Source organism: Balaenoptera ricei, chromosome 9 (assembly GCF_028023285.1).
Source record: "Balaenoptera ricei isolate mBalRic1 chromosome 9, mBalRic1.hap2, whole genome shotgun sequence".
Classification (NCBI taxonomy): Eukaryota; Metazoa; Chordata; class Mammalia; order Artiodactyla; family Balaenopteridae; genus Balaenoptera; species Balaenoptera ricei.
In genome coordinates, this window is record NC_082647.1 from 7501096 (window position 1) to 7789453 (window position 288358).

The window sequence follows — 288358 nt, forward strand, 5'->3', positions numbered from 1 at the left end:
AAGATGCGTTCAACTTCCCGATTAAATACGATGTAAAAAAACCCAAATCGCTCTTGTTAAAAGTAGTGTTTGTAAGGATTATGTTAACCACTAACCTCTTTTGCATTTCATTTTTACAAATGCATTGTGGGTAGCGCCTAGCTAAATATGAAAGTAAACCCGGGCGGGCGGCTGCCAGCCACGCGGGCTCCGGGAGCGGCGGGTTCGCCTGGGTGAGGACAGCCCACCTGGCTGGGAGCCCACGCCCCGCCCGACCGGGTGGGCCGCGCGGAATGACGAGGAAACCAAGTCACGCGCTTGCCTGGGGCCCCAGTGCCGGGCGCGCCCTGGCAGGCCGTCCTGTCAGTGTCGTGTCAGTTTCAGGAGCACGCGGCCGGTCTGGACCGTGCGGTCGCCCAGCGCGCCGAGGCCAGGCAGGCAGGTAGGGGGCGCCGGTCTGCTGGTCCCTCTCCCGGCGCTGGCGGGTACCACCTTCCGGCTCATCATTAGGAACCCCTTCCCCCAGAAATCCCGATGTCTACATCCCGGTCTCTACTGGTTAGGGATTAAAAGTGAGTCAACAGCAGTCAAACAGGTGGTTCCAGCAAGACTTCCTCTTTCCCTCGGGTAAAGATACCACCCAGGAAACTCCGTGTGTGCTAAACTCCTATTCTGGGAGTTCTTCAATGGTTTACATCACCCATAAATTACTCACCTTTTCTCAACCTACCATGGGGGCGGGGGTATTTATTTCCAACAACTGATTGGGAAAATGCAAACCACTGGTGAACTTTCGAAGCTTTAAATATTTATAATGGAAGTCGAAGGACAAACTGAGAGATTACCCACACTTAAGTGTTTTGCACATAAAAAACATTGCCAACAAAAACATGAAGTTATTTTCCTTAAGGGAGAGGGTTTCGGCTGAGGAAGTGGGACTGAACCTCGGTTTTATGTGTCAGATATGAATTATACCCAGAAACTAAAATATGAACTAGATTTAAGAAATAAGCCCTTTGGAATATTGGCATCATCTGAATCTTTTCTAAGGATAGTTTTGCTTTTTTTGGTTGTCGTTGTTAAAAAAAAAATTCCTTTTGGGGCAACTTTGATAGATTTCTTGCATTTACTCAAAATAAAGCTCTTATTCAACATATTTCTTAGGGTTTTCCTAGTAACTTACTGTTCTTTCTTCCTGTAAAGACAAAACCAGGAAATTGTTCAGAAAAAGGCCCAAGCTGACTTCCTAATTACCTATTATGATTAGTGAGAAAAATTTGGGAAATTGGGAATATTGGGGCTGGGTTGAGAATTTCAGAAAGATGGAGAAATCGTCAAATTTAAGACAAGATATTGAAAAATTGTCCTAGAGAAAATGATGGTACAAGAAGCTTAGAGATTTCCAAAGTCTAAGCTAGCTGACTCAATGATTTTTAAAAATACATATAATCTAGGAAAGGCTAATAGATTAAGAAAGACATTAGGAATGCTGTCAAATGCTCTATTTTAGATGTGGATAATTGCTCTAGTGACATCCTTATAAATTTGGGGGTTTTTGTCTTTTGACTGAGGTGGGAATTTACATAATAGTAATCATTGCAGTTTGTATAATCATTTATACTTTTCTTTATATTATCTCATTTATATTATAGTACTCGTGTCTTTATCTTTAGTAACTGGTTTGCACACATCAGCTTTTCCCCCCTTTTGTTATACTTATCAGACCTGAAGCGAATCAGGATATGCTACTTCGGCATAAAATTATTTTGAGCTGAGGACAATTGAGAGTCAACAGATGAAGAAAGAAGCCGTTTCGGAGTTTCCCTTATCTGACCCAAAGCGGCAACTTCGGGGAAATAAGGCTGCCCTAAATTCCCTCTTTGGGGCAGGTCTACTCATAAATGTCCTCTCTGGGGGAGTTTTATGGCCCTGAAGAAGAGAGAAAGACTACTCAAACCCACATAGACAAACATTATCACAAACTTCCTTCTCTCCTGTTTGTTCTCCTGTTTGCCTTTCCTAAATAAACCCTTCTGTTCTTCCCATAGTAGCCTTTTCTTTCCCCTCCCTTCCCCCTACTAAGTTAGGTGTATAAACTCCAAATTCTAACTACCCCTTTGAGTTACTCCTCATTGATTACTCCTGCATGTATGAGCGCTACACACATAAGGAAACTCTCCTTTCTTCCCCCTTACTGTCCTGTCTTTTGTTGGGCTTAATTCACAGGCCCCCAGAAACTGAACATGAAAGACAGGAGGAACACTTTTTCCTTCCCCTGCTGACCTAAAGGAAATACCGTGAAATATCAGTACTGATCAAAGAGGTTAATGAGGTGCATGGGGGAGAGGAGTATACCTTAGATCTTTATAGAAATGGTCTTAGACCTAGATCTGCAGAACCCAACTTAAGTTGGCTCTCTTTAATATTTTATTGAGATTTACCTCCCTGCCAAGCACTGTGCTAAGAGCTTTAACTAGGATTATCTCATTTCACCCTCGAAACAACTCCATCAGGTAGTTAAATCAGAGAAAGTAAATAACTTCCTCAGGGCCAAATCCTGTAAAAGGTAGAACAGGTGCCTAAATGCTGCTTCTTACCCCAGGCATCTTTCTCTCCCTCAAAGATGTTACTGCAGGTGTCAAAGGCATGTAATCTAATGATTGGCATGTGTCATGCACACTCAGTAAAAGTTCACTTAAATTCATTAATTAATAACCATCGAGTTTGATTCTCAAGAGTTATAATTTTGATAACTGACCAACATTGCATCTGTGCCCTCTTTTCCTTTCTTGTCATCGAAAGCATTTGTATTTTCCTGGACTTATGCTAATGATACCTTCTTTTCTTTTTAAGCTACTTAGTGGGATATAGCCAGTTATGTTTACATGTAGAGAAAGAAGTCCTGAATCGGCCAGGTGGCCCACACCCAGTTTAATTTTCCATTGTCACATCTTTTCCTATATGGTTTCTTCCATTGCTTTTAAGTTTAAAGTCCTTCCTGTTGATAATTCAGTTAAATATTCCCCTATGTTTTCTACTAGGTTTTGCTCTTATTTTTCATTTAACTCTTTAATCAATTTTATTTCAGTGTGAGTGATGAGAGACCAGCTTCTCATCTTCCTTGCCTGGCTCTTCCCTCTTATCTTAATTAAGATTTCTAATTTCTATGGTATTTCTTGGCTTTAAAACCCCTGCAGGGAGTGTTAAAAAAAAGTTAAATTTTACTATGTTGTAGGTTATTTTCTGAGGACAAACTGCACTCTTTCAAGAACTAACATGCTAGATGACTTTGGGTCATTGTTTTCACCTCTCTGGGCCTCAGAATCTTCTGTAAAATGAGGGACTTGGACTGGATCTGCTTTCCCCCCGAGTATTCTGAGGAGTACACTCTTGTTGGGCTAAATGAGAAAGGAATTCTGTAGACAGTTATGTTCAGGAAGTTCTGTGTTATATAAAGTGTGAAAGGGTTTTTTCTTTTATCTTACCTTTAATATTATTATTTATTCAGAAGCGTTTATTGAGTGACTCATGATCACAAGAGGTAGGGCCCCTAAGCCCAGACACAGTCTCTGCAGTGGAATTCATACTGTGCAGAAGACAGACCTGAGCAAACCCTGGTCAGTTACAGAGAAGTTGCAAAGGGGTGTCAAGAACACATGGCAGGGGGAGCCCACAAAGAGTGCTGAGAGTTGAAGGGTGAGCAGGAGCTGCCCAGGGTAAGGGTGGGGAGTGGCAGAGAAAAAAGCACATGTTCCTAACTGACAGTGCGTGGAACTTCCGAGAAACTGGTGAGAATCCAGCCTGAAGCCAGATCACTATGGACCTCTGAAGCCTTTTGGGGGGATTTGGGACTTTATCCCAGGGGAGCAAAATGCTACTGAAGATTTTAATTAGGGGTGTGATGTTTACATTTTGCAGAGATCCATTCTTCTGGCTGCTTTGGAGAGAATAGGTTAATGGAGACAGAACCGTTAGGGGTCTGCAGTGTTTTAGAGAGGAGATGCTGGTGATGTTGGATGATGGCAGTGAAAACGGGGCCAAAGTGGGCAGATTGGAGAAAAAAATTGGAGATGTCATTGAAAGAAGTCAGGGAAAGAGGAGTCAGAAGTGATACCCAGGTTTCTGGTTTGTGCCATTGAGGGATACTGGTACTAGTGCGTGGAATGCGGAGCGAGTGATATTGACGTGGAGAGTATTTATGAGGTGAGGGTGACAGGGACGTGTGGAGACCAGTGAGCTCCGTTTAGGAGCTGATATCTCAAACCCCTAAAATCAACAGTATGCAGCATCTGTCATAACCCGTAACCCATAATCCATTTCTTCTTGGTAGAACATCTCTTGGGGCCAGGGTTCCATGGAACACACTTTGATAAATGCTGGACTAGCCACTCTCAGAGGTCCCTGCCAGCTCACATGTGATCTTTTCCCGTAATGCTTATTATAACCAGAAAGTAAATTGCATCGCCTGATGTTTTAAATAAACCTGTAAATTCAAGTGTAAGAAAGATACAGAAGGTGCACAACGGATGCATTTATACACGATGAGCACACGCATGTGAACACCGCCTAGAACAACACAGAACACGTCGCAGAAGCCTCCCGCGTGGTCTGACGTTTGAGTCTATGAATCAAACACTGGGCGGTCCCAGGCTGCGGGGGCGGAGCCATCGCTTCTGTCTGTCCTCTGGGATAGCCTCCTCCTCAGAACCCAGGGGCACAGGGGGGCCTCCACGTTGGCTCGCCCGTGGCTCTGCACCCTGAGCGCATCACCCGTTAGCACTTGGCCTCTTCCCTTGAAAAGCGTATTAGTGACCAGTAAATCAAGTCAAGGGCCTTCATCCAGAGTTGGCCTCACCTGCCAAGTAACCTTCCCATGAACATCTCAGGAAGAAAGGAAAGGTTCTTATCCATTTGCCAAACAACCTCCGGCAGCGGATGATTCCCTAGGTTAACAGTGGCACAGCATGGGGATCAATAAATATTTACAGGTTAATGAGTACGTGAATATCAACCAATGCTTCCTGCCCAGGGAAGAGGCTGCAGACGCCAATGCCTCCAAGAAAGCAGAAGTTCAGCATCACACCCTGAATGAATGAGTGAATGCATGAATGACTTCATTTTCTGGGCTGAAATGCTCCTCCGTACCCCTTTCTACGGCTGCTTCTCCTAACTGCTGGCCCTAATTTCAATGCCGCGCCCTCGGAGAAGCTATACCCGACCCCCAGACTAGGTCAGGCCGTTCTACCTCTTCCTAACATGTAGCACCACTGCTGTTGGCAACGGAAAGGCATCAGGCCTGCGAGGAGGCTGAATGAGGCAGCCTCAGAGGATGGCCACCCAAGTCAGACTTGCCGGGTTCAAGTCTCTGCTCCATTTACTACTTACAAGCTTTGTGACCTTGGGTAAATTACTTAACTTCTCTGTGCAGCACGTTACCAGCTGGATGAGGATCATCGCAGCACGCACGTCAGAGCCCCACGTGAAGACTAGAGAGAATAGCCTCGCGAAGTGGTTAGTGCAGTAAGGTGCTCAGAAAACACGTGCTGAGTGATGAACGCTGAATACATCTTATGGGGCTGTTCTGACTGAGGGGTGGTGGAAGGTTCTATGAGTCTGGGTGTCCAAGGAGGGAGGTGGAAAAGCCAGCAGGTGGGTGGGGAGAGTGGTGGCAACAAAGGCGAGGCTGGAGTTTTAATAAATGTTTCCTTTTAAGACAGGGCCTGACTTGCCTTTACCCTATTAATGCTTCTTAGCATTTGCCCAAATTAGAATGAACCTGGCCTTGGTGATAAGAAGCCATTGTTTTAATAGAAATGACACAGCGGTCTGTCTCTTCTGCTGGCTTCTGTCATGGGAACTTGTGGTAGGGTCAACTCAGTTGAGCAGATTTGGCTCCTGGCGGCTACCCGGCTAACCCCGTCTGATAACCTAGTGACCAAAGGAGAGGAAAGGGTGGGGCTGGCCTCAGAGTATTTACACGTGATTCCTACGAATGTGCATAGTAAGGGAAATAATCATGGATCGTAGCACTGGAAAGTTCTTCCCAATTCCCTTTTGAAATTTACATGTTTACGGCTTGGTCTCACTCAACATGAAAATCTTTTTACATTTTGGGGAGGTGGAAGCAGGAAGGCACTTTGGAACAAATACATTTGGTCATTTATTTTCTGGCCTAGTTAAGATGCGGTTTTTGAAGACAGCGGGGATCTGTCAGCTCTATGATCTGGCAGTTTTCTAGATCACTTCCAGCCCTGTAATTCTATGATCTAATAGAATTTATAACATTATGTATTCCAGTAGTGACTTGCAAAGATTGCTTTGAAGGGATTACAGATGGTTCTGTTAAGTATATACTTTTAGAAGAATATAATGCAATTTGCTTCCTAGCCCAAAGCCCCAAAAATAATTAGGTAGGAGTTCAGACAAGTGTTGAGGCAGTTGTTTCTGGTGAATCCAAATGTTTTTTTAAAAATCAATTTCATTTATCATCAGAGGAGGGCTTGCATTTCAGAATTCTTATGGTTTGTTGAATAGGAAAGCACAATGACCACGCTAGCATTACAAAAGTCAGCAATGAGAGAAATCAGTGCAACATTCCAAACGCAAATTAAGTATAACAGAGTGAGGAGAAGGAATTTTAGAATGTGAGGAGACTCAAGTGTCTGCCTTTGGGGATTCTTACTTGGTCACATTTGCGACTTTAACACATCTTCCATCCGACTACATCTGTAGCCCCTCATGCCTTGGAATTGCCCCGGCCCATCTAGTTTTCTTTCGTAGGATCCAGGGGAGACTTTCCCACTAACGTGTGGGTCAGAGTTTAGGCTCGGTCTGTGCAGAGATGGGTGGGGATGGTCTAGAGGGAAGAGAGGACAGTGGGGGCCACACTATGGAGGGCCTTCCTATAGGCAAGAGGGAACCATTTGGAAGTTTTATCTTCAATAAATTTTTATAATAAGAAGAATATACCTTTAATGTAGAAAAATCAGAAAAAAAGCCCAGAAAGGTATAAAGAAGGAGATAAACATCACTCATAATCTCGTCTTTCAGAGCCATTGTGATTTTCTTTCTTTTTTTTTTTTTTTTTTTGTTGTTGGAGAGAAGCGTTATCAAAGTGCTATTTTTAGGAAAATTAACATGACAGGCAGTCTAGGATGTACTGGGGAAGAACTAAGTCAGGGAGACTATTTAGGAAGCTAATTAATGGGTCTCTGGACAAAACGGTGGTGATAGCTGTGACCAAAGGAGGAAGGGGTAGATTTGAGGCCGTCGGAAGTGAGTGATCAGTAAATCTGGATGAATTAAGATGTGGGGAGTGAGACTTGAGATGGAGGAGTTAAAGGTGGCATGGAAAGTTCCACTGGATGAACATTATCCATTCATTCATTTAACAGAAATGTATCAAGTACCTCCATTAAATCATCATTCATTCATTCAACAGAAATGTATCAAGTACCTACTACTATTATGGAACTTACAGTCTAACGGTGGGGGGGACAGACAAAAAAGTAAAATAAATAACTACAAGACATAGCATGTTAGGTGGTAGTAAGTGTTACGGGGAAAAATGAAGCAAGGAGGCAGCTAGGGTGTGTGGCAGGTGCAGTTTTAAGCAGGGTAGTTAGGGAAGATATCACAGAGGGAGGATTTTTAAATAAACACCTGGGCCTTCCCTGGTGGTGCAGTGGTTAAGAATCCGCCTGCCAATGCAGGGGACACGGGTTCGAGCCCTGGTCCGGGAAGATCCCATGTGCCGCGGAGCAACTAAGCCCGTGCGCCACAACTACTGGGCCTGTGTGCCACAACTACTGAAGCCCGCGCACCTAGAGCCCGAGCTTCACAACAAGAGAAGCCACCACAATGAGAAGCCCGCGCACCGCAACGAAGAGTAGCCTCCGCTCGCCGCAACTAGAGAAAGCCTGCACGCAGCAATGAAGACCCAATGCAGCCAAAAATAAATAATAAATTAAAAAACAAAACAAAACAAAAAAACACCTGAAGGGCATGAGAAAATGAGCCATCTGGTTACCTGGATGTGGAAGTGTGCTCCTCTAAAAAGGAGGGAGTGATGGGGAGAGGACCATCAGGGGCTTCCAGCAGAAGAACGACTCTGACTCTGGCTGTTATGTTAGGAGTAGACTCAAGAGCGACAAAAGTAAGAAGCCAGGAGAAATAGGGAGGTGTATTCAATGTACCCACTTGCTGGGACCGCTGGAACAAATTACCACAGACTGGTGGCTTATAAGAACAGAAGTGTCTTCTCTGCAGCTCTGGAGGCCAGAAGTCTGCAATCAAGGTGTCGGCAGGGTTGGTTCCTTTTGGAGGCTCTGAGGGAGAATCCGTCTCATGTCTGTCTCCTGGCAGCTGCCAGCAGCCCTTGGTGTTCCTTGGTTTGTAGGCACATCGCCGCAGTCTATGCCTCCATCCTCACGTTACCTCTCCTCTTGTATAAGGATACTTGTCACTGGATTTAGGGCTCATCCTAGTCCAGGAAGATCTCATCTTGAGATTCTTAATTACATCGCTAAACACCCTTTCCCCAAATAAGTCACATCTCACAGGAGATGTCATTCCGGACCACCATTTGGCCACTACAGGAGGTCAGGAGGAGGAGGGGGATTTTGGAGAAAGGTGATATGTTGACGCAGTCAGGACCTAGGAAGACTCAGTGATTCTCCCAGTTTCACAGGCAAGTGCTGCCTCATTCTCCCCCAAATCTATATACATCTCCTTAGCTTCCCTCAGCAATGCAGTGTTGAATACAACTTGACAAAAAAAAAGCCAAGGTCATAATCTCGAACCATAGTTCAACCACTTCATTTTCTCAAGAAGCCTTGGCTCTGCAGGTGCCTTCTCATCTTGTGATCTGCCCTGATAAAGGACTGATCCTGGAGAACGCTTCATGTCCCCGTCACCTTTATTCTAATGAGTGAAGGGATGAACAGCCAGTTTCAGTCTGACCTCTGGCCAGTGTTGAAATTCAGAAGCGATTCTAATAGTTCAAGTCAGTAGTTCTTATCCTTTTGTTGAGGAGTCAAGCATGCCCTTAAGAAACAGTAGACAATTACGGGTCTCCCTCCCCATGAAACTATGCTTATTCTCATTATACACAGTTCCCAGGGATTCACGGGTGGAGAGCCGACTGGCCCCTGAGGAGGTGGCCCAAAGAGTCCCCAAAGATGTGGCTACATTTTTCTCATGAGAACTGGATGGTACCTCAAACCTTCAGCCCAGGAAACTGCCCAGCTCACTTCATCTCATATGGCATGACCAACCAGATTTGGGCTGGAAGTGTTCAAGGGTACCAGGTTGCCAGAGAGCTTAGAGCAGGGAAGACTCCGAGCCTAAGGGTCTGGTCAGGAGATAGTAGGTACCATGCCAGGGAGAGGCTGTGAGGTAAGGCTGCTGACTCTGGGGAAGGAAAAGAAGGTTGAAGCCAACACACTTTCGGGAAGTGCACTGGTGATGGGCTGCGTGCAGACGGCAAAGGAAAGAGGATTTGGTTGTTTGGTTGGTTCTGGCCACACCACACGGCTTGGGGGATCTTAGTTCCCTTACCAGGGATCGAACCCGGGTCCACAGCAGTGAAAGCCCAAGTCTTAACCACTGGACTGCCAGGGAGTTCCCAGGATACAGGATTTTAAAAGGACCCCAGCTTGCAAGCCTACAGACAAGGGAGAGAGGCATGATGACCTCAAGTCAAGGAGGCTATTTTGATGACAAGTTCAATTTGTAGCATTTACTTATCTGTCTGTCTGTCTGTCTGTCTATCTATCTATCTATCTATCTATCTATCTCACCACGCAGGATCTTAGTTCCCCAACCAGTCCTAACCATTGGACCACCAGGGAATTCCTTCAATTTGTAGCTTTTAGACTCTTCAGAAAGTCCATACTCAGTTTGGAAACTTTTAACTCTAATCGCTGAACTTGTGGACATGATAGCACTGGTTGATATAACATTCATGAGTGTTTCAGACTTTGCTGTCATAGGAAATGTGGACTTGAATTGCTGTTGGCTTTAAGGTACAGCTTACCTTTTCTCTGTGACATCCAATTTCATTTGTCATAAGACCTGTATTATATTGTATATAATTGTGTAATGAAAGTGTCCTAAACTTAAAACTGCTTTTATATGGCAGTTACACATAGTTTCTACTGAAGCCCCAACCGAATTCCTAAAAGTGCAAAAGTCATAGAGCATGATGTGAAGATCTTGTATTGTGAAAATTTCAGATTGTGTATGTAGGATGCAAGCCAGGCTCTCTCTGAGACTCTGGGTAGAATCCGTCCTTGCCTCTTCCAGCTTCTGGTGGTGACCGGCCGCCCTTGGCATTCCTTGGCACGTGGACGCCTCACTCCCTCTCCTTCCTCCAGTCTCCGCCTTTATGGCCACATGGCCTTCCCTTGTGTGTCTGTCTTCACATGGGCTTCTTCCCTCTTCTCGTAAGGACGCCATCCTGTTGGATGAAAGGCCCATCTTACTGCAGTATGACCTCATCCTAATGAATTACATCTGCAAAGACCCTGTTTCCAGAGAAGGTCACATTCTGAAGCATTGGGAATTAGGACTTCAGCCTATCTTTTGGGGGGACACAGTTCAATCCCATAATAACATGTCAAGGCTGGAACCGGAGTTCTCATCTTTCCTTCCCAGCAAACCAAACTTAAAATGATTCACTTCCTATCCCTTCTCCCTTTAAAAAACATCATATGTGGACCTCGGTAAGGGATAATATAGGGTGCAACAGGATAAATCCACAAGGAGGATCTAGTACCTGCTGGGGACCAGTCCTGGACAATTACAGAGGAGGGAGACACCCCAAGGAGTTTGCCAGTGGGGTGACATCCTGGCAAGAAATTGTAGTACCAACACGCTGGCTACCGTTAAAACACTTCAGACTCTTCATCCTTGGATTTTGCCAGCCCATAAAATTGTAGTAGCCGTGGCTGATGTTTTTTGAAATTCTATAGGCTTAAAACCTCATAAATTGAGTGAATATGTGTAAGTGTGTGTGTGTGAGTGTGTGTTTTGTGTATATGTGTATGTGTGTTTGCATCAGTGTGTTAGTGTGTGCTGAGTGTGTAGGTGAGGTCGAGGTTTAGGTGTCATGCTGTCAGTTGACTGTCTTGAGATATCACAGATGCTCCTTGTTAAGGGATGCCTTGGAACCTAAAGCCTGTAAATTTGGATATTATGGCAAATTAGATGGCAGTGATTTAAGTGATTTTCTTCTTTTTTAGTGACTAGTGGAACTCAGGAATCCCTCACTGCCCCTTCCTGCCGACATACCCACTGGACATAGACATTTGGCTATAAAATTTGAGTGTAGAAAGAAAAACAGAGAAAGCTAGAGAAATTCTAGGCTCTCACTGCCATCTGGGGCTAGATGAAGGAAGGAAAGACTTCTTAAATAGAGGGGAGGGAGGGGGAAGAGATGAGAGAGAGAGACAGACAGACAGATAGAATCAGAAAGCAAATAGGCCAGTGTCCCCAGGGCCTGACTTCAAAAGCAGAGTTGGGTGGATTAAAAGATTGTCTTTTAAATAAAGGTCTGGGATAAGAGTAGATTTAGCATCAAGACTGTTATGGGAAAAGTTCAGAACTAGTAGAAAAGGTTCAGTTGTGTATTGTAGAGTTAATTTCAAATTTTGTCCAAAAGGCATGTCATCTTAAACTCAGCACTTCCAGTAGTTTTACACATATCTGTATAGACAGGAATGTACTTTCTATCAGACAGTGTGCAGCCATGGTGTCACTGAGCACCGATGATGTGACATCATCAGTGAAGATTTCGGGTTTTCTCTCTAATGAGAACAACGATGGTGTTGGTCAGGTCAGATTCACCAGATTAATAAGGAGAAAGGTGTGTTTTTAGAAATCAGAGCACTCATATTAAGACTTGAATAGGACTTCCCTGGTGGCACAGTGGTTAAGAATCCGCCTGCCAATGAAGGAGACACGGGTTTGAGCGCTGGTCTGGGAAGATTCCGCATGCCGTGGAGCAACTAAGCCCATACGCCACAACTACTGAGGCTGCCTGCCACAACTACTGAAGCCCGTGCACCTAGAGCCGGTGCTCTGCAATAAGAGAAGCCACCGCAATGGGAAGCCCGCGCACCGCAACAAAGAGTAGCCCCCGCTCGCCGCAGCTTTAGAAAGCCCGCGCGCAACAACGAAGACCCAATGCAGCCATCCATAAACAAACAAACAACTAAATAATCCGCCTACTTAAAAAAAAAAAAAAGAATCCGCCTCCTGGTGCAGGGAACATGGGTTCAAGCCCTGGTCCGGGAAGATCCTACATGCCACGGAGCAACTAAACCCGCGCCACAACTACTGATCCTGTGCTCTAGAGCCCGCGAGCCACAACTACTGAAGCCCGCGCCCCTAGAGCCCGCGCTCCACAACGAAGAGTAGCCCCCGCTAGCGGCCACTAGAGAAAGCCCGTGCGCAGCGACGAAGACCCAACACAGCCAAAAATAAATAAATTAATTAATTAAAAAAAAAAAGACTTGGATGTTAGATGCTGTAGTCTTGGGAAACTAATCACTATCCACTTACCTCTTTACCTCATAAACTGGTAAGATGAAAGTACATTCCTAGAAGCGGAATGAAAGCAAAACCTATAAAAATTGCTTTAGAGACACAGCTAGATAGGTATGGAGATTTGATGTTGAAGTAGAACTTCACCAAATCCTAAGACTCCAGGAACTACAATATCTATAGCAGGACTAGGATGTGAAACAGTGAAACACCCAATTACCGTCAGGGTTTCTGGATAAATTTAGATACGTTTCCTTTTGTAGTTGGCATTTCTGGTTGTGTTGGCATTTTCTGAGTCAGATTTAGTAAGTGCGTAAGCCTTTTGTGGACAAAGGAGAATTTTTAAAATATAGCCCATCTTATTAATATGTTAATTCAGCAGTGGAAATGTATTGAGTACTTACTACGTGCTGTACACGATTCGTGTATACACATGCATTCTCAGTATATGTGATTTTTAGATGCTTGCTTTTTTAATTATACTTTTCTCACATTCAAAGACAGTGCTTTTTTGTTGTGCTTTGTTTTACAGAAAGCCTATCTGATTTTATAGTGGAAGAATTCATTTAGCAGAGATTCACTTTAAGGAAACTTAAAAAAATTCTCCCCTGTGATGGGTGAGAGACCTCTACACTAAGAAGGGGATATTAGATGCACCTGAGCAGCAAAAATCCTGGCTTGAAAGCAAAGAGTTTTGCTTGGTATCTGGTATATGGGTTTAAATCACCAAATGGTAGAATGTTTTTACGAGATTCTTTCTTAAAGAGAGAAACCATCTCCTAAGAAATCTCTGCAAGGGCAGACACTGTTTTAACCATCTTTGTATCACTGACCTGCCCAGCTCAGAGCTTAGAATATAAAACATGCTCAAAACATATTTTGTGCCGGAATGTTTGATCTAGGTACCCAAACCTGCAAGTGCCATTTCTTTACCTACGATAGTCAATGGTGGCTTTTTTCAAACGACATTTTCCCTGCTCTCGGTGATAATTAATGCTCAGTTCAGATTACATGGTTTGGATGAAGAAATCTGAACAATAGCTAGACAAAGCCTGTTAAATCTTAGGCAGGCTTCTCCATCTACTAATGTGGTTTAGAATTATACATTAGGAGCACTGTATACCAGGAGAATATTGATTGCTTTTCAGATAATGCAATTTACAGTTAATATGATGGTTAGGCTGGTCCAGGGAAATATTTGTTTTGTTTAATAACGTTAGACAGAAAACATACACTTTAATAAATACTGCATGAGAACAATCCTTTGGGGTGAACTTCAAGGAAATAAACATAGTACCATATGGCTACACATCAGTGGATTTTCACGTTTCTAAAATCTGGAGAGATGTGTTCTCAGTAATTCTTTGCTTTACAAATAGATTCTTTTGAATTGTTCTTGTTTTAATACCAGAAACCATTGGCTGGCATTTTGTATGTAACCTTTAATATCTAAGAATGATAGTTATAGGACAGAATATGCAGTATGATCCCATTTGTGTGTGCATATATACACACATTTATAGGTACACACACTCACACACACAAAACCCTGGAAGACCATCTAACTTCACAGTGGTTTTGGTGAGGATCAGGGCAGAGTGAGATTATAAGGTATTTTTACATTTAGAGTTACATATTTCTGTACTACTTGAATTTCTATAAGAAGCCTATATTGCTTTTGTAATCAGAAAATGATATATTAATATAGAGCTGAAATTGATGACATCTGCAATAAAAATAGTATTGCAAAGAGCTTGAAAGTAATCTAGTTGCAGAATTATCTATCAAAACTGCATCCTAGGGCTTCCCTGGTGGCGCAGTGGTTGAGAATCTGCCTGCCAATGCAGGGGATGCGGGTTCGAGCCCTGGTCTGGGAAGATCCCACATGCCGCGGAGCAACTGGGCCCGTGAGTCACAACTGCTGAGCCTGCGCGTCTGGAGCCTGTGCTCCACAACAAGAGAGGCCGCGACGGTGAGAGGCCCGCGCACCGCGATGAAGAGTGGCCCCCCACTTGCCACAACTAGAGAAAGCCCTCGCACAGAAACGAAGACCCAACACAGCCAAAAATAAATAAATAAATAAATAAATTAATTATTAAAAAAAAAAAACTGCATCCTAAAAAAAAAACACCAAAAAAAACCCCCCAAAACTGCATCCTGCCTGCGTACCCAAGGATGTTTGCTACAGCCACGCCTGAAATGGCAAAAGCTCTGCCATTAAAAAACGTCCTCGAAAGGCCATCATCCAAGGGAGAGAAAGAGGACGTGAGAATGTGTGTCTGTCTGCGGTGGGGTGAGCCTAAGAGGGGCCTGTGTTGCTGGGGGAACTTTCTCAATTTTATACCAAGTGCTTGTGCCATGTGTTAAAAAAAAATTAAAATGTTAAAAGGCTATACTTAGGTTCACAAGCCACAACTACTGGTCAAGATAGAACAGGAATCTGATGGGATACTTTCTATTTCCTCCCAGTGGACTTCTCACACCCACAACCTGCTGTGTTCTGCCCCCAACAGGGCTTCTAGAACAGAGCATCGGTAGTGAAAGACCAGTTCTGTTTTGCTCTTTATTTCCCCAATGCCTTGCAGACAGAGGCTTTAATAAAACCAATAAAAATGAATTACTGCAAAAATGAAATTAAAAAACAACCAAGACATGCAAAATTCAGGGTCCAATATTTTTATTAGTAGATCGAATAGACATAAAGTTCCTCTGTCAAATTGCTTTTAAACTGTGGTTCTCAAATGATACAGATGAACTTATTTGCAAAGCAGAAATAGAGACACAGACATAGAGAACAGACATATGGATACCAAGGGAGGGAAGGGGGGATGGGACAAATTGGGAGATTGGGATTGACATATATACACTACTATGTATGAAATAGATAATTAATGAGAACCTACTGTAGAGCACAGGGAACGCTACTCAATGCTCTGTGGTGACCTAAATGGGAAAGAAATCCCAGAAAAGAGGGGATATATGTATACATATAGCTGATTCACTTTGCTGTACAGCAGAAAGTAACACAACATTGTAAAGCAACTATACTCTATTAAAAATTAATTAAAAAAAAAAAACTTGTAAAAAGCACACAACCAAACAGTGGTTCTCAACTGGGGTGGTGGCAGGGGGGAGCTGTGATTTTTGCCCCCAGGGGACATTTGGCAAGTCTAGAGACACTTTTTGGTTGTCACAACTGGGGAGGGAAGTGTTACTGGCACCTAGTAGGTGGAGACCAGGAAAGCTGCTTACTGTTGGGACCACAGTGCACAGAACGGCCCTAACACTAAGGAATTGTTGGGCTCAAAATACCAAAAGTGCCAAGGCAGAAAAATCCTGCCTTAAAAGTTTTCAAGTGGTTAATCTCAGATTATTTATCTCTGGTCAGATTGGTAATGTTTTTGGACCCCCGTCCACAGACTTCCCTTTGAGAAGACTGCCCTTAACATACTCCCTTTGAACTCTGGCCTAAAAAGGTTGCCGACAAACTGCAACCAGGATTCTCTAATCCTCGACATTTGTGAGGCTTCCACATGAAGAATATACTAGAATGAGGACAGGAAAACGGAGCTTAGTGATGTAATCAAAGGAAACGTGAACAAATGATTCTCTGCAGACGGCGAGACTGCGACCTGGAGCCCAGCTGTGCCGCGTCCTAGCTGTGTAAGCCTGGGAAAGCTGGTTAGTACCTCCGGGCCACCATTTACCCATCTGTGAAATGGGAAGACCGCCCTCTTCATAGGGCTATTGTGGAGGTTAAGTGTAAGTAAGGTAGTTTCTAACCCTCAGCAGCACCCAATACGCATTCTTAGGTTCGTCCTCTCTTGGAGCCCCTCTGTCAAAGGACTCTGCCCCAGGTCCCCAGAGCCCACGCATGGCTGGTTCTTGTCAGTCTCTGTTTCTGTGATGGGGCTTGAGGCAACACTGCCCACGTCTTCTCCTCCTCCTTTGAGAAGAGCGGGCCCGGCAGGAACTTTCTGAGGCCAGACATGTGAACGAGTGAGGGGCGGGGCCTAACTCTTCTGAGGAAGTTGAATAAGCAAGTGGAAAGTGCTGCAAATGGGAGGAATCACTCGCTGGCTCAGCCAGTACTGATTGGGCCCTTACTAAATGCCCTTCATATAAACGGCGGGAAAGGAAACTAGAGGCGAAAAAAATAAAAAAGAGGCCCCACAAAACTTGCCACCTGGTAGCAAGCCATGCATTTTGTGAGACCCACATCTGTTTGAAAAGCAGAACCCGCCTCCCATTTGTTCACTGGCAACAACGGTCAGGGAGAAGGAGAAAAGATAATTTGTGAAGAAGTTTCTCATACAGCTCATGAGGCAGCCACAGTGCAGCTGGCTCAGGCGTTGGCAGGAGCTACTGGGAGGGATCTCACCCAACAAATTCCAGCTCCACCTTAATAAACAACTCTCCAGCTGAACCTGAGCGGCAGGGCCTCGCACCTGGCCCCGGGCACTGCTGACCTGGTTCTAGGGAACCAGAACACAGCCCCTCGGCGGGTTCCTGTTCTAGGAACGAGGAGAGGGCGCAGGTTGGCTCTGGGCTCAGTGCTGAGATGCTCTCCTGGCTGGATCTCCTGGAATTGCAGCTCGCGGAGGAGGTGTGGGAAGCGGGGGCAGAGCTGGGGCCGGGCCCCTCCCGTCGGGGCACACGGGCCCTTGTCAGTTACACCTGAGGTCCACCCGCGTGGAGGCCCAGCAAGTCTCCACTTCCAAAACTCTTTTTCTTGAGAATACTTCCCTCTCTTTCATAATTGCTATGGGTGAGTCACGCTCTGGATTTCTCTCAAGCAGTTGTGAAAGAGGACCTGTCAGAAGCCGCTCTCGGGGCGCGTTCTGAGTAAGCGGCAGGTGCTTTGGAGAGACAGCTGCACGGGAGGCTGGAGATCAGGTGGTGACGGGTAACAAAAACCTCCCTGAACCGTCCAGAGGCCAGATGTTCCCACGCCGAAGTCAGGGATGGATGGGGAAAGGTATAGGTATGAATGAATCACAAATATCAGGTTAATTACCTGGAGCTGCCTGGGAGGAAAAATTCGTTCTGTTCCAAATCCACATCATTTCAGCTACCTCTTCATGCCTGCGTCACCCACAGCATCTTTGCTGCCGTTGGTGGAGGGACTGGAGAAAGATGACCTGTGATCACCTTCTGTACCCGGGGCACCAGCTGGCCCTGGGTACGCAGAGAGAGTTAAGACCTAATTTCTCTCCCACAGATACTCACAGCCTAGACGGAGATGTGAACTATAAACTAATAATGACCACACAGGGGTCAAGTGCTATAAAAACACATTTTACAAGGATTTGGGAACAGAGAGGGAGAAGCCGATAACTGCTCACGAACAAAGAAATGGTCCTTTCGGCTTCCCTGCGTGCTCCCGACACAGGCTCCCAGCATTTGAACTTGATGATGGTTGATATCATGCCCTGATCATGGAGCAAATACCTTCTCATTTTATGACTTTTTCGTTTTAATTCATATTCTCAGGTTTCGCTACCATGACAGAACATGCAGTCATGAACTGTCTGTTAATCTCACTTACCCAGGTCTTCTCATGATATGTTATACAAATATCTTTTTACCCAGCATGTGCTTTGTGTCACTATCTGACTATACGATGTGCTTTCATTTCCAAAAGCAAATCGTTCCTGCAGATCATGAAGCCTATAAACTCTGGTACCAGGCATAACTGGAAGATGAATCCACAAATAATCCCAACACATATCTGTACAACATTTGAGATTTCTTCCTAGTTTCAAAGAAAATGATATGAGTATACTCATATATAAATGACTGTATGATATATAGGTATATGTATTTGAGTATATATGATATCTATACATGTATATATGATATGTATATCCTATAAATGATATATGAGTATACTGACCTTTTTTTCACATTAGTCTCATATTATTATTTTTTTCTGTTAAATCAGGCAATGAGTACACTTTCCAAGGCTGAGCTCTTTGCAGACGAGCTCTGTGACTCAACTTTGCCATAATGAGGCAGTCTGGAGGCTTTTAAAAGCATGGAGACATTCTTAAGATTAGTAAAAACAGGATCGTCAAAGTCATGCAAATTGAAAGTACAAAAAGAAACATTTTGGCTTTTGATGGTTTGATGAAACTTTCTCTTCACTGGCTTCATAACTCATAAGCATCAAAGTCATGGAAACTGGTGACATAATTTTGCAGTCACAATTTCTGAGTCTCAGAAATGCATTCAGCTGAATCGAATGTAGTATTTTTTTTAATTTAAAATGGGTAAAGTATAGATTCATGGTTTTAGAATCAGAATCAGTTTAACGACTGAAGGAAGAGCCTTTGAGAAAATCTGTTCCCAGCCCATCATTTTGCAGATGAATGCAGCTAGTTTATGACCTGCAGGTCCCTTAACCTCCCAGGGCTCGGCTTTCTGGTCTGTGAAATGAGGGGCGGGGCTGTATGAACTCTGATCCCCTCCCACCACCAACATTTTGCAGAATCCTAAAAAAATGGTTGTTGAATGAATGAAGCTAGTGCCCAGAGAGACTGGTTGATTGGCCTGAGATCACACAGTTACTCAGGGAGAGACCCACGTCTTCTGATTTTCAGCCGTGGCTCTTGGTATAGAATAGGCTTAGAATAAAGACCTTGAATTTGGTAAAAGTACATAGAGATCAATGAAGAAAACACCCTAAGAAGAAAATAAATAAATAAATAAATAAAACACCTCTATACAACAACCAAGTGAAACAAAGTTTCACAAAGTTTCAATTATCTGCATATCCACCGATTTAATCATAGGTTGGCTTCCCTTAGACATCCAGCTCATTTGCCTGGTGGACCAGGAGTGTCAACCATTCTATTGCTGCATCACAAACTTCTCCAAAAGGAAGAAGCTTACAACAGTTTATCTTTACCTCTTGTTATGGGTTAGCAAGAGAAAAGACATATTGAAGTCCTAACCCCTGGGGCCTGTGAATGGGACCTTATTTGAAAATAGGATCTTGGCACATGTCATCAAGTTAAGACGAGGGCATCAGGGCCCAAATCCAATATCACTGGTGTCCCCATAAGAAGAGGGAAATCTGGACACCAGACACCCAGAGGGAAGAAGGCCACGGGAAGACGGAGGCAGACCTTGGTGTGATGCTACCACAAGTCAAGGAACACCTGGGACCACCAGAAGCTGGAAGAGACAAGGAAGGACCATCCCCTAGAAGCTTCAGAGGGAGCATGGCCCTGTGACACGTTAATTTCAGACTTCCAGCCTCCAGAACTGTGAGAGAATGAATTCCTGTTGTTTTCAGCCCCACAGCTTACGGTACTGTGGAAGGCAACCCTGGGAAGTGAATATACCTCTCATGTTTCTGCAGGTTGAGTGGGCGAGGGTGGGTCCTTCTCTCTCAGGATCTCTCAGACGGTGGCTGGGACTAGAGTCATTCGAAGGCATGACTGAGTAGGATGTCCAAGATGACGCACTCACATGCCCAAGGTTGGTGTTGTCTTTGGCTGGGGGCTCAGCTGTGCCTCTGGACTGGAGCATCTACATGTGGCCTCTCCATGTGACTCAGATTCTTGAAGCATGGCAGTGTCTCAAGAATGACCATTCCAAAGGGACAGTAAGGCCCTGGCCAGAAATCGGTGTAGCATCTCTTCTGCTCTGTTCTATTCCTCTGTTCTATTCTATTCTCAAGGAGGCAAACATTAGTGACTGAGGGACAGTTCCTTGAGATGTTCTTTTTTTTTTTTTTTAATATTTATTTATTTATTTGGTTGCACCGGGTCTTAGTTGCGACAGGCGGGCTCCTTAGTTGTGGCTCACAGCCTCCTTAGTTGCAGCTCGCCAACTCCTTAGTTGTGACACGCAAACTCTTAGTTGCGGCATGCATGTGGGATCTAGTTCCCCGACCGGGGATTGAACTCAGGCCCCCTGCGTTGGGAGCACGGAGTCTTATCCTCGGCGCCACCAGGAAAGCCCCTCCTTGAGGTGTTCTGAGCCATTGCCTTCCACTGGTAATATGGATTAACAAGCTGAGGTTGTAGAAAACATTCTCCACGAGAGCAAATGCCACCTGGGACCCAGAAGGCCTAATAAAGCCCCCAAGGGTTCTACATCACAAGGAGAGCTCCTTCAAACCAGTTTTCCTCCCAGAAACTTTCTCACCCCTGGGTCGCAGCTTAGGAGGTTGGAGGAGACATTTCCTCCCTCCTTGCTTTTGAATCATTCATATAGCAACGATTATAACGATGTTCAGGCATTCCCTAGCAGGTGAGGAAAGCGTCGCCCTGAAGGAGAATTCTCACAATTCTTTATTCAATATGCCTTCGGTAAATGTCTCCTGGGGGGTCCGCATTGTGCTGGCTGATGAGACAAGGAGATAAGTAGGAATTTTAGAAGTTCGAAAGAAAAAAAATGCCTGCAGTCTGGGGAGATGGAGCCAAGAAGACTCTCTGATCCTTCCTCTTCCTTTTTCCTTTCGGGTCTGGGAGCCATCCTGGCCGTGTCTGTCCCCAGACACTCTTTCCTTCCCATGGGATGGCTGGCCTGAGACGCTGTCTGGGCCTGAGGCGCCCCGGGGCCGCAGCGCTGGGGCAGGCATGTTCTAGCTCTGGGGCCCCAGTTTCTCTGACAGGGTAGGGGAGCTCCCTGTGACCTGAGAGGCTGCAGGTGGGGTGAGGTCTGGGAGCGACCCTCTGGGAGATAGGTTCCAGCTATGCATCTGGGGGAGAAGACGCAGGAACAGAGTGCAGAGGGGTTAGAAGAAAGAGAGCAGTCCCACACGTCTGGGGCAAACTGTATGGGACTGCTTTGGGGTTTTCATAGAGGGGTTGTTCTCTGGTGGGACGGCCAGTGGCTTTTATACTGCTCATGGTGGAGCCATTGCAGGACCTTTGGTGGCATCAGGGTCCTCCAAAGGGAAGGCTGAAGTGGGTGTGGGGGAAGAGACTCAAGGCCCCTCATCCCTTTTTTTTTTTTTAATAGACTTTATTTTTTAGAGCAGTTTTAGATCCACAGTGAAACTGAGAGGAAGGAACCGAGACTTCCCACCCATCCTTAGCCCGACACATACACAGCTTCCCGTGTTATCATCAGCGTCCCCCCACCAGAGTGGTCCATTTGTCACAACTGATGAACCTACCCTGACACGTCATAAACACCCAATGTGCATAGTTTACATGAGGGTTCACTCTTGGTGTTGCACATTCTCTGGGTTTGGATAAATGTATAATGACCTCTTATCCCAGCGTTATAGTATCATCCAGAGTAGTTTCACTGCCCTCAAAATCCTCTGTGCTGTATCTATTCATCCCTCCCTCTCCCCACCCCTGGCAACCACTGATCCTTTTACTGTCTCCATAGTTTTGCCTTTTCCCTTCCCCTTTCTAACCAGAGCTGATCCAATTTACATATTGGGCTTTTGTTTAAGATTTCATTTTAAGATGAGGTTATGTGGCTTAAGAAGAAAAGAAAAAGGTTTTAAGTTAACAGGCAGCATCTTGACCCCATCACTCATTAGCTGTGTGACCCTGAGCAAATCACTTCACCTCTCTGAAACTCAACGTCTCATCCATACAATGGGGCCAATGAGGGCTGCCTCACGTAAATACTGTTCTGTGTGTGCAGCACCTGCACACAGTAGGGCCTCAACCAGGGTGAACTGCTTCCTTTTGCAGCTCGTGCTCACTTCCCACATTCAGTCCCCAAGGCCTGGTTATTTTGTCTCTGGAGTTCCAGGATTTCTGTCTTCTCTCATCCTTACTCTAACTTCTTTCTAGTTTAGGCTTGACCTGATTCAGTGTGTCTGAAAACAGTGATTAGGCCACACACCTGTGCCAAATGCTCACCTTTAATGTGATGAAACATGGAGCTGACCCTCGGCAATGGGGCGGTGAGCCCAGCAGGAGGCAGGCGTGTTCTTCGGGCTGTTTCCTAGTGCACTTCTCTGGGGTCCTTACCCCCCTAACCGCCCCCACCAAACCACCAGGGCACCTGATGGTCCTTCTGAGTCTGAGGAGCCATCACAAGGGTGGTTGGCTATCCATTTAGGGCCCCATGTCTAAGTTCTTTCACACAAGCTCTCTGTAACTCTTGCTGGCACTAACCTTACAAGACACAGTGGAGCAGAAACCACTACATCCACAGAAATACACCAGGCTTCGGGCTTCACCGGGCAGCTTTCTGGACCGTATTTCCTTAAATATTTATCTTTGGGCATCTTCGGATTAAGACCCTCTAAATGTGAGGCACTCACCCCCTCTCACCTGGACTACTTCCTTGCTCTCCTGGGTGGTCTCAGCCACCCAGATGAGCAGGGTTTGGTGACTGATTAGAAGCTGGGGCCGAAAGAAAATTTCAGCACGGAGGAATCCCAAGTCCCAGAATTGGTCTCAGTGTCACCAAGTAGAAGAGAGAACACAGGAAAACAGGCAGACTTAAGGACTTTGGTGTTGGCCACCTCAGTTTGTGGCACTTGTGGGACCCACGGATGTGAACCTCAGGCTGGCAGCTGGACACGTGCAGCTAAGCTTCAGTGAGTCCTAGACGGGAGGGTTGTTTTGACCCATCCCCAGCTGATTTTTCCATTTACCTCTTATGGGGCATCTGTTTTCTCTTATTTTTGGTTTCTTGGATGGGAGTAATTCACTGTCACTCATGTCCCATTTACAGTTCTTGTCTGACTTGGCATCTAGTGTGATAGTTTACTGAGGAAATGCCAAATATTTGCATCTGAGCTATTAGCTCATCATTGGGCTGAATTGATTAGCTGTTAGTGTCTTGATACTGTGTATGAATACATATTACAAATATTATAAAAGGCTTTACTGGGGGCTTCCCTGGTGGCGCAGTGGTTGAGAATCTGCCTGCCAATGCAGGGGACACGGGTTCGAGCCCTGGTCTGGGAAGATCCCACATGCCGTGGAGCGACTAAGCCCGTGAGCCACAACTACTGAGCCTGCGCGTCTGGAGCTTGTGCTCCGCAACAAGAGAGGCCGCGATAGTGAGAGACCCGCGCACCGCGATGAAGAGTGACCCCCGCTCGCCGCAACTAGAGAAAGCCCTCGCACAGAAACGAAGACCCAACACAGCCAAATAAATAAATAAATAAATAAAAATTAAAAAAATAACAAGGCTTTCCTTTATATACAGCTGATAAAATCATACACTCTTTAGAGAAGGAAAATTAGAGATGATATAATCCAATGCCCACAAAATACTAAATAAGTCAGCATGCTTTAATTGAGTGCCCTTTATGTGTATATGTATATTTACTGAGAGAGAGAGAATGTTGTAAAATGTTAACATTTGAGGAATGTCAATGAAGGAGAGATGGGAATTACCTGCACAATTTTTTTCAACTTTTTTCTGTCTAAAATTTTTTCAGAATTAAGAAGTTCCCAAAGTTTAATACATACTATATAACACTTTAACGACTGAGAAGGGCCGGTGCTGGTGGAGGTGATGGTGGAGGTGGGTGGGAAACAATAAAAACTCAATAGTGCTGCCAAGAAATGGGGACTCATGCAACCTGATTCTGTACAATCGCCTCAACTTCTCGGATGTTTTGTGAAACAATCTTTTTGCTTTTTCTAGATGCAAAAAGATAGAATTGAATAAATCATAACAGAAAATGAAAAGATCCTCTGCTTGCTGTTATAGTGATTGTGAAATACGTATAAATCTCAGCCCAGAAGGAATTAATTTGGTTAATGTAGATGTAAAATCAAAATGAATAGGACTGTAATCCCTTGGGGAGTCTGCATTTGTTCTGAACGCTCTTATCAAATGTTCCTGGGGACACAGGACCCAATATTATTAAGATACCTGGCTGGGGAGGGCAGTAAGTCGAATAGAGGAAAGATGCTACAGGTCATGTGCTTGCTTTCCTTGGAGAAACCTGATGAAGAAAGCTCCAGATACCAACTCTGGGGCATGGACTGTGGACCCCGGAACCTGACCCCAGGAGCCTTTCACGGACATGAGCACCCGGACTGAGACACACATGTGGCCGCAGCATGTGGTCCTGATTTGTATCAGGGAACTAGAGGCTTAGGGATGATCCCCTGCCTCAAAGGAAATAGAGAACACCCTTAATTAGTTAAGGACTTAATAAAGTCTAGTGAGTTCTGCTCTAAGGGATGGGCCTCACCAGGAAGACAGGGGAGGCTGCTTATTCAACAAGTATTAAATAAATGCCTTCTCTAGATGGGGCACAATGCAAAACAATGGAAAAATGTAGAGTAAGATAAATAGGATCTATGCCATCAGGTGGCTTATGGGACAAAGACTGCTGACCAAGGAGTTCTCAGAGAACTCAGTTTCCACATCCGTAAAAGGGAAAACCTCCCTCCTTCATATATGAAACACGAAGATTAAATGAATTGATGTATCTAAACGCTTGGCAGTTATCAGGCACTTAATAGTTCCTGGCTTCCCCCTCTCTCTCTTCTCTGATGCAAGAGCCCAGGTCATCCTGGGTTACTCTGAATCTTGCCCACTCTGGTCCATCACCAGGACAGTTCCATGGACCCACATCTAGACCCTCTGCTGTTGTCTTAACCCAGATGCCCTAAGGACGTCTGAACTTGCCCTTACACCTCAACCCCGTACCAAGAGTGCTAATGACACCGCAAACATTTGATTAGGAAAACCACCTAGTTTTAAAATGTGAATATATTTGGGCTGTAACTGTGATTTCAATCTGTAGATTTCACCACGGTCGTGCTATCAAGCAGTGTTCAGGTTTATTAATTTTATACGCATTGGTGTCTTTGAAATTGTTAGTTCGTATGTATGGAAATAAATTTTCATGAAATGAACTATAAGCTCTCTTATATGGGACATCTTTAATACTAGAGTAAAATAGATTTTAAATTACGTACTAGAATGGCAGGTTTCTGCTGTAAGTTTGTGTTAAAAAAGGGGGGAAAGAAAGCATAGATGGGAAAAAAAAAGAAGAAAAGAAAGTAGATGTAAAGTCTCCGTACTTTGGGTTATGTTCAGGGAGAAATTTTATCCCGTTTTCCTTGAAACCCAGCCTTTTCCCCACCCTTAAGAAGCTCTGTAAAGGTTGGGGTTATTTATCTCAACTCTAGGACAACTTGGGACAGCGGGATGGAGCTAGAAGGAAATGATAAGGGGCCGAAGGAAGGTTGAATTGCAAGCAGCCTCCAACAAGCATCTGCTTCAGATCACTGGGCTCAGACACGGAGGAAATAGGATCTTACGGCCACTGGGCTGAAACCGGAGCCCAGACCCTCTCTCGATGGAACCGAGGCTGCGCCGGCCGATCCGTGGACCAGGGGGAGGAACTGATCCCTGAGATCACGGCGACGGCTGTCTGCCGGAAAATAAGGCTGCTCAGAGTGCTCTTTTCTTCTTTGAGTTAATTCCTCCATCTGTCCTGGGCCATGACTCTCCAGGAGATATTTCATAACTGCTTACAGAATGATTCAGGTCTCCACAAAATCGGAACTAGTACAAAGTACAGAATCCCGCGGAGACCAAGAGGATCTGTAGAGAATATCTGCTGTTAGGAAATGTGATAAGTTGAACCAGAAGCTTAGATTTAAAAAAAAAAAAAAAAAAAAGCATAAAGTTGCACATGATACCACTTTATTGCGCTGACAAAGAAGGAAATAAAATGGAAAAGCCAATTCTTCCAATCTAGTCAGGAAAAAGAAAAAAATATTCACCTTTCCTCTACACTTTTCTGTTCTAGTCTCTATATGTCCCTTTTTCTCTGGCTAAGAATGCCTAAGAATTTTTTTTTTTTTTTTTTTATTGCAGTATAGCTGATTTACAATGTTGTGTTAGTTTCAGGTGTATGCAATGCCGAAGAATTTTGAATCATCATTTTATTATTATCAGAAATCTGTCTCACACTGTTACCAGGTGTGACTACAGAGGAAGGCTTCTGATTCCACGAGCCACACATGGAAATCAATGTTCTTATTTTATAACCGAAGCGTATACAGGCAATATGTGCATATATCAAACCATTATGTTGTCGTATAAAACTAATACGATGTTGTATGTCAGTTACATCTTAACTTAAAAAAGCTTATTCAGTGTTCTGTTTTCCTAGAGTTTCAGATGTGATTTGGGGCATCCCTGGCGATCTCTGATTTTACTTGTTGGAGCATGAAGTCAGGACTTAGCAACTGATCTAGAACTTTGTATTTTCAAAATAGTTTACACTTCTTAAAGTCATCAGGTATTATTTAGTGACTTAATAACATTATTCATGCCCCTCCCCCATGACCCGAATGAGATCATCACCGGATTGTCTCAGATTATAGATTCTTAGTGACAGCAGCCAGCCCCATGCAGCTCCCCTTGTGTAATGTTTTGCACTTAGATGCTTGATAATGATAATGCTTTGAAGTATGAACTCAGTTTAACGTTTGGTCTGTTTATTTTTAACATAATGGACCGTGAAAAGAGTGAAAATTTAATTTTTCTTGTTATGCCATTTTAGACATTGTCAATTTTCCTCAGTTGCAAACTTAGTTACGGAGAGAGGAGATACTGCTACATTCAGAATCAGCAACCATCATACCCACAACACAACCATACTTGAAAGAGCGGAGTGGAACCCAGAAGCTGTATAATGTAGGGGACCAAGTTGAAAGACTGTGGGTGGATTTCTTAGTCACCCACGGATGGGCCTCAGGGGCTCTGGGCACTCCCTGAAATGCCCTATTTGGAAATTCTGAGGGTAGGGCAGTATCTGTTGCTTAGATGCTCAAAGGGATTCAGGTTGCCCTGCCAAAAAAAAAAAAAAAAAAAAAAAAGGTAAAACCACAATTCCATGTCTTCTGCTTTCCTGCATCCATTGGGTCGAGAAGACGAGGGATGTAAGGACAGTAAGACAATGTGGGGATGCTGTTTGTCTTCCCTTCTTTCTGCCAGTAGAACCCTGATTTTGCTCAGGGTGACAATGGGCCTAGCCTGGGAGGATGACTCATGACATTGCAAAACCAGTCAGGACAATCCCATCCTCTTCCATTAGACTGTCAACTTCCCAGCCTCCCTTTCAGTGAGGGTGTCGTCAGCACGTGTTCCATTTCTTGCCAATGAGATGCAAGAGGAAGGCTGCAGGGAAGCTTTTGGAGAGTTCTTGCTTTCTTTATACGTGAGAAAGAAGTGGCTGCCTCAGCCCCCTCCCCTTTCTTTTGGCCTTGAACTTGCCCGTGATAGTCGGAACTGCCGCAGCCATCTTGTAACCTTGAGGTGATGTGCATGGGGATAATAGGCCAATATGCAAAATGGAGAGACAGAAGGAGTCTGAGTCTTTAATGACATTGGTAAGTTGGCAGGTCAATCCTGATATGGACTGTCTTTGAGTTTCTTAAGTAAGTAATAAACATTCTTCTGGCTTAACCTATAGTTAGCGGAGGGTTTCTGCTACTTGCATCCAAATATACCTCAGTGGGTATAGTGAATAATCTTTTTTAGCTTAAAATATAATCAATTCATTCTGCCTGTTCAAAATGTACCACTAGTAGCTAGATGTTGTTTTCATTGGATGATACTAACCCTATTAATAAGCTAGCCTTCTAAATATACATGGAGGAAACATATGGGAAAAATCAGGAGTGAAATAAATGATCCTCTGAACTTAAACAGTATTCTTCCTGATATGAAGAATGGTGGGTTTTACCTTATTTTTGGTTAATAATACCATAATCAATGAACAGAAGTGATTATATAGGCAGAGACTACATCTCTACTTCCAACTAAAGTGGGAATTAATTTTAAATATCCATGCTTTTTTGTTCTAAACTTTTCTATCTCAATAAATGTTTGTGCTATTTCATCATATGGCCTACATACTAACATAAAAGACAAATCTACTAATTAAGGTTTGAATTTTTGTTTGGTTTTATTTTTTTATATTCTGTTAAAACCATTTTGACATATAAGTCCCTTGGAAAATTTGAGGAAGGAAAAAGCCACTGAATTAAGTTAGCACATTCTCCTCCAGGAAATTTAGTCACATGTATTTCTATGCTATTTATATAAACTTAAACATTACTTCATATGTATCCATATGTATATATATATTTGTGGATTATTTTTAAAAAGCTTTATCTACAGTTCACCAAAGGTGAAGGGTTGGAAGTTCATCAGTTAGCTTTTGCTGTGTAACAAACCCCTCTAAAACTCAGTTGCTTAAACAGCAATGGTGTTGTCACTCACACGTCTGCAGGTCGGCTGGCGTAGCTTGCACTTGACTGGGTTTGCCTCCAAGCTGAAGATTGGATCCAGGTCTGCTTTACATTTCTTGGACCAGCAGGTTGGCTGGGACGTGTTTTTCTCCTGGTGATGACAGAGGTGCGAGATGCAAGAGGGCCAGCCCAGATGTATATTTCAAGTCTTTGCTTGTGTCACATCCACTAACATGCCATTGGCCAAAGTGAGTCAGAGGGCCAAGCCCCATACTCACGGCATAGGAGATGGACTTCATTGCCAGCTGGGAGGGGGCACTACAAAGTCACATGCCAGGTCACAGGAAGGGGGTGGGGGGAAGGATTGAAAACAGAGAGTTGGTAACAAATGACCAGCTTCTGACATTGTCCTGACAGTTCTTGGAACCCCACAGAGCAAAGAATTAAAGGAACACTCTTAGGAAAGAGAGATGCCTGGTACTCCTACCATGAAAGGTGAAATTCCTCATACTGAATATGTTTAGGCTATTCTTGGAAGAATGATCTGACAATGCTTTTAAGAAGATCACTATTCCTTTCTACTATACCTATATGAGAAGATGGATGTTGGCTGAATTTATTGTGGTAATCATTTCCCAATACATGTAAATCAAACCATCATGCAGTACACCTTAAACTTATGTAGTGATGTATTTCAATTGTTTCTCGATAAAACTGGGGAAAAAAAGATCACCATCCACCACTATCATTCATGTACCTTTCTAGAGCTAGCCTAGTATTTCTGTGGAATAAAGGTATTTATTTATTTTTCTTTCTTTTTTTAGATTGAAGAACAATTGATTTACAATGTTGTGTTAATTTCTGCTGTACAGAAAAGCAATTCAGTTATATGCATATACATGTGTATATATATACACACACACACACATTCTTTTTTATATTCTTTTTTATTATGGTTTATCACAGGATGTTGAATATAGTTCCTTGTGCTATACAGTAGGACCTTGCTGTTTATCCATTCTCTGTATAATAGTTTGCATCTGCTAATTCAAAATTCCCACTCCATCCCTCCCCAACCCACCTCCCCCTTGGCAACCACAAGTCTGTTCTCTGTGTCTGTGCATAGATAAGCTCATTTGTGTCATATTTTAGATTCTACGTATAAGTGATATCATATGGTATTTGTCTTTCTCTTTCTGACTTACTTCACTTAGTATGATAATCTCTAGGTCCATCCGTTTTGCTGCAAATGGCATTATTTCATTCTCTTTTTATGGCTGAGTAGTATTCTATTGTATATTTGTACCACATCTTTATCCATTCATCTGTTGATGGACATTTAGGTTGTTTCCATGTCTTGGCTATTGTGAATAGTGCTGCTATGAATATAGGGGAGCACGTATCTTTTTGAATTATAGTTTTGTCTGGATATATGCCCAGGAGTGGGAATGCTGGATCATACGGCAACTCTATTTTTAGTTTTTTGAGGAACCTCCATACTGTTCTCCATAGTGGCTGTACCAACTTACATTTCCACCAACAGTGTAGGAAGCTTCCCTTTTCTCCATACCCTCTCCAACATTTGTTATTTGTAGACTTTTTAATGATGGCCATTCTGATTGACCGATATGAGGTGGTACCTCATTGTAGTTTTGGTTTTTTTAAAAATAAGTTTTATTTATCTTATTTTTGGCTGCATTGGGTCTTCGTTGCTGTGTGCAGGCTTTTCTCTGGTTGCAGCAAGCGGGGGCTACTCTTCGTTGCCGTGCACGGGCTTCTCATTGCGGTGGCTTCTCTTGCTGCGGAGCACGGACTCTAGGTGCACAGGCTTCAGTAGTTGTGGCACATGGGCTCAGTAGTTGTGGCTCGTGGGCTCTAGAGCACAGGCTCAGTAGTTGTGGTGCACGGGCTTAGTTGCTCCGCGGCATGTGGGATCTTCCCGGACCAGGGATGGAACCCGTGTCCCCTGCGTTGGCAGGCGGATTCTTAACCACTGCGCCACCAGGGAAGCCCCTCATTGTAGTTTTGATTTGCATTTCTCTAATAATTAGCGATGTTGAGCACCTTTTCATGTGCCTGTTGGCCATCTGTATGTCTTCTTTGGAAAAATGTGTATTTAGGTCTTCTGTCCATTTTTCGATTGGGTTGTTTGTTTTTTTGTTATTGAGTTGTATGAGCTGTTTGTATATTTTGAAAATTAAGCCCTTGTCGGTCGCATCATTTGCAAATATTTTCTCCCAGTCCATAGGTTGTTTTTCATTTTGTTTATGGTTTCCTTTGCTGTGCAAAAGCTTGTAAGTTTGATTAGGTCCCATTTGTTTATTTTTGCTTTTATTTCTATTGCCTTGGGAGACTGACCTAAGAAAACATCGGTACCATTTATGTCAGAGAATGTTTTGCCCATGGTCTCTTCTAGGAGTTTTATAGTGTCATGTCTTATATTTAAGTCTTTAAGCCATTTTGAGTTTATTTTTGTGTATGGTGTAAGGGAGTGTTCTAACTTCATTGATTTACATGCAGCTGTCCAGCTTTCCCAACACCACTTGCTGAAGAGACTTTTTCTATTGTATATTTTTGCCTCCTTTGTTGAACATTAATTGACCGTAAGTGTGTAGGTTTATTTCTGGACTCTCTATTCTGTTCCATTGATCCATATGTCTGTTTTTGTGCCAGTACCACACTGTTTTGATTATTGTAGCTTTGTAGTATTGTCTGAAGTCTGGGAGGGTTATGCCTCCTGCTTTGTTCTTTTTCTTCAGGATTGCTTTGGCAATTTTGGCTCTTTATGGTTCCATATAAATTTTAGGATTATTTGTTCTAGTTCTGTGAAAAATGTCATGGGTAATTTGATAGGGATTGCATTAAATCTATAGATTGTTTTTGGGAGTGTGGCCCTTTTTTTAAAAAAATTTATTTATTTATTATTTATTTTTGGCTGCCTTGGGTCTTCGTTGCTGTGCGTGGGCTTTCTCTAGTTGTGGCGAGCGGGGGCTACTCTTCATTGCGGTGCGCGGGCTTCTCATTGCAGTGGCTTCTGTTGTTGCGGAGCACAGGCTCTAGGCACACGGGCTTCAGTAGTTGTGGCACGTGGGCTCAGTAGTTGTGGCTCGCAGGCTCTAGAGCGCAGGCTCAGTAGTTGTGGTGCACGGGCTTAGTTGCTCTGCGGCATGTGGGATCTTCCCGGACCAGGGCTCGAACCCGTGTCCCCTGCATTGGCAGGCGGATTCTTAACCACTGCGCCACCAGGGAAGCCCGGCAATTTTAATAATATTAATTCTTCCAGTCCAAGAGCATGGGATATGTTTCCATTTCTTTGAATCATTAAAGATAATTTATTTTGTCATTATTGCTGTCATTGTCTCTGTATGTTGGAATTGTACAGAGATTTTATTTACAAGATCCATAATGTGTAATGACCAATATTTTTAACAACAATAGCTAAAATAATAGCCATGTTCCTCACATGCATTCTTTCATTTGAATCTTCACAGCAACCCTGTGAAGTAGGAATTGTTCATTATGCCTATTTCACAGATGAGGAAGTTGAGTCCTGGGTTAAGTAACTTACTGAAGGTCACAGCTAACAGAGGCAGGAATCAAACCTAGTTAGTCTCACTTAAGACTCACATGCTTACCAGGACACAGGTTGCTCCAGGGAAGACAGTGTTGAGCTGGTATTGTTGGAGCCCGGTTTGGCACACGAAGCCACTACAGCCAAGCCGCCATGATGAAATATACATGCTGTAAAATAAAGCAAATTCTGTGTCTATGCTATATTTTTCTGTGTCACAATACAGAAAATTGCCTATCTAGATTGCTTTTGAGAACAGAATCCTGAGGATTTGGGTTGATCGTTAGCAGAAGTACACATTTTACAAAACAAACGTGAATTTTTGAACACTCTTAGCCCCCTGATTTACCAGAGCATCAATTTGTCTGGCTTCATTGGCTTCTCAAACCATCGTGGCCTGGGCCAGCCATGGCCACAGTGGACTAGCGGCCTGAAACCTTACTCCCAGTGACCTGCTGTCCCAGCCTGGCAGGTCCCAGCCCAAGCCCCTCGATCCCCTGTGGACAGCTGAGGAGGGTGCAGGTGGCTCTTCATGTCCCCACTGTCACTTAAAAACCTTTTCCCTTGATTCTTCGTGTTCTGCATTCTTTTCTGAAACTGGGTGTTGACTCAGCACATGGAGCAACATTGGAGGACACTCCCCAGAATTCAAATCCACAAGGAGCCTCTTTCTGTGTCTGAACTTAACTTTTCCACTTTCAGTCTCATTCTTTGCTCATCGATCTGAACAAAATGAATCTCTGGACTTTTAAATGCTTTCAGTAATCATGTGAGTGAGTGTCCTCTTATTTTAAGCTCTACAAATTAATTCCTTTAAAAAGAGTATTCTTTTTTTTCTTAAAAATTTTTTTTTTAACATCTTTATTGGAGTATAATTGCTTTACAATGGTGTGTTAGTTTCTGCTGTATAACAAAGTGAATCAGCTATACATATACATACATCCCCATATCTCCTCCCTCTTGCATCTCCCTCCCACCCTCCCTATCCCACCCCTCTAGGTGGACACAAAGCACTGAGCTGATCTCCCTGTGCTATGAGGCTCCTTCCCACTAGCTATCTATTTTACATTTGGTAGTTTATATATGTCCATGCCACTCTCTCACTTTGTCCCAACTTACCCTTCCCCCTCCCCATGTCCTCAAGTCCATTCTCTACATCTTTGTCTTTATTCCTGTCCTGCCCCTAGTTCTTCAGAACCTTTTTTTTTTTTAGATTCCATATATATGCATTAGCATACAGTATTTGTTTTTCTCTTTCTGACTTACTTCTCTCTGTATGACAGTCTCTAGGTCCATCCACCTCACTACAAATAACTCAATTTCGTTCCTTTTTATGGCTGAATAATATTCCATTGTATATATGTGCCACATCTTCTTTATCCATTCATCTGTCAGTGGACACTTAGGTTGCTTCCATGTCCTGGCTCTTGTAAATAGAGCTGCAGTGAATATTGTGGTACATGACTCTTTCTGAATTATGGTTTTCTCAGGGTATATGCCCAGTAGTGGGATTGCTGGGTCATATGGTAGTTCTATTTTTAGTTTTTTGAGGAACCTCCATACTTTTCTCCGTAGTGGCTGTATCAATTTACATTCCCACCAACAGTGCAAGAGGGTTCCTAAAAAGGGTATCCTTAAGAAAAATACTTTTGGTATGAACTAGAGAGAGTAAAGCACACCCCTTAAACCCAAGAGTGCTTTCATGTGACCCTCAAGCCAACAGTTATTTCTTTAACTAGCACATGTTTTTTGCTTCTTTAACAGGAGTGGCATAATCTTGGGGATACTTTGGGGATACTTTGGGGATTGCTAATGGAAAGGGGAGGGTGATCAAGCCCCTTAGGAATGTGAAGTTCAAATGATTTTTATAACTGAGATGGCACGAGCACTGACCATTCAGCATAGACACCCATTATCAACAGCCTGTGTGGCCGTATTTGTGTCACCTCCAGACCAGACGTGCCCCACTCCTGTTCGCACCAGCACTGGCACTCAGCTCCATCACCCCAGATCTGGATCCAAACCCCTAGGCAGTGCTTTTGTAAATAGAATCTACTGTCCAGGGAAAAGATTCGTCACCATTTAGGAAATTCAGTTTCTGAAGACAATTTCAAAAGAAGGTTTTCAAAGAGATTTTGAGCAATGACTGGGATAAGTTATTCCTTCTTCAAGGGTCCTGCTGATTGAGAACATATACATTCTGGCATGTTTATTCAAAGACAAGTACTGTTATTTTGCCCTACTTCCTGGTGACTGTTATACTTTGTAGTGGCTTCAAGAAGTGACCGTCATTTTGATAAAATGTCAAGTCAGATGACAGATGTCTGACTTATTTGGGGAACCTTAAGCCTGGAGAGAAAGGGAGATTATTGTTAGATCAGAGAAGTAGGTATAGAATGATCACATTATTAAGGAGAAATAGTTGGATTTGGAAAGAGAAACCAGCCAGCCCAGTGTGACAACCAGCGCTAATGGGACAACCCATGCTGTTGGCTTTCAGTGTGTAGGTTGCAAGTTGATGGAGCCCAGAGGAAGAGAAACACGAGCCCAGGGCAGGAGTGGGAAGAGCTCTGCTATCAGCTATAACTCAGTGCTTCTTTGGCTCTCCATGCCTGCAGTATTCCTTTCATAGTGGATTTGCAAATAAGAAGTTCTCTGAAAACAGCCAAGTAAAGAAGACACTGGAAACCTGGGGTTGGCTCTGGAGTTTGTGAATATGATAAGAGTCTTTGCACCAAAGAGACTGTACTTTTTTGTAGCAACTTATTTCAATATTACATAAAAAGGAAATGTAAAAATGCTATTTGTTCTAAAATGCTCAATGATAAGGGACACATTGAATAATTTAATATAGAACATTAAGCAGGCATTAAAAGCCAGGGTTTCAGCAAAACAATACTATAGATTGTTCCATACATACATATATGTAGAAGGTCCAAAACCGGGCGTGGAAGTGCCAAAGGCCAAATTCAAATCGAGGTGTTACTTCTGGAGAGAGAAGAGGGAAAACTGGGTTGAGGAGATGCAAATGGAGTTTATTAATCTGTAATGTTTATTTCTGCAGCTGGGTGGTGGGTTCACAGGGGTTGACTATGTGAGTTTTTATACTTTTTGTATGCTTGAGTTATTTCATAATTTAAAAAAATATGTTTTCAGATTCTAATCATATAACTTGGTCATGATAAAATATTAAATGAAGAGATCAATAGAAAAAAAGAAATCAATAGGATATAAAATATGTACACAATATGACCTCAGTTTTGTTTTTTTAAAAAATTATTTATTTATTTATTTATGGCTGTGTTGGGTCTTCGTTTCTGTGCGAGGGCTTTCTCTAGTTGCGGGAAGTGGGGGCCACTCTTCATCGCGGTGCGCGGACCTCTCACTGTCACGGCCTCTCTTATTGCAGAGCACAGGCTCCAGACGCGCAGGCTCAGCAACTGTGGCTCACGGGCCTAGTCGCTCCGAGGCATGTGGGATCTTCCCAGACCAGGGCTCGAACCCGTGTCCCCTGCATTGGCAGGCAGATTCTCAACCACTGCGCCACCAGGGAAGCCCCTTAGTTTTGTTTTAAAGTAATAGGTATACAGATACATATATATATACATACACACGTGTATATGAATAGAAGAAAGCAAAAGAAGCTATCTGGTGATTTCTATTTTCTTTTTTTTTTTTGATTTATTTTATTTATTTATTTTTATTTATTTTTGGCTGTGTTGGGTCTTTGTTACTGTGCTTGGGATTTCTTTAGTTGTGGTGAGCGGGGGCTACGCTTCGCTGCGGTGTGCAGACTTCTCATTGGGGTGGCTTCTCTTGTTGCAGAGCACAGGCTCTAGCCTGCGGGCTTCAGTAGTTGTGGCACGTGGGCTCAGTAGTTGTGGCACGCAGGTTCAGTAGTTGTGGCACGTGGGCTCTAGAGTGCAGGCTCAGTAGTTGTGGCGCCCGGGCTTAGTTGCTCTGTGGCATGTGGGATCTTCCCGGACCAGGGCTCGAACCCGTGTCCCCCTGCATTGGCAGGTGGATTCTTAACCACTGCGCCACCAGGGAAGCCCTCTATTTTCTTAATTATACTTTTTTCGCATTATCTGAATGTTTTACAATAATATATCTTTTATAATCTAAGAAGTGGTATTTTAAAATATTATGGTCTCTAATAATTAATCAAGTACATTGTACAGCTTAGCTTTTTAAAATTATAGAATACATGAATGCAGTCTTATTGTAAAGAGTCCGGCCAGCCATGATGACACAGAGCTGAGAGAGATGCTGCCTCCCCAGAAGTGACAGCTCTGTGTGCATCTTCCTTTGTATATATGAACATATGTGCATATAGTGCTCTCGTATTTACTGAATGTGATCATACTATACTTGCTGTTTTATAATTTACCTTTTTCATTTTATATTGCATCTTGGGAGACTTAATTATCAGGGTATGTAGGTTTACCTCGTATTTTTAATTCAAAAAATTAAAAAATAAATTTAATTCTATTCACTTAATCTCATTCATCTCAGTAGCTGCATATATTTATAATACATATAAATAAATACATATTTATAATATAACTCTATCGTAATTCATTTAACTATATCCCTAATGATGGATATTAAGCCATTTCCTAAATGTTTCTGTTATAAACAATCTTTCAGTGACTATCCTTATCTTCATGTGCACGAACAAGAATTTTTGTAAGAAAGATTCCTGGAAATGGGTCTCTAAGTCAGAGGGTACACACATATTTAAATAAGGACAATTACTACCAAACTGCCTTCCTGAAAGATTTTGTCACTTAATACTCCCGACACGTATGAGTCTGGTTTCCTCAGATCCTAGCATTTCACTAACATCATATTTTTAAAAACACAAGTTTATCAAGAATGTTTGGCAGATTTCTTGAATAAGCATGTATTCCTTTTAGAGAAAAAAGTTTTTAAATTAAATCGAAATGTTGCTTTTCAAGAAGGAAAACAAATGCACCAAAATGGTAAAAGTGGTTCTTTTTGGAAGACAGGCTCTGGGCAATTTTAATTTCTTTTTAATCTGAAAAAAAAGACAGTTATTTAAAAAACAAGAATGCTAACATTCAAACATAAACATTATAGAAAAAGATAGAGAGAGACACATCGTAAGACCCTGCCCAGTTTACCACTGGATAGTGTAGAACTGGTTTGTTTACGCTGCCAAGCGATGCTAGTTTTGGTATTCAGTACACAAAAACAGTTATCTGGAATAGACATTAGAGTGGATTCTTTAAAATGTTATTAAAACACATATAATCATTATACTCTGAAAGTAGAAATGACAATACCTTAGAAAAAATTTAATAATCTCACCATTTTCTGTGAGAACCCAGCCTACTTTAAAAGACATTGGCTTGTAAAATATATAAGGTATGAAAAATAATAAAATTATGGGCACAATGGATGTCTTTATTGAGAAGTTTCTGCCAGTGTGCACTGCACTATTTTCTTTTATATTTATAAGATAATAAACTATCTAGCAATGGGCCATTCTTTTAAGATTACCCTAGGATAATCTTTGTAGGAAAGTATTTGAAAAGTAACTTATGAGGTCTTTTTCCAGTGCAATATTCCAAGTTCAGTGATTTTTTTTTGCAAAAGCTTCACAGGTGGTACGGATGTGACAACACTGCAGAATGAACCTGCTCTATCACAGATATACTGCCCTTAGTTTAAAATGGTTGCTTTTTGAAACATATGGTTCCCAGCTGAAGCTTTATCACTACTACTGTTTTTCTTCCCAGAAGATTATACACCAGTTTGATAAATTTCATCAGTGGGAAAATATTTTCTCCTCAAGTTAGGGATAAATTTCTGCAGTTGGAACGTCTCTTATATTAAAGATATTGATTTGGAACATGTTCCTCTTTGAATGGGAGGAATAAGTCTTTAGTCAACAGTCAGCAGAACACGGAGAATTGCAAAGCAACACGTCAAAAGATTGCCGTGGAACTTGTACAGAACCAGAGCTTCAAAAGCTCTGGGTACGTTAGCATGTGCATTTGCAACAGCACTGGCCCCCGCACCGCAGGTGCTGGAGGGAATGAGAGGGCACAGGGAACCTTGCAGCTCAAACCCACTAAGAATGCGCAAGGGTTTGAGGAGGGTGCCACCCTGGACTTGGAACAGTGGAAGAAATCAGGTGTAGGATCTTGTTATCGGGAAGATTTATTAGCCAAAGAGTTGGAGCTTGCCCACCCCAGACTCAGGAATCACTGAGCCTGGTCCTGAGGCAGGAATCCTGGTCACACACCCTGCTTCTGAGATCCTAGACGATGACACCTCTAGAGGCCAAGGGAATTAACCTGCCCCCACCCAAACCCCGCCAGTCATGGGAATGGGCTGCTGGAAGGACCCACGTCACTCTGCTCTTGGGAGCAGGAGGTCTGGGTTGCCTCGCTGCTGACCTGAACATCTTCTCCCCTCAGCATTGCTAATTGTGCTGCTCGGCTCCGAGCCCCACAGCCCTCCATCCTTCCTTCCCTCCCTCCCTTGCTTTCCTCTTGCTTTCTTGAGGAATCCTTCTCTGTGTCCCTCCCCTGGCTATACTCCTGCAGGGCATGGACCAAAGCAAACATTAAGTAAATGTATTTTGAGTGAATAAATAAATTGTCGTGTATGACTCAGACTTTTAAACATTTATGCAAACATTTTAAACTCTTTTATGTTTGTCTAATTATGCCGTATTTTTACATAATGAGTTCCTTAGCTTGTTACTTACCAATTGAAGTCATTCTTAATTGTTTTCATTATACATTATAGAGAATGCAAGCAGTACTTTTTAATTGAAACATCTTGGGATTCAACGAAAAAACCTGGATTCACTTTATCCAGATTGCGTACGTTTTCAGAGAATCTGAACACCTGATTCGCTTCTCAGCTTTTGCGTTTTTAGCCTCAAGTGTTCTGATGCTGTCTTTATTCAGCAGAATTTCTTCTCTTTTCCCTTTCCAACACCCATCTCCCTCTCTCCCTCTCTAATCCTTTTAGGTGCAGTGATCAGAAATGCTTGCAGTATTTCCTTCTGTGGACACCTCAAAGCTTTTTATTCCCATTTTAAAATTTTATTTATTAATTTAATTTATTTATTTTTGGCTGCTTTGGGTGTTTGTTGCTGCACGTGGGCTTTCTCTAGTTGTGGTGAGCGGGGGCTACTCTTCGTTGTGGTGCGCAGGCTTCTCATTTCGGTGGCTTCTCTTGTTGCGGAGCACGGACTATATGCACACAGGCTTCAGTAGTTGTGGCTCGCGGGCTCTAGAGCGCAGGCTCAGTAGCTGTGGCGCACGGGCTTTGTTGCTCCGCGGCATGTGGGATCTTCCCAGACCAGGGCTCGAACCCGTGGCCCCTGCATTGGCAGGCGGATTCTGAACCACTGCGCCACCAGGAAAGACCTTATTTTCGTTTTTAAGCCTGATGCTAGGACAAGTAATGTTTTGCTGCCTTTTGGGACCTAAAGCCCTTATTTTCAAGCAACTGACTCCCTGGGGGACCTTTCCTAAGGCTTTGACCAATGGTTCAGAGGTCTTCTTTTTTAATGCATAGAGGATTTATTTTATCCCTAAATAAGTTATCTGGAACTTTCCATCTGAGCAAATATCCTTTCTCTGGAAGTAGGATCTTTTGGTGGGTGGGGATGTCTAAGCAAGTTCTCCTGAGTAATCACCACTTCCTTCTTTTTTAAAAAATGACTTTGAGGTGTAATTTACATACCATAAAGTTCACCCTTTGAAACTATACAATTCAGTGGTTTTTAGTATATTTACAGAATTGTACCACCATCATCATAATCTAACTTTAGAGCATTTCCATCATCCCCCAGGAAACCTTGTATAATTTAGCAGTCACTCCTCCTGTCTCACCCCACCCTCTCCTCCCCCTCCAGTCCCAGGCAATGGCTATTCTACCTCTGTCTCTCTATATGTGCACATTCTAGACATTATATATAAGTGGCCCCATACAATATGTGGCCTTTTGTGTTGTTTCTTCCCCTTACCATGTTTTTGAGGTTCACCCCTGTTGTAGCATGTATTAGTACTTCATTCCCTTTTACTGCTGAATAATATTCCATTGTATCGATATACCACGTTTGGTTTATCCTTTCATCAGTTGATGGACATTTGGGTTGTTTTTACTTTTTGGCTATTATGAATGACGCTGCTATGAATGTTCATGTACAAGGTTTTGTGTGGCTATATGTTTTCATTTCTCTTGGTTGAAATGAAATAGCCTTAGGAACGCAACTGCTGGTTCATATGGTAACGCTTTCTGTTTTACATTTTGCAGAACTGCCAGACCTTTTTCCAAAGTGCTGCGCCATTTTACAGTTCACCAGCAATGTCTGAGGGTTCCAGTCCCTCTACATCCTTGCTAACACCTGTTATTGTCTGTCTTTTTGATCACTGCCATCCTAGTGGGTGAGAAGTGGTGGTTTTGATTTGCATTTCCTTAATGACTAATGATGTTAAGCATCTTTTCATTGCGTGTTAGCCGTTCACATATCTTCTTTGGAGAAATGTCTATTCAAATCCTTTATCTATTTGTCTTTTTATTGTTTGTACATTTGGGATATTTGTCTTTTCATTGTGGAGTTGTTAAGAGTTCTTCATATATTATGGGTATACCTCTTCCTTCTTCATAGACTATTTTCATGTGGCTTTTGGGACATGACACTCGGGTTTTCCTCCTTTGTCATTGTTCACCCCCTTCATTGTTCTTGGCTGGCTCTTTCTCTTCTCCTTCATCTTAAAAAAAACCCCAAAAATGAAAAAAACTTATTATTGAAGTATAACATACAAATAGAAATAGCTTAAATAATTTTCACCAAGAAAATGCACCTGTTTACCCAGCACTCAGATCAAGGAGTAGAACATCCTCAGCACCCCAGAAATGGCCCTCACATTCTCCCCAGCCACTAGCCTCACCAGGGGTAACCAACTATCCTGACTTCTAACATCATGGGTCAGTTTTGCTTGTTAAGGAATTTTAAATAAACAAAATCATATGATACATATTCTTTCTTTCTGACTTCTTTCACTCAATTGTTATGTTGATCAGATTTATTCACATTGTTCTACGTAGCTGTAGATTGCTCATTTGCACTGTTGTAGGGTATTCCATTCTGTGAACTGACCACAATTTATTCATTCTACTGTTGATGGGCATTTGGATGTTTCCAGTTTGTGGCTATTAGGAATAGCGCTCTTTTGAACATTCTTGTACATGTCTTCAAGAAAGTATATTCTTGGTAAGTATACATACACACATACATACCTGCTAGATCTAGACCTCGGAGTAGAGTTGCTAGGTTACCGAGTGTCCAATATTTGTTCAAGTTCAGTAGCCACTACCTCTTCTCAACTTTCCAAAGTGGTTGTACCAATTCATAGTCCTAGTAGCAGTGTATAAGAATTTTGGTTGTTTCACATTCTTGCTAACCCTTGGTATCTTCTGTATTTTTTTTGTTTTGTTTTAGCTATTCTGGTATGTATGTAGTGGTATTACATTATGGTTTTATTTGCATTTCTCTAATAACTAGTGAAATTGAGCACCTTTTTATACTTATTAGACATTTGTACATTTACTCTTTCAGAGTGCCAGTTTAAGGTGCGTTGTATTTGACCACTTCCTAATATTTTGTCTTCTTTTTCAAATTGTTTAATAGTTCTTTTTTTTTTTTAAGATTTTTTTTTTGATGTGGACCATTTTTAAAGTCTGTGTTGAATTTTTTTTTTGTTACGATATTGCTTCTGTTTGTTTCTTTTTTTTTTTTAATATTTATTTATTTATTTTGGTTGCACTGGGTCTTAGTTGTGGCATGCGGGATCTTTAGTTGCGGCGTGCCGACTTCTTAGTTGCAGTGTGTGGACTCTTTAGTTGCTCTTAGTTGCAGCATGCATGCTGATCTAGTTCCCTGACCAGGGATCGAATCCGCACCCCCTGCACTGCGAGTGTGGAGTCTTACCCACTGGACCACTAGGGAAGTCCCTGCTTCTGTTTTATGTTTTGGTTTTTTGGCCATGAGGCATGTGGGATCTTAGCTCCCTGACCAGAGATCAAACCTGCACCCCCTGCATTGGAAGGTGAAGTCTCAACCACTGCACCTCCAGGGAAGTCCCTAGGAGTTCTTCACATAATCTAATTACAAGTCTTTTGCCAGATATGAGTATTGTGGATTTCTTCTTTGGCCTGCCTTTGCAGTATCGTAATGGTGTCTTTTGAAGGATAGAAGTTCTTAATGTAGTTCAACTTATCATTTTTTTTATGGTGAGCACTTTTTGTATCCTGTTTAAGCACTTTACGCCTACTGCAAGATCATAAAGATATTTCTCTGCGTTTTCTTCCACATTTAAATCAGTAACCCATCTGGTAAGAGGTAGAGGCGAAGATTTTTTTTCCCATAAGGATATCCAGGACCAATTGTTGAAAAGACTCTCCTTTCTCCACTGAGCTGCCAGGTCACCTCTGTTATAAATCAGGTAACCATATAGGTATGGGTCTATTTCTGGGCTCTCCATTTTGTTTCCCATAGGTCCATTTGTCCATCTTTGTGTTAATATCACTGTCTTAATGACCATAGCTTTAAAAAGCTAGGTTTTGATATCTGGTCATGAAGTCTCCCAGCTTCATTCTTCTTCTTCAAGATTGTCTTGGGTCTTCTCCGCCTTTTGCATTTCACATATGTTTTAGAATCAACTTGTCAATTTACTCACACAAACACACACACACACACACACCCACACCCATGAACCCTCCTGGGATTCTGATTGGCATTGTGTTGAATCTAGGCATCTTCTAAATCACAAAAATGACATTCCCTCTATTTACTTAGGTCTTTTAAAAGTTTTTCCCAGTATCATTTTGTAATATTCTGTATATAGGTCATGTGCATTTTTCATCAGATTTATTATTAGGTATTTGATGTTTTTCAAAAGGTAAATGGTTTTACTTTAAAAGTTTAATTTCCTCTTTGTTTATTGCTGGTATATAGAAATTGATTTTTGTAAACTAGCCTTGTATCCAGTGACCTTGCTAACTTCATTCATTAATTCTAATACTTTGAAGATTATTTTGGAGTATCTATGTATACAATCATGTAATCAGTTTTATTTTTTCCTTTCCAGCTCTTATCCTTTGCTAAAACCATGTTCTCTTTCATATATTTTAGTCTTTATTGATCATTTCTCCCATTATAGTTCAAAGTCATGGTAAGATTCATCAGTTCTCAGCTTCCCCAAATCCTCAGTAATCCTTTGTAGGACAAGTGTCACATTTGTAAAATGATATTCTGCCCAGGGGTCACATTTGTAACAATATTTTGGCCAAGCATCCCTGTTTCACACTTGGATTTCTTTAAAACTCCCAGATAATTTCTAGATTGCCTAAATGTTTAACTCTATTTTAATCTATTCATTTGACTTGATTAAATTTCTCTTTTAAAAGTCAAAGTAAAATGGTAACATCCTGATCAATTTAGCTGAATTTGTGTTTGGGAAAGGGGGTAGTACAACATGGCTCGAATTAAGGGTGGTGGAGTTGTAAGGGATAAAACTGATGACAGCTTGTTTCATCCAGAACAAGAGATGAGGGAGAAAGAGGTGGGGGGTAGGTCCTAATTTCAGAAATGACATCCCATTACTCATGTGGCCGTATTCTATTAATTAGAAGTGAATCAGCCAGTGGGTCCAGCCACATTCAAGGGGAGATTACACATAGCTGTGAAGATCAAGAGGCGGTAATAACTTGGAGCATTTTAGAGGCTGCCTATCACCGCCCCCTTTAGCTTTCTAGAGGTGACTATTTCAACCTTTTTCTTAAAAGGTCAGGCTAATTTAAATCAGGACCAAATTATGCTATAATTTTTAATTAAGCTTTCTCTACATGCCACATGTTTCCTGGCCCCAGCCCTGGGTGTTTTCCAGCCTGCAGTATAAGGCCGCTCTCGTTCTTTACGAGAGTTCATCCCTTCTCGGGCCTTCATTTGCTATTCCTCTGTTGACAAGCTCAAACCTCTTAGCCAAATTTTATATCCTATAGCTCTTCATTTGTCCTCCAAAACTTTTAGATGTTTTGCTTTTGCTCTGTATTCTCTGTGTTTAAAACCCAAATAATCAGTTTTCTATCTTGATTAGGACTGAGAAATTATTTTAAGACCAAGAAGGGAGAGTTGATAAAAATGTGATGCTGGAATATAATGGTCTAAACAGTTTTTTGCCCTAACAAACTGCATCCTCATTTACACACTACCCATTCTCAGTCAGGTAATTACCAATGGGTGTCTGTTGCAATCAGATGTAAACGCCTACCAAATCTACCCATGTACTGCATTTGCGTCCAGGTAGTCTACCTTCTCTCCTGGCCACTACCTAGCAAAGGTCAATCTTTGCTAGGGTCCTGACAGGCTCCGGTACCCGTCTCTTTTCACCTGTTCAGGGTCTGGAGTCCATGCCTCCTAACACACCAGATGTTGCTCCAGCAATATGCTTTCTTTCCTGAATCACCCGTTTCCCCATCTCCACTAGATCTTTCATCAGAATACCAACGTGGTATGTTATTTCTCTTAAAGATCTCAAAATCTTTCTCTCGATTCCACTTACTGTTCCAGCTATATTTTCTCTCCTTCTGTAGTAAAATTCTTGAGGCAGTTGGCTACAATTGCTATCTCCAATCTTCATTCACTATGAAATCCACTCCAACCAGTCTACTGAAAGTGTGCTATCAAGGTCACCAGTGCTCTCCATGTTGTTAGATCCGAGGGTTAAGTCTCGGACATCTTACTTATCGTGCAACGATTACTCTCCTCTTTGAAACGCCTCCTCCCCTTGGCTTCCAGGATGCCACACTTTCCCACTTGGCTGGTCGTTCCCTCTGTCTTTATTGGTTTCTCCTCATTGCCACAAACGTCATGGTAGAGTACCTTCAACTTCTTTTCTGTCTACCCCTGTTCCCTTGGTTTTAACCACCATTTATATGCTGATGATTCCCAAACTTACATTCCTAGTCACAACCCCTCCCCTAAGTCCAGACTCCTATAACGAATTTTTTTTATAACAGAAATGGTACAAAGATGACCCCAAAGTGCGAACGTCTCAGCTCTAACCGATGCTGAAAGAACTTATTGGACTCCCCTTATCTGACTAAAGTGAGAGCTTCACAGAGTCAGCTACCTGCCCTCCCCAGCAAGTCTCCCGTCAGGGAGGTGACCTACCTCAGGCACTGGGACATTCCAGAAGAGAAAAAAAGTCATTTAAACAAGCCTCATCAGAACGTTCCATCCTTGGAAGCCTTAAACCTCCCCTGTTCCCGGCCCTCTATGAAGCTGGTATATAAACATTTACCTCTTGCTGTTTGGGGAGCTACTCTCTCCGTAGAAGTACTCCTGCAGGCATAATAAACAAAAGTTTATCCTGTTACTCTGCTGTGAATTAATTTGCTGGCACTGATAACTAGGTCCTAAATTGGTAGAGGACAAGTTTTCCTCCCATCAATAACTTACCAACCTCTTGATAGCTCGATTTGGTTGAAAACAGGCATCTTAAACTTACTGTGTCCCAAACTAAACTCTGATCTCCAAACCTCCACCCCCATATCCCTATCCCGCTCCTACTGCCTGTACCTTCAAGACGCACCCAGGATCTAACTACAACCTGCCAGCTCCACTGTCACCACTTAGCTTCCCAGTCATTTCTTGCCTGGGTTATTACGATAGACCCCTAACTGCTCTCTGATTTGGCCCTTGATCCACTTCAGGTTACTCTCAACACAGCAGCCAGAGTGATCTCGTTTAAACGGTCCAATCACTTTTCTGCTCCAAATCCTCTCACTGAAGTAAAAAGTCAAGTCCTAACAACGGGCCCGCAAGGCGCGAGAAGATCTGCCTGTGCCCCCTCACCTCCCACCGGTCTCCGTCTCCCCCTAGAGCAGCAGGCAGGCTCCTACCTCAGGCCCAGACACTTGCCATCCCCTCCCCTTTGAACATCTTTCTCAGGAAGGGCTCCTTCACCTCCAAGTTTTCCTTCACATGTCACCTTCTCAGTGTGGCCTTCCCTTAGCTATTTAAAAATTGCAGCATTTACACTCAACGCTTCCCTCCTTCAATGCTGTGTTTCCCCGTTTTATTTACTATCACTCATATGCTGTATAATTTGTGTATTGTTTGTTTCTCTCCACTAGACTATCAGCTCCACCAAGGCAGGGACTTTTCTTTTGTCCTCTTCGTATTCCTAGACCCTAGAACAGTGCTTTCACATAGTAAGCCCTCCGTAACGCTTGTTGAATGCTGAGTGAATAAATGAATGTGTGAGAAGTAAATCCCGTTCATGGGGTTGAAAGGGGAGTTCTGTGATGCTAACAGCCTTAATTTTGCCCTTGACCTTCTCCTGTCCTCCCTGGAAAACCCTGATGATACACTGTGTGCAGGCAGTGGTAGGCCCTGGGGAACAGCAGTGACTAAGGTAGAGCTATGTCCTGACTTCAGACTTTAACTCTCCACTTTTGGTTTTATCCCGTAACTGTTAATAGTAAATCTCTGTCTTTAACAGAGAACGGGATGACCTACCAGTAGTAGCATAACTACTACTGGTGACTCTCACCCTTCACATCTACCTTTGTGTTCAGCCTGGCTTTCTGCTTCATCTGGGTCCCTTCAGTAGTTTGGGGTTCACACACACACACACACATTTTCTTGCTTTCCCTGCTTGGAAATCTTCAGATAATTTTTCTTAGTATCTAAAATGAAATAATTCTTCTCCCTCCCAACTTTCCTGTATTTGTGAATATACAAAATTGAGTTGCAAGATAATGTATGCCCTCCATATACAATGAAGTCTTTTGGCAATGTTTTCAATTTAGCCTTTTTTCTTGCCATCACTGTGACCTAAAACATCCTGCTTAACTGGATAATGTTACCCCTGAATTAAGACAATGTTGTGATCCACTGGCACCCCCACTTCCTGCTCCAAGTCAGCCTTCATATTATATTTAACATAAACGTGTATTGTAAATATACAATCTAATCCGCTCTCTCACTCTTTCACAACTGGTGCTCTCAGCTCTAGATTCCACATAATCACTCGGAGTACCTGTTCATTCCCATCTCAAGTGCCCTCACTGCCCCATCAATCTAAATCTTATGCTTTCTTTAGGGTCCGGCTAAAATTTCCTTTTCTGAGTTTTTTTGGGGGGGAACATCTTGATCCGACGTCATTCCTTGGTTCTAAATGCCTTAGCAATTCATATGGCATTTCACACTATGCTGGATATGTTTATATATTGCTTGGATTTGCTGATAATCTCTAATGTAATTTCCTTGATCTTTCTTTAAAAAATGCCCACATTGTTTTAATATTTAATATAAAGGACAGGCAAAATCGGTAATTTGATAAGTGACTTAGGGATAAAGTTAACTTTTGAGATTTAAATGGCTGGTTTAAAAAGTAATTGTAAATTAATGGTCTAGAGGGAAGCCTTTTACCATGGACTACGAATGTATTGGTGACTGTTGGTATATGACAGATGCAATTGTTACATTAGTTTATAGTTACATCTCAGATGCATAACCTACTTACTTTTGCACTATTCTTATCATTTATTCATAACTCTGCTTTTATTTGGGCACATGATTGTATTTTCTCTGTATCTTTTGGGTTCCCTCCACCTAAACTTTTAACATTGAGTTGGTCCAGAATATACGTGAGGAATGGGATGGTGATTTAGGAAAGTTGGTAGAACTATGGGTTAAATCACATGAGGAACTAGTCATTAAAAATCATAATTATTTAAAAATGTAACTAAAAATATTAAAAACATGATTCCGTTAGGCTTTTAGCTCCAGCTCATAGTTGACCATCCTCCCCGCACCGCATCTGAACTCTCAGTATGGAATCCCAGTTTATATGGGTGAGTGGTTACTTTGCCCTATAGCTGCGTCCTATTAAAAAAAAAAAATTCGTAATAATCTTAACTTCATTGCCAGAAAAATCAAAAGTGGGGATTGTATCTGAAGTAGAATATTCCTAATTCCTCTGGGTTGAAACAGGCTTACCCCAAGATCATTTTTTTTAATACTTGAAAAATGTTGCAATCATCCTAATACTTTCCAGAGGCGTTAGCACGAGGCAAGTGAACGGCACTCATCCTTGATAAATGATTTTTAACGTTGACACGTGCTTGGCACTACAAACCCTGGAAGGGTCTGAACAAGGCGCTCTAAATGAGGAATTTGAAATAATTGTGACGCCGCTCTGTGCCAGGTTTCTAAGGCATGGGCACTGCGGGCTCGACCAAACAAAGTCCAGCGGGCCGGGAATCCGAGGCGGGCCAAGCGGCCGAGGGGCGGCAGCAGACAAAAGTAGCGGGCAGGACGCTCCGCTCGGCCCGGGGGGCGGCACGCTGGCCCCACCGGAGCGCGGGAGGCTCGCGGCTCCTCGCCCGAGCCCAGCCGGGCTGGAGCCGGGGCCCCAGAGCGCATCTGGCCGGCAAACGGGGCACCGCGGGCCCTCCTGTCCGGGCGCCTCCCGCGCACTCGCCGGCCGGCCCGGGCCTCGGCTCCGCGCGCGGGGAAAAGAGCGCGGCGGTTGAAACCGTTACCACCCCCGAGTTTTGAACTGGTTCAAACTTGGCTTTCGGCCCCGCCCCGCCCCTCCGGCCCGGGAACTCCGAGGCGGCGGTTCCCGCCAAGAGCCGCGAGCGCGCCGTCCCGCCCTCAGGCCGGTTCCCGCCACCCCGCCCTGTCCGCCCCCCGCCCGCGGCCCGGGATTCGGGCTCCAGAGGCCCTTCGTCCCCGCGCGCCGGCCCACCGCCTTCCTGAAAGGCGCCGTGCGTTCCGCGAAAGAACAAAGAACCAGCGCAGCGCTTCCACCAGCAGCGGCGTCCCCCGGCGCCCACCCACTCGCGCGCGCACGCGCCGCCGGCCCGGCCCGGCCGGGTCCCGCGGGCGCCTCGGCGTGGGGCTGGCTCTGCGCCTCAGAGCCCGGCGGGCCCTGTGATTGGATGGGAGCCCGCCTCGCGTCCCGCCAATCGGGGCGGCGCTTGGTTGGACAGGGGGGGCCAAATAAAAGCGATGGCGATTGGGCTGCCGGGTTTGGCGCTCGGTCCGGGAGCGTCCGACACCCACTGGGACGCAGAAGGCGGTGGAGCCCCGGCGGCGGCAGCGGCGGCGGCGGCAGCGGCGCGCGGGAGCGGCGCGGGCTGGGGCGCGGGGCGCAGGTAACGCGCCGCTGTCGGGCCGGCCGGCCGGCGGTGCTCCGGAGCCCGGCGAGGGGCGGCGGCGGCGGTGGTGGGACATCCCCGCCGCCGCTCTGCCCGTCCGGGTATCGCCCCGAGCGGGCTCTCCCGGGGCGCCGCTTTGGCTGGCGGGGTGAGAGGAGACCCTTCTGAAGGGGTCGTGGGTCCGGGCCGGCCCGCGCGACCGCCACGGGCGGGCAGTGCCGGACCCGGTGACCCGAGGCGGGAGCCCGGGCGGGCGCCGCGGGGGGCAAGCGAAGGGGTCCTCTCGCGCGCCCGCCCCTCCGGAGGCGCCGGGGCTGGGCTGGGGGCGCTCCGGTGCCCGGGGCGGGCCGGCCGCCCGAGCCCCGGTCTCCTTTGTGTGGAGCGCCGCGGCAGGAGCGCCCGGGTGGGACGGGACGCACACAAGTTGGTGGGACCTCGGCGCCGAGTGTGCACTCAGACAAAGGACGGACTGTGTCTCGGGGGAGCTCGGCGCGAGGAAGGGGCAGTGACACCGGGGCCTGACAGCGGGCGGGAGAGTGGCGTGGGGAGCGGCGGCCGCGGTGCAGCGGGCGGGCTCGGCTCCACGCCCCCTCCCCGTGAGGGCGCAGGCTCGGCCGGGGCCGCGGGGGCCGGGACGGCGCGCGGAGACCGGACTCCGAGCGGCCGCGCGTCTGACATTTCCCCGGAAAGGAGCTCCGGAGCTCCTCGTCTCCACCCGCTCGGACCAGGCGGTCCCGGCCGCCTTCGCCTTCTCGGCGGGCTTTCTGTTAAGTTTGAGGGAAGGGTCTCGCTGTTCTCCCCCTTCCCGGTTTTGTTCGTTTCGGAGGGCTTTCCGTCGAGTTCCCGCGTCATTGTGGCACCCCTCCCCCCCGCCCACCCAAAAGTCGGTGCCACAGGGTCACTTTTTGAAAAATGGGAGGAATGAGAAGCACGATATTTTGGAAAACTTGGTGAACTCACGCCTGATGAGTCCCCACTTTCTAAAGAATCATAATCTTAAAAAAAAATTACAGGCTGTTTCGGCCAACTTGTGTGATACAGCTGAGACTGGCGACAGGTGCTAACGAAATCAGCTGTCATTTAGTAAGCGATTATTCCCCAAATCCCTAGGGGATGAATGAGGATGAGATGGTTGAAAGTTGATCACAAGAAAATGTTTATGACAAACGTGTATTTAGGTGGTATGGTTAGCAATTTCTCATTAATTGGTCTTGTTTTATGTGAACAATAGCTTTGTTGAGTCAGAAAAGGCTGGCTGCAGAAATGTTTGTTGCCTAAGAAATCGAATGTGTGCTGTCCACAGTTAAGTTAAACTTCCTTTGTTTGTAACACAGGATCTGTAAAATTTAAATTCATTTGGAAATAAAGATGTGTCTTTGGTATTTCAAAATATTTTACTACAAGGTTTACTTGCTGGGTTTGAAAGGTCATTATCAGCTTAGTTTTATGGCGTTTCAGTGTCACATAAAACAACATTTAAAACAATATTTTAAAAAAATCTTTAAAGAACACTAATGCTGACACAGTTGACTGTAATCTATACTTCTAGAGGGTTTTGAGATCGGTTGGGATCCTAACTGTTAGACCACCAGGGAGCTAGGGGGGGTCTTGGAGTTTGTTTTCCATTACTCTTCATTCATGACCATTAGCAATTATTTTATGTTTGGGAATAAAAGTAGAACAAGTGTGTAATCCTAATTAGTTTATTGATCATTTTATTTGCAAGAAAATGAAAGCATTTAAGACATATTTTAATTTCCTTTTCATATTCCCTAAAGATAGGAATAGATAGGATGCTAGTCCTAGATATAAAGAATCCCATTCTCTCTTTTTGGAGATGTGTTAGAGAATGTAATGTTTAAAGTCCTGGAAGCACTTAGGAAAATGGCATCTTAAATTCTAATTTTTGTGGAAAGTGAACATATTCAAAGAAAAGGAATTTAGAAACACATAGACACTCTTCTGATTTGCATTGTTCTGATGATCTGATGTACAACCTACTGTCTTATGGTTTCATAAAAATGGAGACAAAGAAATGCATTGTAAAAGTCTTTATTACATATTTTGCAGTGTTGGACACCACTGAACGGACAGACATTCCAGGTGCTGTTCCTAAGTATTGTTTACATTTATATTAGTTGCTGGTAATTATATATTAAAAAGTCTTGCCCATTGTTATGAGATGAACTAGTTACGCAGATTTTGGCAGAAATTTGGATCTTTTAGGATATAAAATTCCAGTTTTTCCCTTCTTGTGTACACTGTATTTGATAATTACTATCTTTGTACTTGTCACAAGATTTTTTTTTAAAGTTTTTTTGGGGAATTGGTTTTAAATTTTTTCTATTTGAATTGAGAATGTTTAGTTTAAGTAGCAGTGATTAAAAGAACACACTTGTTGATTTAGTGTAATTAGGCAAAAAAAAAAAAAGAGCTCTAATACTTTTATACCAGCTTTGCCTTGGATGCGTATGTGTAAGTGATTATCTTTGTGTCGCCACTTAAATTTTTAGGCACATTTCCCCAGCTCACCCTGAGGTTTTCCAGGATATCCTCCATCCTTTGAGCTGGCATGCTCGAAGAGTGTGGATTAGGTTCTGTCCTGGCCTTAAAAAGTGATTAAGAAAGTTGAGCTGCTTTTAAAGAACTAACAGCAAGGAAAAATCCGCTTGTCAGCGGATCTAATGTCTTCTGGGGTCAATTAGAAATGATTTATGGATTTGCCTTGAAGTCTTTATGTCCGTACAAATGAAGAAAACATTTTCTGGGAATGATGAAGAATTCTAGATGGGCAGGTGAAATCTTCAGTTTGGAGGAGAGCAGGAGAGGAACAGCTCCTTAAGTTCAGAGAAAGCTTCACTTGCTAGAGGCCTTCCCTGTGCCTGCAAGGGCTTTGTTCATACCTTTATTGTAGCATGTATCCAATTGTATTGTAATCACTTGCTGGTGCCTCCGACTCCTTCACTACAGTCTTAAGTGCCTTGAGTCAGAAGCTCTGTCTTACTTTTCTTTTTATACCTGGTGGTTGCTAGAGAGTAGGTGTTAATAGTTGAATGAATGAAGGAAATCCAAAAAATGTAAGGAAATAATTTGACAAAGGAAGTTGCAAAGGAAACAGGATATATTCATATTTATGTTGTGAGGAACTTTGGAAGGTGTTTTTCTCCCTCTCTGAGAGGCAGTGGTTATAAAGAAAAATAATTGTCAAGATGTACAAGTTCCAAGGTCTCTCCTAGTTATTAACACTCTGAGGTATTGAAAATTGGATATCCTTTAGGTGCAGCTATTGGTTTTCATGTTTGGTATTTCAGGCAGCTAGAGAGAACCTTGATGGATCATAGCATATAGTATCTGCTTAATTTGTGTTGAAATTGATAATTGTACAAAAATATAAGGGGCGAGTACATCTTTTAATCGTTAGGTGTCTAGTTACCATTAATGAGTTCTTTATTGGAATAATTTGAGGTAGGTTTTGAAGCTAAAACTGAAGGAAGTAGTGCCAGTGTAATTACAGATTATTTATTGGGATGTTCTTCATCATTCTTTTAAAATGATATGATAAATGTAGATTTGTAAATCCAATAATATCTCAAAAGGCATAGCTGATAAATTTTTAAGATGGTTGCACTGTTTTATATCTTGCCACTGCACCACTATGTGGTGCAAAAATATGACAAAAATGAAGTGGAAAAAAAAGACATTAATAGTAAAGAGCCTACTATTTGCCAGATTCTTTATTCATTCATTTGGTTGTTTGGTTTGTTTGTTTTTATTGGGGTAACATTCACATCAGAGGCTTTGTTTTTAATTCTTGTAAAAACCACCTTGCATTCATCAACAGATGTTTGGATAAACAAAACATGGTATATACATACAATGGAATGTTCAGCTATTGAAGGAATGACGTACTGACACATATAATAACATGGGTGAAACTTGACAATGTTATGCTAAGGAAAATAAGCCAGACACAGAAGGAAACAATTGTATGATTCCATTTATAGGAGGCACCTAGAACAGGCAAATTCCGAGACAGAAAGTAGAATAAGAGGTTACCAGGGGCAGAGGGGAGAGGGGAACGGGAAGATAGTGTTTAATTGGGACAGAGTTGCTGTTTGGAAGGTGAAAAAGTTCTGGACGTGGAAGGTGGTAATGGCTGTACAACATTTTGCATGTGTCTAATGCCACTGAATTGTGTGCTTAAAAATGGTTAAAATGGTAAATTTTATGTTATGTATGTTTTACCGTAAAAAACTTTAACAACGACAACAACACACTCTGCAAACCTTTACAGATAAGGAAACTTTGATGTAGAGGGTTAAGAATTTGCCCAGGATTATCCAGCTAGGAATTTGCAGTCAGGATCCAAACTTAGATTCTGTTTGGCTCCATTTTATCTACTTCGTGTTATCTGCTGGTCTCCTGGATGATTGAAGACGGATTGGTTCCAAGAAGAGTGAGTTTATTTGAATCAATCAGAGAGTTATATTTAAAAGTAGATAATTGTAGGTTTATGGGCTCTGATGCCCTAGACAAACTAAAAGATGTCTTTGTGGATTTCTTTTCAGCCGGAGTTGTACTAGTGTGCGCTCTGGGGGCAGTACAAGTTTTGAGAGTGTGGTCTTTGGAGTCACGTTGCTTGGGTTCCAGTTCCCGAACTGCCAGTTTGTGTCACGTTGTCCTTGATGTCTAAGTTCCCTATCTGTAAATTGGTGGTCCTAATGATAACTACTCATTCCATAAGGTTGTTGAGAGAGTTAAATGAGTTAATACACGTGAAGCCCTTAGAACTACAGCTGGCACAAATTGTTTGATAAGTGATTCTTAGTTATTGCACTAGTATTGTTTATAAGAGTTGATGTACTTTCTCATTCATGGAACTAAACACTTCCCAGGCTTAAGTACGTGCTTAGAACCTGTATGTGAAGAAAACGGCGCTTTTCATTTCTGTTTACTTTGAATTATGTATTGATTAAAAACAGGTAATATGTGTTCAATTAAAAAAACTGAAAACAATTTAGACGTTTACAAAGTGAAAACTTTCTTGATCCCTGTAACCCCATTCCCTACCCTTAACAGTTTGCTGTATATTCTTCCCAAACTTCCCAGTGTATTCATATGAATATATATTAATACATGTATTTTACAAAAACAGGATCAAGTTATTTTGTTATGAAACATTTTTTTAGGTCAATGCAGAGATCTGTTTCATTTTAAAAAGCTTGCTATTTCTTTAAAGCTTGCTATGTGGTCAACACTGTTTTAAGTGCTTTCATTTATTTTACATAGACACTGTAATAACAAGAGATGGAGAGCTTAGGTAACTAGTTAGTGGTAGAGTATGGATTTGAATTTGGGCATTTGGGCTTCAAAGCCCTGATTTCTCAGCCTGGGGGGGGTGTGTGTGTGTGTGTGTGTGTGTGTGTGTGTGTGTGTGTGTGTGTGTGTGTGTGTGTGTTTTCTTTGTTTTCGTAAGGCCCTCGAGTTACCCATGATTTTAGCATTTCTTAAAAGAGTTGTAAAACAACAGCAAATACCCCAAAAGAATATGCAAGGCGACTGGATGTGGCCTGCCAAGCCTCAAAGCACTTAACCATGTGGCTGTTTGCAGAAGTTTGCTGCCCTCTGCTCTAAGCTCTCAGGCTGTTTTGTTACGTGGAATACGCAGTATGCCGGCTTCTGTGCCGTCATGCAGTGAACCAGCCGTCTGTGTGGACGTTGTGCTCTCCCCACAAGGAGGGAACATCCTTATGGAGCTTTGAACATTTGTGTGATGGCTTTCTATAGGGAGAATTGCTGGTTCAAGATTATGCACAGTTCAAGTTTTAATAGATGTTGCCAAATCACTTTCTAGAGAGGTATCCATTTTTTAGTGTGCAAAATCAACTTTATTGAAGTGTAGTTTATATACATGAAAATGCACGTATTTGAAGGGTACAGTTTGAAGAATTTTGACAAATGTAAACATCTGTAACTGTCACCTCAATCAAGATATAACCTTGCTATCATTTCAGAGTTCTTTTGTGCTCCCAACTGCCAGTCCGATTTCTCCTGTTTAAGAATTTCACATGAATGGAATTACGCAGAATATACATTTTTGTGACTGACTTCTTTGATCCAACATGTTTTTGAGATTTATCTATGTTGTTGCTTGTTTCAGTAGTTTCTCTTTATTTCTCAGTAATATTCCATTGTGTGAATATCTTATGTTTTCTTCATTTACCTGTTTATGGGTCTGTGTCCCGTTTTGGCTCTTATTAGTAAAGCCTCTGTGACCATTTGGGCAAGCCTTTTGTGGACATATCTTCTACTTTCTCTTGGGTAAATACCTTGTAGTTAGACTGTGGGGTCATGTGGTAAATATTGATTTAATTTTATGAGAAACTGCCAGACCGTTTCCCCAAGCGATTGTCCCGTTTTGCGTGGAGTTAGGGTTGACTTGTTTCCGTGGGGGAGCTGTGGTTTCTCCACATTTTCGCTGAGTCTTCACCCATGTCCCGTGTTGCTCTCATTTAAGTCACTGGCATCTGAGTGCTGAGTATCTTATTGTGGTTTTAATTTGCATTTCCCAAGTGATCAGTGATGTTGGACATCTTTTCACGTGCTTATTGGCCATTTGTATGCATTTTTTGGTCAAGCCTTTTGTCCATTTAAAAAATTGGGGTGTTTGCCTCATTGAGTTGTAAGAGGTCTCTGTGTATTCTGGGTACACATTCTCTGTCAGATGTATGTGTTGCAAACGTTTTCTCCTTAATTTTCTACTTTGATTTTGTGTTTTTGACAATATATAGATCAAGTTAGATAATAGTACTAGAAGCGTAATTGTTTAAATTCAGTTAAATTGTGTGAAAACAAATTCATTCTTAATCCACAAATCATTTAGTTCTTGGTATAACAAAACGTCTTGTGTTTGCAGAAACATGGACATTAAAAGGATATTATTTATATTGATGGTATTAGGTGTGTGGCATGAGGAATTTTAAAATTAAGCTAACTAGTTTTGAAAGTGATAATATTTAGTAATTCTTTAAACTTTCATTTTGGGTAATTTGGACCTTTTCATTTATTAGTGAGTTAACATTTTTCTGACATTTTTTTTTCTTCAGAGGATAAATGGGGATATTAAAAGTGACTTTGATCTTAGACTCTGGTAATGTAGAAGTGATGATAAGGTTGCCAGGCTTCGTTTACCTATTTTGATAGTTAAGTAAATTTTTTGCTATATAATCAGATGGCTTTTCAGAGTATATATACTTGATTTGTGTACTGTTTTATTTCTGCAGAGTATCAGTTCTTTTGCTCAACAGCTAATTTACTCCCATAATAATTTTTAGTTTTTCTTCATTATACAAGTAATACACAGTACCTCCTTTTCCCTGTTAAATAAAGGAGAAAAAAAAAAAAAAGCAAGCATTTGGGCTTGTGCTGGGTGTCGTACACCTCTGCAGGTGGTCCCGTCCTTGCCCAGCTCAAGTCTTCCATGGCTGTCGATTCCATGAGAAACTCCTGAAGCTAGTGTTGCAGGCTGGCTACGGAACAGCCCACCTCTTTCAACTAGTCTCACCTCTGATAGTTTTCTTATACTTTTCCCTTGTTGAGCTCAGCTGGTCTTCTTACTTGTCTCCAGGAAGGCTCACGTGGAGAGTCTGCTCTGTCCTCTTTCTGCAGTGTCTTCCATACCATTTTAGCATCTCAAGATGCTGTTTATTAGCCTGTTTGGCTCGGAACACCCCATCCCCCTCTCCCAACCAAACTAGACAGCTTCTCTCCTGCTTCGAGGGAAATAGCCAGCAGTTCTCTTGTGTTTTTCTCTTTCCCTCTCCCCTTGACTTTAAGCTCTGATTTACTCGTCTGCATGGTAGAGGTTAGAAAAGGGTTCTGGGACTTCCCTGGTGGCGCAGTGGTTAAGAGTCTGCCTGCCGACACAGGGGACACGGGTTCGATCCGTGGTCCGGGAAGATCCCATATGCCGCGGAGTAACTAAGCCCATGAGCCACAACTACTGAGCCTGCGTTCCACAACTACTGAAGCCTGCGCACCTAGAGCCCGTGCTCCGCAACAAGAGAAGCCACCGCATGAGAAGCCCGCGCACTGCAACGAAGAGTAGCTCCCACTCACCGCAACTAGAGAAAGCCCGTGCGCAGCAACGAAGACCCAACGCAGCCAAAAATCAATAAATAAAAATAAATAAATTAATTAAAAAAAAAGAAAAAGTACCTTCCTTTAAAAAATAAAAGTACCTTCCTTTAAAAAAAAAAAGGGTTCTGTACATAGTAGATAGAAATAAAATTTTGTGAAATTGATTTAGGACCAGAGCCCTGAAAACTTGAGGCTCTCTTCTTCAGCAGCAACTCAGTAAATAGTGATTTAAATAGCACCCCGACCCTTTAAAGCAGAGCCTTCAAGAGTCTGTCTCAGGTGAGTTTTTCGGCTGTTCTGTGTATCACCCAGTGAGCTTTGCTACCTGCTGTCAGGTACTATTATACAATTTTAATTTATATCCCTAGTATACTCTTGACTAAAATTAGAAAGCTTGAGAAACTCTGATCATGGGAAAAAGTGAGAACATAAAATAATGATTCTGCAAATTTATCTCAGGATGATCTTTATCCCTCTGTTGCATTTATGCGAGCTAAATGCATGCTATCGTACATAGCATGTCAAGATGTTTCTAGTAAGTTTTAAAAAAGTGTCAAAAAGACAAAACATCATGACTATTTTATCTATTTTAGTGCTTTGGTTTTTGTTACTAAAGACCATCTGAGAAGTGCTTTTTGTAAGCAAAACACAAAAATTTAAGAAAACTAGTTGATTTTCTTTAAACAGGGGAAGAATTCCAATCATCATTAAAGCAGCTTTTATTTGTCTTTGATGCCATAGCGTATAGTGAAATTTCACTGTATGCTATTCATAGGTACATGAATACCTACTGTGTGCTTACAAATAATGGAACTAACTACTATTTATTGTGAACTTGCCCTTTGCCTAATATACATGCAGCCTGTAAACCAAACATTTTACTTTTGAAATTTGTTGAAAGTCATGCATTTTAATTACTTTAAAAAAACCGTATAGTATTTGCTAAATGAGAAAATAATTATCTGTTCTTTGAATATTATAAAAGATTCTATAAGATGAACTTCATAATCTTTTAACAGTATAATGATCTATCATATTATTAGGTAGACAAAAGCTACGGTGTGAGTATCCTTATTCATAAAATTCTGATCTAAAATGTTTCTATATTCAGATTATTTAATAGTGTAAGCAAAATTTGCAAAATTATTTTTTAAATCTCTAGTGGGTACCATGAGATAAATTACCATGCAGAGGATTTATTGGTCAGAAAAGGTTGGGAAATGCCCTTCTAGAGTAATCAGTAAGGACTTTTAAATGGCAGAAATGTTGCTTGAACAGGCTTAAAGGAAGGAGAGGATGAATTGTTCTACTTGCCCCGTAAGTAATTTTGCCTCTTCAACGAATATTTGTCTGTCTGAAATACAGAGCTCAAGTTAGCTATGGAGAAGATATTTTAGAGGGTGCCTTCCCACTGGCAGCTGGATATTGTGCAAAGAACACAGACTCCAGGCTAGGCTCTGCCGTTAAACTAGTTGTATTTCCTTGGCAAGTAGCTTTCGTGGATCTCCACTGCTAAATGACCCGGGTGAAGAAACTGAGCAACTTGTGGTTATTGAGGATCTACCTTGTGCCTTCAGAGAGGATATCTGTGTCTCTGTTTTGCAGATAAAGAAATAGGGACTTGGTGAAGGTAAGTAACTTGCTTAAATTCGTGTAACCAGGAGGACCAAGATCCCTTTGAGAATAGGCTTTTGCTGCTTCTAGGGTCCTGCTTAGCTCGAATACTGAGATGCTTGCTAGGTGCTGGGCTTCTGTTAGCCACTTAGATCTATTTCTCTGGAGAGTTTGAGAAATACTGGACTTGAGTTCACATTACTATCACAGGTAATTGCCGTGCTCCCTAGCTGGCATTTAATTGCGTTCTATGCATTTCTCCCAAATTCCTTTACCAGTTCATCAATTCATAAAACATCTAATGCTGATTATAAGCCTATTTTTTTCCTCTTTTTTGCCTCTGCACAATAGGCATAATAGCACCTAAAAGTCTTTTAGGACTATGATATATCTGACTAAACTCGCTTTCTAAACAATCAAATGGGGATATTGTGATTTATAGTAAGTTTATATTTGGTCTTTGTCCTGCTTCTGGCACTGGAGCTCCTAAAACCCTTGGAGTTTTCTAAGCGGTTAAGAGTGATAAGGGTGTTTTTTGCTATTTGTAACCAACCCCTTTCAGCCACACCTGAGTTTATGCTAAGAGGTGACTTCTGGAAAACACCTAAGGATGGGTGGGGGCTGGTTGCTAGGAAACCAACCTTGAGATTAGAGGGTTGGAACTTTCAGACACCACCCCCCCCCTCCAACCTCTGGGGAGGGGAGAGGGGCTAGAGATGGAGTTCAGTCACCAGTGGCCAATTATTTAATCAACCAACCTTGCCTGTGTAATGAAGCCTCCATAAAAACTCAAAGGGAGAGAGTTCGGGTAGCTTCTGGGTTGGTGGACACATGGAGCTTCAGGAGGAGTGGCAGGCCCACAGAGCGTGGAAGCCCCGTGCCCCTTCCCACGTGCCTGGCCCTATGCACCTCGTCCGTCTGGCTGTTCCTAAGTTACATTCTTTTCTAATAAGCTGGTAATCTGTTTTCCTGAGTTCTGTGAGCAGCTCTAGCAAATTAATTAATGAAAACCTATCTCCAGGTAGATAGTGTCAGATTTGAGTTGAAGTGTAGGATACCCAGCTGGTGTCGCAGAGAATTGCTTGGTGAGGGGAAAAACTCCACATGTTTGGTGACCGGGAAGTGTCAGAAATGAAGTACTATTCAGAGAATATTGTGTGTAATGTAAATGAAAACTATCATAGCATTACTCTTTGTACAGATCTGCACTGGCAAGTTCATACTCATTATTTCTCACTTTTTCCTATAGAATTTACTCTTGTAGTTAAAGAAATAAAATAGTTTTTCTTTACTATTTGTCTGGTGTCACTTGTTATCCCCTAACAGCATATAACTAAATGGCTCGCTGTGCCATACAGTTTTCTAGAATAGAAATTTCTTCAAACTATTTATTGGGTGCCTCAGTCTTCACCCATTAGGGCTGTTCAAATAAAGGGTGAGATACTCTCTTCCTTACCCTTGAGAAAGAGACATTCTATTACAACTTTTAAATCTAGATTACCAAACAAAAAGTCATGTCTTTTCTGTGCCCAGAGTCTAAAATTCCTAAATGTTAGGCACTCATTTTAGCCCCCTCCTTTTCTTTTACCAGAGGAAGTGCTGGGATTGAAGTCTTTTTTTCCTGCCTAAAAACCTTAGTGTTAGTGTGGTAATTGCAGAGAGGTAACTGCAGGGATTGTACAACTGGTTTACCTGTAGTTGGTGAATTCTTTATAGCATTTCCATAGTTATTTGGAGACTCAAAAATATTTCTTCTCAGGGCTTAAGTATTTGTGATAAGCGATGTTATAGTAATAAAATAGACAATATACTTTGGTAACAAATACTGAAAATATCATTGATTGTCAGTAGTACTTGAAGGGTTGGACATTTTCTAGTACCTCAGCAATATATTTATATTGATATTTGTCATGAACCTTAAGTATAGGAAAATCATGAAAAGACTTATATCTCATCGCTGCCCCTACCTCCTATACTTCCATGTTGGCCCAAAACTACTTCTGTTTTGAGCAAGAGAATGACTTTCAGAGTAGAGATGAGCCTAAGGAGTTTCTGAAGGGTCTCTGAGGGGTTCTGTCGTCCATGGGCTAAATAAATGGCACTTGCAAACATTTTTACCCCCTTGTGGTGTACACCAAACTCACCAAACTCCAGTGCTGAAACTACCAGGTAAGGGTTACTTGGTTGTAGGATGCCTGGAAATTCTGAGAGGTTCTGTAAATACTTTGGGATTAATAGTTTGAACTACCAAGTCCTTTTTATGATTCTGTCTTCAGAATATAGAGGGAATTGTGTTTTGTTTGGGGGTTAAGATATAAGGTCAGTGTCTCAGGCAACACTAGTATGTTGGCAGAATTGCCCATGGAGAGTTTCTAGGAAGATTCCGTATCATAAATACCTTCTCTTTAGGTCCAGAAGCAGCCCATCTTTCCTCTAGTATGGGAACAGATCACTGTGCTTCTGTTGAGCACAGAGTTGTTTGTTTGCACTTAGGGGCCAATGCTATATGGAAAGCGCTGAGCACCGGAATCACTCTGCGCGGCTAAATAGTGTCGAGGATGTGCAGAGCAGGCTGTGGGGACAGCAGATTCCTGTCACCTATCTATGCTCACTTAGGTAACTTATTGCTTGGAATGATGGGTAGATCCCTTGTATTTACCTAAAGTGGGTTTCTCTTAAAATTTTGCCAATATATTAATATGTTGTTAAATTTGTACTAGGTTGGCTTATTTGAGGTATAAGATTTAAAATAGACTTCCTATAAGGAAGAAAGGCTGTCATCAGACTTAACCTACCTTTTCATTTTTTGGCCTATATCAAAAGGAGTGTTGAAGAAATAATATGTATCCCATGTCCCGTCCTTGAATTACAATGAGTTGTGTATCATAGTTTTAGTTTCTGGTACATCAGTCTTTGTTCTGTTTCCCCTCCAACAGTGTCTCAGTAAACTGAGTATGTACCCAACAAAATGAGGATTTAGCTTATAAAATAGGTTTCGTACAGTTTTCAAAGAAAACTTTACCCTCTAGATGCGAATTTTGTTAATCTGTTTTATCTGTTTTCCAAGCAAACTATTTATAACCTTTATGATAGTTCAGTTTTCCACTTGGTGTAAATTTATATGCCATTTCTTTTCTAGGACGGGTCTGTGAATGGATAGAACTTTCGAATAAACACAGGCATGCTGGTCTGTAGACTCCATGTTGAACTATTGAACTTAGGAGTTTAGTTTATTCTTCTGCTGGAAGGAAAATGATCTTATTTTTGTAGAAAATACATTACTGCAGAGTCTACTCATTTTTGCTGAAACAATCCAGTTAATGTTTTCGATCATTCACCTAAGATTGCCACATTACTGTAATTTTCCTGTGCCTTTTAACACGACTGTGCCTTTTTAGCACTACTTAAACCAGGGCTACAAATGTGATATGTATTTTTTCCCCCTTATTTTCCCTTATCACTAGTCAGGGGCACATCTGTTTCCTAAAAACTTCTTGAATACAATTGCTGTTTATAATGCTTTCTCACCTGTAGTCGTATCCACTGAAGTTTAGGCGCTAAGGTGCCTGTTGTATCTTGCAAACTTGTGTCTGTCACAGGATTTAGCACTTTCAGAATGTTTCATAAATTCATATTGACTGGTTGATAATACCTCTATTCCTGGCTTTCCCAAATCCTTCAAAATGAAGTTTCAGAAGTTTCTTTTCCTTAAATTTTTGCAAGTCATTTGGGTGGACTGTTTGGGTCCAACAGTAGTGAGCTTGTGTATTTTTGTCACTTTTTTCTCCTTTTTAAATAAAAATAGAGGCATGCTAGGAAGTGAAAAGGAACAAGATATTTATGTTTCTTTTATGTGTGTAGGGTGAAGTTTGAATATGTGGGGAGTTGGTTGGGAGGATGGGGTTGTTTTAGGTAAGCAAGGGGGTCAGAAGAGTGACCATGATGGGGGATGATTATCTTCTTACGAGCATGAAGGGTAGGACAGATGGATGAAAACAAGCAATTTGTTTAAAACAAATTTTGTTAATGTTAGTCTCTTAATTTGGCACAGATGTATGGCAGACTTTCTTTTGGATTCTATAGTTGACAGTTATAGCAAAGTATCCCTCATTAAATATTCTTCACATAGATTTTTGTTTGCTTTTTTTATTAGTTGCAAGAATGGTGATTTCTAGGCTTTCATTGTTACAGACTTGTCTTTTAGAAAATATAATTTGAATATATGCCAGTTCCAGGCTCTCTGCTAGGCAAATGAAGAGGCGGGGTATTGTGATTTCTGATTCATACGGTGTCTGGATATACTGATGGCACTTGTTCTCCAAGCGAGCTCTGTGGGCCTCAGGGGGTCCGTGAGGTTAAAATTATTTTTGTAATAATTTTAAGATGCTATTTGCCTTTTTTACTGTGTTGACATCTGCACCAGTGGTAGAAAAGCAGTGGTAGGTAAGGACTGTTGGCACCTTAGCACTGAGAGTAAAAATAAAAAGCCAGTTTTGAGAATGTCCTCGATGAAGTGAAAAAAGTTGTTAATTTTATATACTCTTGATCCTGTGCACACATCTTAATGTTCTGCGCCACAGGATGGGAATGTGCACAGAGGGCTTCGATTGCTGCCCGAGTGTGACCTTCTTTGGGAGCTGCACTTATGGATGGAGTTCCAGGCTGCACCAGCTGCTTTTTTCATGGGGAACCATTTTCACTTGAAAGAGGGGTTGACAGACAAACTGTGATTATTTCGACTTGGGTATTTGGCAGCCATTTTTCAACGAAGTGAGCCTGTCACTTCAAGGAAAACGACTAACCGTTATTTGTTGCCGGTGATAATGTTTGAGTTTTCAAGCAAAATTTAGAATTTTTGGAAAGCTTGTATCTGTCACTGTGAGGTTGACAACTTTCCCAATAAATACTTAAAGACATCTTTGATGACATCAGTGGATTTAACAAGTATGATTTTTTGAAATATATGAACTTATGGAAAATCTGCATAACTCAGTGGACCAGTCAGTGTTTTTCATATTGAGGAAATGATATTGTAAAGTCATGCATGGGTTAAAGATGCATTCAAAGGAGACAGACCAATGAATTTTAATGTAGCAGAGTATGAAAAGTTTATTGATACAATTTCAGGTTCCACATTGCAACTAATCTTTTAAGAAACCGCCACTGCTTACTGAAGGGTAGTGGTTGTCTTGAGGAAAAGCACCTATGAGGTTGAATTACAAGCTGCACTCGCCACTCTTTTCTTAAAACAGTTTTGGAGTAATATCAGAGCATGAGATTCACCATTACCTCAGAAGGCTATCCAGATACTCTTCCCTTTTCTAGTTCAGTATCTGTTTGGGAAAGTATTTTCTTTATATTCTTCAACCAAAACAACATGTTGGAACAGATTGAATGCAGCAGCAGATATGAGAATCCAGCTGTCTTCTATTAAGACAGATATTAAAGAAATTGGCAAAAATGTAAAACAGTGTCCCTCACTGATTATTTTAAAAGAAAAATAGTTTTTAAAAAATAAAATGTGTTATTATATTAACATGTAACAGCCTTGCTGTTATTTTTAAATGAATTAATGTTTTAAAACGTTCTCAGTTTAAAATTTCTAATATGCAAAATTTCAGTAGATAAGCCCCATATAAACTAAAGGGGTCCTGAGACCAAAATGCATAAGAATGGTGTCTGGTGTTTTCTTTGAACATTCTACCCTCTCTCTCTTTGTCTGTGCTAGTAACTGCCATGTGAGTAGTTAATGTCTCAATCTGGATCTAAGTTCAAATTCTTAGTGGTCGCAGTGGCTCACTTAGGGCTTCTTATCCTCTTTTGGTCAGTTCTTCTTTCTCCTCGTGAGTGCATCTGGTTTTTAAATTTTAGAATGTCTCTTGCCATCTTTTTTCTCCATTCACACTACTGTCAACCCAGTCAGAACTCTTATCACTTTATTCCTGAATTACTTCAGTACTCCAGTTGTTTCTAATATAGTTTTCAAACTTGAATGTTGAATGCAACCCCAGGGTTGACTTGACTTTAATTTTATTTATATGCTCTCTAAAAATGTACAGATATAAACTTCTTATGGTAAAACCAAAGCAAAGTTACAGATTAAACACGGACAATCAAATCAGCAACATATATTTAATGATGTTATTTTGTTAACATGAATAGCCAATCTGTTTCTTTAATTTGGCTTAATAATACTAACACAGAGAATGGCTGTTAGCATATATGTGTTTTATAAAATGCTGTTAACTTTTAGTCTTTATTTGTTCAGGATAATTAGACCTAGTGGTTAGCCTGCGCTGTGACACCTAGCAATCCTTGAATGCCAGTTGAAAATTCTGTAAAGCTGTGTTGATCACTGGAGCATTGTGGAGTTACTGAAGCCTGCATTGGATAGATATTGAATCAATTAATTTTGGAGTCTTTACTAGAAAAATTATTACATACTTTACTACTGGGTTTGCTGGTTGGTGGGAACAAAATGCAAGTTGGTGACCTCTCTGCATCCCACTGGCTTTGCAGCGCGCACTAGGTGCTGAGCGGTTCAGCACCGGTTCCTTTGTTTGCCAACCTTACCAGACCTGCCTCACCTTACTTTCCTGTTGTTTTTTTTTTTCCCCATAGCCCTCAACGCCATGTTACATACTAAACATTTTTCTTTGTTTTTGATCGTTTCCATCTAAGTAGACTTTAAGTTCTATGAGGTCACAGATTTTTGTCTGTTTTATTTATTGCTGAGCCTTCCGTTTCTGTAAGAGTACGTAGCCATGTGTTAAATGTTCAATAAATATTGAATGAATGAGTGAATGCATATTAACACTTCTCTTTTAAAACCCCAAACTCAGATGCTCTTCTCTTGTGTTACGTGTTTAATGCTGTCTTCCAGCTGCGGCAAAGACATGTTTCTCTGTCCATCCTAAACACAACTAAACTGGACCTGAATTGTATAGAATTGTTTGATTTCTTTGATCAGTATATGTATAATCAGTGGCACAATTTCCTTGGTTCAGAGTCTGTATTTCTATTAATATAGCCTGTAAGTGTATTATCTTTTTAAGTGAACACCATCTTATAAGTGCATATGGAGATCTTTTCCCCCCTTTTTAAATTGTTCAAGTCATGTCTGAGTTTTTAAATAGTAGAATTAGATGTGGGAAACTCCCCCTCAAATTCCATCTGTGTATATTTTTTGTTTTTTCCTGTTTAACATTTTACATAGCATTTTAATTTTTAATATATCAATATTTCTGTTCTGTTTATCATTTTAAAAAGTCGATGCCTATTTTAAAAATGAATGTCTTTACATTAGGTTGTTGTATAACTTAATTCCCTTCTTTAAAAAAGAAACTTTATTTTGGAATAATTTTAGATTTCTGTAACCATGGTACATTTGTCAAAGTTAAGAAACCAGTATTATTATGTTACTGTTAACTAAACTAGAGACTATTTGGATTTTACCAGTTTTTCTGTTTAGTCCTTTTTCTGCTCCAGGGTCCAGTCCAGGACACCAGGTCGCATTTAGGTGTCTCCTTAGTCTCTTCCAATCTGTGACAGTTTCTCAGTCTTTCCTTGTTTTCATGACCTTATTTATTGGTCAGATGTTTGGTCGAAATGTCCTTCAGTTTGGGTTGATGTGATGTTTTCGAGCGATGACTGAAGTGAGAGGTTGTGAGGTTTGGGGAAAGAATACGACTGGGGTGCGGTGCTGGTCTCAGCACACGTCGGGGTGCAAGTGGCGGGTGACCTAACCGTGGCAGGGGTGTCACTGGTTTCTCCGCTGGGACGTCCCCTTCCCCTCCCTGGATTCTGCTTTGAAAGCGACGCACCTGGGAAGGGACTAGCTCCGCGCGTGGGCTCGGGAAGTGTGCACATGGGTTTTGGAATTCCGTGTAAGAAAGACTTGCCTCTCCGCCCCCATTTACTTGTTTATTTAATCACTTCTTTCTCTCATAGACTCATGGATACTTATTTTATTAGTTCGGTTATAATACCGTTGTGATTTAGTTTGATGCTCAGATTGCTCCAGCTTTGGCCCCTGGGAGTGCCTTCAGTTTGGTTCCCGTCCTTTCATCCTCTCAGCATTCCCTTACTTCCTGCTACAGGCTTTTCTCCTATTTTTCCGGTCCCAGCCCATGAACCGGCCATTAATCCAGAGCCCGGCTTCCTTGTGCTGGGTAATGAGATTCAGGAGAGGAAGATGTGGGCACTGGGGGTCCTGCTCCTGGGCTCTGTGGGCGGAGCCTGGAAGCCCACGCATGTCTGCTCACCCAGGGATGCACGCGAGTCTCCCTGCGCCTGTCCGCGTGTGTATGAACATGGAAGAGTTCACGCTGCTGTCTCTGACTCTAGTCCATCACCACCGCTTGCTTATTTGGCCCTGGTACCCGTGAGAAAACTTAACTAGAGGACAGTGTTTCTGTCCAGTTCTTTTCGTCTTTAGCCTTCCTCTGTCCAGTCAAAACACAGATTTCCAAAGTTTCCTAGGTTGGCTCCTTTTCTCCCCACCCGTTTCCATGGGCTTATCTCATGTGGTTTTTATATACCCCAACTCATTGTGTGGTCTGTATTCCTTCCTGAGATCCCCTGACATCCTGTTTTGGTTTTATTTACTTGCATACAGTCTATCATTTAAGAAAATGACTTTTCACATTGATTTGTTGTCTAACTTAACTTTTTTATATGAATATCGTATCCTGATCTTCCTCACCTGCTGTTGGGTGATGGTAGCCAGGACTTACATGGTGTAGTGCCTGCTGTGACAGGTGCTGTCCTGCGGCCTTACATCCTTACAAGAGTGGACTTCTCAGGACAACTCTGTGACGAGGACGCTCCTCACAGCATGCGGAGAGGGAGGAACAAAAAGGTTTGGGAACTTGACCAGGTTCACACACAGCCGGTCCTAGGAGAACTGGAGTCCAACCCAGGGAGGCTGGCTTTGCAGGCTGTGCTCTTGCCTTTGTTTAAGTTGTGGATAGGACTTAGGATTTAATGGACCAGATGCCGTCTTGTTGGTTTATTGTTGGGACTTAGTTTGGAGTGGAGAGGGCTGCTGCCCACGTTCTCTGCCCCACGTCCGTAACAGGCCTTGTTGTCGCCAGAGCGCTCTTCCTGCTGAGCCAGAGCCTGGCCAGCCTGGAGCGGGTCGCTGTAAGGCTCAGGGTGGTGACCTGCAGTGGAGTCCGCTTGTCCTTGCGGATCCCGACCGGAGGTCGCAGGCAGCAGCCCTGTGCGCTTGCCTCCTTGGGCCCCTCACTCCTAGTCTCCTTCTCATGGGGGTGTTTTCCATAAAGCCCCTCAGGCGTAAGACCTACTTCTCTTAGGTTATTAATTTTTATCTCTTACCAAGAGTTACATCTATAGGTCTCTCTAAGTTCTCCTAACCCTAACCTTTAGCCTTACCCGCAGAATCTTATTTACCATTAATTTCCTTTTGAGTTTATTAAAGCAATGGATCTTAACTTAAAAAAGTAAATGAAATTGGTAAATGTGACTAACAGCTGCCCTCAAAGCATTTTAAATATAAAAGCACTATTGAAGATTGGTGATTTTTCAAAATTGGCAATTTCAGTTAGGGAAGGACATCGAGAATATTGCAATCATTATTACTTAAATGTTGTTAAATTTGGATTTTACCTTCCTTAGTCTGGTCTTCAGTTTAGAGTCAAAGTTGATGCTATTGACTTAGTTGAGAAGGATAAGTAGTACCTGTAATTTATTTTTTAGTTTTCTTCAGACAAGTAGAAGCAGAACTCAGCAAGACTAGTAGATGGCGAGTGCCTTGATTTGGCAAATCCTTTAGGAATGAAAAACCTTTAAAGAGGGGCATAAAGTGCACTGAAAATGCCTAGGGCTTTTTTTTTTTTTTTTTAATTCCTCAGTCATTGGCAACTGAGTAAGGAGGGGCAGGAGTGTTACCTTATTTTGGAAAAGACCCCTCACAAGTAGACTAGAGTTGGACTTGATGGAGAAGAATGCTGATTCCTGTGCTGTGTGGCCCAGTCACTGGAGGTAGAGAGGTGTGTCTTGGGGGTCACCAGGGCCGTCCAAACCCAGGGCAGGGGCGGAGCTCCTCACCACGTGGGAGTGGAGCCGATGCTGTTGACCATGAGGAAATAGGGCTCGAGAACCTGTCTTCTGTTCACTCAGGTGTTGTTGTGTATATAATCTCAATATTAAAACGATACCTCAGACCCCTTCTGTGTCTCATGTGGCGGAAAATCTAATCCAAACTGGTTAAAGTAAAAGAGAGGGAATTCCTTGGCTCACATAACTGAACAGTTGTGGAGTTGGTTTGGCAAAGCACGCCTGGTCAGGGCTCAGTGATGGGACTAGAGTCCATTTCTTGGCTTTGGGTGTTTTTTCTTTTTCTCTTGTTGACTGTTCTTTGCAGGCTCTCCTCTCATGGTTGCAGTTGGCTTCCAGCAGTTCTTCAGGCAGCAGGTTTCCAGGTTCAAACCTAAGTGGAAAGGGTGAGCATTCTTGACCTTGCAGGGAACCTCCTGAGACTTTCACATCTGGTTGTGTATTCATCCCTGCACTGGTAACTACAGGGGGCTGTGGGCCGGGGCCTCGGGCTCCCTCCCATGGAGGTGGCAGTCCTTAGAGAAGGGTGGGTGCAAAGTTCCCAGAGAAGGTGAACTGATGCAGGGTGGCAAAAACAATTTGAGTTTGGTTGATTCATAAATTAGACTCTGGACTGTATAATTTTCCTTTATTTTATTTAATCTATATGTTTGTGATCCTGTAAAGCTTTACTACATTGTATTAAGGTTTGGATGGTTTCCCGCCATAACCTGGTTTGTCTTTTGAATTAAAACATAACTGTTGTTGTGGTTTCACTGTATACAGGTCGACTTGAGCTATAATCTGTTTTGAATAAGAGAAGCTGTTTTTTTCCTGGATAAAAATCATACTCGTGCCATTTCACCTATGAAACTAAACAAATCTTTTGAGTGGGAAATTTAAAAATTGGATTTTTCACAAATCCCCATCCATTTAGTAGCAAGTCATTTTAATAAAAGTTTCTTTCTGCTAATGTACGAGTATTCCAAGCTGTATCTTAATACTTCCAGGGCTGTGATATAGTGGGAAATAGTCAGAAGAGCTGATTTGTCTGCCTTCAGGGTGGGAAGGAGCAGGGGGAGCTCACGTTTGAAGGCTTGAAGTCTCTGCACGCCGGGCCTAAGAGGTGGGTGAGCCTGCCTGTGTCTGGTGTTTGCACCCAGCTGTGGGGTAGGTGATGTTATCCCGACTGTTTGGATAAGGTCTCTCAGGCAATATCAGCTTCCCTAAGGAAGACCCAGAGGCTCCAGGTTTTGTGCTCAGGATCTCTTGATTGGTAAGGCGGCTGGACCACAGGGTCCTGACTGCCCCTGAGACGCATCTCCTCCCGGGTTTCTCGGTGGGGGGGTGACTCCCCCTCCCGTCCCGCACTCAGCGCGGCAGCCACCCTTCCTCTCATACCTTGTGGCACAGCGACTCATGATCAGCGCGTGCTAATAGACCTGCTTTTTGTTTTTAAATCTGTTTGCCAGGCACACAGCCTGCGATTTGACAAATGGAGAAAAAGTGTTCTTGAGACTGAGGAACTTCCAGTGGGGGTGAAGTGGGGTGAAGAACGTGAAAATGTGATTTTAATACGTTGTAAATGCTGTGATAGTCGGAGGCAGTTTGTTTTATGTAAAACATCCTTCTAATGGTGCCTTAAATTTTGTTATTTTTTTCATGGATCTGCCTGTTTATCCCTATACTTTTTTTTAAAAATTAATTAATTAATTCATTTATTTATTTTTGGCTGTGTTGGGTCTTCGTTTCTGTGCGAGGGCTTTCTCTAGTTGCGGCGAGCGGGGGCCACTCTTCATCGCGGTGCGCGGGCCTCTCACTATCGCGGCCTCTCCCGTTGCGGAGCACAGGCTCCAGACGCGCAGGCTCAGTAGTTGTGGCTCACGGGCCCAGTTGCTCCGCGGCATGCGGGATCTTCCCAGACCAGGGCTCGAACCTGTGTCCCCTGCACCGGCAGGCGGATTCTCAACCACTGCGCCACCAGGGAAGCCCTTATTCCTATACTTTTAAAGAACAGTCTGTACACTTCCATTTCTTATCCTAATTCAGAGGTCATGATTCTTATATTTTGATAATTTCCCCTAAATGAATCACTGTCCTTTTTTCTTTTCCTCTCTATTGTGTATATTTACCAGATCATTCTATAGCTTAAAACCTTCACTTACTTCTTTATTTGGAAGAGCTTTGTGAAGTTTATAAACGTGGAAACTTATCCCTTCATGCCCTCTTACGGAGAGGTTGGTTCCAAATCAACTTTGAAGTGTTTTGTCATTGATGGAGCAACTTGTTAGTTTAGTAACAGCTTTGGTTTTGTCCTGACATACTTTTCCAGAGGTGTTGTTACTAATGGTAGAAACACATAGAAGGTATTCCAGCGTGTTAGGCACGGAGGATTCCAGTGGAAAACATGAAGTGCTAACTAATGAAATGATACCTCTTCACCATGACATAAAAAATGCACCTTAAGAAATGCATTGTAGTGATATCCGTGTTGCACATCAGTGAAAACGAAAGCCGTGTTCCCAGTGCGGGTTTTTATCAGGCACGGTGGTGCCGCCTCCCAGGACCAAGAATTTGTGGAAGCAGCAGATGGGACCAGTTGTGATGAGTTTCTGAGCTAATGCAACAGATCATCCCTTTTTCTCTGATTCCTCTCCTTTCTAGCTAGGCCTTTGAAGTGCTAAGTGTCTGAAAATAATTTGCATAGAATTACCTGAGCTCATCTGTTAACTAACCAGCAGATGTGAAAGTAAAAAATTGCCACAAAGTCATTTTTAGAATAAAGCTCCAGCCTCTCCCTAACTTTGGCGTCTTTTTGCCCGGCCTCACCGTCTTCCTAACTTCTTCCCCACTTTCTGTGTTTCCGCCAGGCTGGGATCTGCTGTGGGGTTTAGTCTTCTCAGCTCTGAGGACTGTCATGTTTGTTCCACTCAGCACCCCAGGCAAGGTTACACTTTGAAGCTTTTACAGGACACAGTCCTATCTCTGTGATCTCATTCAACTGTCTTTATCTTAAGTTCTGAAGTCTCTTCATTCTTCTCGTTCCCTCAATTCTTGTAATTTGGGCTGTTTACCTAATTTGGGGTCCACCTTCGTTTGCAGCGTCTGCTGGCGGCCCCTCTCCGCCCTTACGGCCCCGAACCCAGCTGGCTGCTGCTCTTACCTGAGCCCCTTCCGTTCTCTCTTTGCCTTTTGAAACCCGACTCAACTTTTAAGGTTGAGTGGTCACTTTGCTGCCATCCTTCTGCATCTCCTTACTTGTGTCCCCCACCCTCAGCCCCGGTACTTCTGCATATTTATCTCATATTGTAAAGTCCGTTCTTTTAGCCCTTCTTAGGTAGGTTATAAGTGCCGCAAGGGCAAGTTCTGCGTTTCATTCATCTTTGTATATTCATTGCCTGATTCTTACTAATCATTAATTACATGCTTTCTTTGCCCCTCTCTCAGCTTGAATAATCCACCATTTGTGTTCTCTTTTCGTGGTTTTGGTGGTGGAATATTCCTACAGAAAGTTACCACTGACCTCTGGGTTCCTTTTCTTTCTCTAATTCCTCTCCTTAGGCAATTTTCTCTGTGCCCGAGGGCTGTATGTAAGCAGGTACATGAAACCCTACTCAGTTATTCAAGCCAGAAAGCCATCTTCCCCATATTGAAATCCTTGCCATGTTTGCTCTCAAGTGACTCTTGAAATCATTTCCTTTCTCTCATCACCGGTGTCGTTGAAGAAGCTGCGTCGTCGCTTGTCTAGGGTCAGTCCCGCCTGCCAGTCTCACCTGGCCTCACCTTTGCCTTTTACTCTCTTCCGGCCCCTCCTGCCGCTGCACTGCGGTCAGCTGGGCTTTCCAGAGTGTAAATCTTCCCCCTGCCCCTTTACTTAAAACGCTCTATGACTTTCCATTGCGCTTAAATTAAAGCACAAATCCCTAATGTGGCACCTTTGCACCATCCGATAGAGGAATGCCCTTCTAATCTTTTGAAGATACAAGTACAAGTTTAACACTTTGATGAACAAATGTTCTGGAAGAGGACACTCGTTTAGACTCTGTGGTGTGAATTGGACACCCGGTGGACTACAGGCCGAGCCCACGTTGCACAAAACCGGCTTCCAGAGCCTCTGCAACCACAGATGGGGTGGGAGGGGTCCCTGCCTTCCTTCTCCTCTGGCTAGCAGAGGAGCCCCCATGGGAGGAAAGGTGGCACGAGGCAGAAACACAGACTTTCATCACAGTGTTGAAGGTGAGAAGCATGGTTGAAAGTGCGTGTAGGGGGAATACTTTAATTTGTACAGTTATCACATATTGTGCTGTATATTTTCTACCTTTGGTGCTGTATGTAGATTTTACTTCTTTTTCAGATTTATCTTTTTCAGTCATTCATTTATGCCTGTAGCAACTAATTTAATGATGAAAAACTTAGAATATGTGTCTACATTTTTTTTCACTCCACAAGTGTGGATCTCACAGCTCGTAACTGTATATACTTAACTCCTGTAATGGGTCACATTTCTGTAGGATGACTGCAGTTTAGGAGTGGAGTATCTTTGTAAATAAAAATGTCTTTTAAAGGTTGTCTTAAATAAAAATTTATACTTGGAATGAAATGTTTTTAAGGACTTCACCATGCAGAACAAATGAGGACCCTTCTTGCAAATATCAACAGCGTAATTATGTGTCATTTCTTTTGTTGATTGTTAGTTTGCTGGGGATTAAAACACAAGTGGTCATATTCAGGCTGGTTAGATTAGTGATTTTAATATGAAACCATTGCTTTTAGAATAATCATGGGCCAGACTGGGAAGAAATCTGAGAAGGGACCAGTGTGTTGGCGGAAGCGTGTAAAGTCAGAGTACATGCGCCTGCGGCAGCTCAAGAGGTTCAGGCGAGCTGACGAAGTCAAGGTATCCTCCGTCTTCTGTGAAAATGCGGGTACAGTTAAGGATGGTTTACCCCCTAAAGATAAGTTTTAATTTGAAAGGGTAAATGGAATTTACTGTAAGATAAATGAAAACTTGGAAGTTAAGGTCCTTGGTCTGTCTTAATTAACATAAAAATCGTACCATGCACATTAGTGAAGTGGAAAGATTTTAATCTAATGGTTATTCAGTCTACTTGGAAATCACCATCTTTTCAATGTAGCTTTGTACTTCATGTGGAGACCCAGGACCCAAATGTAAAGGAATGTGTTTCATGGTACTGTGTTCCTAAAGTCATTGTGATTTAAAAAAAATATAGATATATACAAAGTTAACAAAGAAAGGATGGAAATAATTTCCTATTCCCCTTCTACTCTCAGTAAAATAATAGATGTGGTGTTTTTGTATTATTTGAACATGGGAAACCACAGTTTAGTGTAAAATCCATATGCTTTTGAAGGAATGTCCCTGATACTTTTGAGGAATGACTCAATTTTAACCTTCATTAGAGCTGTTGCAAATTTTCTAACAATGAACAATTTCTTTTCTCCTCTCCTTCATTTTTTTAAAGAGTATGTTTAGTTCCAATCGTCAGAAAATTCTGGAAAGAACAGAAATCTTAAACCAAGAATGGAAACAGCGAAGGATCCAGCCTGTGCACATCCTGACTTCTGTGAGCTCATTGCGCGGGACCAGGGAGGTTGGTGAACTCACGCGCTGTATGAATTATCAGTGCATTTTGGTTTTTGCTGTTGGAATGTTGGTTGGTTATCGAGAGGAGGCCATTGACCTCGGATGTCCCTTGTTTTATTGTTATTTCTTTTTAATGTGCAACTGATTCCTAGATTTTTATAAGACTGTTCATTAAAAAAGAACTTTAAATACTCTCGAGTGTCCTCATCAGATCACAAGTTAGAGCAAGGCTTTCTGATGCACAGTTGTCTTTTTTCCTCCCCCTTCATATGAATTAGCCATGCTGTAAGAAATGGTTCTTTTTCATCCATACTCATGGAGTAAACAAGCTTCTTATTATACATTTTGTCCAAATCCTAAGGCTCTCTCTATAAGAATTTTTAAATTTGGGGTTGAGAGGTCAGAATTTCCTTTTTTAATAGAATTTTTTTGAACGAACGAGGTAGATCTTAATCACTCCAAAAAATTACTGTTTTCAAAGGAAGGCAATAAATCTATGGTAGATTTTATAATGAGATAACATTAAAACATAGTGGCAGCAAGATGAAAAGAAAATGGCAGAAACTTACACAGTATAGAACCAATCAGTAGGATTTTGGTTAAAGCATTTCTGTTTAAGTACCTGTTTTATGCAGGAAGACATGGCATATGATATGGAATGCTATTTGAATGGGCATGGAAGCAAAAAGAGGGAAGAAAGTGATTTGAAATTTAGATTATACCATGTAGTAGATGATTGTTGACCTGGGTGTCTAAACATGGAAGGCATCTAAACAATGGAATTTGTTCTAAAATAATGTTTTCAATGAGCAGTCATTTTTTATATGATATTGTAATAATCAAGCACTAATTTGCTGTCTTATGAGACCTGTTGAGATTGTGTGACGCACTGGCTTCAGAGACTGGTCAGTGCTATCATAGTAGCTCAGTCTGTGCTACAGACACGGTCCTAGTGGTGATTTCAGTGATGGTGCTGGTGGTCTTGATGGTGACTCATATGGCTTGGGATGATCCTTAGTTATTTATGCATTTTGTCAGTTGACAGCTCTTTAAGCTCTGACTTGCAGTTGTATAAATATGTATTACATGTTATTAACACCTTCCAGTCATCTGCAACAGGTCAGGACCTACACATTAGAGGTAAATGACTAATTAATATACTAAGGGTGAAAGGGATTCTTTTCTATGCCAGTCAGAATGTTCTCAAAAGGGATCAGGATGCAGCCTCTAATTCTTTTGAAAGTGACCTTTTGGAAATTTTGAAGTGAAGGAAAAAGAAACCTCGTTTTTTTCTCTCCAGAGGGATGGGATACATTTTAGAAATTTGGAGAAATAAAGTAGGAACACATGGAATACTTAATTTTGCCACCCATTACAAATCTCAAAATGCTGTTGAAAGCCCAACCTACATTTATAATAAAAGTTAACATCAGTAATGATTTCTGGCACTGCACTAGGTACTACTCTACCTCATTTTGTCTTCGTGATGGTTGTATTACCACTTTTTTATTCCCAGGTGAGGAAACTGAGCCTTAGGAGAATTAAAGTCAGTTTCCTTGCTCTAATGATCTGATGTGGGCCTGGAAGAGTACACTTTGCTCAGACACATTAAGAAATTATTAAAGTTCATTATTTATGTACAACCGGAATTGCTCATGATACAATTTTTGGTGTTAAATTTAAGAGTACAGTTTATTCAAATGAGTATTTACTAATTGAATTTTGCTTTTAATTTTGTCAAGTGGAGATAAAAGTCATTGAATGTAAAGATACCTAACTTTTTATTGAGTTCATGAGAGAAATTGTAAGAAGAAATTAGCATTTTAATGAAACAAGTGTTTTTCTAAACTTAGTACCCCATGCAGGTTGAGAAAAAACATTTTCACAAAACAGGAGGAGAAAAGGAGGAAAGTAACCCCTAGTCTCAGGAATTTAGGTTTTGTTGCATGGAACTCTGGTCAAAGCACATTTGTTTTTGAGCCACTCTTAATTACTGGTTCTGCTTGAAGTGATTCGTCTTTTACTCCTCCTAGCCCCCAGCCCCTTTAAAACCATCATCGCTGACTTTTGGAAGCTGAAGGTTTATACAGTTTGTGATAAGCTTCTTGGTGTTATCACAATAAATAATAGAATTTTAGGGCTGGAAAGGACTTTAATGATCTCTGTCTAGTCTCCTTACTTTTCAGATGAGACTATATCCCTGTTATTTTTTCTTCAGTTTGAGCATTTCCAGCAATATATCAGTTTCTTTTATATGCTTTAAGAGTTGGAGTCAACTAGGTCAGAAGCAGGAGGATAAATAAGTTAGCCTGTTTTGCAACGACTTTCCTAGTAATAGGCTTGTAGGCTTGGCAGAATTTGGGACTTCACTGTTGACCCAAACACCTAGAAAGTCCATGGCTTTCAACATTTGGAAGTGCTGTTGTAACATTGTTTTAATTAAGTCCTTATTTTTATAAGCTGATCCTTTATAAGTGCTGTCTTCAGTTTAAATCCTTTGAGCATGACGATGATACAATGACAATTTTCAGTCGTTCACTCAAGTCTTCTACTTTATTCCCTTCTGTACTTGTAGAAGGGGATAAGCTCAGTTTTAAAATGACCAATTTTATCTAGGTTATTTTAGTAAAGAAAGTCTGACAAGTTTACTATCTGATCTAATGAAGTGACTGCTGTAGATTCTGACTTGAGATCAAGGAGCCCCACAGTCGACCTGGAGACCACATCTTTAGTCTGTTGTTTCCTTAATGCATGCTTTTAGGAGACTTGTGGGTACTTATTTTTTGGTGTTGAAGTTACAGAACCTAAGCCGTGTTGCCCATAGGATCTTAATACAGAGTATGTGTCTATTTTCTCTTTTTAAAAATACTTCTGACTTCTTGAAGACAGTCACTGTAATATATGTTACATATATTTCCTTTGCTCTTCAGTTTATCTTTTTAAGGAGCATTCAGCTTAAAAATGTTATGAAACGATACAGGCCAAGGGATATACGCCGTATTGCCATAATATGTGGTTGTTTGTCAGAAAATTATTTCTAGGTGACATTCATTACTTTGTCTCATCAGTCAGTAAAGAACTTTATCTTCTGTAAGTCTGCACATTGGTAATCATGTTCTTTAATGTGTCTGTTTTTCCAGTTTTGATGAAGAAGCTGGTTTAGGAGTTACTCTTGTAGTTCTTACTAGTGCATTTCTTTTTGTGCATTTTCCATTTCTTGCTGAAAACAACAAGGCACTTTTCCCTTTCATTGATTCTTCATATCAAGATTTTTATTACTTGTATGTATTATGACTGTGAAAGGGAGGCTTGCTCAAATGATGTCTGTCTTCTGGGCAAGTGGTGTGATTGGTTTAATAATTTAAAAATATCCTGCCAATATGCATTTTTAGATTCCCAGGAGAATGTAATGTTCTTGTAAGAATTCTGTGTCTTGTTTACTAATGAAAAGAGTAAGAAAAGTGGGGCTTCTTCAGAATGTTAAGCATACAACAAGCAGCATCAGAAGGACCTCCTAGTCCTCATATTCATGAAGAATTAAAAGTCTTTTGGACTTTTCAGTACGTACAGGTTTGCTCTTCCTATTGATATCTTAAAATTTTAAGTTCATCACCTATCATTTGATATTTGCAAATGAATTTTTTTCGGGGTGGGGGGGCTTCTTTCATGACACAGAATGTGTAAGTTCTTTCGTAAGTTTGCAATTTGGGCTTATTTTTGTTGAAGGAGAAGAAAAACATTGTCTTGTTTACCTGTAAACACTTGATTGCATTATTTATTGACGTGGTAATGCACTTTCCTCAGTTAATTGTAAATAGAAATTTAGTTACTATACACAAAGAAGAAATAACATGCTGGTGTACCCAGTGTGTAGTGGTCTTTACTTAAATATACTCCCAACTTTCAACACAGTAACATGCTTTCTTTCCTTTGTGAGTTTCAGGATTACAGGACCAGTATGTCCTGCCCAGCATTTGAGCAGGTGTGGCAGGGAGCTGGGTCATTTTTCTCATGTCTTAGACATTGATGAGTGGTTCTCCCAGGTGTGTGTCTTTACTCTCAGTCTGAACATATCCATCCTTTCTTGGTTCCTCAAGGAACTGGTTTCTTAGTTGCTTTCTGCTGCTCTTTGTCTCTGAACCATCTGTTGGTTGAATCTTGTGTTAACTCTGCCAGTCCTTCCTGCCCATGTCACTTTTTCAAATCACGGCAGCCTTTGCTTTCCTTTCTGGCTTTCTTTCGGCTGAAATAGATGGAATATTACTTAAATGACCATAAGGAGGTGTTCCTTTGCTTTTGAAAGGAAGCTAATATAAGCATTTTATGCTTTTCCGAAAAGGCCATTTAGAAAAAAGAAAGATCACTTCTGTTGTTTGAGTTTATATATTATTATCATATATTAAAGATATATCATACACGTAGGATGTTTGAGTTCATATTTTAAATTTAAGATTATATATCTTAAGTTTAAAAAGTGAACTTTTCAAAAATGTCAAATGTTTATTTTGTACTACTAAATAAACCAGAAGTTGTGTTTAATTTGCTGTTTTTCTCCAAGAACACTGTGTATACAGTTTGTGTTTTAAAATTTATTGTTAAATTGACCATTACAAAGATCAAGTCTGTCCTCAAAATACAAAACCAAATTTTGACAGCTGTTTTGAAAACAAACAGAATGAACCAAAACTCAAAGAAATGCTTATCTAGTCTGCAATGTTAAAAAGTGTTCATTGCTCTGAAGAAATAAGAAAATTTTATTAGACCTAGAACTACTATCACAATTTAGCTTGATAATTTGGATTGACTTAAATCCACTGCTTAGGATTCTGTTTTATCTTCTCTTACTAGATTTTGTAAAAGAATATTATTTGAGTACCATTTTGAGAGGGTTGGGCAGATTTCATGAGCTACCTTGGCAACCGATGAGGCACTTTCAATACTAGCTAATGTGAATATCTGTTGGGTTAATGAAACTTTTGTTCTTTATCTTTTTCTTCAATTAAAAGGTCATTGTAAAATATTAACTGTAAAAATTCAAATAACACAAATATATGAAACAGGAGCAAAAGGTCCTGTCCGTCCAAGCCCTGTGACTTTTATTCTCTCAGATTTCTTTTTCTATAACATGTTAATTATAATGATAATATATATTTTATTTTAAAAAGTTATTCCCAGATAAAACATGCCTGCCTTTTGGGGCCATCACTTTACATCTGTCCAGGTCTTCAGTATCTTCAACAATGCACAGTGCTTGGTCCTGTGGATTTACCATAATTAATTGCCCTATTCATAATTGATGAACATTTAGGTTTTTATTTTTTCCTTTTGCAGTTAGCATTTCAGTGAATATCCTTCATACACATCTTTGCATCTTTTGAGTAATTTTGTAGGAAAAGTTTCTAGAAACAGTATTACTAGGTCAAGAGGATATGCATATTTAAATTTTTAATAGCTATTACCAGATTGACCCCCAAAAGTTTTACATTTACACTCTCACCAGCTGTTTATAGTGGGGTCTGTTTATCTATATTCCCAACATAAAATGTTAATCTTTGTCAGTGTGATAGGTAAAACATTATTGTAATTTGCTCTCCTTTTGTTAATCAGTGAAGTTAATTTTAAGTACCTATTGTTTGTTTATATTTCTTTTATGAGTTGGCTGTCTTGGATCTTTTAAAATTGGGTTGGACTTTTTCTTATGATTTTTAAGGACTTTTTGTATATTATAAATACTAGTTTTTAATCATCTGTTCTGCAGATTTTCCCCCCCATTTTCATGTTATTTCTGGTATGTTTTGGTTATACAGAAGTTTTAAATGTTTATGTAGTCAAATTAGAATTTCTTCTTCTGATTTCTGTGTTTCTTTAAGGCTTACAAAGCCTTTCTCCACTTCAAGATTATAAATTATCCATCTTTCCTTCTAGTTTTCATTTTTATATTTTAACATCATTTAACCTATTTGGAATTTCCTTTGGTGTAAAGAGTGAGTGGGGAATTGCGTTTTCAATTTTTTTTTTCTATTTGGCTTTGTTGTTTCAGCACGATTCACTAAATGATCAATCCGTGAGCAATTGGGGAGTGGTTATAAATCTGTTTTGCAAAGATCAGCAGAATTGGCCTGTGTGATTTGGTGGTCACGGAGCAGGTTTAGCACCTGAGCAAGGGCTTCGCGCTTCTGAGACTACGGTCCGGTGGCCGTCCTGCCTTCTTACCTTAGCCAATGGCTCTGCTGCTCTGTGGCGTTCAGCCCCACGTCCACTCACGGGAGCGAGGCTTCACAACGGCTGTGCTGCCACAGCTGATGGAAACCATGACTTTATTCTTTGTTCTGCTTCTTAGTTTTTGTTTACTTTCTTTTTTTTCAATGATAGAAATGGTCTTATTTGCCACTCGCAGGACTATTATTGAATTAGGTTCTTGAGTTTGCATGTCATGGACAAACGTGGCTCTGGTTACGTGCTTTACATGCCGCGTTGGGTGTTTTTGTAGTTTTACCAACTTATGTCCTGTGACTATTGTTCTGTTTCTGATCTCCAGGATTTTAGCAAAACTGCAGATTATGAGGAGATGATTTACCCTAACAGCCCCCTTCAGACCCAGACTGCATTGGGTTTTTAGTAGTTACTATATTAACTAGGTTTATAGATTTATGACCTCTTTACTCGGGCTCAGGCTTCTGAAGCTAGGACGCAGGGAAGAGCTTTCAGGGTCCAAACTTCCTGAAACTGTTCTTCACATGTTACCTGTTCTGTGTGAAATGCTGTATGTGCCCCCCCAGCCCCGCCCCGGAAGAAGTGCCAGACTGATGCTTATAGGGTGGCATCTTTCTGTTGTTCTTAAGTGAGCTCAGGGCAGGAGCCTTGTGTTGCTGGTGGAGGTTCCCCCCCGTCCGGACGGCTCTGCAACATACATATCTAGCAGCAGAAATGGAAATAATTTACAGTCTGGCATGAACCACTCTTGTATTCCTTAGCTCCAGTGCCCTTGATTAGCTGCTTTAATTAAGTGTGTCTGTGTCAAGATCTGATCAGGATGTTTTATTTCTGACCCTCTCCTTTAACCACCCTTCTCCTAATCATCCTTGTAAACCTTGTTAGGAACTCACTTCTACTATGAGATTTTCTTGACCCAGACCTGATACTTAACCTCAGTCCAGTTTTTTCTTCAGTACTTACTTCACATAAAAGCAGTCTGAAATTAAGTTATGTACACTATCATTTTCACCAGAAGGCCTAGCTAATTTAAAACTTGGTGTGTCATCTTTTCTCTACTCAAATCTTGAAGAATATGGGTAGTTTCAGAAATCATCCTCAGCTTTTCCCTAGAGTTGGGTGGCAGCTGATGCTTTCTTTCATACACCTTAGATGTGAGACAGTTCCTTATTGTTTTTACTCGGAAAAGCTAAAGGATATTAGACAACATCACCAGTTCGTTGTGTCTCTGGCTTGAATTAAATGGACCAACCAGGATCCAAGAATAATTTTAGCTTGGCTAACTGAGTGTATTTTTTCCCCCTACTATACGGAAGTCGGACCTAACCCTTCTAATGTTAAAGATTGTTGAGAGACCGGATGGCTATGACTGTTGCCCTTTGGGATGTCCCACTGTAAGATGGGGAGTCATACCTACCTCCTAGGGTAGTGGTGAATTTTAAAGAAGTTAACTTTGGTAAAGTCTCTAGCACAGTGCTTGGCACATAGTAGGGTGTGTTAATTTCTTTCCCTTCCCTGCAGGCCATTCACCTGCTCTTCCCTCTACGATTTTCCATAACACAGTTTTTACTTGGAACCAGCCTTCTGCCAAGAGTCTCAGTTTGGTTGTGTACTCCTACAACTACTATTTTTGGCTTGACTTCCCTCTCCAGCTCCCAGTGGTCCAGCCACACAGTCGCCTATTGTACCAGCTGGTTGATGTAAGTCTATCCATCCTCAGAGGAACCTGGTTACTTACCAGTAAGCTGTGTTTCTCTGAAAATGTAGCATCCTTGGTAACTAATATAGTTGTTTTCTTTCTTTACCATCAATGATGGATTACCTACAACAACTTCCTTGTGTGATCCTCAAGTTGGAACTAGAATTAGAGAATTTAATTTGTTGATATAGGTCTCCTAGTGAGTTCCTGAGTCCAAGACATATGACTCTGATCAGGTAAAATGCTGTGGAGACCCATGAGGTCAAAATCCTATTCAGTGCTCTGAGTGATATGAGACAATAATATAAAGTGTCAAGGATGATACATTTTCAAAGAAAAAAAGTTACTGGTAAGTAACTGGGATTTTTGAGTAATTTTCCTGTAAGTCAATAAATAAGAATTCCCAAACTTGTTTTACCAACAAATGCTTTTGCATTTGAATATTATTTCATAAATGAAAGGGATATGGTTATTAGTTAAGGTTAATAGTTAAAGAATGGGGTAGGTTTCTAGAGATACTACATAGATAATGAGGTGGGTATAGACCTTCAATTTGCTAAATAGGTGTTCTCTTAGCTTTAAAAAGAAATTGAAGTCGAAGTCTCCATTAGGGACAAATCAGCAAATGCAGTCGGTTCATTCCGGAAACATTTTTTGAGTGCCTACTCTTTTTTGAGACACTGTGCTGAGTATAGTTGCGAGACAGAGGTAAAACCACACTCTGCCACAGCCGCTTTGAGAGCTTATTTCCAGCCCCTTGGTGACACTTTTATCACTCAGAATTGAGGTGATGGGTCATGGGGGTATGGCAGGTGTGGGGTTGGAGATAGGACTTAGCGCTGCAGCCTTTGCTGCCTTATTTTCTGTGCTTCTGTAAGTTCTTTCTGTTCACGGAAAAGTCAGCTGACCTCGTTCAGTAGACTCAGAGCATCTTCTCTGTCACTAGAGCAAACAGGTGGAGCAGAGCCAGCGTGCCTCCTGTCTGGTAGTTGAATAGGATATTCAGCTGTCCTCCCGTAAGTGCCACCTTGGATTTAGATATTAAAGCAGGTGAATAAGTCAGAGTTGGAGAAGCAGCCACTCCCCCTCGTCCCCCAGGCTTTAAAGGGGGCCAGTCTTCAGAATTAAAATCACAGAATTAATTTACCTCCACCATGTGTAAAACAAAAATCAAAAACTCCAATTTAATTGTTTTGCAAGAAATGAAATTATTTTGTATTTAAAACCACTGGGTAGTGTATAACACTTTATTCCGTAGTTATAACCACTCCTTGCCCCAGAGTGACCTGGTTAATAAGTAACTTAAGAAGAAGGAATGAAGATGTGGTAGGAATAGGACAAGAGGCAGACGCTGGGGGAGGAGATGCCCTGTGACACTGTTGGGTGTCTCTCTTGCACAGCACCCACGGCACGGGCATCTCAGGGTGAGAACTAGAGCACAGGCATGAAGCTTGTGGGTGCTGGAAGCAGACTTAGGCTTCCACCCTGGCTTGGTGATTTCCTGCCTTTCTGACCAGGCAAGTTACTTAACCTCCCTGAGCCTCAGTCTCCTCCTCATTGTGTGAAATCGTGATGCCAAAGGCTAAGATGAGAAGTGGTTAAGAAAATGTATGTAAAGCACTTAGCACAGTGCCTGCAACACAGTAAGTGCTCAATAAATGTTAACTGCTGTTATTATTGGGCGGATGGATGAGGAATTGCATCAGAGGCCAAAGAAGGAAACAGGGAAAGATTGCGGGTTCTGGAGTTTTAGTAAACTGTTCACACCTTCTTATTTACTTGAGCTATGAGCTTTCTAGTATTATCTTTAATCTTTGCCCTTTTGGAAAGCAAATTAATGGATTAATCACTGTCACAGTTCTTCCTAACTACTCTATCTTTAAACCTTCACTTCCACTGAGGAAGGAACTATTTTTGTGCTGCGGTGACTGTGACTATTGGAAGATTATCCCCCTGGCCTGAGGAAATGCTGAGGGCCAGGTGGGCCTGGATGCCAAAGACTTCCACTCTGATTTCACCAAATCTAGACCCGCGATTTTTAAGTCCTCTTAAATAAAAATGAAACATTTAATAATTATGTGTGTTGTATAGACATGACTTTTTTGGTTTCATTTTACTACTTCAAGTCTACTTCTTTTTGCTCTATTTTCATGGATTACATGTCCAGGGTATTTTTGAGAAGGCTCTGGAGACCTGATAATTGGGTAATGGTACTCTTTTAAGAAAAGCTGGATTCCTAGACAGGATGGAAAGTGCTGTGGTATTTGGGCACAGATCTTTACCGTATTTCATCAAGTCAAAGATGCAAACCTTTTAACATTTTAACATCTGAAACTGGCATGCATCTTAGAATCACTATGATAAGAAAGCATTGTGTTATAGTTTAATTGGCAACATTATTTTCTTAATGATACAGAAGATAATGGTGTGCTTTGAAATTGATGTCATCGTAGATTGGATGAAATATGGTATTTCAGGGAAATATATTTACTTAACCGGTATTAGAAATGTATAGAAATGTGGTATCGTGACAATATGTGTAGTGGGTAAGAGCAGGGGCTCCAGAGTCAGACTTTCTGGGTTTAAATTCTAGCCCTAACAGTGTATGACTTTGGGCCAGTTACGTATCCTTTCTCTATCTTAGTTTTCTCACCTGTAAAATGAGCGCTAAGAATAGTCCCCATCATACAGCGCTGTAATGAGGACTAAATATAAGACATGTAAGTGTTTAAAATAGTGCCTAGCACATAGAAAGTGCTTAATAACATTAGCTATTATTGTTAATAATTTAGAGATTACACTTCTGCAGAATTCATTTGAATCCATTTCGTTGTGATTGAAATTCAGGTCTATTACCTTTAATATTTGTGTATCATCTGATAATACCAGCAAATGACACTTGGGTTTTTAAAAAGGGAAGGTAAAGGTAAGAAAGGTTAACCTAACAAGTTTCTATATTCTTATTAAGTAAGATTTAAGTGGCATATTTGGTGTATATATATATAGTATTATTCCACGTGGATGAGATGTAAATGAAATTAAGCAGTGAGGTAGAAAATTTATAGTGAAAGCAAGGAGGAGTTAATCTGAGGCCAACCTAAATATAATATTTGATTCTTATTGATACTGGTAAGTATGGAAAGGGTTGGAAGGTTTTGAAAATTTGCAAAATCTGAAGCTTTTTCTATCACTAAGTAAAAGAGAGGAGAGAATCCTTTTTGGTTTTTATGAACATACCGTCTCAGTAAAGAAATTTCTTTTTCAAAATGCTGTAAGTAGGCAACATCTCTTTATAATATGATGCCTACAGCTTCAGGTTGTCCTTTTATTCTTACAAGTCAATTTTATTTTTTCTGTTCTAGTGTTCGGTGACCAGTGACTTGGATTTTCCAACGCAAGTCATCCCGTTAAAGACTCTGAATGCAGTTGCTTCAGTACCCATAATGTATTCTTGGTCTCCCCTACAGCAGAATTTCATGGTATGTAAATAATGTGTCTTCTTATTTGGTAATCACTTCTTTTAAATACAAAAGCATAGATAATTTTCTTGTCAAGGTGAGTTAAGATAGTATAAGTAAAAATAGCTATCGAAATGGGAGTACTTAGAGTAATTTTTTAAACCAATTAATACATGTATTTTTAAGCCTTTTCAGTGTTGATGTTGCTCTTTTCTTAGTCCTTTCTAGTTAAAACATTCTCCAAAGGAAAAGTATGAAGCAAAAGCCATACCTGGGATTAAAAATATATTTAAAAGATGAAGTGTATAGTTTTTATCCTTGAAGATGTTAGTCAGTATCCTGCAATCTCAGTCTGACTTTGAGGTTTTGTTAATTGAGAACGTATTATTTAAAACAATTTTAGGCAGCATGTTATTAAATGATAATGTACACTATGAAATATTCTCAGGGCAAGGTTAAGCATTTTTCCACAGATAACACGGGCACAATAGCTTTTGTAATGAAATGCTAGTATTTAATTCTTTATAGAAGTAGGATGAAGGAGGATGGAACAAAAGAGAAATTTGAGTATGCATTCTTGACTTGTGTTGTTAAATTAAAAATACATAGTTTTATTACTTAGTTGGTATATAAAATAATAGGGCTATTACAGTGTTGATGGAAGTCCTTGGTGAGCCTACTTTAGAGAATTACCTGCTAGATTTTTAAATAAATAGATGTTTCTAATGTCTTCAGTAACTTTGCTGTTAAAAATTTTGCAGTGGAGGCTTAAAGGCAAACTTCAGATTCTCTTCTGCCATTGTGTATTTTTGTGCATTTAAGGCTTTATTCAAAAACATATTGTTTGAGAATCATGTTACAGGAGCTTCTGGGAGGGTTCATATTTTCACAGACTGAAATGCTGAAAGCATATAGTGTTTAAAGTTGTCAATAAATTTTACTTCTGTTTTTTAAACCATTTTAAAAAATTGAAGTATAGTCAGTTTATACTGTTGTGTTAGTTTCAGGCGTACAGCAAAGTGATTGTTTCAGATTCTTTTCCATTATAGGTTATTACAAGATATTGACTATAGTTCCTTGTGCTATACAGTAGGTCCTTGTTGTTTATTTTATATATAGTAATGTGTATATGTTAACCCCAAACTCCTAATTTATCTCCGCCTCCAAAGGTGTCAATAAATATTATGAATCATCCATGGGTTTTGCTGGTGATGAAAGCTAGGTCAGGCAAGCTGTCTTTATTATGGCTAGGATATATTTTGAGGTGCAAAGGTTATCTGGTTATAATTGGGAAGACAAAATAGCCAATTGTCATTTAATTTTGGCTTGTGTCCAAAATAATTAACTCTCCCAGTTTAAATGGGATTAGTGCAGGTGAGGTGTGATGGCAGCTAGACTCATTAGTTGTATATAAGCTTGACCCTGAATACAGCAATAAATACATTAACATCTAAATTTTCATTTTATACCCCATATGCACTTTTTCTCCCAGTTTCCCTTTTCCTTGTTTGTCTAAGGTACCGTTATCTTTTAAGAACTCTGCAGTTATCCTAAATTTGTTATGTAGGAATAATTTGAAAAATTTCCCTTTTTTTCCTGTTTCCTGCCTGCTCCTACCGTGTGTGTGTCACGGCCTTTCGCCAGCGTATTCCTCCCTGTCGATCATGGGCCAGCCTAAGGCACCTCACACTTAACATTTCATCTTAGCCAAAAGGCCGAGAAGCGGTAGGCACCTCACACTTGACATAGTTGCCATGTCCTCCCATCAGTCTTAGCCAGTCCATTCTGTTTATCAGAATTATCTTTCTGAAATACTATTTTTAACCAATACCTTGTTCAAAGGCCCCTTAAGACTTAGACCTATCCTTGTTTTAGATTAGTCTCCATATTTAGATATGGACTTGAGAAACTTCATGTCTTTATAATTACTATCTTTTAAATTTTTTATTGAAAATTCTCTTCCCCCATGAATGTCAGCTTCCTTTCCCTTGTTTCTTTTTTTTAAAAAATAGATTTATTTATTTACTTATTTATTTTATTTTTGGCTGCGTTGGGTCTTCTTTGCTGCGCGCAGGCTTTCTCTAGTTGCGGTGAGTGGAGGCTACTCTTCGGTGCGCGGGCTTCTCATTGCGGTGGCTTCTCTTGTTGTGGAGCATGGACTCTAGGTGCGCGGGCTTCAGTAGTTGTGGCTCGTGGGCTCTAGAGCGCAGGCTTGAAGTTGTGGTGCACGGGCTTAGTTGCTCCGCGGCATGTGGGATCTTCCCGGACCAGGGCTTGAACCCATGTCCCCTGCACTGGCAGGTGGATTCTTAACCACTGCACCACAAGGGAAGCCCTCCCTTGTTTCTTAAGTACTCTGTTCTCTCTGAACTTTTCTTTGATTGGCTCTTTGCTGCTAAGTTAGCACCCTCTTTCTTCCCTGTTGTCTTCCAATATAATATATGAGTTGATGAGGTGATGTAAACTCATCTGTCATCTTTATTAGCACTGTCAATTTTGATAAGCGTCTTGTTCATCTTAGTAGTGAACTATGTTGTCATGTAGAGTAACAATCCTATTTTATGAATAAGAGTAAATCCTTTTGGCATAAACTTTAATGAACCATTGATATTTTATATGTCTACAATTTTATTATGTTGAATGTCTCTTAATAATTAGATCATCAAGTGAAGTTTGGAAATCCTTACTTACATTAGTTTTTATTTCCTTTTCCTTTTTTTGGGGTATGGTTATTTATGGGTTCTTTTTTTGTGTAATATCCTTTTTTTAATAAATTTATTTATCTTGTCTTTGCGTTGGGTCTTCATTGCTGCGCGCGGGCTTTCTCTAGTTGCGGCGAGCGGGGGCTACTCTTCGTTGCAGTTCGCGGGCTTCTCATCGCGGTGGCTTCTCTTGTTGCGGAGCACGGGCTCTAGGCGCGCGGGCTTCAGTAGTTGCAGTACGCAGGCTCAGTAGTTGTGGTGCATGGGCTCTAGGGCACAGGGTCAGTAGTTGCAGTGCATGGGCTAAATTGCTCCGCGGCATGTGGGATCTTCCTGGACCAGGGCTCGAACCCGTGGCCCCTGCATTCACAGGTGGATTCTTAACCACTGCGCCACCAGGGAAGCGCTCGCTGGTTTTGATAAACCATATCTCATCGATCCTAAGAAAACTTTGAAATGTCTGAAATAGGCATGTCTTAAAATTGATGATGAGTCGTAATTTGCAGCATTTTTTCCTTTCTTAGAGAGGTACATAAAATAATGGTAAGTTTTAATGATTGATGACATATTAGATTAGGTAATACAGTATTTTTTCTTAAATTATTTCCCTGTAAACAGTTTGTTTTCTCAGATATGCTTATTGATGAGAAGGGTTTTTTACTTCTTTGTGGCTTTTAGAATTTGATGTCTATTATTTTAGATCTGGAGAACTGGGTACAGACATCTACTTATGAAAAAATATTGTTGTATTTCAGTTATATTACATTTACTCTTAAAAAAATTTGATACTTAGGGATAAGCCTTAAAAAATTTTGATACTTAGGATAAGCCTGCTTTTTAAATATTTTTTACTTTTAGGTGGAAGATGAAACTGTTTTACATAACATTCCTTACATGGGGGATGAAGTTTTAGACCAGGATGGGACTTTCATTGAAGAACTAATAAAAAATTATGATGGAAAAGTACACGGGGATAGAGGTGAGTCATGTGTTTATTCTCTTAGAAAAGCGGCCAGAGAATTGATATTTTATTAGTTTTTTAAAACATAGGTATGAAAGAGATTTTTTTTTATATTAACATTGCTGGACTGGCCTGGGCTCACAAGCCTAAAATTTTCAGTGTTTTCCCTAACTATTTTTATTTTATTATTTTTTTTTTTTAACATCTTTGTTGGAGTATAATTGCTTTACAATGGTGTGTTAGTTTCTGCTTTATAACGAAGTGAATCAGTTATACATATACATATATCCCCATATCTCCTCCCTCTTGCATCTCCCTCCCACCCTCCCTATCCCACCCCTCTAGGTGGTCACAAAGCACCGAGCTGATCTCCCTGTGCTATGCAGCTGCTTCCCACTAGCTATCTATTTTACATTTGGTAGTGCTTATATGTCCATATATACACTACCACTCTCTCACTTTGTCCCAGCTCACCCTTCCCCCTCCCTGTGTCCTCAAGTCCATTCTCTAGTAGGTCTGTGTCTTTATTCCCGTCTTGCCCCTAAGTTCTTCATGACCATTTTTTTTTTTTTTAAGATTCCATATATATGTTAGCACCCTAACTATTTTTAAATTGAAGGATCATGCTTACCAGTTGAAAATTATGCATAGTTGGTCATAACAAACTGTGATGTCAATAACATGTAAATTAAATAGAATTGTTTGAGTGTATGTAGATTTTAAGATTCTTTAGCAATAAAATCAGTTAGGAATAGGGCTTCTGCTTATGTCACATGGGCTCCAAAAGGCCCTATGTTCAAAAAATACCTTCCCCACTAGGCAACCACAGGACCTGAAATCCTGTCATTAGAATCACCGCTTCGGTGATTTAACAGGAGACCTTGTTAAAGTTCCTGGCAGGAGGGTAACGTGTAACGTCCTCATATGTTCCCGTCACGAGTGGACAGCAGGGTCTGGCAGATGCATTGCTTGGAAGGAGGCGAAGGCCGTGGTTAGTCTCTAGAGAATTAGGCTGCCGTAGCAGGCACTGGAAACGTGTGAAGATGACAGGTGTTGAGGATAAGTACTACTTCCGACTTTGCCCCAGGCCAGTCCTGAAAATGATCTTTCCTCACCGCATTTTAATAATACTGTTATGGTACTGATGGATAGGCTCCAGCTGTTTCTTACCGATTACAGAAAGCGTGCGTGAACTTTTGTGTATTTCTGATATTCGATTTGATGAATTTCAGAATGTGGGTTTATAAATGATGAAATTTTTGTGGAGTTGGTGAATGCTCTTGGTCAATACAATGACGATGATGATGATGATGATGGAGATGATCCTGATGAAAGAGAAGAAAAACAGAAAGATTTAGAGGAGAACCGAGAAGGTACGTCTGTTACATTTGCGTGTCGCCATTACAGCATTTTTCAAAAACAACAGAGTACAGGTAAATCTTCCTTCCTTCTTTTTTCTTTTGTTAAATATCATATCAGTGGTAGTATAATCAAAATTAGAATATTATTTATAACATTTAATCCTGCACTTGTCTTTATTTCCCTTGGCTAGCAAAAGAACGTGGTTTTTTTTGGGGTTTCCCTGGGCTGTCATCATAATCATTATATAACATATATATAGCATACTGATCATTGACTATGAACAAGTTGTGTGCTCGTCACTTTATATCACTTTATATGCGTATAGACATTTAATTCTCATAATGTTCCACGAGGTGGCTTTTATCATCAGATCCACCTCATAGTTGAGGAGATGGGTTTAGTGAGGTGAAGTAACTTAAGATCACAGTATTGGGAGGAAACAGAACCCAGAAAATGCTGTGTTCGGAACCAGCTCTAACTGACCCCAGAGCATATGTTTTAACCGCTACGCTAATTACGGTTTGCCAGAAAATTAGAGGGTCCCAACTTAGAGCTTGGCAGTTGGTGAAGACCGGACAAAGCTCGTTATTAGGACAGCATAGGAGAATATGGGGAAAAATTGCAGTTTCAAAGAAGCGTACAGTTTTTATAACAAGCGTCTTAGTGATCACCTGGCTCCTCATTTTACAGATGAGGAGCCAGCCAAGGTGGGTCAGTGGCCAGACAGGGCCGTGGCGTCAGTTAGGGGCTGAGCCGGGACCACAGCCTTGGTTCTCTGCCTCCTGGCGCACTTGCAGCTTTCCACGCTTGAGTTTGAATTTTGTCTGGCCCACCAGCCTCCCAGATCCTTGTGAGATATGTTGGAAGTAAGTGAAACACAGAGCTGGCAATTTCCTGGAAAATCAGCTTTGTTAGGCATGAAGGAAGTGAAAGACTGGCAAGCTTGTTCACTTTCATTCTTTTTTCCTTTCACTTTTCCCCGTTTAGATAAAGAAAGTCGCCCACCTCGGAAATTTCCTTCTGATAAAATTTTTGAAGCTATTTCCTCAATGTTTCCAGATAAGGGCACAGCAGAAGAGCTAAAGGAAAAGTAAGATTTGTTCTTTGGTGATGGTTTTGCCTCGTGTGGTATTTAACGCACCATTTTGGTTCCTTAGAAATGGAACTAATGTAGCCAGTGAGCTCCCCACTTCGTGTGTTCCCAACATCTGCGAGATACTTGAACTAATACGTGTATGTATCTGGTACCCTGCACTCCATTTATGGTAGATGGGATAAGTTTGCGCGCGCGCGTGCACACACGCACACGTACACGTACACACACAATTTACAGGAATGCATGTAAGAGGAAATTTCTTGGGACACCTGTAGAAATTTTAGTGCAGCTGATGTTTCATTTTAATGAATATAGTAACATTTTTCATGACAGATGTGAATCACATCAGTGAATTCGTTTCTTGATATACCATGCATGATATTTAATTGGCTCTTCATTTAAATAAAGATTTTTGTAGGCTAAACTTCTGTGTGTGTTTTAGGCAAGATAAACATCAAAAATAATACACAGAAATCTTGTAGAAACTTTATTTTCGAAAATGTAATTCTTGTTTCACCTTTACTTCCATTTTTCTTGGTTAATGTTAGGTACAAAGAACTCACTGAGCAGCAGCTCCCAGGTGCACTTCCCCCCGAATGTACCCCCAACATAGATGGACCAAACGCCAAGTCTGTTCAGAGGGAGCAGAGCTTGCACTCGTTTCATACGCTTTTCTGTAGGCGATGTTTTAAATATGACTGCTTCCTACATCGTAAGTGCAGTTATTGTACGTTTTCATTTTCTATCTTTGTTGTGGAATTATGTGTTAAAGCAACTTGGGAAGTGTCATTTATTACCACTAGAATTTGTCATTTAATCTTGCAGTTACGACTGAAAAATACGTTAGGATCAGAGTATTGTTATTTTTTAATTTGTTGCTTAAGGGTTGCTCTGAAGTCTTTTGCACATGTTAAGCTGGCCCTGCTGTCTCCCACTAACTTGGAATACAGATCAGTGATTTTTCCATAAATGCTAACCGAACAATTGTTTTATAATAAAACTTACTGTGAACTAGCTTGATGGCCCAGAGCAACATTGCTAATACTGATGAATAACTTGTTGAATAAGAAATTGGCTAAAAAGGTGTTTATATATATTCTTGTCTGTTTAGTGCCAAATCTGGTTTTTTTTGGGGGGGGGGCGTCCTCTGAATACGTTGCTTTTAAAAAACACCTGCGTTTGAATACAGGTAAAGCATAACATGTTCTTAATGAGATTTACGTATGGTACATATGATATTACTTTCTTTTTCTGACATTGCTGGGGAATGAAGTTTCTTAGTAAAATTTCCAGGTAAGTGGAACTTAATTAAGTACAGTTTAGAAAGTACCAGCTACTTAGGAGGCATGTTTTTTGAAAATATATTTCATACCTCCTGGTTCCTAAGCAGAGTTTACTTAATGTAGGTTAGCTTTTTCCACATTAGAGTTTTGTGTGACCATCTGTGGCATAACACCTTTGTCTCTGTGCTAAATGGGTTCATGTTGCTTTGCCCTTTTAGAGTTCCTGTGCCCACCTTTTACAGTTTTTTCCCTCATTTTGCAGTGGTACCTCTTAATGTTAATTAGCCTGCCTAAGCAGCTATTTCTTGCCTTGTTTTGAGTTTTTGCTCTACCTACTTATGTTTGCTGCAGCGCATAATTTGTTACGTGATGTGTATCTAGGTTTGGAAATGGTCATTTGTGTGTGTGTGTGTGTGTGTGTGTGTGTGTGTGTGTGTGTGTGAAGTTATTAGTGGTTTAGTTATCTTAAATTAGAAACACTTGAAGTAGACTTTCTGAATTATCACTGTATCTCCCATCGTATCTCCTTGCAGTTGTTGCCTGTGCTCCTAATCTAGTTTAAATCGATGACTTGGTAGTTGTAATAATTCGGAGAAGCCAGCCATTTGTTATCCCAGCCATTGTAGGATTACTTACTTGGGCTTGGCAGCACCGTCTTTACACAGGCCTTGAAGTAGTTGTTTTGAATTGTATTCAATTCCCCTTTACACATGATCATTTTATAAAATAATGTCCAGTTCTTAAGAATACTGTAAATTGCATTCAGATATCACTATAGCAAAAAAGTTGGTGGGAGCTCTTTCATTGGAGTCAATGCAATGGTCCCTCCAGTTTGTTGTTTATAGATGCAGCATTTGATGGACCTTTTTTGTACAAATGAGCCAAGGCAGGAGGCCACTACTTTTAAACATTATTACCGGAGTTATTTTATTGTGCTATTCCAGTCTGAGCAATTTGGATGACCCTTGAACCTGCTCATTGTCTCATTATTCCTGCGGGGGAGAGGAGGAGAGAAGTGCTGTGCTCAGTGGAGCTGGTCCTCTGGGACCGACCGGTGGGCTGCTCACTGCCGCGTGTGGGAGCCGCGGGTCCCGCACTGCGGTGCCCCCTTGCCTCCCGTTCCACTGGAGCCAGGCTCTTCGTGATGTAGCCCGAGCACATTCTACAGGCACTTAGTGGCTTTACACTGACTTTGACAAAATATCACACACCGTATGTTTTCCTTAGGTAAGAGAAGTCATTAAATACATTATTAAACATACCTGTTAAATATAGCATTTTGTGCTTTTTGTTCTTTGTCTAATGGGAATAATATAAACTGTCATGAGGATTAAATTTATTACTTGCTACGTGCAAAATACTTAAAATAGCACTTGGCATGTGTTTAGCTATTGTTATTTTTAAAATAAATCATCATTCACATGACTTACATTTCAAAAAGGCATTAAAAGGCGTCCAGCGAAATCCCCCCCTCCTGTCCGCATCCTCACTCCCCTGGAGATAAACCACTTCTGCTGTTAATTCTTCTGTGTCTTTCTGTAGTTTCTTCTGGCAAATACAAATACATTCCTCTCTTTTCCCAACCACCCTATTCAAATGGTGCCATACTCTTCAGGCTTTTTCCCTGTTGGACTTAATATTGTAGATACTATTCCTGTCTGGACAGCTGCATAGTCTTCTGCTGTAGGAGGCCCTATAACTTACTGAGCCCGTCCCCCAAAGGTCAACATTTATGGTAATGGCGCCATAGTGAATAACCTTGCGTGGTGGACCTGTACGTCCTTTCCCACAAGTGCAGGTTAACCTGGTCCACTCTGTGTAGACAGTGCCAAACTACCTGCCATACGGGGATCTGCCAATTTAAAGAACTACCAGCAAAGTAAGAGTGCCTGTTTCCCAGAGCCCAGCCAATAGAGTGTGTTAAAAAACAAACTTTGATTTTATTGATTGAATTAGTAAAATGTTTTTTAGCATAATTTAATTTGCATTTTTTCTTCCTGTATGATTAAGAGATTTGTATTTTATTTTCTCTGAACTATTTTTATCCTTTTGGCTTCGTTGGTCTTTTTGATATCTTGAAGCTCTTTATATAGTCAGGAAATTAGTTTTTTTGAGATGAGTTGCAGTGGTTTTTTTTTCCAGTTTGTTGTTTGGTAAAAATCCCATAGCAAAGTTAAAAAACAACCTTTAAGGTAGTTGAATTTATCAGTTGGCTTTCCCTACTACTCCAAGGTTTTAAAGGGTGTCTCACTTTTTTTCTAGTACGTTTTAGGCTTTGGTGCTATTTTCTTTCTTTCTTTTTTTTTGGGAATAACATCTGACTCTTTGATCTGTTTGGAATTTATTCTGTTAGAGTGTTGGATCCAACTCGTCCTCTGCATCTCCAGGGCCACTGTTTCCACACCATCTATTGACAAGTCCCCTCTGGGGCTGCCCTGAGCTGCTGCCTTCATCCCTGTCACCACAGGTGCTGGGGTCTGTTTCTGGTCTTTGGGTTTCGTTCCTTGAGTCTGTCTGTCCAGGGGGCTTTATTCAGAGATCTCCTGGCCATTCTTGTTTTTCTATATAAATTTTAGAACCAGTTTGTCTAATTTAAAAAAAAAGTCTAGGTGGTATGTTTATTGGAATCTCATTAAATTTATAAATTATCTAAGGGGAAATTGGCAATTTAAAATAAGGGTATGTCTAACTATGTGATAAGTCTCCTTTTGTCCTTTTTTTTTTTTTTTTCTTTATTTTTTATTTATTTATGGCTGTGTTGGGTCTTCGTTTCTGTGCGAGGGCTTTCTCTAGTTGTGGCACGTGGGGGCCACTCTTCATCGCGGTGCCCGGGCCTCTCACTATCGCGGCCTCTCTTGTTGCGGAGCACAGGCTCCAGACGCACAGGCTCAGTAATTATTGCTCACGGGCCCAGTTGCTCCGCGGCATGTGGGATCTTCCCAGACCAGGGCTCGAACCCGTGTCCCCTGCATTGGCAGGCAGATTCTCAACCACTGCGCCACCAGGGAAGCCCTCCTTTTGTCCTTTAAAATAAGCTTTCTGATTTTCTTCCCATAGCTCTTGTTATTTATATTCTTTGGTAAGATGATTTCCAGGCATTAAATGTGTTGGGCTTTTCCCTTTGTATCATGTATGTTTCGTACCCTGCTACTTTACTGAGCTGTCCTTGTTTGCGATAGTTTCTGCACAGATTCTTTTGAGTTTTCCAGCTGTAATTGCCTACAGTTATGAATGGTTTTGTCTTCTTTCCAATCTTTGTAACTTTAACTACTTTCTCCTGTCTAACTGTATCTTCAGTGCCATGTTAAATAATAGTGGTGCTAGGAGATACATTTCCTACTGCTCCTGGATCAGTTTTGGGAAATTACCCATTTCATTCCGATTTTGAAATTTATTTGTATAATTTGATCTGCATGTTCTAATAATTCTTTTAATTTCTTTGATTGTTCTTCTGTGTTTCATTCTTCTTTTCTTGATGAGATTAAGAAGTGGTTTATATATTTTATTTAAAAAATCTCTTTTGTGTATTTTTCCCTCAGAGAATCAGCTACCGTATTAGTTTTTACTGTTTTTCTGTTTGTGAATCTGATGTTTGCATCATTTTCATTCTTTCCTCTTTTTTTGGATGTATGTATTTTAACACAGTGAGTTGTCTCTAGAGCACTGTTTCAACTTTTAGGTTCCAATATTTGGTATTATTACTATTTTTTTTTAAAGGAATTTGAGGGAATGTTTTGTATTTCCTTTAACTCATCGTTTAAGGGAGACTTTTTAAAACTTCATCGTGAAAGAGGCCTTTTTTGGATGCTGTTTTTATTATTTCTGTGCTGGCAGCCTCACTGATGTTGGGCCTTACTTGTTATTTAGATGTTAGGGGTGTCTGCCATTTTTATCTCTAAGGAAGATGTTCTTTTTTTTAAAAAAATAAATTTATTTATTTATTTTTGGCTGCATTGGGTCTTCGTTGCTGCACGCAGGCTTTCTCTAGTTGCGGCGAGTGGGGGCTAGTCTTCCTTGTGGTGCGCGGGCTTCTCATTGCTGTGGCTTCTCTTGTCATGGAGCACGGGCTCTAGACGCGTGGGCTTCAGTAGTTGTGGCACATAGGCTCAGTAGTTGTGGCACGTGGGCTCAGTAGTTGTGGCTCACGGGCTCCAGAGCGCAGGCTCAGTAGTTGTGGCGCATGGGCTTAGTTGCTCCGCGGCATGTGGGATCTTCCCAGACCAGGGCTCGAACCCGTGTCTCCTGCATTGGCAGGCGGATTCTTAACCACTGTGCCACCAAGGAAGTCCTGGAAGATATTCTGATGGCAGGGGATTGGCAGTTCATCTGGGCCAGAAGCTTGGTATCTGATCATGGATCTTTTCTATTAGAGGGACTTTAATCTCCAGTACTGGCCTAGAGCATAGCTAGAATTGTATATTATAATTTATAAGTCTTTTACCTTTGCTTGAAAACCTTTAGATAAGATTTTTCACCAAGATTTTTTAAGTTGCTTTTGAAATTAAAGAAAAAAAAAAAGCCCTTAATATCCATGTTCTTTTCTTTTTGTGAAACTTTTAAGTATCTTGCTTTAATTTTCCATCTGATAATTTTCCTGATCAGGGAGTTTTATATAATCTTCTCCCCAACCCACCCATATTATACTTAGTTTGAAATATATTTTAATAATGTATTTCAAATACTAGTATTTTAAGATGTCTATTTGAAAAGATTATGTTCAGTATTCTGGAAGTCTAAAATAGTCAAGACTCTTAGAGGAAAACATAGGCAGAACACTCTATGACATACATCACAGCAAGATCCTTTTTGACCCACCTCCTAGAGAAATGGAAATAAAAACAAAAATAAACAAATGGGACCTAATGAAACTTAAAATCTTTGGCACAGGAAAGGAAACCATAAATGAGACGAAAAGACAACCCTCAGAATGGGAGAAAATATTGGCAAACGAAGCAACTGACAAAGGATTAATCTCCGAAATATACAAGCAGCTCATGCAGCTCAATATCAAAAAAACAAACAACCCAATCCCAAAATGGGTAGAAGACCTAAATAGACATTTCTCCAAAGAAGATATACAGATTGCCAACAAACACATGAAAGAATGCTCAACATCATTAATCATTAGAGAAATGCAAATCAAAACTACAATGAGATATCATCTCACACTGGTCAGAATGGCCGTCATCAAAAAATCTACAAACAATAAATGCTGGAAGGGTGTGGAGAAAAGGGAACCCTCTTGCACTGTTGGTGGGAATGTAAATTGATACAGCCACTATGGAGAACAGTATGGAGGTTCCTTAAAAAACTAAAAATAGAACTACCATATGACCCAGCAATCCCACTACTGGGCATATACCCTGAGAAAACCATAATTCAAAAAGAGTCATGTACCACAATGTTCACTGCAGCTCTATTTACAATAGCCAGGACATGGAAGCAACCAACGTGTCCATCAACAGATGAATGGATAAAGAAGATGTGGCACATATATACAATGGAATATTACTCAGCCATAAAAAGAAACAAAATTGAGTTATTTGTAGTGAGGTGGATGGACCTAGAGTCTGTCATACAGAGTGAAGTAAGTCAGAAGGAGAAAAACAAATACCATATGCTAACACATATATATGGAATCTAAAAAGAAAGTCATGAAGAACCTAGGGGCAAGACAGACGGGAATAAAGACGCAGACCTACTAGAGAATGGACTTGAGGATGTGGGGAGCGGGAGGGGTAAGCTGCGACAAAGTGAGAGAGTGGCATGGACATATATACACTACCAAATACAAAATAGATAGCTAGTGGGAAGCAGCCGCATAGCACAGGGAGATCAGCTCAGTGCTTTGTGACCACCTGGAGGGGTGGGATAGGGAGGGTGGGAGGGAGGGAGACGCAAGAGGGAAGAGATATGGGGACATATGTATATGTTTAACTGATTCACTTTGTTATAAAGCAGAAACTGACACACCATTGTAAAGCAATTATACTCCAATAAAGATGTTAAAAAAAAAATAGTCAAGACATTTCTAGGAGAGGGAATTTTTTATATACTTAGTTTTCCTAAAGAATTGAAGTTAGAAATTCTGCTGAAGGAAATCTAGTTGTAAGAAAAGTTCTCTTTCTTTAGCTAAATGCAATGTGAGATGAAGAATGGTACTTTAAAAATTTTAAAAGTACTTTTATTATTAGCATGCTAATTTTTCCTTTATGGCCTGAATTTGTTCTTACCTTGGAGACTGTATAATTGTGGCTTATGATGCTGATACTGTTACCTAGTCCTGATTTAGAGGCTTCTTCTGTCTCATGACCAGCAGAGGCTACTGTCCTCATTTGTGTACGTGTGTGTGTACAGATACATGTGTGTCTTCTTAAGTGAATTGGGGCAAAAATATCAATCTCTAACTATAGTATGTACTAGAGGAGACATCCAAACTAAAAACAAGTTTCACCAAAAACCTGTCAGTCAGGATGTGCCTCTGGCTCATGACGATCTTGTTTTTGGATGGATGTAATTCCTTCTGCTTATGTGACCTTAATCTTCTAGTGCTCACTCTTTGTATTTTAGGGGTCTTCACCTGTGCAAAATGTAATTCAGTGCTAAATCAGTCATATGGTATCAGGCTCTTGTTTTGGGAAAAACCAACTCACATACTTGAAACAGAATCTGAGCCTTGAATTTCTATTTTAAAAACATAACTTTTTCTTCCTTCCCTCATCACTGTCTTCATTTCCCATTTAAGTTCTATGGATAGAAGTATGGCTTCTTTTTTTTAAAAGGAATTCCTTTGTTTTTATTTTTTATTTATTTTTATTTATTTACTTATGGCTGCGTTGGGTCTTCGTTTCTGTGCTAGGGCTTTCTCTAGTTGTGGCAAGCGGGGGCCACTCTTCATCGCGGTGCCCGGGCCTCTCACTATCGCGGCCTCTCGTTGCGGAGCACAGGCTCCAGATGCGCAGGCTCAGTTGTTGTGGCTCACGGGCCCAGTTGCTCCGTGGCATGTGGGATCTTCCCAGACCAGGGCTCGAACCCATGTCCCCTGCATTGGCAGGCAGATTCTCAACCACTGCGCCACCAGGGAAGCCCAGAAGTATGGCTTTTTACAAATATTTTTTAAATGATTTATTTCATGAATCTGTCACTTGTTTTTATCCAGATTAATTTTCATCTTGTGTAACTCTGGATAGGGCATTTCTAGTATTTGCCTTTGTACACTGTAAGCAAGCTTCCCCAAGTTGTCTGAAGTTCTCACCGCTGTGCTTTCATACTTTGTTAGTATACCAGTGTGCTGGAGTTTGAATTTTTCTGTTATATTATTTGGGAATCTTAAGTTCCAAACACTTTATCTTTCTAAAACCTGTTTTATCTGACCATTGTGTTTTCCTGCAGAAAGGGTGCTGACCGTGTGGGCTCCCCCTGGGTTCTTGAATTGTGTGTGATTCAAAGAAATTGACTTGTAGTATTCCGAGGCTGTCCTCATTATCTTTTAAAACTGGTTTTTAACAATTGGTGTCCCATTCTTCTCCCCCGTTTGACAAGCTGATTGCTGACCTTTCTTTGGAAATCGATAAATTGTAGGTGTCAGAATTCTTTTGTAAAAAGAGGAAATCTGATTTCTATGTAGAGGATACATCAGTTGTTTCTATGGAGACATTAAAGACTCAAATAAATGTTTATAATTAGAGCTCAGGTGTTCTGGGGGAGACCTGAGGAGAATACATTGTGGAAATTCAATAAGAGCTTGAAGGAAAGTTCTGTAATGTAAACATTATTAGCAAAAGTGTAATGTAGTAATTGACTTTCTCCTTTGGATCTGGAGACATGAAAAAGTAATGTTATGTTTATGTGTAAAAGTAATGTTAGTTATGTTTGGATATTTTATGTTTATTTTGCAGCTTTCCATGCGACACCCAACACTTACAAGCGGAAGAACACGGAGACGGCTCTGGACAACAAGCCTTGCGGCCCCCAGTGTTACCAGCACTTGGTAAGCGTGTGCAGCGGGGCTCCGGAGGGAATTGGAGAAGTCTTAATTTTGAACTTCGGTGAGGTCTATAAAGTCAGCGGTAACCTCACTGTTCCCATACTTTCATTGGCCATATGATAGCAGAGGTTTCTCAGTCACATTTCTCGGTAGTGCTTACGTACTGCACATTCTAGTCTTTCGTTATCTCGCGTTATTCTTTATCTCTGTTAGTCTCTTCAGCAGCGTATGGAGTTCTTTAGGATCCAGGCCTCCTGTAGCTCCACAGAGCTTACGAGAATGGGAAGCACAGAGAACCCTTTTAAACCCCAGAAGTGCAGTAGTTCCCGAGCCTTGCTCAGAGCCATGGCCCTTCTTTGAGTTGTAGACCCACTGTAGTTGAGCTATATTATATATAGGTCCCAGAGAGGTTTTGTATGTTTTTTTTTTTTTTTTTAAATGATGGAGAAAAGGTAAGGGTTTAGGAAAATATGAGGTAGAAAAGTTGTTTTTTACGGGTACTATCTTATTTTTACCATTTCCCCTCTTTGAACCAAGCCACTCCTACCTAGGAACTAAATGGGTATATATTGCCTGTTGGATTTTGGACAGAAGATTCATTGAATGGCACCTGCAGAAGGTATCCTATTTTTAAGCAATTTGGTTTTTGTAGAATGAAGTATAAAACTGTTGGCTGCTCTCAGACTTCTCCCTTCTATTGCCACTAAAAATGGAATTCTTGAGCACTGTTTTATAATATTCCTTACAAGGCAGAATTTTATTTGGCTCATCTAAAATGTGTCTGTGGTATCTCTATAATCCACGCCCTTCCCGTTGTTGTATACCTTCCGAGACTGGATTATTGCACCTGGTAACGCAGAATGTAACCCTCACCGCCTTGTTCATCGAGTTCCTTTCATGTCTTCCTGGGGCTGTACATCCCTCATAGGGAAGAAAAAAATGGGATGTTTTACTTGTAAGGCAGAAAGTGACGGAGTGGAGTAGGTGTACATGTTTTGTTTTCTTCTTGTATACTTTAAATGTTACCTGAGAAAGGGACGTGTTGGCTTAAGAAACCCTGAAATTGTAAAGTGTGACTTTAGATGCACATTAGATGTGTGATTCCTCTTAAAATTCACTTTTAAATAGACTGTTACCTAAAGTATATTTGTATTTTAACTCATAATCAGTTAATATAGAGCCGTCTTGCCTGATTTTGTGCTGCTCTGGCCCTGTACGGAAGCCATATTTATCTTTCGCAAATCTTCAAACCCTCAAAAGCAGATAGAAAACAGTTGTATGTAGACGTGCGACTGTCTGTGAAAGCCGGATGCTGTGATACATTTGACTAGCGTGCTGACGCCATCCTTTTTTTTTCCTCCTCCGCCAAAATGAGCCGCAGAACTTTACCCTGATGTCTGCACTTTTCCCCCTTCGTAGGAGGGCGCGAAGGAGTTTGCTGCTGCCCTCACTGCCGAGCGGATAAAGACGCCCCCGAAGCGCCCGGGCGGCCGCAGGAGAGGGCGGCTCCCCAACAACAGCAGCAGGCCCGGCACCCCCACCACCAGCGCGCTCGAGTCCAAGGACACGGACAGTGACAGGGAGGCGGGGACCGAGACCGGGGGGGAGGGCAACGACAAGGAGGAGGAGGAGAAGAAGGACGAGACCTCCAGCTCCTCAGGTGGGGCGCGCCTGGCAGCGGGTCTCCCCGCCGCTCGGAGGGTGCGGGTCCTGTGAGGTGTCAGTTACTCACACGGTGACAAACCCAGGAGCAGGGCTGTGTGGCTGTGACGCACTGCTCTCTGTCCCACACCCGGCCCTCGCCTGTGGTGTCCATCTTCTGGGTTACTTGCAAGTTGACGATCCAGTTTATTTTCACTCTTTGGGTCACTTTCCTTTTTCCAGCTTTCACAAGGGCATGATGACATTCTCATCATTCAGTTGAATATTCTTGACGCTCTGTGGGTAGTTTTGGTTACGAGAGAGAATTGGAACCACTGACTAATATGTTATGGATTGTCTTTTCAGCCCTACGATTACACCATAAATAATAGCAGGGTAACCCCATTTGCCGTCATTTTAGAAGGCTGAGTTAAAGGGAGCCCGCTGTCATGGTTTCCATGGGGGAAAAGCTTACTGATATTTCCTTCCCTTTCCCTTTCCTTCCTCCCATTGCTATTTCTTGACCATCGCTTAACTTTGGTTTCATAGAAGCGAATTCTCGGTGTCAAACACCAATAAAGATGAAGCCCAACGCCGAGCCCCCCGAGAATGTGGAGTGGAGTGGCGCTGAGGCCTCCATGTTCAGGGTCCTCATTGGCACGTACTACGACAACTTCTGTGCCATCGCCAGGTTGATCGGGACCAAAACATGTCGACAGGTAAGCGTGGCTGATAAAAACAGTCCGCTTCAAATGGAGAAATACGTGGTCACTGTCCAAACATACGACCATTCGTGGTTATTAAACTCCTGTTCCTCTGAAAAGAAGTATAAAAAATTTTTTTTTCACTGAGAGGGAACTGAAAGGAAATTACTCATTCAACTTTAGATGTTTCAGGTTAGGTGGCAATGGGTTCTATCTTATTTTATTATTCATTCATTTATTTGGTTTTTGGCCACGCTGCGTGGCACGTGGCATCTTAGTTCCCCAAACAGGGATCGAACCTGTGTCCCTTGCAGTGTAAGTGCAGAGTCCTAACCGCTGGACCACCAGGGAATTCTGGCAATGGGTTTTAAAAACCAGGAACAATTTAGATTTAGCCTCATGACTCTCAATAAGAGTGTAATCGCAGCAGCGTCACAGGACAGACAAATAGTTTCTGGTGGGAATGAGCAGGAGACTGGTTTGCTTAAATAGACGGTCCTCACGGCCCTGTGACCTTGCCTCTTGTCAGGTGTATGAGTTTCGAGTCAAAGAATCCAGTGTCATAGCGCCGGCCCCCGCTGAGGACGTTGACACCCCTCCCAGGAAGAAGAAGAGGAAACACCGGTGAGTCTGCCGCGTGATGGGGAGGCCACTGCGGGCCGGGCGCTCACGAGGGCAGTGGTGGCTCCGCTCTGTCGATTAGGAAAGAAGCTTAAGTGGCCTCAGAAATAGACCTGTGGGGTCTTGTTTCCATGGGCATTTGCTGGCATTTTTCTGTAAGAACACAGTGGCTGTCAGGAGATTTGGTGTGTTGAATCATAAAAATTTTATGATTACCATGCTACATTTTGGTTACGAAGAACTATTGAGTAGCTTCTGCAGTGAAGGCTGCATAAACCCTTACTTGGCATTCGTGTGTGGATCTTGGGAGGCTGTGAGCTCTGGGCCGGTTTTCACTCTAGGAGCCCGAGTTTTCCACGCCCACCCTGCCATCGGCCTGGGTGAGCGAGTGACGGGGGCAGTGAAGGTGTCAGGCTGACTCAGGTGCGTGGAGGCTGGATGGACTGCTTGCTGTAACCACCCCCCGCTCCTTTTTTTCTTTTTAGAGAGAAACATACTTGGGTGTTGGGTAAGGGAACATCTAAGTTATGCTTCAAAAATTGTCTACAGCTTAATTTAGGCTTTAGTAGACGCTTCTGCATTTTTTGCTTGTATTATTTCTGACCATATAGCTCAGTTGAAATGATGAAAGATTCCAGAAATTAGAGCAGGTATGCTGTATCAGTATCATCCACACTAGAATAAACCTGCCCCACGTGGCCGGGCTGGCTCTCTGAGGCCACAGCCATTAAGCTGTTCCCACGTTGCTCCACACCTGTGCCAGGTGTGAGCTGGGTGGCGTGTGACTCCTCTTTCACAGTTACTTGGATGAAGAGCCCCGCTGCATTCCTGGCACAGGTTGACCCGTTTAAGTTGTGTTTGTTGACATGTGACTGCCTGTGCGCCCCAGGGTCACAAGGATGTTTTCCTTCTTTGTGTCTTGCAGGTTGTGGGCTGCGCACTGCAGAAAGATACAGCTGAAGAAGGGTTGGCTTCTTTCCGTTCAGCTTCATTAGTAACTCAGGGTCTACTTCTCGTGTCTCAGAATAGTAATTGGATTAGAGTTTGGGATATTCTGATATAACCGACTTTGGTGCACTGAAGTTTAATGCACAGAAGTGCATTAAATGGAGGCTGTCTGTTGATTAATTTCCAGTCGGTTAGAGGAGAACAACTCTGGGAACCTGACTGACGTGTGTGTGACAGTGCCCTGGGGTTCCCGAGCTCTTGGCGGGTGGGGCTAATCTCTGCTGACCTCTTGTAAACAGTGTGTGTGATGTGGTGGACACGGAAAGACAACGCGTTAAGCTCGGAGGGCCACGGGGAGAGCGTGTGCTTGTTGGGCGTGTGCTCACCTCGCCGCTCTCTGGACTGACGTGGTGCTGTTGTCTCTGTGCAGACGGCTCCTCCAACCATGTTTACAACTACCAGCCCTGTGACCACCCACGGCAGCCTTGCGACAGCTCGTGCCCTTGTGTGATAGCACAAAATTTTTGTGAAAAGTTTTGTCAATGTAGTTCAGAGTGTAAGTATTTGTTGTCTTGATGTGATTACATGAGAATTCAGTAGGCTGTTGGTCAGCAATTTAAAACTGTTAACCTCAATCGGCACAAGGACACGGCAGCTCCTGCGTGCTGTTCCCTTTGGGAAATTCACTTATGCCACGAGCATGCATGGTGCCCAGGAGTGGCGCTGGGCCTGTATCCAGCCAGCCTCCTGGCTGACGCAGGTATGCGGGCGGGTTTAGGCGAATGTGGGTTAAAGGAGCTTTTATTTTTTCCCCCTTGATCATTTAACTTAAATCATAGTAGAGTTGACACAGAATGGAAGGGGACTATAGAAATAGCTACCCAAATACTTTTTGGACACCAGAAACTGTCAAGAGTTAGGTGGGTTTAGTCTTCAGAATAAAGGAATGTGTAGCATCAGGGTAGTGATTGTAATGATTTAATGAAACTGCACTGAAGCTTGGATACCAAGGAAGTACCTAGAACTCTGACTGTCGGAATGGTTGAGAACCATGGATATTATGTAGTCCAAATCCTTCCTTCGCACCTGTTTTATAAATCAAAGAACTGTAAGTACACATGCCATCTGACAAACAAAAAAGGGGAAACAGGAACTCAGTGACCTTTTTCAGTATGGACAGCTTTAACTTTCCTGTTACTTCCCTTTCCTCATGTGTACGATGGGATAATACAGTTGTTGTGGGGCCTCCGTGCGTTAATCAGGGCCTTAGCGCCAGACTTGAGCTGCACCATTAGGCAAGGTTTTCGTCTGACGAAGAACATCTCTCTGAAGGTCAGAACCGCTTTCCGGGATGCCGCTGCAAAGCCCAGTGCAACACCAAGCAGTGCCCGTGCTACCTGGCTGTCCGAGAGTGTGACCCCGACCTCTGTCTTACTTGTGGAGCTGCTGACCACTGGGACAGTAAAAACGTGTCCTGCAAGAACTGTAGCATTCAGCGGGGCTCCAAGAAGGTAGGGCGTGATCGTTGGTGGTGGGCTTCTGAGAGATGTCAAAGTCAGGATAGTCTTAGACCATTTAGCTGGGGCAAAAAAGTGATTATTGAATGGTACAGCTGATAGAAGGAAAATGGTTGACTTTTCTGTAGAATACTTTAGTTTGATATAGGATGAACCAGTAAACTCTGAGAAGCAGCTGTTAATGGTATCAGATTTGAATAAGAGGTATTTTTCTAGTTGTTTAATAGATGATTCGATTTTCTTTTTAAGTTTAGTTAATAGAACAAGTGGTTTATCTAGTCTCCTTAAAGCAAATCAGTGGTGTTCCTATCAGAACAGAGAGACTCATTCTTATCAAATAGTATTCTGGGTTCCTTTGTGCACAGAGTAAAAGATGGGACTTCCCACGGTAGTTTCTGCAGACTTATTAGTTCCTGTTTCTGTAATAACCTTGAAAATAACACAGGCAGGAATTACATAACTGAAGCCTGGGCATTGGATGGACTTGACTTGCTGCAACCAGGGAGTTTATTGTTGACCAAAAGAATCTTAGTTTTTTAGGGTAGTATCTTAGTTTTTAGGGTAGTATCAGTATCTTGGTTTCTTAGGGTAGATGATAGATTTCTTCAATTAATCATTTTTATATAATAATAGCTGACATTTATTATTTAATATAGAGTAGGCCCTGGTCTAAGCACTTTGTGTATTAACTCATTAGTCTTCCTAACTCCATGAGTTAGGAATAATCATTAAACCCAACGTTCTAAGACTTGTCGGGAAAGGAGCAGGAACTCAGCCAGGCGTTCTGGCCGCTGACCCTGTGCTGTGAGTGACCACCCCGTGTGCATGCGGCACGGTCATCTTTAGGGTCTTGAACTAGTGTGTAATGTAACTGAGATCGCACTACTGTCAGTCCTACTCCTGGAAGTTCTGTTTATGGCAGTGGCTTTATTTCTTTGGCTGTGGTGTTTGTTATCAGGCGTTCAGACGGTTTTACTCTGGGTCCTTACGTCACAGTGACGCTGGCATGGTTTCCCGGGGACACCCGTTCAGCCCTGAGAACTCGCATTTCTCCCTCAATCCCGTACTTTCCACTGTATGATAAAAAACTCCTCCTTCAGTTTGTTCAGAAAGTGGATAATCCTAATGGCGACATGTCTTTCTACACATCTTTTACCTCCTGAAACAGAAAACTGTGTAGATACTTTTTACCAACGGGGTTTCATTTGCTTAACAGTATTTAGCTGGTCGGGAAGGTACTTGCTTAATTCTTCCCCGACAGGGAGTGTAGGCTGAGTCAGAACAAGCATAGATCGGTAACTTGGGGATCCGGGAGTCTTTTTCAAGGCCACGAGGATACTTGGGATGAAAGCATAATAACAAGCCACGATGAAAAGTTAGGGATTCATTCCCAAACAGACTCTAACAGTAGAAGCAACAGCGATGATCGGTCATCTTGGCATCAGCTAAGAACAGAATGCTGGCCCATGGGATCGTGCTACCCCTCGTGGTGGTTTCTCGTGCTGTCGTGAGGAAGGGCTGTGGAAGGATGCGCCCAAGAGAAAAGTGCCCTGGAAGGAAGGGCAGCGCTTCGGGAGGAAGAAAAGCTGGTGAAGAGCCAGGAGAGGGCCCCATGGGGGCTGGGACTGGGCCTGGAGGAGCTGGTGATAGAGGCCACCTTGGGGAGGTGCAGGGGGCACGGACAGAGGGGGAGCAAGGGGTCCCTGTGTGACAGGCACGTTGCACGTGAAGTCCAGGAAGTCAAGGGCTGAAGGACGGACAGGGAAGCAAATGGTGCAGCATCTCAGGATGCCTCGTGCAAGGACCGCAGTCGGAGGGACCTGCACCAGCATAGGTGACGTCGTATTTCTGAGAGAGACAGAGGATACTTAGGCTCTGTACTTGATTTACAAAAACCAAAACGTGGTTCTTGCAGTTTGTCAAGCCCTTTGGTAACATGGGGGAGCTGACCCCTTCCCCCACCTGTGGTTGAATTACCCTGGTTCACCCCATCGTCTGATTTGTCCATCTTCACTCTCCTCTGATTATATGACTGTGTTTATTATTCTCTAGCATTTACTGCTGGCACCATCTGATGTGGCAGGCTGGGGAATTTTCATCAAAGATCCTGTACAGAAAAATGAATTCATCTCGGAATACTGTGGAGAGGTAAGGCAGAGCCGTCCAGTTACAGACAGAGGGATGCCCACTGTCGCGTGTTCACGTGGTGTCATCTGTACTCACTTTGCTTTGGACTGACTTTCCTTGGGCAAGTCCATTGGGTTTGATTAGAAGTGAATTTAAAATGCCTTTTCAGCTTGGGCTTGTGGGTTTGGTTTGTTTGGAAGTTAGGCTGCACGGCTTCAGTCCTTGTCACAGTTAGCTGTTACCACCTGGGGAGGAGGGGGAGAACACGAGCTTTAAAACAAGGAGTCTGTCCTACTTAATCTGCAGCCTAGTTGATAAGGACCTGTTAGGAAGACCCTGGGGCCGGCTTCACTGTGCGATTAACCCACCTGGTTTGTATTTTGTACTGAGTAAAAAGACTTGTTAATCACTTCCTCCAAGCATAGTTACTTTAGATGTGGAAGTATCCAATATTTCTAAGAGTCCTTAAAATAGCACTGCTTTCGACAAAGAGAGAAGCTGGCCCCGTGACCCTCTGTGGCGCGCCCTCGGGTCCCAGCTGTCCCAGATGAGCAGCTGTGCGCTCTCCTACCAGGCCCACCTGATGCGAAGCAACCTCCCCGTGTCCTTCCTTTTAGATTATTTCTCAAGATGAAGCAGACAGAAGAGGGAAAGTATATGATAAATACATGTGCAGCTTTCTCTTCAACTTGAACAATGGTATGTTGATGAATTAGAGCGCATTTGGTTCCCGGGTTGCACGGGCCCTTCTGGTGGCTTGAGTATCAGAAACGACGTTAGGGGCCCCCAGTGTCAGCAGTGTTGGAAGGAGCCCCGGCCTGGGCTAAGGAACGGGCTGTTTGCTGGGAAGCCAGCCAGGCTGGATGAGTGTAACTTGGGGGTGCAGGTGGAGGCTTCCTCAGCCGCAGGGAGTTCTGTGTGCAGGGAGCGATCGCTGCCCCGGCCCCGGGCCATTCCTTGGCTTCACTGCCTGGCTCTCCTCTCGTGCCCCTCTTGTGCCACAGGTACCAGTCGGCTGGGCCCACCTCCTCCAGTCAGTGCCTCTGACCTGGGAAGGGTATGGAGCACGGCCTTGTGAAGCATCTCCACACTGTCCCTGGGGGTCCTCGGAGGGCTGTGAGGGTAAAGGGCGCAGCGTGCGCAGGTGCTGGTCCTGGGTGCAGTCGGGTCACGGCTGGGAGTGTGCACTTCACACCCGAGCTGTTCAGGGGGCCTCTCAGCTGAAGCAAGTAGAGTGGGTTCTTTCATGAATGTGCTCCATAAATGGTAATAATGAAAAAAACTAATATAATTTAAAATGTGAAGGGAAGAATTTAGTCAGATTTTATTTTTTGCCATGCTTTGCTCAGTAAGACGTATTTATAGCTGATATAACTGTCTTGAATCACTGATGAACTTTTACCTAGAGAACATTTTCTTCCAAATGTCATTTCATACTAGGTAAAGTTGGTTGAATGATTTGCTTTTGAAGGCAAACTCTGAAGAAGTCTGACCAGTTGTATTTCCGGAATCACAATAACTTTGTGTTTATTGATCTTATAGCTGCAATTGTTTACTGGACTGTGCTTATTTTTTCTCTTTAGATTTTGTGGTGGACGCAACCCGCAAGGGTAACAAAATTCGTTTTGCAAATCACTCAGTAAATCCAAACTGCTATGCAAAAGGTAGGTAGGTGTCCCCGGAGGTGGAGCTGCTGCAGGTTGACCTGAGTGGTCTGGGTTGACACGTGTTATGTGAACGGTCAGCAACCCTCCGGGGCCGCCGTCACTGACCCCAGCTCTCTCTCTGCAGTGATGATGGTTAACGGCGATCACAGGATAGGGATTTTTGCCAAGAGAGCCATCCAGACTGGCGAAGAGCTGTTTTTTGACTACAGGTTGGTGACAGTGCATTCCTAGAGCCGTCAGGGCTTTTTCTCCCTGGGCCAGCTCCGGGCTGGGGCGTCTGTCGTTGGAGGAACAGAGTTCTGGTCGTCGTGGGCAGTGGTGGGAGTTTGGTAACGTAGTTTCCATTAGACAAGTAATGCTTTAATGTAAGTCAAAAAAATGTAGAAAGCTCCAGTTTTACCTTTGGGGTCCTTTCTGCGGGAAGAGGCACGCCAGCCGTCAGGGTGCGGAGCCGAGGCACTCGGCTGGCAGTTTACACTGTCAAGCTCTGGGGGATAAACTGACAAGTTCTATAATTTTTATTTAAATGCACTCAGATGACTATCTATCTATCTAGTTAAACGAATCCTGTGGCTGAATGTACATCCCATCCAGAAGCTGTTTTTTGAGTGCTGAGTTGTAAACTAGGGCCCATGTGTAGCCACTTTCAGTGGCAAACTGCGGCACAGCTGAAGGCGAGACCTACCCCGATCTTCAGCGGGAGGTTACAGAGCCGCAGCCCCGCTAGCTGTGAGTGAGGAGCGGCTGCTAGACCTTCCTTTGGGTGAGCTGTAGGTTCCAGCCGGCGGTGGAGGTCGCAGGTGGCTCTTCTGGCCTCGGTCCTGTTCTTTCTTCAAGGGGGGCCGGGGAGGGGGGCAGTGACCAGCTCTGGCTGCTCCTGGGCCCTGTTGACTAAGGGCCCAAGTCCGGGCTCTGCCGCGTCGCAGTTACTTTGCCTTCCCCGTGTTAGGCCTCAAGACCGTGCTTCGGGCCTGCCTTCGCCGGCGGTTGGTTTCAGGGGCACAGGGCTGGCTGCGGAGAGAACTGGGGAAGGGTTGTACTACCAGTTCCGTCCACTTTGCAGCTGGAATAGGCCCAAAGATGCAGCTGGGCAACGGGATGCGTGTGCGCTTTTCCTCGTGGACGTGTGAGTGCTACACACTCAGCTCAGCAGACTTGGTTGTGCTGCTGGAGGGCGCTCACCCCTTTTTCCTGCTGTTCCAGATACAGCCAGGCTGACGCCCTCAAGTACGTGGGCATCGAAAGAGAAATGGAAATCCCTTGACGTCTGCTACCTCCCCCCTCCTCCTCTTGGAACAGCTGCCTTAGCTTCAGGAACCTCGAGTACTGTGGGCGATTTAGAAAAAGAAAGAAAATGCAGTTTGAAATTCTGAATTTGCTAAGAAGTACTGTAAGAATAATTTATAGTAATGAGTTTAAAAATCAACTTTTTATTGCCTTCTCACCAGCTGCAAAGTGTTTTGTACCAGTGAATTTTTGCAATAATGCAGTGTGGTACATTTTTCAACTTTGAATAAAGAATACTTGAACTTCTCCTGGTCGTTGTCATCTGTCACACAGCTTCCCCAGCTGATTTTAGAAAAAGACGACTGAGTGAGCCTAATGGGAAAAACATTTAACTCCTTTGGTTTTCCAGTAGCCATCCTACTGAAATCTTGGTTTCACTAATACTGCCTATTAGGCAAATAATTAATACTAAATATAACAAATATATGCCTACATATAAACATACAACCACATAATACACGTTACAATTTAATAAGTGACTCACTGCTGGCCTCTGAGACCAGGGTGGGGCGCGTCCCCGGCTGCCGTTCTCCACGTGAAATGACTGACAGACAATTGGACGAAGCGACCTCTGAGAACCGATCTAGCTCTAAATTCCACGAGTCTAGATAGATATAGCCCTTCAGAGATATGACGGGGATATAGCCAGACTAGGTTCACACCTCCTTGAAGAAGGAACGAGAACACCCTCCTAGGTCCCAAGGAGGCGGGCGCTGCTCCTTGGGCCGGGCAGCGGCGGCACAGTGACGCCCTTGCGGCGGGAGAGCCCAGACGGCTGTCGTCAGCCTGGGCGTGTAGCTGCCTCTTCTACAGTTTGGTAAATTTTCATTGATTTATAACGTGGTAATGCTTAACGGGAAGCTCAGTCAAAACTCACCTTCCTCTGCGGTTACACAAATGCTGACAAGACTGCTTGCCACCGCATCCATAGGCACAACCCCTAGCCACCCGAGTCCTGGCATACAGTTCACGTGCCCCTTGGCTTTGGCAGCGAAGAGACCCGGCCTTGGGGGCTAGTCTCGTGTGTCATCCGTGTCTTCTCTGCCACCCTGCTGGGATGTCCTGTCCCCACGCCCCACCCAGGAAGCGGGACCTGCACTCGGCCGCCTGTCACTGACCTGTTCACGGAGGGTCACCCCGCGCTTGCCCGATCACCGCATCCCGCCCTTGGCACTCAGCCCCAGCGGAGCCCGTCGGTTCCCTGCTGCATGTGGGCCTGTTCAGGACGCCCCAGGGATGACTTGCCCCCAACAGCAGCTACTGACAGAGCTCATTCCAGCCACAACTTTTGTACTGTTTGTAGCTCCCAACCTGTCCCCAGACGCCGACACCCAGAGGTGGGTCCTTGAGTCCAGGGAGGTTCTGCTCGTTTAATACACCACAGACCCAAATGCAGCAGAAAGACAGCAGTTGTACTGATGGACGGCAGTCCTTGTGAGCACCAGCTGGTGTGTATTCTTGGTGCACAGCAGGCTTTGTACCCTGATTTGCAATGTACCTCCAGTAACCTACCCACTGACCTCATGGACACGGAGATTCTGACCAGAAACACTTGACACGCAGCCTCGGCTACAACCCATGTGATCAAGAGCATCCTCAGGTCCAGGCAGCTTTAGATTTTCCTTTATCTGTAATGGGGGAAAAAAGCACAGAGCTTGACACAATTTATTCAAATACCCAGTTAACAGAAAATTTGGGCAAAAGCTAAGTGTAAGTACATGCTTTTCTCCCTTCCCCTTGCTCCCCACACCGAGGTGGTAATTGACTTTGTATGTGGGTAAGCCTGGTGGTTAGTTCCCTACCAGGGAAAACAGACGCCTAAGTAGGATGAGTGTAGTGAGTTATCACAAGATACAGATACGTTTCAAATAGTTTCCATGGTTTAGGAATACCACACATTGTTCATTGAAGATAAAGAGCCTGACAACAGGCTGCCCAGCTGGTCGGTGTCTGTGGTCCCGACGCTTTTCCCCTGATGGTCACGAGGACCCACATGGCTGACCGCAGTCCTGATGTCCAAACACAGGCAGCACCTCAGCCTCAGAGTAAACTGCCTCAGGCAAATTTGAAGGCGCCATGACAACACCGTTCCGCGTGTCAAAATTCTCTTCAATCAATATTTTGTAATTTATTAAAAAATTATAATTATCTATCTGGAAACTGCTTCCTCTTTTTTTTTTTTGGCCGTGCTGGGTGACATACGGGATGTTAGTTCCCCTGGTCAGGGATCGAACCCGTGTCCCCTGCAGTGGGAGCGTGGAGTCCTAACCCCTGGACCGCCGGGGAAGTCCCGCTAATTATTTTTTGATATTGTCTGAATCATTCACCCTCCAGCCTTCACTGAATCCAGTCAGTGACTCAAAAGTCCCGATTTCCACCTCTGCCCCCGCACCCGCCAAAAGTCAACTAACATCGTGTAATTTCGATTTGTAGATGGGTCGTCAAGAGGGATTTCACATATGGATGTTGTGAAGAACGCAAGTATTCTGCTGTAAGTTGTATGAGCTTTGGGCTCTTACTGGAATAAGCTCAAATAAATGCTTGCTTGTTTCTCCAACCCGTTAAAAACGATTCCAGTGAGGGGTGTGTGTAGCACCTGGTATTAGAAATGTTCCAGTACGTCAAATCCGCACAGCTTTTTGTATGTGAACCGCGCCTCCATAAAGAGGTTTTAAAACACCATCCACACTCACCTATTATGACCAAGTCACTGTGCTGCCACTGGAGATGAAATTCATGTATATAAAATCAAATCATCCAGACAAGTTATTGCCATTCCTAAAAATAAAAAAAAAAAAAACTTCATTAGAAGGGGGATTCAGTTCAAATGGGTCAGCATGTTGGATTTTTTCATCTGGGTGTGGTAAAATCTTAAATTTCTTTCAAAGGAAAATTAGATACCTCAACAAATAGGTAGGCCATCTTAAAATGCTCAGTCAGTAAAGATATTTTAAATTCAGGTGCCTCTCGGTCCTGCATCTCCTGTTCTCCCTGTACCTGTTACTTAGGCCTGTACTTTGGTGTCCCTGGCTGCTTCTCACAAAGGCACTGACGGGTGACCGGCTGGCAGTCTGCATTAACGCAGACGTGAGGTCCGAGAGCCCAGCCCAGGAGGGAGAGGCTCCTGGCAGTGGGGCCCCACCTTGCCTGCTCCCCTCCCAGGCGAGAGGAAATGGTTCCCTCAGACCGCGGTACCACAGTGACAGCCTGGAACATGGTTTTCCTTCAACCGACCAACTCCTGTGGGTTTTGCCAGGACTGCCGGCCACCATCCCTCCCCCAGGGTGTGGACTTCCTGTAGCAGCTGTGCACCAGACAGCTTTCAGAAGGCCTGGGCATTTGTCCCGAAGTAGATTCGGAAGATACTTACTATTGAAGTTATCCTGAAAAATGCAGGGAACTCAGTTCTCGTGGCTTGTATTTGGAGGCCCCGGCCATCCTTGTTAGGCTAGGATATGGTTTGGGAAATAGAGGCACCAAGTCTTGAGCTGCTTTTTATTCCACACCCATTAAACAGGACAGTTACCAAGTGTGAGGGGGGGGCAGGTACAGGTACTGAATCTGAGGATGGGAGGGAACCACCCGATCGCCTACCGTCAGTCCGCCTTTGCTCACAGATGTCCTAGGTCTTACCAAAGGCACTCTTCATCCTGGAGGAACTCAAGAGACACCAGCAAAATCTCATTAAAATTTACCTTCCCACTCTCGATGAGACTCAGACACAAGCTCGGCAACTGGCTCCGTGGTGGTCACTTACAGCACGTCAGTCGCGGAGGCGGATGGACTGTTGTGAGGACAAGCAGAGCTGTGGTCCCAGCCAGGACTCGCGGGCAGTTTCCAGGTCGTCCTCGGAGCCCCAGGGCACCGCAGGATCTGGGGGGAGGGATGGTCTCCTGGGGTGGTGGCACTGCTCTTTGCCTGGTTCATACATTGGGAATCTTTTATAAGATTGTTTGAAAAAGAAGAATGTACTAGAAAAAAAAATAAAGAGTGGACACCATTACACAAGTGCTTAGTCTATTACTACTCCTTTTAATAACCTGTTTAACTTTTAATTTTTGAAAACTAACCTGTTAGGTGCCAGATTGGTCCAAGAAACTGTAAGGACTTAGCTTTGGCGTCTTCCTCTGGCCCTGCTCTTGGAACCTGGCCTCCGGGCAGGTAGGGACCGGACAGGTGTTGACAAGCATGTTCACGTCTCACGTCACGGGAGCTGCCTGCGGTTTATGGGGACCACGAAGCCCCCGAGACTGAGCCTTCCCCGGGGCCTTGGCTCCCACCTCCCGTTCCTTCTGTCCTCGGGCCGGGAAGTGACAGCACGGGGGCTGAGCGAGTGACAGTGGTACATCGCCAACCCCAGGACCGCGGACGAGGAGGGACTGTCCTTCGAACAACTGGTCGGAAGCAGGAGGGAGGCGCTGGTGGTAGACACGGTCCCCAAGCCGCACTCGTGACCAGAGCCCGGGAACAGGGGCCACTCTTCCCGCGGGAGGTGTCGGGATGACCCCGTCCAGCCTTGCAAGTGTCCACAGAGAAGCCACAGGAGGCGCTGAGGCCTGGGAGCTGCCGTTCAGTCGCTGGAGGAAATCGCAGGGCTGAGCACAAGCGTCGAGGAGAAAAAGACGACAAAGGGCTTAAGATAGTAAGAGCTTACAAAGGCCAATCTCAGGAGGGCAGCTCTTGGGGCCTCAGGAAGACACTGGGAATACCCATTTGCACAATCATTATGTCTTTTATTTACATATAGAAATTAGTAAAACTTAAAACAAAACCAAATGCGACTTGTACAGAAATTCTTTAATTTTCTTTATTTTCACACATTAAAAAATGAAACACACTATACAAATGGTTTTTCATAGCAGATTACACATGGGTCCATTCAGACCTGCTCTCCAGGCGCTGCCGGCCTCCGAAGGGCCGCCCAGCCGGCCGCTGTCATTCACGTGGCCAATGGGTTGATTCGGATGCAGAAGCATGCAGCCCTCAGCGTGGAAGGTTCCATCCCCTCTGGTCTTAAATTAGCTTAAATGGCGTCGGTGTCCGTATTTACAGACGTGAAGTGTGGCGATCCTGAGCAGTTCTCATCGCCCCGAGTCCGCGATGGGAGCTTGGGCCTCGGGCCGAGCAGGAGGTCCGCGTGGTGCCGCCGCCCCTCGTCTCCATCCTCCCCACGGGACGAGGGGCTGCGCCGGAGTCAGACCCCTCTGGGGGTGGGTTAGGCCAGGTAACTGTAGGTGTCCTTTTCACCATCCACTCGCTCCAAATATTCTTTCTCGATCAGAATGTCAATGCATTTCTGGGCGCCATTTTCAGAAGAGGAAGAGGTAGTGAAAGGGAAAGAAAAACATGTTCAGGGTCGGAACAGAGACGGACCGCCCTCCATCCCTTGGGCACCGACTGAGTCTTCCTTCTGAGCAGCTGAGACGCCGCCTCCGCGGCTCCCGTCCCTCCAGCCGCCCCTGCCCCGCGGTACCTGCCGCCCAGTTTCTGTTTGAAAAGACTCCAACCAGAAACTAGCCGTGAGTCAGTGCCCAGGGGCCGCGGGCCACCCAGGGGACCCGGAGCATCGAGCCACATGCATGGAGACCACCTCCCCGGGGGGGCTCGGCAGGTGTGGGAGGGCGGGACGCTCAAGGCCCTCTGGGCAGAGGTCAAGGCGGCAAAGTGCTTTCGGGTGTAGGACACACACACGACGGTGGTGACACCGGGGCGTGGCTACCGGCCGGGCGGGAGCGGGGGGGCTCCCGGGGCGCGGGGCTCGCTCTCGTCTGGGGCGGCTGTTCGCTTTGCCGAGATCAGCAAGCTGAACGCCGAGGATTCTGCCCTTCTCTGTGTATACGCTTCAATAAAAAGTTGAAAAATTGTCCTATTTTCTTTTGCAGAAACCTATTATACATGACTAAGCCAAGTTCCTTCTTCGCGACACAGCAATCAACCTGGTTTGGTTACCTCTTTTGTCTTCTGAAATGTAATCTGAATGCTTCTGCTATGTAATTCTTGTACCTTAATTACTGGGACCCGAGGCTTGAATCTTGAGGACAGCTGGGTCAGTACTTCTCCAAGTAACTGCTGGTGCTTTAGAACCTTCCTCATTTTCATAATTCTCACAATAGCCGCCTATGTGACCAAGGAAAGAAAAACAAATGTGTTTAACAGAGTTATAAGAACTTATCGGTAGTAATTAAGAAGCACTAGCAATAAGGCTGCCAAATACGCAGAGAACTGTGATCTCCTAACAGGTAACAAACACACACACCGCAGAGAACTGTGATCTCCTAACAGGTAACAAACACACACACCGCAGAGAACTGTGATCTCCTAACAGGTAACAAACACACACACCGCAGAGAACTGTGATCTCCTAACAGGTAACAAACACACACACCGCAGAGAACTGTGACGTCCTAACAGGTAACAAACACACACACCGCAGAGAACTGTGATCTCCTAACAGGTAACAAACACACACACCGCAGAGAACTGTGATCTCCTAACAGGTAACAAACACACACACCGCAGAGAACTGTGATCTCCTAACAGGTAACAAACACACACACCGCAGAGAACTGTGATCTCCTAACAGGTAACAAACACACACACTGCAGAGAACTGTGATCTCCTAACAGGTAACAAACACACACACCGCAGAGAACTGTGACGTCCTAACAGGTAACAAACACACACACCGCAGGCCAGAGCGGGCAGGGGGCCAACTCTATCCACTTAAGTTCCGGCGCTAACACAACAAACGTTAAAATGTTTTGGTCTTATGAGCAGCAATTTTAGTAGTTTAACCCAAGTAGAAAACACTTTTAAAATGAGAAAAAGTTCAGTCTTCGAAGCCACGGAAGCCGCCTGACCCTCCACTAAATAACTTTCCCTCCCTCCTCCCATCTTAGTAACTCACCACATGTATTTGCTCTCATCTATTGCATCGATTATTCCATCTACTCCATCCAAAACCATCCATCATCCTGGCCACCACTCCCAAGTCCCGGGGAACACAGCCCAGAGGAAGCGCCCCCCAGCGGCGGCGGCCGCCTCCCACACAAGGGGATGGGCACCCAGGGTCACCTGAATCAGTAGTTTGCGATCTTCCTCGATGTTCTTGTGTGTCGTTTCCTGTTCCTGCTTCTGTTCTGTTTTCATTGGCACATTGATGTTAACCCGTAATTTCTTACTGTCAAGAAAATCGAGGAAACCAATCACTATTGTTTTAAAAGGCACGCAGTAAAGGCTTCTTTCTGTTTTCAATCTTTAAGAGGTGCTTTGCCCCCCGGACGGAGGGTGGAGAGTGTGACCGACCATCTCCCGCCTCCCTGCCACAGTCATCTCTCTGAAAGGCCCCTAGTTCTCCGCAGGGCGGGTTCCTGCTCTGCCAGCAGCAGGACGTCTGTACTGCAGGAAATGCAGTTCCTTAACCTGCTCTCCCAAACTCTGTCAAGTGAGATAAAATCAAAACACTGGGGCACAGAGGTCCAAACTTTCTAGGAGAGCCATTTAAGGAGACTTATTCGCCAATAGAAGAAAAACCCGGAAACTGAAACAGAGTCAAATGAAGACCCACCCAGGATGGGTCAGAGGGAATCAGAGGTCCCTGTCAAAGGCCTGCCAGGCCTGGCACCATGCTCACAGCCCCCCATTTGAGGGGACACCAGTAAGTGCACGGGGGGTCAGGGGATAAGTCTACGGCCTAGGACCGTCTACTTGTTAGATTTTCCTTACTTTTTATAACCAAGATATAATTTTATTAAGGTATCTGGCTTCAATTCCACCTCATCAACATTTGCATTTTCGTCTTCCAAGACCTATAAGAAAACAACGGTTACTACGTAATCTCAGGAAAAGGCTTTCTTCTAGCTTAACATAAAAAGTACACAAACATACCAATAACTTTGACTTCAATAAAATCTGTAGGACTTGTGCCAAAATGTCCTGCAATTAAAGAGAAAAAGAGAAAATGCATTTTTCTTTGTAATAAGAACCACAGCCCCAGTCCCACAGTCCATTCTTCTATGGAAAAATAATAGTCACTGAAGCAGAATATGCCCGGAGGAAAAAGAGGGGTGGTGCCTCTTAGAGGGTCCCTAAAAGCTACTCCTGCAAGTGAAACCAACCCCCTTCTGCTCTTGATCGCCAGTATGAAAGCTGACAGATCTACTACAAACACTAGAAGTCGTGCGTAGCTCCATCTTCTCGGATGCCTGACAGTGCATCCCGGACACTGATCGTCGCACAAGAACGAGCAGGGAGCGTCACGGCCTGGACGTGGTGAACAACACCGTCTGCTCACAAGCAGGGTGGGGACGGTGCCCGCCACCCTGCTGCTGACCCACCTCTGGTGAACTCTAAGCCTGTCGCGTGGCCTCTGGGCCGCTCCCTCCCCCCGAGAGCGGGTGGGCAGCCGTTTCTCAGCTCTCCTTCAGCTCCACGGGTTCCCGATCCCGTGGAGTCGGACAGTCACCAGGCCGCTCACATACGCAGCCCCTCCTCCCCTGGACGGACAGAAAGGGCCGCCCCCCGCGTAAGGGAAGCCCATCCTGGTCAAGGAGAGCTGGAGAGGCCTCTAGCGTGGTGACTGGCCCCGAGTCCAGAGCAGGATGAGGACGCTGCCGGCCACGCCCGGGGCGCAGATGCAGAGGCTGCCTTCCTGAGCCAAACCGACTCCCATCGTGCAGGGCAGGGGAGGGGGCAGCCCGCCGCAGGGAGCCGGCTCTGCACTAAAAACTGGCTGAGGGGCTGGCGGGGAGACAGAGCACACAGTAAGGCGAGGGACCACTCAGCTCCGGAAAGCGGGTCCCCGAGGGCAGAGCCCCACGCCACGGTCTGCGGGCAACCTAAGCCTCCACCCTGACTGAAGCCTCCTCCTTCTGGTCAGGAGTGAGGAATGAAGAACGCTCCTACGTGCAGAGAAGCAGATTAGTTTTGTTATTAGAAACTGAGAATGTATTCTGGACTAACTTGAAGCAGGACTCAAAAATAAATGACTTTCCTAAATTCACATGCTATGAGGCCAGTACTAGCCCGACACCAAAACCAGACAAAATCGTCCAAAGGAAATGGCAGACCAATTTCCTATGAATAAAGATGGAAAAATCCTCAAGAAAATTCCAGCAAACATATAAATTCCAGCAGCATATAAAAAGCATTATATACCATGACCAAGTGGTATTTATCCCAAGAATGCAAGGGTGATTCAACATTAAAAAAAAAAAAAAAACCAATCAACAAAATGTACCATACTAATAGACAAAAAGCACATAGTTATCTCAATGGAGTAGAAAAAGCATTTAAACAGAATCCAATACTCTTTCATAATAAAAACACTAAAACCAAAACGAAATGAAACAAAACAAAAAACTAGGAATAGAAGGGAATTTCTTCAGTCTAGTAAACAGCATCTAAGAAAAACTTAGTGACTGTGAGGCTTCCCCCCCCAAGATCAGGAACGAGACAAGGATGCCCGTTCTTACCACTTCTATTCAACAATGTGCTGCGAACTCTATCCGGAGCAATCAGGCAAGAAAAATAAATGAAAGGCATTCAAATAGGAAAAGTAAGTAGTAAAACTATCTGCATCTGCAGATGACACGATCACATATTAAAAAAGCCCTAAAGAATCCACACAAAAAGTATCAGAATAAATGAGTTCAGCAAGGTTGCAGGATACAAGTTCAATACGTAATTGTATTTTACACACCAGCAATGAACAAACAATTCCATTAACAATAGCATCAAACTTAATAAAATACTTAGGAATAAATTTAACCAAAGAAGTGTAAAGGCTTGCATAATGAAAACTATCAAAATGAAACACAGTTTAAAAAGAATAAAAGACAATCTGAATAAATGAAAAGACATCCATGTTCACAGAAGACTTAATATTGTTAGGATGGCAATTCTCCTTCCAAAGCAATCTACAGATTTAATACAATCCCCATCACAATTCCAACTGCCTTTTTTGCAGAAACAGACAAGCTGATTCTGAAACTTACATGGACCCAGCATAGCCAACACAATCTTGAAAAAGAACGAAGTTGGATGTCTCAATTCCAAAACTTACTACAAAACAATAGTAACCAAGACAATGTGGTACTGGCATAAGAACAGACACTTAGATCAGTGGAAAAGAACGAGAATCCAGAAAGAAACCCATACATCTATGGCCAATTGATTTTGACTGGTTGCTAGTATGAACCAATAGGGAAAAAACATGTACAAAAATATCCAATCACTATGTTGTACACCTGAAGCTAATGTATTAATTTATAGTTCAATTATACTTCAATAAAAAGTCAGGGCTTCCCTGGTGGCGCAGTGGTTGAGAATCCGTCTGCCAATGCAGGGGACAACGGGTTCAATCCCTGGTCTGGGAAGATCCCACATGCTGTGGAGCAACTAAGCCCGTGAGCCACAACTACTGAGCCTGCGCTCTAGAGCCCGCGAGCCACAACTACTGAGCCTGTGTACCACAACTACTGAAGTCCACGCACCTAGAGCCCGTCCTCCGCAACAAGAGAAGCCACTGCAATGAGAAGCCTGCGCACCACAACAAAGAGTAGCCCCCGCTCACCGCAACTAGAGAAAAGCCTGCACGCAGCAACGAAGACCCAACGCAGCCAAAAATGAATGAATGAATAAATAAATAAATATATATATATATAAAGTCAACTATACTTCAATAAAAAGAAAAAAACAGGGAAAGAATAATCTTTGACCTTGGATTAGGTAATGGTTCCTTAGATATGACACCAAAAGCACAATCAATACAAGAAAAATAAAGTGGACTTCATCAAAATTAAAACAATGTGATAAAGAAAATGAAAACCCAGAGAACGAGAGAAAATATTTGTAAATCATGCATCTGAAAAGGGTCTACTATGCAGAATATATGAAGAATTCTTACAACTCAACCAAAAAGACAAATGACCCAATTAAAAACGGGCATAAACATCATTAGCTGTTAGGGAAATGCAAATAATCACAATGAGGCACTACACTTCATATCCACTAGGATGCCTATAATTTTTTAAAAAATGGATAACAACAAATGTTGGTAAGGATGTGGAGAAAGTGGACCCTCATACACTACTGGTGAGAATACAAGCTGGTGTAGCCACTGCGAAACAGTCTGGCAGTTCCTTCAAGAGATAAATATAAGTTATCATGACTCAGCAATTCCGCATCTAGGTTTATACCCAAGAGAACTGAGAATATGTTCATACAAAGACTTGAAAGGTGGAAATGACCCAAATGTCCATCAACTGACGAATGGATAGACATAGATGGTCCATCCATATACTGGAACATATTTCGGCCATAAAAAGAGGATGAAATACTGATACGTGCTCCCACATGGATAAGCCCTGAAAACATTATGCCGAGTGAAAGAAGGCAGAGACAAAAAGCCACATGTCATATGATTCCATTTATATGACATGTCCAGAGCAGGCAAATCGAGAGAGAGAGAGAGAGAGAGAGAGAGAGAGAGAGACAGAGAGAGACAGAGAGAGAGAGAGACAGAGAGAGAGAGAGAGAGAGTAGATTAATGGTCATAGGGGCTGCAGAGAGGACAGGTAAAGGGTAGCTATTGCTAGTGGGTATTGGGCTTCTTCTGAAGGTGATGGAAATGTTCTGGAATTGGATAGTGGCGGTGGTTATACGACCCTGTGAAAAACCACTGAACTGTATACTTTAAAATGGTGAATTTTATGTTATGTGAAATATAGCTCAATAAAAAATGATTAATAGGAAGAATAACATTAAGTGAAAATTTAAGTTTAGTAAGAAAAAGCTTAGCTGGAAAGAGGGTTAAGAACAAGCTAAACGAATGAGAGAAAAGCATATCATGTGTACGTGTGTGTGTGTGTGTGTGTACGTGTGTGTGTGTGTAGGTATATGTTACATTGAGTTTAAAAATTAGTATTTAAAAAAAACCATGCATTGAGCCCTGGAATAAGAGCATATTCATATTCATAAGACAGATATCCATTTCAAATCAAAGAAGACCCCCATCTCCTCCTCCCACATCTTCCCACAACAAAGAGGCTGACGGTAGGAATACCATTTTGATCTGGGTGCTGTCTGTCAGCTGCTGCACGGCGTAAGCGTCTTCCGTGTTGTACTGGAGCAGGATGGCCATCTGGAATGTGGATGCCTTCGGGTCCCCACATGAAAGAAAGAGAGGCAAAACCTAAATGCGTGGACAATTCCCAAGATACAGAGCCTCAGCGTGAAGAACCTACTTATGAAACCAATTCTCCAAACAGATGCGAAAAACCAAAGCAGATCTAAAAGGGAATACAAAGTGTCATAATTCCACCACGATGCCACATTTTCCTGAAAGACATCATTCTCCACCTTTTCAAACATTAAAGTGATTTTGAACTCTCTTCCAAATGCTCTGTCCATATAAATACAGCTGACCCTGAATGACTGGGAGCGGGGCTGGGTTAGGGGTGCCGACCCTGAGCGGCTGAGCGCCCAAGTACAACTTAAGATCGGCCCTGTGTGTTATGTGCTTCCTCCCCATCCGAGGTTTCATATCCAGATTCCACCAACCGTGGATCCGGGCTGTGTAGTGTTTACTATGGAAAAAATCCGCCTAAGAGTTGACCCGTGAGGTTCAAGCTCGTGTGGTTCAAGGGTTAAGTGTACACACCGTATATGCAGCCACACTCATTTTATATAGATAAACACAGAGATTCTCAGCCAGTGTAGACAGAAGCACTGAGCATCAACCTTTAAATTTGCTTTTTCACAAATACTAGAGAAAACTGTGCCTGGTACACCACTGACAGAGGAACCTGCACGCTGAGCTGTATTATACTTGGGTTTTTGTTTGTTTTTTTTTATCCTAAGTACTTCACTATGTAAAGTTTAAATGGTTTAAAGCAAACCACAACTGCTCTGATGTATTTTTAGCAAACCGTGTGCCAGGCAGCACGCACTGGGTTTACTTCCTCAAGCTGTGCAGGGAATGCCGCCCGCTGAGGGAGGGCGCTCCCTTCCTGGGGGAGCCCCGGGCACCGTCCCCCACTTCCCATGGGAACCCCTTCTCCCTTCCCCTCTTCCACAACCCACAGCAGCAACTGAAGGACCAGGAGCAGCACCGCTTGTCCAGGCGGAACCGTGGTCAACGAGAGAAACAGCAGTGCCAGTGTGGGCCTGGGTGGGGGCCTCTGACAGACTTCAAGATGCCCCCCGAAAAATGACCCGGGGGGCACGGGCGAGACTGGCAGCTCTGAGGTCCCTCCCGAGGTGGGCAGGGGCCTCTCATCTCCGACGGCAGCGACCAAAACCGAAACGAGTCTCCAATAAATGTCCCACAGCTTGGTGGCGGCCGCACAGGTGCCCACACTTGTCGTAACTCCAACTGTACACTTAGATGGGTGTCTTTTTGCGTAAATTATCTCAGTAAAGTTTATAGAATGTCCACTGATCAAAACAGGGGCACTGAGATTTTAGGTACTGAAGTATGAACTCACAGATTCTTCTACGTATACTTGGGAATAAAGAAAAATTTCCAATCGTACAATTGACCCTTGACACAGGTTTGAACTGTGTGGGTCCACTTACACGGGGATTTTGTTTTTCAGTAGTAAACAGGACAGTGCTACAGATCCGAGGTTGGTTGAATCCAAATGCAAGGGAACCGTGGATACAGGGTACCGTGGACGCAGGGTGCTGACTCTTAAGTTATGTGCAGATTTTCAACTGCATGGAGGACGGGTGTCCCTAACGCCCGCACTGCTCAAGGGTCAGTTGTAGAGAAATCCACATTCAAGTGGATAAAGACCACTGGACCTGGTGTAACAGAATATCAAACACTTAATTTTATCAGAGTAGAACTATTAAAAGTTTAAATTAATGAGCAGGTTGAGTCTGCAGAATGCAGTCAGAAGTTTCTTAACACTTAAAAATAGATTTATAATTGTCTTTATAAGCACACCCTCTTCAAGATGGATTCTTTAAGGGAAAAGACCTTAACTGAAATTTCGTCTCTGCTGCATATCAGCCAGGAGCCAGAGGAAGTCACTTAAATTTGCCCGATCCTCAGTTTCCCAGCTATAAAATGGAAACCTAAGTTACAGCTATTATCACACAGCACTCAGCACCGCAGTGAGCGCCAAGGGTTGTTGTTAACGCGAAACTGCCCCGTCACGGGGAAAGAGCTATTATCGTAATTAAATTCATGAACTCCAGCTTTTCAAGCTACTGTCTGACCACTTAGTGTGTGTCAGGCAGGAGCTGTACCCAACACTTACTAAATACATGATTTCATTTATTTTTCACACCACACACAGAGTCAAAGCACTGACACGCGCCCGCCCTTTTGTGGAGGAGAAAAGTGAGGCTCAGTGTCATTAAGTAACTTCTCCCTTAGCCACAGAGAGTAAGAACTCAGCTCCTCTGACTCTTAAAATCCAAGCTGTTTAACCACGGTATTATTTTGCCAGAAGCTTAACGCCAGATTTTGTTGCGTGAATCACTACATTTCTGTAACTGGTCTTGTCTTCATTTACACTTAAAAAAAAAAAATCCAAAATAAAAAGGTGATCTTTACCTGCAAAGTGTATCTGTTTTTGAAGCAGTTTGTTACTAATTCTCCTTTTGACAGCTGATATAACCATGTCAATTTTCTGCCACTGTGACGGCTGGCATAAAACGCTGTGAATCGCTGGTAACTCCGTTCCAGCTGGATACAGAGGGGGAAGAGCATTTGTGGAATATAGATCTCACCATAATCTACAGTCAACATCTCTAAATAAAAAACACTGGTCTAAGTTTACAGGGCAAAATGCTTACATAACAGTAAAATACAAATATCAAGTGTTTACTCTCTTGCAAAAGCACGTTGATTTAAGCATTTGAAGGTACAATCAAAAAGTTTTTAGCTCCAGACAAGTAGGTATCATCATCACGATGTTCATCGCAAAACTGTTAGGTTCTACTTTCGAGAGTAAATGCCCATGTAAATGAACACACTGCTGAGCTGGAACAGAGGTGGCCCACCTCTGGATCTCCTGCCCTGCCCAGCGCTCACGGCTGCCTTGGCACCGCCCGGTTTAATGCCACATGGCCGACCAGCAGGAACGTCTTCTGCAGACAGCACCTGTATAATGGTGGGGGCTGCCCCTTTTCACCTTTGCTCAACACTAAGGGAACGAACAGACGATAAAGTCCTCCTTACCTCCGACGGCAAGGCAAACGTACAAGACTGCTGAAAGGGCCACGATCCAGAGCTCAGAACTTGAATACTGAAGTCCACTGGGGGAGTGGGGAAGAATTCAGGAACACATTTAGTCAGCCTTATAAACTGAAAAGTGCCACCATTTCAGATAAACACGGATTGCTTTTTATTAAAAGCAAGCACACTGAATGAAAAGTCCTGCTTTAATATAAAACTAAGGGTTGAACACATTTAATTTCAATTAAATTGTTTTATTCAATTAATTTAGTAAAGGGAAGAAGAGCCAGAAATTCTCTCCTCCAAGGAGTGAGTTTTTCATTTCTCTTCTAACGCAGAATTATAACTTCGTGTGCCCGTCTGGCTGCACCTGCTTTAGTTTTCTGCCATGAATAACCTCAGCCCCCCTGAGGCACACCTGAGGCCACCAGGCATGGATGGCATGAGAGCCCCAAACTCAAGACAACGAGAACCCCAAAGTAAACCGACTTCATTATGTTTTGTGTAGCACAGATTACTCTGTGTATAGCACACGGACTATATATATCTAACACACATACAATCTATACATTATAACAGTAATGGCATCATCGCAGATGGCTGACAACAAGTCCGCTGGCACAGCTGTCAAGTTTAACAATGAAATAGTGCTTTCAATTTGGGAAAAGTACAAACCTCGTTTTTCATTTAAAAAGATAAAATCACCGCATGATGCTGTCAGATCACCTGCCACCTCCTGCTGCAGGCAGCCCTCACGGCGGGAGCCCAGCGGGCCTCCACGAACGAGGCCGGGCACCCGCCCGTCCCGACCCCCAACGGCAATCGGAAGCCATGTCTGACTCTGTTATCTGTACAGCCAATTCAGTTTCTTATAATTAAAAAAACTGCTAGAATGGAATTAAACTAAGGTTAAGAAACATTCATTGAAACTTAAACTGCGCGTGGAGCCCCGAGACGGCAAACGCCTGGGGTGGGGCAGCGACGTCAGCCAGTAGAAGAGGCCGGGGCTCAGGACCTGGACGCAAGCCCCCCCACTGGCTCGGCCCTCCGGGCAAGGCCAACGCTTCCAAGGCCGTCACCTCCTGTCACCACACAAGTCATGAGGTGGGCAGTGCCTGTGGGAAGGACTTGCTTTTGCCTGTCCCTGGATTTCTGATACAGCTTCCACCATCTCTCTCACTAGCGCCACCTCCTCCGAGAACCCCGCCGGTAAAGGAAGCTCGGAGACCGGGGTACTCACGGTCCAGAGGCTCTGAATTCGTCAGGTGCTTTTTGAACTGCTCATTCAAATCTTTGCTTACACCAATGTCTTGAAACATCCGCTGAAGTTTAGAGGTGTACTCGAAACCACAAGCTTGCTGAAATGAACCCAGATAACTGCCTTATTAATTTCTATAGAAATATAAATGTATACAGGGAATCCGATGGGGCTCACAGTACGTGACAGACGCTTAACCGTATTACTAAAGCTAGTAACGTTTAACTGTATCTCAGGGTATAAACATGCACTGATTAAAATTCATGCACTATCAAAAATTATACAGTTATAAATGGAACGGTTACGTCTTTACACACACAGTAACTATCACGCAGGCCCAAAGAGCAAGGATTTCTGACACCATGGGAAACACCAAGATGACACAGTTCGCTATGTCTCTCATCCACTACCACAGACTGAACGGTGCCCCCACCCCAGTCCTGTGCTGATGGCATTTGGAAGTCGGGCCACAGAGAGATCATTAAGTTTAGAAAAGGTCATGAGGGCGGGCCTCCTTCACGTTGGGATTAGTGTGGTCGTGAGAAGAGACGGAGAGGTTGCCCCCAACCCCGCTCCCTGTCGTGTGAGGACGTGGCCGGCGGCCCCAGGCAAGCTGGGAAGAGAGCCCTCACCAGAAACTGAACTGGCGGGGACCTTGATCTTGGACTTCCCGGCAGCCTCCAGAACTCTGAGAATAAATTTCTCTTGTTCAAGCCACTCAGTCTATGGTATTTTGGTACAGCAGCCCGAGCTGAACAAGATACCCGTGGAACTATAACTTCGGGTCAAAGTGAAATATGCTATAAAACATATAGCAGCATTTGACAGGCTAGCAAGCACTGACACAAATGCAGGCTAAGTGCAGAGGCGGCTGAATAAAGAAATAAATACTCAACAGCAAACTAACACTGACGCTTTCTGTCCTCCTGCAGACACGGGGTTACTAATTGTTAACCAAGCCCAGAAAAAAAACAAAACACCCCGCCCGCTCAAGGCCAACAGCACATGAGTACGGGCCACGCCACGTGGAGCAATTCTTGGTGGCGGGGGCAGAGCTGAGGCCACAGGTGCAGGAGCAGGAGTGGGTGCTGGGCATTGAGCGGGGCTCGGCTGGAACAGAAGGGCCCCCGGGTGTGTGTGCCGGGCAGGCGGGGGTGGTCGGGAGAGCACGTGAGCCCCGATGAGGGGAGACCTGGGCTCATCACAACCGTGGTGGGTTCTCAGTAGCGGAGCAGCAGAGCTCACACTGCACAGACTCCGTGTTATCACTGACTGATGGCTTTGCCCAACTGATAACCTGGAGAGACTACGAACTTTAATGACTGAAAACTGGAATTTTTCAGGAAAAGATTACATTTACCTTTAACTTAGAGATCATGCTTGCTTCGGCATCATCACTTGCACTGTTCTGATGGACGAGCCTCTTGGCCAGCATCTTTGCATAGAACTTCTGAAACACGTCTTTGTCCTCTATATACTTGAAGACCACCATCTAGAAAGCCACCGCGAGAGCACACTTAATGCACTTACAATCTGTCACCAAACACAGGCCAGAAACCAACACATGTGCTTTGTCTTGCCCGGCCCTGTATGCCAACATTTATAATGACAAAAAATACTGTCCTGCTTCCCTGGTGGCGCAGTGGTTAAGAATCTGCCTGCCAATGCAGGAGACACGGGTTCGAGCTCTGGTCCGGGAAGATCCCACATGCCGCGGAGCAACTAAGCCCGTGCACCACAACTATTGAGCCTGCGCTCTAGAGCCCGCGAGCCACAACTACTGAGCCTGTGCTCCGCAACAAGAGAAGCCACCACAATGAGAAGCCCGTGCACCACAAGGAAGAGTAGCCCTCGTTCATCGCAACAAGAGAAAGTGCGTGTGCAGCAACGAAGACCCAACGCAGCCAAAAAATAAATTAATAAATTAAAAAAAAAATGTGAAAAAAAAATACTGTCCTGTAATCTTTAAAGTAAATATTTTCATCAACCCCTTAAATCACATTAAGTTGGTCTACACTTAGTACTAATGAGGAAAGTACAAATGCTAAAATTAATGACTCAACGTAGGGAGTAAAATCATAGATTCAAAATAAAATAAATGATTCTACTACTTTCCACATTCCAGATGGCTCATATAAATAACTTTAAAGCCACTTGTCAGAGAAAAGGTTACAACGTAATGACATAACTACCCAGCACCTTACCACTTGGTTGAGCGTGTCTTCTAGTTCTGCTTCTTCTGGGTTCTTGGAACTGAAAATTTTTAAAAGGCATAGTGTTTTAAAACAAATCAGCAAACATTTACTAAACAAGCACCACTTAGCCAAACTACCATATCAGATTGTGGTTCTGAACATTCAAATGCTCAGTTCTTTTCAGATTAACAGGTGGAAGAGGGAAAGTTAGCTTTCCTTACCTGTGGCAACTTGGCAATCTTATACTTTGTCTCTATTTCATAATCTATTCTCCCATATAATCATTTAGAATATCCACAATGAAACTGAACAGAAGATACTTGTTAAAAGTTTCCCAAAACATTCTGAACCAAGTTTTCCTTTAAGATAATCCATTTAAATGTAAGTAAATGAGCTTCACTTTTCTAATTGCTTTCTACAATACGCTTTAACTTTGAGGGAAAAAAAAAAAAAGCCTTTTAATGGCCTAATAATTAAAGACAATGAAAGGGGTTTTAAAACCACTTCTCAAGTGTTGCCGCCTTGCGTTTGTCATTATGTCTACAAAATAGATGCTTGTCCTTTAACAACTGATTCATTCACTCTATTCTAGGAGCAAATATTAATTGAAAGGTGATTTCAGGGTAAATCAAAATTTAAAGCTTTTATCCCAAGAGTCCTTTATAAACAAGACCCCTATAAATTCATATAAAATGATCCAACCACCAGACGGGCTCCTATTTAAGAACAGTTGGCTCCGAAGGTCCATTCTTCTCTCTTTTTCTCACTGAGAGGTCAGGGCTGTGTCTCTCCTGAAAGAGGTGAATTCAGTGCCCACTGGAGTCTAGTCACTGACACGCGCTCATTAAAGCAGCACTTTGGGAACTATCCGCCGTTCTGCCTGCTTCAGCAGCCTTAACTAAAGAATCATCTATCAAGAGACTTGATGAGACCATTTCTAAAAAGACAATGGCTAAAAAAGAAGCTATGTATTCTGCCAAACAAACTGGAGTTCTATGAGAGTACCTACATATTTAAGATATTGAAAACTTTCATTTTATAGAGCCTAAAAAATGAAATCAGGTCAGAAGAGGCATCCCAATTTAAAGTCCATTTTCACTCCTGAAATGAATACATTAGTGGATCTGACTAGAATTGCTAAATTATACATTAGACAAGCATTGTGATAAGTAGGGGGAAAAAAATCAAATACTCAATTTGCACTGGGCCTTGGGCAAATCACTTACCGGCAAAGTTAAAAGAGATAGCTACTGCCCTTACCAAATGTCTTCTCATGTCAATCAAGAAGACCACACAGTTGTTCATACAGTTCTCAGTTCATAAAGTCAACTACATTGGATTTGCTACTGTTGAGCCATCCTTGCATTCATTCCTAGAAAGCTATTCTATGTTCTGGACAGTTATTCTTTAGTTCGCTGATAAATTTAGTTTGCTAACATTTTACTTAAGATTCCCACAACTCTCTTCTAAGTGAGACTTGTTTGTAGTCTTTTTCCTGGTAGTGTAGGTGTTCTCAGTCTTTTTTGTAATGGGATTATACGAGCCTTTGAGAGCTGCTTAAAATACAATTTATTAATATTAAACCAATATAATTGGGGGGCACGGAAAACTACTGCAAAATCTGTTGGTGTGATATTTGGAATAGGAAAATAAGCCTTGAGCATTCCTAAACTGAAAAAAGCTACTCCTCAGTGAAAGAGATGCTGATGAAAACCAAAACAAACACACAAAAAATTAAGTGAGAACTTCAAAAAACACAACACAGAGAAGAAAACCGTATTAGGTTATGTTGCCTCTAGTGCTTAATACACATCCATTGATTAGGAAAAATACCAGTTGAGAAATAAGATGGTTAAAATATAAAGACTATGAAACAGCAATAAAACAAACTCATTAAATGAAGATAAATGTTAAAAGTACACAGACTGATGAAAGCACTATAGTATGTGGAGAGTCTTCTGTTTTAAAAAGCAGCCAGTGGGAGCTACTGCAGATTTTCAACTGGAAAAAAATTAATCAAGGCCAGCAAAAAAGAGCACGTAGGGAGTGAAGAGAAATGGTGACTTTCTGCTGTAACCTCCACCCTCGTCACCACCAGCTGGACCTGCCCAGTGGAGTCCATTTAGCTAAAGGGTCACGCGCACACCGCCTGCCATTATAGACATGAGTGATGTAAGAAAAACATGAACTGGGCACAGCACACACAACATGAAGTGCCTTTTAGGAAGACAAAGAAGGTGTGTATTAGGTTTACAGTATTTTCTCAAAAGGTACAAAAATTACAATTTAACATACATAAAATGTAATATAAATTTTAACTCCTCATCTAGAGGCTGAGATTTTAAACAGGCTTACTAAGAAAAAACACAAAGTCACTAGTACCTCTTCTTCAACAAGGAGTCACAGTATCGAGCCAGCAGCTCGGGGGATTTACTGGATGACTGAGCCATTTTGGTGACCGCGTTGTTGTTTATGAAGCGACCGCAAGCCTGCAGATGACAGGAGACACAGTCAGAGGCCAGTGCGCCAGCCACTGTCCCCAGGAGAGCCGCGGGCCAGCGCACCCACCTTGTCCAGCGCCGCCACGAACCCAGCATCGTTGTTGAACGCTGACATCACCAGGGCGTTGTATTTTTTGTGAACGTCCAGCACTGTCTGCACGTACATTTTGGGGTCCTTGGGCAGAGGGAAAAACAGACACACAAGTTGGTTTCCGGGGACTAAATTGCACACTAACATGCTACTAGAAAACATTCCGAAAGGTCTGGATACTTCTTCAAAGATGTTAACAAGTAAGGATCAAGAAACAGTTTTCATTCCATCATCAAAACACATAGGACATGATGTTTATAGATATAATAAAAGAAAATATATTCTCTGCACTCGAAATTAAATACTGACTTCAAGCTATATGAAAAACAGTGATTGTTCAAATTATTTGAAAACTCAAAGGGATCACAGAAAATAAACTTTCAAAGTGATAGCTTTACTTTGCCAATTTTTGTTGTTAACAATTCAACTTCTAGACTTTGTTTTGGCTGGGGAAACCAGTCTATCAGTTATTTAGAACTTAGCTAGGCAGGCAATGCAAGGATAACACAGCTTTTAGGTCCTAGGAAGTGTGGATGAGGGGCCGGGGTGGGTCAGACGTGGCAGCAAGGGTGAGACTAGTACATCCGGGAAAATCAGAAGACCCACGTGGACAAACAGAGAGAACTGAGACGGGAAAGGCCAGGGCCTGGGAGACAGGCAGAGCACTGTGGGATCGGCCGGGTAGCCCAGTGGGAGTCTCTGGACAAAGGAACAACGGGATGGAAATGAAATGTGAAAGTCAGCCACAGGAGCGGCTTCTGGAGCGATACAGAAGGAACACAGGAAGGGGGGCGCCAAAGGAGACAGTCCTGGGTAATCAGAAAGCAGAGGCTGACGCTGAGCCCGCAGAGGGCTGCCACTGCCCTGCCGCGAGGCCAGTGCCGTTCGCATCCCCTTCTCACAGACGGAGAAACAAAGTCACAGGCAACGACCCGGCCAAGGGCCTAAGCGGCGGCAGTCAGGCCTGGACACGGGCAGCCTGACTCCTGAGAGCCTTTGAGAAGGAAAGGGCCCGGGTGAGAGGTCGGGAAGGCAGGCTGAGCCCGCGCGGTACGTGGTGCGGGCACGGCGGCCAGCACGTCACAAACGCAAGGCCTGGTGCGGGGGCCTTAAATGGTTTGCCAGCGTCTCCAAATTCCTGACAGGTGTTTCTCCTCGGGATTCAGGAACGAGAAACCGGAACTCCCCCAATTCTAGTTATTCTGCATTTTTGTGACACTTGACTTGTTTTAAAATAATAATGAGTAACCATTAAGAGTAAATCATTTTTCTGTGATAGACAGGGTTATACTAAGAGTTTCAGACGTTTTCTGTTAAAGATGTAATAAACATGCCAGGATTATTATTATTACGAACAAATGATAACAAGATTATCATTTCAATGACATGTAAAGTGGCCTCTACCTGATAGACATTCGATAAAACATTAAAAGGGAATTTAACACAAAATAATTGCCAAATAAAAATCACTTAAAATACTGAAAGCCAATGCCGCGTACATTTAATGTTTAAAAATTATCTATCTTAAAACTTAGAACACACACAGCATTAACTGCTCCATCAGAGAATCCGGCTCTTGGTTTCATGACAACTATTCCGGGTGTAGAAGAATTTCTTGCATTCTGTATTAATGGTCTTACTCACAAGACTGCACCCAAAAGCATCTCTCAGTTGGCACACAGCGTACTTCATATAAGCTCATTTCTTTTTTCTAACAATGAAAATATTGTCCGCTTGACTTAATTTTGGTTTTGCCACTGAAATTGATATTGCTTTTGCCAATTCAGATTGCTTTCTGATTTCATGTCAAATTATTTCACATCATTCAAATTATTTTTCTCTCTGCATTTGTTCTTTTAAAGTATTTACAAAGAACCTTAATCTCTAGCAAGTATTTACACACCGGAAAACGCCAGCAAACATCATCATGTAGTATTTGAATAAAGTAACATTAAAGGTTAACAGCATTACAAAGAATCGCATATCAAAACTGCCAAGTTAAGGACTTTATTTGCTTCCAAAACTTGCTATTTCTTGGAACACCACTCACAGGATTGATATAAAGTATATTATGTATGTAAACAGGTTAGTTTTCATTTTATTTGCAAGAATGACTCACCCTTAGCAGCAGAGAGGGACACATACACATTTATAACGGGGCATCACCTACAAGGAAGACGGACCCCCTGGACGGCACTGCTCCTCTGCCTCATCATGGCGCCCAGAGACGACCTGAAACTTGGACTCCCCACGTCAGCACCCCTCCCCTTGCCCTGGACCATCATCAATGGAGTCCTCTGAATCAGGAAAGTCTCCACGGTGACCATTATGTTTGCAGGAGAACTACCAATGCTTTTCCCTGTTTTCTTGATTTCTTGACCAATTTTCCTCAGATTTAGGATTTGGAAAAACATAAATGTCCCCAAAAACGCCCAGCAGAATTCCCCATGGAAAGACAGCTCTTCCCTAAGGGAACAGAAGTCTTCAGACTCCAATTCCAGATTCTTTCTGCTATACGAGAAGACCCAGCCAGGAGCCTGGCTGGTGAGAAGCGAGAGTGTGAACGGAAGCCACCGAGGGAAGAGTGCGCTAAGGCACTGAGCCCTGGAGACTTGAATTTAGCATCTGAGATCCAGAGAGAAGCCACCTTGGAACCTGGCAAGGGCAGATGGAGACGGGAACACACAGGAATAACACAGAGGAGAGAATTTAAGGAAGGAGCAGTCAGCAGTGCCAAACAGAGAAAAGATGTTCAAAAGGTGAGTGATTTAGCAACCAGGAGGTAAATGATGGTCTCTTCAGAGGGCACCAGATTGCAGGGTTAGACAAACAACAGAGGTAAGGAGAGAGAAAAGATCAGCTGGATGAAATGCATGTTTTTTCAAGAACATGAAGACGGGAATTTCTGACGTTAAAAAAAAAAGGAAAGCTCAGCTCGGTGCTCTGTGACGACCTAGATGGGTGGGATGGCAGGGGGAGCGGGATGAGGGAGGTCCAAGCGGGAGGGGATACAGGTATACATAGAGCTGATTCACTTCATTGTACAGCAGAAACTAACACAACATTGTAAAGCAATTATACGCCAATAAAAAAAAAAATGTAGTCAGTAATTGGCGTGATTACTCAATAGTACACGAGAGCTCTCTGCATATAAGAAACAGGACACCTCTCAGGCTGGTCCCAGAGGGATCTCATCCAACTCCTACGTGATTGGTGTCTATTGCCAATGGCTGTCACATTCCTCTCCAGACCAGACCAGACGTCCCCACTCGGTTCACACAACCTGCCGCGGACGCCTGGAGGGATCCCCAAACTCTGTGTCAGAGCCGGCCCGATCTCCTCCCTGGCCCTGCTGCTCTCTGGACCTCTCTCTTTCCATTTCTTTTGTTTCAACATGTTATTGTAGAAAAGAGTCAAACATATTCAAAATTACAAAGAACAGGAAAACCCACCCCACGTATTCATTGTCCAGCTTCAACAATTATCCAACACAAATCCTGCCCATTACAGAGAGTCTAATTACTTAATTCCTTCTGTGTCCCCCCATCACCAGCCCGTGTCATTTCCATCTGAACCACTCTAACAAACCTAACTGATATACTAGCAACTCTTCTTCCTTTTAATCCATTTTCTACATGGTAGCGATTTTGTAAAAAAACAAAACTCTGATCTTGTCAGTGTCCGGTTTTATGATAACCCTTCTCCTGGTTTCGTCTTGCTCTTAGGATTAAGGTGTATCATCAACCTGGCCTTCGAGGTCTCCCATGTGGCCAGCCCGGGCCCACCCTCGCAGGTTTACCTCGTGCCCTGTCCCCTCTTCCTGTCGTAGCAGACTTCTCGGTGGCCAGGACAGGTCTGCTCTGTCTAGGACCCCTACCTGCCCAGGCAGCTCCAACTCTTCTACTGGTCTCCACTATTTCCAGGGAACCTCCCTGAGCTTCCAGGACAGGCCAGGCTTCCCTGTTACACGAGCTCACCATCCCCGTGAGCTGTCGCCAAGGGCGGCCTCCCTCGCCGGGCATGAGCTCAAGGGGCTCACCAGACCGCGCCTGCCTTGCCTCTTGTACTTCGCCAACTCATTCTGAAACGGCCAAATCAGGAACAACCATAATCATAACTGAATTACTACCTTTTATCCCACGTTTCCACTAACAAGATAATTCTAAAAGCCCGTCTCACAGAGAGAAAACACACTTTAGGAGCCTGACATAACTTCCACCTTACCCTTAGTTAAAGCAGGGAGGCGCGTGAGGCCCACCCAGAGGAGTGAGGCCAGTACCTCACGGGGAGCTGCTGCACATCACACAGGATTTCTCGGGGTCACCTGCGATCCTAAGGAATACTGTAGTTCTGCCTCAAGAGGATACGGGGGCCACAGCCTGGGGCCCCCACCTCACGCACGTGTATCACGCTCTCAGCCTGTGCGGCCTCCAGGGCCCCGGGCGGCACCCGGCCTCCTGTCCTCGCGGGGGGCAGGCGGAGGCAGCACAGGCCACCCGGGGCCTTGTTCCATGAGGCCGACGTCCCCACCTCGGGGCTGTGTCTCTTCAAGAAGGAAAGGGAAAGAAATGTGTCTCCATTGACAAGGACACACCACGCCATCACTCGGGGTCAGTGGAACTCTTCTTCCCCATAAGCATTAGCACGTCCCCTTTGGAGTTGCATCATCTCCCAGCAAAACACAGAGAAGCAAGAGGTCCAGAAAAAGAACAATCCCACACCACCGACTACACTCTGCCGATTACGCGTGGGAGCTTTAACCCCAGCCCGGCTCCCCACCACTCAGCACTTTCTGAGGTGCCCCCACCCCCGCCAGCCTATGTGCACTCAGGGTTTAAAAGTAATTTTGATATTAACTAATGAGCAAAAACCCCCAAAACCCAAACCAAAAAAACCAAATAGCCCCCCTCCCCAAACTGGGAGAGAAATGGGAGGCCTCAAATACCATTCAGTATTCTAAGTCTCACATTTTCTTTAAAAAAAAAAAAAAAATTTAATTAATTAATTAATCAATTTTTGGCTGCGTTGGGTCTTCGTTGCTGCACGCGGGCTTTCTCTAGTTGCGGCGAGCGCGGGCTTCTCCCTGCGGTGGTGTCTCTTGTTGCGGAGCACGGGCTCTAGGCATGAGGGCTTCAGTAGTTGTGGCTCGCGGGCTGTAGAGCGCACACTCAGTAGCTGTGGCGCACAGGCTTAGTTGCTCTGCGGCATGTGGGATCTTCCCGGAAAAGGGCTCGAACCCGTGTCCCCTGCATTGGCAGGTGGATTCCTGCGCCACCAGGGAAGCCCTTTAATGGGCTTTTCTTACTCCATCACCTCAACTCTTTTGTTTAGATAAGCAGAAATCACTAGTTTTTCTGACTGAGAATGGTTTAAAGTTTAAAATATCAAGACAAACAAACTCAGCAACTGAACCAGCGCTCTCCATTCCCACCATTCCAACCTCTGTCCACCTGCTACTTTCTGCTTCAGTCATTTCTACTCATCTTATGAGCCTCAGAGCATAATGAACACATCTTTAATCTGATCATGACCTTCGGACTCTGATAAACTTTTACAAATCCCTGACCTGAGTTATGTGACCGTGTGGGCTCCCATTTTTGACCCTGGCCCCTCGTGCCCGCTCACCCTTACCTCGCCCTGAATCCCAGGTGTGCCTGCAGTCAGCCCTTTGGTGTTGGTTACCCTGTAAATGCTGAGGCTCTAACTGACTAGATTTAGGTGCTGGGTGATCAAAGACAAAAATATTAAATCTTGAAAGTGGAACTAAGTTAGACTTGCCAAGAAAAACCGTGTCTTCTCTAAGTGAAAGAATGATGTTTCAGAAACAGGAGCAGCATATACAGGAGGGAAGCGGGTGGGTGGGTGGCCAGAGAAGTTCACAGGTCGCATCGGATTGGCCTTGAACTGGGCAGGGGCCACTTCAGGACGTACCGATACGCAGCAAAGACGAAGCCAAAATTCAGTTTCATGTGGGGTATAAAGTCAGATTTGGGCAGGAAGAGGCTTCCACGATGGGTCTGCTTGTCAAAGGACTGGAGTTCTCCCTACAGCTGAAGGAGAGAAGGGTGTTTCCTGGATACACAAAGGATACAGTGAGTCTTCTCAGAGCCTGGTTGTCACAGACTAAAAATGGACATTTGTGTACTTTTTCCTTCAGAGAAATTGGCATCCTCTTCATCTCATGGCAAGACAGAAGATGAATTCACAAATTTAGCTGCGTGCTTTCTGAACCAATCTGCACTGTCACCAAGTATCAGTTCTTTATGTAATTAAAATTGTAACCTGCTCCCTCCTCTTTCTCCTTTCCCATATCGACTGCACCAAAACTAGTACATTTCTTTCGTTTTGCTTTTTCAAGTTTTATTATGGAAAAATTTCAACATATTCAAAATAAGAAATAGTAAAATCAGCTGCCATAATCCATCACCCAGCTTTAAGGGATAGCCTATAGCTGTGATAGTCTAGGATTTTCTTATCCTACCCTCTCCACACTCCTTAAAGATACGATGGATATGTTTTCCACCTCCCTTGACCACACAAAGCTGGGTCACACTCCAAATGTAAGGTTTCCGAGCTAAAGTTTAGCTCTGCGTGGATAATCTTCTTCTATTACCACCCACAGAAAGGTTGAGTCAGGACTAAGTTATTTAAGCATTTTACTCCAGAAGAGAAAGGGAATCTTGGTTGTATAAATGAAACCCAAATCTGCCAGAAGCACCCAGCACTGTGTTACTCTGTTCGTTCTGGTGTAAGTTCACACACAAGTGAGTCCTCAATCCCAACTATGGAACTTTTTCGTAATTCTTTTTTGTAAGGGGTCCCAGACTCACCCCTTCGTCTTATACTGAAAAATATACTCGTCGGAGCTCCCCGATTTTACTGCCGCTTTTAAAACTCTCCGCTTTAACTGCTCCCTCTTACAAGCACTATCGCCCTGGCAGCCCTGGGCCACTCCTGAACCGCCTCTCCGTCTCAGTACCCCATTGCTTCCAAAGCTGCAAGTAAACATTCACAACTCTGTGCCCCAGTCTGGCTCTGCAGCCCAACCTCCCACTGTCAGATCAACAGCCCTGCTGGACATCGAAGCACCTACAAGCCCATTCTTGTTGGATTATATTTCAGTTCCAGTTAGACTGAGGTCACTAAATCAAGATACGGTTTCAAAGAGGACTTTGTGCTTATCTGTTGCCACTTCTGCCCTGAAGACAGAGTAATGAAACATTCTCTATACCTGATTTATGAAGCTTTCTTTGTAGGGAAGAACAATAGCACCCAGACTGCAGCAGAATCGTGTGTTAATTAAAAATTCAACACGGAACCAACTGCATCGTCAAGCATTCACCAGCAAGTACTTACAAGTCTGTATTGACTCTTTTCCTGAACTTTATTTTGCTATAAAATTGTGGCGTTAGGGGAACTTATAAAGCCATCCAATGACTTGATATAGTATTTACTTTGTATTTACATGGATGATTTTCCACATGGCTGGTGTTCTCTTTAGGATGGGCCATAAGGAAAGGTACTGTCAGTTCTGAATGCCGATAAAGTCATTCCTCTGAGCTACCGGCTCGTTCCCTAAGATCACTATGAATCAAGGAGTTGACTGTACTTCACAGTACTACCAACTGTCCTTTCCAGCAAGCTCTCTGTACTGATGGAAAACATCAGAGGCAAATTTGTAACCCACCTCTAATGAGAGACCAGACTTCACAGCACGCACTCTGAGTGCTATCTTACACTTGGCTTCCTTTGTGTTTCCAGCCCTTATTTTGCTACTCTCTGTTTCATTTATCCTATTGTCTTTTATGTATTGTGTAAGCCGCCCTGAATCCTGCTGGCAACGGTGGAGTATAATTAAGACATAAGCAGACCGAGACCCTATTCTGTATGAGGCACAGTGCTGAGCTGAGGCCATGAAGATGGATAAAGCCATCCCTGTAGAAGACATTTACACAGACATCTAAGATATACGGAGTGTGAATGTCATGTAAATAGTCCAACATGCTGTTATTTCAAAGGGGTGATCGAGAAAGCCTTCATGGAAGAAATGGCATTTGAGGGTACTGAAAGATAAAGGTGTTTAACACATAGGAAAAAAAGAAGGAATATGTCTAAGCAGAGAGAAGAACCAGGAGGGTACAGCACGGCACACGTATGGAACTGGGAGTGTCTAAAAACGTTTCGATGACGGACATAATGAGGATGAAGAGTAAGGAGGATGGAACTGGAAAGGAGCCGGGGGCAGCAGCAGGTGGCCCTTCCTCTTTGCCACCATGGTCATCGTCATTATCAACAATAACTACTTGCTGTATCAGACGCTAGTTCTAAAATTATAAAGAGTATCAAACCATAGTAAGGTGTCAGCTTTACTCTCAAGGGATTTATAATAGATGGAGTGACAAGAAACACAGAAGTTATACACAAATATAAAGTGGCATTTGGGAGATTTTTCTAAATGCCCTAATGGTTTAGGATGAGAATACAACCACTTGGGCGGGAATAGTTAGTGGAGAGCATTTCTTTTAGAAAGTGGGATTTGAGCTGGCCTTCAAAAGCGGGATAAAACGAGAAGGAAGGAAGGACCGCGTTACAGGCAGAGATGAGTATAAACAAGGACGTGTTCTGGGGGGAATGAGGACAGAACAGTTTCACTGGAAGATGAGGTCCATGATTAGAAGAGGATTTTGATTTAATATAATATGGAAGACTTAACATATTATTTTAGGGAAGAGGGGTTTTTTGTGCTTTATTTAAAGCAACAGATGAAGAACATGGAGTGAAACTGTCCATGCATCAAGGAGTATTTTTGGAAGACGGAACTGCTAAGCAAGATGAGGGATGAACAGGAATGGGAGAGATATGAGACCATCCAGAAACGAAGGGACGGGGCCCAGATGACAAGGGTCGCTTTGGGACTAGACAGGAAAAGCCTGGAGAGCCAAGGAAGGCCGCACGTCCCCACTCCGCTGACTCAGCAGAGAGGACCGGGCGGCGGCAACGCACTGCTGGGGGCTGACGGGCTGGGAGGACCCCGCGGCCACGCCCACATTCAGGAGGCAACGACTCCACCTGAGAAGACTCAAGTTGCCAGGGGCAGAGGGTGAGGCCGCGTGGCACATACCCCACAGCAGCCGCCTCCGTGCTAAGGAACCAAGGAAGGAAGATGTGAGTTTTAAAACGGACCCCGCAATACAGTCACTAAAGCAGGCAGATGAGGTCACGGAGATCTGAGAAGACAAAGTGAGATCTGATGAGAAGACAAAGGTGAGGAGGCACCTCACACTGGAATTCTCGACAGCAGAGCCAGCGCAGGAAGGCCGTAGATGCTTGCTGGATGAACGAAAATGACTTCCGTGTTCTCTGCGGCACCTGTTGGTCCCCTGAGCTTTAACCCCAGCCGGCACCAGCAGCTGGTTGCTTTGGCAGACGGAACAGCTGAGAACCCAGCACGGGGCCGCCCCTCCGCGGGCTTCAATCTTTTTAAATGAACACCTGAAGGTGTGGGCTCTGCTTTCAAGATGCTCCCCCTCAAGACCTAAGTGGACCGGCCAACCTCCTCCTATATTTTAATACGGATTATTTTTCTTCTGTTACTACATTGCCAACAACTGAGCACACTCGTAGTGCTTTGGCCCGTCTACATAAGCACACGAGGTCTCTCAGTGTTCGACTCCTGACAGTCTGAGGGCAACGTGAAATGTGCTGATTTACCTTGCTGCTGCCCCACTGTCTCCTTTCAGTCCAGAGGCCACGCACGGGGGAACCTGCCTATGAAATAAACTTGCCTATTAAAAAAATTATCTGATCCTTTGTTCAGCTCTAAACCTGTTTAAAACCCATCCTTGAAGATTTCTTTGTGTTTCCAAAGTTCTACTGCTGCCCCGACGCAATATGCTAACGGTGCCTGCAGCGTGGCTAGGCGTGAGTGTCCTCAGTCGCGAGCATCTCTGGAAGGCTGGAGAGGACTCCTCCTCAAGCTGGACTCTCACGTCATGGTGGGTGGGATGGACCCACACTGATCTGCTTCAGCCTGAAGCCCCTGTACCCTGAGAGGAGCCCTGATCCCGAGCTGCGTTCCCCGGCGTTCCCCGGCCTGGGTGCGGGGCAGGTACAAGAAGCAGTGTGTCTAAAAACAGCACATGCGTTCAGGGTTTCAGCCACACTTCACGGGGGAAGACTGCCAGTTCCTCTTTGGGTAAAGAGAGGGGGACACCATGAGCGGGATTTCCCGGACCCTGGTTACCCAGGAACAGCCATTATTCTCAAATCTGTTTTAACTATGGAAAAAAAATGCCCTCAGAAAATTCTTAAGTAGATTTTGAAGTTTCTAACACAAAAATATTATTTGAATCACATTACAAATGTGAAACCTGTAATAATTTTAGCCTAGGCCACACTGATTAGCAGTAAAACTTGCTTTCTAGCCAAACTGATGGGATAAATGGAATCATAGGACTAGATAACTTTTCAGCCCTTAAAAAAAAATCATTTAAGCAGTGCCTTCTATGGCATTTAACAGATGAATTTAAATGATTCTCATATACTACGATTCAACTCAGTTAGGTGAAAAACTTTAAAAACTGTTTTGAAAGTAATTAAACCCCATTTAAAATTAGGTACGATAATTGTAATTTTTTACTGATTCAATCAATCTCCTTTTTCTGCCGCTTTTTTTTTTTTTCAGCATTAATGGGTTTTGGAAAACCATCGTGGTTTGGGTTACAATACATCTTTTACGTTTACTACACATGTGATAAAAATGAATACCTACTTAAAATTATTTATGTTTTAGCAGCTGAATTTATTCTGTCTTACAATAAGCAGCTGCTGTGAGTCAGGCTAAGACCGGCTACATGTGCTCTCTCTGGAGCTTCTTCAAGTTTCCTGGCCTTTCACAACATTGGTGAGTAAAGGTAGCAGGTCCGACCCAGCCCGGGGAAGGTCGTAAAGAAATCCACGCGCCAGTCAGACTGCACCACGAACTTACGAGTCAACCGAAACTCCAGAGATGAGCCAATAAAATGGAAATCCAGGGAAAACTCCTTTTGCAGAAAATAGGAAAAGTATTTGTTTTCTTAAAGAAACTTTTCCTCACAAGAAAAACAATTTAAAAAACCAGTTTCATGAGTTCAATATAAAAACAGTTCCTATGGAAATAATAATTATAATGAATAACATATTTTTAAAATGTTTGACTTTTGAAAGTTAAGGCAGATGCAATATAAATTTACCAAGTTATATATAATTATTCTTCATGGGGGAAAATCTTATTTTGGTGTTTAAATACATGTATATCAGTGGCTTACATCTAGGTAATAAAAATATTGTTTAAAAGCCTAATTTCCAATAAAATATAACTGCTGGTAAATACAGTTTATTTTTGCTGTCTACTGCTGACGGATGAAGTCTCTACTAATAGAGAAATAATTTTACTTAGAAGCTGAACTTGTGCTTTAACTGCCATGAAAAGGTCAACTTCAGATTCAAGACTCACTGACCAAGTCAATCAGGCAGCTGACTGTATCCAAAAGAAAGAGAAAATGGTACTTGAGAATTACAACGTGATTATTTCCCCATCTAGAACCTTACTTGGTTTGGAAAAGATTGACTTTAGAAGGAATATCCCATCATTCCTATGAAAACAAAAAAGCAAGTTATCCTACTGATTTTTAATCTAACTATATTCACCTACAACATGAGTCCCTAAGGCTAATCTCATATCTAACATTTAACAGTTTACATGAGAAAGCGAAACCTGCTTCATTTATCTGCTACTCTAATCCGTATCTGATGAAATAAGACTCGCCGCTTAACTCATTTGAAGGAAAGTCATTTAACTTGGCTCTGCTGCCACACAGCCAAACCGGGTTCTGAATTAACATCTGTGAAAACACCTTACGTTATTGAAAAGATATCTTCATCAGGTCACCCCTTTTGAATCTCAGGTACCTGCCTGTGTGTGTCAGGCCCTTTAAAGGTTGTTTACATTCTTCCCTCTAATACTTCATAGATGTGATAACAAGTGAGGCAGCAACCCCCATAATTAAAAGTGGAAAAGGGATCCCCCAAAGATAGCAGGAAAATAAAGACTTAAAAAAACATATTAAAGATAGTATTGTTGAAATAATTAACACCAAACACAATAAAATCAGAGATAAAAAGTTTTCTGATTCAGACCTAAGAACCAGCTGTGTGTTCTAGAAGCTTTTCTTCTCCAATAGTTGTCCCAAACACTATCAAAACTAAAGTTCACAATAGGGACAAAACTGAAGACAACTTACCTCTTAGAAACACATGATACTTCCTATGTAAAATTATCAAGTGAATTATAGATAACCCAGCAGAATATTCTTGTGCCTCCTGCAGTGGGGATGGGGGTGTGTATGAGAAATGCCATACATTTCAGGGCCTTTCCAGGGCAAACAGCCCTGTGAGCTTCAAGGGGAGGGCAGTACACAGACCGAATGAAGTTCCTGCAAGGGGCGGCCCGTGGGTACCAGAGCCAAGTCTCTAGGAGGCTTTAGCCTATTCTTTCTATGGAATAATCTTCTCTCTTCTAGTGCAAGGAATGTAATTTTGAGAAGACATAAAGGAAAAAAGAATATCAAGAAATTAAATCCTTAATGCCTAAAAAGTGCCAGAGAAGAGTTTATGAAGATGTTTACTAAATAAAGATGCTTGTGAACCTTCTATTTTAGAAAGCCAAAACAAGGTTCTCTACGAGACTCCAGTGAAAATCTTACCCCTTGGATTTGTAAGTGGAGACACGAGACACACCTGCAGTCCGTGCATGGGAATGGTTAGGCCCGACTGGCTTTCAGTTAAACAGTACTTACATTTAAAGCAGCTTCTCCACACTTTTCAATCGCTGCAAGACCCTGATTATGAATGTGTGTCTCCAGGAGTTTTTTCAATTCTCCCAGGCCATCCTGGATTCTAGACACAAGATTATACATGCGACCCAAATCTGAAAGAAGAAGGCACCACACCTTTATGCACAGAAACAAACTCTGCATATCCATTCCACTAAGTAAGTGCTTACAGAGGTGAAAGGTACACTGAAATAAAACCACCGTGTTTTTACACCTTAATAATCAAATGCACTTAACTGTAACCAATTACTTTATATTTAGCATATGCATATTTAGCTGAAAGTAACAATGAAGTCATGCTGTTATAAAAGCATATTCTCCCCCTTGCTAGGAGAAACTACTAATAGAGAAAGAAGATGATCAGGAACTACATCTGATGCTTCCTAAAATTTGAGATTGAGATATGATTTATGCCTGACAAATAGGCACTCAAATATTATTTAAAAGAATGCATAAATTTAAGGAGTATTTATGAGTATCCATCTCAACTATACAAACAAATAAGTCACAAAAGGGTCCCCATATTCTTCACTTAATATATGTATGGCACATGGTTGATATATGAACACCAAAGAAAAATCCTGAATCCAAACACCATTCTTTTACTGAGCTCCTAAAATGTTCCAGTAAAACAAGGGAGGGGTAAAGGAAATACTTCTGCAAAATTATAGCCTTCTCATCTTAAAGAATTTTCAGAAGAAACATACGTGAGGAAAAAAAAAAAAAAACCAGTGGTAGCATCATTTAATGCTAAGGTGTATGGAACAAGTTAGACTCCAAACCAAACTGAAAAGATGCTCCTCCCCCAAAGTCACACCCGAAACACACTGCAGAGGCCTGAAATCAACACACAAGGTACACACACGCGCACACACAATCTCACACGTGAATCTCTTAAAGAATGACCGGTGTTGGAAATGCTAACTCTGAGTCTAGAACTTCTTGCAATTTCAAAATCTCAGATCAAAATACATACCCTTGTGTTTTGAATCTCAGTGGCTCACCTTCATTTTTGTCGGCATCCAATAAATTCTGAAACTCCGTGTGGAAGATCTCCAAGTGCTTCTCGATGAGCACCTGCTCGCACTTCCTGGCTAGCTCGTCCTGGGTGCTCTCGTGAAGGTAGACCTGGACTCTCCGCTGCTCCTCCAGCAAACGAGCCTCCGCCTGTGGGAATGAACTCAAGTCAGAGGTTTGGGTTTGCTTTTGAAAAACTGCTAACAGAAATAACAGCAAATGAAACTCACAAACCTGCCCGAAGAAAAAAAGGGAGGGGAGGGCTTCTTTGATTTTAGGATGAATGCCAACTATAACTAACCAGTCACTGATGTGTCCCACGTCCTCTGTAACCTATGTTTTTGCTTCCAAGTCCTCTTTAAATGACTTTAATGAGGTTATCATGATTAACAGTCCAAATGTATTTACATCAATTTTCTTCCCACAGATACGTGGCATTTCACACCTTTTAGGGGTAATACCCCTGGTGACACTCTGAGAAACCTGTGGATTCTCCACTGCACACAGACACGGAGGGAAGAACCACGCCCTCTGACTGAGAGCTACTTGAGGTCAAGGGTCACATAAATACATTCCTTGAAACGACCACATGGAAAGAATCAGTAGTAATGAGACTTTAAAAAAATTTAAATATTATGGCCTTCTCTTGCCAATCATCTGAATATGCATCTCTGAAATCTACTGGATTATTTACTCAATTTCTTCCATCTCCCTTCAAGGAAGAGAGGAAAACAGGGATGCAACTTAAAAGAGTAGCAAAATTAGTAAAAGTCGGTATGTTTTACAACATATTACCAGAAATGTGTGGTGTAAAGTATCACCTAGGAACCACTAAGTTATCAAAGCAAGAAAGAAATTTCAATGATCTCGCATTATTCAGGTAATCTGAATAAAGAGTGAAAAACTATATCTTGTATTGTAAAAATGCCAATACTTCCCAGAATGATTTTTAAATTTGGCATAACTTTGGAGAAATCTAGAAAAATTCAAGGGGAAGAATAAACATCCAAGAGCCAAAAAAACATAAAATGAAAAAATGACTGGGCAGGCCTTGCACTGTCAAGAATTACTAATAGGACAATAGTTTCAACTGCAGAAATTTAAACCTTACTGCACATTCTAAATAGAGTTAAATGTGAACAACAAAATAAACTTGGAAAATATCTGTAGTATATATCAAAAGGTCAATATCCTTAATATATAATAATATCTGAAAAATCAATAAGTATGTGCAAATAAAAACATGGAAAGGAAAAGGAACAATTTGCAAATTAAGAAATACTTGAAGATTCTGATAAGATATAATTTGTTATATTATTTGGTTAATGGAATACTGCTATCCAGTAAATATAAAATACGTTAATGTAATAAATTAGTGGGGAAAAAATGTTATTTAAAAACCCTATAGGGCTTCCCTGGTGGCGCAGTGGTTAAGAATCCACCGGCCAATGCAGGAGACATGGGTTCGAGCCCTGGTCCAGGAAGATCCCACATGCCGCGGAGCAACTAAGCCTGTGTGCCACAACTACTGAGCCTGCGCCCTAGAGCCCGCGAGCCACAACTACTGAGCCCATGAGCCAGGAGCCCGTGCTCTGCAACAAGAGAAGCCACCACAATGAGAAGCCTGCGTACCGCAACGAAGAGTAGCCCCGGCTCTCTGCAACTAGAGAAAGCCCGCACACAGCAACAAAGACCCAGCGCAGCCAAAAATAAATAAATAAAAACAAAACAAAACCCTATAGCATTACTCCAATTTGGTGTTTATGTGCATACTTAAATAACAGTGTCCCAAGTTTGTGCAGGTTTATGTTATTTGTATTTCCCCGCAAGTCTACAGTTGTGTTTTTTTTCCTGATTACAAAGCTATTTTAAAAAACAGTAAAAGATCTTTCTGTGCTTTAACTCTGAAGTTCCAAGCCTCTGTTGCTTCATATCTAGTATTTCATTAAGCCTGATACCTCAAGAACTAAAGCTGGTGAAATACAGGACACGCAAACCAAAAAGCACCACTTTTTCTCGAGGTTATACCTGTTTCCTGGAAGAACATAATACCCTGGCAGCAAAAAGTCATCTCTTAAAAACTTTTCTCTCCCCCAAAATGAAAGGTAAAGCTTTGGTATCACTGATGATTCACTCTCCGGGGGACACTGGCTTTCCATCCCCTGTACTACAAAAAACCAGTAGCACTCTAGAGACTCTTCCTGCAGGGGCCGAGAGGGAAGAGCAAACTGGTCCCTAAGTGATCACAAAAGCATTAAAAGCCAGAGGGGCTCAGTAGTTGTTTACACAGCAGTCCCCCCTTATCTACGGGGGAGACGTTCCAAGACCCTCAGTGGATGCCTGAAACTGTGAACCCTATAGGTACTATGTTTTTTCCTACACATACATACGTATGAGAAAGTTTAATTTACAAATTAGGTACAGTTAAGAGATTAGCAACAACAACAATAAAGTAGAACAATTATAACAATATAATGTAATAAAAGTTATGTTTAATGCCTTTGCCATCTTAACTGGGCACGTGTCATGCACTGTGGCCATAACGTCAACTTGAGGTGCGACAGCAAAACTAGCACAAATTTTCCTTCTTTACAACTTCATGGAGAGACAATTTATTCTCACCACAGATCTTAGCAACCTTTTCCTTATTGAGAACTTTCTCCTTTTTACTTAAAGGAAGTACTTTATGGCTTCTCTTTGGCGTATCTGAATTGCTACTCTTGTGCTTTGGGGCCACTGTTAAGTAAAGTAAGGGCTACGTGATCTCAAGCACTGCAGACGACGGTCGATCTGATCACCTGGTCGGTGAAGAGACTAACAGGGGAGGTGCTCTGGACAAAGGTATGATTCAAGGGCAAGATTCCATCATGCTACTCAGAACGACATATTTCAATACATACAATTTAAAGCTTATGGACTGTTTATTTCTGGAACTTTCCATTTAATATTTTTCGGACTGAGGTTGACTGTGGGTAACTGAAACTGTGAATATGGTGGGACTACTGCCCACAGGCCTACTTCCTTTTATTGGAATTCACAGATACTGCTTTTTAAAAAACAAAACAGAAACTGAAGGACTGTGGGTTGAGCAAGTCTATCAGCACCGTTTTTTCAATAGCGTTTGCTCACTTTGGGTCTCTGTGCCACATTTTGGTAATTCTCAAAATATTTAAACTTTTTCATTATTATTATTTGTTACACTGATCTGTGATCAGTGATCTTTGATGTTGCTATTATAATTGTTTTGGCATCATTTAGCAATAAAGTTTTTTTAAATTAAGGTATGTAAATTGGTGTTTTTGACATAACGCTATTCTCCACATTTCATAGACTACAGTATGGCGTTATGCCCTGGGAAACCAAAAAATCCGAGTGACTTGCTTTCTCGCAGTGGTCTGAACCTGAGCCTGCAGTGTCTCTGAGGTTGGTGAAAAACCCAAGGTCCTGGGTGTTATGTCATTAGGTTTTAGGAAGGACAGTCATTTACATTCTTTGTTGATGTGAAGGCAAATAAGCTCTTGATCAGCACTGTACTTGGCAGATAATTATACCAGAACACCCAGATCAAATTCAGAGTGACTAAATAAAGTTAAGCAATTAAAGACTGTTCCTATTAATTCTATTAGGATCAGTATGCAGGAAAAAAAAAATGAAAAAAAAAAAGACCAAAAAAGTAAGCAAATTAATGAAATAAGGTATACTTTATTTTTAAAGTTTTAAAAAAATGACATTAGAAACCTAGAATAGTCGCACTTTTTTCCGTAGCTCAGAGGAGACAGTAAGATACGCTAAAGCACTAATACGGCTCGGGGTGTTCACTCATCGAAGTCATCAGCAGAAGGAAAGCCAAAGATTCTCAACTGTTTCCACTAAAAGATTCCTAACAACACAGAAATGGGAACATAAGCCCCCCCCGCCCAGGGAATTTGCACATCTAGCCCAAACTGGCTGCTAAAAGCAGAGTATTTCTTGAAAGTTCATGCTTTATCTCAATATTGTTCATGAGTTTTGTATTCTACTTCCTGATAGAATGTTTTAATATAAACGTAATTTCTTCTTAAGTTATTGAATAAAATGTGCCACAATTGGGCTTCCCTGGTGGCGCAGCGGTTGAGAATCTGCCTGCCAATGCAGGGGACACGGGTTCGAGCCCTGGTCTGGGAAGATCCCACATGCCGCGGAGCAACTAGGCCCGTGAGCCACAATTACTGAGCCTGCGCGTCTGGAGCCTGTGCTCCGCAACAAGAGAGGCCGTGATAATGAGAGGCCCGCGCACCGCGATGAAGAGTGGCCCCCACTTGCCGCAACTAGAGAAAGCCCTCGCACAGAAACGAAGACCCAACACAGCCATAAATAAATTAATTAAAAAAAAAAAAAAAGAAATACAACCAAATTAAAAAAAAAAAAAGTGCCACCATTTATCTCATGGTTTTGCACATTCTCAGGCATATACTGAAGGTTCTAAACAATGTATGCATGTAATACCAAACACTTATATCATGCTTGCTCTTTGCCAAGCATCAAATAATATATAATAATAATAATAATAGTAAATTATCCCCATTTTATAGATGAGGAAACAAGGAACAGAAAGGTTAAGGTCAACCCCCTAGTAAATGGTGGAGTAGGGATTTTAAATTAGACCCATAGCTCAGTTTGAGATGCAAGGCTACAGCTATAGGTAAGGGTAGAATTGTTCACATGGTTAAACTCCAATTTTATGCTCACAGAGTCTCTGCACCATGGACTTTCAGAATGGATGGATGTCATGTTTGGTAAGATCCAACCAGATTTGGGCCAAACCTTTAATGCCTCTAGGAAGAAATCCCCTCTAAGAGAGCAAGGATGCTGGAAGCATGCTCTCCGTCGAAGGCAGAGCTCACACTGGGTTGAAAACATCCAGGCCACTGGAAATCTCTGCTCCTCAAGTTGCCTTTGGTCCCAGGTCCGATTTTAAAAGCAGATTTCCCTGCGTTGGGAGTGCTGACGTAGCTCTGGCCTACAAAGCGGATTTCCTTGTACCAAAGCACTACTACCTTCCTTGTTGTGGATAGCAGGTAACTGCAATTCACTAAGCAGTCTGTAAAATGAAAAGGCCTGAATCACGCTTGTGGATGTGTACCCCGATAAAAGGCCCCACTTTTAAAAACATACACAGTTTTAAAAGGATCACCATATATAGTAGAGTTCAATAAAATATGTCTTTATGAAAACTACACTGCCAAAATAAAAAAATGAAGTAACAGGCAATGCTTAGATTTAAAACAGATTTGTCAGGCAGCTGTTAGAAACTCTCTATAAGCTCGTTAGGTTCCAGATTGGCACACGAAAGCTAATTTAATCCATAAATATACACAAGGAACTATCACTACTCCAAGTATAATACTTCTGAAGAGTTCCACTTTTGTTAGGTTTTGAGGTATCAGAAATTTGTTTGTCAAGGACTTTCAGCTTCAAACTTGTAAGGGCCACTTATAATCACCATCTCTTATGGGAAAATGCACTCAGAATGTCACAAACAAATTGGGGAGGACTTTCTCTACATGGTTAGAAGGGGGAGCTGTTTGTTGCTCTTTCTGACTTACTAACTTTCGACCTCAGCACGTGGAGAAAGTGATTCTGCAGTGCATTTGCTCTCCAAGCGAACAGAGAATAAAGGGAAAAAAGCAGGTGTCAGACACAGTCAGCCCCAGACTCCCTGGAAGTCTCCGTGCCCGTCTCAGTCAGCAGCCAGAGCCTGTGGGCAATACCCTGCCTGTAAGTAAACTTTTATTGGAACACCGCTGCACTCACTGTTTAGATGTTGCCATGGCTGCTTCTGCGCTACAATGGCAGAGCTGAACAGTTCCAAGAGAGACCGCATGTGCACAAGGTCTAAAATATTTACCATCTGGCCCTTCATAGCAAGTTTGCTACCTCCTGACTTAGATCACTCCTCAGAGCATAAGTCTGGGATACCTGTATTCCCGAGAAGGAGAACGAAGAATAGTTCCACTAGAACTTCACTGTAACATCACTTAATGTGGAAAAAGATTTATGATACAGACACCGATCTTGGATCTTTTCTTATCTAAGACTTCGATCCTGTTCTCTCGGAAGGACTTCTCCCCTAATGCAAACTTGAAGACTGTGTTACATAGATTTTTAGGGGGTATTTCAGAAGCAAAAAAGCAAAAGCTTAAAGTTTTCAAATATTTGTTTCTTAAAAACTAGTTTCTCATTGACGTAAGACCGTGGCTCCCGTTAGACACACATATACATTCTACTGTAGTAGAGACAGTTCAAAACACAAAAGTCATACAGCTATTACGGTTATATCCTCCGATCAGTAAGGAGAACATTGAGCCATGATTATCAAATTAATTTATAAAAGCTCCTTGGTGAACTGGGAGAAACCATTTGCACCTGCTACAGACACTACAGGATAACAGTGCCTAAGAAATGACTTTGAAGAAAGTTGCATATATTTAAAAGAATAATTCATTTGAGCAGCAATAACTTTTAACTTAAGCCTACTTTAAGTACTATGTTTAAGCTTACCTTTTTCATGTATTCAGTAACCGGGTTCTGCTGCAAGAATTCGGTACTCTCTCTGGTATAAAATCTCTCTGTGTCAGCCAAAAACTGAGATTCAAAGGATTCTTTGTACACTGTTAGCGTTGGGCCCTTCGCAAAGGCATCATCTTCATTCAGCCCCAGTTCCACTGGAAGTAAATAGGAACTACATTTCAACTGCCCTATTTTTGGTTATATTTTAAGGACTACACTTAGGTGTAGCATTCAGTTTAAGTTATGCTTAAAAGGTAAGAATAAAACAACAGGGCATAAGGCGAATCTGTTATTCATTGGTAGTAAAGTGTACTTTCAATAAAAGAAAAAAGAAAAAAATCCAAGACACACAAAAGCAAGTAATTCTGATGGATGGCCAGGCATGTTTCAAGTTATCATGAAGTTCATTCAGAGAACGTTTATATTTCTAAAAGCTACAAGAAGTACGGATGCCTAATTCTAAACTTTCAAAGAAATACAATGCTACCTAAGCTTTTAAAATACTGTATTACTTTTTAGATTTCTCAATCTGTTATCATTCGGCTCCATTAATGACACTCTAGCATATATATCCAGTAATTCAGTATCAGACCAGAAAAGGAAATAATTCAAATGTCAAATGTCTAGTCCATCAAAATTTCCTTAGGGCACAAAGATCAAACAATTTTTATAATGGGTAAAAATCAAACCGAATCACACTGACATAAAGAGAATTATGAGTACCTTTGTAAATGCTAACAATATTCTTGATAATACTAAACTATCTGAAAACAAATCTATTGGAGCATTGTTATGTGTCACTTGATATACAACTTTGAATAAATTAAAGGGAAATTGTTTACCGTAAGACTGTACAACTCCGCTTATCAGTCTTGTATTGATGGTTTCACCATTTCTTTCCTTTTCAATCAGCTTTAAAACAGCATTTGTTACCTTTAGAAAGGATACAGGAAGAAAACATGTAGATTACAGACTACAGTATGTATTGGGTTGGCCAAAAAGTTCGTTCGGGTTTTTAGCCAACCCACCATTATGTTACTACATAGCTCTTAAACATCAGAATCCATTAAATGCAAGATGAGAGGCACTCTTAGGACATTTCAAAGGAGTGAGGAAGACAGTGGCTAAGAAATGAAATCTGGAAGGGGTTTTAAAAGGAAAACATGCACACACTCACACAAGTAGGTACCTGTTTATTCAACGGCCTGAAAAGACAATCTCTCCAAGTCACCAATGCAAGCTGGATGAAAAGAAAAAGGAACAGTATTAAATGGCTATACTTTTACTATGCTTTTTCCAAAGCTGAAGTCATAGGAAATAGCCTGAATCCTAGATTACATGTATCAATATTTCTAGATTATAAACTTGGTAAAAATCATCATGATGAAATCAGAGAGCCATTCTCTTAACAACTTCAAAAGGTATCAAAGTACAGACGTTTATCAGCTCACATTTTAATAGTTGAGATAAAAAGAAAATCTGGATTTTAGGAGAACATACATATTAGCCTAAAGGGCAACAGTGGATTCAATGTATAAAATTGTTCTCTGACTCAAATGTATGTTTTGACCTAACACATTTAATAAAGATAATTCCATTTATCATAGTTTCCTAATACTCAGTAAAATAAATAATAGACCTTCAATATCTAATAAGTTCTGTATCTTTATCATGGTGTTTTACGTTACACGGATGCATACAACTGTAAATGCATCAAACTGTACATCTTAAATGAATGCAGCTTATTATACATAAATTATTCAGATTTCCCATTTTACTAGTATGTGTGCGTATGATGCATTTTTAAAAGTTTTGGAACTTCTCAACAGAGGTTATGTCAGAAAGTTACTGTAAAATGTTCCCCCAAAGAGAAATGTTACAATTCATATATGGTTTTTAAACTGTTGAGAAAGGTATTATTCAGTTATGTTCAAACTCAAATTTATAACAATTTAACACTCAAATACAAACTGCTGAGAAATTAATTTAAATGCTATCAGTCTTATTTTCCCCCAAATTTAACCACAGATAAAACTGGGTTTATGTAAGATAATACAGTTCTGAAAAGATTATGTGTAAATTTAATTTACAAAATGAAAAACTTTCTACCAAAAAAAGGGCAACATGAAAGCACTATTTAAGAGAAAAATATTTTTAGTAAAGCATGAAAAATATATACTCAAGTACTATTAGAATAAAAAGGTTATTTCAGAATTAGGAATTATGCTACCAAAAAAGACGCTGGGAAGAAACAGTCTTATTTTTCAGGAAAAATGCACCCTGTGGGGCACAGTTTTGAAGGTAACTCTCCCTGTGCAAACTCGCCGTTGCTCCTCTCCCCAACTCCTCAGACCTCGTCAGTGCAGGGGGAGGCAAGGCAAACGCAACGTGTGGCCATGAACTTCCAGTAAAGATACTGCACCTTTAAAAATAACTTTTCCAAGACATTTTTTCTAAGTTAAGACAGCACTAGGCAGACCTAATTGGACTTGGGATAATTTGTCACTTTGAAGGAAGAAAGGCAAGATAAGAAAGCAGGACCGAAGGTAAACCAGAGAAAGTTCAGAAGGACAGATTTAGGGAAAAAGTCTTGCTCAATCACTTTAACGTGTTAATAATGAAATTAGTTTATGCGCTCTGGTTGACTGGAAAGGAAACCCACAACTTCCTATAATTGAAGAGAAAGACAAAATTATCAGGGAAAAAAGTAAATCTTTATAGTTCATGACAAAGCATCCCCGTCTTCTGGAGAGTCTGGAAAATGCAATGAGGCATCACTGTACAAGAACTGTTCCATGTGTCAACTGATATTCGAACTTTAAATGAATTCAACAGGCTCCTTGCAAGAGCAGGCAAGGGAAATACTGTTTCTAGAGAGGGGTGTTAACTGGCCTTTGCTAGGAGTTATGGCTGCATATTGCATTTCCAAACTAACTACAGCATTTAGGGATGTGGAAACTACGAATTTTGAAAGTAAAAAAAAAAAGTAAGAAAGAAAAGGAAAAAAAAGCAGTCAAATCTTGAAAACAGTACACAAAAAAGTTTAAAGACTATAATAATTTTTAGGAGCATGTGATGCTATTACAGCGCATATATATGGTGTTTTAGGTCAAGCAGCCAAGAGGAAATCAATGAAAATCATGCTGATTCCTACACTGACAACTTTCAGTCTCAAGAAAGCATTTGTAAGTGGAAAAGAAAAGGTGAACTACAAAAGACTCAAATCAAAACACTAAACCTAGAAAGTTCTGTTAAAATTGTATAACAAAGTACCATTATGAAGCAGTAACAGTTTGGTATAGAAACTGAGCTACACAAATAATAAAATAATAAAAATCTGTCATGCATCTATGGCACATTACTTTTCTTTTAATTAAATTTGCCAAAAGCAAAGCAACAAAGCATTGCTATTATAGCAACATTCTTGGATATGGAGATAATCTCATTATGCAGAACTTGACATTTGAACACCACTCGTTCAAAAAAGGTACTGTCTGTATATCTGAGAGCCTATTATGAACAGATAGACTGTTCTGTTGTTCTGAGTCCTCCCTTGACTGGTTCTCAAACTCGACAGTGCATCAGAATCACCTGGAGGGCTTGCTAAAAACACACTGCTGGCCCCTAGCTCCAGAGTCTCTAGTTAAGTAAGTCTAGGCTGAGGCCCAATGACTTGCATTTCAAACAAGTTCCCAGGTAATATTGATGCTGCAAGTTTGGGGACCACACTTTGAAAACCAGTGAGCCTGGAAAAAGCTCCCTTGACTGAAGAAACACACTAATGAAGGTGATTTAACAAGTCAAATTTTGCCTCTTCAAAATTTATTTTCATGCAGTCTTAAAGAAAAAAACCCCTCAATTTTGAATTCTGTTAAGTGTCATGACTCATATTACTTTGTATGTTGAGTGGGTAGAATGGAATTTCACATCACAGTTCCCTCCTTGAAGCAGTTTCCCAGACCCCAAAAGACCGCGGAGGGCTGATCACTGAGGCCTGAGTCCCAGGAAGGGACCCGCTTTGCCTGCTGGGCCGGGATGCAGGACTCGCTGTGCTAAAATGGGGATAGCTCCGGGCTCAGCCTGATGGTCGGTCAGATAATTGAAGAAGAAACTTTTAATAAGTAAATGCAGAAGCGTGCAGGCTGTATTTTAGAACGCCAATTACTCATCCTTCTCTTTTCTCACCACAAAACATCTAAGGGCCATTTACTGATAAATTAAAACAAAGGAAGTTGTAGCTCACCAGTCTGAAAATTGCTTACTATTTGCCTAGATCTCCTACTGGGAAGGAAGATGCGTCCCTAAGAAAACACACATTTGAAAGGTGTGTAAAAACAATCTTACGGAGTAGATTTCATAGATTCCTTTTCGTCCTTCGTCACACTCGCGGCGAACCCAATGTCTATTGAGGTAGGCACAGATCCCATTCAGCACTTTGCTTGAGAACCGGTAGTCTTCCCACTGCTGGGTGTAGAACTTCAGTACGCTCTCATCCATCAAATCTTCTCCGTCCTAAAGACAAGTTCACTAAGCTTTAAGATGACTAATTTGTCTCATGATAAATCAGAGATAAAAGTTAACTGAAACAAATCTACTGCATTAAGATACACTGACGTGTATGGTTTTAGATGGGTCCTTTGAATTATTCTGTATACAAAACATGCTCATTTACTACAAATTCTCACAAGAAAGTAGCTCATGAGGATCACACTAAAGAGAATTTTAATGAAAATTCTTTGATCTCAAATTAGAACTTTTTTCATGGTATTAATATGCATATACAGTCATAAAAAGACTGAACTTTTTAGAATATGAGGGTAATTCCTTTATATTAACAAATAAGGAATTTACCTCAACTTACTCCTATTTTTGATATTTTCTGTTAAAAAATTAATTAAAATGTCCAATTAACAATTTAGACCACGGGGCTGATACTATTTCATTTTTTAATGCATCTTCTTCCTTCATTAAATTTACTTAAAAATTATAAAAATCTATAGCTCTTCGTGGTAATCTGCTGCATTTTTGTAAAAATAAAGTATACAGTATAATGGTGCAATATTTCTTCTTTAACAAGGCCTCACGAGGAAAATGTTCATTTACCAAATTATTTTTACTGAAATGTCTACAACTTAAACCACAAAGTTTTATTTGAAGGAAAGTAACTTGAAATTTTTTCTTAGGTACTAATGACATCTACAAAGTTAAGTCTTACCCTTTAAAAATGGGGCATTAAATTGCAGCATCATTAAAACGTGCTGTAGCAGAAGAGCACTCCACGGGGAGCTGGGAGAGGGCAGCCCCTCTATGAACTGAGGGCCCGGGGCCGCCCCTGAACTTCTCAGCCTGGGGCCCCTTCAACTGGCAGAATAAAAAGCTCGACAGAATGGAAGCTCCATAAATACACGCTGCACAAGTGATCCGACAAGCCACGTGAAAACCTGACCGTATCTTGATACAACCAAATTTGTGTTCATTTAAATAACAAGAAATGAACCCGAACATGTAAAGCTAAGCTATTCTGGATTATAGTAGATGACCTTTTTTAAAATGCAAAAAATAATATCGCTGATGGCACGGCTGTCAATACCTTTCAAAACACAACACCCTGTTCCTCACTTCAGTACTAAAGAGTAATTAATTCCGGGGTTCACTTTACAAAGTGTTGTGAACAAAAGCAAGGAGGGCACAGTGGCTTCAGCAAGACTGCTTAGGAACATGGAAAATAATACCGTCTTAGTCACGATTTGTGGTCAGTCGATTATGGTCTGTTAAAATGATGTTAAGTTTCCAATTACCTTGTAAAATATATTAAGAAAAACAAATGTGGAGCATGCTGAAGTTTTCTGCCTGTTATCTGTGTAAATAAAAAATCTTTAAAGTATATACACAGCGTGTGCAGACTTCCCAGGGTACACACTCTACATAACGTGCGCAGCACCAGATGAAGAAGCCACTTGCCCATCCTGTGGCTGGATGGAAGGCGTCACACTGCCTTTGCTACAGAGGATGGAGACTGAGGAAGAAAAAGGCAGAAGATGAAGGCGAAAAACCACATCACTGTCCAAGCAAAAGGCTCAGAGCAGGAGGAATGAATGTTCGTGGTGAAACCCACCCAGCCAAGGGCACAATTTCATTATAGTTGTGAAATATATCACAAGGCCATGTAGAAAAGGCAAGAACATACTGGACAATGTGATTACCGAAGGCTGGATAACCTTACAAGTCTTTTATACATTTTGATACAGAATAGCACATTGGGTTCAAAATACAACATAGGTAATTTGACTTCATAATTATATGCTTTAAAAAAGGTTCATCAATCTCTAACCACCAAATACCAAATGGTTAGTAATTTAAGGAAAGTACTACTATGGTGAAAGGCTATCAAAAACTTCTAATTTAACAAATCAAAGAACAGAATATGGGCTTATGAAGATTTCATTTTCACAACAGGTAAATGACTAAGCAAGAGCAAAACACCTTCAGGCACATGTCAATGCCAAAAACAATGAAAGAATGACAGTGAAAGATTTAACTTATCAACAGAATCTATTTCACTATTTTTTTTTTTTACATTCTATTATAAATGCTCAGTATACATATAAAACATCTTACCTTAAGAAGATTTGTCAAGTAATTCTTCAAAAATTCTTTAAGCCGTTTGTACAATTCCAAGCCAACAAACTGAGCTCCCCCCGGCGTCTGCCCCTTTTTTGATTTAGAAGGAGGGACACCAGCCCCTCGAGCTTGGTTTGACTGGTGAACACTCGTGCAGTAGTTATAAACGTGACTTGGAGAAAAGTCAAGGAAATCAACATGCATCATCAATGTCAACAGTGATTAATACGAACATATTTTCTTATAAGATACTTCAGTATCAATGTTTCCCATGTATCAACAAAAACCTGTTAAAGTTAGAGTGGAAAAAAGATCCCATTCACACACCAATAAAGCTAAGAGTCAGCCAGCCGAGGAGGATGGAACATCCTGGAGGAAGGTCACCAAGAAAACTCTGGACCTTCAAGATCGTCTAATGCCATTACCTTGTGGAAAACTGTCCTGAGAGTATATTAGAAGGTAAGAAAAGAACTGGCAAATGTACAAAGAAAAGGTTGCAAATGAAAAGAAAAAAAGCAATTATCTACTTCAGGGAAAACAAAGAGCTATAACCGTAGTCTATAACAATGCTTAGCTATGAATATTTCCAAAAGCATACGTCATAAATATAAAAATAACCAAAACTTTACTTTAAAATTATCTGTAAGTGGATTTAACCAAAGCTACCCTCTGAGAATGAAAAATGAAAAGCAGAAGACACGGCAGTGAAAGAGACGGAGTCCTCTATTACAAGTGAAAGTCATGGATGCCTAAAGCTGGCCAATCAGAAAAGAGCAGGACCCAGGCACTATGGAGAGAGATGGAGATGTGGTCTCTCTTTTTTTTTATAACCTTTAATACTATTTCCGTTTACCTGCATGTATTTTACTTGGATCAAATTAATAGAAAGACACCAATACTGATTCAGACAGAAAGAAAAATCATGAAACAATATTCTGGTGTATTTAAGAGCTTGCTATATAAAAACTATTTCAAGTCAGCGGATAAAGATTATTGGATAAATGGCATTATAGGTGATTTCAAAAAACTTTCATATTCCAAAATATATTACAAACAGATTAAGAATTAAAATACACAAACTGAAACCATAAAACAAAGAATATACATACAAATACTTTCTTGATCTGAGGTTGGAGAAGGCCTTTCTAAGCAAAGTCATATAATCACTTCATTTGAAATTTTGAAACTATTTTAGTAAGAAATATCTTAAAGTTACTATCATTAATAAATAAAGGTAATTTAAAACAATGTGAAAAAAATTAATCTCTAAAGAAACAAGGATTCCAACAGAAAATCCAAAAGCTAAAAGAAATACGTATTAGTAGCCAAAAACCTAAGAAACCCCTCAATCTCAGTGGTAATCAAAGAACTATGCCATAAAACACTGACTCATTTTATTAAATATTTCAAATATAGACAGAATCACAGATTATAATACACAACGAACTCTCGCAAACTCATGACCTAGTTTGGACAAATCTTATTACATTCCCATGCTTGTCTCATTCCATCCAAATCCCCCTCAACTTTTTAGGAAATGAAATGATACAAGAGTATACCTGACATACTACGAACTCTTCCCTAATCCCACTCTTCCTCCCCCTTTCCCTAGGGGCAAATGTCCCTGTGATTTGGTGTCTAACATTCCTATGAATGTTTTATATTTTACTGTGTAACAATATATGAAATTATTTTGCATGTTTTCAAATTTTAGATTACACAAACGGTAACACGTTGTACATTTGCTTCTGCCAATTTGTTTCTGACAACGTTTGAGATAGTTACAGCTGTATGTAATGTACTGTATAGTACAGATTTATAATTTATCCATTCTCTCGTTGCTAGACCCTGCTAATGATCTTTTGGCAGGTTCCAAATTTTGGCATGATTTTCCTGTATTTCCTTTTAAATCTGACATTTCTAATCCACCTTGATTAAAACTGTATATAACATGAAGAAGAAAAGCGATTTTACATTTCTCTGCATAGAAAACCAACGGTTCACAAACCACCTATTAAATGGTCTATCCTTTCCCGACTATATGTATTGCTACTTCTAGATAACTATCCATTTCAATAAACTTTTCAAGTATACTGCCCAGTTCAGTCTTCTTTTAAAAAATGCCCGCTAATTTTGTTGTCCCCCTTTTAAAATATTTTTATTATTAATTTTGCCAGAGGCTTGTCTATTAGTCTTTTTAAGGAACCAGTTTGAGATTTATCCATTTTCATCACTGTATCTATATTTCTATTGTTTTAAATTTACTTCTCTCTTTACATTTGCTCTCTTTCTATAAATCCTCGTTTGGTTGCTTAGCTTTGTAATTTATCCTCTTTGTTCTTTTTAATATAAGCATTAAAGACGACAGATTTTCTGGGCTTCCCTGGTGGCGCAGTGGCTAGGAATCCGCCTGCCAATGCAGGGGACACGGGTTCGTGCCCCGGTCCGGGAAGATCCCACATGCCGCAGAGCGGCTAGGCCCGTGAGCCACAACTACTGAGCCTGCGCGTCTGGAGCCTGTGCTCCGCAACAAGAGAGGCCGCGACAGTGAGAGGCCCGCGCACTGCGATGAAGAGTGGCCCCCGCTTGCCACAACTGGAGAAAGCCCTCGCACAGAAACGAAGACCTAACACAGCCAAAAATAAATAAATAAATTAAAAAAAAAAAAAAGAATCCGTCTGCCAATGCAGGGGACATGGGTTTGAGCCCTGGTCCAGGAAGATCCCACATGCCGCGGAGCAACTAAGCCTGTGTGCCACAACTACTGAGCCTGCGCTCTAGAGCCTGCGAGCCACAATTACTGAGCCCTCGTGCCACAACTACTGAAGCCCGCGCACCTAGAGCCCGTGCTCCACAAGAGAAGCCACCGCAGTGAGGAGCTGCACACTGCAACGAAGAGTAGCCCCCGCTCGCCGCAACTAGAGAAAGCTCGCGTGCAGCAACGAAGACCCAACACAGCCAAAATAAATAAATATATTTTTAAAAAAACAAAAAAAATCCTACAGACTTTCTGCTCTACACCTCTGTGGCTACATCACCTAAGTCTGATATGTATTTTCCTTATTCAGTTATATTTTCTTTTTTCCATTGCTAGTTATATCTTGATTAAGAGTTTAGAATTTTTTAATTTCCAAAGTGTATTTTTTTTAACCTTTAAAAAGAATCCTTTAATTTCTTTTTAAAATTAATCAGAGAGTGTTATCTTTTGGATAGTTTCTTTAAAATATGATGAGACTTGTAGCTGAAGATGTAGTGACTTTCTTTACATGTGCTTGAAAAAATGTCCACTCTCTAACTGCTGGACACATGGTTTGTTAAAGCAAGCTGGTCACTTTTGCTTTTCAGATCTTCTGTATTGTCAGTGATTTGCCTGTTTATTAACTACTGAGAAATTTTTATTAAAATCCCCCTATCCAGTTATGGGTTTGTCAATTAGTCTTATAATTCTCTAAAAAATCTGCCATATATTTTGAGACCCTGTTAGTAAGTGTACAAATTTAGAATTATATTCCTGGTGACTTGTTCTTTTTATCATTAGAAAGTAACCATGTTTATTCTTAACAACAGGGCCTTAGAAATCTATTGTATCTGATGTTAATATGGTTTTCCCTATATTTTGGTTAGAATTCATCTCAAATACCTGTATTCCACCTCTTTACTTTCAACTTTTATATCTCTATGTTTTGGTTTGTCTACTGCGAATCACCACAGTAAAATTCACTTTTAAAACAGAAATTGAGTCAGACAGACAGTCTCTGATGGGCAGGTTTGGTTTTAAGATTATAATCTGTTTTCTACCGCTATCTCGATTAATTTCTACCACCTTATTTTGCATTTTCTACTTTAATTTTTTTTTCTCTGTGCTTCTTGTTTTCTCCCCCTTTCCCTTATATTGGATCGACAGTTTCCTTATTCCACTGTAGTTCTTTTGTTATGCTGGAGTTACACATCTTATTCATATTCTTGTAATGGTTACCTTAAAATTTGGCATGCATGTTTTGCTTTCACCAATTCTGGTAAATTCTTGGGTTATTTCCTCTTCAAACACTTCTGGTCCCCTTTCTGTTTTCTCCTAGCTTCTCTGCTACATTTTCATGTCACCTCCTTATCTCAGTTTATAACTTCAGTTACTTCCATCACTTTATCTTTGTTCAAACTTTCTAATTTTTCTTTTTCTTTTTTTTTTGGGGTGTACATTTTTACAAAAAAAAAGTTTAATACTAATGCCATTGCAGGACACTTAGGTTAATTCACAAAGTAGTTCTTCAAAGGTTCAAACATTTCTATCTAATTTTTCTTGATCTACCTACCACATCAAGTTAAGTGATTATCAGCTGTGCCAAATTTGCTATTTTTAATAATTTTATTTTACATTTTCAGATTTTCCCTACTTCTTTAAAAAGATGTCTTATTGTCCATAGTGTTTTGTTCCTTTAATATTCCTGACTCTTTTACATCACTAATTGTTTTTAATACACTTAGAAGTGCTCTCTAAAGACCTTTCTGTTTGAAGTTCTTGAGGCTCTAGTTCTGCTGTTTGTTCTATATGCTGACTTGTTCACGTGGACCCAGACTCTCCTCACTTTGTAACTTTGGGGTTTTTTAAAAACTCATTTTCAGTGGGGTTTTCACGTTAATTTCCCAGCTTGGGGAAATCCCCCAGCAAGCTGGCAATACAAACTCAAATCCCAAAGACACCAGAGGTGACAAATTCTCAGGACGGATTCCCCTCCAATCCCCTCACGTGCAGAACGTGGCTCAAACTACTTTCCTAGTGGCCTGCCTGGGAGAGTGGGTCGATTATTTTGTTTTCCAGTTCACCTTTTCACTAAAGAGTTCCATGGAAACATCAGCTTCCCGCCCGGGCGCAGGGCTTTGCTCCTGTTCTGTGTGACCACTGCTTCCAGCCCACCCACCTCTCACCCAGATCCTCGGGTAGCACGGAGTCTCACGTTGTATCCAGCACCCAGTTCTAGGTGTTTGGTTCTAGGGAATTTTTTAGGTTACCTAGTTCAGCCTGACCTTTATTTCTCGGCAATATATTAATCTCTAGCTACTAAATTAACAAAGGTCTTAAAAAAACAACAACAAAAAAACAGTCAAACTCAGTGATAGCCAAAGTGCAGGAACATGGGAGCGTCTATCCATTGGGGGGGTCAGAGCATACACTGTTATATTTTTTTTTGGAATAAAATTTGGAAATATTCAAAATTCAAGTGCATTCTTTTTGATACAGTAATTATACTCACAAGCATTTATCATAGTGAAATTATCATGGAAGTATACAAATACTTTAATTTAGCTATCAAACTATCACAGCATTGCTGAAGATGATAAAAAGAATTCTAACAACCTGTCAAACATAATTAAATACACTGTTGGATTCACCTGAGGATACAATAGGGCGCTTTTAACACTGTCATAGAATATAGAGTGGTTATAAAAACTGCAATATATTTACCAAATTTCATCTAATCCAAGACTCTGGTCATAATATGTATCATTACTTTAAGTAACACTAAGAAAATGCTGCCAATTAAAATCTGACACAGTGCGTTCTTAGATGGAATTTTTATATTGACTGACTAAAAGATTAGTGGTTTAGACTTAAAAAGATTTATCACAACGTTCTTGTAAGCAAATAAAGAAAAGCTGAGAGCAGGCCAGAGCCCATAGCCCACAGTGGGGTTTTCTTTCTAATCTGCTCCCATCCTGAGCTTGCTTGATATTAAAAGGTTTTGTTCTTTCCGGCCATACTCTTCAAATGGTCCTTAATGGTTTGCAGGCTAAGAACGAGGGGGCAGGTAACTCGGCACAGGGGCAGGTAACGAGGAGCACCTGCCCAACCACGGAACCATGCGCCCACTAAGGGCGCACTCAGCCCTGGAGTCAGTGAACGTGGTGTGGTACGTGCATAGATCGATACAGAAAGATGTTAAAAAGATCACAGTAAGTGAAAAACACAACTTCGAAATGAGCATTTTAGTATGGTTCCTTTGGACATGTAGATAAAGTTTATGTATCTGTCCAGACATTAATAGTCATTACTTTGGGAGAGCAGGGCTAGCAAGGGTTTTTAAAAACTTTTAACTACAGAATTCTTTCTTCTTCACAAAGTATTCTTTGTGCCCAGAACACACTCTGACCCCACGATTACTTCCTTTCAGCCTCACCTCCTCAAAGAGGACCTGGAAACAATGCAAGGAACCCTGGGCGTCCCAGAACAGACTAAAAGGCAAAATTTTAACTGGGGGGCGGGGGGGGGGGGGGAGCCCTTAAAAGCTCTTTTAAAATTTCTACCCAGAGTTTAACGTTCATTCCCAAATTAGCATCACCCTCACCATTATCCAACCAGGCATGGAAAACACGAGACAGTGCTGACTAGAGACAGCAGAGGATAGGAGCCATCCTGCTTTGTAAAACGTAGGTTTCCTTTTATCAGCTTACATCTAAATTAGATGAAATAATGAAGAACTAATAATAAAAAGCAAGCGTGTTATGATCCACCCCTCCCAACCCACAGCAGCAACCGCTTTTAACTCTTTCTTGATTTAGTTCTTGTTTTTCAGGCAAATATACACATCTTCAAATCATACTCCTGTATTGTCTTTTGACTAATTAAACTTTGCATGAGTTACTGAATTCCTGCCGACAGAAAACCTCTCTCGTGGCCACCCCCAACCCAATCCTGCCCCCGGCAGTGCCCATGTCACCGTCCGTGGAGCCTGCAGGAGTTGCCGCTGAAACTTCAGGTTCTACTTAAACTTTGGTTCTGCTATCAGTACTAACGTATCTAACCACGTTTCTGTGGGATAGTAACTATAAACTTGAAAAAGTGTAAAAAGAACTGTCCGAAGGCACCAGAGAGCAACCAAAAGGTGGCTTACACTGCAGAGTATCCTCGTCTTGGAAGAAGGGAACAGCACAACCCAAGCCTATAGACCTAAGAAACAGGAAAATGAGACCCACTCTCAAGAGAAGAGATAAGCAACAGAGACCAACCTGGAGGTGACCTGTGTCCAAATTAGGAGACAAGGATTTTAAAGCAACTATTATAGCTATACTCAAGGACACAAAGAAAAACAGGCTCATAACAAATGAAAATTAACTGCAGTAAAAAACAAACTATGAAAAAAAAAACCCAAATAAAAATTCCAGAACTGAAATACATATTACCTAGAATAAGTTATTTAGTGGATGGGCTTGAGAGCAGAGTGGAATCGAAATAAGACTCCTGAAGACAGACCAACAAAAATGATCAATTCTGAAGAAGAAAGAGGAAAAAAAGAAAAAAAACTGCTGAAAACTAAAGGGGAGAAAAAATATTAAAAGTAGACTTGTAACATACAGCAAAACAATATCACCACTACAAAGGCCAAATGACAGTGGAATATCATCTTTAAGTGTTGAAAGAAAAAAAGAAACCTATCAACCCCAAAATTCTTTATCCAGTGAAAATATTCCTCAAAAAGGAAGGCAAAATAAAGGTAATTTCAGATGAAATAAAACTTAGAGACTTCACATAGTACAGACTTAAATTCTAGGTAGAGAGGAATTGATATCAGGTTGAATCTTGGATCTTCAGAAAAGAATGAAGAGCATTAGAAATAGTAGATATTTGGGCAAATATAAAAGACTATTTTTCTTAATTCTTTAAAATACAAAGAATGATTTAAAACTAAAATTTATAATATTGTCTTGTGGGTCTTAAAACTATTTAGATGTAATATAAAGGATGAGCTTGGGATAGTAAATGGAACACTGCAGTTACAAGGTTTCTATGTTTTCTGTGGTGTCATTCAATGTCAACTCTAAGTAGCATATTAAAAAAGAAATAAAAGGATACATATTGTACTCCCTAGAGCAATCACACACACACACACACACACACACACACAGCAGAGGAATAGCTTAAAAAGCCAGCAGATATATTAAAATGCAATTCTGAAAAATTTCAAATAATCCAAAAGAAGAGAGGAAAGCAGGAACAGAGAAATTTTTTTACAGGGCAGAAAAAATAATAAAATGGTAGGCCTAAAAACCAACCTATTAATACTTATAATAAATGTTAGTAGAGTAAAACCTACAATCAAAGGCAGAAATGATCAGAAGGGACAAAACAGCAAGACCTTTCAATATGCTGTTAGAAGAGACACAATTTAGATATAAAGACACAAATTGAAAGTAAATAGATGGAAAAAGATTATCATGCAAACACTAAGCATAAGAAGGCTGAAGACGCTATAACAATATCGGACAAAACAGACTTCAACAAAACAAAATATTACCAGAGAAAAGAGGGACATTGCATAATAATAAAAGGATCAGTTTACTAAAAAGACATAATCATAAATGTATGTTCTCCTAATAGCAGAGCTTCAAAATACATGAAGCAAAATCTGACAGAATTAAAGGGAGAAAAAGACAATTCCACAATCATAGGATAAGATTAAAAATCCCTCTCTCAGCAACTAGACCAAAGGCAGGGAAGGGGGGAAAGCAGTCATGACACAGATGACCTTCACCTAATTCTATACCTAGTGGATGCTAGTAAACTGTCTCTCTGAAAGAAAAAAAGAAAAAAGTCCTGACTGTAGCCTTAGCAGCTATCTGTGGGGTAAGACTCCCTCCATGGCAGATTTCAAGCTACCAACATGACGTTACTGACAGGGAGTTGGGGAGAGATGTGCATAATCATCTCCCACAAGCCAACAGGATCCTGCTCCAGTCTACACCCAACAAATTCACATTCTTTTCAACAGTACACTGTATGCTCACCAAATAGGCTATTTTCTGGGCCATCATGGCCCTCAATACATTTTAAAGGACTGAACTCATATAGAGTTTATTCTCTGACCAAAATTGAATTAGAAATCTGCAACAATAAGCTACCCTGGAAAACCTCTAATATTTCTAACTAAACAACACACTTCTATAAAACCCAAGGGTCAAAGAACAAATAACAAGACATAAATTGTTTTGAACTAAATGATAATGAAAATACAACAAATCAAAATTTGTGGAATGAAGCTAAAAATCCTTACAAAGAAATTTGTACCTTCAAAAACTTACACTAGAATAGGTGAAGATGACATTATTAAGATGACAATACTTATTATTAAGATGACAAATTGATCTACAGATTCAACACAATCCCTATCAGAATCCCAGCTGACTTCTTCGTAGGAAGTGACAAGCTGATTCTAAAATTCACATGGAATTGCAAGGGACCCAAAACAATCTTGAAAAAGAGCAAAGTTGAAGCCCTTACACTTCATGATTTCAAAACTTACTACAAAATTAGTAATCAAGACAGTGAGGTACTGGCATAAGATAGACACATATATCAATGGAACAGAATTGAGAATCTAGATATAAACCCATGTCTCTGTGGACAACTTATTTTTGACAAGGGTGCCAAGACCATTCAATGGGGCAAAAATGGTCTTTCAACAAATGGTGCTGGGACAACTATATAGTGACATGCAAATATATGAAGGGGGACCTTTATTTCACACTGTATATAAAAATTAACTGAAAATGGATCAAATACCTAGAACTAAGAGCCAAAACTATAAAACTCTTAGAAGAAAACATAAAAATAAATCTTCATGACTTTGTACTTGTCAAGGGACTCATATATGACATCAAAAACATGAGCAACCAAAGAAAAAAATGAACTAGATTTTATCAAAATTTAAAAGTTTTTCGTGTCAAAGAACACAATCAAGAAAACGAAGACAATCCACAGACTGGGAGAAAACAATTTATCAATCATTTATCTGATAAACTATTTGAATATGTAAAAAACTCTTGCAACTCAATAATAAAACGACAACCCAATTAAAAAATGGGCAGGGCTTCCCTGGTGGCGCAGTGGTTGAGAGTCTGCCTGCCGGTGCAGGGGACACGGGTTCGAGCCCTGGTGTGGGAAGATCCCACATGCCGCGGAGCGACTAGGCCCGTGAGCCACAACTACTGAGCCTGCGCGTCTGGAGCCTGTGCTCCGCAACAAGAGAGGCCGCGATAGTGAGAGGCCCGCGCACCGCGATGAAGAGTGGCCCCCACTTGCCACAACTAGGGAGAGCCCTCGCACAGAAACGAAGACCCAACACAGCCAAAAATAAAATTAATTAATAAAAAAAAAAATTCACTTAAAAAAAAAAAAATGGGCAAAGGCTCTTAAGAGACATTTCTCTGAAGAATGTATAAAAATTGCCAATAGATACATCATTAGTCATCAGGGAAATGCAAATCCAAACCATAATGAGGCACCACTTCATACCCATTAGGATGGCTAGAATCAAAAAAGTCAGATGATAACAAGTGCTAGTCAGGATGTGGAGAAACCGGAACCCTCACACACTGCTGGTGGGAAAGTAAAACGGTACTATCATCCACTTTGGAAAACATTCTGGCAGTTTTGCAAATGGTTAAACATAGACCTACCATCTGACCTAGAAATTCCACTCCTAGGTATCTAACCAAGAGAAATAAAAGCATATCCATACAGAAATCTGTACACAAATGTTTACAGCAGCACTATTCATGATAGGTATAAAGTGGAAATAACACAAATGTCCATTAATTGATGAATGGATAAACAAAATGTAATATATACAGTGGAATATTATTTGGCCATAAAAACAAATGAAGTAGTTATATATGCCACCACATGGATGAGGCTTGAAAACACAGTAAAGTGGAAGATGCCAGACACAAAACTAGTCTACTCAGTTTACTATAACACAATACCACCGACTGGGTGGCTTAAACAACAGAAGTTAATTTTCTCAGAGTTCTGGAGGCTAGAAGTGCGAGATCAAGGTGCCAGCGTTGGTTTCTGGTGAGGCCTCTCTTGCTGGCTTTCAGATGGCTGCGTTCTCCCTGTGTCCTTGGAGAGAGAGCTCTCCGGTATTTCTTCCTTTTCTTATAAGGACACCAATCCTATAGGATCAGGGCCCTACCTTATATGACCTCATTTAATCTTATTTCCCTAAAGGTCCCATCTAAATACTATACAACTGGGGTTAGGGCTTCAACATATGAATTTTGGGGGGCATACACTTCAGTCCACATATTATATGATTACATTACATAAAACGTTCAGAACAGACAAATCTATAGACCGAAAGTAGATCAGCAGGGAGGCGGGGGACTAAGGGAGTAATAGCTAAAGGGTACAAGGTTTCTTTCTGAGATGATGAAAATGTTCTAAAATGTGATGATTGAACATATCTGTGAATATACTGAAAACCACTGAAATGTACATTTTAAATGGATGAATTGTATGGCATGTGAACTGTATCTCAATAAAACTGCTATTAAAAAATATTCAGCAAGAGGGAAGAGATATGGGAACATATTGTATGTGTATAACTGATTCACTTTGTTATAAAGCAGAAGCTAACACACCATTGTAAGGCAATTATACTTCAATAAAGATGTTTAAAAAAAAAAAATTCAATGTAATCCCAATTGTAATCCAGAAACTTTTAGGGTAGAAACTGACAAGCTGACAATAAAATTTATAGAGAAATGCAAAGGACCTAGAATAGTCAAAAATCTTGGGGTAGGAGAACAAAGTTGGAAGACCTATACTACCTGACTTCAAGAGTTTTCATACATACAGTAATTAAGAAATTACAAAAAATGAAAACACCAACCAATAATCCCACATGAATATAGATGTAAACATACTGCACAAAATAGAAACAAATCAAATTAGTAGTACGTCATTCCTTTAGGATGGATACATACCAATGAAACAATTCTAGAAATAGAACCTACTTATATTGTGACTTAGTTTTAACGAAGACACCAAAGCAACACACTGGGGGAAACGAATGATGCTGGAATAACTGGAGAACCACGTGGGGGAAAGATTAACCTCAAGCCCTACCTCACACCACACACAAAAGTTAACTCAAGATGGATCATAGACCTAAATGTAAAAGCCCAAACCGTAAAGCTTCAAGAGGAAAACACAGTATCTTTGTCATCTAGGCAAAGGTTTCTTATAGGTCACAGAGGATGGTAACTGTAAAAGAAAGTAAAACAAATAAATTAGGTTTCCTCAAAATAAAAACAACCTGCTCACTCGAAGACACCACTAAGAACAGGAATAGCAAGCCTCAAACTGGGAGAAAATAGTAGCAAGACATATCTGATAAAATGCTGGCATCCTAAATATATAAAGAACTCATACAACTCAATAATAAAAAGGATATTAATCCAAAAGTTAAAAAAAAAAAAAAGCAAAAGACTCAGATACTTTACAAAGGACGACATACAAATGGTCAATTAGCATATGAGAAGGACTCAACATCATTAATCACTAGGGAAATGCAAATTAAAACCAGGAGATACCACAACACTCCCACAAGAATGGCTGAAATTAAAGAGAATGACATTCCGAGCAGATGTGGGCAAAATTGTGGGACAACTAGAACTCAGAAACATTGCTCACTGAATTCAAAATGATACAGCCACTTTGGAAAAATAGTTGGCTAGTTTCTTATAAAGTTAAACATACTATTACCATACATTCCAGCAATCCCACTGCTATGTGTTTACCCAAGAGATATAAAAGATCTCCACTTAGATGTTCATAGTAGTTTTATTCATTATAGCCCAAAACTGGAAACAGCCCAGGTATCTGTCATTAGAAGAATGAATTAAGAAACTGTCGTATTCATACAATGGAATATTACTCAGCAAAAAAAAAAGGGGAGGGGGTAGGGAAACTACTGCTACTTATGATAACATGGATAAACCTCAAAAATATCGAGTGAAAGCAGCCTTACATGAAGTGGTACACACTTCATACTTCCCTTTAGATGAACTTCTAGGACAGGCCAAACTAATCTATGGTGGTTGCCTTGGGGGAGGCCAGGATTAACTGGGAAGCATTAAGGAACTTTCTGTGGGGATGATTATGCCCTGTATCTTGGTAGGGCTTTGGGTTACTTGGGCAAATGTGTTAGTCAAAACTTACCTACTGGAAACTATAAACAAATATCAAACTCCAACAATGTACATGCCTAAGCATTTAGGGAGAAGTGTATTGATGTCTAGAGCTTACTCTGAAATGTATGAAATAAAATGGATGGATGGATGGATATGGGGATTCAGGATAGAAAGATATGTAATTAAGCAAGTTCAGTTAAATGGGTCTTCACTATAAAATTCTTTTGACTTCTTTGTATGTTTGAAATTTTTTATAATAAAAGGTTGAGGGACTTCCCTGGTGGTGCAGTGGTTAAGAATCTGCCTGCCAATGCAGGGGACATGGGTTCGAGCCCTGGTCCGGGAAGATCCCACATGCTGCGGAGCAACTAAGCCCGTGTGCCACAACTACTGAGCCTGTGCTCTAGAGCCCGCAAGCCACAAATACTGAGCCCGTGCTCTAGAGCCCGCGAGCCACAACTACTGAGCCCGTGTGCCTAGAGCCCGTGCTCCGCAGCAAGAGAAGCCACCACAATGAGAAGCCCGCGCACCGCAACGAAGAGTAGCCCCTGCTCGCCGCAACTACAGAAAGCCTGAGCAGCAACAAAACCCAATGCAGCCAAAAAATAATAAATAAATAAATTTATCAAAAATAAATAAAAGGTTGAAAACTCCAAGACAGAAAAAACATATAACAACCTTCAAAACAAAACATAAAAAACACTTGAGCCTCTGATGTCATTTGCTAAAGACAATTAGACATGCTTTATTACCTAAAATCAAAAGCAAAGATACAAAACCAGTCATTTGTAAAACTGCTGAACAAATGCCTGTGTACCACTTTGGTCCTTTTATTAAGACTTACTGTAAGGGCTTCCCTGGTGGCGCAGTGGTTGAGAATCTGCCTGCCAATGTGGGGGACACAGGTTCGAGCCCTGGTCTGGGAAGATCCCACAGGCCGCGGAGCAACTGGGCCCGTGAGCCACAACTACTGAGCCTGCGCGTCTGGAGCCTGTGCTCCGCAACAAGAGAGGCTGCGATAGTGAGAGGCCCGCGCACCGTGATGAAGAGTGGCCCCCACTTGCCGCAACTAGAGGAAGCCCTCGCACAGAAACGAAGACCCAACACAGCCATAAATAAATAAATTAATTAATTTAATTAAATTAAAAAAAAAAAAAGACTTACTGTAATAACGGTGCTCCCGGCTAATTACATTGTGATAGGCTAATCACCTAAGACAGGTGGTCAGACTCCAGCTATTTCAATATTTGAGGCTGCTAAATTATGTTCATTTTCCTTAACTGAGCCTCTTCATAATGACAGGCTTAGGGCTTCTGATACGCCTTACATGCTACTCTTGGTAACTGAAGGCTGGGTTCCACTCAACACACTCATGGTCGTAATTCCGGCAGCAACTGCAACAGCTCCCCGGTCTTCTAGCTTCAGTTTAGACAGACTGCTCTCCAGACCCACTGGGCGACACTAATCCAGGAACTGCATCCTGTTTTCAAATTCAGTCCACACGTTGCTGGGTATCTCTTAATTCTCTGTGCACAGAAATCGTGTGATCGATCTTTTCTTCCTTTATTATCTTGGGCACTAGAGATATAGCACCTTCAGTTCTGGGAAGTTACTTTCCACTCTCTATTAAAAATATTATAAATTCAAAAAAATCTTCTTCCCCCGTTTTCCTCTAGAATTCCTAACAGTCAGATATCAGGCCTCCTGGGTGACTTCTGTCTCCAAAGCTACTTGCCCTTTTATTTTACTTTTTACTGTCCTTCTACGTCTTCAATTGTTCTTCTTTTTTAAAATCTCAGTTATTTCAAATTGTGAGTTCTTTTCTCATAGCATCCTGTTCCTAACTTACTGTCATAATGAGAAGCTTCTCATATCTGACAATGTTACTTTTTTAAAACATATTCTTCTTTTCCCTGTATTACCAGTTTCTTCCTGTTCCCTTTTATTCTTTGTGTGTGTATTCTGTTCTTTCATACTATTAATCCTTAGTACTCATAACGATAAGGTACTAAAAAACTGGAAACACCACTGGCCTGAGTGAGGCTGGTGGGCCACAGTTCTGAATGGCTCACCTTTCATGTCAATAAATGCATTTATTTTTCAGGGCTGTTCAATTTTTCCAGAGCACTGTTCTGTCTCTAGCATCCCCACCAGTATTCTGAATATATGGAATTAGGGACCAATCACGCTAAAGGCTAACTTTCTATCACAGCCACTGTTGTTGCTTCCTATTCGTGACAACCTCTGCGAGGCCTCCTGTTCCCAAGTTTCTGCAGCAGTCCCACTCAATGTGTTCTAAATAGAGGCAACAAGTCTTCTGCTTGGGATGCAGACTCTTGACTACCATGTGTTCTATACCTGAGTAGAGGGAAATGAAGGGCTTTTAATTTCACGGATTTTGAATCCATCCCTCACCTCCCGAGCACTGCCCAGTCTCACGCCTCCACCTTCTGCCAAACCGGAGCCTTCAGGCCCCAAGCTTCTCCAGTCCTGCAGGGCCAGTGGTGCTCTCGCCAGCATCCTCCTCTGGGGATGTACCCTCTAAAGCGAGGCTTCCTGTACCCTGGTGATCAGTACTGTGACTCTATCTGCTTTTCATTCTCCAAAAAAAAATTGTTAAATTCTTATCTATGATGTCTGTTTTCTTCCATTCTTTGTCTTCACTGATTTAAAAATTATTTTACTATCATTTTAGTGATGTCACAAATGAGAAAGTCAAAACATAAATTTCACCTTCAACCAGAAGCCCAGAAATTTGCTCCTTTTGTTTCCTGTTTCTACCCTAGTTCAGAACTTACACAACATCACACTTGGATTACTAAAACCAAGTTGGTCTTTCTGTGCTTTTGATCTCTTTCCTGTTTTAATCCCATTTGGTTTCCAGATTCATCCTCCTAAAGTCATTAATTATCAAGTCATATATCCATCTCTATGGACCTACAACACTTTAAAACAAACAAACAAACTCATTTACCTGGTTTTCAAGGTTCACCATAATCTGGAGTCATTCCTTATCAAAGTCAGTTAAACTAACTTGTGTAGCCATTCTTACAGCATCTATTCAAGCTGACCAGCATCGTGCTCTCTCAAAGTGCTACTTCCCACTCTCACGTTCATCTTTCTCCCTCCAGCAAAACTCTGCAAGAATTTCACCCCTTTGTTTCTCCTTATCTATACTCACCCTCTGAGGCCCACTTAACCTCTACTAGTTCTTGAAACTTTCCAACCTTGGAAGCGTCAAAATCCTTCTCCCTCCTCCTCTGAGCACCCCCTCGGTACTGCCCATCATAATATACTTCCTAATTCATGGAACGAGACCATCAAATATTCCATCACACACACACATCCCCCTCCACTTCATTAGGGATTTGAGATAGCTTATGAGAAGACCTGAAACGTAATAGAAAAATAAAAAATACAAGCACAAATAATATTTACAGAACACAAAAATAAGATAGGATACAGGACTTCCCTGGTGGCTCAGTGGTGAAGAATCCGCTTGCCAATGCAGGGGACACAGGTTCGAGCCCTGGCCCAGGAAGATCCCACATGCCGTGGAGCAACTAAGCCCGCGAGCCACAACTACTGAGACTGCACTCTAGAGCCCGCGAGCCACAACTACTGAGCTCGTGTGCCACAACTACTGATGCCCACGCACCTAGAGCCCGTGCTCCGCAACAAGAGAAGCCACCGCAATGAGAAGCCCGCGCACCACAACGAAGAGTAGCCCCCGCTCGCCGCAACTAGAGAAAGCCCGTGCACAGCAACGAAGACCCAATGCAGCCAAAAATAAATAAATAAATAAATTTATTTTAAAAAGACAGGATACAAAATTATAGTGTCTAAGTCAGAATCCTAAAATTTACTTAAACAAATAACCATGCATTATTAGAAATGAACATATTTCACATCTGGAGGGCTACCTGCCAAAATTAATTCCAGTTTCAGAGTATTTATCTTCCACATTTCTAATAGCATTTAATTAACAGAACTAACTGTTAAGGCAATTCCTACTCCTGACTAAAGTACAAATATTATCAAAGGAATCAAGGAAAAATGAATTTTCCTATTGTCTCTAACAAAGACGTCTGTTTCCAGAGCACACAAGAACAATTACAAGTGCTCAGATATAAGCTAAAAATGGTATCACGACGGGACCATTTCTCACACTCACGGGGAGGATTCAGAGCAAGTGCTCTGCAAAGACTGATGACCAGGGAACCATCACAGGTACATGTTTACTTACACTCGGGAAATGGTGTTAAAGGTTATTTCTAAGTTACACACAAACACTCGTTTTCTGTACGATGTATGTGTGTGTAGATAACACTCAGACAGATGTACCCAAGACAGCACTGCAGGGACTGGCCGGGGGGTGAGAGACGTGAACGACACGCGGATGAAAGAACTCGTACTTTTCACTGTGTGTCCTTTTAAGCTTCTGGATGTTACCACAGGATTGTTTGTCTAAAAAACAAAAATTATTAAAAAGCCCCCAAATGGGTAGCTGTGTCTGACTGTGGAAGACTTCAGCCCGAAGCCCGGCTAGTCCTCATAGAAGATGCTGGCCTGGGGGCCCATGCTGGCTGTTTTCCTGAAGAGGAAACAGACACAAAGTTTATCGGGAAGATACCAACCGGTGGATGCTTCTGAGGGAGTCGTGAACGCCTTTCACAAAAGAACGGCACCAGCTGCGCTCTGAGCCCAGGCTGCATCAGCAGAAAGGCGAGACCCACGGCCTCCCACCCAGACAGACCCACGGAGCTTTAATGACGTGCAACCTTCACTTTGTAGTGTTTTTTCTTGGCTTTAAATCAACTGTGTGGGGAAATGTTATCAGAAAAGGAAAAAGCAGAGTCCTAATGTGCATCAGAAGCTGCAGGGAGGGGACTTCCCTGATGGCGCAGTGGTTGAGAATCTGCCTGCCAATGCAGGGGACACGGGTTCGAGCCCTGGTCTGGGAAGATCCCACATGCCGCGGAGCAACGAAGCCCGTGCGCCAAAACTACTGAGCCTGTGCTCTAGAGCCTGCGAGCCACAACTACTGAGCCTGTGCTCTAGAGCCCGCGAGTCACAACTACTGAGCCTGCGTGCCGCAACTACTGAGCCCCGGCGCCGAGAGCCCGTGCTCCGCAACAAGAGAAGCCACCGTGATGAGAAGCCCGCGCACTGCAATGAAGAGTAGCCCCCGCTCACCGCAACTAGAGAAAGCCCGCATGCAGCAACGAAGACCCAACGCAACCAAAAAAAAAAAAAAAATTAAAAAAAATTTTTTTAATTAAAAAAAAAAAAAGAATCTGCAGGGAGAAGTCGTCTGTGCAGGGGACCGGCCCTCCACACACATCACTGGTACGTCCCGCGTGTCACCTGGACGGGGAGGACCATCCAGGCCTGAGAGGGCTCTGGAAGGGGCGTGGCCCGCGATTGCTGGGGGTGGTTCATTCCACTGCGGGAAACCACTGACCTCAGGCTTCTGGCTGAAGCGGGGGCTCCTCCTGCAGCCCCCCGCCACCCTCCAAGTCCACCTGTACCACCCGCCCTTCCAACATGGGCAGCTGTGTGTCAGCAAGTCACTGATTCTTAAGTGATGACTGTAAAAACTCAGTAAATATGACTCAGATTTAAAAGTAAAATGGTCAGGTCTACAATGATTTTTAAAGCAAAAACAAAATAGAATACGAAGAAAAGTTAAATATGGCAATTAAGAGGAAATAAGGGAAAAAAAACCCCAAGAGGTAAAAGTAAACTAAAAACCTAACAGGCAATTAAATAGAAGTTTCCTTCAGCAGTCACTGGGTTGGTTGTTTTACACTAGGTCAGCGAGAGCCTGACAAACCCACGTTATCTGACTTTTAAAACTTTGAGCTTGTTTTCAAAAGGTTCCCTGGAAGAGTTCCTTTGGCAACACGGGCAGAGGCGGGCAGTAAGTGGGACCCTAGGCAGACACCTGGGGTCTCTGTCTGCAGGCGGCCAGGATGGCACGGTGGCCTGGCGGCACTTGGCGTTCAAGAGCCGAGCCTGGTTCTGCCTCCGAAACGGGCCTACGACTCCTCCGTATCCTAGAACTGCTCCATCATTTGCCAAAACACACTTTTTGCATGATTGGTTGGGACAAGTCACCGCGAAAGGGGTCGGGTGACATGCAGTCATCTCCTGGGTGCCCGCCCCGCCGCTGTCATCCCAGGTGCCGCGTGTGATGACACGCTGTCCCAGCTGTGCGGCCAAGGGAGCCTGAAAATGCTTTAGGATAAGGCAGATGCCCCCACTGTCTGTTACCACACAGCACCAGGCCGTCTACATAAAGTCAACACATCTGGGGAATCAATTTGTGACTTTTAGTTACTACCAAACTCAAGCCATTTTCATTTTCTAAAAGAAAAGTCAATTAAAGAAGCAAAACTAAACAGAACAGAACCACTTTCTACTACCACTTCTTATCCAACTGAACTTAGTGGAAATTTAAGCAACTGCTTGTATTAAAATCATGTGGAAAGGCTCTGCACTAAAAGTTGTGTTGAAAATGCTTCCCATCTTCGTGTCAGCAAACGTTCCGCCTGCCCCCCAGCCCGCACTGTCGTCTGTGAACTTTTAAAGAGGATCAAGTTCTCTCTAGGCTGTGGCGGGTACAGCTTTGAAAAGGAAAATCCCACAAGAAGCAAATACGTTCACATTTATTTCCAAGGCAGAGACTCCATGCAATGGACTATGATTAACTATAAAATTTGTTTTAGGGGTTTTCCCTGGCGGCGCAGTGGTTGAGAATCTGCCTGCCGATGCAGGGGACACGGGTTCGAGCCCTGGTCCGGGAGGATCCCGCATGCCGCGGAGCGACTGGGCCCGTGAGCCACAACTACTGAGCCTGCGCGTCTGGAGCCTGTGCTCCGCAACAAGAGAGGCCGCGACAGTGAGAGGCCCGCGCACCGCGATGAAGAGTGGCCCCCGCTCGCCGCAATTAGAGAAAGCCCTCGCACAGAAAAGAAGACCCGACACAGCCATAAATAAAAATAAATAAATAAATTTAAATAGCACTTGGCAAACAAAGAGAGGGAAGAAAAATATAGTGATAAAAAAAATTTGTTTTAACAATGCTCAGCGTGCTCTAAGTATATACACTATGAATCAGATTTAGAAGAAAAAAGCTGAACATACCATATTTATACTAATAAACCAAAAAAGTTGCTTCTAGAGACAACTATGCAATATAATTATTTCTGTGGGTTCTCTCTCAAAGGTAGATACAATTTCTCAATCCCATAAACTATTTTAATAGTACGATGTCAGTAATGAAAGGTAGAATTTTGCAAGTAAGTATAATAACTAGGACCTATATTTGCATAAGGAAAACCAGCAAAAACTAAATAACTGTATTTTAAAATGCATGTTCTATACTGAAAATCTAGAAAGCACAGATAAGTTTTTTTGTTTTAAATCATCCATAAGCCCAATACATACGGATAGCCGCTTTCAATACTACGGAAAGCTTTTCAAAAGCAGAGAGGATGCCGTGAGGGTTCACAGCACACAGACCGCTTCCTACCCTGCTTTCCCCGTTACTACGAACATTATTACATGTCAGTGAATAGTCTTCAAGGAATTTTTAATGGCTGTTTATGGCTATTTTATACCAAGTCCTTAATGTTGACGGTTGAGGTTGTTTTCCGTTGTTTCCTATTATTGAAGTATTCCGAACAGCCTTGCACATACAATTTGGACACAACTATTTCCTTAGGACAGAGTTAAAAGTTAAAAAAATCACCGGACCAAAGCACATTTTTATGTCTTTATATTTCTAAATTTCTCCAGAAAGCTCATAGCAGACTAACACTCCCAACCTGACTGCAGGGGTTCCAGCCCCCTCCACTCTGGCCAACACTGGCTACGACCATTTCTGTAAAAATGCTTTCAACATGATAAGTTTAAAATTTTTTTAATTCTTCATTTCTTTAATAATTAAGAGGCTGAAAATTTTCCTATATGCTTACTGACCATTTGCATTTCCTCCTTCTGTGAACCAGTTACATCCTTCAGAACCATACTCTAAAAGTACAGACATATATATATATATGTATGAACAGTGGCATACATTTGGAAAAAATACTTCTGTACATTTAGGTTTATTTGCTGTAAGCCATGCTCATTAGGTGAGCAAAATCAGATGAATGTAAGACTCCTGAATAAAAAGTGTACAAGATGAAAAATGTCCAAATACCTTCACTGCATGGACACGGACCATCATTCATCTACTGTGAAAACAATTTGTGACTCTTTGTTTGATTCGCTTTTCTGCAAGACTGAGTTTCTATAAAGGAAAGAGAACTCTGCAGCAGGCGGGCCAAGAAGAAAGGCCGCCCCCTGGAATAGTGGCCCCGCACCCACAGCTCCTGCAGCGGAGCCGGCGACCTGAGCATAGTGACGGCGGCAGTGACACGACGGCCCAGCCGGCAGGGGGTGAGCTGCAGCAGGCCCGGCACCTCCTGGCCTGTCAACCCTGCGAGGCCTACGTTGCAGGCTGCCAGGGGCCCAGCAGACTCGCCTGGGTGAAAAAGTGCCCCAGCCCCGGTGATGGTGGACTTTGTCACAGAGTATTGGGACAGAGGTTAACTGAATTCTGAATGCACCTGTGTTACGACTTACTGAGAGGTGCAGTCAAGGCTAGGAAACAGGAATGTGATCCTTAGTGTACTGGTCCGGGAAAAAGAACTTGGCTAAGAAAACAGAATAGACTAATTCAGCTCACAGCGCTACAGGGAGAGGAACAGCCACGTTTAAGTTTCTGAGAGCTAACGCAGGCAGAGAGAAAAAAAGAGAAAGACATCAACATGGAAGTTTAAACTGACTCCAAGGGAAACTACAATTATGATTTGAGGTGAATAACGACTTCAGAACAAAAGAATTTTGACCTGGAAGTGAGAAGCAGGTGGACCTGGGGCCTAGCAAAACCAACAAACTTAACCAGATGGCCTGATGTCTAGACTAGACTAGACCAGACCGGCTGCTCTCGGTTATGCCACAGGGGTCCCCTCGTCACGCTGCACTCCCTTCACCAACATCTGCCTGCGAGTCAGGACCCAGGCCTGCTCTCTGAGCTGGGCATGGCACCGGGAACATACTGGTGTCAAGAAACTGAAAAGGAAACTTCATTACCCATTTCAAGTTCAAGAGAAAGGAAACATAGTATTATTTACCCACCGGCAGAGAATGTACTCCTATATTTTACTGCAAAAAAAAGAAAATAGAAAAAGAAAAAAAAGTTGCTGCATTGTAACTCTACGTACCTAAGGCGTCATAGAAAATCAGAACTGAATATAAGTGCTGCACAGACATACAGCGGGGAGCAAGAGCTTCAGGCTAAACTTTAGAAGAAAAAGGAAACGTTTGTGAAATGGCCAGAAACAAAGTTAATTGAACTAGATCTTTCTGACTGTAGATGCTCTGGGACTTTTTTTTTTTCTTCTTTCCCCAAGTTCCCTTCTCTTTCCTTTGCCATTTTGAGTTGAAAAATCAAGAAAAATGTTTATGCTGTATAATAACCCACCTTCTTGTTATAGCACCAATAAATGCCAGAGGCTCCTAAAAGCTCAAAGAGTATCTGTTTCACATCCAGAAGTAGGTTATTTTTCTCTAGAAAACATGTCACGTGGTTCTCCAGGATGAACGAAGGGTTAAAAATCTAGCTATTTAGCTACTGGCTACAGTTATGGGGAAAGGATCCCTCATTTTTCTCTCAGGCACTTTCCCTCTCCTCCGGTTCTGACCCACTCTCCCTCACCAGCTCCTGCTAATAAGGCCAGGACTTTGAAGGGTGACACTACAGCAGGGAGATGCACAGTCTGCTCCTTCCTGGGACCGACAGTACCTCCCAGTCTGAAACACAACCTCACAATCCAAAGTGTTAAATCATCTGTCACTGGAGACCAGCCTGGGGGAGATTATTTTAAAGGGCGATGCAGTTAAGCGGCTACATGGGAGGCTGAACATACACCCGAAAGAGAAAACTTTTAAAAATAGTGTTATGTAAACTGAGGCTGGGATAAAACTGCGGTAGGGCGACACACAGTTTCCAAAAATACTGTATGTTAAATAACTGAAATGGAAGTGTAGATGTGTTCTAGAAAACTGTGTCAGATGACTCAACGTCTTCTACTTAGGAAAATAACACTGATGTTAAAAATGCAGGTAAAGGGGGGAATAAAATTTTATGATTTTCTGTAATTAAATTAATAAATACAAATAGACATTCTGTTTCATCTGTATCCTAAAAGTTAATAATTAAGAGTTGATCAAAGCCTCTTCTTTGGAACTTCGTAAGAAAAATATAGAAAATACTTTGCGAACAGTGATTCATTCACATACAAAATCTGAAGGCCATATAGTGAGTGGATAAAGGCAGTTTCTAGATTCAGGCTACTAAGAATTTTAGACAGGCATCATCACTGCCCAATGGTTGCTATAACAACTAGGCAAGTTACTTGCGTTTTGGAGATCAGGTTTCTGACAGCACTAGAGGAGGGCTACTACCACCAACCCCCGTGGGTGATATAAGCCTTAAATAACATGTAGAGGGTTCTTAGCACAATGTCTGACACACAGGACTCAAATGGTAGCTATGATTTCATAGATATTATTTCATAATATCTAAAGAATTAAAGTCAGATGCTTGTGTAGACTCAGTTCAGACTCTCCACTCTTATTAAATATATGCAGTTATTATTTTCTCAGACAAAACTGGAAGGATAATACTCAATTTAAGAGTAGTATTCCTAAAAAAAATTAAAATTGAAGGTATCAGAACTAAAAATGATAATTATTTGTAGAATAAAAGAATTTAGTAATTGCAGCAAGCAGACAAGTCTCTACTTTCTCAGAGTTCTAAGAGCAAAACATTTGATTGGGCTAAGGACCAACCTGAGTTGGTCAAAAATTACAACTAATAAATTCCCCAGAGACAAACCAGCAGCTAAATTTCCATGATGTCTACACTAGTGCTCCCCTGTTGTTTGCACACCAGGAATCCAACTAAGTGCCTTATCGTCTCACAACTGGAATCACCAGCTTTATATCTCTTACAAGAATTTAAAAAACAACTACAACAACAACCATCATACCTAGCAAGCCACAACCCTCTTGAGGGGGTCAACATCCTCTCATTTGCAAAGATTCTACTGTCCTTAAAAGTTTTCTACATATCACGACCCAGCAGTTCCACTCCTGCATATATATCTAAGAGAATTAAAAACACATGTCCACACAGAAACTCATATACAATATTCATAATAGCCAAAAAGTAGAAACAACCCAGATATCCATTACTGATGGATAAACAAAATATGGAATATGCATTCAACTCAGACGTAAAAAGGAATGATGTGCTGACACGTGCTACAAGGATGAAGCCTGAAGACATTATGCTAAGCGAAAGAAGCCAATCACAAAAGCCAGACACTGTGTGATTCCATTTATGTGAAATGTCCAGAACAGGCAAATTCACAGAGACAGAAAGTAGGTTAGCAGTTGCCAGGACCTGGGGGAGGACAGAATGGGAAGTGACTGCTAATATGGGTACAGAGTTTCTTTGGGGGGGGGGGGGCAGGACGGTGATGAAAATACTCTAAATTTAGACAGCGGTTACACTTGCACAACATGGGACTATACTAAAAACTGCTGCATTGTACACTTAAAAAGGGGTGAGTTTTTTTGGTATGTGAATTATATTTCACTAAAGCTGTTTTTTTTAAAAATATATATATATTTTTAAAAATCTGTTAATTTTATTTATTTATTTATTTATTTTTGGCTATGTTGGGTCTTCGTTTCTGTGCGAGGGATTCCTCCAGTTGTGGCAAGCGGGGGCCACTCTTCATCGTGGTGCGCGGGCCTCTCACTATCGTGGCCTCTCTTGTTGCGGAGCACAGGCTCCAGACGCGCAGGCTCAGTAGTTGTGGCTCACGGGCCTAGTTGCTCCGCGGCATGTGGGATCTTCCTGGACCGGGGCTCGAACCCGTGTCCCCTGCATTGGCAGGCAGATTCTCAACTACTGCGCCACCAGGGAAGCCCCTAAAGCTGTTTTTTTAAAAGTATTCTACAGTGTAAGTATATACACATTTATGAATATCTGTACATACCTACAGTAAGGTTTAAATGTAGAGATAGACATATAGTTTCATATCTATTTAAATTAATGTTAATTTTTTCAGATTATCAAACATTAGCATAGTTGAGGGCATACTGGAATATCGCATAACCAAGTTTGACAATCACTGATACATATTAAAGATTTACTTAAATCTCCACTGAACTGGCAACCTGCTCTTTGGTGAGTTAGCTTAAACTGCCACTTCTTGTATTTGAACGGAATCAAGAAACTCTACATGTTAAATAGTATGTCTTGGAGTACAGGCGTCCCTCGATACCTGTGGGGGACAGGTTCCAGGAACCCTCCGCGCCAACAACACCAAAACCCGCGGATGCTCAAGTTCCTTACGTAAAGTGGCTCACACAGGTGGAGTTCCGCATCTGCGGGTCAGGAGGACCGACTGTATACAAAAGACAACATATCCTTCGTAGCACACAGCGGTCCCCTGCACCCATCGCGGACCACATAACAGTGAGTGCAACACTTGAACACATTATTTGTAAAACAAGGCCATAGCAGCACAACTTTTGCTCTATGTGGTGACCCTTTAGACGGGAGTCAGCAAACCTGTCCCATAAAGGACCCGACAGTAAACACACAGCTTTGTGGATCAGACCGTTTCTGATGCAAGCTATTCCACTCTGCCCCCACAGCATGAAGGCAGCCCCGCACAACATAGAAACCAATGCTCCCCGGCTTTAACCAGCGTTGTCCAGCAGAACTTCCTGCAATGATCAAAGTAGTCTATTACCTACTGAGCACTTGAAAACACGGCTACCACGACTAATGATTTCAAATGTAAACAGCCAAGTGCCGCTACAGGCTGCTGTCCTGAACAGCACTGCTTTAGACTACCAAGTAGCCAATTTCACCTCTGCTCAAAACAAAGAAGAGTAAATGAGTTAACTTTTAAAGCAAAAGACGAGTCCTATATTACAGGATGAACTGGAAGAGAAGACGTGACGTAAAATTTCTAACAACTCACAGATCAGACCAGTAAATAATCAAAATCCTAAGCAAAGCAATCACAGCTCACGCAGGAGGATACGTGTAGAGTTCCATGTATCTGGATTTCGCCATACTTTGTCTGGTATACACTTGCTGGATTCCAGCTCTGAGGTCGTCCCAGATCTGGTCAAGGCCAATCTGCTTCAGTCCATGGGGATTCTGACTCCTGTTGGATGACATTGTTGAGTAATATTCTGAAGTCGTCCAGTGCAGCAATCCTTATTCAAGGTACAGCTACTTCTCCATTAGATGAAAATATACAGTATCATTCCAAATCTATTCACAGCAGTTCAGAAAGGACGTCCTTTAAAGGCAGAGAATGAAATCTCATTGCAGGCAAACCTGAAGAAGAAATAAAGGGAACTAATTAATCCTTTTTCAACATCCTGCGTTGGGGTGGGAGCGGGGGTGGGATAGGATGCCTGCCGCACGACAGAAATAGTCTGCAGGCCTCAGGAGGTACCACTCTAATCCAGAGAGGGTTTCTCTGTGTGGAAACACACTCATATTACATGGTCTGTGTGTGCTTACGGAGACGCTTAGTTCAAAATCATTATGACTATTAGTGCTCACAAGAAAAGCTGGGTAAAACGGACACAGCACAACCAACATGTTACTTTGCAGGCCTTCTAAAGGTATCAAAACTTAAACTATGTTACTTGACCTACGTAACAGTTAGAAAGACAAACTCAAAGGAAAAAAGGCAAAGGAAATTTCCAGAAAGAGAAACAAAAATAGCTAGTACAAAAAGCCAAACATTCAATCTCACTAGTTACCTGTGAATTAAAAACACTTTTCACTTAGCATCTGGCGAAATACAGATGTTGTTGAGGCTGAAGGTGAGGGGAAATGGTCACTCGGCCCCACTCCCCCGCCACCTTTTTGGTGCCGCGCCTGGCGGCTCGTGGGATCTTAGTTCCCCGCAATTAGGGATTGAACCTGGGCCCTGGCCGTGAAAGTGCCGAGTCCTAACCACTGGACCGTCAGTGAATGCCTGGTCACTCCCTTTTCAGAAGGGAATTGGGCAAGAATTACCAAAATGTAAAATGTTCCCTGAATTTAGGGAGACCCGGGTTTGAAGCTCAGCTCCATACCTACAAATATGTGGTCTTGGGCAAGTTACTTAACTTCTCACTGCTCTAAGCCTCAATTTCCCAGCCTGCAAAATGGGGGCAAATCTATTTAACACAAGTGGTTAATGTGACAAGTGGTAATGGCTATTATTTCTAAGTGTATGAAGCTACTGCAAAATACAACTTATAACGCCTCAGGATTATGGATCCACAGATAAAGAACTTCAGCTATCCAATATTGTGTTAAGTCAGTACTTCCCAATACAAAACATTACAGACATACTTTAAGGATTGTCTATGTACATCACATCAAAATGTGGAGGTTTTTAAACAAGTATTTCTGGTGCAAAACTAGGAAACACTGAATTATTTTAATGGCTCCGAAAAATAAATGTTGTTGGGAGGTAAACGGCATCTGGAACAGGAAGAATGGGTTGTCAAAGTCTGCAGGAGATTCAGTGCATCCTGCATCTTCAACGGCATTGTAGAGCTCTCCGTAGGCTAAGGCACATTTAAGGACGATGTAGGTCACGCATATGGATTAAGTCTGAACTTCGGAAGCATAAATCATCTCTAATATTTATAACCTAAGCTATGGGACTTAATATTTTATGCAACCATGACACCATCCCTGATCCTGAAAATATTTTATGCCATACATTCAAATAGGTATGTCCAAATGTGAAATATAACGATGTCTAACAAGAACGAATCCCCAAGTTTTAAGAAACTAACGACTCAGCAACCGCTTGGCAAATGTTTCCTAATATAATTTCAATCTGCCTTTCCTCTGCCTTGGATGGTACGTACTATCGCCCCACGTGACAGGAATCAGGGCACTGCAGACTGGCAGTGCCACCTGACAGCACCCCTATTTAAACCTACACTCCATTCGCTGTCACTCACTTAGTTTTTCCCTAAAGGGAAATTATCACTTTAATTTCCCAGACTCACAATTCAGTCAATTCTACCTTAGATTGTGTAAGCTTTCTCAGACCCATCTAGATGCTCTATTTACTTCCTTTTCTTCTCTTCTAATTTCTACCAGCAACTGAAAAAAATGTTCAACTTTCCCCATTTTTTTAAACTCATTTTTAAAAATTTATTTACTTATTTATTTGGTTGTGCTGGGTCTTAGTTGCGGCACGCGGGCTCTCTAGCTGTGGCACACATGTGGGATCCAGTTCCCCGACCAGGGATGGAACCCGAGCCCCCTGCATCGGGAGCACAGAGCTTTAACCACTGCCCCACCAGGGAAGTCCCTTGACTTTCCCCATTTTTATCTTTACCTCACCTTATCATTTCAACTGGGTACCTTAAAAAAGTACATTCAATTATGACACATAAGCATAGGATGGGGATGTTATCAACCCTTCTTTCTTCAAACCTCCATAGGCCAGTCACTCACAACGTTCATCTCCAGCCCAGACTTCTTCTCTGAACTCCAGGCCTATCTCTCTCTGTATCCAGTTCACATCTTCTCCTATGTCTCAAACCCAGCAGATCCACAACTAGACTCAGGATCTTCCTCCAACCTCCATTCTCCACCAGCGCTGCCCACCTTAGTAAGTGGCAACTCCACGTACCCACGCACCAGAAACCTGGGAATAATTCTAATGCCTTATCCCTCATCTTTCACATTCAGCTGCTATAGACTTTAACTCTCAAGGTCATTTCAAATCCACTCACTCATCTCTATTTCCTCTTCCAATAATCATCACCGTCCTCTCTTACCTGGACCACTATTTTCATAGTCTAAACTGGACTCCCGTACCTCCCAATACTTATGTCACTCCCCATCTGTTCTTCACACGGCAGTTGAGTCTAAAACTGTCCCTCTGACTACGCTGCCATCCTGAGAGCAAAGGCAGCCTGAAGCGGAGGAATCCTTACTATGGCAGAACCACATCTCTCTGCTCGTTTGCCTCTTACAAAACTCCCCCTTCACCCCCGTGGGGACAGCCACACAGACTCCGTCCGCCTTTCTTGGACGTGCCAGCCCCCTTTCCACTCCCGAACATCTGTGCACTTGCTGCTGCTTCTTCCCGGAAAGCTCCTCTTCGTCAAGTTCTTTTCCAGCCACAGAAGACACACTAGGGAACTCCCAGGCGAGGTTCAGGTTCGCCCATTTCCAGGCCTTCCCCGTCTTAACTCTCACTCAGAGGCGACGCTCCACGGCTGTGTCTTTTCTGGGACTCTCTCCCTGTACCGGTGAGAAGGATTCCCGGGCACAGAGGCCGTCTCTTTCACTCACCACGGTGCCTCTGAGCCCGCTTCAGAGCAGGCGCAGAGCTCCATCAGTGTCTTGCATGAATAAACGAGAGAGTAAATTAAGGAATTGATGACTTACATGTTTTGAAAGGATTTAGAAATAAGGAAATACCAGCATCATCGAGCATCTAAACTCGCCCCAAATCCCCCTGTAGTATCTCCACAAATTCTATCTTGTTTCCTTTCAACTTTTTCCTTCAAACACTAGATTTTAGGCTAAAATTTATTTCCTCCTGTTTCATTTAGTCATGTTTTATATTATCCTGGTCACTGTAAATGCATACATATTTTAACACAGTTTTTAAACACTTATGAGAGTTATAGAAATTTAGTGACCATTAATATTTATCTAACAAATATTTAGTAGGAAGCGACCCCGTGCCAGGCACTGTCCTCTGCCCTGGTTAGCTACTGTTAATAGTAAATCAAAGCAGACGTGGTCCACTTCCATAACGCCACTGCCATGGAATAAAACATCTAAGAGGTTAGCATACACATCTTCGGTATATAACCCACTTGTAAACTGGAAACTTTACGTACCAGGCATTTGTGCCAAAAGTGTTTGCTCGTAAGAGCCAATTACAGTCACAGACGATTAGAGGTTAACCTTAAAAGATGGTTCTGGCCCTTCCTTTTACAGATGAAGAAACAGACTCAAAGAAGCAATCAGAGCTGATCAAGGTCACAATGCTAGGAGGTGGCAGGACCCCAGGCCAGAGCTCTGGATTCTCAAGCCAGTACTCCCCACCGCTCTAGTCTGAACTTCAGATTCTTTGACTTTTAAGGTGTCAATAAACAGGGAAACCACTAACAGAGCCATAAGAAAAAAACACAAACAAACAGATTCACCAGTTATCTATTAATCTTACAAACCCAAACAGCTCCAATGAAAAGAGTTGATAGTCTGAAAGAACAAACCAGTCCTAATCATATCAATATTAAATCTATTTAAATATTCTGAAATTTAAGAAAGCTGGGTTGGAAAAAAAAAAAAAAAAAAAGCCTGACTTTTTAAACTAAGAACACTGCAAATATCAGAGCAGTACAAAGTCAGGGTAGCCCTTGTCATACCAACCTCACCCCGAACCCTGCCCCAGGGGCAAGGTTAAGATACACCAAATAAAACGGTCAGTGATTTCCCCACAATACCTCATCGTCCTCACTCAACACCAGCCCCCAAATGTGTTCTTTCTTCCTCGTACTGTACATCTGATTCCAGTTACAAGCTTACTCTGTCAAGAGTCACTGGTATTCTAAGATCAAAAACAACCTTTTCATGTTAAAATGTCAAGTCTACTTTATTACGCACGTTTTGTGTCTAGGTCTACACGTGGAAATCTGGTGCCACAGCAAATCTCAGCTTATATGGAGACTAGGCCGAAAAATCAGCGAAGTATTCTACTCCTGCTTTTAGGTGTTTTATTGTTTTCCCTTTTAAACTACTCATGCCCCTTTTCTAGTTGTCCCCACTGAGATTCCAAAATTCATATAGAGTTGATCCAAGATTCACAAAAATTCCCATGTCCTTATGGACTTACTTGAGAAGTTTGAAGAGGATAACCTTATCTTGTATTTTTAATATCCCCCAGTGAGCCTCACATTTCTATATTTAACATTTATCATTTATACTACAACAAACTAAATCTAAAGTGAAATGTTAAAAGTAAGTACATCAGAAAAAGGTCCTAAAAATCAGGTCACATGCTGATAGCAGCTGACCTGCGGGTCTCAGGCTGGGCTCCCTGGAGCAGATGCTGGGACAGAATTTGGGAGGAAGATGCTTCTCAGGGGTGGCACCTGTGAGGGGCAGGGGAGGAAGGGAACTGTGAGGCGGTCCCCACCTGGCAGGCAGCCGGGTGCCCAGCACGGCCTGGTCGCGGCACACAGGGCTGCAGAGGCAGCCCTTCTGCTCCTGCCGGCTCAGGCCCTGCAGCGGGCCGGGCGGGGCGGCTCTAACTGGAGGCCACCTGCTGACCATGCGCAGAAGTCAAGTCTTCCCCTGACGGGGCACCTGGGTGGGGCCCAAACGGACACAAGATGCTTTGCTCACGGAGGTTTCCACCTTGGGGTGTGAGTGGGTTTGTGTGTCTGGATTTCACCTGTTTATGCAGCACTCAGTGTCTGACTATAAAACTGTTTGGAGTAATAAAGTACAATAATAGAGGTGCCCATAAAAGACTGGCTTAGGGGCTTCCCTGGTGGCGCAGTGGTGAAGAATCCTCCTGCCAATGCAGGGGACACGGGTTCGAGCCCTGGTCCGGGAAGATCCCACATGCTGCGGAACAACTAAGCCCATGCACCACAACTACTGAGCCTGCGCTCTAGAGCCCACGAGCCACAACTACTGAAGCCCACGCGCCTAGAGCCCGTGCTCCACAACAAGAGAAGGCACCGCAGTGAGAAGCCCGTGCACCACAACGAAGAGTAGCCCCCGCTCGCCACAACTAGAGAAAGCCCACGCACGCAGCAACTAAGACCCAACGCAGCCCCCTCACCAAAAAAAAAAAAAAAAGACTGGCTTAACTGTCAATGTTGAATTTTCAGGAATAAACCACTTTACAAACCATATACCCTCCATCTCATAACCAGGCCATCAAAAACTATCAATAATCTTAATCCGACCTCATGAAAAGTCAGAGGCATAAATGGCTTTGGGGTAAGGGCTAAAAATATTTTCCCAATAATTCACAATCACAGAGCCAAAAAATTTAGGATGTCCAAGAAGCCGAGAGATATTAAAAACAAAAAACAAAATGAAACGAAATATACACTTAGGAAATCGGGTGGTTTTCAAAAGTACTCTGTTACAGTAGGTCCCTGGCATCACAGGGTTTACCAATTGCGGTGATGAATATCCAGGAGGAACACTCAAGTTTTCGGAGGTAGAATCTGCAGATTTGCCACTTCACCATTTGGAAGCACAGGCCCAAGCACAGGAAACCAAGGCACAAAACGCAGCCAACCAAGGGCAGGAACCGATGGCAGAGCCGGCTGTAGCGTCCCACCCCAGAGCCTGGCTCAGAAGCCTGCACGAGTACCAGCACTGCTCACGCACCCGCCCTCCCTTCACCTTCCTCTCTCCCAGAAAGTAAGATAACGGAGCGGAACCCAGGAGCCAAAATAAACAACGGCATCTAACAGAAGGGAGGTTGTCTATTTAAGGCTTTGCCTCATGGAAGAGACTGCTGTTCCAAAGGGATATGAAAGCCAACAGAATCAATGTTAAACAAGTTTTCTAACAATTCAAATTGTGAACGAATCAGCCTGTTTCTCAAGATTAATGGTACATAAGATTCCTTCGCTGAGTACAAGTGTGAACTAACCAAATGACCTCCAAGAATCCTGCAAAATACATCCTCTTTGATATTAGTAATTCACAGTTTCATTAGTAAGGAAAGGGCTTTCTTAAAAGAGCACTTATAACAGCCACCTACAGACACTGACTGGAACGTCAACTGAACAGATCACTGAGGGAATCTGGGGAAATGCTAGCTTTACTGAAGCTAAATATTTTCTTTGCTTTAAGACTTCAGAGGCCTTGATAAGTGAATGTGTCTTATGAATTTCCATCAGGAAAACAGTATAAAGCATCTCCTACTCAAATTGACTTGGCCAGAGCGTATTTTTTCCTGAACATATCTCAGGACTGGATTTTCAAGAAAACACTAATGTTTCAAGGAACAACATAACGTAAAAAAAAGGGGGGGGGGGAGTAAATCTGTGCTGATCCCTACAGGGTCCTAACTCTCTTGGGATCAACCACACATTGTTCTGCAACTTTTGCATTTAACAATGAGATAAACCTCACTTCACTTAATGAAATACGCCTCACTGGTTTTGTGAGCATATAATATTCTACTGTTCATCACACTAGCGCCCTGCTAGAGAGCTTCTAGGTGTTGACTTTTTAACAGTTGTCAGTAATACTGCAACAGGCAGCCTCCTATGGATTTCTCTTCTGTTGACTTCGAGCATGTATGATAAACACCCACGAGTATCTACAGGATAAATGGACCATGGAACCATTTACCAGGACAGAACACATCAGAGGGAAGACGGCAGGAGATAGTTTACTTTTGGACCTGGTGAATCTGAGGTGCTTGAGAGCTCATCTCTGATGGGCACTACCTTGAGTCTGGGAACCAGAGTTAATCAGAGAAATTACAGAAAAAGATGCGTCCAAACTGAATCCTGAGGAACATTTAGAAACTGACTAGATGCTGGGGAACCCACAGAGTCTGTACCTGCAAAGTTACAGCCAAAAGCAACGAGACCTATCCTGGAGGCCAGAGAAGGCCATGCCTGGCTGGGCCTAAGGAGGTCGCTGCCATTTACTTCCTGTACGATCTTGGGTAAATCACTTAATATCTATGAGGGTCAGGGTTGAATGTGTCAACGTAGTGTGTGATAAATGCTAGCTGTTATTTTCATCATCGTGACAGTATACGAAATGTAGCTTCTGACTTCAGTTCTATGTAAGTCACTGGGGACCTGAGCAAGGCAGGTTTCACTGGTTTTAAGAGGAGGAATCCAACTGCAGTGGGCTGGGAGGGACAGAAATGCAGACTATCTTTAGGAATTCTGGCCATGAAGGCGTGAAGAGGCTGGAAGGGCATGCGACAGCCGGGAAAGGCCCGCGTGTCCTCGCCCTCTCTCCAGAGAAAGAGCGAGGGACGGGAGGACAGGGGGCTGTGGCTGGGAGGGGCGCAGCTGGGAGGCCAGGCCCGAGAGGGGCTGACGTGAGTGAGGTGGAGGCACCGAAGGCCACGTCGCCTGCGACAGGGTGACAGGGCACACTGGCCGCTGCAGGCGGGCTGGGCAGTCGGGCAGCACTGGGGGGACGAGCAGAGCCCCCAGACCGCCTTCGACGGGAGCCCACGGGACGTGGGGAAGAGCGACGGCCACACCTCGGCTTCAGGGGCCTTAGTCTCTGAGGAAGAGCAAGGAGGCCGAAGGCGTGTGGAGAGGGGCTTCCGAGGAGTTTCCCATTCCCGGAATTGGGCTCCAGAAGGTTCCATGAAGAACCAAGTGGGGAAAGAAGGGAGGGCGGGGAGGACTGGGGTAGGAATCTGGGTCACTGGGGACAGACAATGCAGCTACGGGGGGTTAGTTCAGAGATGGGAGAGACCCTGGGGAGACACAAGGGGACTTAGGCCTCTGGTTTCACTAGAGGGTGGCTTCCAATTTATGGGACGGGGCATGGCCCTCGGACTGGACCACGTCTCACCAGCTAAGCTCCGTGCACGCTCCTAATGTGTTACATTATTCCCCCAACAAGTCCTAAATACAGAACAGACAAGAATATAAGTTAAGACTTTAATGAACGTAACTACATTTCTACTCTAGGGGAGGAACCCGCAAATTTTAAAATAATAAAAGAATTGTGTCCCCTGCTCAATTTCACCTCCAATACTCAAAAAAACCCAGATACCACCTTTGTCTATTAATGCAGTCCTGATAATTTCCTCTGTTCCTATAAATTAAGACCAAACACACTTAGCAGATGCTTTTGCACGAGCCAATGTTGAACAGTGTTAAATAAACAAAGCAAAATCAATCAAATCAGAGTTGTAACAGGAATACATGAAACAGGGTTCTTCAAAAAGACCACAGCTGCTTCAGTTAGGTGACTGCTCTTGAAAAAATGTAAAAAGATAAAAACAAACCATGGACTTAAACTGTTACAGTATCTTCTAAAAATAAAGCATTAGAGTAAATGAAAATACAGTTAAAATTCACTGTTAAAAAATAAAACAAGGGGCTTCCCTGGTGGCGCAGTGGTTGAGAATCTGCCTGCCAATGCAGGGGACACGGGTTCGAGCCCCGGTCTGGGAAGATCCCATATGCCGTGGAGCAACTAGGCCCGTGAGCCACAATTACTGAGCCTGCGCATCTGAAGCCGGTGCTCCGCAACAAGAGAGGCCGCGATAATGAGAGGCCCGCGCACTGCGATGAAGAGTGGCCCCCACTTGCCGCAACTAGAGAAAGCCCTCGCACAGAAACGAAGACCCAACACACCCATAAATAATAAATAAATTTTAATAAATAAATAAATAAATAAATAAAACAAGGCGAAATGTAGCTTTTCTAATTTAGTAACATTTTAAATCTGATTAAAATGTGAATGATCCTGGGTATTACTCAGTAATTACTTATTTTCTAACACTTGGTTAAAAGTATGCAGAACCCCCGGCTTTCACCTGCAGTGTGGCATGTAAGACATGAAATGTATGATAAAACAGTGATTTAGACCTAGAGGAACGTTTGCCTATGCACACCAAGAAATATGCAAACATGCATTTGCCATATGCTTATAAGAACGAGAACAAAAACACAAACCTAGAAACAACCCACAAGTTCACCAACAGGAAAATTCGCAAACTGTAGGACAGTCACACAACAGACCACACACAAACCAACTTTGGCTACTACAACACAGATAAATTTTAGAAAAAGTCTAGAGCGAAAAAAGTGACAGAGGAATTCATATTGTATGATACCATTTTTACATATGAGAGTTAAAAAAAAAAACCAACAAAAAACACAGGAGAGAAAAGCCAAGGAACTCCTGGGGCTGCCAGAAGCTAGAAGGCAAGGAAGGATCCTCCCCTGATGGCTTGGAGGGAGCACGGCCCTGCCGAAACCCTGACTTTGGACTACAGTTTCCAGAACTATTCAGGTCATGCATGCATGGTCTTAAAACCATATTAATGGGAGGAACCAAGACGGCAGAGTAGAAGGACGTGCTCTCACTCCCTCTTGCGAGAACACCAGAATCACAACTAACTGCTGAACAATCATCGACAGGAAGACACTGGAACTCACCAAAAAAGATACCCCACATCCAAAGACAAAGGAGAAACCACAATGAGACGGTAGGAGGGGCGCAATCACAGTAAAATTAAATCCCATAACTGCTGGGTGGGTGACTCACAGACTGCAGAACACTTATACCACAGAAGTCCACCCACTGGAGTGAAGGTTCTGAGCCCCACGTCAGGCTTCCCAACCTGGGGGTCTGGCAAGGGGAGGAGGAATTCCTAGAGAATCAGACTTTGAAGCCTAGTGGAAATTGATTGCAGGACTTTGACAGGTCTGGGTGAAACAGAGACTCCACTCTTGGAGGGCACACACAAAGTAGTGTGCGCATCGGGACCCAGGGGAAGGAACAGTGACCCCAGGGGAGACTGAACCAGACCTACCTGCTAGTGTTGGAGGGTCTCCTGCAGAGGCGGGGGTGTGGGGGGTGGGGGTGGGGCTGTGGCTCACCGGGGGGGGACAAGGACACTGGCAGAAAAAGTTCTGGGAAGTACTCCTTGGCGTGAGCCCTCCCAGAGTCTGCCATTAGCCCCACCAAAGAGCCTGCCATTAGCCCCACCAAAGAGCCCAGGTAGGCTCCAGTGTTGGGTTGCCTCAGGCCAAACAACCAACAGGGAGGGAACCCAGCCCCACCCATCAACAGTCAAGTGGATTAAAGTTTTACTGAGCTCTTCCCACCAGAGCAACAGTCAGCTCTACCCACCACCAGTCCCTCCCATCAGAAAACTTACACAAGCCTCTTAGATAGCCTCATCCACCAGAGGGCAGACAGCACAAGCAAGAAGAACTACAATCCTGCAGCCGGTGGAACAAAAACCACATTCACAGAAAGACAAACAACATGAAAAGGCAGAGGGCTATGTACCAGATGAAGGAACAAGATAAAACCCCAGAAAAACAACTAAATGAAGTGGAGATAGGCAACCTTCCAGAAAAAGAATTCAGAATAATGATAGTGAAGGTGATCCAGGACCTCAGAAAAACAATAGAGGCAAAGATCGAGAAGATGCAAGAAATGTTTAACAAAGATCTAGAAGAATTAAAGAACAAACAAACAGAGATGAACAATACAATAACTGAAATGAAAACTACACTAGAAGGAATCAATAGCAGAATAACTGAGGCAGAAGAACGGGTAAGTGACCTGGAAGACAGAATGGTGGAATTCACTGCTGCGGAACAGAATAAAGAAAAAAGAATGAAAAGAAATGAAGACAGCCTAAGAGACCTCTGGGACAACATTAAACGCAACAACATTCACATTATAGGGGTCCCAGAAGGAGAAGAGAGAGAGAAAGGACCAGAGAAAATATTTGAAGAGATTATAGTCAAAAACTTCCCTAACATGGGAAAGGAAACAGCCACCCAAGTCCAGGAAGCACAGCAAGTCCCATACAGGATAAACCCAAGGAGAAACACGCCAAGACACATAGTATCAAATTGACAAAAATTAAAAACAAAGAAAAATTATTGAAAGCAGCAAGGGAAAAACGACAGATAACATACAAGGGAACTCCTATAAGGTTAACAGCTGATTTCTCAGCAGAAACTCTACAAGCCAGAAGGGAGTGGCATGATACACTTAAAGTGATGAAAGGGAAGAACCTACAACCAAGATTACCCTACCTGGCAAGGATCTCACTCAGATTCGATGGAGAAATCAAAAGCCTTACAGACAAGCAAAGGCTAAGAGAATTCAGCACCACCAAACCAGCTCTTCAACAAATGCTAAAGGAACTTCTCTAAGTGGGAAACACAAGAGAAGAAAAGGACCTACAAAAACAAACCCAAAACAATTAAGAAAATGGTCATAGGAACATACATATCGATAACTACCTTAAACGTGAATGGATTAAATGCTCCAACCAAAAGACACAGGCTTGCTGAATGGATACAAAAACAGATCCATATATATGCTGTCTACAAGAGACCCACTTCAGACCTAGGGACACATACAGACTGAAAGTGAGGGGATGGAAAAAGATATTCCATGCAAATGAAAATCAAAAGAAAGCTGGAGTAGCTATACTCATTATCAGATAAGATAGACTTTAAAATAAAGAATGTGGGGCTTCCCTGGTGGCGCAGTGGTTAAGAATCCGCCTGCCAATGCAGGGGACACAGGTTCGAGCCCTGGTCTGGGAAGATCCCACATGCTGCCGAGCGGCTAGGCCTGTGAGCCACAACTACTGAGCCTGCGTGTCTGGAGCCTGTGCTCCGCAACGGGAGAGGCCGCGACAGTGAGAGGGCCGCGCACCGCGATGAAGAGTGGCCCCCGCTCGCTGCAACCGGAGAAAGCCCTCGCACAGAAACGAAGACCCAACACAGCCATAAATAAATAAGTAAATAAATTTATAAATAAAAAAAAAAAAGAATGTTATAAGAGACAAGGAAGGACACTACATAACGATCAAGGGATCAATCCAAGAAGAAGATATAACAATTATAAATATATATGCACCCAACATAGGAGCACCTCAATACATAAGGCAACTGCTAACAACCATAAAAGGGGAAATCGACAGTAACATAATAATAGTGGGGGACTTTAACACCTCACTTACACCAATGGACAGATCATCCAAAATGAAAATAAATAAGGAAACAGAAGCTTTAAATGACACAATAGACCAGATAGATTTAATTGATATTTATAGGACATTCCATCCAAAAACAGCAGATTACACTTTCTTCTCAAGTGCGCACGCAACATTCTCCAGGATAGATCACATCTTGGGTCACAAATCAAGCCTCAATAAATTTAAGAAAATTGAAATCATATCAAGTATCTTTTTTGACCACAACACTATGAGATTAGAAATGAATTACAGGGAAAAAAACGTAAAAAACATAAACACATGGAGGCTAAACAATATGTTACTAAATAACCAACAGATCACTGAAGAAATCAAAGAGGAAATCAAAGAATACCTAGAGACAAATGACAATGAAAACACGACAATCCAAAACCTATAAGATGCAGCAAAAGCAGTTCTAAGAGGGAAGTTTACAGCTATACAAGCCTACCTCAAGAAACAAGAAAAATCTCAAGTAAACAATCTAACCTTACACCTAAAGGAACTAGAGAAAGAAGAACAAACAAAACCCAAAGTCAGCAGAAGGAAAGAAATCATAAAGATCAGAACAGAAATAAATGAAATAGAAACAAAGAAAACAATAGCAAAGATCAATAAAACTAAAAGCTGGTTCTTTGAGAAGATAAACAAAATTGATAAACCATTAGCCAGACTCATCAAGAAAAAGAGGGAGAGGACTCAAATCAATAAAATTAGAAATGAAAAAGGAGAAGTTACAACAGACACCGCAGAAATACAAAGCATCCTAAGAGGCTACTACAAGCAACTCTATGCCAAAAAAATGGACAAGCTGGAAGAAATGGACAAATTCTTAGAAAGGTATAACCTTCCAAGACTGAAGCAGGAAGAAACAGAAAATATGAACAGACCAATCACAAGTAATGAAATTGAAACTGTGATTAAAAATCTTTCAACAAACAAAAGTCCAGGACCAGATGGCTTCACAGGTGAATTCTATCAAACATTTAGAGAAGAGCTAACACCCACCCTTCTCAAAGTCTTCCAAAAAACAGCAGAGGAAGAAACACTCCCAAACTCATTCTATGAGACCACCATCACCCTGATATCAAAACCAGACAAACATACTACAAAAAAAGAAAATTACAGACCAGTATCACTGATGAATATAGATGCAAAAATCCTCAACAAAATACTAGCAAACAGAATCCAACAACACATTAAAAGGATCATACACCATGATCAAGTGGGATTTATCCCAGGGATGCAAGGATTCTTCAATATACGCAAATCAATCAATGTGATACACCATATTAACAAATTGAAGAATAAAAACCAATATGATCATCTCGAAAGATGCAGAAAAAGCTTTTGACAAAATTCAACACCCATTTATGATAAAAACTCTCCAGAAAGTGGGCATAGAGGGAACCTACCTCAACATAATAAAGGCCATATATGACAAACCCACAGCAAACATCATTCTCAATGGTGAAAAACTGAAAGCACTTCCTCTAAGATCAGGAACGAGACAAGGATGTCCACTCTCACCACTATTATTCAACCTAGTTTTGGAAGTCCTAGCCACGGCAATCAGAGAAGAAAAAGAAATAAAAGGAATACAAATTGGAAAAGAAGAAATAAAACTGTTACTGTTTGCAGATGACATGATACTATACATAGAGAATCCTAAAAATGCCACCAGAAAACTACTAGAGCTAATCAATGAATTTGGTAAAGTTGCAGGATACAAAATTAATGCACAGAAATCTCTTGCATTCCTATACACTAATGATTAAAAATCTGAAAGAGAAATTATGGAAACACTCCCATTTACCATTGCAACAAAAAGAATAAAATACCTAGAAATAAACCTACCTAGGGAGACAAAAGACCTGTATGCATAAAACTATAAGACACTGATGAAACAAATTAAAGATGATACCAACAGGTGGAGAGATATACCATGTTCTTGGATTGGAAGAATCAATATTGTGAAAATGACTATACTACCCAAAGCAATCTACAGATTCAATGCAATCCCTATCAAATTACCAAGGGCATTTTTTACAGAACTAGAATCAAAAATCTTAAAATTTGTATGGGGACACAAAAGACCCTGAATAGCCAAAGCAGTCTTGAGGGAAAAAAAACGAACTGGAAGAATCAGGATCCCTGACTTAAGACTACACTACAAAGCTACAGTAATCAAGACAATAGGGTACTGGCACAAAAACAGAAATACAGATCATTGGAATAAGATAAAAAGCCCAGAGATAAACCCATGCACCTATGATCAACTAATCTATGACAAAGGAGGCAAGGATATACAATGGAGAAAAGACAGTCTCTTCAATAAGTGGTGCTGGGAAAACTGGACAGCTACATGTAAAAGAATGAAATTAGAACACTCTCTAACACCATACACAAAAATAAACTCACAATGGATTCGAAACCTAAATGTAAGACTGGACACTATAAAACTCTTAGAGGAAAACATAGGAAGAACACTCTTTGACATAAATTACAGCAAGATCGTTTTTGATCCACCTCCTAGAGTAATGGATATAAAAACAAAAATAAATGGGACCTAATGAAACTTAAAAGTTTTTGCACAGCAAAGGAAACCATAAACAAGACGAAAAGACAACCCTCAGAATGGGAGAAAATACTCTCAAACGAATCAACAGACAAAGGATTATTAATCTCCAAAATATATAAACAGCTCCTGCAGCTCAATATTAAAGAAACAAACAACCAAATCCAAAAATGGGCAGAAGACCTCAATAGACATTTCTCCAGAGAAGACATACAGATGGCCAAGAAGCACATGAAAAGCTGCTCAACATCAGTAATTATTAGAGAAATGCAAATCAAAACTACAATGAGGTATCACCTCACCCCAGTTAGAATGGGCATCATCAGAAAATCTACAAACAACAAATGCTGGAGAGGGTGTGGAGAAAAGGGAACCCTCTTGCACTGTTGGTGGTAATGTAAATTGATACAGCCACTACGGAGAACAGTATGGAGGTTCCTTAAAAAACTAAAAATAGAATTACCATATGATCCAGCAATCCCACTACTGGGCATATACCCAGAGAAAACAATAATTCAAAAAGACACATGCATCCCAATGTTCATTGCAGCACTATTTACAATAGCCAGGACATGGAAGCAACCTAAATGCCCATCGACAGACGAATGGATAAAGAAGTTGTGGTACATATATACAATGGAATATTACTCAGCCATAGAAAGGAATGAAATTGAGTCATTTGTTGAGACGTGGATGGATCTAGAGACTGTCATACAGAGTGAAGTAAGTCAGAAAGAGAAAAACAAATATCGTATATTAACGCATGTATGTGGAACCTAGAAAAATGGTACAGATGAACCGGTTTGCAGGGCAGAAGTTGAGACACAGATGTAGAGAACAAACGTATGGACACCAAGGGGGGAAAACCGCAGTGGGGTGGGGATGGTGGTGTACTGAATTGGGCGATTGGGATTGACATGTATACACTGATGTGTATAAAATTGATGACTAATAAGAACCTGCAATATAAAAAAACAAACAAAAAAAACAACTAATACTAAACTTTCTTTGGGTTATTTGTATGGAAATATGTTAATGTAAGTGTTTCAGACATTACATGAAATTTCTAAATATCTTACGTTCTGGTATAATGTTGTAAGTCGTAATTCTAGTTATTACTTTAAAATGTATATCTCAGAAATAACTAAATTTCCTTGTCAATTGCATTATTATGAACGTTCATCAAATCTTTAACCTTTTGTCATTTACAGACACTTCTGGGTGTACTCTGATGCTTTCGCAAAAATGTTCCTATAAAAGGGTTTCATCTTCAAGGAATTCATGGAAAAGACTGACAAGTACAGGTTTCTGGTAACTGACTATACTGCTGAACTGAATGAATAAGCATTTTCAGAACTCTAATGGAAAACTGATGAATTCATAAAAATGCTAACAAAAGATCAAGATGGAAAAAAAAATTAATTACATGGGACTGAGTGAACTGATGAGGATGATTATAATTTCTGTGACTTTCTGTTTGAATAAAAAAAAGAAAATCCCCAAAAAACAAACAAACAGAAAAAAAGAAAAAAACACAGGAGAGACGGCTCGCAGTCCCCTGACAGAATGGGAGGACTGCTTGGAAGGTTCGGCTCTCGGCTGGGTGAGGCACTGGCACCCGGGTTTACCGGCTCATGTTTAAAACCAAACAAACAACACCCCGCACCATCCTCGTCAGATAGACACTCTTGTGGGTGAGATGATACAATGGCTGGATATATACTTTAAAATATTGCAGAAAAAAAAAGCTGAGTGACAGTTACACTGTAGTTTCTATTTTCCATAATTAAAAGCTCTGCAAACCTACACAACATATGAAGTACAAACAGAACAAAGAGCAAGAGGACTGGGGAGGGGGGGTGGTGGGCAGGGGGGACGTGAACTTCAGGACACGGACGTGGGTGGAGATGGGGCTGGAACGCAGCAGAGCCAGGGAGCACGCCCGCACTGGACGCTTCCTATTCCACAGGCCGGGGGTGGGTTCCCTACAGTAGGAGCTGCCCACTGGCACCCCTGAAATACTGTGATGTTTCATCACGATCTAGTTGATACACACAAAGAAATCTCAGTGCCACTTAGAACTGAGACTGGAAAGCTCCCAACCTGAGAAAATCTTAAATTCTATTAGAAAGTCTTAAATTCCATTAGAGTTTTAAATGAATGTAACACCTGACAGGCAGATCCAGCCAACCTGGGTTTGACGTGCACACCTGGGATCAGGTAACACGAAAGCTTCGGGCTGTAATCTTTGCAGACAGTTCTGGTCAGGATTTTACTAGACTGCTACACTCTCACTTTGATAATTCCAGTGGCACCACCCTCTGTGCACCTGCCACTCCAAGCTGGTCCTGAATCCAGCTCTCCCTCCTACTCTCCTTTCCCGGACCTTCCAGAGGCCACAAGCTCACATGAATAAAACGGAACACCTCCCTCTCCGCCTTTCCTCCACCTTAGTTAACAGAAGCCTCAGTTACCCAATTCAAAATCCTGGAGGTGATGAAAGCACCACCTCCTAACTGCAGACACATCTCCATTCACATACCACCCCACCCAGCCCCTCCACCGACACTTTAAATTAAGGGTCATGCTTAGCCTCTAACTAACCCTCCTTCTGTATTTCCCATCTTGGTAAGAGGTCAGCTTTGATTCCTCTCTGTTCTTACCCCTGATGTAAAGTCAGTTCCGTCAACTCCCTCTTCTTCTTTTTAAAATTTATTTATTTATTTTGGGGGCCGGTGTTGGGTCTTTGTTGCTGCACGCGGGCTTTCTCTAGTTGCAGCGAGCTGGGCTGCTCTTGGTTGTCGTGCGTGGGCTTCTCTTGTTGCAGAGCACGGGCTCTAGGCGCGGGCTTCAGTAGTTGTGGCTCGTGGGCTCTAGAGCGCAGGCTCAGCAGTTGTGGCGCATGGGCTTAGTTGTTCCGCAGCATGTGGGATCTTCCCGGACCAGGGCTTGAACCCGTGTCCCCTGCGGATTCTTAACCACTGTGCCACCAGGAAAGCCCCTTCCTCTTCTCTTGAATCATCCACATCTCTTGATATCCACACAACTCCTAGAGTCCAAGAGGTATCATTGGCTCTCACTGGGGTCACTAACAAAAGTCTCTTCACTGCTCTCACGCTGTCCAATTCACCCTCCACAATGGGGCCCGGGTTAATTTCTAAAACACAAGCAGCCTTTCATTCTGTTAAATGAGTAACTCCACGACCACCATCTACACTTTACCACACCGATGACCACCCCGGACAGTGTCTATCAAGTGGGACTGCTTGCTGCATGTCAGTTTACTCGCCGTGTAAAGAAAGGACCCAATATTTTCTGTAGGTCTCAGTGCTGGACCCTGTGGCAATAGCAGTTGTGATACTTTTTCTCACTGAATCCTTACAGTAACCATATTCTCTGCAAGGTACTATCAGTTTCTTACAAATGAGGATACTCAGGCTTGAAGATGTTCAGTAATTTGCCCAAAGCCATGGGCAAATTACTGCTAATAAGAGGCAAGTATTCACACCCAAGTATCTGGATTCCAAAGCCATGTTCTTTCTGTCACCCGCCCCTCCATGTTGTTTCCACAGGAAGGTGGAGATTTCTTACTCCACCTCCTTAAAAAGCGTGCTATGAAGACTTACTCTCCAATTTGAAATTACAACACGAACCACAGGAACCACGCAAAAAAGCAACTGAAAGCTTCACGACGCAAGTGCGTAAGGACGAGCCCAAAAGACAGCAAACCCACAGGTCAAGGAAGAGCCTGCCAACTCAGGAACTGGACATTTATTCATACTCACATACTTCATTTGAATATTCATTTATTAGTATTTGAATGTTAATTATTAAAATTTTTCACTTTTTAAATCAAAGGAGTCTTAAAGAACAGGGGCTAATATCTTGTAAATGCAGACCAGGAATGCGTGCATTCAATAATTAGGGGTCTACTTGTACATCACCAGGAAGGGCATTTACTACCTCGGATAAGCCTACCTGATTTCACTATTGAAACACAAGGCTTGCAAAATTTACACTTACTTATAAAATTTAAATATATTATTCCATTTCTATATAGAACTAAGGGAACAATTACAATTAAGTTCAAACAATTACAGTTGACAAAAGCATAAGAAAATTCCAATTAACATCTTAATAGATGGCTTTCTAGAGACATTAGCTGAGTTTTTGTCTCCACTTAGTCATTCAAAACCTTTAAATCCACAACTAGAAAGAGAAGCAAAAACACTCACCCAGACTGGAAGCGCGTTCTGCTTTTTCTCAAGCAACCAATTCACAGCCAAGTTCCCAAGACCTGAATGTATCTTAAGTGCTCGAATTGCCTTGTTTATGTCTTTACTTAAAGCTACTGATTAAACATTTGGGCCATTTAAACACAGGGTTTGGTTAACATAAATTTACCATGTGACCCATCAATTCCGCCACGAGGTATCTACCCAAAAAACAAGACAACATATGTCCATCCAAAGACCTGTACAAGAATGTTCACAGCACATTATTTATAAAAGCCAGAAAGTGGAAAACCCAAATGTCCACTAACAGGTGAATGCATAAGCAAAATAGCCTAAAGTCATATAAAAGAATACTCTCAGGCAATAAATAGTGAAGTACTGATACACATCACAGCATGGACGAACCTCAAATACATTACGGTAAGTGAAAGCCAGAAGAAAAAGGCCACGTGTTATATGATCCCATTTACTACATGAAATGTACAGAACAGGCAAACTACAGAGGCAGGAAGCAGACTCGTGCTTGCCTGGGGTGGCGGGGAGGGAGAGTGCAGACAGCCACATGGGATATTCTGGGTGATGAAAATGTTTTAAAACTGGATTGTGGTGATGGCTGCACAACTCTAACTTTACTAAAAATCACTGAATTATACAAGTGAATTTTATGGTATGTGAATTATACCTCAATAAAACTGTTAAGGAAAAAAAAGACAGCTTTAAAGCGTGCTAGCTATAAATCGTTCTGGGTCAAATTCAGGTCATTCACAGAAAGGAATGTATCTTTACAAAACGACCAGGTTCTGCATATGTAGGAGCCTTAGCATGAAAAACAGTATTATTGGGTGTTCTCCTGGAAAGAAAGCTTTATTTAAGAACTGCTATTTAATATGTTACCAACAGAGGGGCTCTTATTCTCCTGCAACACAAATCATTTAAAAGACAGCTGGAAGCACCAGAGGAGCTGCCACATGGCAGAGGCGTTTTACTGCCACAGTAAAGATAAAGGCAGAACTGCAATAGAGTTCAGAGGGTCTGGAAGAAGTCATTCCAGGCTACAGTGACAAGAAGGCTCTACAAGCGTGTGCTCTGGACGCTTCTCAGGAAGGATCTGAAGGGCAGCAGACGAACAGGGAGGGTGTTTGGCAAGGGACGAGCAGGAGGCAGAGAAAACGAAACACAGGAGGCTGAGCGTGGGATTCAGGCTAGAAGCTTCAGGGGCAGGAGGGTAGGTTTTCAGTAAGAGGACGTGAAGCCCTTCTTCTTTTTTTTGGCTGCGCAGCTTGAGGGATCTTAGTTCCCCGACCAGGGATCGAACCCGGGCCCTTGGCAGTGAGAGTGCAGAGTCCTAACCACTGGACCGTCACAGAACTCCCGCGAGGCCTTCATTCTTTTTTTTTTTTAATTTTTTAATTTTATTTTTTTATACAGCAGGTTCTTATTAGTCATCAATTTTATACACATCAGTGTATACATGTCAATTCCAATCGCCCAATTCATCCCACCACCATCCCCACCCCCCCTCGGCTTTCCCCCCTTGGAGGAGGCCTTTACTCTGAGTGGGCAACAGAGGCCTGCAAGGTTCCAGGGCAGGGAAGCGACACGACTGCCGTGATTTTAGAAACATTCATCAGACAGCTCTGGAGCTGGAGCTGGGGTGAAAGGGGACCTAAGGTCAGTGACACTAACTAACTTAGAGGCACAGCAATGGAAAAAGAAAAGGCCAGATGCTTAAAACAAAACCAAGCAGGGATGATGGGAACGTGGACCAGAATGGGCGGCACTGGTGAGGAACGCCATTAAGGATGAAGAGGGCGTCTCTCAAACTTGGACTTTCAAAGCTCCAAAAATTTACCTCTGGATTCCAGAATCTGACAGACTGCTGCATTACAAAGTCAAAATGACTTAACTATTGCTGGTGGGGATGTTCACTGAGACAGACGGTGACTGGCCACATCTAGTAACACCACAGGTGCACTGACCCTTCCACCCAGCAATCTCACTTCTAGGAATCTATCCACATCACGGAGCACCGTGCAGTTACAAAAAGGAAGGAGGGCAACCCCTACGCACTGACAATACAGTGACTTCCTAGTGGACACAGCAGCTGAAAAAAAGCAAGGTTCCCTGTGTGTGTGAGGGGAGAGGAGTAAATACTAACACACAGGGACAGATCTCTATTTTTCTTTTCGAAGAGAAACAAGTGGAGGGTAAACCAAACACTAATACAAGTGGTTACGCATGGGTGGAGGAGAGGGGTGCAGGTGAGATTCAGTGGGGGTCCGTGGATAGAACTCAGGGGGCTGCGAACGCAGGTGGGGAAAAAAGCACATCTTATTTCCTACTCACCTCTGACTGAAACCCGACCACTCCTCCAATAATGAATGTAGGCAGCAGTCCACAACAGTTTTAGCAGGACCTCTGACTTTGCCACCAGGAAATCACAGGTATTTTCATTACTCCATGACAGTTATTGCCAGTATCATTTCTGCTCATCAATACTGTGGAATTACAGTAGCTTGGCATAAAAATTTTCATACCTCAAATAGGAAATATTGGACTCCCCTGGTGGCGCAGTGGTTGAGAATCTGCCTGCCAGTGCAGGGGACACGGGTTCGAGCCCTGGTCCGGGAAGATCCCACATGCCACGGAGCAACTAAGCCCGTGCGCCACAACTACTGAGCCTGTGCTCTAGAGCCCGCGAGCCACAACTACTAAAGCCCGCGTGCCTAGAGCCCGTGCTCCGCAACAAGAGAAGCCACCGCAATGAGAAGCCCGCCCACCACAACGAAGAGTTGCCCCCGCTCACTGCAACTAGAGAAAGCACGCACACAGCAACGAAGACCCAATGCAGCCAAAAATAAGTAAATAAATTTTAAAAAATAGGAAATATTTTAAATACGTTAACGTGTAATTCTCAGGGGTGAAGTTTGCTATTCTTTGTTGGACATCTTTCATGACTGAAAAAAGCAAAAAGTTACACTGTAAAAGTTATAAAAACATCTCTGTGAGCCATAGTTGGCCTATAGAGTCTCAACCAATTGTGCTCTCTGCTTTAGGTAATAACTGGCAACAATATAATTGTAAATAAATAGGAATTCACAAGCACAAAGTCTCATGGAAGTTCTAGGTTAAGTGATGATCATCTAGACATTCATAAACCTGTTATTATAAAATTCCTCATGTCACTAAATTGAACACTCATTTAAAAAAAATTCTCATGCTGGAAAAACCCCAGGGGTAAAAGGGTTAAAGAGAAACAACCCAAAAGAAAAAGGTCATATTATTAAAAGAAACTGATGTTATGTGAGGAAGCCTGAATCTAAAGGGAAGATGAGAAACTTAATTTTAGATATGATGAATGTGAAGTAATTAAAAAAAAAATAACACCAAAATGAAAATGCTCAATCAGGCAGTTTGAAAATACAGAACTGTAGCCCAAAGGAAATCACACCTGTAGAAAAAATGTGGTAATCTGCAAAAAGGTAAAACTGTCTGCATTAACGTGGATGAAATCTTCACAGCATAAGGGAAGAACTTCACAGCGATGAGAACTAAACCTGTATTTAAAGGACATGGGGGAGCCCCCCCTCCCCCTGCCCCCCAGGAGAGAGGAGTGCTGCGAGCCGGGGGGACACAGGTGTGAGAACCAGAGGCCAGAGAACAGAAGCTCGGGGAGGAGAGCTGGACGAAACCTCTAGTCCTCGACAGGGTCAAAGGCTGCGATCAATCAGGGAGAAGGTCTAGGATGAAAGTCGCTGACTGCAGCAGGTGCCAGGAGAAGGTACCTCTGCGAATACAGCTCCAGAGCGGGAGCCGGCTGCAGCCACACGGAGACGCCCCCTAACAGCCGGGAGAAGGCGCCGGCTCTGCTCTGATGGGGCCCCTGGAAACCTGCCTCTCCTGACACCTGGTGTCACAGGAGGACCCAGGACTAGCTCGGGTGATGACAACGCGATGACTTATGACCCCATCCGCCGTTACACAATGCAAGCGAGAGACATGAGTGTTCCTTTTAAATCCTAAGGCCAGTATACAAGCATAACTGCTATAAAGTTTTATTTGAATACAACATGACAACTATCATGTTTCAACTTCTAAGACAAATCACATATCTTATTCAAAAATAATATACAACCGGCTTCCCTGGTGGCGCAGTGGTTAAGAATCCGCCTGCCAGTGCAGGGGATAAGGGTTCGAGCCCTGGTCCGGGAAGATCCCATATGCCGTGGAGCAACTAAGCCTGGGCACCACAACTACCGAGCCTGCGCTCTAGAGCCCACGAACCACAACTACTGAAGCCCCCGTGCCTAGAGCCCATGTTCTGCAATAAGAGAAGCCACCGCAGTGAGAAGCCCGCCCACCGCAAGGAAGAGTAGCCCCCGCTCGCCGCAACTAGAGAAAGCCCGCGTGCAGCAATGAAGACCCAACGCAGCCAAAAATAAATAAATAAAATAAATTTTAAAAATATATATATATACAACCAATAATTACAACAGCTGTCTCAAATAAAACTTCTGTGCTATGTCTCACGGTTGAACGTATGAAGCCTTGAATTCAAAATCTGATCTGACGTTCATACTTCCCACTGCCCTCTTGCAGGGGTCCCCTTGGTGATCTCAAGATGACCCCCAACTCCGATCACGCCCACATGGGACTGAGAAAATACTACACCGATTACTACAGAGAACAGACATATCCAGACAACCCAAAACCAGGGAGCACTGCTGGTCAGATTCACTTACAAGGGCACACTTGGTTCCTTCAGTGCCAGCTCTAATTCTGTTAACTCATTTGAAATTAAAGACCCAAACAACTTCCCAGAGCTGTTATAGAGTTTTAAATGAGACATCGTATGTAAAAAGGCCTAGTTCTACGGCTGGTACCTAGTAGGAATTCCCCAACCAATAGCTCTTTTTCTCCCTTCCTTCTCAAAAAACAATAGTGTAGTAGGAGATGAAACCATCTAACTCACCTGATCTTAGTCAGAAAATGATTAACCCATTAAATGCAAGGACACTTTTGGTATGTTGAACATTATTCACGCAATATTTGCAAAACCTTCCTTAAAAAGAAAAGTAGAGCAAAACTATAAAACTCCTAGAAGACAACATAGGAGAAAACCTAGATGACCTTGGGTAAGGTGTGACTTTTTAGATACAACACCAAAGGCAGGATCCATGAAAGAAATCATTGATAGGATGCACTTCACTAAAATTAAAAACTTCTGCTCTGGGAAAGACACTGTCAAGAGAATGAGAAAACAAGCCACAGACTGGGAGAAAATATTCGCAGAAGAAACATCTGATAAACAACTGTTAACCAAAACAATACAAAAATTCTTAGGACTCAGTAAGAAAACCACTTGATTAAAAAATGGGCCAAAGCCTTCACCGAAGATATTCAGATGGCAAATAAGCATATGAGAAGATGCTCCACATTATATCACCATCAGGAAAACGCAAATTAAAATAATGAGACACTACTACACACCTACTGGAACGGCCAAAATCCAGAACACTGACAACACCAAATGGTGGTGAGAAGGTGGGGCAACAGGAACTCTCAATCATTGCTGGTGGGAAAGCAACATGGTGCAGCCACTTTGGAAGACAGATTGGTGGTTTCCTACAGAAATAAACACACTCTTACCAAGCAATTCAGCAATTAATTGTGCTGCTTTGTATTTACCTAAAGGAGTTGAAAACTAATGTCCACACAAAAACCTGCACACAGATCTTTAGAGCACCTTTTTTCCTAACTGTCAAAACCTGGAAGCAACCAAGATGTCCCTCGGGGTGAATGGATAAATAAACTGTGGTCCATCCAGACCACGGAATACTATTTAGTACTAAAAAGAAATGAGCCATCAAGCCATGAAAAGACATGGAGGAAACTTAAAGGCACATTATTAAGTGAAAGAAGCCATTCTGAGAAGGCTATAATACTGTGTGATTCCAACTATATGCCATTCTGGAAAAGGCAAAACTAAGGAGACAGTAAAAAGTTTTAAGCAGCTGCCAGGAGCTTGGCGGGGTTGGGAGTGGGGAAATAAATACGCAGAGCCCAGAGGATTTTTAGGGCAGTGTACTACTCTGTGCGGTACTGCAGTGATGGATACACGTTATTATACACTTGTCCAAACCCACAAAACGTACACCACCAAGAGTGAACCCTCATGTCAACTATGGACTTTGGTGATTATGATGTGTTAATGGAGGTTTGATTGTAACAGATGTACTACTCTGGTGGGGGATATTGATAACGGGGGAAGTCTGTGTATGTGCTGGGGCAGGGAGTATACAGGAAATCTCTATATCTTCCTCTTCATTTTGCTGTGGACCTACAACTGCTTAAAAAAAAAAAAAAAGAAAAAAGAAAGTCTTAAACCAAAAAATCAAAACAAAAAAATGAAAAGAGGCTCACTTTTGATCTTTATATTTTGCTCATGAAATAACTTGCATTTCATAATCTAGAAAACATAAGTAAACAAAAAGCTAGTACTGAATATTAAATACTATGTTTGCTTATTTTTCTTAATTGAAAATTAGGCTACTTTGATAATTGCTATCTGAATAATGGATATGTCAGCAAGTGGATTTTACATTTATACCTGTTACTGTAAAAATGGAAAGTATATCAATAACTGGTTCTTCTTTGTAAACAGAATATCTGGCCCCAGACCTTCAGACTTTAATAGAAGTAATAGTTCTGATTCATGGGCTCTGCTCTGTGGCTGGAAGGCAGGGGCCTAATTCACAGCTAAATCCTCAGCACCAAACACAGTGCCCCGGCACACTGCAGGGCTCCAGAAAGACTGGGGAAATGATGATTCCAAATATTTTGGGGACACGTCTGAATCACTGATGATACTTAAAAAAACCCCAAACCCAGGACTTCCCTGGTGGCGCAGTGGTTAAGAATCCGCCTGCCTGCCAATGCAGGGGACACGGGTTCGAGCCCTGGTCCGGGAAGATCCCACATGCCGCAGAGCAACTAAGCCTGTGCGCCACAACTACTGAGCCCGTGTGCCACAACTTCTGGCTGCCACGCAGTCCGAAGCCTGTGTGCCTGAAGCCTGTGCTCTACAACAAGAGAAGCCACCGAAATGAGAAGCCCGCGCACCACAACGAAGAGTAACCCCCGCTCGCTGCAACTAGAGAAAGCCCGCGCACTGCCAAAAATAAATAAATAAGTAAATAGATTGATTAAAAAAAAAAAAAACCCAAACCCATCCAGCCCATCAGCATACAGAACTACAAAGAAGCAAGCTAGAACATGTTAATTACATGTAATTTCATTTTCTCCCAGCACAGTAACAGTACTGAGAAAAATGGGGAGGGGGGAGGCACACCATTTACATTATGTATAAAATTTAAGAGAAATTATTCAAACAGGCGATAAAAACTATAAAACTGATGGCTTGGAAAGTGAAGAAGCAAGGACCCGCCATCCTGGGGTAGGATGTGAGCAAATGTATTTAAATCTTCACGGTTTGTTTTATGAGTTCTCCCACTTCCTAAAAACTAGCAGAGCTTTGAAATTAGTAGGTAGGCCTTCAACCTTATACGAAATGAGGGAACATAGCTGCTTTCTCCTTGAGATCAATCTTTGTCCTTCTAATTATATAAACATAGAAATACCTAATTATATAATATTATATAAACATAGAAATACCTAATTATATAATATAATATAAACATAGAAATATGCTAATTCAGCATTCCCCCAAACACACATACAATTTTATAATCATGAGAAATTTTGGATGCCATTAAGTATGGAATTTTCTCCTATGAGCATCGTAGGAATTAGGATACAATTTTTATTCTTGGTACTTGAACAACTAATTAATAAGTCTTTTTAAATCCTAAAAATCCACATACAAGCACTCAAAGCCTTAAGTATTGTTCAAGTTATAATTAAATCTTAATTCCGTTAGAATATAGATTCTTCCTATTTTAATTACTGTGTGACTTCCAGTGGGATGACACGAGCATCACTGGTATAAATTGCTTTAGGAAGCTTGAAGGTGACCATAACCACTTAATATTTGACAGGTGCTATGCAGACTGACTGGCTCGTTCATATAAACTAGCTTTAACTGTTAAGGACCGAATTTCCGCTCTCAGTTTCAGCACAATGCTTTTATAGGGACATTTATTCAATGATCTAGCTTGGTGCTTGCATGTATTTCATTTCCAAGCATTTTCGTTCACTTTAAAACAAGGAAAAACAGTATTACATTTGATCACTATCTACACCATGCATATTTTTCAAATTGAGGACTGCAATCCATTAACGTGTGGGCCATGAAATCAGCTTAGTAAATGGTAACCGGAACTTTTCAAAAGAGTGAAAAAGAGAAGAGCTCATAGAACATAAGTACTGCTCAGTGCATCTTTAATTCAGTTATGTCTGTGTATGTACAGAGTTAACCTACAAAATGCAATTCTTACTGTAGAAACAATTCAAGAAGCACAGAGTGACATTACACAGTGACATGACTATTTCAAATAGTTAATCTATAAGTGCATGTGGATGTTTGAGGGGACACCCAAGTTCTGGTTCCTCAACTCACAGCCTGTGTGAGCTTGGGCAGATTCCTTAACTTCTGTGCCTATAATTATCTGCAATTATAACACAGACAGACATATATATATAATGGGGGCAATAACAGTACCTATCTTATAAGGTTGTGGGCAGGTATAGATGAGTTATGTAAATAAGCTGTTTAGAAGGGTACCAGACACACAGTAAGTATTTGCTACTATTCATATTAACACTTCAACAAAGGTTATCAGATGTCCTCAAAATTCCTAACAGGGTACTTAAATAAAACAACAAAAAAATTCTCAGGGGGAAATGTCAAAGCTAGCGTGTAAGTCAAAATGAAGTAAAGTAATGTTGCCTGAAAATTGCACAATACCCTTGGATAACATAACACCAGGGGTACTTCCCAAATTCCCACCAAAGTGGACCCATCATCAGAAGACAGGGAACCTTGTATTCTGACGGACCTGGGGATCCAGACAGAAGCAGTTGTAAAAGTTCAGATTTTCTTTGAAATTTCACTGGTTCTTAAAGTTCATCTGGATCTTTCATTCCACCACCAAATACACATAGTAGAATGCTCTAAAATACCAGCTTGAAAACCGTTCCTCACCCTAGTTAGTGGGTGAGCCGCTGTTTCAGCGAATCCACTGAGGTTGGAAGCCTGCTACGGCGGAGCTCCCCCTCCGCACCGGCACCCCAGCGTCTCTCTCCTGTCTTGGTGCCGCAGCGCCATCAGGACCCAGCCTAACAACAGACAGGCAGACACAGACAGCAAGTCGTTTTCACTCCTGAGATGACCAGGATGCTGGTGGTACAGGAAACACCTTCAGGCCACCGAGGGTGGAAATCTGGACACGGACCTTCAGCTGGGGAGACAGAATGACATGTCACATGCAGATGGCAGGTCTCTCCCACTCCTGGTGAGGATCCTGCTTCAGTAAAGGACGCACTGTTCTACCACACACGCTGTCACTTTCGTTTCAATGAAATGTTTCAACTCACAGTTCCCACAATTCTGTTCAACTAATGTGCAGATTTCCCTCCTGTGTGGCCACGGTTTGCCCTGTAGTTGGTGAATGCTAGGCCCTGAAATAATATCTGCTAAGTCAGCAGATTTTGAAAGTTACCACATCACTAAGCAAACAAGATCATTCATCTAATCTGGGTTTTCAAGGCTTTTCATTACTTTTTTTCCCACTAATACAAATAAATTATCTTAAGTTCAAAAATTCTGACCAGGGGACTTCCCTGGTGGCACAGTGGATAAGAATCTGCCTGCCAATGTAGGGGACACAGGTTCGAGCCCTGGTCCGGGAAGATCCCACATGCCGCGGAGCAACGAAGCCCGTGCGCCACAACTACTGAGCCTGCGCTCTAGAGCCCGCGAGCCACAACTACTGAAGCCCGCACGAGTACAGCCCGTGCTCCGCAACATAGAGCAGCCGCCGCTCGCCGCAACTAGAGAAAGCCCGTGCGCAGCAACGAAGACCCAACACAGCCAAAACCAAATAAAATTAAAAACAAATTCTGACCAGCAGCTCCCTCTAGCTAAGTGAATTTTCAAGACACTTCCCACTTCACTACAAATTGGTTCAAAAAGAATAAACAGCCCCACCTCTACACTCCATTTGATTTGGAGCTTTCACGTTTTGAATACAGTTTACCAATTCATTCACCTTACTGAAGGTACGAGAGCAATCTGGCGGCACCCTCTTTTAGGCGCCTGGATGGTGCTTCTGGCCACGCGGGGTCATGAAGAGCCAGAGGCACCTACCGCTGCTGGGGGTCTGCACCCAGCCCCACCCCGTGCACACGTGCAGTGCGGACTTGATAAAAAGCATCCTGTTGAAAGTGTCCTTACTAGCTACGACAACAGCAAGTAGTCAAGAGACTTCTAAATATCCGGGAAAGGGTATGAGGAGGTACATAATACACAAAAGTGTGCTTTTAAACCTTGGCTTTAGCACCTGTCAAGGATAAACAGATTAAATTCAGTCTCTCAATTATTTGAGTGCGTCTTCTGAGTTCATGAAAACGTACCATCTGATAACCTCCGATAAGGGAGGTTTTTTCCTTTCCGGGGGGCGGGGGTGGTTAAAAAATCTTGCTCCCCACTCCGACTGAGAACAATCTGGCCACACCTATAACAAGGGGAAAAGTCTGGTAAAACGTGTAACAGCCTCACCTAAGAAAATGACTCTGAAACTGACGGAAGCGTCTAGCATTTTTCACTTGTGTTTTTTTTTTTCAGCTGAACTGGTCCTAGTCATGATGTTTCTTTTTAGTTGCAAAAACCTGTAGTGAATTTCCTTCATAATCTGCACAACTTGTTTTTATGGTCACTATAAAAGTAGTGGCTTTTTCGGTTACTGTTTAGGGGCAGAAGAGACAAAAGCAGCTCATTTCACTTCTACAATAATTAAACCTCATATTTTAAATAAGAATAAAGAACATCCTACATATTGAGACTGGTAGATTTCTATCAATACACTACTTGCGACTGGGGCACTACCATCATCTTTACAGTCAAGCTTGTTTGGTGGGAGAAGCCTCAGAGAAACGTCTGTCAAAATTCTTGATTTCACATAATTTACTTCATTAACTTGCGTATATTTTCTCAAGCAAGGTTTTCAAGCTTATGCTTCAAATACCTTATTTTGAAAACCATCCAATCATGCTCCCAGTTGAAAATATAGTTAGTATTTTTTAAAAGAACATCAAAATCACAAAATGCAGATTTCCTCCACAGTTTAACAAGAACTCATTTATATAAAAAATAGGCACTTTAGAAGACTTGAGCTTCACAAACATGATCCAATTTTTACAATAAAATTTAGACATCAAAACTTTGCAAATAAATCAACTTCTGCAAAGTACTGTATAAATGCAACGAACTATAGAAAGAAGCACATTTTAGGACTAATTTTTTTCAGATCACAAACCCCGAGTATGCACTTATACTCACTTAGTCTACACTAGACTGCCCACAAAACACACAAATCTGCCTCTGCATTTTGGGGGGAAAAACCCTCTTTTTAATGTAAAACTGCTGCCAAGGGAGTCATCTGAATGTGTTTTAAAATCATTTTTTACAACTATTAAGGGAATCCACCATCCTAGTTAGACACACACTCACTCACCTATAAATCTACCATAAAAAGCAACAGTGGATATTCATCTTACACCACATCCATACTTTCAGAATGAAACGGTGTAACATATGGTTTGTTGGTTAGAACCTGTGACTTCTTTAGTCATAGACTGTTTCCATAAATCAGCCTATCAAAAGAAAATTTCTCATTTATAATTTATTATAGGTTAAATCTCAAAATTAACAGAACTTCCCCAAACTGGTCTGCTTTACTGAAATCTCACTTTTATGGGTAGAAGGTTGGAAGAAGGAGGACACGCCAAAGAACCGGCACCCACACCAGCCGCTTTCAAGTGAGAAGTGCCGCGGATCAGCACTGAGCACACGGCCCGGCTTGCAGTATTTTCTGAGCTTAAGGGGATGAGATGGGACGTACTGAAGGGCTGGCGAGGACGGAGAGCGGAGCCCACTCCTGCCTGTCGTGGTGACGCCAACACCCGCTGGGGGCAGACTCTGCAGTCAGGGAGCCATGAAAAATCCTGAACACAAGGCAACAGGAGCTGGTGACAGAACCAGACGAGGGAGGGATGGAGACAGGGCATTTTGAAGGAGGAACTAATAATACTCGGTAGTGACTAATACGGAACATCACAGTCTCAGAGAGAAGGCTCGAAACAGAGAAGCTGGACGTGGCTTGGGGAGCAAATGAGATCAGTCTGGGGAGGTTGCGACGGTGGGGAGGGCAGGTGGGCCACGGGGAAGCCCTGCGGGCAGGTAGAGAGGCCACTGGGGCTCAGCTGGGAGGCAACCAGCTGCCAGCGAGAACTGTCAGAACCGCTCCGGCCGAAACAGAACTGAAAAACCCCACAGCAAAGTGGACTAGAACGGAGAATCTAGGAAGTACTAGAGGTACTTCCTGGGCGTCCATTTAGAGAAGAAGACATAACCAGAAGAGCAAAGTATTCTCCACAGAAGCTAAGGCCAAGAGATGACTCAAGAAAAAAGGATGCGAACCTGGTCCAGAAGCTTGGAAAACACTGCATGTTACATCCCCTCCTTAAAGGGGCCAAAACGCTCTAGAAAATAGACCTGGTTACACTTTCCAAACATATCATGCAAACGGTGTTCACACTCTGGAAATCACTGAGCCCGAGACATGCAGGGGAACCCATTTAAAATAACAGGAAAGAATCTAACAGAACCTGAACGAAGAGAAGCCAAGTCTGAGTCTCAATGGACTGAAGTGCTTTGAAAACTCTGGCAGTTTAGACTTTAAAAATTTTGAAACATCTTTGTAGTTAATGTTACCAACCAGCATTTTCCAGGTTTAAAAAGTACTTTCAACATATGACACCTCCAAGAAAATGTGAACCATGTGTGCTTTGATCCTGCTGTTTGGGTCCTCAGTAGTGAGGATGGATTAATGCTGGTCCACGTGCTTAAAAAAATTTCTTAGAGACTTCCTGTGATAGCATTTAGGGTTTATATTTAGACCAGGAATAAACTGAAGCAGGAACCATTTCTAGACAGCTACACGTCTAACTCCGCACCCATGAGGATCCCGATCTCCGCGGCACTTCCCACACTACTCCCGAGAACACTGGTGTTTCCAGATGCTCATCAACGCTCCACTGAAGAGGGAAGAAGCGAACACAGCCGTTTACTCCAGACCACGCCTCTACGGCACGGCATGCCATTTTTCACATCTCTGATTCTAAAATCAGTATGTGCTCTACAAAACAAAACACACTCTTTAACATGGTAGTCAGGTTTTCTTCCCCCAAAGGCTATTATTAAACTAAGGGTACACCTTACATACATACACAAGTACATACACACACATATCCTGTAAGATACACAGTCTCTGTAAAATAGATGTCTCCCTATAAGACCCTCAATGCACATTAACATATTAAAAGCCCCTCAATATGCAACCTAGCGTTTCCTAAATGTATTTACTCACAGATCTTCCCTTCCACTCCAACATCTTCCATGTCACAGAACATAGGTGGGCAAATACTGCTCTAAGCAAATAAAAAATTACTGAAAATGCAGGGAGTGGTAAAGCTGAGCTCCTTTATTATAAAAATAATAGTGACTCAACAAAGCTTCATAATGTCAAGTGATGACAGGCGTGACAGGCTTCACCATAAATGCCCCAGTTAAACTGCAGACATTCAAAAACACAACATCCTGCACAGGACAAAGACACCGACACACAGGACGCTTGCAAAGGTACCACTGAGGAGTAACGGCGGCAAAACTGGTCATCAGGCCAGGCGTCTTCAGCACCCCTAAGCCCTCCCTTCTGACTTCTGGGTCCCCTGTGGGTAGACGTTAATCACCCTCTGGTTCCAGGCGTCTCTATCTGATGACTGACTAGTGAACCATTCCTGCACCGAGTGTCCAAGGCTACCTTCACCCTGGGAAGTGAAGGAAAGACTTCTGTCCAAAATGAGGCATTTATTTGCAAGAAGCAGAAAGCTGAGGGGGAAGAGCTCCAAAGCCGCCAAAGTGGATTCAGCCCAGTCTCTGGCACATTCTAAGCGCCGAGGAATAGTGGTTATTACCACAGGCAAGATGATTCTATAAGACCGGAGAAGTCAGAAGAAATCACTCTTGGACTTTTTTTTTCTCCACCCTCCCCCAAACTGAAGTCCCCTAGTTCCCAAAGACAAACTCAGGGCTCGGGGAGGGGAAAGGCCTCCAGCTGGGACTGAAGTCCGCAGTCTCCGGTTTCTCAGGCCTCATCCACGATTTCAAACCTTTCCTTCCAGTCTGACCAGAGCAGGCCTCCCTCCCCACTGCAGGAAGGGGGCTCTGAGCTCCCTGGCTTTTCTCCCACGTCCTGACTTCTGGAAGCTGCCCAGGCACACTTAACTATGTTAGCTAATAGGGGACACGTTCTGTGCACCTGTTTTCTCAGATGGCCAAAAGTATCCCTAATCTGTGTCATTTAGAATACGTTTCTTAAATCAATAGTAACGTTTCAATGTTCCAGGCTACAGCACAAAACGTGTCAAAAGAATTTACTTTTTCTAATTTTTAGCAAATTTACATTCTTAGGCATAATGATGACAGGTTTGAACATCCATCTACTATTGCTAGGAGTTGTAAAGTTAGCAAAAAAGGACAGGAAGTTCACAGCATCTCTAAGAAAAGGAAACTTCCACACTGAAGACAATTCACTAGTACATAATCCACTGCTGTAATTCAACAAAATGACAAAACATAAACGAGGTTCATGAGATTAAGACAGTTTTCATGGAGGCTGTTGAAACTTGAGTGAAGCAGCTGAAGGATTAAGATGGGGGGATGGGAAGATGAGCTGCAAGGAGAACCTGAGGGTTGAGAGTCAGATATTTACCCTACGTGTCAACACACCTGGCAAGGGACCTGCAAATAAAGCAAACACCAGAGTGATTCCGGCACTGAACTGAGTGAGCCGAAACATCTTGCTCGGAAGCAGGCTCACTGCTTCTATTGTCTTTTGTCTTCATAAGCTAACCCACTGCATTATAAATACATGTGTGCTGTAGAAAGTTGGACGAAAAAATAAAAACCAAAAGAATAAACTAAAAATAACCCATAATTCCACTATTCAGAGATAATCACTAAAAACATTTTGGCTTATTATCCTTTAAAAAAATGTACATACACACTAAAAAGAAAAATTTAAACATTACATGTACTGCTTTACAGCATGTTTTTGTCTCACTGAATACAGAATTACAGAAATGCAAAGATTTATCTAAAAATGCTGAGATCATAATCCTTAATAGCAAAACCTGAAAACAAATGCTCAGTAAGAAAGCATTAAATAATAGTGTACCCATGATAGAATACTAATCAATCATTTTTTATATTTTCTTAGACTAAATCCTTAAAAGTAGATTAGCTATTTCAAAGTGTATAAATACATATATATTTTTTTTCTTTTTTTTACATAGTTCTCTCAGAAAAATCATTCTTTTTCAGGCAATGAATGGATGGACTCATTTCTCCATACCCTCACCAGAAGTGGCTTATTTTTCAATCTATGCCCAAGTTTTTAAAAACAGTATCTCACTGATTTACTTTTCTAAGAGTACTGCTAGTAAAGCTGAAATTTTTTTGTTTCTTGATCCTTCTTTTAAAAATTACCAGTTTGCTCATTTTTTTTCCCCACGGGGGAGGGGAGGGCGTTGTCTTTACCTTAGTTTTATAAGTCCTCTTTTTATAGTAAGCAAAATAAATTTACTTGTAAGTTACAACATTTCTTTCAGTTTGTCATTTGCTTTTTAATTCTGTTTATGGCATTTTAACCTGCAGAAGTTTAATTATTCTAAAGTAATGAAAAGAGCCTTTTCCTTTACAGTTCCTACTTTCGGTGTTATGCTGAGAGGTTTCCTCCATCCTGAGATCATTTGTATTATCTTTTGGTTCTTAAAATCTTCGGTGGGGGGCTTCCCTGGTGGCACAGTGGTTAAGAATCTGCCTGCCAATACAGGGGACACGGGTTCGAGCCCTGGCCTGGGAAGATCCCACATGCCACGGAGCAACTAAGCCCGTGCGCCACAACTACTGAGCCTGTGCTCTAGAGCCCGCGAGCCACAACTACTGAGCCCGCGTGCCTAGAGCCCATGCTCCGCAACAAGAGAAGCCACTGCAATGAGAAGCCAGCGCACCGCAACGAAGACCCAACGCAGCCAAAAATAAAATAAATAAATAAATAAATTTCTTAAAAAGATAAAAACTTGGGTGGGGGAGACATTTTAAAAACACACAAGTTCATCATCCTAAAATTACAACCATCTTTACTACTTTAAATATTTTCACTAGTACATACACATTTTAAGCACACATTTCATACAATCTGTTTTCCAAAGTATTTTCTGACACAGGCCTTTTTTAAAAATCGTAGCTTGTTAGATACGAACAGTCTTAAACGGTTTCATAAATTTAAGGCCAGTGAGTCACATCACACCAACTTAACAATAGTCCCAAAGTTCCAGAACTGTTCCTTTCTGTCCCATCAGCGCCCAATTACTCCCCTTCAATGTCCCCCAGTTACTAAAAGACCAAGAAGAATAAGCTCATTCTTGGTAGGCAACCCAGTTCTGCATAATGAATTCGGTCCTAATTATCAACGATAAGATACCAATCTTGAAAGCATTTCAATTTTGCTCTCTTCTCCTCTTCCACCTTCGTATAAATTAGACACTTTGGGAGCATCCGGTTAAAAGCTGGAGCCCTGGAGTCTCCCTGTCATGTTTTAACCCAGGCCTCACCACTCCCTAGGCCTGATCTCAACCACCCAAAGCCTCAGCTGCTTCTCCGACGCCGTCAGAGGACTGAACAACAGCACCACACTCTGGGGCCTGGTCAAGATTTTAAGTGGGTCGATGATCGTGAACAAAGTGTGAGTTACACGAGTTGCAGCAGGCAGCGCACTGGCACAGGGACACCCGCCCGTCACAAGGTCCCGGCCCTACAGGAGGTCTGTCTATTCCAAAGGAACCACAAGTCTAGTCCAAGGTTAACTGCTAGGACAGTGACCCGGGCGGGGCCTCACGGGACCCCAGGGAAGGCTCCCACCCGGATGGAGCATCAGGACCTGAGAGGAGCCTTTCCAAAGCAGCAGGAGTCTGTCAGGTGACGGGAAGGGGACACGATACTCGAGACAGAGGGAGAGCATGAGGAAAGGGCAGCAAGGCCAATTCTGGGAACCGGCGCTGCAGTGATGGGGAAGCTGCCAGGAGACTCTGCTCACTTGATCCCAGAGTCTCAAAGGAAAACATTTAAATGACCGCCAAGCCTAGGCTTCACAACCCTGCTTCTCAAACACGAGTAAGATTACGCTTTATAGGATGGTTCCTCAAATGTTGTTAACGTTAGAAGCTATGGCATTCGCATGGAACCCAGACGTTGAGGGCCTGAAGAAAACTTAAGAGTCAATTAAAAACCATCTCACTTTATAAATGAGGAAAAAAAGGCTCAGCAAAGTTAAGTTCAAACCAGATCCCATGTCGTCTCTCCCAAGCAACATCTTCTACACCTCAGCAAAAATACATGAATAAATCACACACACATCTCTTTCAGAAGCTATATCCCTGTGAATAAAAAATTTAAAAGCCGTCAAATATAATAATTCTGTTTATAGTGTGCATTATTAAATGGACACATTATAAACAAAGAGCTTAAATCCTTAGTAATAAACCTAAGGTTTTATTTAAATTTGATTTATTCCTCATTTCATGTTCACTTCTCAGTTTTGAAAGGCAAACGAAAGAAGAGAATTTGTTGAGAAACTACCTGATATCCCTCCCCCCCAAAGAAACAAACAAAAAAACAAGGTAAACTTCAAATTGGTCCTTAAAAATGGTACATTCTTTTCTCCAGGCATACCTGAAAGACAAGGTCAAAATTCAGCCAATGGTCCCCAAAAGACATCTTATTCCAGACTCAATTGCTGAGGTAGAAAGCCCATGGCCTTGGAACCTATGCAGGGCTGAAACAGCGAGGAATAAAACACAAACACACTATGTTTTTTTGGGCTCTAATTTTCAACTTGAAGGATGGCAAGTAACTACTCCTCAATCCAAAACCACATTCCTTTGACCTTTCCTTGCTGAAACAAAGGCATACTACGCCTGCTGGGCAAACTGGGCGTGAACTTCTGATAAAAGGCCCTCAAGGACCCAAGAAAGGTCTCTCCTGTGAGAAAGGTCACTCGGGCTCCAGTACCACCACTGCATTTGCATCATCTCTCCAACAGGGAAGAGCCTTAACTCACCAAAGGATTTCACTTCAAAGGTAAGGCTGCAACATTTAACCTGAGGGGAAAGACCTCAATCTTGTTTAAAAACACACACACACAAATTTTAGAAATCTGTACCTTAAAACTAGTTTTGAAACAAAAAAAAAGCAAATTAAAGTTTCACAACTTGTTTTCTTGGCACTTTCCTGGATTGCCATAGCTGAAGAAAACCTGAGCATTTTTTCTGTCGGGGCACTGTGTTAGTTCCTGGGGTGCAGTAGTAACAATTATGATTAAGCTTGCTTGCATTCTTACGCGATGGAAGCGCAGTGACTGCTTCTGTAGCCAAAATCGGAGGTAGTCAAAACACTCGGTGTAAGTTAGAATTATTCCAGATTTATTCACGCAAAAAACAACTGAGGTACCCATGACAAAGGTCTATGCTATTTACTTTGGGGATGCAAAAATACAGAAGGAGTATCTCCTGCCTTCAAGCAATTCAGTCAGAAAAGTATGGGAAGTAAGGCTGCACTGGCAACCAAGACTAAGTTAATTATCTCTAGAAGGTAATATTCAGCAACAGGCAAAGGAGTCGACGGGGCTGTAATATCTAAGCAAACTGCAGAATCGGCCCAGGCATTCACTGGGCTGTTAGTTCCCCGAGGTGGTGGGCGGTAGGAAAGGGGGTGTACCAGCAAGGACCTGAGCCGGTGGCCCTAAGACACAGAGGATACTACAAATCGGTGAGAAACCCTACTACTACAGCTAAAGGTGTTTTTTGCTTTTTGTGGGGTTTTTTGTAACATAAGTTTTTAAAAGATGACTCCAATGACAAAAAAAAGTTAAATATTTTTAGACAGTGTTTCAGCCACCCCTCTCCAGCTTAATGAGCATTCTCTCTCGAAACCTCCAAAAATGGTCATAATAGAGTTAAAGCAAGCCAGTCTCCTGTTTGCATGCTTCGGAATCTGAAATGCCATGCAACTATTTCGACTTACCATGGAAAGCAACAAATAGAACGTTCAAGTAAATTTTTTTCTAATATCCAAGAACACTTTTAGATCAAGAAAACGTCATGTCCAATTTTTTTTTTTTTTTAGACAAAATATTGCTCTTTTTTAAACAGCATTCCCTATTTTGCTACACAACCCACAAACGCTCCAGGATTTCGGAAAATCGGGTAGACGGAGTGGCCACAAAATGAAGTGTTAACCTTAAAACTGCACACGCTTTTGCAGCGTGTTAAGATATGCCGAGGTCCTAGAAGCTGGGGTCGTAAAGTAAAGTGAATTTAGTTCCCTTCTGTGACTCCGACGAGTGTATTTCCAAAACTGCGTGACTACTCCACTCCTAACTTGGACTGTTTTAATGCCCCTACGGGGAAGGGCAATTACACAGAGCAAATAAATACTTGAGTTAAGTTAACTACAATTCCCCATTTGCACCCTCACCACTAACCCCAACTGCGAGCTACGAGCAACAACAGGGATCCAATCGGAAAAGAGGATCCTCTTTTTGGCAGACAGCTCGTTAAAGGGAGAAAACCCCGAACTTTGGGGGATTAGTCTCAAGGAATGCTCACCAAGCGTTTCTCCCCGAACCAGCACTCGGCCTACAGCACACCCGGGCGGAGGCAGGGGTGCGCGGGGCGACCCCTGCACGCGGGTGGCGGCCGGCGCCCGGGTTACCTGCGGGGTCAGCGCGCGCTCCCGCCGGGCGCAGGGCCGGGGACGCGCCGAGGCGGCGGAGCAGGCCGGGCCCGACTGGCGGGCGCTCGGCCGGCGCCGGGGGGCTCCGTCCCGTTCGGCCGCCGCACTCGCATCCCTGCGCGCCTCCCCGGCCCGCTCCCCCAAGAGAACGGGGCAAAGGGGCGACTATTACCCAATAATAGCGCCCCGCACAGTCACAACAATGCGGGCGAGGAACCCGGGAGCCGCGGGCAGGGAACCGGAAAGCAGAGAGCCCGGCTCCACGGCTCCTTCAGCGCGCGAACCCAGTACTTTACTTGAGAGCACGAGTCCGGGGCAAGCGACGCTCGGGGGAGAAGTGATCCCGAGGGGGCGAGGGAGAGAGGGCACGGGTCCGGGCGCTCCGCGGGGGTCGCCGCCCGAGGAGAGGCGAGGCGAGGCTCGCACGCCCGGCCGCCCGGGGCCGCCCGCCGGCCCGGCTCCGCGGCCCGAGCCCGGTCGCGCTGGGAAAGGGGCGGGCGCCATGAATCGGGCTTTTTCCCAGTGCGTAGTCCGGGCCTGACCGCCCCGTGCCCGCGTCCGGGGCCGCGGCCCGGCCAGGCCCGAGCCGGCCGGGGTGACTCAGGGCCGGGCCGCGCGCTCCCCTCCCGCCACCGGCGCCCTCCGCCCACGAGTCCCCCGGCCCAGCCGCCATTCCGCCCAGCCGCGGCTCGGCGGCTCAGGCCTCGCCCGGCGCTTGGGCTCGGCCGCCGCGGCCCCAGTCACTGCGACACCGCGGCTCCGGGCCGGGCCTGCGCCGCCGACTCTCCTCGGCCCCGGGGCCGTCGACACTCACCCGCATTTCCCGGGTGCCTAAATGGCTCCGGCGACGTCTCCACCTGGTCGCTGGGCCCGGCCCCGGTTAAATCCCCGTCCCGCCAAGGTCTCGCCGCGTCCCTCAGCCGCCGGGGCTGCCCCGCCTGGAGCTGCGTGCGACACGGCTCCCGCCTCCTCCTCCTCCCTGCCCGCCCGCCAGCCCTCCTCCCGCCGCCGCCGCCGCCGCCTGCACCACGCAACCTCCGCCCTCTAGCCTTTCCTCCCCGCCCTCCCGGCCTCACCGGCTACGGCTCCCGTGGGGGAGAAGCTGGTGGGGGAGGGCCGGAACGCACCGCCATCGGCGTCCGGGGCGGGGGAACCGGGAAACCGTCGCCGCCATCTCCCCACCAGCCCGCGGCGCGGGAGGGGCCCGGAAACCTCCCGCCCGCCGCGGCCCCGGCCCCCGGCCCCCGGCCCCCCAGCGCCACCGAGGACCCGCTCGCGGGGCTGTTCTTTACCTGAAAGCCCGCGGCGCCTGGCCCCGAACCCCGGCGCCCTCCCTGGCCGGGCGCAGCGGATCCTCCTCCAGGTTTTACAGCCTCCCTCTCCTAGCGGCCGCCTCTAAGGACCCGGCTTCCCGCCACTTCGGGCCGAACGAGGAGGGGTCACCTTCTTAGGTCGGGGCAGCAACCTGGGGAGAAACTGCCCCAAGACACCCCGGAGGAGGGGGTCTTACACACCCCCTCCTGCCCCCCTCCTGCGCGCACACACGCCCTGAACCGACACGGATCACAACTGCACCCGGTGGATCTGCCTCCCCGGCTGGGAGAATAACCAAAAGCCATAACCCGACCGACTGATAAAGTCTGAGATGGGCGAGTGGCCCTGAAAAGCAGGTACAGACTAGAGAGAAACGTGTCGTCCATTCTCGAGCCCCAGGACACCTGCGGGCCTCGGCGATCCGCACCTGAAAGCCCGAGCTCCTCGGCGCCTCTCTCCCTCTGTTTCTTTAAAATCAAACCAAAACTAGCTTCCCTCTTCAAACTCTTTAACCGACTGTTTTTTAGGCAAATGTTGATAAAGATTCCCTTTACCATTAATCTCTGTAAAGACAAATCAAGAATGAAACTGAAGATTTTACATAAATGGATGGGATGAGATGTGACTATATGATTGTTTTCACGTGGGGTCTGGAGTAGTTCACCGCATTCAAGTGAAATTAACTCACAATTGGGTACTTGAAATACAAATTTTGGCAGCACAAATAGCCACCTGGCTGCCTACGGTGACACAGGTGAGAAGCGTGGACTTGGAGGGGCTTCTGCTTTCATGCCCGTGGTCCATGAACAAGCGGGGAGGGATTTCAGATTATCTGGGCGACAGACTTGATGAATGTTAACTTCCTGTTTTGCTCCAAACTAAAACATTAAGTATCACCTTGGGGTGGAAATCCTAGGCCCAGAGCAGAGGCCTACCCCCATAGTCCTCTCTTTCCTGAGGAATATGGGTTTCTCTTAGAAGAAATATCCCACTACTAGATGTGGTTCCTCCTATTAAAAAGTGGTCTTTTGTCAGCATCTCTTAAGTATCTTTAAAAATATGGCATTTGTCTATACTTGTCACCGAAGTACGTGATCTCAGTCTGTGCGAGGATTTTTAAATTCTTGGTTTATACCATATACTTCTAAATATTCAAAAGAAACTTGGATGCATTTAACTTTTTTGTGGGCACATGGTAAGATTGAAGGTACAAATGGAAGGCTTGTCCCTGCAGACAATGCTTTCCACTGTAGGTATATGGCTTCTCTTAGATCCTTACTTCTTCCCTGTGCTTTCCTCAGACAAGGTATCTCATCTCCAATTTCCCTTAATCTGCCCTCTCCCATCTCGTCATTCAATATGGTCTCCTTGCCTGTGACTTCCCAGACCTAATACATGAGCTGAGTGGGTCAACTTTCTCTTTACTGTTTTTTTCTTCCAACCTCTCTTTTTCCTTAACAGAAGGATTTAGTCCCCCTATACCATCCTCCTCACTTCTCATTACCTCAGTTCCTGGTTCTTAACTTCCTTCTAGCCTTTGCTCTTCACTCATCTGCACTATTATTCTTAGCTCTTAGAGTATGACATTGACTTTTTTAAAAAATAAATTTATTTATTTATTTTTGGCTGCACTGGGTCTTCATTGCTGCGTGCAGACTTTCTCTAGTTGCGGCGAGTGGGGGCTATTCTTCATTGCAGTGCGCAGGCTTCTCATTGTGGTGGCTTCTCTTGTTGCGGAGCATGGGCTCTAGGCGTGCGGGCTTCAGTAGTTGTGGCACGCAGACTCAGTAGTTGTGGTTCATGGGCTCTAGAGTGCAGGCTCAGTAGTTGTGGTGCAGGGGCTTAGTTGCTCCATGGCATGTGGGATTTTCCTGGGCCAGGGCTCGAACCCGTGTCCCCTGCAGCGGCAGGTGGATTCTTAACCACTGCGCCACCAGGGAAGTCCCCTACGCCATTGACTTTTATGTCCACTTCACAACCGGTTACATCTATACCACTTCTACTCTGGGCAGGTAAGCTTGCCTCCAACCTAATGAACCAAGGCCATCTATTCTCTTTCCACATCAAAACATTCTTCCTCCATCTTTCTCCCCCATCTCAGCAAAACTGATGTTGTCCCCCTTTCAGATGACCCAAAGTTTGGAGGGGTAACTAACTTGATAGATGTTAGAATCAAAATTCAGAAAAAAAAAATTCAACATAGTCTCAGACTAGAATATTAGGCCAAAACCAATGAAATAAAATAGAACTTTACCAGTCTAAAACAATATGACGCAGTTCAAAAAGCCCACGTTTTAGATTTAGGTGGACCTTGGTTTATATTCAAACTCAAACCACCATCTTTTGCTCTGGTTAAGCCAACTGTTATATGGGGATTAAAATACCTACCTCATAAGGTTGTCGTGAAGGGTAATTCCTTTGTAATTCCAGCATACTTCCTGAAACAGCAAGTGTTAGTTCCCTTTCTTTCCTCATCTTCCATACAGTGGAAATCCACTGACTGCCCTATTTAGTTGTTGATAACACTGACATTTTCAAAGTCTTATGGGCCTGAAAACTCAAAATACTGACCCATGGACCTTGCATCTCAGAGCTAGTCACCGTCCTAGAGAACTCCTTTGTCTATTTTGGCTCAGTCTGTGGGGGCATTCGTTATCATCATCATACCCACTTTCCAAAGAAAAACCCAAGACTCAGAGATACTAGGCAATTTGCTCCAAATCTCTCAGTTTGATCAGTGGCATAACCTGATCCAGTGACTCCCAAGTCCGGGTACATCCACTCCTTTACTATGGTTTTCCCACACCTGTATTGTCCCTTTAACCTTCTGAATGGTTTTCCTGGTTCTCATCTCTGCTCTATCCTTCCAGCCTGTGTAGTGACTGACCGCCAATGGTTTTTCCATACTGATACCTTCATCACTGAATCTTTGTCCTTTCAAACTTTTCAGTGGCTCCTTATTGTTTATAGGGTTCAATCCAAACTCTCACCTAGCACCTAAGGTTGACCATAATCTTGTCCTAACTTACTTTTCCAAATTTATTTCCAGCCATTTCCCAAAAGGAATTCTCAATTTCATCCCATCCTGCTAAGTGTACTGTTGGCCCACAAATACCAGCCTTGAATCACCATTTATGAATGCTTGCTTCTGTTTGTTCCCCAAACAAACAGAAATGGTCCCTCCTCCTTTCCTACATCTGCAAATCATACTCCCTTTTTCACATCCAGCTCACATCCACTTTCAGGAAGCCTACTTTGCACCTTCTACGCAGGCTTTGGTGATCTCTCCCTGATTGCCAGCCTCTCACATGTGCCTTTAAACTACGTGGTCTGTGCCTTGGTCAGGCACTATTTCCTGAGGTTCACCAGGCCCCTCAGCACTGAGCCTGAAGAACACTGAAGAGGTTCAAAATTGTTTACTAATCAAATTTGAAAGGATACTGTCTCCTGACCAGCCATATGAACTATTGTTTCTAAGACCTGAGTAAGGAACTAGCTATCCAGTGCAAAGTTAATTCATTTAATGAGAGAGTTCCCAAACCTGTGAATCACCTGGGGATTTGAATACTGATTCCAGGGCCCATTCCAGGCCTACTGAATCAGAATTGGGTGGGAAGGGGAAGGGAGGAAATTTGAAACTGCCAGAGTTTATATCCTGGCTTTACTACGTATTATCTGAGTAACTTTGAACAAGCTACTTAACCTCTCTGGGCCTTCCCCTATGAAATGGAGATGAAAATAGTATCTCATATGAGGTTGTTATAAATTAAATACTTAACAAACATTACCATGATGATGGTGATGACGATGATATAATTATCCAGGGCCAATCTGGTGACCTGAGTTTGGGAACCACTGATCTAATGAACTACTCTTTCCTCTCAAAGTTTCAACTGTTATGGTCTTAAAACTTCTGGTATTAGCATTATGACATATTACATAATTCTTATTTGTTTTGAAGTAGTGTACTTCAAGGAAGAGGAGCTAAGTAAACAAATTTTTCTATTAAATTAGTTTATTTAATCCAAATCATGAAATACACTTTATGCATGATTAAAAAAAAAAAAATAGTTTCTCTTAGGAAAATAACTACCCATTTACTATACAACTAAATAGAGTAATCCAACCAACTTAACATTCAAAGGAAGCAATCAGGAAAGAGATGAACTAATACATGATTTCTTCTACTTAGGACAATGAGTCATAAGTTCTTTTTGAAGAAGCAGGTTTTTAATTTTCTACTTTAATTCATTAGAAAAAAATTCATAGCTCAGTTTAGTCCATCAAATTCCAAACAGTATTTTAATGATATGAAATGTAAGCAGCCATAAAAATAGGAAGCAGAAATTTACTTAACCAAAGTCACAAAGTAAATATGTCTGAATGGGGAACACAGACAGGGTAGCCCCACCTTCTCAACTCTTGACTTACAAATGGCCTATACAAACAAATACACAAAGACCTTATTTTTATTGCCTGGAATTCCACCAAAGATTCCTAGTATCCACTGTTAAAGAGTCAGATAGCTCTGGGAGGGTAACAGGGCTTGAGAGTCATTCACACATCAGCATTAATTAGTTCAATCAGGTTGCCTTCTTTCTAGCCCAGATAGGGTAGCACCTAAAGAAAAGAAAGTTTGGGGCAGATGAAGTTTGGGAGAAACACTGAGTGCTTCAGGGCAGGCTGAAGGCCTTGGGGTCAGAGGTTCTGGTGAGAAGAGCCATAAACAAAAAGAAGGGACTGAGGAAACAAGATGGAAGTACATTAAAAAAATCTAATCTGGGGACTTCCCTAGTGGTCCAGTGGTAAAGAATCCACCTTACAATGCAGGGGATGCAGGTTCGATCCCTGGTCAAGGAACTAAGATCCCACATGCTGTGGGGCAACTAAGCCTGTGTGCCACAACTCCTGAGCTCACGCACCTCAACTAGAGAGCCTGTGTGCCACAAACTACAGAGCCCATGTGCTCTGGAGCCCACATGCCACAACTAGAGAGAAGTCCACATGCCACAACAAAAGATCCTGCATGCCTCAACAAAGATCCCACGTGCCGCAACTAAGACCCAAAAATAAATAAATAAAATAAAATTTAAAATACAATAAAATAAATTTAAAAATAAATAAATCTTAAAAAAAAATCTAATCTGTCCAATTCCAGACGTTGCATGTTGAGAAGTCCTAGGCCTCTTGTCTTGAGGACCCATAAGACAGAAAACACTGTTGTAAGATAGTCATGAATTAAGCTTTTGAGGTCTGACCTGGGGAACTAAACACCATCGTAACATTCAATTAGGTTGGGCCATATGAAATTGCAACTCATTTTCAAATGATTCAACCTTGTCTCTATGAGAAAATTACTGAGTTCCAGAAAACTGTCCTAAAATCTCCTCTTCCAGGAAGCTTTCTCTAACCTTATACACCTCAACCCAGCCCCACACCCACATGTGGATTAGGTGCCTTTCTTTTGTGATTCTTTTTATACTATGAACTTCCTCTTACTAAAGAGTTTATCAATATTGCTTTATAATTTTCCCTTCTCTATTTCCCACTCTCTCACAGGTTATGAGCTTGAATTCAGAGACGGTGTCTTTTATTACTGTATCTACAATATTTATCATAGTACCTGGCACACAGTATACTGAATGAACGGTTAGAACCCAACTCATGGATTAGTTGGGATTGTTTATACTATTAAACCCAGTGATGCCACTTTCCTGCTCAAAGGCCTTTAATAATTTCCTATTTCCTACCAAAAGAATGAGAAACACCTCATTCCTAATATTAAAACACCCTCTACACCTCAGCTTCAATGGATCTCTTCATACTTGTCTCCCTCTGGTTTTTTATACATACCAAACTAGATCCAAACTGGACCCCTGTGAATGCCTGAACTTGCTCTGTGCATTTCCTCATCTAACTACACGTTCCGTATCAATTATTCTTCCCCAATCACTGCTCTCCCAAATACAGTCCATCCCTCTGGGCCCATCTTAAATGCAATCTCTTCGGTGAAACCTTTCTTGCTCCTCTGCCTGATGTGAAATCCACCCCTCCCCTCACACTGGGTAAGCTTCCTGAGGACATTCTTAAACAAGTGTGTAATACAGGACTGTATTAGTCAAGGTTCTCCAGAGAAACAGAACCAACAGGAGATATATCTAGATAGATAGAGATATAGACATATAGACATATAGAAACTGAATGAATAGGAGATATATATACATATATATACACACACATATATATATCGAGAGAGACAGACTGACTGATTAATTATAAGGGATTGGCTCATGTGATTAAGGGAGGCTGGCAGGACCAAAATCTGCAGGGTGGGCCAGCAGGCTGGAGGCCCAGGGAAGAGCCAACATTGCAGTCCAAATCTGAAGGCCTCTGCTGGCTGAATCGCCTCTTGCTCAGGGCAAGTCAGTCTTGGTTCTAGTCAGGCCTTCAACTGATTGGATGAGGCCCACCCACAGTATGGAGGGCAATCTGCTTGACTCAAAAGTCCACTGATTTAAGTGTTAATTTCATCCAAAAAGCACCCTCACAGAAACACTCAGAATAATGGTTGACAAACATCAGAGCACCACAGCCTAGCCAAGCTGACACATAAAATTAATGTTTGCAAGCACTGAGCAGGACACCCTGGACATAGCAAAGGGCACTGCATTTCTTTAAAGAGTATCTTACACTCACTGCCTCAAGTTTCTTGCCTCCTATGGACTCCTCAGCCCATTTCCACCTAGCTATTAAGTTCAACAGTTTCTCTCCTGCATTTGGTACTTCTACTGCCTACCCTTCCATCTTGAAACCAGTCATCCTTGGGCTTCCAAACTCTAAAACTCTCCTGGATCGTCTAGCCTGTCTGGTAACTTTTTCTTCATCTGGCTCTCCTCCACCCACCACTTACATGTGGGTTCCTGAAGGTTCTATTCTTGTCGATCTTTTCTTGCTACATCCTCTTTTTTATGTAATCTTGTCATTTCCATGGCTTCAATGGACAACCATATCAAATTAGCACCTCTAACTCAATCCAGGGGCACATCTCGGTTTTATGGCACATGATGTTTATACGATTTGGGGGGAGGGTGTTTTTTAAGAAAGTTCTATGCCAGGATGGCTAGCAACAGCTTAACTATACACAGAAAACACACAGATGTATCCCATTAATCCCACACTCTATTGTATTTCTAACTCAGTTTCTCCTTAAACAGTTTCCCCCAAATGCCTGGACCACTCCAGTGCCACTGGCTCTGAGGGAAAAGTGAGAAGAGTTGGGGTGGAAAGAGGGAATAATTACAGCCAATCGATGCAGCTACAAGAACCCACTTTTGACATTTTTACAAACACATATGACTACATGAACATATAGCTGCCCCCTGCCCCCAAGGGGCTTGGAAGGGCTCATTCATGGGATGAGCCCTGAAAGTAAAGCTTCACGACCTTCCAGAGTGTCCCCCTCCACCTCTGTCTTCAGCCTCTACCTCTCCCACACTTCAGGTCTGATTTTCTATTGCTTGCAGCTCCCTCTACTTTCACGTCCCCCATGTTTCAAATCATTTGGTCTCAAAGCCCACCATTCTTTCTTCTCCCCCGACTCATCCTATATCTTCTCCTTTGTTTTCTGTCTCTGGTACTGGCGGCACCATCCAACCATTCATTCAAGTTAGATGCCTCAGGTATATTTATTCTGCCCTCTTTTCCACCTCTGTGTCCATTGGTTCATTAAGTCCTATCCAGTTTAGACCTGTATTAGCTTTCATTTGCACTGCTGCAATGGCCTCCTAGCTGGTCTCCCTGCCTCCAGTCTCTCTTCTAATTCATCCTCCACACAGCCATGGAGTTTTTTTCTAGAGTATGGCAGTGACTTCCTCAAGAAGCAGGAGAGCATGGGCTCTGGAGCTAGACTAGATTTAAATCTTGACCCCACCACTTACCAGCTGTTGGACCTTGCAAAAGTTATTTCATCAGTCTTTGCCTCAAGTTCTTCACCTGTAAAATGGGAACAGTACACACTGTATAGGACGGCCTTAAGAAGGGAGTCACAGCATTTCATGGTGTAAGATGTCTGACACACAAAAAGCATTTGGCACATTACTGTCATTATCAGCTAGCTCTCCTACAAAAAACTTTCAATGGTTTCACACCCCATAAGTAGACATTCAAAATAATCTTCACAGCATAACCTCTGTCTCCCTTCCCAGTTTCCATTCCAGCCATGTCTCCTCTTGGACCTTGTGCTGTAGCCACACTTGACAACCACAGGGATCTCCCCACAAAGCGTGGGGACTCCTGGTAGAGACCTTTGTTGGGAATGTCCTCCTTCCTTTTTCTTTCCCTGAATCATTCCCCAGATCCCTAATCCCTAATCATCTGCTCTACGAAGTTTCCTCAGCCTCTTCTTATCCTTACTGTATCCTTACACTTTTGCATAAACATTGGCTAAAAGTCCTCTGAGAAATTCCCTCTCACCCTGAACTTTCTTTTTCGATTGCCAAAAATGGGGTTTCCATTTTTGAGGCACTATTCTTATATGTAATGTAATACATGTAAAGTATATCTTGGATTATTCCAAGTTTTTATTGGCATAAGTTGGAGAGAACATTCGAGTCATGAATGATGAAGTGCCAGGAAAAACTTTATAGCCCTTCAATACTATTTCTTTATATGATATATTTTAAAGAAGAGCAATAGTATTTTGAGAATGTGTACAGAGAAGTTAAGAAATTCCAGTGACCTTAGAGCTTGGTTTTCTTGGTCTGAAAGGTCCTTTGCTTTATGACTCACTATTCACTTTGGGGATGAAAAAAATGAACATTAAAGAAGACTGCAGGCTGGAGTTCTAAATGAACAGATAATAATCAAAAAAGATATTATAGGGCTTCCCTGGTGGCGCAGTGGTTAAGAATCCATCTGCCAATGCGGGGGACATGGGTTCAGCCCTGGTCCGGGAAGATCCCACATGCCGCAGAGCAACTAAGCCCGCGCACCACAACTACTGAGCCTGCGCTCTAGAGTCCGCGAGGCACAACTACTGAAGCCCACGTGCCAAGAGCCCATGCTCTGTGACAAGAGAAGCCGCCACAATGAGAAGCCCAGGCACCGCAATGAAGAGTAGCCCTCGCTCGCCTCAACTAGAGAAAGCCCATGTGCAGCAACAAAGACCCAGTGCCAAAAAAAAAAAAAAAAAAAAAAAAAAGTTATACTACCATTTACCATTTTATGGGAGAAATTATTTTACTTCCCCCTCCATTAATTTTTTTCTGTGGAAGGGCAACTGAAGAGACCTCTCACAAATTTGCATAATTTCTCTATTTTTTTAAGAACGTGTGTTTAATCCAGACTTGGAATCTGGATAAGGAGTTCCTGGCTAGCTCTGTGGCAGAGTAAGTTCAGAAACCAAAGGCTTTTTGTACAGTGAGAGGTACATTTTATTTTTGCTGATAATGTCCCAGAAACTGAGGTCAAGGTCATCAGCCACTGTTCCATCACAGCAGTGACAAGGCCATTGGCAGGCGTTTGGCTTTTCTACTGATGCCATCAGCATTCAAGTCTGCTTCTGTGAGTTTAAGCAGTTCATCAAGAGGGAAGTACCATGATGAGAGCAAGAATTACAACCCCTCCCCCTCAATAACTTGGTAGGGGAGCAAGAGATACAAGACAGATGGGAAATCACCTCCTAAATATCCAAAATAAACACTCAAACTTTCATCCCTTTTGGGAAGCCAGGCCATCTTTCCCATCCTTTTGTCAGTGATATTTTCTTTTATTTCTCCCTTCCTCCTTCCTTCCAACAACCCTAACCTTTTACTAAAAGATTAGAACTAGGTAAATATCCAGCAATCTGGTTCCAACAAATAATTATTGCAAGACTGCTGACTTACTTGCCTTTAAATTAGACAATGCTACTTGGACCATGCAAAAAAAATTTATACTCTGAACACACCAGCAAGGCCACCTGGAAGAAATGGGCAATGGAATAAAATTTACTTTGAACCATAGACACTTAAGTTTTCCTGATAGAACTAGGTGAGAAGATGTAAACAGCAGGTCTAAAACTCTAGTGGTGAAAATAAAGTGATTTTTAAAAGCTCAGGGTATCTAGAGTTTTGAAAAATACAGCATTGACTGTGATGTGTTTCTTGAGCGAGCACTTCATAAACCATTTACTAACTGACCTACTTTTTCCCCCCCTGCAGCTAAAATGCTCCGCTATAACTTACAAATGGGAAACTGGGTGGCTCTTACCTTGCACTGAGTGGGATCAATCCCACCGTAGCTGCTGCAGGATAGCGTTTCCAGCTCCACCCTCAGTCTGAGAACGACTGTGGGAAGAAGCGAGGAAGAGACTCCCGTGGGAAAAAGACAGACTCAGGTATCCCAGCCTGTGCCTAAGACAGCAGACAGAAGAGGGAAAGCACACAGGAGGGGGTCACACGGCAACTTCCCCCAGCTCCCCTCAGGTGGGAGCAGATGACCATCTTGCATGATGATGCCTGGCCAAATAATCCCATTCTTCAGGACGTCCAGAGTTCACAACGCTGGCAGGTGTTCCCTGCACCTCTTACCGGAATTAGCATTTTCTAGCTGTAAGCTATTTGGCAACAGGGCTGTGTCCCCGCTGCACTTGATTCCACAATTTGTCTCCAACCCACCTTTCCAGGCTCACTTCCCACTCTCCTCCTCCCATACACCGGAATCTGCACTGGGCAACTTGCAGTATACACATTCTTGCACTTTCCTTCCTTCTAGCTTTTGCTAATTCTGCCTTGGTGCTCTTCTCACTCTTGGGTCCATCTGTTGCAATTCTACTTGTCTTTTGATTCCTAGGTTGGTTCTCACCTCGTCAGACTTCCCAGATTTCCTTGGCTGATATTAATCTCATTCTTCTTTGTATTCTCATTGTACTTTGTTTGGACCTCTACGATAGACACAGATTCTTGTGGTTTGTATTTCTGCTGCACTAGATTCTAGGCTTCTTGTCTTTTCACCCTCTTATTCTTGTCTTTCACAAAGCAAAAGGTTTTCATTTTGATGATGTCCAATTTATCAAATTTCCTCTTATGCTTTTGGTGTCAAGTCGAAGAACTCTTTTACCTAGGCCCAGATCCTGAAGATTTTCTCCGATGGTAAAATAAAGATTCTTGATTTTATTTTAAAGAGAGGGGAAAGGAAGTTAAAAACAATGGAAATATTGTAGAAGAAAAATTGTTATGGTCACATTATTTAATTAGGATTTCTTGCTGTTTAGAAAGATGAAATGGTTAAGGATATGTGCATGTGAAGAAACAGGGACATTAAGTGTGTTTTTTTAGCCAAAACATTTGAGTATGGAATAGTTATTATAAGAAAAGCATGATGTCAAATCAGATCTCAGCAAGTAATTTTTAGAAACTGGTGACTGAAATAGATGTCAAAGAAGAATGCAAAAAAAATTGTTACAGGAGACCTCCCTGGCGGTCCAGTGGTTACGACTCACGCTTCCACGGCACAGGGCACAGGTTTGATCCCTGGTTGGGGAAATAAGATCCCGCAAGCCATGTGACGCAGCCAAAAAAAAAATGTTTACAGAAAGGATTTCTCAAGAATTTCTTTAGCCTGGGTTTATAGTTCTCAAAACTTATACTTTATATACACACTTAATAGGCAGGGAGTTCAATATGCTAATGAAAAATGTAAAAAGAAGACTCCAAATTGCAACTATAATAGATATTCAGTATGTTAGGGTGCTGATCATTACATAAAGAATATTAAAATTTTCAATAGGATTATCTGAAAATAGCACTTTGTTGAGAGATGAATTTTCTCAGTATTTTCATCCTGACTGGTATGCTCAAAGAAAATAATAAGATGTAAAGAGTTTTGCTTCTTTGTCTAATTTTAAAGTCAGCAATGTTATGGGTTCTACCAAAATCAGCTGTCATCTTTTAAAACACATTATTCACGTAGGTAAAAATTGTACACTATTTTATGTGCTGCACCTCACTTCTCTCCACACAAAGAGATCTCAGCCTCTGAATTGCAGCAGTCCTTGGAGTTAATGTTCTGTATTGTGGCTTTAATTTATGTCCATGAAGGTTTTTATGCTCCTCCCTTTAAGAGGTGGAGCCAAATTCCTCTCCCCTGGAATGTGTGCTGAACTTGGTGACTCGCTTCTAAGAAACAGAAGAAAGTGGAAGTGATAACGTGAGCCTTGGGAGACCTGGTTGTGAAAGATGCTGTGTTCTTCCTTGCTCCCTCTCTTGGACTACTTGCTCTGCAGGGAGTTAGCTGCCATGTTGCAAGGAAATCTCCATGTGTGAAAAACTGAGACCTCCTGCCAACAGCCGTGTGAGTTCACCATCTCAGAAGGGCATCCTCCAGCCCCAGTGAAGCCTTCAGTTGACTGCAGCCTCATCTGACCTCCTGACTGAAACCACACAAGAGACCCTGAACCAGAGCTACTCAGCTAAGCCACCTCCAAATTCCTTCCCCACAGTAAATATGACATTTTTTTAATATGGTGTGAGGTTAGGATCAAGGTTTCTTTTTATTCCCCAAGCATATCCAACTTTGTGAGCACCATTTATTGAACAATTATCCTTTCCCCATTGAATTACCTTGGGGCCTTTGTCAAAAATCGGTTGGTCAGTCGGATTTATCCCAGGAATGCCAGAGTATTTCAACATAAGAACATCAATCAATGTAATACACCACATTAATAGAATGAAGGAAAAAACACATGATCATCTCATGTACATCACATCATGCACAAAAGATGTGGAAAAAGCATTTGACAAATTCCAGTATGCTTTCATGATAAAAAAAAAAAAATGCACTCCATAAACTAGAAATAAACAGGATGAAGCCCAGATATTAAAAGCCCACAGCTAACATACTTAATGCTGAAAAACTGAAAGCTTTTCTCCCAAGATCAGGAACAAGACAAGAATGCCCACTCTCACCACTTCCATTCAACATAGTACTGGAAATTTTAGCTGGAGAAGTCAGGCAATAAAAAGAAATAAAGTTCCTCCAAATTGGAAATAAAGAAGTAAAGCTATCTCCCTTCAAAGATGGCATGACGTTATATGTAGAAACCCTAAGGAATCCACAAAAAAAGTTTTAGAGCTAATAAATGAATTTGACAAATTTTAAGGATATAAAATCAACATGCAAAAATCAGTTGTATTTCTATATACCGGCAGTGAACAATCCAAAAAGGAAATTCAGAAAACATTTCAATTTATAAAACCATGTTTATCCTTCTGCCAATACACACTGAATTAATTGATGTGCCTTTATAGGAAGACTTGCAATCAGGTAGTGTAAATCCTTCAACTTTGTTGTTTCTAAAAATCATTCTGGCTATTTTAGACCTTTTATGTTTCCTTACAGATTTTAGAATCAGCTTGTGGATTTCTATAAGAAAGCCTGCTGGGATTTTGATTGGGATATCTTCTCTATCTCCTGAATCTGTTTGTTTCTCTCCATCCCAACCCCAATTACCACCCTAATAGAAGGCAGGATGAACAAGAGTCTATTAACTAGGGGGAGGGATGAATTAGGAGTTTGGGGTTAACATATACACACTACTATATACAAAATAGATAACCTATAAGGACCTACTGTATAGCACAGGGAACTATACTCGACATTTCGTAATAACCTATAAGGGAAAAGAATCTGAAAAAATAGATATATATGTATGTATAACTGAATCACTCTGCTGTACACCTGAAACTAACACAACATTCTAAATCAACTACACTTCAATTAAAAGAAAAAAGAATCTACTAACCGGTCCATCTGCCTTCACTTTGGCCTCTCCTCAATCTGTTATTCACACTGTAATGGGAGTGGTATTTTCAAAACATGTATCTGATCACGTTACCATCTCCAAGGGTATCCCGTTATTCTTGGAATAAACACTCAACCTCTTACATGGCCTAAAAGCAGGGGTCATATTCAAAATAGTCTAAATATTTAACAATCAATATTGCGCAGGTACTGGCCATCAGAGCAGATGCCAGAATCTTGGAGCAGCCTTTAAAAAATCTGCCCTCCTTGCCCTATTCTGCCAGATATTACTCTCTTGGTGGCTAGATCATGGCAAAGCCCAGAAGAGGGGCTGGGCATCTGGACTGGGTTTGGGGTGGATGAGGGTGGCTCAGTGCAGGAGCTATTTATCATCGGGTCCAGAAGTGTGTTACTGCCTTAATGACAGTGCAGCCACATTGGAGCAGATTGGCCGACCACCAGGCCTGCTTCCACGGTCTTCCGTGGTCTGGCATCCATCCACTTCCCTGGCTTTATCTCCTGCCCTCCCTGCTCCAGTCACACTGGTCTTCTTTGAGTTCCTTGAAAATACCACCCTCCCACTCCAGAGCCCCTGGGCATTGCTTCCTCTGTGAACATCCTTCTTCCCTCCTTCACTTAGCAAACTCCTACCCACCCTGCCTATCTCGACTCTAACAAGGATTCCTCAGGAAGCTGCTCTGACCTCCCTGAAGAGGTGAGACTCCCAATAATCCTCCCTCATAGCACCATGTTCTTCTCCTTTCTTGCATTCATCACACTTGTAGTTATAAATATCTTCACGTGATGACTCAGTTAATCCTCTCTCATAAGCTCCAAGACGACAGAGATTATGTCTTCTTTTGTTTACCATCGTGTCCACAGCGCTAACCTGGTGCCTGGCACGTACTGCGTGGCCAATAAATATTTGTCGAATAAATGTATGAAAAACCAAGCTTAGAGAAAGATAAATACCATATGATATCACTTATATGTGGAATCTAAAAAAAATGATACAAATGAACTTATTTACAAAACAGAAACAGACTCACAGACATAGAAAACAAACTTCTGGTTACCAAAGGGGAAAGGTGGGGAGGGATAAATTGGGAATGTGGGATTAACAGATATACACTACTCCATATAAAATAGATAAACAACAAGGACCTACTGTTTAGCACAGGGAACTATATTCAATATCTTGTAATAACCTATAATGAAAAAGGATATGGAAAAGAATATATATATATATATATGTAAAAAACGGAATCACTTTGCTGTATACCTGAATCATTGTAAATCAACTATACTTCAGTAAAATAATAATAATAATAAAAAGAAAAAACAAACTCAGTTCATTGGCTCTCCAACCTCTTCTTTCTGAATTTCCCATTTTGGCTAATGGCATATTTACCTAGTTGCCATAGCAAGGGACTTAGAAATCATCCTAGATTCCTCCTTCTTCTTTATTCCACTGTTAAGATAGACACCAGATTCTGTTGGTTCTACCTTCTGAATCTGTTTCTACCTTAGCTCATTTCTTGTTTGGACTAGAGCAGATTTCTCCATACTTGTCTCATCTCCAGTTTTGCATTTACTTTGTCCATTCTTCACGCTGCTCTTAGGGTGATCCTTCGAACCTGACCAAGTTAGTCCCCTGTGTAAAATACTTCCGGGTCAAGTTCAAATTCCCTCCTGATCTGGTTCCTGCTCACTTCCAAGGCCAATTGTCTGTGACCATTCATTGTACATCTTCCATGCTCTCGAGTTCCTCTAGTGAGAATGAGCAACCCTGGATACAGGGCTCAGGCTTCATTGGCTCTATTTTTAGAACTCAGCATCATGTCTGGCTTGGAGAGGGAAATACACAAATGTTTGTGGTACTGAATGGAAATGAACAAAACTTATTTTTGTCCTGTTGTGCTATCAACCACAGTAGTACAGCACAGGGAAGAATGTTCACTGTAGGATGACAGCAAGTCATTAAGAAATGGATTAAATTATATTTATAAACTTAATATACTACCTCTTGCAAAGCAGTCAAATGAGAACGATTAGGATTTTAAAGTTTTGATTTAAAGGTGTAGTTGTTCAACTGTTTTGGAAAGTCAGCTATGCAAAACCACACTCAGTCCTTGGGATATCGGGGAAATTTGGCTATGATTAATAATATTGTGTTTCCCTGGGGGTGGGTTGGGATGTGTGGGGTTTAGCAACATTTGTGAGTTTGACATATACTTTCTTAAATTCCATATTTATACCATTTTTTTCCGTTCCTTCAAATTACTGTCATATCAGAAACTTGCAAACTTCTAATTACTTGTTTTTATTTGCTGCTCTGAGACATTGTGTTTGGAATTAAAATTAAACTTAGGTATAAAGTGTGGCTTGAGCAGTCCATAGGCAAGAACGTGTGTGATTCAACAGGATATGGGAAGAAATGATACCAGCAGGTACCATAACAGATGCAGCCTTTTTAAGGGACAAAATTTCCATCTGTTAAAGACAGCTGGCCCACCAAGACTGAGAAATAAAAATCAAAAGGAGAGGGCTTCGGATATATGGAAAAAACCTAATTTGAACTAGAAAACTCCAACCAGAAGCTGAGCAGCATAATTTTTTCTTCCTATAAATTTATTTATTTATTTATTATTTATTTTTGGTTGCGTTGGGTCTTTGTTGCTGCCCGTGGGCTTTCTCTAGTTGCGGCGAATGGGGGCTACTCTTCGTTGTGCTATGGTGGCTTCTCTTGTGGAGCACGGGCTCTAGAGCGCAGGCTCAGTAGTTGTGGCATGCGGGCTCAGTAGTTGTGGCTCGTGGGCTCTGAGCGCAGGCTCAGTAGTTGCGGCACACGGGATTAGTTGCTCCGCAGCATGTGGGATCTTCCCAGACCAGGGCTTGAACCCGTGTCCCCTGCATTGGCAGGCGGATTCTTAACCACTGCGCCACCAGGGAAGCCTGAGCAGCATAATTTTAAGAAGCAATTTTAGTGAGGGGTGGGGGAGTGTCTGGGGAGCAGCTGTAGTCAGAAGGCTGAATAAGACACCATAATTATAGCATTTGAGACTCTACAACTTTTTCTAATAGGTAGTATGAACAGTTAAGATGATTAAGTGAGAATTGTCTCCGTTTTCTTACCAGAAAAAATGACTTTGCCTCTGAAGGTATGTAAAGTGGTGTCCACTGTTTCAGTGCTGATGGCCCCATTCAAATTGGAAATTCCATTTGGAATTAATGTCCACCTTAAGCTCTGCCCAAAAAAGAGTGATCTCTTTTCCAGAAACCAATGTTTGATGCCACCTTATTTGAAGGGACCTTTGTGTCATTCTGTGAATTTATCAAGTTTGGTCAGTAAGCCCAAGAGACTGGCTAAGAGAGAATTGTTACTGTGAATTCTTATTTACAGTGTAACCTCATATCCTGGACCTAATCAGGTCTAAAATTTGAGTTACTTTGGACAGGGCCCAATTTGTATTTTACCATGACACCATCTTTGTAAAAAACGTCTGAAAACCAAGTTAGCATTTTTGATAAAATTTCAAAATGAATAAATAATTTGTCAGGCACCCTCAAGGGTTTAGAAGCACCATTTACATATAATTTATTATCCTGTTTACCAAAGTCACCGTTGTCTTTTCATAAAACAAGTTCTTTTAATAAATAGTAATTTAGTAGACAGTCCAGTTTTCGCATCATTACACTTTTATTAAACACATTCTATGTGTTTAATACTATGCTTAGCATTGCTGGTGATACAAATAAATATTAAGGAGGCAATAATACACTTGGCGGGATAAAGATTTCTCCCACAATTATTTTTATAACAAAATGAGAGTATATAGTCATGGTGTAGACTGTATCATATTTAAGTATTACAGAAGTTCAGAGAGGTGAGATCAGTGCATTCTGGGTTAGTAAGGACTGGCTTTATAGAGAATGTTTGTCATATGGATGGAAAAGTAACTTCGGTTCTTTCCAAAAAATTACAATCCAGACTCTCTTCAATTTACAAAGGACTTTCCTGCATTATTTAGTTATTATTATCAACTTTTATGGAAGATATAGGTGGGAGCATTATACTGAGAAGCTCTTTTTCCAGCTGCGCCTCCCCGCCCCGCCAACCCCATCTCTGCAACTTTTCAGGGTCTTAGGTCTGGCCCCTGGTGCTGTCCTGTACCAAACCACCAATCCTCAGGACTGAGGCTGCAGAAGGACTCAAGACCTATTACCTCCTGATATTACGAGGGAAAACAGACACGAGATCTTTATGTCTCCCTAATTCTCCAAGATTTTCTCTCAAAATGTGTTTCTGGCAAGAATTAAAATTTTTCTTTTGCATATCCTCAAGCTCCAGTAGAGCCAATTTTCAACTTTCACTTGAAATCTTACCTCTCATTTATAAGAGACATGCATCCTTCTAACCCACTTAGCATCCGTTCTCCCTTATTCTGGTAACAGAAAGCTTCTCCTTTTGGGGCATTTGCATTGGTGTGTTAGAGCTGGCACACCAATGTTGTTAAAATTTCAGGAATTTGGCTAGTCCGTTGTCGTATGCCGTCACTATTTAACATTAAATTCTATAACCTTATGATTAAATAAACTCTATTAAAAACAAAGGTCATGCATGCTCAAAACTCATCACTTCCTAACTATTTTATGACATTTTATTATTATTGATGGTCTTGAGGTTACTTATTTTTATTTTACCTCTGTGGTAGAAATATCATGTACTGGGTGCTCCTGCATCTCTCTTCCTTAACTCTGTGTTCAGCGACCACACTGGGAGCTTGCAGTCTGCCCTGGTGAGAGTGTTTACACCATGGAAATTGGCAAACATTACACATGAAGACCCCACCTCCCACCCCCAGAGCTCATTTTCCAGAGTCCCACTGGGTGTTCCCCACCATACCCATGTCTACTAATCCCGGTTCACAAGGCTCAAGTAGTCTGACCACATGCTCCAACCCCAGAAGTGGACACATGCCCCAAAGAGCGAGTGACAGTAACTCCTCTGGGGTCCCTAAGTTAGCAGGATGTAAGTTAGTAGCTGGTGATAGCCTCTTCATCATTACAAACACAGAGACTGCTGGGGAAGGAAGCCACTACAGAAGAAAGCCAAGTGGAAAGATGGAAACAGAGTCTTAATGACATCTTTCAACATCGAAATCTAGCTTTGTCTGAAGCTATTATATCCTAGATTTTCAGTTATGAGGATCCATCATTTCTCCCGTTTTTCAGCCTGAGTCATTTTGAACTGACTTTCTATCACTCTAAAGAGCAATTTTCCTCAATGAAAATAATTTCTGGATTTCCCTGGTGGCGCAGTGGTTAAGAATCCGCCTGCCAATGCAGGGGACATGAGTTCGATCCCCGGTCCGGGAAGATCCCACATGCCGTGGAGCAACTAAGCCCGTGCGCCACAACTACTGAGCCTGTGCTCTAGAGCCCGCGAGCCACAACTACTGAGCCCTCGTGCCACAACCACTGAAGCCCGCTCGCCTAGAGCCCGTGCTCTGCAACAAGAGAAGCCACCGCGATGAGAAGCCCACGCACCACAACGAAGAGTAGCCCCTGCTCTCTGCAACTAGAGAAAGCCCGCGTGCAGCAATGAAGACCCAACGGAGCCAAAAATAAATAAATAAAATAAATAAATTTATAAAAAATAATAATTTCTAAAAATCACACAAGGACTGTTCCTGAGCGCTCACGTATAGTAAGAGAGTAACAGAGTCATGTGTGATGATGGGCTGACACTTGAAGTGAACGCAGACTCACTCCAAGAGATTTTCCTGGCAGAGCACTTGATTCAAAATCCTGTATTAGCAAACACTAAATGTACAGACCTTTCTGATTGCCCTTGGATGGCTGAATCTTTGAACGGCAGATCTGTGAATCCCCAAGCCCACTTCGTCGATGCCCACACTTTGGCTGTGGCTATCCTAACTCCGTCCACGTGCCATGAAAGGAGGGGTCCATGTTCTCTGGAAACATTCTCTGTGGTGTGAAAACCCAACACACAACCCTAGTCAAGCTCAGTGTCGTATTTCCTCAAACTGTTATAAGACTTGAGGCTAGAAGACTATGCCCAATTTGTGGGAAGAGCTCTGTATTAGAAGTCAAGGACTTGCTTTCTAACTAATCCAGATTTTCCCACAATTTTGGACAAAACGCTTTACTTCTCTGGGCCTCAGTTTCCTCTTCCAGAGAGTGAGGGGCTGTTACAATGGTCCCACCTGAATCTCAGATGAGTTCTGTCACAGATAAGCTCTTCACCTATAATATATGGATCATTTAGGACTTTAATCCTGGACAGTTCCTTTTGTACTGTTGGGATCCCTTTCATGAGCTTGGGAAGCTTCATCAAGTTTAGCTTCATGATTCTTGCTTTGATTTACTGTAAGAGACTATTCAACACGATCCCCTTGGGATGCTCTGTCACAGGGTGTCTTTGGGTCATCCGTTACCTTCTTACAGCATGTGCTGTAGGTAGATGGTGATACTAGGTCTCTGTAGACAATTGCTGTATCAAACATACACATCCTTTGTCCAATATGTTGCATCATTATGAAAAACAAAATCACCCTCAAGAAAAAAAAAAGGCAATTGTAGTGGTACTGTCCACAGTCCCAATTCCTATGGTTCTACTTTAAGCCTTTATGTTCATAACTAATGAGAACCTACTGTATAGCACAGGGAACTCTATTCAATGCTCTGTGGTGACCTAAATGAGAAGGAAATCCAAAAAAGAGGTGATATGTATACGTATAGATGATTCACTTTGCTGTAGTATAAACTAACACAATGTTGTAAAGCAACTATACGCCAATAAAAAAATAATAAACCTTTATGTTCCTGAGTATTCTCTAATTCTCAGACATTTTCTTTTTTTTATTTATTTATTTATTTATTTATTTATTTATTTATGACTGTGTTGAGTCTTCGTTTCTGTGCGAGGGCTTTCTCCAGTTGCGGCAAGTGGGGACCACTCTTCATCGCGGTGCGCGGGCCTCCCACCATCGCGGCCTCTCTTGTTGCGGAGCACAGGCTCCAGACACGCAGGCTCAGTAATTGTGGCTCACGGGCCCATTGCTCCGTGGCATGTGGAATCTTCCCAGACCAGGGCTCGAACCCGTGTCCCCTGCATTGGCAGGCAGATTCTCAACCACTGCGCCACCAGGGAAGCCCCAGACATTTTCTCATCGAATAAAAAAAAATATGTAGATAAATTGCCCCATTTTAGAAAGGCTCTTATTTTCATTTTTTAATCCATGAGAGAGAGTAGTAAGGCCAAGAGGTGACAACAGGAATAAATGACAAGTGAGTTTTCACTGTAAGAAGGTGGAGGTGAATGAGTCCCAGAGAGACATTTACCGTGGCGGTGGAGTGATGCTGTAGAGTTCATGCTCCAGCTTCTAGCTCTTGCATCACCAGCCTGTGATCATAGGTGCTAATTAAATTAATAAAAAGGCATTTTGTTAAAACACAGGCCACACACCTGCTATGTCACCAGGCACAGGCTTCTTGCCTGTTGTGATGGAACAGTTTTACCGCTAAACAACGAAGACGCAAAGGAAAAAAAGAGCAAGAGGGAAAAGTCGAATTGTAGCCAATACGTCCTTGATTTCCCACCATAGTGCTTGTTAATTTGTGGTGACACAGATTCAAAAGCACATATTTTTGAATCTGACATTCTCAATTACTTAGGGTGTGACAACTTTGTTTAATAGTTATTATAATGATAAGAAGTAACATCCTGTCCTTACCCAATTAAGGACAAGAATGATAAACTGAGAAATTATAGCTTAGAAAAATAAAACTTTAGATGCCAACAATAGGCACCTCTATCTCTCTGTAATGATGCTCGTACTGAATTGTCTACAGGTCATTTATTTGAAATTATTTTAAGACGCTCTAGTATCATCTCTCTTGGTTTGAATGCAGATCCATGTGTTTCTGTTAGAGGAAGATAAATTCTAAAAATCTTTTTAATGTGAAAAAGAATACGTATACACATGTATAACTGAACCACTTTGCTGTACACCAGAAACTAACACAACACTGTAAATCAACTATACTTCAATAAAAAAATAAAATAAGTTAAAAAAAAAACCCAGACTCACTCACAGACATAGAAAACAGACTTACGGTAACCAAGGGGTCAGGGGGTGGGGGAGGGATAAATTAGGAATTTGGGATTAGCAGACGCAAACTATTATATCTAAGATGGATAAACAACAAGGCCTGACTATATAGCACAGGGAACCATCGTCAATATCCCGTAACAAACCATAATGGAAAAGAATATGAAAAAGAATATGTACATATGTATAAGTGAATCACTCTGCTATACACCAGAAACTAACACAACATTGTAAATCAACTATACTTCAATTAAAAATAAATAAAAATCTTTTTAGCTTAAGCTATATTTTATGTTAAAAACAGTCATACCCCCATATATTAGGATTAGATTTAGTTGAGACAAAAACCCAAAATAAGAATGGATTTCCCTCGCACCTAGAAATCTGGGCAGAATGTCCAAGCCCGGGATACTGTCCCATGGTGTCAGAACCAGTTCCTTCCCATCCTGTTGCTCTGCCGTGCAGGGCCTCTGTGTTCAAGCTTTTCTCATGGTTCAAGATGAAACTGTGCCCAGCTTGTGCTTACATCTTATTGCAGTCCTTAGACACATGACACAACTGCAGGGAGGTCGAAAAATAAAGTCTCTCTTCCAGGCAGCCACGAAGCGAGCTTAAAGCTGCATGTTCTAGTATTACAGAACAAGGGTTGGCAAAATTCGTTTTCTGTAAAGGGCCAGATAGTAAATATTTCAGGCTTTCTGAGCTACATGATCTCTGTCTCAACTATTTAACTCTGATGTTGCAGTGTGAAAGCAGCCACAGACAATACACATATGAATGTCTATGGCTGTGTTCCAATAAAACTTTATTTACAAGAACAGGTGGTTGGCTGGATTTGGCCCACAAGCTGATCCCTGTTATAGCAGATGGGTAAAACAGATGCTGGGGATAACTAGTACTTCTCTTACACCAGGTAATAGAGATATTAGGGATATTAATTTTGGTATGGTCCTTCTGCATCCCCCCCATTTTAATATAGTTAGTGGCAAGCAAAATTGCCAAATATTAATTAAGATCAGCAAAAATGATGTAGTAGAGGGCAAATTTGTTTAAGGCTCTCTTTGAAAGACTAGTTAGTGAATTTCGGTTATGCTTTTGTTTGTCATGCTGACCCTTCTTTTGCTTAGGCAACAACTCCTATTCCTTACCTTGGTAAGAGAATGGTTTTCTCAACCCAGTGTTTGGGAGATGCAAGATTCCACGAAACGAACACTTTGAAGGGAATGCAGAGGAGACACTGAGAAAATGATGATGCCTTTCCCCTCTTCTTGGCAGAGTGGGACAGGCCTGTGATTTCATTTAATTATGTCTCACTCTCAGATCTTTTTTTCCTTCCTGGTGGACAGGGGAGAAGAGATGTGGGATTGTGCTAGGTAGTTCTCACTTGAGCAAAATAAACCCTGTAGGAATGTGATCAAAATTGACTATGGTAATTAATTTTGTCAGTAATTTTTACTTATTATTTCATAATTTTATTTATCCTTTTTCCCTGAATTCAAAGATAGCAAATGGTTTAATAAAGTCAAATATAGATATATAAATACCAAATTGAGAGTATTCCGTAATACCCCCTCCGCCACCGCCGAGTCTCCCCTGGACTTTTTTATATGCCTGTCCTAACAATCAGACAGTGTGCCAGGAATGCGAGGTTATAGTAATTCCTGTTGCTTCCAGAACTCCTAAAGTGAGGAAAGCTGTTTTCCAAACCGCACTCCTGGTTTCCTTTTCCTCCACTTAAGATCTCATTAGCAGAGGAATATTAAGCTTCAAGATCCTCCCTTTTCATAGCGCCAACTACTGCTGAAGCTACTTTTAGCATCTCCCAATTTTGCATTCTGTATTTTGAATACTCCTAATTTTGTATTCAGTACAAAAGTTACTTAACTTTAATTTAACTGGTCAAACATTTTTACTACATCGATTAGAAACTAGAAGGACAGTAGCCTTATATTTCCACATTTATGAATGGCAACTCAGAACAGAACAGTAGAGTTAAAAAGAACCTTAGAGATAATTTAGTCCAAATCCTTTAGTTGACTGAGGGGAACGGAGATTCAGAGAAGGAAAGTGACGTGCCCTGGATTGCACAGCTAATTAATAAAATTCAGTAGGAACTCAGGTCTTTTGGCTCACAGATACACTGGAAAATTCCACCCTCCTTGCTGGTGGGCTGAAGTCTCAGTGGGGGGGTAGCCCTTCCAGCAGATGGGGAGCAGGGGGGACACTGTCACGCACTGGCAAGTGGGAGGATAAGATGTCTGCACCTCCATTTCTTTTTTTTTTTTTTGGCTGCACCGTGTGGCATGCGGGATCTTAGTTCCCCAACCAGGGATGGAACCTGTGCCCCCTGCATTGGGAGATTGGAGTCTTAACCACTGGACCAGTAGGGAAGTCCCTCCATTTCTTCTTGCAACAGTGGTAAATAAGGAGGGCCTTAGCTTCTTCTGGAAAGGTCATCTGTTCTCTGGGACAAGGACGCAGAGTGGTGGCTGCATGGAGATCCGTCTGGGACAAGTGGAGAGTATACAAGGCAAGAAGGACAAGATGGCCCCCACTAGGATGTCTGGGCCTGTCTGCGTAACATTCCCAGGGGCCTCTAGGTTTTTCAGGTGGTCTCAAAGAATTATCCTCAAATCTAGAGCAAACTGAATTTAACTTTGGCTCAACAGGACAGTTTTTGGGAGAAAGGAAATGTATCAAATTTAGACCAAACAAAAGGGTTACCAACATTTCCCAAAAGGTTGGAGATTACTAAGCATTAAAAATTCAAACTAATATGTATGGTGGTGTAGTTTTATAAAGGACATACTTAGTACTTCCTAACATGCTTATTAATTTCCAGGGTCACCTTCACAAATGGGTAAAATTTTCTTAGATTCATATGAACATATGTATATATATTCATATTATGTGTACATAATATACCTATGTAATATACACATGCATTATGTATTTACACACAATATACACATATATTTATATGTTCATACATATAGAATATATGTATATATGTATATATATGTATTCACATGTACAGGATGTATATTTTAATATGTATATTAATTTACATATAGTGTATGCACTGCATGTATATATTATGTAATATACATAATATGCATATATGTGTATACATATACATCCATATATTCATATTCATCTACAGAAATTTTACACATTTAGGAAGATGACCTTGGAACTTAATTAATAAACATGTTGGGATACATTAAGTATTTATATATACACACACATATACATATAAACACACAAATATACATATATTTATTAATAGATTACATACATATATATGCAAACCCTTTTTTCTCTATATATGAATATACTGTGAGATTCCCTCTCCCTCCACATCTATATATATGTATATATTGTATACTTATGTCTTTCTTATTCTGCCCTTTTATTTTCCCTTCAGAAGAGGGAAGGAAGAGAAAAGAGAGGGAGAATAAAAGAGAACAGAATTGGGTGACAAAGAGATGCCCAAACATTAATATGAAAAGAATAAATCCTTAATCATAATAATTAGTGACACGTGCCCATTTGGACTCTCATCTGTTCTAGCCTAAGGAAAGAAATTTTAAAAGAACATTTTAAAATGGAAGAAACTCTCTTTCTACTTTCTAAAACCAACGAAGGCTATGTCATATACCAAGCCATTTCAGCAAAAGCATTAGGAAGGAAGGACCATTTCAAATTAAATCTGTCATTAATTTACTAACTACTCACTTGAATCTCATACATAATTTTAAGTAGAAAGGGTTGTCAAATGTAATTAAGGTCATTATTTTGTGTTAAAGGAGCCCACAGGCTTTTCTCATATAAGAAATCTTTCCATAAAAAGAAGCACTAAGGTTTCTTCAAGATTAAGGACCTCTGGAGGCTTTTCCATGAAGATGTATTACAGCAGAGAGGATGGAGCATATAGAAGTCATCTAGGAAGATTATACAAGGTTTCTCAAGGTGAGAGGTCTCTGAACAAGAACAGATTATGTTATTTTAAGAAGATTTGCCGGGTGTCCAATTTCCAAAATGAATTGTAATGTTTTCTGCTACCTAAAAAACTGACATCTGTGGTGAGAAAATGATAGCCTTGGCATCATTTAGTTCATTCAACAAATATTTCTGGAGATAGTCCTATAGGCCAGGCACTCTTCTAGGTTCTTGGGATCCAGCAGGGAATCAAATGAGGTCCCTGCTCCCAAAGACCTCCTACTCTAGTGCGGAGGCAATAAAAACAAAAAAAAAAGCCATAAATGTAAAAGACAGCAGAACTCATAATCTGCAACCAAAAACACAAATATGCAATGACAAACTCAGCTGGGGAGTTTTGGGGGCGAGGACAGGGTGGGGAATTCTGAGACGCGGAGGAGAAAGCCTATCTTCCCGGAGCAAGTGATGTGAAGCTGAGAACTGAAGGCTGAGGAGGATCTGGCACAGCCAGGGCAGCTGAGGGTCCGAGGCGGAGGGAAGGCGGGCGTGTTCCCAGCCAGGACCTTGGAAGTCATGTTCAGAAATTTGAAATTTAAGAGCCATGGGAAGCCACCGTGAAGTTGTTAGTAGGAAAGTGAGCAGATCAAATTTTGTTTCATACGATCCTTTTGTAATAGCTGGAGGAGGGATAATATCCTAGACAGGAAGAATGTCAGGATAAGCCAGGGAAGAGACATGGGGCACGGCCGGCTCTGGAGGGCTATGACGAGCGCCACTGCCATCTCGTTGAACCCCCAGAGCATCCCCATGAGGAAGGTCCATTATTAACACCCACATTTTCTAAATGAAGAAACGACAGAGAGGCTAAGTTAGTTTCATAACTAGCTGGTAGATGTGGGGTTTGAATCTACTTCCTCCGGCTACCAAGTGTAACCACTTCCTTACGGTTTTCTCTCCAGAGGTAGGCTGATTTGAGGAATATCGAGAGAGTGGGCTTGAGAGCATTCAGTGATTGAATCTGGAAGTCATGAGGGAGCAGGCAGAGCTCGGGGTGGTGACCGGGTGGATGGTATGGCCTTTCACCAGGAGGACAAGGGAGGTTTTGGTTGGGGAGGAGGGGAGAATGAACATGAGAAGTCTAGCTTTAAGCACGCTGACTTGGAGGTACCATGTGGAGATGTCTGGGTGAATCATGAATCCAGCGCTCAGAAGCCAGGTCTGGTCTGACAGACACAGATTTGGGAGTCCTCAACCTAGATTATACCTGGAGTCAAGGAAGGAGATAAAATTGCCTTAGTACGATGTTAAGGGTGCCTGGAGAAGATAGCCTAGTACCCCCAAGGAACAGACACAGAAAATGTAACTTGAAAAAGAGACTGACAAGATGTGGCTCGAGACATGAGAAAAGCAGAGGAATGGGCCGTCACAGGAATCAAGAGGCCTGTCCAGCAGAGGAGGACAGCTGGGCAGCACCGTGCCGTCTGGGAGGGCGAGGGCTGGGGTGCGCTGGTGGACTTGTCATCGAGGACGTCCCCGGTGAGAACAGTCATAGTTGATGAGTAACAGCCAGACGGTGCTGGTAAACGAGGCAACGAGTGAGGATAACTCAGGAAGGGAGAAATGAGATGGTTGTGAGAGAAGAACACGGGGAACAGGGACTGAGGAAGTTTGTTTGATTTTCAAATAAAGGAACCACCTGTGTGCATCTACTCACGTGCCGATGATAAGGAAGCAGTTCAGAAAAAGAAGGGAGAGATGGAGCAGAGACGGGACAAAGCAAGGAATGCATTCTTTGAGTGGAAGTGGGTGGAGGGATTGACTTCAGACTGCCGTGGGGGGGTCGGGGGGGGGGAAAGGGAGGGTGTAGATGCTGACGTTTATGTGGGTTTGGTGGTGGGAGATTGTTGGGCTGCACCCCACAGTCCTGCAAGCCTTGTAGTTGCCCAGACTCAAGACCGAAGAAAGAGCCCGGAGACAGCGACAGAGACATCAATGGTTTACTGCACAGGGGGTCTTACACAAAGGGTCCTGGAGCGACACCCCACCGTGTGCAGCAGACGGTGGGCAGGACATTCGGGGGAGCAGGAGGCTACCGTTTATTGGGGGTTACTGACGTCAGGTGGGCTCACCAGTTACCAAAGACTAATTAAGCCCTATAATAAGAGGACTGGGTAGTCATGTGAGTGAAGGTGGGACTGGTTGAGCAGGGGATGTACAGAGAGCAAGAGGACAGCCATCTTAAATGACCTAACCATACAGGGATTAAGGGCTTTCCCATTAGGGGAATTCATTTTAGTAGGATTGAGTGTAAAGGGGAGATGTAGTGGGGTCAGACGTTTGAGGACAGTCGAAACATTGTGAAATATCTGGAGTGGAGACTGTGAGAGTGGATCAGGGAAGGATTCACAGGTTGCTGGCAGCACTTAGGGCCCGATAGGATCTGGCAGTCATGAATTTATGGTGGCACCCATCTGTGAGGTTGTCTGATGTTCTCAAGCAGAGCTTGGCAGCCCAGGTATACAAAGAGCTCAAGAACCTTGGCTTGATCCAAGTTGAGGTGTTTCCAGGTAGTTGGGGAGAGTGAAATACGGAGACACTGGAGCAAGAGAGTTGAGGGTCTGCAAGAGCCTGGGTGAAGGGGCAGGTTATGGAGTCTCAGCTGGATGGGAAATGGGGAGAAGGAGGGGGCAGATTCCTGCTCTGGCTCTCACGTTGACTCTGTTACTTTGGGTCAAATGCCACATATCTCTGGGCTTCAGTTTTTTCCCACTTAAAAGAGAGGGTGTTGGCTCACTCGGTTAATATCCCTTCCAGTTCTAAAATTCTGTGGTTCAATTTTGCAAAAATGCAAGTACTCTTTGACCATGAGTGAGAGACCCTGCCAACTCCTTCTAATCACTGGGGTCAAACAACCTTCTCTATGCCAGAGAAGCAAATTCCATCGATGTTTCCAGACCACTGATGCAACTCTTTCATTTTCTCATGAAAATATGAAAAACATTCAGGGCCCTTCCCATAAATCAAGAATAACTGTCTTGTTGCCATTGGCAATTCAACCCTGCTGTACACTTCCGAATCTGTACTTGATTCAGTTCAGTTCAGCTTAAAAACATATTTATTGAGTATCTGCTTTGGGTAAATTACTGAGACAGCAGTTGCAGGCGATACAAAGGTAAGAGAGCTGCAGTGCTTATTCTGTTATAGTCTAGCAGGAAGGATCAGACTGGTATAGAAATAAGTGTGTCAGGGGTATAAATCTTTGCATTCAGCTCAGGGAAGAAAGGACAATTTCTTTCTATATTTCTCCTTAACTTAATTTCTGTTTTGAGCCTACTTTTTACCAAGTTGGAATAAACTCAGTGGGAGTCCCACCATTTTTTGGGTCACAACTAATTCTCAGGGCTTACATAATCCTAAGGCACCAGGAGGGGGTGCTGTTATGGTCCTCAATGTCATTTGTCAGCAGACAAAAACAACCACAAGCTCCGTGGTTCTGTGTTATCAGTTCATGCAGGCAGCTACAGGGACATACTCATTTGCTCTGCGTGGTCCCTTCAGGACATTTTGATTCTCTCTTCTACCTCTAGGCCTTTCTGGGTTGCATGGTAATCAGTGTGCCTCTTCCCAGCATGCTTAAACACACTGCTACGGTCTGACTGTTTGTGTCCCCCCCAAATTCATATGTTGAAATCCTAACCCCTAAGGTGATGGTATTAGGAGGTAGGGCCTTTGGGAGGTGATTAGGTCATGAGGGAAGAGCCCTCATGAATGGGATTATTGCCCTTATAAAAGAGACACCTGAGAGATCCCTCGCCCCTTCTGCCACGTGAGGACACAGGAGGTTGGGCTCTCACCAGATATTAAACCTACTAGCACTTTAAACTTGGACATCCCAGCTTCCAGAACTGTCAGCAATAAATTTCTATTGTTTATAAGCCACCCAGTCTATGACATTTCATTATAGCAGCCTCAATAGACAAAGACACACACCATTCATTCATTTTCTTTATGGGGGTCTTAATATGTGTCCCCAAGGATCTATGTGGGACACAGGATAAAGTGCCCCTTCTCTCTAGAACCAATTGACATTTTGATTCTCCTCATTTGCTCCCCCTGCCACCTTTCCTTTTTACTTCTAGCCCTGAGAACCCTCTGATCTGGGAAGACCGGGTAGATGGGGTGGGGAATCCTACTATGACAGGTAATGTTTGCTTTCAAACCTTTTGTCTTTGCTGTCAGCCATTTCTATTACACTGGGAAACTTCTTTTTCTCTCCCTTTTCTGCTCTCTCACATCCCTTTAAGTCAATGAACACAGAATGGATTATCTGCTTGAATGTGGAGAAGAGAAAGAGGGAAAGAAATGTGGGGGAAAACATGGAAGTTATTTCATACAAGGCAGAAATAGGGTGTATTATGAGATGTATAAGCTTTGTGCTCTAGGGATTCAACTATATCAATAGGGATGTTTGGTTGAACATGAAAGAAATGAACACTGGCTAACGTAAGAGAGAAAAATAATGGTTTTATTAGAAGGATTCTGGGTACCTCAATGCATAGAAAAAAGAGCTCAATAGATGCTTTGAGAATGACAGGAACTGGGGCTGAAGTGGTGAATGCAACAGGAGGAACTCAAGAACCATTGAGCATGCCATGATCAAGTGACTCAGCTCCAACTACCTTCTGTCTGTGTGTTTCCACTGGGGAGAAAATCCTACGGGAGATAGAATCTGATTGGTTGAACTTGGGTCACATGACCACATCTGTTGCCAGGGGTTCTCTACTTGGAAGCTCTGCCAGACCTAATGAATGGGAGAGAAGCTGTACTCCTAAGACAAGGGGAAGGTAAATGAATGTAGGGCTGTGGACTAAACAACTGGTGCTTGCTCAAGAGGAGTGAGAGACCACTTCTCTGTCAGAAAACAGGAACACTTAGAGGAGATGGCATTTGTACATGACTTGGGAGGACAGGAAGGGTTCTGATGGACAGAGATAAGAGGTGGGGTAGAATGAGCAATGGCCCAGAGACAGGAAATTTGAGACTCTCTCAGGGACTAAGAACAATTTTGTAGAGCTTAGTACGTGAATAGGGGTAGGAAACAAGGTTCACAGCGTTGAAAATGTTGATCTGGAGCCATGTAAAGAAATCTGAATGAGGAATTGTATGGGCTGAATTGTGTCCCCTCCCAAATCCATATAGTGAAGACCTAGCTCCCAATAGCTCAGAATGTGACTGTTTGGGGATAGGATTTTTAAAGAGGTTATTAAGTTAAAATGAGGTCACTAGGGTGGGCCCTAATCCAATATGACTGGTGTCCTTGTAAGAAGAGGAGCCCCTCAATATATAAGGCAAATGCTAACAGCCATAAAAAGAGAAATCACCAGTAACAATAATAATAGTGGGGGACTTTAACACCCCACTTACATCAATGGACAGATCATCCAGACAGAAAATCAATAAGGAAACACAGGTCTTAAATGACACATTAGACCAGATGGCCTTAATTGATATTTATAGAGCATTCCATCTGAAAGCAGCAGAATACACATTCTTTTCAAGTGCACATGGAACATTCTCCAGGATAGATCACATGCTGGACCACAAAGCAAGCCTCAGTAAATTTAAGAAAATTCAATTCATAGCAAGTGTCTTTCCTGACCACAACACTATGAGATTAGAAATCAACTACAAGAAAAAAACTGTAAAAAACACAAACATGTGGAAGCTAAACACATGTTACTAAACAACCAACGGATCACTGAGGAAATCAAAAAATACCTAGAGACAAATGAAAAAGAAAAATGACGATCCAAAAACCTACGGGATGCAGCAAAAGCAGTTCTAAGAGGAAAATTTATAGCAATACAATCTTACCTCAGGAAGTAAGAAGAGGAGATTAGGACACAGACATCCACAGAGAGAGGACCATATCAAAATACAGGGAGAAGATGGACATTTACAAGACAAGAAAAGAGGCCACAGAAGAAACCAACCCTGCAGGCACTCTGATCTTGTATTTCCAGGCTCCAGAAATGTGAGAAAATAAATTTCTGTGGTTTAAGCCACTCAGTCTGTAGTACTTTGTCATGGCAGCCCTACCAAACTAATACAGGATTTTTGTTTCTTATTTTGGAAGCAATGGGTACCCATGGAAACTGTAAAGAGGGAAATTACATAATGAGACTTATTCTCAGGAAAATAGGTCTAACAGTGGTATATAAGTGAGTGGAGTGGGTAGAGTCTGCAGGCTGGGAGACCAGTTAGAAGGCTATTGCAATAGCCTTTCAAAGGCAGATGAGGATATTAGCTTGGAGCATGAAGAGATGAGGGGTATGGTGACTATTATGGAAATGGGATTCACTAGGTTTGGTCATGAATTGAATGTTAGAGAGGAAAACAGAGAGTTAAAGATGTCTTAGATCTTTCTAACCTGTTCACTGGGAGAATGGGTCATAAAAGAGGACTCCTGATGATGAGTGACAGAAAATCTAATTCAAATAAGCTTAAGGGAAAATGGAATTCAGTAGCCATTGTAATCTCAAAGTCCAGTGGGATGTACCCTCAGGTGGTTTATGAGGAAACTGGGGCCCCAGGAGGGCCATGACTTGTACAAGTTCCGCATGGGGTCTGGGAGAGGAACAAGGATGACCAAGCAAAGCCTTGACTCTGGGTTGGTATTCAACCCTATATTGCTGTATGGTATTGGCCTGAAGTTTCCTCTACACCAGGAGACACATGCTCTGATGCTTCTGGAAGGTAAAGCAAGTGAGTGAAGCAGGCCCCATTAATGGGGACCCCTATTACTCAGCACAGCTGATCACTGCCACGTGGGAATGAGAGGTCAAGAATCGTCCAGAAGAACCTAGGGGCAGGACAGGAATAAAGATGCAGATGTAGAGAATGGACTTGAGGACATGGGGAGGGGGAAGGGGAAGCTGGGACGAAGTGAGAGAGTGGCATGGACATATATACACTACCAAATGTAAAATAGATAGCTAGTGGGAAGCAGCCACATAGCACAGGGAGATCAGCTCGGTGCTTTGGGACTACCTAGAGGGGTGGGATAGGGAGGGTGGGAGGGAGGGAGACGCAAGAGGGAAGAGATATGGGGACATATGTATATGTATAACTGATACACTTTGTTATAAAACAGAAACTAACACACCATTGTAAAGCAATTATACTCCAATAAAGATGTTAAAAAAAAATTAAAAAAAAAAAAAATCGGCCAGATGGGATTTTCCAAGAGAAGCTGGTAATGTGAATTTTCATGTTGGCAGCTAACTTAAAAACACAAAAATACCATGTGAGCAAAACAGGTTTGTGGGTGGACTGCCAGTTTATGACCTTGGCTCTACACCTTGGGGATAGAAAAAAAAAAAAAAAAAAAAAAGAGGTCAAGATGTGGAGAAGAGAGGATATAAACAGCCTTCACCTCCAGCTCACATCCTCCAGAGATGTTGGTGGGAAAACGGCTTCTGTGGTCTCGAAAATCTGTATACCTCTAATATGACGGGACAGAGTGTGGGACTTCTAGGCCATCAGTGGTCTGGATTTTAGTCTCTCCTCTTATCTTTTATAAAAATCTGGAAACTTTTTTAGTGATGACCATTCTTTCATTTTTGGTGTGAAAATACTATATAATTTGGATTAAAATAGTGTAGGAGAAGTTGAAAAAAAGATTTTGCCAATTTTGCAGTCATAGTTAATGCTACGACATCTCTTTCCTTCAACTCCTTTTTTTTTTTGCCTACTATGTGCAAGAAAATGAGTTCTACCTCGGACGATGTAAGAAATGAGTAAGAATAAGCTGTGCCCATGCTCTTAAAGTTTATAATTGTGGAACCAGACTATCATTGGTTCCTACAGTCTCCCAACCATCATGTGTTCCTTGTACCACGTTATTATCGGGGACAAAATAATAAATAGGACATGTTTGTGGACTCAGAGTTTACTGTAGAGAGAGATATAAACAAATAATTACAGTGTTGTGTATGTGTTATAATAGCAGCATGATCAAGAAAGTAGAGGGGCTTCCCTGGTGGCGCAGTGGTTGAGAGTCTGCCTGCCAGTGCAGGGGACATGGGTTCGAGCCCTGGTCTGGGAGGATCCCACATGCCGTGGAGCAGCTGGGCCCGTGAGCCACAATTACTGAGCCTGCGCGTCTGGAGCCTGTGTTCCACAACAAGAGAGGCCGCGACAGTGAGAGGCCCGCGCACCGTGATGAAGAGTGGCCCCCGCTTGCCGCAACTAGAGAAAGCCCTCGCACAGAAACGAAGACCCAGCACAGCCAAAAATAAATAAATAAATAAATAAATAAATAAATAAATAATTAAATAAAAGAAAAACTATCACAATAAAGAAAAAACTTTAAAAAAAAAGAAAGTATAGAGGAACAGAGGAGAATGACCTAATTCTGTTTGTATGAGCCAGGGTAGGCTTCACAGAGGAGGTGACATTCATGTTTTCTTTAAGGATGACTGAGGATTTGCAAAACAGATTAAGGGTGGACAGGCCTTCTAGGCAGAGGGCACAGCATGTGCAAAACTCGGGCACAAAGGAGTATTACATGTTTAGGGTGTGATGAGTGAGAAATCAGACATGGCAGGTTGCTTAGGAGAACTACAAGCAAAGTGTTTGCGATTCTCATTTACATCATGATTCTATTGTTCTGTGTAAAATGAGTCAGGGCAGGGGAATGTCTTGGGCACGCCAGACATTCAGGTATTTGGGGACTTGCCTTACATCCTCTACACGTGAGAATATTACTGGAATTTCTACTGGAAAAAAACCATTTATGTCATCCAGCCTTGGGAAGTATAGTAGCCCCTACAAATTACTTCAAAGTATTTATTTCACTCTGTTATTTAAAGTCAGGAGACCATATATTTAAAAATGAGCAATACTTGTTACCATAATCTACAGAAAAATTGCCCTATATTATTGTGGAATTAGTGATTCTTTTTCCTTAGATGGCAGGGTTATGGTTTAAATGGGAATTTAATGGTAAGATCCATTATCTACTTACACTGAATTTTGTCATCCAGGTGACTATTGAGTATTTACAATACACATAGGTAGCTATCTGAGTTTGTAAAGACAAGAGAATGCTTTTTATATTTGGTTTGTATAGGTCAGTATCACTACCTTAATTCACAGTGAAAAAGAAAAATACCAATCAAAGGAAAGGTACAGTTCCTTTCTCAGCAGAGACATTCAGAAAGACAGTGTAACAATCCAAGGGAAGTGTCTTGGTCCATACCCTGTGGTATCCTGGTGAGTGCCTGGGACCTCCCATCAGTGAAGGTCACAGGCTGGAGGTCAGCCCAAATGATTTTTGCTTCATTTATACATATGTAGTTCCCATGAACTATATAATAAACATATGTGGGTTTTCAGCCAATTTTTGTTAAGAGACATAGTGTTTCAGAGCATTTTATCTGTGGAATCTGATTTAAACATTATCAGATATTTACAAATAAAGACAATTATGTACTAAGTAGAATGTAAAATCTGTTTAATTCACTATCATAGTTTTAGACAATAAACTTGAACTCTTGTGAATGTGAGTTGGCAACTGCCAATGCCAGGGTGACCAGCTTGTCTCGGTTGTAGCACTGAAGATCCTATGTCCCAGGGCTCCAAACTGTGAGACAATTCTGCCCACTGGGACCCAGCACTGCCCAGCTCAGGTGCAGATCTGCACAGTGGGTCGTGTTCTTACACCAGCTCTGAGGACTTAGTATCTGGCTGGAGCAGAGTTGGATGGTGACACGTGGATTGCTTGAAAAGTGAATGACCCAGGGTTGTAACAAATGATAAAATAATAAGGTTGTAATAATCCCAAACCTGACCATGAGTGGCAGGGAATATGAGAAAGACAGAAAATATAGGCAGGAAGAAAGGAGTGCCAAAAGGCTGGAGAGAAAGTTAAAAAAAGTTTAGCTCACTAGCTCAAAAGCTTCTCCCGGAAATACTTATCAAGGAACACTGTTTCTCTCTTCACTGTCCCTGCACACACCTATGTTTAGGGAAAATCCAGTTAAAAACCCTCATGTGCAGCATTTTAATCTTTTTTTTTTTTAATGTACTATGTCCTTAAGTGAGTTTTCCTAACCATTTTTTAATGAAAAATTTCAAACATACAGAAGAGTTGCAAGAACTTTACTGTGAACACCCATATACCCAACACCTAGACTGCACAATGGGGACTTCCCTGGTAGTGCAGTGGTTAAGAATCTGCCTGCCAGTGCAGTGATACAGGTTCAATCTCTGGTCTGAGAAGATCCCACATGCCGCGAAGCAACTAAGCCCATGCGTCACAATTTCTGAGCCTGCACTCTAGAGCCTGCGAGCCACAACTGTTGAGCCCGTGTACCACAACTACTGAGCCCATGTTCCACAACTACTGAAGCCCGTGTGCTCTAGGGCCCGCGTGCCACAACTACTGAGCCTGCATGCTGGAACTACTGAAGCCCGTGTGCCTATAGCCCGTGCTCCACAACAAGAGAATCCACTGCAATGAGAAGCCCACGCACCACAACAAAGAGTAGCCCCCCTCACAGCAACTAGAGGAAGCCCGCATTCAGCAATGAAGACCCAATGCAGGAAAAAAAAAAGTTAGACTGCACAATGAACATTTTGCTATACACTTGCTTTATCACGTATCTTTCATCTCTCCATCCATCAGTCCATCTTACTTTTTTAACACATTTCAAAGTAAATTGTCATATCCCTTCCCCCTAAACACTTGAGCATGCATATCATTAACTAGACTTTACAGAGCTTAAGTATATTTTTCCATGAGTTTTGACAAATAAATACACCTGTGTAACCCAAACCCTTAGCAACATATAGAGCAGTATATCACATCAAAAAGTTCCTCATGCCTCTTCCTATTAAACCCCACCACTGTCATTCCCCCACCTTCCCCGGCAGGCAATTACTGTTCTGATTTTTTCCATTACTGATTAGTTTTGTCTGTTCTAGAGCTTCATATAAGTGGAATCATAGAGTACACATTCCTTGGGGTCTAGTTTCCTTTGCTCTGTATAATACCTGCAAGATTCATCCTTGTTCATGGGAATATCAGCATCCCACTGAATGTCTCTATCATAGTTTGTTTATTCCTTCTCCTATTAATGGACATCTGGCCTGTTTCCAGCTTTTGAATATTATATATAAACCTGCTATGGACATTCTTATGCAAGTCTTTTTATGGACATGTTTTCATTTCTCTGGGGTAAATAGGAATAGAATCCCCAGCATTATTTTAAATGGTTTAGTTTAGCACTAGGTGGTGAAATCACCATAGCTCAGCACATCCCATATCTCTACCCTTCCGTCCATCTGATTTCCTCTCCTTTTCTCAACTTTTTTCTTCCTATTATCCTGATTACCTTCTTCTACCTCTTGTCTCTCTCCTCTTGTTCTCTCGCCTCTTGTCTCTCCTGATAGGGTAGTGTATTTCATTACCATATTTTCATTGTCCAAAAAATTCTTCCAGAGGGAGGCAGCATAATGTTGATGAAAAAGCCCTGATTCTTGGGCTACATTCAAGATACGCCCCTGCCACTACTTAGCACAGAAAGTCACTACATTTCTGGGCTCCAGGCTCATCGATCCTTTATTCAAGGGGTTGGAAGAGGTGACTCTGAAGTCCCATTTCCCGATCTACTGTTCTGTGAATCCATAACCTCTTTTTCTAAGCCACAAATAGGGCAGAGAGCCAAGAGAAAAGGAGGGGAGAAGATGAGGATGTTAGGGTAGAGATGTAGAAGGAAAAATAGAAAAATAAACTTCTTTCCTGCTTCTTGGCCAGGAAAACAGTGATGCGTTCTCTGGGACCAGGACAGTCCCATCCCGTACTTAGGTTTCTTTCCTTACTCATGGTTTTGGGGTTAGGCACACCACCTGGCTTAGCTTTTTCCTCTCCTGCTGGATGCCCCCATCTTCTCTGTTCCCCCATTAATATATATACGTTCTGTGCGCCAGAGAAGCTCACTGTACCTTTTGAGATGGCGTTGTATGCTAAGTTATGCCAATGAACCAATGAAGAAACCAAAAGAGGTCCTTTCTTGCCCAGGTAAAATTTGCAATTTAACATAGGCGTTGTGGATGTGATGCACTCATTTTCATCATATAATCCAGAGTGAGGAGATGCAGGTCCAAGAAGTGAGGCGACACCACGTCAGCCTCTATGGGGAGTTCCTCTTGAGTACATGAGGCTGGGCATTTGACATCCTCTTCATATTATGCAGACTATGCGACCTGAATTTTATCGTATAGTCTCAATTCCAAAAACTGTATCTGGCTGCTCTCAAATATACTCGTATACTTATCAGAACACATATTTCAACTTTTGGGTCAGAAGCTGTGTTCCCTGGGCATGTTGACTGATACCATTTTCAGCATGTGTTCTCTTTTGAGCAGTCTCTGCCTGTTAATAATTAGCATATAATTAGCATATATGTTATTTCAAAAAGGTAAAGTTTCAGCCCTCGGTCCTGGATTTACAGAAAGGTTAAATGAAGAGAGAAACTACTAAAATAAGAGGGACATAAACCTAATAAAAAAAAAAGAGATAATGTAGAATGAAAGAGAGGGAAAAGGTGGGACAATCGTGACTAGAAGATAGAAAAAAAATGGGATGTGTGCGAAGAAAAGAGAAAGCCCTTAAAAGACAACATTTTATGTTTGAAAAAAAAAACAACAAGAACATTCTGGGTTAATCCGATGTAAAATTGCTTTACCCCAAACCAGAAGATTTAAGAGTAAAATGTAAATCTTGGGCCATAGCGCCCCCTGGCACACCTAACTACAAGCGCCGTTATGCATCTTAGATCCCTCATGTATTTTGGTGCACTCAAAACGTACTCATATTTCACAACAAACACAAATTAATTATAGCTCAAAGGAGCAGAGCGAGGCTTTCAATTCAAGCTCTAAGCAATCACATTAGTGATTATTTTTTTCTGTTTCTAATACACCAATTAAGCTCATTGAGTTACTAATTAAGTTACTTCACTCAAAGATAAGGGAATCATAACATACACTAAAGATGGCATGAGCTCTAGCTTTTAAATAATTATCTCTCTGAGGTTGTGGCTCTTCAGTTTCCTATGTTATGCCAGTAGATTGAATCTTAAGAGTCATTTACAGAAAAAAGAAAAAAAGGCATTTAAACAGTTCTAATGCAGTGGGTCCTCCTCATCAGACACGGTGAAGGGCACTGTTGACTTTAAGACCCAGGGGCAGGCACGTGTGGGAACTGGACCACACATGTGCTTTGAAAAGAGGCCCAGCCACAGCTGGAAGCTATGCTATACCCTTATCCTTGTCATCTGAAACCAAAGAGAGGGCGGACTCTTCACTCCAGGTTTATCTAGGAGCCACTTGACATTTAACTCCTCAGAAGAAAGCCTTCAGAAGACAGAGCAAGCAAACAGAGATTCTAACTTTGCAAACTGAAGAAATTATAAGATAAGATAAGGAGGAAGATCAGATAAATGGGGCCAGGATCAAAACCCCTCTGGGTATGAGGGGAGGAAGGCGAAGAGGGCAGAGCATCTTGTTTTGAGAACCCAAACTAGCAAGGCTCGCGGACTGGGGTGGAGGGCATGCAGCTGCACAGGTGGACTGAGAGAATCTTAAAAAGCTGGAAACATCTGCCCCTGCGGCCTTTCAACTCAAGCTTGGGTTCAGAGATAACCACTTCCCCTACTACACTCCACCATAATTAGTTAGCCCACTTCCTTGCTAAACTCTGAGAATGTCTATCCAGAAATCTATTTGAAAAAGGGCTCCTTTAATTAATTTATTTTTTTTTTAAAGAGAAGTTTTCAGTTTTTAAAAGACTGACAGCTATGAGTCAGTCACATTTCTGACACGGGCTGCAAGCCGGGAAGAGATGGCCACCTGTGTCTGAGAGCAAGGCCCAGTGAAGGACACAGCCGTAAGCCTTCAGCAGCCGGTCTTTCCAGCAGCACTGGTTCTGAAGGGGGAACTGAGTGAAGGCCACAGAACCCATTCCGGTCCACCCCTTGAGCCATTCAGCTCCATTTACTTCTTTTTTTTTTTTTTTAAATTAATTAATTAATTAATTTTTTTTTTGGCTGCATTGGGTCTTCGTTTCTGCACGAGGGCTTTCTCTAGTTGCGGCGAGCGGGGGCCACTCTGCATCGTGGTGCGCGGGCCTCTCACTATCGCGGCCTCTCTTGTTGCGGAGCACAGGCTCCAGACGCGCAGGCTCAGTAGTTGTGGCTCACGGGCCCAGTTGCTCCGCGGCATGCGGGATCTTCCCAGACCAGGGCTCGAACCCGTGTCCCCTGCATTGGCAGGAGGATTCTTAACCGCTGCGCCACCAGGGAAGCCCTCCATTTACTTCTTATAGCAAGTCTGTCCTTTCTGAGAAGAGCTCCTCTAGAATTCTGGTTGGTTTTGTTTCCTGAGGAGCTTATAAGGGAAGAGATAGAAGGATGAGCTACAGCTCCTGATGTTACAGTTGATCTCAAGGCTGTAACTGACACTCATCAGCTCTCCTCTGCTGTCCATTCTAGATTTCTCTCCCCACTGGGTTGGCACTCTGCTGATCTAGGTCCAGTTAAGAGATTCTGACCCTCATCCCAGAAAAGTGCAAGTCTCTGGTTACCTTGCTCTTCCCAGGCTGTGTCGACTGTACTTGTCTCAACCTTTAAAACTCAACACGGAGAACTAAGACATGTCCCAGTCGGTCAACCTAGTGTCACACATATGGTACACATGTGTAGCATCAGACCTGCCTACCCACGTACCTCCTATGATGATCAGAGACAATTTTCTCTGCCAACGTGGTAACTCCTTCCATTGTCTGCTGGTCTCTTGGCACAAGGATTCTAAAGTGACGGGATAGCAGCCGTGGCTTAAAGTTCGATGGGATTCTTACTGTGTCCCCAGGTAGAAGCGGTACTCCTCTGGGAATAAGGGCCTCTAGATTCACAGTGTTTAGAGTTGTAGGGCAGAAAGCACAAACTCCCCAAGTGGGTGATTGTGCATGATGGTAGGTGGGTCCACTCCTCCTTCTACCCACCTAGTTCCTAGAACCATGTGTTCTACCTATTGAGAACATAGCAACATTATAATGGTTGTTGATTTAGGGTATGTAACACAACATGTAGGATGATGCCCCATCCTGGCAGGGCATCATCCCCAAGCTGGTGCCCCAGCCCCACCTCTAAGAGGCCATTCCACTGCTTTACTAGGCCAGTGGCTTCTTGGTGCTGTGACAGTCTCATTGGATCTCACGGTCATTTTCCTCTCCTTTACTGTAAAATGGGTTCCTTGGTTCCATTCTGTTAGGAGATATTTTATTTCAGTGTATTAAACCCTCTAAATCCTTGAACAGTAGTGCTACCCTGAGGCACTGAGGGCTGGAGAGGAACATCCACACGTGGAATCCCAGGCAAGATGAATTTCTGTCTTTCCCAGGTTGGAAGGGGTCCACTGTAGTCAACCTGCTACCAAGTGGTTGGTCTCTTCAAAGGCTAGTGCCACACTGGGGCTGGCAGTTTGGACATCCAGCCGTGGCAGTAGCTAACTCAGCCTTGGTGAGTGGGGTCCATGCATATGCAGCACTTATACTGGTTCCTTGACCTTCACATAAGAGTTGGCTTAGTAACAAAGCTGTTGGGTGTATCTGTAGTTTGCTCCTTTCTATTGTTTATTATTCCCATTTAATTTAGTACTCCATTCTATAAATACATTGGTTTATCTGTTCATCTGTTGATGGACATTTAGGTTGTTTCCATTTTGGGGGTTATTATGAATATCCATGTACAAGTCTTTTTGTGAGAATGAGGTTTGGGAATCTATATTTTTAATGAGTAACCCCAGGTGATCCTCAGGCATACTAAAGTTTGATAATCCACCTGTTAGGATGAATCCTGACATTTTGCTGAGACAACTGAAGGAGATGTAGCCCAGCCTGGGGAGTCTGACTCAGCAACCATATTTTGATATGGATCTGTATCCAAATTTTATTAACTTCTGATCTGTGCCTGAAATTGAGTGTCTACCTCAAAGGTAGAATATGGGATTTAGGTGCTGGATTTGATGCTGAGTTTCTTGGTGATCAAATAAAAAGCAGTCATGTTCTGTTACAGAATTCTCACTGTTCTGGAAGAAAACAAATGACACCAGCATCTTTGGAGAAGGAAAGCAGGTCCCAACCCTTACTCTAAAGGAATTTTCTCCCTGACTGATGTGGTGGACAAGTCCTCAACAACATCCCTGAGTAGATGCGGTCATAGGTGATCAGCTGAGTGAATAATAATAATTTGCAAAGCCTACAGCTTTTAAGTCAGCCAACCTGAGTTTGAATTGTAAAAAATTCCAGCAAATTATCCTTCTTGAACCCTGACCATTTATTACTGTTTTGAAAATGTGTAACTAATCAATCTCCATTATAAATGGTTCTAGGAATGTATAAGTGTAGAATGAAATGGAAAAATCTCCTCTTCCCACTCTTATCTTCCCCCACTTCCCCCACTCTACTCCCCCTGTCAGAGGTGACCACCATCAACATGTATGATGTATGTCCTGTCTAGCCTTTTATAAACACATGTTACTTTACATGAATGCACTGTTGTGCAAATTGCTTTTTTCACTGAATAATATATATTGGAGGTAAGAATGGTTTTACCTCACCATAAACAAAATGAAAAGACAACCTATTTTCAAAGATGCGACCAACAAGGGCTTAATTGCCAAAATATACAAACAGCTCATACAACTCAATATCAAAAAAACCAAACAACCCGATCAAAAACACGGGCAGAAGACTTAAATAGACATTTCTCCAAAGAAGACATACAGATGGCCAACGGGCACATGAAAAGATGCTCAACATCGCTAATCATAGGAGAAATGAACACCAAAACTACAATGAGGTACCACTTCACACTGGTCAGAATGGCCATCATCAAAAAGTCTACAAATAACAAATGCTGGAGAGGGTGTGGAGAAAAGGGAACTCTCCTGCACTGTTGGTGGGAATGTAAATTGGTGCAGTCACTATGGAGAACAGTATGGAGGTTCCTTAAAAAACTAAAAATAGAGTTACCATATGATCCAGCAATCCCACTTCTGGGAATATAACCACAAAAGAAAAAAACTCTAATTCACAAAGATACGTGCACCCTAATGTTCATAGCAGCACTATTTACAATAACCAAGACATGGAAGCAACCTAAGTGTCCATCAACAGATGAACCGATAAAGAAGCTACGGCACATATATACAATGGAATATTACTCAGCCATAAAAAGAATGAAATATTGTCATTTGCAGCAACATGGATGGATCTAGCGAATATACCAAGTGAAGTAAGACTGACAGAGAAAGTCAAATATCATATGATATCACTTATATGTGGAATCTAAAAAATAATACAAATGAATTTGTTTACAAAACAGAAACAGACACACAGACATAGAAAGCAAACTTATGGTTACCAAAGGGAAAGGTGGGAGAGGGATATATTAGGAGTATGGGATTAACAAATACATACCACTATATATAAAATAAATAAGCAACAAGGATTTACTGTATAGCACAGGGAACTATATTCAGTATCTTGTAAGAACCTATAATGGAAAAGAATCTTAAAAATATATATATAGAGCTTCCCTGGTGGTGCAGTGGTTAAGAATCCGCCTGCCAATGCAGAGGACACGGGTTCGAGCCCTGGTCCAGGAAGATCCCACATGCTGCAGAGCAACTAAGCCCATGCATCACAACTACTGACCCCGTGCTCTAGAGCCCATGAGCCACAACTACTGAGCCCACGTGCTGCAACTACTGAAGCCCACGTGCTTAGAGCCCATGCTCCGCAACAAGAGAAGCCACGGCAATGAGAAGCCCGTGCACTGCAACGAAGAGTAGCCCCTGCTCGCCACAACTAGAGAAAGACTGTGCACAGCAATGAAGATCCAACGCAGCCAAAAATAAATTAATTAATTAATTTTAAAAAACAGAGTGCTTAAAATATATATATATACATATATATATATAAAACGGAATCACTTTGCTGTACACCTGAAATTAACACAATATTGTAAATCAAATGTACTTCAATAAAAAAAAGGAATGGGTTTACCCCATTCATTTCTTTTTTTTTTAACTTTTTAATTTATTTATGTATGTATTTATTTATTTATGGCTGTGTTGGGTCTTCGTTTCTGTGCGAGGGCTTTCTCTAGTTGTGGCAAGCGGGGGCCACTCTTCATCGCGGTGCGTGGGCCTCTTACTATCGCGGCCTCTCTTATTGTGGAGCACAGGCTCCAGACGCGCAGGCTCAGTAACTGTGGCTCACGGGCCCAGTTGCTCCACGGCATGTGGGATCTTCCCAGACCAGGGCTCGAACCTGTGTCCCCTGCATTGGCAGGCAGATTCTCAACCACTGCGCCACCAGGGAAGCCCACCCCATTCATTTTTAAGGTTGTTTAATATCCCCAGATATGGATATTTCCTAATTTATTTAACCATTTCTCTTTGATGACTCATGGATTTGTTCTTCTTTTCCCCTTCTCTCCCTCCCTCCCCTTACTTCTTTCATGCTTCTTTGCTAATATAAACATTGCTGTACTGAATAGCAAACATGTCTTTAGGATAGATTCTAAAGGAGAATTAACTGGGTCAAAAGATATGCACACATATTTAAAATTCAGATTGATACTACCAAATGCCCTCCCAAGGAGCTTCACTAATTTATACTTTGGGCAAGTTATTTAATTTCTGTGCTCCCTTGTTTCCTCAACTATAGATATTAAATACAGTAAAACCTACCACGTGGGACTGGTGAGGTGATTCAATGAGAAAACGAACATAAGAAGAGTGCTGGGAATGTAGGTGGTTGTCATCGTCTTTATGCCTTAGGACCAAGTTTAAAAAAAAATCTATTTTACTGTGAACTTTAGTTTCATTATTCACGGTGACTGAGGACGGTCACAACTCTCCTTGTGGGATATCTTCATGTTTGGCAAATTTCAGAGACTAAAATTTTGCGGGGGCGAGTTACTATAAAAAAAGTTCTCCAAAACACGGTTGTGTGATTTTTATTTTTATGCTAGAGCATTACTTAACAAGCCAATCTCAGGATTGTCTGACTCTAGGCAAATATAACTTTATTTAGCTATTTACTAATGAATAGGACCCAAGCATTTTACAACAAAAATTAGAAGTTAATATGTAAAAAAACAAATAAGTTAAAAATAACTTTTGTCTAAGAGCAAGGCAAACGATTTCTGCTTACCAGAGAAAATATCCCAAGAGATGATAGTTTACTGCCCTGTAGGCACTGAGTTTTGTGTCTAATTTGATAATTTTATTCTAGTCTTGTTTTCTTTAATAGACTATATGTACATCCATTTCTTGACTCTGCCTTGGAATCATTTTGTCATTCTGATGGTTCCTTCATGAATGAGCTAAATAAAACTTCGACATAAGCTCTCTACATGTGTGTTTTCAGCATTTTGAGAAGCATACTTTTGACAGTCACTCTTTATAGATGGGTCATACTTTGCGGGCCTTCATTTGTTTGCCTTCTTTTGAGTTGTCTCTAAATTTTCTGTGGGTCTGGGGAGTAATTAAACACAATACTCAGTAAGGAGAGAAATGCTCCGGCATCACTCCTTCAGTCCTCAGCTTAGATTTCATCTCCTTTGGAAACTTTCCATTGTCCTTCTATCTTATTGTAACACTCCGTACTTTCCTCTTGCAAAGTATTCATCACACTGTATTGGAATTGCTTATTTCCTTGTCTGTCTCTTTCTTGAATTCCTTGGGAGCACAGACTATATTTTGTTTAACTTTTTATCCCCAGCTTTCAGCTTAGTGCCTGGCTGTAGGTTCTCAATAAATATTTTAATGAATGGATTATGGGATGAATATTACATCTGTCTTACTTTGTATTTCAAGGGACCTACAGCCCGCTTGTATGTAACTTACTGTTCTAACAACAGTGACTTCAGCTTGTGTATTTCTCTTGTCTTTAGCTTGTGTATTTCTCATAAATCTTTAGCTTGTGTATTTCTCGTAAATCTTCCTTTTGGGGATTGTGGTGGTGCTGGTGTCTGCTTGTGCATAACCAAGACTCCATCTTCTATTCATTGCTTTTGTTTCCTTCCCTAATATTTTCAGATGGGTAGAAAATATTATGTGCTCCTTTAAGACCGGTAGAAGCCTGCTTGTAGAGAAGAGGTCCTGACACTAAACAAAATGTGCTGATCCAGCCTTCCCTATTTTATATGTTCTTTAGTCTCCTTTAACTTGCCTAGTCATCTATCCCTGTTTGATTTGTCCTTCGATTTGCCCTCAAGATGCTGTGTTTGGCTTGTCCTTGTTTGAACTTGGTGTCTCTGGCTATTGACTCATGTTCTGACCTCCACCCATCCCCATTTCTGCTCCTCGGTACCAGGCTTTGGCATCGCCAAAGGTTGACCTCGGCTCAACCTGCCTCTGGCCTTGTTTCTCCTGCCTGAGACTGACAACTGGAAGGAACCCGGCCCTTCTGCAAGGAGTGTGATGGAGCTGAATGGTTTACCTGAAATAAAGCTTGCATTATGGAGGGAACAAACAGGCACCTAGTGAGTCAGAGGGGAGCATTTGAACTTAATGTAGGCTTGTTTTCGTGGTAGGTCTCTTCTGTTTCTGCTTTTGTTATGAAATATGTTTTGCCAATACAGAATGGAATATTCCAGAAGTAAGAAAAAAAATAAAACCCTGGTTGCCTGTCAGTAATTAAAATAAAACTCTGCTTTATCTTTAGTTTCTTTTCCAACTTCCTGTACAAAGACGGGAACATTTTACAGTTTGGAAAAAAATTTAGACCTCGCCTGCTGAATGGTACTGCCATGCTTTATTCTGTTGACTATATATGCTCTTTCGGTGTATGACTCCACAATATTTTAACAAATACTTGATAAAAATATTTTCAGGAATTATAGCAACCCTGCCTTTAGATGACTGGAAAATGGCTATTTTTAAACTATTAAAGCTCAATTCTAGCTTTTTATTAACATGGTATGACCGAGCAGAACCCTATCGGGCCCTCCCAGGATAGACTGGGAAGGTCTTCTATATAGACCTTCTATATAGAAGATGTAGAAGACGCTATATCTTCTGCTGTAGCTCCTCTCTGAAGTACCTAGGTAATAGTATCCGATACACATTTCCCAAGTTGTTTTACAGATGCTAAAACCACCACCAAATAGGAGAAATTAACTACCTGATGACCATGAGCCCACAGTCCCCAGACCTGCGGGTGCCTAAGGATTGATAATGTTAACCCCTGTGACACTGCCCTGTTACCTCACCATCAACCAATCAGAGAATTGTGCACCAGCTGATCACATACCCTGGAATGCCCTTCCTCACTTGGCCTTTAAAAATGTTTTGCTGAAACCCATCAGGGAGTTTGGGGTTTTAGAGCATGAGCCACCCATTCTCCTTGTATTGGTGCCTGCAATAAATGCTGCACTTTTGTTCGCCACAACCCAGCGTCAGTAGATTGGCTTTACTGCACACAGGTGAGCAACCTACGTTTGGTTTGGTAACAATGGTATTTAGCATAGTTGTTTGTTAAAAAGAAGCCTACAGAGGATGCATTTTGCAAAATGAAATCAGCTAACTACACATGAAAGCCTCTTCATGCTTGTTCACAACTTTTTAAATAAAGTGGCTCTTCTCAAATATCAGATGTTTTTTTCCAGTCTCTAGGTGAAACATTATAGGAACTGTCACACCCAATCAGTCCATAACTGTACTCCCATAGGATCCAGACCAGGTGAAGAAGTTACCTGCTGGAGCACGTGTGATGCCCTCAGCCTGTGATGGGCTGTGCAGGTTTGTGGCTTACAGCCTTGCTGATGGGAGTAGCCTGGCCCAAATAACCACAAAAGAGAACAGATTTTAGACAGGCAGTTTTACAGTTTCCCAGTGGTTATTTTGCCAACTTCCAGCCAATTTCTCTAGCACTGAGCATAAAAGACAAACGATCATTCTTTTAAAATGTTCTGAATATTTAGGTCACTCCATTTCTTTTCCTTATCTTTAATCTGATGGGTATCGATTTACCTCTCCACACCGATCCACTCAATTTCCATTTAAATAAAGCTTTCTAATTAATTGCATACTAAAAAAAAAAGCTATTTAGGAAGATGAAAGCTGTTAAAAATGTGTTGTCTTTTTCCTTCATCGCTATAAAGATGGAGAAGACCAGCTTCTACAAAAAGCCTTTAAAATGTTTTTCATTCTAGCCATAGCCAGGTTTGCTATTTTCCTAAAACCCTCATATGTAGCACACCTGTTGTAAACATTTTGTTTTATGTGGTTTTTATTTAAAAATCCTGAATCACATTTACTAGTGTAAAAACGAAATCTCTTTGGAGAGAGTGTTTTGTTCATCTTTTTCATTGATTTTACTTCTTTCCCATGTGGCTGTATGTTCACTGCTACACCATCTGTCAGTAAACCAACAGCTCCACAGGAGTAGTAAAAACCAGAGAGCTCTGCGTGGCCAGCAAAGCAAGCTTGTTTTTCAAAGGACACAGGTTTTGGAGATGGAGCTTCTCAATGCAGATAACCCCCAGGCTTTTTCCAGGGATGCATTTGAAAAATGTGCAGACCCAGATGCAGGGCCAGAGTTACAAAATCACCAAATTTTGAGGTTTGACTCTTCATTCTTTTTCTTGAGTCTTTCTAAGGATTTAATTCACTTGTTATTTAAAACATAGTGTCTTCCTATACTCAACAGTAATGTATTGTACACTTAAAAATTTGTTATGTGGGTAGATCTCATGTCAAGTATTCTTACCACAATAAGGTAAAAAAAAGTCTTTTAAAATATTTTATTAATGTAAGTTGGTGCAGCCACTTTGGAAAATAGTTTGGAGGTTCCTCAAAAAACTAAAAATAGAGTTGCCATATGATCCAGCCATTTCACTCCTGGTCATACATTCAGACAAAACTATAACTCAAAATGATACATGCACCCCTATGTTCATAGCAGCACTATTTGCAATAGCCAAGACATGGAAGCAACCTAAATGTCCATCAACAGATGAATGGATAAAGAAGATGTGGTACATATATACAATGGAATACTACTCGGCCATAAAAAAGAATGAAATAATGCCATTTGCAGCAACATGGATGGACCTAGAAATTATCATACTAAGTGAAGCAAGTCAGAAAGAGTAAGACAAATACCATATGATATCACTTATACATGGAATCTAAAATATGACACAAATGAACTTATCTATGAAACAGACTCACAGATATAGAGAATAGACTTGTGGTTGCCAATGGGGAGGGGGGAGTGGTGGAGGGATGGAATGGGAGTTTGGGATTAGAGATGCAAACTATTATATATAGAATGGATGAACAGCAAGGTCCTACTGAATAGCACAGGGTACTATATTCAATATCCTGTGATAAACCATAATGGAAAAGAATATAAAAAATAATGTACATATATATATATATATATATATATATATATATATATGTATAACTGAATCACTTTCCTGTATAGCAGAAATTAACACAATATTGCAAATCAGCTATACTTCAATTTTAAAAAGTCTTCTAAAATATTTTATTAAATTACTTAAAAACTTTATTATTTTAATTAAATCTTTTATAACATTTTACTATTCTAAGACAAACAGTATTGGAATATATAACCTTATTCTTAATCATTTCACACTAATGTGAGAATATTCATAAAATAAATTCCTAGAAATGGAATTTCTTGAATAAAATGTACATATATTTTATTTTTTTTTTTTTTTTTTTTCATATATTTTAAATTTTGATAGATACCACTAAATTGCCCTCCATAGGGGTATTACCAATTTACTTTTCCACCAGAAGGGTATGAGAGGGCCTGTTTTCTGATGGCCTTAGTAACAAAGTGTGTTACCAAATTCTTTGATCTTTGCCAAACTGACACATGAAAGTGATGTTTCAGTGTAGTTTTGAATGGCATTTTTATTTTATGAGTAAGGCTGAATATGTTTTAAAGCCATTGCATTTTGCTTTTTGTAAACTGTCCATTCCTGTTACCTAGCCAAACTTGGATCTTTTTGCCCAAGTGCAATCTATTGAACTAAGGTTGTGGTGAAGGAAAGTGCAGCATTTATTGCAGGGCACCAAGCAAGAAGTCCAGGGCAGCTAATGCTCAAAAAGCCCGAACTTGGGACTTCCCTGGTGGCGCAGTGGTTAAGACTCCACGCTCCCAAGGCAGGGGGCCGGAGTTAGATCCCTGGTCAGGGAACTAGATCCCACATGCACGCTGCACCTAAGAGTTCGCATGCTGCAACTACGGAGCCCGCCTGCCGCAACTAAGACGGAGCCCAACCAAATAAATAAATAAATAAAATATTAAAAAAAAAAAAAAAAGCCCAAACTCCCCATTGGGTTTCAGCAAAGCATGTTTAAAGGCCAGGTGAGGGAGGGGAGTCGCAGGGTATGTGATCAGCTCGTGCACAATTCTCTGATTTGTTGATGGTGAGGTAACGGGGTGGTGTCACAGGGATTAACATTATCAATCCTTAGGCACCAGTAGGTCTGGGGGCTACATGCTCATGGTCATCAAGTAGTTAATTTCTTCTATTTGGTGGTGGTTTTAGCATCTATAAAACAACTCAGGAAATGTGCATCAGATACTGTCATCTAGGTACTTCAGAGAGACGCTACAGCAGAGGATATGAGGAAGGGGTCTGTCCCAGGAGGGCCCCATAGGGTCCTGCTTGGTTGCATTCCTACACTTTTCCAATTCTTTTACTGAGTTGTTGACTTTAAAAAATTATTTTGTAGTAACTCTTTCTATATTAGTAAGCTTAGCCCTTAGTCTGTGATAGAGAAGTATATGTTTTTTCCTCCATTTCTTGTTTGTGTTTTGACTTTGCTTATTTTTTATGTTAAAATGTTTTTTAAGATGAATTTATAAATATTTTATTTAATAATGTCTGGATTTTGTGTCATAGTTAAAAGGTTTCCCCCTACTCCAAAGTTATGAAAAAATGCTCCTAAGTTTTCACTCTTTCTTTTTTTTATCTTTTCTTTCCTTCCTCCCTTCCTTCCTTTCTTTTTTCCCCTCTCTTTTCTCTCCTCTTTTTCTCCCTCTACCAAACAGGGTCCCAGGAATAAGTTAAATCCAGAGTAGGTGTTTGGCCAAGTTGGGAACCAGAATCACAGGAGTGAAGCTTGGAGATCATCACTAGGGAAATAATAGAAACCACTAAGTCTAATCATTGGGGTGAGGACAAAAATGGAAGAAGTAGCAGCTGCAAAAGCTGTAAGCACAATCAGATGCAAGACAAAGGTCACGGGGAGTGATTCAGAACCCAATCTGTGAATGCTCTGTTTGTTCAAAACCCTAGTAGTGCATGTCGTGAGCATACACGAGAGCTTCAGTGGGCTCTCCAGGGCTGGACGATCTGTTAATGTCAAGTCTAGAAACACTGGAGGGAGGCTGGATGCGGACAGCGACGATCTGTTAATGTCAAGTCTAGAAACACTGGAGGGAGGCTGGATGCGGACAGCTCAGAGTCTGCTGAGAGGACCTTGTGCTGTGGTCAGTGGCTTAAGTAACATCAGGGGTTTGCACGTTGTTCAAGCGAGTGGTTGACATCAGGCAGGCTCAAATCTGAAGGTTAATCAAGAGGGACAGCAGGTCAAAAATCTCAGAGCCAGTCAGGAGCCGGGAACTCTCCCGGAGTCAAAGGTCAAGTCCCGATGAGGCAAGACAAGACGTCAGCAGTAAGGTGAGTGAGCATCTAGCAGACTGGACCACAGCCCGCACAATAGAAGTGAGAACTAGGACAGGGAGACCGGGCAACACCAAACTGAAAGCTAAATTGATGCCTCGTTACCCCAACCCAGAAGCGCCAGCTGATGCGTTCTGCTAGAGCAGGAGCCAATTATACGGCACTGGCAGCAGTGGGGCATTCAGGGGCAACAGCCAGTAGATGGACAGCTTGAGTGAAGGGCAGCACGACGGACAGCTGGTGATCCCACGCCATCCTCAAGTGGCCTTCTCTTTCCTGGTATTGTCCTGTGTGTTTCTGTGCAGGAGGTTCTAGGACTCAGTCAGCTTGGTTTTGTTCCTGGGGGCCACTGACAGTTCCAAGGAGAGTCACCCTCTCCTTGAGAAGTGTCAGCGCTCTTCAAGAGGGGATGGGGCGTGGGGAACAGGACCCCAAGCTGATTCGGTTTGGAAAAGGATTTGGGCAGATTCTTTGATGATTCGTGTACTATGTTTTTATTTTGAAAATTTCAAACCTACAGAGAATTTCCAGAATAGTACAATAAACTCCTAGAGACCCATCACCAGATACCTAGTATGCATTCAGACTCAGGAAAATCATTAACGGCAGACTTCTGAGAAACAAAAGCTTTCACTGGGCTCAGGGGATAGACTAGGAGCTGCCTCTCAAGTTGCAGGAGTAGGTTTGGAGGATGCAGGAGAGTCGGGAAGGGGTTCAAGGAGGTGGATGCACCTGTCTCCCAATGCTCCAGGAGACCGAACGGACACGGGCTCCCAAGTCCACAGGGCAGGAGGAGCAGACTTTGCAGGCATCCAAGGCCCAGGGCTCCCAGAGAGGATGTGTCTCCTCAACTAAAAGGCACTGGTTTTCAGAGCTCAGATAAGCATCTATCAGGAGAGAATGCAGTTGAATACAGGAATAGGTGCCCTCAGTGTTCCCATAATATTCCTGTAGACGACCCCCTGAAGCCTCCGGCCTCACCACTCTCCCCTTTTCCAAAGGTGGCTTGGCCCCCTACTTGGTAGGGAAAACACATGCTGGCAGGGACTCTAAACAAATCTGCATTTACACGTGGTTAAATGGGAGAAGCGTGCCTTTTCCTCTCTAATGCTCAAGTCCCCTCCTCAGAAGAAACTAACCCTGCTGACACCTGGATCTCAGCCTCCAGCCTCTAGAAATGTGTGAAGATGAGTTTCTGTTGTTTAAGCCACCCCGCCTGCGGTACTCGGTTAGGGCAGCCTGGGCTGACTAATTATACTATTACAGAGTAAAGCTGTGGTCAAACTTCTCCATTTCACCCTGGTAAGGATTTTCCCCTCCTTTATACCCAATATAATGGTTTCCAAATGTTTTTTAGGTGACACTGGAGAAACCTATGTGACATCTAATTTATCTGGGGTCAAAGGCTAGGTATAGGATGGACCTGGGCTTCTCATAGGATATTTATGAGAAAGGACCCCAGGCCCAAGTAAGTGGAGGGTCACCATGGGGTCACTACAGGTCAGTTCAAAGGGGCTGCATCAGAAAGGAGCACACAAGCCGTGAGATGAAGTGGACATGGCAGCAGGACGCCTGAGTGACAATGCCAGGCCTTGGAAGGGACATGCAGGCCACTGCTCCTGTTGAGACATCCCACCTGGCTGACAGCAGGACCTCAAAGGGGCAGGTCCCTGCCGTTTTCGACCACCATTGAGAGATTCTCTTTTCAAGCTGGACATGTGCCCAGTTTGACGGGAAGAATTTCACGAGGAGGCAGTGTGCTCCCAGAAGCAGAAGATGTGCCGGGGAAAGGGTCTGTTAATTCAGTGTTTCCAAGAAATGTATTGTCAAGACCATGCTGGAAAGACAATGCAAATAGGTCTTAGTGTGATGGGACTGTGGGTAAGCCTCGTGATCATTATTTTGAGTTTTGATTTAATCCCTTTATGCTCTATTTCCAACAAACTATTTTTAAAGAGTGCACAGGGCTGGTGGATGGCAAGCTAGTTTCTCCGGCTCCCTACCCTGTACTCACCGACGTTCCCATTGCTGTTGCCAGGGTGATCTGTGACCTTCCTGCTACCCCCTCATCCTTCCCACTTTCCTTCGTTTTTTAAAAAATGTATCTTTTTACTGAGGTGACATTCACATCACACCATTTTTAAATGACCAACTCAGCAGCCTTCAGTACACGCGCTGACACCACCTCTAGTTCCAAAACATCTTCATCACCCCCAAAGGCAACCCGTACCCACTAAGCAGTTGCTACTCTGTCCTTCTCCCCAGCCCCTGGCAACCACCAATCTGCTTCTGTCTCTGTGGACTGACCTCTTCTGTATATTTCCCGTACATGGATTCATACAATGTTTTCCAGGTGCATCTGCATTGCAACGTGTGTCAGTGCTTCCTTCCTCTTTACGGCTGAGTAACATTCCAGTGTATGTATAGACCGCATTTTGTTGATCGTTTATCTGTTGATGGACATTTGGGCCGTTTTCACCTTCTGGCTCTTGTGACTAGTGCTGCTGTGAACACGTGTGTACTAGTATTTGAGTCCTTGCTTTCAATTCTCCCAGGTATGTCCTTGGAGTGGAATTGCTGGGCCCCTATGGCAATTCTATGAATTTACTCATTTGAAAAATTTTTGAATGCTGGTTCATTTTCTTTTTCATTGAAGAAGTGACACTTCATCAGGTTAAGAATTCAAACAGAACCAAAGGGGATCCAGGGAAAGGAAGTCTCTCTCCCACTCTGACGGCAGCATCTCTCCTCGGGAATAATCTCTGGCTCCCAGGGGTTAAGAGTCTCCTGCACATCCATCCATGCATTTTCTACGCGCGACAAATACTTCCACCCCTCCCTGTTCTACGCAAATGGGAGCAACGATGGTCTCTGCCGTGCACTCTGCGCTCCTTTTGGGTACAGCTTCATCCACGGGTGGTCTGCAGCTGGGACGAGTGTACCCCCAAACGGTGGCGATGCTGGGTTGCTGCTGCTGAGTCAGTCTCTTCTCCCAACCCTCCCTTCATCTGTTTCTTAGTCTGGGCTTGATGCCACTCTGCCTGGCCCTCCTTTCTGCCTTCGGGGCATGTAGCAGCAGGCTTGGGAAGAGTAATCAGGCTGTGGAATGCCAGGACCCAAGAAGCACAATATTCATTAATGTCACTAAACACACTGCGCTCGTTTGGCCTACTTTGTAGCTGACGGGCCACTGAGTAAATGAGGGAGGGGGTGTATAGTTAGAAAAGCCGCCTTTTCCCAAGAGTCTCAAGGAGTTTACCCAAACATCTATCAGCTTGTTAACTCTTTGAGGGCAGGGCTCTGTTTGATTCAGGTGTGTGATCTCCACATCTCCTGGATCATACCTTGAAATATAACAGGTGATCGGCACGTGTCTGCTGTATGACTGAAATGAGTTTTCCTTTGAATACAAAGAACCTCAAAAGGACACATTTCATTTTAAGATATAAAGGTCCACATAGTCTAATATTGACGAGCAATCACAGAACAGCTGAGGTGTAGAATAGTGAGTGGCACAGCTGAAGTTCGCAGGTTAAATATCAGGATATCTTTACTCACAACAACGGCTAAAGTCGTATATTATAACGTGACGCAAATTGAGTGGGAGAAACCCACAGACCAAAGCATCTTGTTCATCAACAGGTTCAAAATGGAATTAACTTTCTCCCTCCGGAAAAGTGGTCCTGTACCTTTATTTTCCTCTTTGGTTAAGGGTATCAACATCCTCACAATATCTTGGAGATATCCTAGATTCTTCTGCTCTCACCCCCATATCCAATTGGTTACCAAGCAACTCCTACTGAATATCTTCATGGTCCTTGACTTTGTCAATTTTCCCCTCACAATTGCCCCAGCCCTGGTCCGTGATAATATCTTTTTTTTTTTTTCTTTTGACTGTGAACAAATTTCTAGAAAAGTCTCTTCTTGCCTCTGGTTTTGCTTTAATCTAGTTTAGTCCACCCTAAAACTCTAATAAATCTAAACCCCCAACCTTAAATGATCCCATGGCTCTCATCACGGCAGGATGGTTACATAGCGTGTTTTACTGAACAGTTAGCGTAGACATACCAGGTGTTGTGAATAATATGCAAGTGACTTACACTGTGGGTCAGGTGTAAACCCTCGGCTCTCATTATAACCAAGGAGGACCCTATGGGACCTTCCTGGGACAGACCCCTCCCCCCTTGTCCTTTGCCTGCCTCTTGTTTGTAGAAAACCTCCCAGGCCTCCCCTGAGTCACAAAAGCCTGGCTCAAGAATTCATGACTGAAACGATGTGAACATGTCGTGACAAAAATAGCAGTTGGGCCAGGAGAACTGGTAAGAATTTAAATGGTCAATCAGCCATATGGCAGTCACAGAATCTTTAGTTCCTCCCTGAAGTACCTATATAACAGTATCTGGTGCACTTTTCCTGAGTTGTTTTACAGAAGTTAAAACCACCACACCAGGGTTTCCCTGGTGGTACAGTGGTTAAGTGGCCAATGCAGGGGACACGGGTTCGAGCCCTGGTCCGGGAGGATCCCACGTGCCGCGGAGCAACTAAGCCCATGTGCCACAACTACTGAGCCTGTGCTCTAGAGCCTGTGAGTCACAACTACTGAGCCCGTGTGCCACAACTACTGAAGCCTGTGCGCCTAGAGCTGGTGCTCCGCAACAAGAGAAGCCACCACAATGAGAAGCCTGTGCACCGCAACGAAGAGTAGCCCCTGCTCACCGCAACTAGAGAAAGCCCGCGTGCAGCAACAGAGACCCAGTGCAGCCAAAAATAAATAAATAAAATAAATTTTTTAAAAACCAAAAAACAAAAACCCCAAGAAAACCCACCAAACCAAATGGAAGAAGTTAATGGCATGATGACCATGAGCAGGTACGCAGCCCCCAGACCTACTGGCATCTCAGGATTGATAATGTTAACCCCTGTGACACCGCCCCATTACCTCACCATCAGCCAATCAGAGAATTGTGCACAAGCTGATCACACACCCTGAGACTCGCCTCCCTCACCTGGCCTTTAAAAATGCCTCCCTGAAACCCATCGGGGAGTTCTGGTTTTTTGAGCATTAGCTGTCCCGGACTCCTTGTCTGGCGCCTTACAATAAATGCTGCACTTACCTTCACCACACCCCGGTGTCAGTAGATTGGCTTTACTGCGTGCCGTCGAGCACACCCAAGTTTGGTACAGTAACACCATCGCTGGGGACACACTTAGCAAACGACGGTCAGGGAAACATCCCTGCCCTGGTCCTGTGGGAACTTCTCTCCCTTAATGCCTGGTCCCTTGTCATTCTGTGGTGTTCTCATGAGCCTCACACCAGTGCATACCCACCACACTGATTCCTGTGGAATCACTAGAGAATTCTCGGCTTCTCTGCTATTGTTCAAAGTCAGACTTCAGGCTGCCAAGTTCTCACCAACTGTTAATTTCCATAATTCCAGCTATTACTCTTTCTTCCTGCAAGAGGATATTCCACAGTCCACACACATTTAGAGATGTGACTCTTCAATTCTGCAAAATTCCTACAAACAGTTGAGGCCTCAGCAGGGATCTGCAGCTTACATACTTCATATCCATTTAACTACGTGTGGGTTACAAGGACTTGGGTCATCTCAGACTGATTTAGCTTTTTCCTGGAACATCAACAACACAGTTTAAAACACCATCTCTACCAGCTCCCATTAGAATTTAAAAAAAGCAATTTCACTTACTTTATCTAAATGTTTATTAACATTCAGCCTATTTGCTTAGAACTCTAGAATTTTCCATAAAAAGATTTCATGGATACCTTTCATCTCAAAGATTTAGAGTGATGCAGGCAACAATAATTTTAGAGCAATCTCATTGCTTTATTACCACTACTAGCATTTAAAATTTTTAAGTTAAGGGAGATGACATGAATGCTCAAGTTGATAGATTATTTTTCTCAGTTGGAGTTCCCCAGAGATATTCTAGTTGGAAGCTTCAATTTGATGGAGGCAGCTATATGTGCTGAGAGATTTCCCCAGGGTCACGTAACTACCGAGGTCCCTGGCTTCCTGTAGTGTCCTCTTTCTACGGCACAAAGTTAGCTGAGGAACGGCATTTGCATAAACAAGTTTAGATATATAATCCCGTTACTGAGCTCCTCTTTTGTTAAACTTGCCATACACTCTTTTAATAACATTAGTTATCATAAATATAATGGAGAAGAAGGGAAGCACGTTAATGAGGTGCTCTGGGAGGTTGATAAAAGGTATTTTCTTTTATCCTAACATAAAACACTCTGGCAAAAAAGCTTGTGATCCAAAGGAAACTATGAAACAGAAACGGACTCACAGACATAGAGAACAGACTTGTGGTTTGCCAAGGGGGAAGGGGGTGGGGGAGGGTTGGATTAGGAGTTTGGGATTAGCAGATGCAAACTATTATATATAGAATGGATAGACGGCGAGGTCCTACTGTATAGCACAGGGAACTATATTCAGTATGCTGGGATAAACCATAATGGAAAAGAATATAAAAAAGAATGTATATATGTGTATAACTGAGTCACTTTGCAGTACAGCAGCAATGAACACAACACGGTTAATCAATTATACTTCAATAAAAAAAATAAAGAAAAAAAAAGCTTGTGATCAGTTCATGCTGGATATTCGGAGAATTATAAAATATCAGGCATGCCAGAAAGAAGCAAGGCCTCCAAGTTTTAATTTTTGGGAAAGTTTCAGAGCATCCCTGAGGGTTTTCTTAAGCTTGTAAGTTCTAAGACCCTTCAGAATTTATGTTCAGGTATGAATTATTCGCTTTCTTCCCACGCTTCCAAGAGACACTTAGAAGAGCTGGGTAATTGGTGGACAGAATATGTTATATTCACAGACACGTGCAACTATCACCACAGTCAATTTTAGAACTTGTTCATCTCCCCTAAAAGAAGCCCTGTCCTCATCATCATTCACTCCCTCTTTCCTCCCAAGTCTCCCTAGACGACCACTAATCTACATTCTATCTCTATGGATTTGCCTATTCTGGACATTTCATATAAATGAAATCATACAGTATGTGACCTTTGGGGACTGAATTCTTTTACTTAACGTAATGTTTTCAAGGTTCATCCATGTTGCAGCATGCACCAGCACTCCATTCCTTTTTATGTTCAATAATAGTCCATCATATGGACATATCACATTTTATCCATTCATTTATTATTTGGTGGACATTTGGGTTGTTTCCACTTTTTGACTATTACGAACAATGCTGCTATGAACATTCATGTGCAACTTTTTGTGTGGACACCTATTTTCATTTCTCTTGAGTATATACCAAGAAGTGGAATTTCTGGGTCATATGGTAACTCTATGTCTAATGTTTTGAGGAAGTGTCAAGGTAGCTGGCCCCATTCTACATTCCCACCAGTGTATTCCCCCAGCAATGCATGAGGGTTCCAATTTCTCCACATCCTCGCCAACCCTTGCCGTTATCTGCCTTTTTTGTTATCACCATCCTAGTGGGTATAAAGTGGTATCTCAGTGTGGGTTTGATTTGCAGATCCCAAAGGCTAATGATTTGAGTATTTCTTCATGTGCTTCTTAGTTATTTGTGTCTGTCTTTCAGAGAAATGTCTATTCATATGCTTTGCCCAATTTAAAATTGGGCTATTATCTTTTCTTAGAGAGTTGTAAGAATTCTTTATATATTCTAGATCCAAGTCTCTTATCAGATATATGATTCACAAATATTTTCTCCCATTCTGTGGGTTGTCTTTCCACTTTCTTGATGATTCTCTTTGCAGCGCAGAATATTTTAATTTTGAGGAAATCCAATTTTTATGTTTTTTTTTTTGTCACTTGTGCAGTTCCAACATTTTGAAAGATAAACTAGTTCCTCAGGGTAGAGGTAAAAGAATTACTCACAACTTATAGGTCGGATGGGAAATTTACTATTACTGAGACACGTTGAAGATGAGGAAATAAGACACTTAGAACCAAGAAGCGAGAAAACAGCAGACAAAGGAGATTTTTAAAAGTCACTGGCTAACTTCAGTTGACTGTGAAGGTCTCTCTGTTGGTCACGGTTCCGGAGGGAAGCAGATGGGATACTGGGGAGAGGTTAATGAAGGGACTTTGTTGACAGGGTTAAGGGAAACCAACAAATGATGATGGTGAAGCACCCGGGGCTAGTGATGCTGGGAAGCTGCTGTCCCAACTTGGTAAACAGGGAGTTACTGGAAACTAGTTATAGGGAAGGGCTGCTCAAAGGAAGCCATGACTTTCAGTGAAAGGATGCAGCCACTGCTGACCTACAGTGAGGCAAGGAGAAAGCTCTGTCCTCCAACTCTGTAACCTCCTGCCTGTGCCTTCTTAGGCAAAGCCAAGTAAAAGCCAGGAGCAAGGGGACTTGGTGCACACGGTCCACCGAAGCCAGTCTCTGGGGCTACAGAACAAGATGGAGAAGAGTGGAGGGTGGAGAGTGGGTCTGAAGGAGAATGTCCCTTCAGTCACTGGGATGGTGAGTTGGGCATTTTCCCTCTTTGGTGAGGGAGCAATTTACACTAAAAGAAGAAGGAAAAAAAAAAAGGGCAGGTCATTCCCTCATCATGCCTTTTAACTTTCTCCCCCTGCTTCCCTCATTCACCCAGGCATACCTGTCCCCCACACCTTTGCAGGTAAAGTTTGACCTCTCACAGCCTCAGCTCAGATGCCACCTCCTTTTTGCTGCTGTTCCTCAATTTTCTCAGATGTGATCTCCCTCCTTGGAAGTCCCTGAAGGAGACTGAACTGTCCACAGAATGGTTCTAACTTTCATTGTTACTTAGAGACACATCCTATGGCTCTCACTGATCAATGAGCTCTTGGGGCAGAACCATTTTCATGCACCTTTGCACCTCTGCACACACACAGCACCTCAGTTAATATTTGATGAATGAATGGATTGAGGATGAGGAATTATTTAGGTTTCTTGAAATCTGCTAGGTGGAAGAGTCCTTGAGGTCCTTCTGTTTTTAATGCAGCCACTTCATGGTCCTACTCAGCAAAGACTCTGCCTCTAGGTGGGGACACTGTTGGTGGCCAACTCAGCATTTCTCCCTTCTTCCTCTAACACAGCTCTGATTTTGTTCAAGTCTCCCCCCAACCACCACCCTGTATCAGAGGGGACCCTCACCCCGGGCTAG

At 42.4% G+C, this 288358-nt stretch overlaps 2 protein-coding genes, 1 long non-coding RNA gene and 1 other non-coding gene across 14 annotated transcripts; 1 reads left to right on the top strand and 3 right to left on the bottom strand.

The window, feature by feature from the left end:
* Positions 1–49431: 49431 nt before the first annotated feature.
* On the top strand, positions 49432–112404 carry EZH2 (enhancer of zeste 2 polycomb repressive complex 2 subunit). 8 transcript variants are annotated; one of them, XM_059933140.1, is made up of 21 exons: positions 49442–49485; positions 51559–51591; positions 74074–74197; positions 74784–74912; positions 86180–86296; positions 89836–89956; positions 91171–91311; positions 92288–92390; positions 92945–93123; positions 101578–101669; positions 103086–103326; positions 103857–104026; positions 104541–104635; positions 105558–105598; positions 106011–106136; positions 106913–107091; positions 109150–109245; positions 109842–109923; positions 110808–110888; positions 111016–111100; positions 112095–112404. In XM_059933140.1, the coding sequence occupies exons 3-21, from the start codon at positions 74081–74083 to the stop codon at positions 112153–112155; spliced, it is 2256 nt and encodes a 751-aa protein (XP_059789123.1). In that variant the 5' UTR covers positions 49442–49485; positions 51559–51591; positions 74074–74080; the 3' UTR covers positions 112156–112404. The 8 variants fall into 8 exon arrangements, with proteins under 8 accessions (XP_059789124.1, XP_059789123.1, XP_059789128.1 ...); XM_059933145.1 differs by having other exon boundaries at positions 74784–74885; XM_059933146.1 differs by having other exon boundaries at positions 49443–49485; positions 74784–74885; positions 92945–93108.
* LOC132371706 (uncharacterized) lies at positions 90645–115825 on the bottom strand. Its single transcript, XR_009504933.1, has 4 exons — positions 115773–115825; positions 114872–114956; positions 113699–113806; positions 90645–91263 (listed from the first exon to the last, which is right to left on the bottom strand). It is a non-coding gene; the product is annotated as an uncharacterized LOC132371706 (long non-coding RNA).
* TRNAV-UAC (transfer RNA valine (anticodon UAC)) lies at positions 104290–104362 on the bottom strand. The gene has a single exon. It is a non-coding gene; the product is annotated as a tRNA-Val (tRNA).
* Positions 115826–116960: 1135 nt separating the features above from the next.
* Positions 116961–227618, bottom strand: CUL1 (cullin 1). 4 transcript variants are annotated; one of them, XM_059933151.1, is made up of 22 exons: positions 227519–227618; positions 186623–186924; positions 160470–160644; positions 158196–158363; positions 155041–155091; positions 154694–154784; positions 153843–154006; positions 147290–147452; positions 146250–146380; positions 133390–133497; positions 133204–133310; positions 130831–130879; positions 129987–130118; positions 128609–128726; positions 127372–127448; positions 126745–126876; positions 124243–124335; positions 120066–120113; positions 119904–119986; positions 119253–119358; positions 118182–118295; positions 116961–117474 (listed from the first exon to the last, which is right to left on the bottom strand). In XM_059933151.1, the coding sequence occupies exons 2-22, from the start codon at positions 186760–186762 to the stop codon at positions 117394–117396; spliced, it is 2331 nt and encodes a 776-aa protein (XP_059789134.1). In that variant the 5' UTR covers positions 186763–186924; positions 227519–227618; the 3' UTR covers positions 116961–117393. The 4 variants fall into 4 exon arrangements, with proteins under 4 accessions (XP_059789134.1, XP_059789131.1, XP_059789130.1 ...); XM_059933148.1 differs by lacking the exon at positions 227519–227618 and adding an exon at positions 227303–227430; XM_059933147.1 differs by lacking the exon at positions 227519–227618 and adding an exon at positions 227041–227217.
* Between the last annotated feature and the right edge of the window lie 60740 nt (positions 227619–288358).

What these genes read in the sequence shown, in the direction of transcription:
- EZH2 (XM_059933139.1), top strand. Translation starts at nt 74,843, where the DNA reads ATGGAAACAGCGAAGGATCCAGCCTGTGCACATCCTGACTTCTGTGAG. An exon ending in AAGAAGAAGAGGAAACACCG is followed by an intron (nt 104,636 to 105,557) that starts GTGAGTCTGCCG and finishes TGTGTCTTGCAG; the next exon opens with GTTGTGGGCTGCGCACTGCA. An exon ending in TTCAGCGGGGCTCCAAGAAG is followed by an intron (nt 107,092 to 109,149) that starts GTAGGGCGTGAT and finishes ATTATTCTCTAG; the next exon opens with CATTTACTGCTGGCACCATC.
- CUL1 (XM_059933151.1), bottom strand. Translation starts at nt 186,762, where the DNA reads ATGTCATCCAACAGGAGTCAGAATCCCCATGGACTGAAGCAGATTGGC. An exon ending in GGATGCCGACAAAAATGAAG is followed by an intron (nt 146,381 to 147,289) that starts GTGAGCCACTGA and finishes TTCTTCTTTCAG; the next exon opens with ATTTGGGTCGCATGTATAAT. An exon ending in AAGACACGCTCAACCAAGTG is followed by an intron (nt 130,119 to 130,830) that starts GTAAGGTGCTGG and finishes GTGGCTTTCTAG; the next exon opens with ATGGTGGTCTTCAAGTATAT.